The 247,864-nt window shown below is 36.3% G+C and overlaps 5 protein-coding genes and 4 non-coding genes across 11 annotated transcripts; 3 read left to right on the forward strand and 6 right to left on the reverse strand.

Moving 5' to 3' along the window:
• Positions 1-1,717: 1,717 nt before the first annotated feature.
• RSG7 (Regulator of G-protein signaling 7) lies at positions 1,718-38,888 on the forward strand. Its single transcript, XM_089642146.1, has 13 exons — positions 1,718-2,752; positions 8,393-8,479; positions 10,419-10,638; positions 11,973-12,115; positions 13,700-13,780; positions 14,184-14,273; positions 17,400-17,500; positions 19,550-19,654; positions 21,139-21,252; positions 25,560-25,685; positions 26,609-26,798; positions 28,028-28,120; positions 35,240-38,888. Exons 1-13 carry the CDS (start codon positions 2,627-2,629, stop codon positions 35,303-35,305), a joined length of 1,542 nt encoding a protein of 513 aa, XP_089498272.1. The 5' UTR covers positions 1,718-2,626; the 3' UTR covers positions 35,306-38,888.
• A 46,434-nt stretch (positions 38,889-85,322) lies between these two features.
• Positions 85,323-190,210, reverse strand: BNIP3 (BCL2 interacting protein 3). 3 transcript variants are annotated; one of them, XR_016303540.1, is made up of 7 exons: positions 189,941-190,210; positions 166,742-166,889; positions 165,314-165,401; positions 163,902-163,969; positions 162,228-162,377; positions 156,973-161,749; positions 85,323-85,466 (listed from the first exon to the last, which is right to left on the reverse strand). XR_016303540.1 is itself a non-coding variant. In XM_089641659.1 (6 exons), exons 1-6 carry the CDS (start codon positions 189,975-189,977, stop codon positions 161,698-161,700), a joined length of 528 nt encoding a protein of 175 aa, XP_089497785.1. In that variant the 5' UTR covers positions 189,978-190,210; the 3' UTR covers positions 156,212-161,697. The 3 variants fall into 3 exon arrangements, 2 of the variants coding, with proteins under 2 accessions (XP_089497785.1, XP_089497784.1); XM_089641659.1 differs by lacking the exon at positions 85,323-85,466 and having other exon boundaries at positions 156,212-161,749; positions 166,742-166,874; XM_089641658.1 differs by lacking the exon at positions 85,323-85,466 and having other exon boundaries at positions 156,212-161,749.
• LOC149416417 (uncharacterized) lies at positions 89,941-106,154 on the forward strand. Its single transcript, XM_089641998.1, has 5 exons — positions 89,941-90,076; positions 99,677-100,840; positions 101,864-101,982; positions 102,949-103,149; positions 104,248-106,154. The coding sequence occupies exons 2-5, from the start codon at positions 99,705-99,707 to the stop codon at positions 106,026-106,028; spliced, it is 3,237 nt and encodes a 1,078-aa protein (XP_089498124.1). The 5' UTR covers positions 89,941-90,076; positions 99,677-99,704; the 3' UTR covers positions 106,029-106,154.
• On the reverse strand, positions 140,612-144,748 carry LOC149416418 (uncharacterized). Its single transcript, XM_089642147.1, has 4 exons — positions 144,393-144,748; positions 143,837-143,971; positions 143,015-143,411; positions 140,612-142,119 (listed from the first exon to the last, which is right to left on the reverse strand). Exons 1-4 carry the CDS (start codon positions 144,495-144,497, stop codon positions 140,972-140,974), a joined length of 1,785 nt encoding a protein of 594 aa, XP_089498273.1. The 5' UTR covers positions 144,498-144,748; the 3' UTR covers positions 140,612-140,971.
• Positions 190,211-192,873: 2,663 nt separating the features above from the next.
• Positions 192,874-209,255, forward strand: LOC149416419 (uncharacterized). The gene is made up of 9 exons (XM_089642148.1): positions 192,874-193,161; positions 195,869-196,003; positions 196,671-197,112; positions 198,298-198,485; positions 199,070-199,272; positions 203,249-203,362; positions 203,943-204,146; positions 205,711-205,927; positions 207,521-209,255. Exons 1-9 carry the CDS (start codon positions 193,009-193,011, stop codon positions 208,400-208,402), a joined length of 2,538 nt encoding a protein of 845 aa, XP_089498274.1. The 5' UTR covers positions 192,874-193,008; the 3' UTR covers positions 208,403-209,255.
• Positions 209,256-216,507: 7,252 nt separating this feature from the next.
• LOC149416420 (5S ribosomal RNA) lies at positions 216,508-216,626 on the reverse strand. The gene has a single exon (XR_016303724.1). It is a non-coding gene; the product is annotated as a 5S ribosomal RNA (ribosomal RNA).
• A 582-nt stretch (positions 216,627-217,208) lies between these two features.
• On the reverse strand, positions 217,209-217,327 carry LOC149416421 (5S ribosomal RNA). Its single transcript, XR_016303725.1, has one exon. It is a non-coding gene; the product is annotated as a 5S ribosomal RNA (ribosomal RNA).
• A 323-nt stretch (positions 217,328-217,650) lies between these two features.
• Positions 217,651-217,769, reverse strand: LOC149416422 (5S ribosomal RNA). The gene has a single exon (XR_016303726.1). It is a non-coding gene; the product is annotated as a 5S ribosomal RNA (ribosomal RNA).
• Positions 217,770-218,092: 323 nt separating this feature from the next.
• LOC149416423 (5S ribosomal RNA) lies at positions 218,093-218,211 on the reverse strand. Its single transcript, XR_016303728.1, has one exon. It is a non-coding gene; the product is annotated as a 5S ribosomal RNA (ribosomal RNA).
• Between the last annotated feature and the right edge of the window lie 29,653 nt (positions 218,212-247,864).

Raw genomic sequence — 247,864 nt, forward strand, 5'->3', positions numbered from 1 at the left:
GTGGTAAAAACGAAGTATTTTATTAATTTCAATTAAAATGGTGCCACAAAATAAGTTTGCTGTGTTAGAAGAAGTAAAATAAAATAAAATTACTGACGCCCTCCGTGGTCGAGTGGTAAGGATCTCGACTAGCAATCAAAAGGTTGCGGGTTCAAATCCCTGCGTGCGCAAGTAAATTTTATTTAACGAATTTGTTGCCGCATGTTCTAGAGCAGGGGTGCTCAAACTTGAACTGCTGGCGATCTACCTCAATATTATTAGATTCCGATCGATCGACTCTGAGAGACTGCAAGTATGTGTGATGCAGGATTGTCGTCTACGTAGGTAGGGTGTATCGTGGCGCAGGTATAAGTGTATATATATAGGGACGTTGCACAAATGCATGGCCACGAATCCACATAGAATTTGGAGGAACGACAGAAATTAGTTCGCAATATGCATTTTTTTTAGTCAAGATAGGTGGAGGTCCGCACTAAAAAGTCAATAAAAAAACTTATATTTATTAAAAATTGCAAGTTTATTGGTTCTTACAAAAAACAAATGAGTTCTAGTTTCTAAACTTACCTAAATAATGACTTTGGATGTTGAAGCTTGGCACTGCATGTCCTCAGCATACTTTTCATACGATGGTACGTAATTACCGAGTGCTAATCGCAAGCACGATGACATATGTTCGTCAGTTAGTCGATTGCGATATTTTGACATAGTTATCTTCATTTCAGAAAATGCAGACTCGCACAAGTAAGTTGACCCAAAAATTGCCGTCAACTGAAGGGCGATTTGCCTTAGATTCGGATATTTATCTTCAGATATAAAATACCAAAATTTTGTGTCAGATGCTGTGGCTATGAGATGTATATCTGATATTATCTGCAATGTTCCAGAACGTTCAGTAACTCAGTCCGCTACAAGCTACAAATAAATAATAAAAAAGGAGGCATGAAAAATGGGAAATTTTTCTCGAGATCGACTCAAAAAGCACTCGCGATCGACCATTTGAGCACCCCTGTTCTAGAGTGTAAGAATCTCCCAGTATAGACCTAAAATGCTTAAAATGGCCTTAGCCGCGTTTTGTGACCAGATCTGAATAGCCAGGTATCACCTCACCTTCCTCGTTCCCATTACCTTCAGCAACCTCTCATCATACCACAATTGGGATGCCATATTCTCACTGGCTCCATACGGTTTGTAGCAGTTAGACTCTTGTACAGTGTTCACATAAAAAAAATCTTACTACCCAACCTTCATCTACCTTATCTCCTTTTCCTTTAAAGAGACAAAAATTCCCGACTTACAAAAAAAAACATGACAATATTAATTTTAAATCATACTATTGCCATCTTTTTTGCTTGTGAATTGAAACCATAGCTTTGTACCGCTTGGCAACTAATAAGTCTTCATTTTATTTATTAATAATAAATAATTTTTTATTTACAGATTTCGGCCAAAAGGAGCGAGCAATATAAATTAATAAAAACAAATAAATACATAATAATGAATCTAACAAACGATAGAACGCATTTTTTTAAGTTTAAAAAAGATTTGAAATCAAATTGATTTCGCAATATATTTATACTAATATAATATAAAAAAATCCTAACATTGTTTAGTTAATCATATTTTAAACTAAAGATATTTTAAGCAAATATCAAATGAAATATATTTATTTGTAACTTGTTAATTTACAAACCATCAAAATGACTTAATATACCTTAAATCTCAGTATAATAAGTCTAGTTGAAACAATTTTAATAATAGCATAAAGGATATTACAAAAAATTCCACCTGTAATAAACCCATCATAAAGTGAATAAAAATTGTCATTAGTGTCATGAAACAATCATAAATAGTTTTAATTATATTAAGTAGTGTCATGAACTCATCATAAAGTGAATAAAAATGGTCATTATTGTCATGAAACTATCACAAATAGTTTAAATTAGATTCAGTAGTGTCATGAACTCATCATAAAGTGAATAAAAATGGTCATTATTGTCATGAAACTATCACAAATAGTTTAAATTAGATTCAATATTGTCATGAACTCATCATAAAGTGAATAAAAATGGTCATTATTGTCATGAAACTATCACAAATAGTTTAAATTAGATTCAGTAGTGTCATGAACTCATCATAAAGTGAATAAAAATGGTCATTATTGTCATGAAACTATCACAAATAGTTTAAATTAGATTCAATATTGTCATGAACTCATCATAAAGTGAATAAAAATGGTCATTATTGTCATGAAACTATCATAAATAGTTTAAATTACATTCAGTAGTGTCATGAAATCATCATAAAGTGAATAAAAATTGTCATTAGTGTCATACAAAGTGACTCTAAATCATCAAAGGTATAAAATAACTTATACTCAAAGATAAGTGATAAAAACCACTATTAAATATCTAAAAGTCATCATAAAACTTCTTAAACTCACTCACAAGTGTCAAAAACATAATAAAAAATCATCTTAACTCAGTTATAAGTGACATAAACCAATTTAAGTGACAATTGTAAATCTTTTATTGCATTAAGATGATCTGCATTCCATCTCGTTGGACCTGAGCGTGCTGCAGATCCTGTCGGATTTGGTGTTGTAGACTTCCGGCAGCATTGTGCCAAGATGGTGACGATGGGAGAGAAGGCGGGAGGAGACGTGGCACGGCCGCGACCAGTCACCACAACCCAAGCTCCTCAGGTGCAAATTCCGCAAGCGGAAGAAGCGCCTAATTATCTGGTATATAAAAAGGTAAACGAAAATGTTTTCATGAATTTATTAGTTCCATGCTTCCACTACTCTATATTAGTAGAATGGATGACATGTTGTGGAAGTTAGTTCCATGCTTCCACTACTCTATGTTAGCAGAATGGATGACATGCTGTGGGAGTTAGTTCCATGCTTCCACTACTCTATGTTAGCAGAATGGATGACATGCTGTGCTAGTTAGTTCCATGCTTCCACTACTCTATGTTAGCAGAATGGATGACATGCTGTGGGAGTTAGTTCCATGCTTCCACTACTCTATGTTAGCAGAATGGATGACATGTTGTGGAAGTTAGTTCCATGCTTCCACTACTCTATGTTAGCAGAATGGATGACATGTTGTGGAAGTTAGTTCCATGCTTCCACTACTCTATATTAGTAGAATGGATGACATGTTGTGGAAGTTAGTTCCATGCTTCCACTACTCTATGTTAGTAGAATGGATGACGTGTTGTGGAAGTTAGTTCCATGCTTCCACTACTCTATATTAGTAGAATGGATGACATGTTGTGGAAGTTAGTTCCATGCTTCCACTACTCTATGTTAGCAGAATGGATGACATGTTGTGGAAGTTAGTTCCATGCTTCCACTACTCTATATTAGTAGAATGGATGACGTGTTGTGGAAGTTAGTTCCATGCTTCCACTACTCTATGTTAGTAGAATGGATGACATGTTGTGGAAGTTAGTTCCATGCTTCCACTACTCTATATTAGTAGAATGGATGACATGTTGTGGAAGTTAGTTCCATGCTTCCACTACTCTATGTTAGTAGAATGGATGACATGTTGTGGAAGTTAGTTCCATGCTTCCACTACTCTATGTTAGCAGAATGGATGACATGTTGTGGAAGTTAGTTCCATGCTTCCACTACTCTATGTTAGCAGAATGGATGACATGTTGTGGAAGTTAGTTCCATGCTTCCACTACTCTATGTTAGCAGAATGGATGACATGTTGTGGAAGTTAGTTCCATGCTTCCACTACTCCATATGTATTAGTAGAATGGATGACATGTTGTGGAAGTTAGTTCCATGCTTCCACTACTCTATGTTAGTAGAATGGATGACATGTTGTGGAAGTTAGTTCCATGCTTCCACTACTCTATGTTAGCAGAATGGATGACATGTTGTGGAAGTTAGTTCCATGCTTCCACTACTCTATGTTAGCAGAATGGATGACATGTTGTGGAAGTTAGTTCCATGCTTCCACTACTCTATGTTAGCAGAATGGATGACATGTTGTGGAAGTTAGTTCCATGCTTCCACTACTCTATGTTAGCAGAATGGATGACATGTTGTGGAAGTTTGTTCCATGCTTCCACTACTCTATGTTAGCAGAATGGATGACATGTTGTGGAAGTTAGTTCCATGCTTCCACTACTCTATATTAGTAGAATGGATGACATGTTGTGGAAGATAGTTCCATGCTTCCAATGCTCTATCTGCAAATCACCCCTTCTCTCCTCTCTTTTAGCCGGCAATTAACTAACTGTTAACCGAAGAATTTAGTTTTACTTGTGCGTATATGCAGCGAGTAATTATACCGGTAGGATTACGGGTTATTTCGTCATGCCCATAGAGTAAGTAATAGACAAAGCTGCTCGTAAGGGCGAGAACAAGAAGAATCTGACACTGATAGCACCATTTAATGCACGAAAATAAAATCTGCTTACAATTTTTTTAGTTCTTTTTGCAAATTGCTGGCTGCACATTTACAACTGCAACCACAGGGTTTTCCAATAAGAGGTGTTATTTTGAATAGCCCGCTATTTCGATAGATGTTACTTTTGAAGCTGTCATTTTTTGACATTTGACAAGTAGAAACTACGCCATTAATAAAAATGGAACGATACACGCTTCAACAACGCATTGAAATTATTAAAATTCACTTGAGTGAATCAAATGCAAATCATCTTGAGTGATGAGGCCCATTTCCACCTCGGTGGCTTCGTCAACAAGCAAAATTGTCGCATCTGGGGCTCGGGACAAAACCCAAGAGTTATTGTTGAAAAGCCTCTTTATCCTCAACGTGTGACTGTTTGGTGTGGTTTATGGTCCGGCGGAGTCATTGGACATTACTTTTTTGAAAATGAGGCTGGAGCCACAGTTACGGTGAATGGATTGCGCTATCGAGAGATGATGGCCGGAATTGGATGGTATTGATCTGGACAGCGTTTACTTTCAACAAGACGGCGCTACGTGCCACACAAGCAACGAAACCATTGATATTTTACGATTGAATATCAAAATAACACCTCTTATTGGAAAACCCTGTATATATATATCCCAAATCGGGTAAACAAAAGTATATTTAGTCTTGTTTCCAAAATTTAATATCTTACACTATGAGACACTTTTATAAATGTGTTATAATTTACCCACCGTACTCAATTTTCGCTTCGCTACGCTAGGCGATTAAATAAACATTCAGTTCCTGCTTAGAAAAGTTCCGCAATGGACTGCCCTGCAAACCTTTAGCGAACTTTTAATGTGTGCTCTTTGGCGTTTAACGTGCGACTGATGTCGTAGATTATTCTAAGCATTCTCAAACTTTCCTGGTGCCAAAAACATGGTCACATGGTTTGTTTCTAGCTAGTCGAAATGATATCTGAATTTCATATTACGAGAAAAAACATTGTAACACAGTAAACATTGCTATGACGAAATATGCTATCACGCCCGTCCATAGTACATACATTGCAGTGATGACATATGTCATATCTCCCAGAATTGAATACAGTACATGGTGATAATCTGGCTTGTAAATAGCACAGACCATCAGGGAATATTTTAAATCCCTATGAAAAAATGGATTGATTATTGAATTCACTCTGCAGGAGAAGCAACACTTATAAACCAGCCACCAAAATACATACAAACAGAAAGACTCACCAGAAAATAGCACTCGCAATTGAGTTCCACTCCTTGATCTTCAAATTCGGCAGCAGACGGCAGATCAGCACAATAATATATTTGCATTCGCACTATGAGATTATTGTAATCGACCAGCTAGGTCTTTTACACAGACTGTAAAATAGGGGGCCGGTCAGTCCGTAGTTAGCCGCTAGGTCCGGGTAGAAATCTGCTTTACCCTTGCTCGGGTCGGTAAAGGAATCTACTTTTATCCTTGCTCCGGTCGGTACAGGAATCTGCTTTTATCCTTGCTCCGGTCGGTACAGGAATCTTCTTTATCCTTGCTCAGTTCGGGGCCGGAATCTGCTTTATCCTCGGTGCGGGAGGAGGCAGGCAGGGGCAGAAATCCTGGGGGGAGCCAAGTCAAAGAAGTATCCAAGTTCAGATCCAGAGAGAAGTGGTCGGGAAGAGCAGAGTAGAGTAGCTGGTGGCGGTCCAAGGCAGAGAGAGAGAGCTGAAGGCTGGCGCGCCGTATTTATTGTGCAATCCCCCTCTCCCGACTTTGGGGAGGGCGGGGTCGACGCGCTGCCTTCATTCGCGGGTTGTTGATGATCCGCGGGCTGTGACGTCCGCTAATATTTAATTATCGGAGGTCACAACCTTTGGAACTACTCTACTCTTTATGCTCTTTTAATCGATCCTAACCACTCCTCCCTAGCATTTTTATTTATTAATCAGTTGTACATAATTCATTTAGTGTGGGGGTCCCCGGCCCAACATATTCAGGGGAAATCGTAATTAATTTTCTTATATTTAATTTTACACAAATTCTTATTATCTAGTTATGCTAAGGAGAGTCCGGCCGTTTTATCAATGTATTTTATTTCGTAATATCTACGGCCGAACTCTCTCAAACTTAGTCTAAATATTTCAATACATAGTCAATTCAAACTATTTCCCCGTACAGCGTTGCTTACGGGCGCGTTGATTGGTCCCGGGCGGTCGCCTGGGCCGGCCGGGCGCTGGCGGCGAGGGGAAGCGATGCGGGGGCGAGCGGGACTCGAGGTATCGAAGCCCCACGTAAGTTCTAAAACCAAGCTCCCGCTCGGTGCTTCGACCATTATGAAATAGCGGCCGCCGCGAGCGGTACACACCGTCCGGTACAATTATAATATGTCAACCAGCTCTCAAGAAAGTAGAATTTTTAATAATGATGAATCAGCACATTGTAATAATACGCACTGCCACAGTATTGTGACAAAAAAATATTTTAATCATTTTTGTCTTAAATGGACCTCTTTTGACAAATGATACAATCCGGATGAATCCGACTGATCAATGCAAAAGGTGACTGGAATCCGTCATCACTCACCTGCAGAGCAAAATCTATCCAAAACTGACCAGAGATGTCTCTTTCGTCCATTATTTTTAATTTATATTTTAAAAATTAATTCACACTAATTTTAAATCAACTGCTTCTCCAGTACATGAAGAAGTAAGTACCTTTATTGAAAATGAAATAATTATAATGGCAGCAGTATTGGGTGATTACCCAGTCTGCAATAGAAAAATGACATAATGGTACATGGTAATACAGCAAAAAAATAAAAAGAAAAATCTTTTTGACTAACGTTAAATCTTGCCCCTATGCGAAAAAATAATGTTAACGAAATAAATAATGTTATCGTAATCTTCAAATAATTCTACAAGATCATTCTCTCACACAAAACGACGCTAACCACTGTCGACAAACGTGCTCATTTCTGAAAACAGCTGATAAAATTACATATCTAGGAATAATCATTGATAAAAACCTAAAATGGAAAGATCACATCTGCAATACAATAAAGAAAATTGAGAAATTAATTTATACATTCTTACGAATCAGAAATTTCTTATCAATGAAAAATCTATACTCCATATATTATGCATTAGTACAGTCTGTTCTACAATATGCCATTATCAGTTGGGGAGCAGCTTACAAAACTAGCCTGATAAAAATAATACTAAAAAAACCCCACTGATATTTGAAGAATTCAAAGTTCTTACATTTAAACACTTTTACAGGGTTTTCCAATAAGAGGTGTTATTTTGATATTCAATCGTAAAAGATCAATGGTTTCGTTGCTTGTGTGGCACGTAGCGCCGTCTTGTTGAAAGCAAACGTTGTCCAGATCAATACCATCCAATTCGGGCCATAAAAAATCATTAATCATCTCTCGATAGCGTAATCCATTCACCGTAACTGTTGCTCCAGCCTCATTTTCGAAAAAGTAAGGTCCAGTGACTCCGCCGGACCATAAACCACACCAAACAGTCACACGTTGAAGATAGAGAGGCTTTTCAACAATAACTCTTGGGTTTTCCGAGCCCCAGAAGAGACAATTTTGCTTGTTGACGAAGCCACCGAGGTGGAAATGGGTCTCATCACTCAAGATGATTTGCATTGGATTCACTCAAGTGAATTTTAATAATTTCAATGCGTTGTTGAAGCGTGTATCGTTCCATTTTTATTAATGGCGTAGTTTCTACTTGTCAAATGTCAAAAAATGACAGCTTCAAAAGTAACATTTACCGAAATAGCGGGCTATTCAAAATAACACCTCTTATTGGAAAACCCTATATGTAACGATGCACAAATAAATTCAATGCTAAGCTTATTGGAGTCAAGTCTCACCGCATTACCTATAACAAGTTAACTTTTTTTTTCTAGTGTAAGTCTAAACGTATTTTGCATTCAAGTTATTAATTCAGCACTTAATTCTATTTCAGATGGAGGCGCTGGTAGAGAAAATGCAAGATGAGGTGTCTGGCGTTCCCGTCAGAACTGTGAAAAGCTTCATGTCGAAGATACCCTCCGTAAGTTCCGCTGGTGTCAATTATGTACATATATTTCTTCCTCTAAGTAGTCCTGGCTCCATCGTGATCAACCCCATCATTTGTTCGATTAGCTGTCAGCTCAATCAGCACCCGTAATGAAAAGCGTGACAAGCGACCATAGATATATAAACTTTGTAGACCGGATATCTCGAAGCTCGTTCTCCCAACAGACAAATAGAGATGGTATATTATTACACATAAATCTGAATTCATGCCTGGAACCGCAGTGACAGTTCATTTCTGATTAACTGTGTCTATTTCTGTGTAGTAAGAACGAGATTCAGGACGCCCAGTCTACACAATTTAGACATCTATGGTCTACGTCAGAGGTTCCCAAACTTTTTCGCCCAACTTGCCAAATATATTTTTTTCCGTAGACCCCCTGCCTGCCGAATATTGAATTTTCCTAAAACTATTAACGTCCCATGTGATATTCATTTATTTTTTAGTAAAAAGATTCCCTTCCCTTGCCTGTCCAACAACTGGGTGGCGGTATAGTTTGGTGTGTATCCCGACTACGCACCGGTGCCGAAGGGATCAATGACGCTAGTTCCTCAGAGCATCTTCCATTGTAATACCGATAGAACAAGGACAGCATACCTACCTGACGCCTGTGCTCTAAAGATTGCAGTCCGTTTGTTAAGATTGGGGAATCTATCAAACGGACCGCCCGTTTCTGCACAGAGTCAAGGGTTGTTTTCAGGTATTTAGGGGCTCCGGACCAGAGATGGCTGCCAAATTCGACAGTAGGGCGCACTTGCGATTTGTACAGGGTCAGCAGTTGTGTACTATTAAAGTATCTGCGGGCCCTGTACAGTACGCCCAGCTTCTGAGAGGCCAACTTTACTCTGGCTTCGACGGAGCCCCCGTACCTGAGCTGGTCACTAATAGTTACACCAAGCATATCAATGGAAGGCCTGTTCGGAAGATAATAGTTCCTCTCTCTTTACATTGTGCAGACAGGGGCACCCTTGTGAGGTATTACACCAAATGAAAATGAAGCAGAATAAGCAACGGGAATTTCTTTCTGCAGCTGGCCCTACAGAACTGCCCCTTAAGTTCTTTGTCAGTGCTTATTCCGGTCAGTTCTTCTTGTCACATGATATCCGATTCTTCAACGTTGCATTTCCATAGTCAAAATGTCCTCAAACTTAGTTTTGAAGTCTGTGTGAAGTGCATTTAAATGTTGAACGTCATTATTACCCTGGACGTTTTTCAAAAACAAGTTGGGGAACTAGGAAAATTTGCTGCTTCCAATGTGCAATGTTTTGCTTGAATATATTGATTCTGAAGAGAAAAGGAACGTAGACTCTATTTATATACCTCAATTAACAACTTATAAAAATACAAATATCAAATAAGTAATTTCTCAGTCTATTATATTTATGTTAGGTCTATTGTGTCATTTACGGAACTCCTAAATGTTGACTTGAAGTAAATGGGGGTCCGTTCGTATGTACCCCCATTTGAATCTCGTGGACCCCCAAATTTTTTTCTCGCTGACATAGACCCCCAGCATGCCGATATCGACCCCTGGCGGTCCATATAGACCACTTTGGGAACCTCTGGTCTACGTCAACATGGCAGCATAGCTATCTGATATTTTAATATGATTTTTTATTGTAAACCAACTTCCTATGTGTAGAAATCTTTTACTCTGTTGATGTCGCCTTTTATATCAGCAATTCTGATGCATAGAGAAATTAAAACACCCAAATTCCATTGCCCTCTGTTCTTAGATATTTGCCACCGATGGTCATCACATCAGCATATTGAGGCATCTTGCTTCTGGAACTCGGAGAAGTCTCATCATAATTGTTGCAATACTGCGCATGTACAATCGTGTACAAATCTTCTTCATCTTCTGTAATAGATGTCGGTAAGAGATTGTAATAAGTGTTTATTGTGATGTGTTCAGGTGTTCACGGGATCGGATCTGGTAGCGTGGCTGGCGCGTTCCCTACCTCTGGAAGAAGGCGCGGAGGCATTGCACCTGGCGCACCTGCTGGCGGCGCATGGTTACCTGTTCCCGGTGGACGATCACTGCCTGACGGTGCGCTCTGACGGAACGCACTACCGCTTCCAGACGCCCTACTTCTGGCCCAGTAACCACTGGGAGCCCGAGAACACTGATTATGGTGAGTTGGAATAGGATTCCATAACGCTTGATACCCCTACAGTTTATTCCCCGGACAGTAGATCCCCCGACAGTAGATCCCTCGACAGTTGATGCCCTGGATAGTTGATCATTCTGCCAGTTGATCCCCCTAAGGATTTTTTCTGTTGTACTACCTCCCTGGTAACGTATGTCGAGAGGATATACGGCCATATTAACAAAAGTTAAAATACTTATATTTATGCCGTGTCTCTGAAGGAATATGCAGAGAGGGTATACCCCAGAATAACAAAAGACGACATACTTATATGTGCAGTCCTCTCTGCGTACGTTACTAGGGTTAAAGCACAACAGAAAGAATACTTTGGGGATTAATTGTCCTTGGTATCAAAACAGTCGGGGGACCAAGGTTCGAGTCACAGTTTAACAGATATTTCTGCTGGTGGCGCACAACTACCTTTTCTTTTTTTTTCATGACATAATTTCTGTGTTATTTTACCTGTATTATGTCTGTAAAAGCCCTACGGGCGTTCAATAAATTAATACATTTTTGGGGATGCTGTGTGGATGGTATTTTTAGTAAAGGAATAAGAAAGGTATAAAGGGGTGGGTAGGAGGGTCATTGAGTCCAGAATCCATTTTTCCCCCTGCAGTGCAAGGATGTTCCGAGAGAGTCCTGTTGGAGAGGTCAAAAGGTCTCCCTCAACCAACCTGTTCGCTGTGGACGGCCACCGCCTGACTGAAATGTTGTCCCTGTTCTACCAGTATTTCAATGGAAGATGCTCCGAGGAACTAACATCACAGTCGGGAAATACGCCAAACACTTGGCAAACGTCTGCCACATGAGAATGTTTTTATTATTACTTATAAATTTATGCAGCATAAATTGATTTTAAAACGCTTTAAACTGAGTGTGGCATTTGCTATTCCCAATATTGATGTTACATTATATTTGTAACATCAATATTGGTAATAGCTAATCCCACACTTAATTGAATTCATCAATATTGGGAATGGCTAATCCCACACTTAATTGAATTGATCAATATTGGGAATGGATAATCCCACACTTAATTGAATTCATCAATATTCGGAATAGCTAATCCCACACTTAATTGAATTCATCAATATTGGGAATGCCTAATCCCACACTTAATTGAATTCATCAATATTGGGAATGCCTAATCCCACACTTAATTGAATTCATCAATATTGGGAATAGCTAACCCCACACTTAATTGAATTCATCAATATTGGGAATGCCTAATCCCACACTTAATTGAATTCATCAATATTGGGAATGGCTAATCCCACACTTAATTGATGTTACATTATAATTGGTTGTTCCATTTGCAGCCGTGTATCTGTGCAAGCGTACCATGCAGAATAAGACGCGCTTGGAACTGGCGGACTACGAAGCGGAGAGTTTGGCGCGGCTGCAGAAGATGTTCTCGCGCAAGTGGGAGTTCATCTTCATGCAAGCGGAGGCGCAGAGCAAGGTTTGTCGCACATATTTTTAACCATTCTCTGTATCTCTTATTAGCGCAAAAGTCATTAGAAAGTGCACCTTTTTTTATCAATTCTATTAACAGTGACAAAAAGAACAGCGACTATATTGAAGAAAAGTTTAAAAAAGAACAAACGAACAACATACTTAACTTATCCAACCTAATCTAATCTACTCTACTCTAAACTTAGCGCGCTCAAATCCTGGCGTAGAATACAGTACATTTGTGGCACATTTCACAGTGATATTCAAATATAAATGTAAACATTAAAGTTCACGACAGAAATTGTCTACTTAAAATCACACCCTGTAACTCAAATTGTAGTAAAGAACAAATAAAATATCTGGGAATAATTATCGACAATAAAATCAAATGGAAAAATCAAATAAACTCCACAGTAAACAGAATGAGGAAACTAATATATATATATTCTTCAGACTTAGAAATATTATTTCATTAAAAATATAAAAAGAAATTTACTTTGCACTTGCGCACTCTGTACTACAATGTGGATTCATAGCTTTGGGGGGTGCATATAAATCATCCCTTCTCCCACTCGAACAATTAAAAAAATTCTTATAAAGTTTATCCTAAAAAAACCGTATTACTACCCAACAATAAATGTATTCCGAGAATTCGCTGTTCCCCCACTTGACAAAATTGCACTAATTCAGCTACACAAAGATATCTTTAATGAAAATAATACCCCACTGCTAAATATTAGCATAAGGAATACTTCTGTTGGTGGACTAACTGTATGCGAATCAATTACCCGCTGATATGCGAACAGAAAAAAAATAGGACAAATATAAAAAAAAAATTAAATCCTTTTTTTGTAGTACCACCATAAAATTTTAACTTCCTCTTAGATATATTCTATTCCCAATGTTTTATGTACATCCCATATACATTTCTTGTTTTAATTACGAGTACCTTTATAATCTTAAAGTAGTTTTTAAAGTTATTAATAAGTTCTCCTCTCCTAACGACAAGCGTCAGCTTTTGTAGGAGAGTCTATAAAATATGCTTTAATATGTTATATTTTGTAAAAAAAAATCTGTCAGATAATATATATGTATATTTAGAGATATTCCCGTTGAAATTAACTTTCAAATATATTGGCTATTTTTGTACCTATCCAAAATTAAATACTTTTTTTTAAAGAATTTGTTAGATTATTACAGATACTGTCAGTATCGCCCTGATCAATGACCACCATTCAGAATCTAAACATTGTTTGAAATGTCTTTAGCCAGTGTGTTTTGTGAATAGCCAGGTACTTCTCACCTTCCTCTATCCCATCTCCTTCCCCTCATCACCACCTACAGCAGCTTTACAATATGCCCCGATTGGAGATGTCATTGGCTCCAGATGGTTGGGAGCAGTTGGTACTCTTGTGCGGTACCTACTGAAAGAAGAAGTGGAAGTACCTGGCTGTTCAGATATGGTCACTAAACATGGCTAGCAACGTTTCGATTCTAAATGGTAGTCTTCCACTAGGGCGATACTGATAGTATCTACCACTCAACGTTGAACTTTTTTTTTTGTTAATCTTTTCTTCTTTTTCTTTTTTAGGTTGACAAAAAGCGCGACAAGCTTGAGAGGAAGGTACTGGACAGCCAGGAGCGCGCCTTCTGGGACGTGCACCGCCCCATGGTGAGTCTCTTCTACCGGAATTCCAATATACACTGCCCATATTTGACGACCAATCATACTTAGGACGGGTTGTTTCATTAAAATTCAAATGTAACATTGTCATCAAATGACAATTCAGCGCCATCTTCCTTTTTTGACAGGTCTCCGTTGAAAGCCGATTCTAGGTCAGTTTCAGCTTTTGAACGAATTGTAATCAGTAGAAGAGGACAACTATCTTGTTGTTAAGCTTATCAGCTTATTACAATTTGTTAAAAATCTGAAATCCGTTTAACGGGGACCTTTCAAATGTCAAAAATACAAAATGGCCGTTTGATGACTTCTGCAAAATAACTGGTCCTCACTCTTTAATTATTTTTTTGTTTGTGAAAATTGCTACAAGTTAATGTGTTTGTTGCTGTTTTAGCCAGGATGTGTCAATACTACAGAAGTTGACATTAAAAAGGCGTGCCGTTGCGGAGCGAAAGTTGTTTCTGCCCCAGCTAAATCAACATCCGTAAGTTATTTCTTTTTTTTATTTTCACATTAATTCCACTCGTTGGGGAAGCTGTGTTGAGAGTCTTTTTGAGAATAGGAAGGAGCGAACGTGGGTCTTAAAGAGACCCGTGCTGTAGTAGGAGAGAAGAAACACAGAAGCCGTAAATGAACTCAAGAACAAGTCGTAGAAACTATCCAATCTCATGTGAAAATTGTTATCAACTGTATTAACGAATTTTGGGCGTGTTTTGCCCGGTGCCGAAGGAATCAATGACGCTAATTTATCAGAGCATCTTCCATTGAAATACCTGTAGAACAAAGACAGCATTCCCACCTGGCGCCTGTTAAGATAGAGGAATCTATCAAACGAGCAGCCCGTTCTTGCACAGAGTCCAGCATTTTTTGGTGTGTTAAATTAGAGGTGGCTGCTAAATTCAATAGCTCTTCTATATTTTTGATTTCTATAGCTCAACTATTTTACTATTTACATAGTTTTTTTTTTAATAAAATTTATCAATTCTGTTGATACTGACATCTATTGGATTTTAGTCAAAACTTTATCAAATTAATATTATTTTTATTTTGTGATTATAAATTCTTTGTGCTGCCATCTTTTGAATTATTCTGCAAACATTATTAATTTGTAAGCAAATAATAATACATACATAAATTCCTGTAATATTCAAAAATCTTTTAGTGAAAAATTAAGAAAATACACAGATTTAGGAAATGAGATTAAAATAATTTGGCATTCTCAGACTGTAAAAATATTACCATTTGTTATTTCGGCTACTGGAATTATACCTAGCTCTCTCATTCAAAATTTAGGCGTATTAGATCTGTGAGAGAATTTATACATAAAAATGCAAAAATCAGTCATTTTAAATACATGTAGGATTACGAATGATTTTTTAAATATTTATACTGAGGGATCAGTAGGATTTATAGGCCCTGTTAGAAGTTTTACCGAGCCGAACCCTCTGATATGAAAATATCTGGAGTCGGTGAATTATTTTCCCATTTGATCTCTGGTGAGTTGACGTGTTGTTCTTGTGTTGTTTTATATTTATTATGCTTATATAATGCACTTGCATAATGTTGATTGACTAGATGATCATTTGTGGAAAAGTGTGTGGAAGGGTTTAGTTTTTCCTGTGGGGAAGATTTAACCCGGACATAAAATCGGAAGAATATTGTAATGTAATGGATAATTTTTTTGCTGGTTTTGATACTTCCCCGAAAAGTGTTTAGTGATATTAAAAGTAAAAATGTATATACAGTATGCTCTCAGTAATCCGTCACTCAATTGTCTGTCAACTACTACTATTATAGTTGGCCATTAGTTTTACTCGTTGAATGCACAAAATCAAGCTATTTGTGGTTATCGTGGTGTACAAATAAAAGATCTTCCCAACTCAGGTACAGCGTTTATTGATAAATTAAAAGTGATTTTACAGTCGCGATATTAAACGTTTATTATTCACAATACTATGGAATGCTCGCGAAACTGGGTCAAGGTTTCCGTAGTACGGTTGTAGTAGGTAGTGCCGGCGGTAACAGAGACTGAATACTAATAATGCTGCTCGCTGCGTCGGGCTTATTTATATTGTTCGGCCGGTGGCAACAGTAGGTAGATGAATGGCAACTAAATCGAAGCCACTCGCTCGGTCTGGGCCTTTCGCGAAGTTTCGGCGGCGCGGCAATTGTGCATAGGCGGTAGACTCGAACCTTCTGGCGAGTTGTCGTAATATGCCAGACCGACTGCGCGATAGTATTGTCGCCGATAGACAAGTAGGTGCTTGTAGCAAGTAGGTTGCTTTGTTTTGTTTACGATCCCGGCTGCAAGTACGTAGCTCGTGAGTAGGTCGAGCGGTTTATTATTAATTAGTTAATCTGGATTCTTCTCGACGCCACATATTTAATTGTTTGTTATTGGTATGTCAAATTCAGTAGTTCTAGACTAGAGGGCGCAGCCAAGTACACTCGTTCTACTTGTTCTCTTGCTGCTTCTCACGCGCAGTCACTATACCTCCATGTCTATTTTGTCAGTTTATTCTGGCAACTGCTGCACATATTTCACATATATATCTTTTAACCAGTTCAAGTACCTAAAATTACAATCTTTTTAATGCCAAATAAAGTGGATGTTATGTAGTTTTTTAACAGTAACATTGTGGTATAAAGTAGTGAATGGTGGAACAAGTCGGAGACGCCCGAGAAAGTCGCTAGTCTCTTTATATTCAAGGTTTTTACTATGTATTCATTTCCCGTTTTAAAATTGCCAGTGCAATTCCACAACTTATATGTACTGGTAACTGGATAAACAAGAATAGTAACAATACAGAACATGATCAATTGATAGGTTAGGTTAGGTTAAGTTATTTTTTTAAATCATTTTATCTAATAGAACAAGTCTCAAACGAAATTTTTTTGTTTTACAAGCAATAATTATTCGCCTGAAACATTCATCCATATTGAAAAATCTCCTGATAAAAGATGCATGACGCTTAAACATTAGTTTACCAAAAAAAAAAAAAATAATTAATATTTGACAAGTTCAAGTATTTCACCTTAAAATGTAGACAATTTGTCTCGACGCCATCTAGTGAGAGAGTTAGCACTTACAATGCCTTTCTCATATAAAATAAAGTTGGTTGTTTTCAGGTGAAAAAATGTAACAAGCAGTAATTTTTGAATGAAACACTAGTATATATTGAATAATTTCGCGGGTAAGAGATAAGCCACCATAGCTCAGTGGTTAGAGCTGTCGACCGGAAATCGAAGGGATACGGGTTCGAGTCTCGTTGGCGTCATGTATCTTTTATCAGGAGATTTTTCAATGTGGATGAGTGTTTCAGGCGAATAATTATTGCTTGTAAAATAATTGTTACCCTTTGTGCTATGCATAAAAAATCTTGTCTTAAAAACATTAGTTTACAAAAAAAAAAATAATAATTGAAATTTTTTTGTTTCACATTTTCATTTGTTGTTTTGTTGTTAATATTATTTTCATTGAATAAATATTACAATTTTTTTTTGTTTTACTCAATAAGTTATTTCACTGTAAAAATATTAAATTAATTTTCCGTCACTTTTCTTCACAGTGATTTTTTAAAGTTACAAGTTTTTACCTTTGAACCCGCAGGTGGCCATGCCGATAGTGACGGTAACAGCTCCAGCACAAGGTGACGAGGCCAGCAACGCTGTTCCCGCACCCGGAACGGCCCAGCCGTTAACGGATTCCAGGTAAACTATCCCATATTATGTAACACTGAACACAAAACCGGTAGAAATTCGTTTGTATGTTCGAAGTTAGCTTAATTTTGGCTTACTTTTCTTGTACAAATGAGATCCCTGAGATGTATGTGTGGTAAAACAATGTAAAGATTGCAAGGCTGATGTAAGCGTAATGAGTAAGATCAAGAAAGGGACGCTTAAATGGTTTGGGCATGTAGAGCGAATGAGCGAAGAAAGGAGTGTATGGAGAATGTACGATGCAAATGTGAATGGTAGCAGAAGTCGGGGACGCCCGAGGAAGACATGGCACGACCAAGTGAATCAGATACTTGAGTCGGGCCATGTCAAGAGTCAGAATAATAGAAGACGATGTATGAATGTGAATGAGGCAAGGAGTGTGTGGTGTGACCGAGTCGTTTGGCGGTCCGTTCTCTCTGCCTACCCCTGTGGAGAAATGATGATTAGTTAGTTATTTTTAAAAGGCTGCCATGTTAGTCTGTGAGAAATAGTTAGGATATAGGCGAATTCTCCAATTAATGTTTTTTACTGTCATGTTTATTACTGTATCTGTGTTTACTCCAGTAAAAAAGAAAAAAATAAAATAAAAGAATCAAAAAAATACGCTATTTTTAAACGTAATACAGTTTTTGAAAGTGGACGAAAAACTCTTTCAGATTTTAAAACACTTCAGGCCGGTAACTTTTTTGAACAAACAAACATTTAAATTTTTATTTTTATAGATTTTCTTCTATTTCTAATAGGAAAACGTGATATAAAGCTGTAAAAATTCGTATAATTTTGAAAAAAATTGAAGTGCTATTTCGAGAAAAAAAATTGCTACATAGCATAAAATTTCATTAAAGATTTCGGTGTATGTTTATTGTTTTTTTTGCAATCATTATTATTTTTTTTAGTTTAGATTGGTTTGTCATTATTTAGTACTTTCATCACTTGTGTACAGATTTCAATGTTTTCTGTGTATTTCAAAAGCGCTATTATACAGCTTATTTTTTAATTTTCCGTAAAAACAAATGCTGTTTTAGAAAGTAGATAAAATAATCTTTCTGGTATGCGCATTTAAAATAAACATTACTATTTATAAATAATAAAATTTTAATATCAAACGTGAAAAATGTTGTCAAATTTTTACTTAAAAATTGAGAGAACTCGATATTTCGAAAACACGTTCGATTTGTTTGGAGAATTTGTAAGAAAACTGTACCTTCACTTTTATCTCGTTCATATAATAAAAAAATACTTTTTAAAGTTTAACCGATTGTTGCAAAATATGAATTATTCATTTTGGCTATTTTTAGGAATTTATTAATGGATTCCAGTATAAATATTTGAGGCAAAAAGAATTATTTGTTCTCTTTATAACGTCAAAAAAATTACGTATTTTCACATGATAGAAAAAAATGCTTTTATAATATGGACTGGAGAGGTAAAAGTTGGGATGTTACTAATTGCAGTGTTATGTCTGTCATTCTGTATATTTATTATTTATTTATTTTTCATGTTCTCCATAAAACGTTTATACACCAATATATCATGGAGAAGATTACAAATTAAAAAGTTTACAGAGGCAGTTTTACTATTTTGTGACATGTGTTAAAAGATAGTTACTGAATTGTCTGTAGGTGACATTGAAAATGTCGATGGCTAATGCAGAATCGTTAAGCAGTTGAGTCGCTCTGTTTATTGGCGCGTTCTGATAGGCAGAAGTCCTCGCTTTCGGAGCATATAAGAGTGCGTGGGATCTCCCTCGAGTATAATTGTTAGTTAACCTCTTTCAACATAGGCGGATTGTGTATTGTACCAGAGATCAACTTAAAAAAGTGTTTGCTTAAAAATATTTTTCTGCAGGCTTCTAATGTATTGAAATCGAGCATTCCTGTTAAGAACAAGGATGGATACAGGAATGGATAGTATGTATATTCCCTCATATACAGGTAACGCATAAACCTTTTTTGTACTTTTTCTATTTCTAAGATATGGTTTTGTTCAGAAGGGGCCCAAATAATAATGTATTTATGTTGGTGTGTGTTCTGATTCCAGGGTGGCCACAACAGATTCCAGACTGGAGGCTGCACGTCGCCAGGTTTCCCTGCTGAAGCAGCGAATGGAACGAAGGAATATCAAGGTGTCGAAGGTGGCGGAAGCGTGAGTTCAATCAGTACTAATTTTTTATTGCTGAGCATATTGCTAACCCTGTAAAAATGTCAAGTTCGCCCAACGATTGATTTTGAGGGCCATCTTTGTGCTTGAACCCCAACAAACTTGATAAAACCTAATTGATTCTGTGCTGTTCCTTTGCCCGTGATTGACAATTCATTGTTAACAGTTCGATTGCTGCCATCTCTAATGTAGGCATGCTGAGTGTGTTCTACAGTTATTTTAATGGAACCTGCTCTACGGAGCTAGCAGAATTGATCACCGGTGCACGTGCATGAGAATGATGCTTCTTGAGAATGGGTCGTTTCTTTGACTCATTTTTGTGTAAGCCTCTTCAAGACCCGCATTAATAAATTCCTTCCTACAGCCCCTGCCTTAACCCTCGCAACGCTGCCCAACCGAATGGGGACATAGTTCCCTTGTCTTTACACTGTACAGACAGTGGCGCTATTTTGAGGTGTCGCATTAAAAAGTCCTATTCAGTTCTATGTTTCAAGCTGGAACCAATCATACACATTCAACCATTGAAATCGGTCGGGCGGTTTTGGAGATTAGCCTATACGAACACAGTGACACGTGATTTTTATGTATTAAGATATTTTTCAAAGATCGAATTATAAACCAATATGGAAATCAAAAAATGAATCACTGTTTAGAATTTAAATAAAATTTTCACTTTTAATTTTATTGTATGTAGAAGTATATTTAAAGCGTACATTTTGGCATTATTTCTGCATAAATAATACATTGTCAAATTTGAAAATAATTTTTTATGAACTTGAAATTTGGCGGAGGTAAATAGAATCATGTAAAAAGGTCGTCTCAACATGTCCTAAAAACAATTTCTAAATGGCCTTGAACAGCCCTATTACGCTTGTTAGCTGTTTACATTTTTATTATGATTCATTTTTGGGTTATTATGCCGTGTCGCGTTTCCTCCTTCTTTAGCCATCCTTTCGAAAATGATCAGGGCAGATGACACTGTAATGTAATGTAATGTGGTGCTGCCAAGGTCTGGTATCTGTGAGAGGATATTGTGTCAGCGCTTTGTTAGCAGCAGACACATACCTGGACGGATGATGAACCTCGTGCTGGCACTGTTGGTGGACGCGGTGGACTCTTTCTCTGCAGCAGCTGGCCCAGTTTCTTCACCACCTAGGATTCTTGCTGCAGAGTCTCCATCTTCTATCTTCGTGTCACCTGTTCCTGTACTTCATTTTACTTAACTTAACTTTATTTTGTAATATTTATATTTTTTGTAATACCTGCATCAACAACTGTAAAGCGCCCCTGAGGTGATATCTCACAAAACGGCGCTATACAAATTGTCCAATAAATAAATAATGTTGTGTGAAATGTTGGCTAAAAGAGAAATTGCCTAGAATCAATTTTAAATTTGAATATAAAAATTTTTCGTGTATCTTTTGACAGAATTTTTTGATTATAACATTGTTGCGTGCGTTGATTTGCAGTTGCATCAACTACTACGAGCAGTACGTAGAATACGACGCATTCCTGACTCCGCCGGAATGGCCAAATCCTTGGCTGGCCGATACAACAGAATTGTGGGAGCAAGACAAGCAAAGGTGAGAAGGCGTTATTATACCTCTAGCTATCGCTTAAACGTAACTTGTACTTACGATAAATTATCTTAAAGAAATTACGTTTTAATGTAGTTGTGCACAACATTAAAGTAAATTAAATAAGAGTTTGAAACGCACGTCCGCAGTATATGACAATGATCTTTTACGTTTTTTGTTTTGTTTCATTCTACATCGATAACAACATAAAGAATTATTCAAAACCTTTTCCGAACTGTCAAATTGAAAAACAACCGTTGTTCCACACACGACAAGCGTGTAAAATGAAAAACCGACACATGTTTATGTCACCATCTCTTTAAAACATATAATATTCATCATGCTGTCTCCCTCGACGAAAAATATAGTGCCATCTCGTTTATTCTATGGCGCGCATAGGGACAGAAGATGCCAAAGTGGACATTCTTTAAATTGACCCAGCGAATCGTATGTACTTGTAATTGAAAGCTTCTATTAGAGACAACAGATGTCACTGCTCGTCACTCCCCGCCGCCGCAGCTCGCAGCTCTGCTGTTTCGTGGTACATTTTTTTAAATTTATTAACAGTACATAATTTACAGAGATGAAACAATATACAGGAATAAGATACTTCATTTTGTGTACCTATGATATGTTTCCTTGAAATGTCTGCTAAGTGGTATGTTTATTCCTTAATTACCAGGTGACTTGTGTAGTTTATAGGTGTGTGTGTGACGTGTGTAATGTGTGTGTGAGTGTTTGTGTGTGTGTGTGTGTCTGTATGTATGCGCATTGAATTATTTAAATTATTGACATGATGCCACGTTTGAATTTGGGCAGTGAATCCGAAAAAATGTCAATGTTAGAATTAATACAAATATTATTTAGAGTATGAAGAACTCGGTTAATTGTCGAATTAGATGCTGCATTTGTTTTATAATTTAGCGTGTGGAATAGCACTGTATGTCGTGTACGTCTCAAAGGTATATTAAAGTTAATAAGGGACAAAAGTTCAGAACAGTCAATCTCATTGTTTAAAATTCTGTGTATAAATATTGAGTCAGCTACTGCTCGTCTTCGCTGCAAAGTTTCAAATGTACACTCAAAATTATTGTTGAATCTGTGGGTAATATATTTTATAAATTTGTTTTGGATTCATTCTATACTATATATGTAAAGTTTATATTGCGGATTCCAAATAGGCGATGCATATTCCAGTGTACTTCTGACTAATGCGAAATACAGTGGTGCCTCACACAACGAACGCCTCGCACAGCGAATGCTGCACACAACGAACTTCCTTTTCGTTCATTTCACGATTCATACAACGAACTTCGCTTCACACAACGAAGTCGCCCGATCTTCTACGATCACTGCCGATTAATTGCATCCGCGCAGGCAGTCGTTAGACTCGTTAGTCACTGCGTAGTACGCTTAACTTACGCACGTATCGCAGCAATCGTTCTTCATTACGAATTAAATCGCACACGTATCACGGCAGTCGTCCTTTTAAGATAAACTCAACATTTTTTTTATATGATGGGTTCTAAAAAAAGCAGGAAGGTGATTTCTCTTGAAATGAAACAGGAAATAATTAGAAGGAGTGAATGTGGGGTAAAACAGTGTGACCTCGTCAAAGAGTTTGGCCTCAACAAGACCACCATTTTCACCATTTTGACAAACAAGGATGCAATAAAATCAGCCAAAGTAGCCAAAGGAGTATCAAAACTATTTAATGAAAAACATAGATCTTCAATCCACGAGGAAATGGAGAGGCTATTAGCGATTTGGATTAACAACAGGACAATGCTCAAAGGGAAGCGTCATCTGATAACGAGGAGCAACAATCAAACAATCAACCAATTCCAACTGCTGACATCAAGAACATCCTGGTCAAATGGAAAGCAGTTCAGGAGTTTACCAATGCCCACTATCCGGATTCCGCTGAAGCAAACAGGATCAACGACCTGTACTCCGATACTCTTGTCCGTTATTTCCGGCAGATGTTGAAGAAAAGAGAGAAACAAACGACTTTGGACAGGTTTTTCACTGCACCATCGGCGGAAAATGGATGAAGATGTGCAAGATTCGATTATTTCTTAAAATTAAAAAATGTGTGTTTTTTTCATTATGTTTTTAGATGTATCTAAATAAAAATAATAACAAAAAATGTATCTTTTTTTTATGTCATCTTACCATATTTTATGCTACAGAACGAATTATTTTTTTTAACATGTATTGTTATGGGAAAACGCGTTTCACATAACGAACTTTTCGCATAACGAACTTGCTCCTGGAACGAATTAAGTTCGTTGTGTGAGGCACCACTGTATAACATTACAATTGTACGCGGATTACTGAATATTTTACTTACACGTAGCACGAAACCAAGCATTTTATATGACCTTTAAAATAAATTAAGAATAAGACCAGTTGTTTTGATGCACATAATTTATTATTATTGTTGTCTTATAATTTTTGGGAGTCAAACACCAATTGTCCTAAGGGATGAACCGCCCCCCTGGTGTCAAAGCTTAAGTAGGTTAGTTTGGCCACCAGCCAATGTGGATTGTGGCGCAACGAATAACGCGTCTGACTACGGATCAAAAGATTCCAGGTTCGAATCCTGGCAAGATCGAAATTATTTTTTTTTTAAATCTTCAATTTGTAATTATTCTTTTAAAATAGTTTTTGTTTCTTTATATATATTTTTTTTAAAGGGCGAAGACGGTTTACACGTAGTTCCCGTGAGCACTTAGACCATAGGCCCATTATGCTATCTCCCATTTTACCTCATTCCTTTAACAACAATCCAGTCCCTTCAATAAAGTTCACCAGGGTTGTCATTGGATATGTGGCTATGTCTTCTGGTTCTACTGTATGTCTCCCCAGGTATCTGAGCCTTGTTCCCACCAGGGCAGGACATTGGCACCATAGGTTAATTGGAGTCTCTTCATCCTCTTCACATTTCCTGCATCTATTGGTGTTTTCTACTCCCAATATCTGCATGTGTAAGCTTTCTTTTCGGGATCACATAACTGCAATCGTTAATGAATCCCTCAAACTACTTGGTTTCATCACTAGAATCACTTCGGACTTCAAAAACGTAAATACCCTTAGAACTCTTTACTGCTCCTTGGTTCGCCCCCATCTTGAATATGCTTGTGTTATCTGGTCTCCTTTTTATGCTGTCCACATTCGACGCATTGAATCTGTTCAACATCGGTTCTTAAGAGGGATTGCTAGGAGGCTAGGATTAGAAAAAGGCAAATACTCATATGATGAAATTGAACTAACTCTAAACCTCTCTCCTTTGGAAGTCCATCGGGAAAGAAATGACCTCATTTGCTTCTTCAAAATTATAAATGGTATTATTGATTCACCTACTCTACTGCAACTCATTCCCTTCAATATCCCCTGCTCAACTGCTCTTCCTCAACCATCATTCGACAAATTATGGATATTATTCACTATTGTCCAGAATGTGTAGACTGGTCAACTCAAGTTAAAACCTTAACTTTTTTGGGATAAGTCTGAATGATTTTTGCCAGTCGCTAAACAAGTGACGGAATATTATAAGTGTCCTGTGATCCTGACCCACGGCGTAGTCTTGACTTGATTCGACTTGTCACTTTATTTTCTTATATTATATCTGCCTTATGTCTTTGCTTCCATGTACCTTTGTCTACTCCTGTATTTTTCATTTGACTGTATTTGTGTTATTATTTTGTAATTTGGACAATGTCCGTTAATAAATAAATAAATGTGTCTCCTGAGATGGCAGTGTCCCGTTAGTAGTCCTACCAGTTCCCTCAGTGAGTTTCTGTCCATATGGAGTAGTTTCTTGGTTCGTCTAGGGTCTGGTCCTTTTATGAGTACTTTGGATTGTCTCATTCCAGGTGCCCTCTCCCATTCTTTGCAGTGCTGGGATTTGACCCACCTATCAATATGTAATTACTCCTACGGCCGACTCGGATCCTACAAGTGGTGCTTTCGCCCCTTTCCTTGTTAGTTCGTCAGCCCGCTCGTTGCCCTCAATACCTTTATGTCCTGATTTTTTAATATACCATGTAATTTATTTTTACTTCACTTCCTTTTTGAGTACCGTCTGGAGCCAGTGAGACTATGGCATCCCCAATCAGGGTATTTTGTGAGGCTGAAGGTAGTGGAGATGGGGAAGAAGAAGGTGGGGGTGTACCTGGCTATTCAGATCTGATCTAAAGCCATTTCATGCAACTGTTCTCTATCCTTTCTGCTTTTGATCACTTTTCTCTTTTGTCGAGGAACCGTAATTTATTATATAAAGCCTGCTGATGTAGCGTGTGTGTTTTCAGCAAGGAGGTTCCGTTGCGGCGCGTGCGGCGCTGGGCCTTCGGACTCCGGGAGCTGCTGCAGGATCCGGCTGGTCGGGAACACTTCACACGTTTCCTGGACAAGGAGTTCTCCGGGGAAAACCTCAAGTGAGAAACCTCATTTTACATGCATTTTTATACGGCAACTGTTTAAAAATTTGTGAAATTTTACCCATTCTCTCCGAGCTGCCACAATTTTTGGCGGCTGTCTAAGAACGCCATAATTTAAGCCTGTAAGTATGAAAATTTATTTTGGGAGGCGGGTATGGGAACGCAATATAATATTATATTATCAATTGATGTCGCTATTCCAAATTCCTGTAATATTCAATCTGTTAATGAAAAAATACACAGATTTAGGAAATGAGATAAAAAGAATTTGGCATTCTCAGACTATAAAAATATTACCATTTGTTATTTCGGCTACTAGCATTATACCTAGCTCTCTCATTCAAAATTTAGGCGTATTAGATCTGTCGAAAAATTTATATATAAAGATGCAAAAGTCGGTCATTTTGAATACATGTAGGATAACGAAAGATTTTTTAAATATTTATGTTGAGGGATCAGTAGGATTTATAGGCCCTGTTAGAAGTTCTACCGAGCCGAACCCTCTGATATGAAAATATCTGGAGTCAGTGAATTATTTTCCCATTTGATCTCTGGTGAGTTGACGTGTTGTTCTTGTATTGTTTTGTATTTATTTTGCTTATATAATGCACTTGCATAATGTTGATTGACTAGATGATCATTTGTGGAAAAGTGTGTGGAAGGGTTTAGTTTTTCCTATGGGGAAGATTTAACCCGGACATAAATTGGAAGTTAAAATATTATATTATCAATTGAGGTTATGTTTTACGTCTGAATCTGACATGTTGACAGTGACAGGAAAAAATGTAATTCAATTGTTTAATTTTAGTGTTTTTGTGTGCTAGTTCTGGGAGGCGGTCCAGCAGGTGAAGGCTGATCACATTGGAATGGTGTAATAATAGTCGAGAGACTAATCAACAATGTGTCATGTTTGTGTGCAGGTTCTGGGAGGCAGTTCAGGAGTTGAAGGCATTGCCACAGAGGCAGATTCGCCTGCGTGCGCAGGACATCTGGAAGGAGTACCTGGCCCCCGAGGCACCGTGTCCCATCAACGTGGACTCGGCGAGCCGTGGGGCGTGCCACGCTAATGTCACGGCTGGCGCAGACCGGTGGAGCTTCGATCATGCGCAGGTATGTGTCTGTTTACGTCTGCGTAGTCATGGTTATTTGCTGATTGATTCCAGGCCAAATACAGTATTTTGTTTATTGATTCCACGCCTAATATAATTGACTCTAAGTACGGGTTATTTCTGAGAATTTGAACAATTTATCAAATTTCAACGTTCATTTCTGGGTACTGTGAAAGTATTTTTCAAGTTCTGTTATTATTTCAGTTCTGTCATGCTACTAACCTACGATGATATAATAACAGAACTTGAATAAGACTTTCACAGTACCCAGAAATGAACGTTGAAATTTGATGAATTGTTCAAATTCTCCGAAACAACCCGTCCTTAGTATTTTATAGCTGTTATCTCTTGATTGATTCTATATCTTATACAGTTATTTGCTGATTGATTCCAGACCAAATACAGTATGATTTTTTTGATCAATTCCAGTCCAAACACAGTATTTAGTTGATTGTTTCCAAGCCTATTTTAGTAATCTGTTGTTTGATTCCAAGCTCATTATATGTATTCCAGGCCTTATACATTTATTTGCTTATTTAACTGTTAGGCCTCACACAGTTATTTGCTTGAAAGATTCCAAACGTAATACATACAGTTATTTGCTGATTGATTCCAGGCCTTATTCAGTTATTTGTCAATTGATAGCCTGACAAAGTTATCTGTTGTTTGATTCCAAGCCTAATACATTTCTTTGTTGATGTATTCCAGGCCTTATACATTTATTTTCTTAGTCAACTCTTAGGCCTTACACAGTTATTTGTTTGAAAGATTCCAAACATAATACATACAGTTATTTGCTGATTGATTCCAGGCCTTATTCAGTTATTTGTCAATTGTTTCCAAGCCTATTTTAGTAATCTGTTGTTTGATTCCAAGCCTAATATATGCATTTGCTGATGTATTCCAGGCCTTATTTATTTGCTTAGTTAACTGTTAGGCCTTACACAGTCAATTGTTTGAAAGGTTCAAACGTAATACATACAGTTATTCGTCGATTGATGGCCTGAAAAAGTTATCTGTTGTTTGATTCCAAGCCTAATATATTTATTTGCTGATGTATTCCGAGTCTTACACATTAATTTGCTTAGTTAACTGTTAGGCCTCACACAGTTATCTGTTTTAAAGATTCCAAACATAATACATACAGTTATTTGCTGATTGATTCCAAGCCTAATACATTTATTTGCTGATTAATTCCATACCTAATACAGTTATTTGTTGATCCAACAGGCGCACGTATACCACCTCATGAAGTCGGACAGTTATTCTCGCTATCTGCGTTCCGAAATGTACAAGGACTTTTTGAACGGATCCAAGAAAAAGGTAACCTTTAAATTAACCATGTTCAAATTTTCGTAATATTACAGTACATTAATTAATACACTGAAGAGAAAAACTGATAAAAGTGTGACCTACACACTGGAGCGATTGTTCTCATATTTATTTATTCATTTACTAACGGACGTTCTCTAATTTCAACACATATTACACAAAGTTAATACAAGGAGAAATAATTTATAAAATTACTGCTATAACAGAAATAGGGAACAGAAACAATAAAGATAATGTCAAGTCAAGACAAGAACAAGGTTTTGATGGAGTTCATGACTTTTGCCACATCAATATAAAATATTACTTGCGTAATGATGGACAAAAATCATTAAGGCGTACACTTGTAACATTTACACTCATCCAACAAAATGATGTCAATTTAGCAGTTATTTGCAGGAGTATACATATATACATGGTTTTCCAATAAGAGGTGTTATTTTGATATTCAATCGTAAAAGATCGATGGTTTCGTTGCTTGTGTGGCACATAGCGTCGTCTTGTTGAAAGTAAACGTTGTCCAGATCAATGCCATCCAATTCCGGCCATAAAAAATCATTAATCATCTCTCGATAGCGATCCATTCACCGTAACTGTTGCTCCAGCCTCATTTTCGAAAAAGTAAGGTCCAATGACTCCGCCGGACCATAAACCGTACCAAACAGTCACACGTTGAGGATAGAGAGGCTTTTCAACAATAACTCTTGGGTTTTCCGAGCCCCAGATGCGACAATTTTGCTTGTTGACGAAGCCATCGAGGTGGAAATGGGCCTCATCACTCGAGATGATTTGCATTTGATTCGCTCAAGTGAATTTTAATAATTTCAATGCATTGTTGAAGCGTGTATCGTTCCATTTTTATTAATGGCGTAGTTTCTACTTGTCAAATGTCAAAAAACGACAGCTTCAAAAGTAACATCTACCGAAATAGCGGGCTATTCAAAATAATACCTCTTATTGGAAAACCCTGTGCATACATGCATTTTAGAAACTAATAAATAATACACTACAAAACCCAAGACTCTATAATTACAGGAATGAATAAATTTCAGGGCGTGTACAAGGTTCCTTTAGAATCGCTTGTAAGTTGGTCTTAATTGCAAAGCATTTATATCGTACATGTGACATTATAAAACTAGATTTAAAATGGCGGGCGCCATGTTAGTCAAATGATTGACACCACAAATTATAATATTGGAGTTTTACCTACCATTAACCACTCAGAACATTAGAACGTCAAAAGACGTAAATATGTTAATAGCGGTCAAGACATTAGAACGTCTTTTCACGTAAACGCGCGAGATTTTACAAAAATTGATTTATTTCCATCACTAGTATACGGATTCCCATGATTTAAAAAACAGAGTATCGATAATGAATAACGCTACGCGTCTGTATTCAAGAATATCTATGGAACGTAGAGGTGCATTATCTAAGCCGATTGAAACTGTCATCTTGTTCGTTCATAATTTATTGCGTTTCTAAATAATTTATTAAAAATATTTTAGTTTGGACGGTTAATATTTTGAGGTGACTAATAGTTTTTAATTATATTTCTTCAATATATAAAGTGTTATTTCTTTATGCTACTCAGAAAAAAGTACATTTTTCAAGGCTTTGAAATAATATAATAACATAAATAAATATAACAACACAATGCGATAGTGGATTTCATAATCTTTTCAAAACATTTTTTAGAATGAGGCTACGTTTCCCAAAACGTGAGTTATGAAGCATTTAGCAAAACTCGTAAATAACACAAAAATTATCACGTTTTGACAGTTCTCAAAGGAACACATGATAAATAAAAGTCTTTGTCTGAGAGGTTAAAACTCTTGTTATGTAGTGCCGTTGCTTATCCAGAATATTCCTTGGTGAGAGAGATCGCATCTCTGTTTCTACCGGATTTCGACTTCTCTTCTCCTATTCCTGTTTGGACCAATCATTCGCCTGGGGGCAAACCCCAAGGTTCTCCTGGAATCAGAAGAAGAAGCGATCGGTATGAGGGCAGACTTCCAGCCAACGCTTCTACATGGAGATACCACCAGACGAAAACAGACAATTCTCATCAAGGAACATTCTAGATAAGCAACGGCACTACATAATATTAGAGTTTTACCTACCATTAAAACTCTTATTATGTTGTCTTCCTTATCCAGAATATTCCTCATCCCCTGTCTGGTGAGACTACAATTGAATATCGTCGCTTTAGCGCGTGTTTACACGCCGAGCTGTCGGCGGCAGTAGTTGATTTCACGGACGGACGAATTGCGCGAAATTCGAACACGCAATAGGAGAAGAGAAGCTGAAATCAGGTAGAAACAGAGATGTTATCTCTCTCACCAAGGAATAATCTGGATAAGGAATGGCACTACATAATAAGACTAGTATTACGATAACCAGTACATATCATGTAAGTTGGTTAACTCTTACCGTGTCGTCCAAAGATTCACCCATCAGTCGTGGCAAATAGACCGCTTCCGCTGAGCACTCGATTCACCTGTTGTCGGCCGATAACGTTGTAGCGTTACGTTCCAAACGAACGCCTACACACTCAGGCACGTCGTTTCAACTCAACTTCTGTGTTACCAGTTACTAATCGAGTCAACATTCGATTACTGGGGTTGCAAGTATAAGGGGGTATTTCACTATCTCTGATTATGTTCTGACTAAGCACTAATCGGCGGATTAGTCATTTTTTCGTTTTCACTATATCTGAATAACGCTAACGCTCGGGTTAAAGTTCGATTTGACTAATCAGTGCTCGAACCTCACGTTAGGCGCTATTCCTCGAATCAAAGATGGCGTCAAAACATTCCGAGTTTGACAGCGGAGAAGTGAGTCGAATTTTGTTGCGAATTATTATGGATACCGAGGTTTTTGATTTACAGAAGCAGGTGAAAGGGCGGCGATGCGAAGGCCGCGAGTTTTAAGAGCTCGAATGAATTTGAATGCTTGTACGATCCATCCTGAATTATTTGATTGTGTTCAAAATAAGAAACAATGTATTAATTCGACACGAATCTATCTAAAATGACCTGATAATCAACATAACATAACCAAAAAAATGCACACTTTGCGGTGTGCGGACTGTGGCGGGAAACTGGATGACGACGTTGACCACAGATCAATTGGCGTTGACGCTAGCATTCCATAGACATTGCGGCAAAACATGACAGCCGTGGCAGTAGATGGAGTAACTGCAAACATTTTGCGATGTTGCCAGAGTATTTCGAGTGTTATCTATCCGGAAGCTCGGCAACAATGGTGAAACGGTCGCCGTTGAATAACGAAGTTATTCTGATCTTTAAAGCCAGCCAACGGCTAGCTAGTCAGATATTTAGCCCGACATAGTGAAATACCCCCTAACTGTTACAGTCTTGCCATTCTGGTCATTGGTGAACGGTATCTATAATTTTTGGAGTGTTGATTGAAGAAAAGCAAATCATTAATTAATTAAGGCGATGCACTACGTCATGTAATATTTTAAATTGAGCCGCTATCAATAACAACCCTTGGCGATAAGATTTAAATTCCCGCTTAACACCATCCGCCCGTTTTGATTTATGCAAGAAAAAAACATGGCCAAAAAGTGCCTTTTATTTTATTTTGCGGATGTTCACGCATAAATATTTAATTTTTTTTCGATCATTTTACAAATAACTTAATTTGCCACATTATACATTAAAATCATAACCGAAAATGGGTTCGTAAGTAGGAGATTTTGGACTTTAAAGCAGTTTTCATAGGCCTTATACATTATTTTTTTCTGGGCTTATAAAAAAGACTTATCTAAAAAATACTCGATTATTTCAAAGGCCAAGATGTATTCTACTCGCAGTATTTAATTAAAGCATCTGAAACATTTCTAGGCGACCAAATTTTCAAACCAAAAACACATGATTTTGCATTACTACGTATGGCATCGCCTTAACATCATTCCTCAAAATATTAATAACGAAACGTATAAAACTGCTTACTGCGGTTTGAAGCCAATAAATCCACGTAGATTTCATCATTTATCCCATATTTTTAGTTTCTATAAATTTGGCACGTTATGGGCAAGCGTTAGCACAAAATATTTTTGTTTTTTTTTTTCAAAAATTAGCTCGAAGCGCCATTTTACTTAAGACCTTTCAACTCCAGACAGGTTTTAAGCTTACTTAACGCCCCTATCAGTTTAACTCTTCAGTGACATATACCAGTTAGTAGCCAAGTGGACAAATGCAACAGGTTCCCACTGCTCTTAAATATGTACATAATAATAATTCCATTTGTTCGTTGTGTTCTGCTTATCTCTGGTTCAATGAACTCTGAAATTTGCTTTGAATTTAAGTGTCATTTTCAAAAGAGAACTGATTGCGTGAAGAATTCAGACAAGCGATAAAGTACCTACCTACGATATAATGTTTTATTTGTCATTTTAAAAATTGGAACTGATTTGTCAAGAATTCAATTTTGAACAGTTAATATGTATCATTGAAGAAGTTGATAATACTGACAAATCTAAACGAAAAATGAAACAGAACAAGACAAAGGAAATATCTTTTTTTATTTTCTGTGTCTCTATCTTTATCTTCTTCTTCAATGATATATCACATTGATGGGTATAACTTTAAAAAATTAAAGAAAATTTTTCTCCACTTATTGTCAGGTTATTCATAGCCAGGGAATGTTTGACATTATTTAAAAATATTGTATCATAAAACGCTAAATATATAACAGTATTGACTAACTAAAAACACATTCCTTGCTTCATTTACATTCATACATTGTGTCATAAATATTCTTCTGTTGTTATTCTGACTCTTAAGTATCAGTTTTTTTGCTGTTTGTTTTTGGGGTGTTATGCCGTGTTGCATTCCTTCATTAGCCTACGTTTCGGACAACGTTGGCTAAAGAAAGAGCGCAACATGGCATAACACCCCAAAAACAAATAACGAAAATACTTTTGGGCGTGAAAATCTTAAATCATATCTTAACCTCTCAGACAAAGACTTCTATTTACTATGCGTTCCTTTGAGAACTGTCAAAACGTGATAATTTTTGTGTTATTTACGAGTTATGCTAAAAGCTTCATAACTCACGTTTTGGGAAACGTAGCCTCATTCTAAAAAATGTTTTGGAAAGATTATGAAATCCACTATCGCATTGTGTTGTTATACGTAAATATTTGCGTTTCTAAATATACATTTTATGAAAACGTCAAAAATATGTAAAAATCGCTTAACATTATTTCAAAGCCTTGAAAAATGTACTTTTTTCTGAGTATCATAAAGAAATAACACTTTATATATTGAAGAAATATAATTAAAAACTATTAGTCACCTCAAAATATTAACCGTCCAAACTAAAATATTTTTAATAAATTATTTAGAAACGCAATAAATTATGAACGAACAAGATGACAGATTCAATCGGCTTAGATAATGCACCTCTACGTTCCATAGATATTCTCGAATACAGACGCGTAGCGTTATTCATTATCGATACTCTGTTTTTTAAATCATGGGAATCCGTATACTAGTGATGGAAATAAATCAATTTTTGTAAAATCTCGCGCGTTTACGTGAAAAGACGTTCTATTGTCTTGACCGCTATTAACATATTTACGTCTTTTGACGTTCTAATGTTCTGAGTGGTTAAGTATCTGGTTTACTTGATCGTGCCATGTTTTCCCCGGGCCGTCTTCTTCTATCATTCATGTTCACTTCATATATTATTCTACTTACACTCATTCGCTCTACATGCCCAAAACTTCTAAGCGTCCCTCTCTTGATCTTACGCATTACGCTTACTACGTCATCAGCTTGAGTGGTTACAATCCTTGGCTGTAGGTGTTGTAGATACTTTTAGTATCGCCCTGGTGAAAAATATTTAATAACGAAACGTTGCTTACGTAGACGTTCAAACTGATAGAGCAGCCAATCGAGGAAAGGGAACAAACCGAGTTGTGGGAGTTGGGAGGTGACGTTTCCGTCTCCCTTTCTGTGATTTGTCAATAAATGAATCTGACAGTATGCAGGCATCATCAAGCATTGTAATACTAATCATTTTTACAATGGCGCTCAATTATTTTATAAATTTAAAACTAAATATCCCTGTCGAAGACTTAAAATACAATTTCTTATTAAATACTCTAAAAATACATACATTAGAAGATGGACGTAAAATAAACGATTTAACGTTCTTATTCAAAATACTTAAGTCTAAATTCGACTGTTGTGAACTCCTGCAACTTATAAACATACACACACCCACAGTAACAACACGACAAAATACAATATTCTACAGCAGCACACATAAGCGTAACTACATTGCCCACTCTCCGATACAACGACTTCACACCATGGGAAATCATTACTTGGGTGATGTTGACATATTCAATACCAACCTTTTGTGGATCATTTAAAACATTTATTTCAACAATACTCCTAAACACATCATGTAAACCTACAAATAGCTGTCATTTTCTGTTTTTGTTTCTTGTGTTTGTATGACTTGTTGCATAGCTTTTATCAAATGTTATTTTATTCTTATTTTTTATGTTTCAAAGTATCTGTCAAACTAAAATTATACTACCAACCATGTAAAAGCCCTCTGGGTGTTAAATAAATAAATAAATAAATTGCTGGCTGCGTAAAAAACTATAAATCACAACTCGGGTAAACAAAAGTTGAATATTTTATTTACAAGTCAAGGTTCAGTAAAAAATGAACATTCAGATCATGCGCAGAAAAGTCTTGCTACAAACCGTTGGCAAACGTTTAGCAATCGTTACTTTTGTGCGCAAAATCTGGTACATCCTGGTGCCAATGATATGGTCAAGTGTTTTGCCTCAGGCAAAATGATACCCACATGATTTCATATTTGAGCAGGTCTATGAATTTGGATGTCTAATGACTTTAGCCATGTTTGGTGGCCAGATTCAGGTGCTTTCCTCTTCCCAATCTCCTTCTCCGATGCCTTCAGTCTCACAACACACCCCAATAATTGAGGATGCATTAGTCTCACCGTCTCCAGATGGTTGAAAGCTGTTGGGGAAGTAAAAATAATGTTTTTGCACAAACTCAGTGATCTCACATTTAATGAATGTTTTTTTTTTTTTTTCAGACCTCCGTTAAAGGAATTCGGTCCATAGTTTCTTTTTCTGCCAGAAAAGAGACATCTGCTAACTAGAAACGGAACTAAAATTCACGTTACTTCGGCGATATATAATATAAATTAACTCGCTAATTCCAAATTCATATTCAAACCATCGTCATCATCATCAGCAACAATTAAGGTCCGGTTGTTTCGCAGAAATTCAAATGTAACACTGTCAACAAATGGCAATTCAACGCCATTTTGTTTTTAAAAGGTCCCTGTTAACCCCCATTCGGCGTATTCTGTCCGTAGATCGAAATATTTCCGCTTTGCAATAGAATCCACATAAATGGAATATTTATGAATGTATCCAAAAACTAAAAACAGTTTTTGAAAGGCGATAAAATAACCTTTCTAATTATATTGTTAGAAATAAACATATATTTTTTTAAATATTAAAATTTTGATTGCTAACATAAAAAAGTTTTTAAAAATGGAGAATCTTACATTTTATCGTCTAACTAAATAATTGAACTAAAATTACTAATAATGAAAAATTGGTTTCATTGAGGTGTAAATTTTAATTCTTTTGTTGTTAACTTTTAGATTTGAATATAAAGCGTCATGTTTTCTCTTTATAACATTGTTTAGATCACATTTCTAACCGTGAGACCATATGAGCTATTCCCAAGTGCGAACAAATTAGCCTCACGGGTTAAACGCCAATTCTACGTGCGTTTCGGATTTCTATTGTATTGTAATAAACTTACAATATTAATAACATGATAGTTGTCCTCTTCTACTGATCACAATTTGTTCAAAAGCTAAAACGGGCCTAGAATTGGCATTTAACGGGAACATTTCAACAGTAAAAAAAAAACAAAATGTTGCAGAGTGACAATTTGATGACTTTGTCGCACGTGAATTTCTGCAAAACAACTGGCCCTTAGAACTGTACGACGGAAATAATACAATGTTAATTAAAATAATTTTTTTTTTTTTGATCTCAAAATGTGGCTTGGTCGCTTAAATTCCGAACACATTTTATGTCGGCATATAGCGGCCATTTTGTTTTTTTATGACATTCAAAACCATTTTCGGCCCGTCAGGATTTGATCAAATTTAAAATGTTTGATTAGCCGTCGAGCGTAATGTTCATTACGATTTGACCAAAGGCTGACGGGCCGAGAATCGGCGTTTAACGGGCAGATCGGTAGATGATTTCAGTTTCGGCCTGGTGTTTAATAGACCACCGTTCAGAATTGAAAAGTTTGACGACCAGATCTGAATAGCCAGGCACTTCCTGACCCTCCTCTTCCCATCCCCTTCCCTTCCCACTACCTTTGGCTTCTTCAAAGTCTGTTTCGCTTCTTTAAAAAATACTGTTTTTTGAAAGAAAATTTTTCAAGTACGAAATTATCAAGAATTTTGGAGCATCACGAGCTATGGAGCTCTGGTACGGTTGTGCAGCGCTGGCGTAAACTGTGCACCTCAGTTTAGAGAGATTTGATTTTATTTTTAATTTGGTGATAATTTTAAACCAAAGATGTTTTAATGTTAAGTTTAGCAAATTACATGATAAAAAATATGTTTATTTATTTTAAGTTTTTAATGTGTGTACAGTCAAATCATTTTAAAGAGGGCACATTTGAATGTATCTTGTTTGGGACGCCCGCCCACAGTCCCCTCTTACCCCGCAGTAGCCCTGTGATGCAGTACACAACAGCACAAGCAAAAAAAACTCTTTAAAATGATTCTACTGTAAATTATGTACAATCTGTTTGGGGCCTAGGAGTCAAAAGGTATTTATGCAAATTGGTGACAGCAGTTTTTCTTTCATATAGTTTTATATCATAACTAAATAGCAAAGTGAAAATATTCTTTTAAAACTTTCAAGTACAGTCAGTTATCTCTCAATGGTCCGCACAAGGGAACTGAATTTTTAATTTATTTTTTGTCTTTGAACTAAATGTGTATAGGAAGAATTAGAAATTTAAAATGTGTATAGAAGTGATAACAACAGAAAGAAACGGAGAGGAGTATTTTTAATGTTTATAGAAAGAAGTACAACATGTGTGACCATGTTTAAAATGTGTTTAGAAACAGTAACTGTTACAACATGTATCAGCATAAAATAAAAGGACAGTTAAAATATCTTCAGAAAGAGTGTAATGAACATGTATGATAATTTATCTAACGTGCTTAGAAAAAATAACTTTTACAACATGTATAAACATCTAATAGGGGAATACATGTATAGACATCTAATCTCAAACATCTCCCCTGATGATGGACATTAATGCTGTCCAAAATGTTGGCTAAACAAGGAGGTAGTGCAATGTGGCGTAATATCCCAAAAATAAATTACTATAATGCTTTGGCCAAATCACATCCATCTAATAGGGCAATTAAAATGTCTTTGGAAAGAGTGCAACATGTATGATTATTTATTTAAAAATATGTTTAGTAACAATAACTTTTACAACATGTAGCGACATCTAAAAAGGGTATTTAAATAATGTCTTTGGAAAGAGTGCAACATGTGTGATAATTTATTTAAAACGTATTTAGAAACAATAACTGTTACAACATCTGATAGGGCAATTAAAATGTCTTCGGAAAGAGTGCAATATGTATGATCATTTATTTAAAATGTGTTTAGAAACAACTGTTACAACATGTATCAAGATCTAAAAGGGCAATTAAAATGTCTTTGGAAAGGGTTAAACATGTATGAACATTTATTTAAAATGTGTTTAGAAACAATAACTTTTACAACATGTATCCACATCTACCAGGAGAATTTAAATACATAATGTACTCGGAAAGAGTGCAACATTTATGATCATTTATTTAAAATGTGTTTAGAAACAACTGTTACAACATTTATCAACATCTAATAAGGGAATTAAAATATCTTTGAAAAGCGTGCAGTATGATCATATATTTAAAATACTGAAGCAATGACTGTTGCAACATGTAGTAAGAACATTTAATAGCAACATGTAAATTAAATGTCTTCGGAAAGAAATGTAATATGTATTTCAATTGTGTTTTTAAACAATAATCATTTATCAACATTTTCAGCATCTTAAAGGGAAATATTTGAAAGAAGTGCAATACGTAAAGGAATGTTTAAAATGTGTATAGAAATAATAACTATTGCAACATCTATATTAAGTAAAAAAACACAAAAGAGATATTAAAATTTGTATAGAAAGAAATACAACATTGAAAGGGTAATTTTTAAATTGTGAATAGCAAAGATTGCAACATTATAAATATGTTGACGTTTTGATGAAAAGGTTTTCTTTAGTTTAACTGCGTTTGCACATTGATTGGGATGTTGAAGACAAAGTTATGTGTATAATAAAGATTACAACATGGTTGGTTCTTTTTAGGTTAAAAGTCATCATTACACAAAATAAATCATTGAAGTGTTGAAAAAATGTAACTTGATTTAGTAATGTTGAAGATTGGAGCCATTAAAAGTATATCAAACAGAAATTTGTTTTTATTTAAAAATAATATATTATGCTGCACAAAAGTTTCGTTGCTCGCAGCCAATGGAACTTCGGCATCCCCATTCCGGTAACATCTAGAGATTGAAAGTGATTAAAGTGACCAGCTACTGCAGATAGTACACAACTGCTGAACCTGTATATATCTCAATACTGTTGAATTTGGCAGCCACCTCTGGTCTGGAGTCCCAAAATACTTGAAAACACCCTTGACTCTGCAGAAACGGGTGATCTGTTTGATATTTTCTCCTATCATAACAGACGGATTGCAATCTTTAGAGCATGGGTCTGCTATCCTCGTTTTACCAGTATTTCAATGTATGATGCTCCGAGGAACTAACGTCGTTGATTCCTTTGGTACCGGTGCATAGTTGGGAAAAACCCTTGACTCTGTGCAGAAACGGGCGGTCCGTTAGATAGATTCCCCAATCTTAACAAACGGACTGCAATCTTTAGAGCACAGGCGTCAGGTAGGTATGCTGTCCTTGTTCTATCGGTATTACAATGGAAGATGCTCTGAGGAACTAGCGTCATTGATCCCTTCGGCACCGGTGCGTAGTCGGGATACACGCCAAACGCGCGCCCAACATTTGTACACGGTTGACATTTGTCACATGAGAACGGGTCGCTTCTACGATTCGTTCTTAAGTTCAACAGCTCGGCTGTGGAACGAACTGCCGGCCTCTGTGTTTCCTCCCTCCTACAACATAGGACTCTTCAAGACCCATGTTCACTCCTTCCTCTCCACAAAAAGACCCTCCACACAGCATCCCCGAAGATGACATAGGCCCTGAGAGAAATTATTTTCTTCAGGGCCTCCTGTGTGGAGTTAATATAAAAAAAAAAAATAATAAAAACACGCCAAATGCGCACCCTACTTCTTGGATTCAAAACCTCGGCTGTGGAACAATTTGTCGGCCTCTGTGTTTCTTCCCTCCTACAATGTGGGTCACTAAACTTCAAGACCGATTGTCAATGCTTTCTCTCCTCAAAAAGATACTTTATATGCAGCATCACCAAAGACGAGCTGTGGGGAGTTTAAAAAAGTATCACCCTTCTGAAAAACCTCAATTGCCTTCGAAAAGGCAATAGCTTTGCTCAGTGACAGATCTGAATAGCCAGATACTTCTCCACCTTCCTCTTCCCCATCTCCTTCCCCTCTCCACTCTCTTTGGCCTTACAACAACCCCTATTGAGGATGCCACGGGACTGTAACTGGCTACGAACATTCGGCACAAAAATGTGATTTGAAAGAAAATAGTTAGGTTAGATTCCTGGCTATTTTGATTTGATCACTAAACACGACTGAAGCCATTTCTAGAAAAGTTTTGATTCGAATAATGGTCATTCAAAAGGGCGATACTTATTATGGTGTCCGGGACAAAATTTCGAAATATCGATCAACAAAAAATGAAAAATCGATTATGATATAATTAACATCACTAGTACCGAAAGAAATCCATAAATTGGTCAACTTAATTCCTTGTCTACAGAAGTTATGACAATTTACTCTATGCTAAATTACGAAGGTACTATTTTGGCCGAACTCTGAAAATAAAATAAAGTTATTTAAACATGTTCATAAATATTTTTAAAAAAATGTTAGGTTAGGTGAGTATAGGTTAGGTTGGGATCGGTTAATTTAGGTTAGGTTAGGTTGGGTTAGGTTATTGCACTGTCTAGCAACACCGAACAGGCTGTTCGGAACCGCTCGGGAAGGCCGAGCGCTTCCGATCCAGTCGCGTAAACTACGGGCGCTGCGCGGAGCCGCGCGAGACGGAAAATTACCCCGCTAGCGAGCACATGTTACCAAACTAAGATTGTACAGCTCGGTTGTAATAGCATTTATCGTAATAAATCTGAAAACGCACCATCATAGTTTCAATCACCTAACGAGCCTTGAGCTTCAGCAAAAGTGTAGTTAACACAAAACACTACAGTTAGTATATGTTAGGTTAGGTTAGGTTATTAGGGAAATTAGACCCTCAATCTGAATTCAGTGATTTTGCATTTCACAGTAAATTTTGGCTATGGCTAGCCAATGGGTAGTTACGCACCTAAAGACGAATGGAAATTAGACGCTTTGTCTTAATATATTTTATTGTAATAAATTGATCTAATGAAAAAAAAGTGTTTTGCTGCCATCAATCGGGGTGTTCTAGTACCACGATACTAGAAACACGGAGGTTTCTTCAAGCGATGCTAAATTATCATTTTGACACCACTCGATAATAATGGAATTTATTCCAGAATGTATGCAGGGGTAGTGCAATGCAATACATTCCATATTTGGAAAATATACATAATCAGCTTAAGAAAAAAATAATAATACATGCGTGATTCCGACAGGCACAAAAAGCAGAATTTAAGAGAAAAAAGATAAAATATAAACACAAAAACGAATTTAAGTAGCCGTTTATGGAGGATATTTCGACATCTCCCGTCTCCTGTCGAGCCATCAGAGGACTCCATCCAGGCAACCATGGCGGTGATGATTTTGTTACTTGATTGGCGTAGTCTGCGCCATAAAGTTCCCATGTGATGGCGGAGAAGCGCTCTGAAAGAGTGTACTCGTCCCTCCAGGAACATTTCCGTGGCGCTGCAGTAACTCGGTAGGCGGAATAATTGGCGATAAGCATCATTGTAAACGACTTTTACAACAAGAAAAAAAAACTTTTCACAACAAACCAAAATTTTGAAACGGTACCAAGATTCACATACCTGGGCTCCCTGATAACAAACAATAACAACACTACAGAGGAGATCCAGAAGCGCATCGTGAATGCAAACCGCTGCTATTTCCGCCTACAAAAACATATAAAATCCAGACTGCTTTCCAGAACCACCAAGGTATTAGTGTACAAAACACTAATTAGACCAGTGCTAACGTACGCAGCCAAGACGCGGGTTCTAACTAAGAAGAATGAGCGAGCACTGAACGTTTTTGAAAGGAAAATTTTGAGGCGCATCTTCGGACCGGTTCTAGAAAATGGATTTTGGCGCAGACGTTATAACAATGAGCTCTATACTCTGTTTAAGGAGCTAAACGTCACAAAGTTCATAAAACTGGGAAGACTTCGGTGGCTAGGTCATGTGGAGAGAATGAGCGAGCATCAAGAACCAAAGTCCCTGCTGAGCTCAAGACCGATAGGGCCCGCCCACAGTCCCCTCTTACCCCGCAGTAGCCCTGTGATGCAGTACACAACAGCACAAGCAAAAAAAACTCTTTAAAATGATTCTACTATAAATTATGTACAATCTGTTTGGGGCCTAGGAGTCAAAAGGTATTTATGCAAATTGGTGACAGCAGTTTTTCTTTCAAATAGTTTTATATCATAACTAAATAGCAAAGTGAAAATATTCTTTTAAAACTTTCAAGTACAATCAGTTATCTCTCAATGGTCCGCACAAGGGAACTGAATTTTTAATTTATTTTTTGTCTTTGAACTAAATGTGTATAGGAAGAATTAGAAATTTAAAATGTGTATAGAAGTGATAACAACAGAAAGAAACGGAGAGGATTATTTTTAATGTTTATAGAAAGAAGTATAACATGTATGACCATGTTTAAAATGTGTTTAGAAACAGTAACTGTTACAACATGTATCAGCATAAAATAAAAGGACAATTAAAATATCTTCAGAAAGAGTGTAATGGACATGTATGATAATTTATTTAATGTGCTTAGAAAAAATAACTTTTACAACATGTATAAACATCTAATAGGGGAATACATGTATAGACATCTAATCTCAAACATCTCCCCTGATGATGGACATTAATGCTGTCCGAAATGTTGGCTAAACAAGGAGGTAGTGCAATGTGGCATAATATCCCAAAAATAAATTACTATAATGCTTTGGCCAAATCATATCCATCTAATAGGGCAATTAAAATGTCTTCGGAAAGAGTGCGACATGTATGATCATTTATTTAAAAATATGTTTAGTAACAATAACTGTTACAACATGTATCGACATCTAAAAAGGGTATTTAAATAATGTCTTCAGAAAGAGTGCAACATGTGTGATAATTTATTTAAAACTTATTTAGAAACAATAACTGTTACAACATCTGATAAGGCAATTAAAATGTCTTCAGAAAGAGTGCAACATGTATGATCATTTATTTAAAATGTGTTTAGAAACAACTGTTACAACATGTATCAAGATCTAAAAGGGGAATTAAAATGTCTTCAGAAAGAGTTAAACATTTATTTAAAATGTGTTTAGAAACAATAACTTTTACAACATGTATCCACATCTACCAGGAGAATTTAAATACATAATGTTCTCACAAAGAGTGCAACATGTTTTATCATTTATTTAAAATGAGTTTAGAAACAACTTTTACAACATTTATCAGCATCTAATAAGGGAATTAAAATATCTTTGAAAAGCGTGCAGTATGATCATATATTTAAAATACTGAAGCAATGACTGTTGCAACATGTAGTAAGAACATTTAATTGCAACATGTAAATTAAATGTCTTCGGAAAGAAATGTAATATGTATTTCAATTGTGTTTTTAAACAATAATCATTTATCAACATTTTCTGTATCTTAAACGGAAATATTTGAAAGAAATGCAATACGTAAAGGAATGTTTAAAATGTGTATAGAAAAAATAACTATTGCAACATCTATATTAAGTAAAAAAAAAACACGACAGAGAAATTAAAATTTGTATAGAAAGAAATACAACATTGAAAGGGTAATTTTTAAATTGTGAATAGCAAAGATTGCAACATTATAAATATGTTGACGTTTTAATGAAAAGTTTTTTTTTAGTTTAACTGCGTTTGCACATTGATTGGGATGTTGAAGACAAAGTTATGTGTATAGTAAAGATTACAACACGGTTGGTTCTTTTTAGGTTAAAAGTCATCATTACACAAAATAAATCATTGAAGTGTTGAAAAAATGTAACTTGATTTAGTAATGTTGAAGATTGGAGCCATTAAAAGTATATCAAACAGAAATTTGTTTTTATTTAAAAATAATATATTATGCTGCACAAAAGTTTCGTTGCTCGCAGCCAATGGAACTTCGGCATCCCCATTCCGGTAACATCTAGAGATTGAAAGTGATTAAAGTGACCAGCTACTGCAGATAGTACACAACTGCTGAACCTGTATATATCTCAATACTGTTGAATTTGGCAGCCACCTCTGGTCTGGAGTCCCAAAATACTTGAAAACACCCTTGACTCTGCAGAAACGGGTGATCTGTTTGATATTTTCTCCTATCATAACAGACGGATTGCAATCTTTAGAGCATGGGTCTGCTATCCTCGTTTTACCAGTATTTCAATGTATGATGCTCCGAGGAACTAACGTCGTTGATTCCTTTGGTACCGGTGCATAGTTGGGAAAAACCCTTGACTCTGTGCAAAAACGGGCGGTCCGTTAGATAGATTCCCCAATCTTAACAAACGGACTGCAATCTTTAGAGCACAGGCGTCAGGTAGGTATGCTGTCCTTGTTCTATCGGTATTACAATGGAAGATGCTCTGAGGAACTAGCGTCATTGATCCCTTCGGCACCGGTGCGTAGTCGGGATACACGCCAAACGCGCGCCTAACATTTGTACACGGTTGACATTTGTCACATGAGAACGGGTCGCTTCTACGATTCGTTCTTAAGTTCAACAGCTCGGCTGTGGAACGAACTGCCGGCCTCTGTGTTTCCTCCCTCCTACAACTTGCTACTCTTCAAGACCCATGTTCACTCCTTCCTCTCCACAAAAAGACCCTCCACACAGCATCCCCAAAGATGACATAGGCCCTGAGGGAAATTATTTTCTTCAGGGCTTCCTGTGTGGAGTTAATATAAAAAAATAAATAAAAATAAACGCCAAATGCGCACCCAACTTCTTGAATTTAACACCTCGGCTGTGGAACAATTTGTCTGCCTCTGTGTTTCTTCCCTCTTAAGACGTGGGTCACTAAACTTCAAGACCGATTATCAATGCTTTCTCTCCTCAAAAAGATACTTCATATGCAGCATCACCAAAGACGAGCTGTGGTGAGTTTAAAAAAGTATCACCCTTTTGAAAAACCTCAATTGCCTTCGAAAAGGCAATAGCTGTGTTCAGTGACAGATCTGAATAGCCAGATACTTCCCAACCTTCTTCTTCCCCATCTCCTTCCCCTCTCCACTCTCTTTGGCCTTACAACAACCCCTATTGAGGATGCCACGGGACTGTAACTGGCTACGAACATTCGGCACAAAAATGTGATTTGAAAGAAAATAGTTAGGTTAGATTCCTGGCTATTTTGATTTGATCACTAAACACGACTGAAGCCATTTCTAGAAAAGTTTTGATTCGAATAGTGGTCATTCAAAAGGGCGATACTTATTTTAGTATCCAGGACAAAATTTCGAAATATCGATCAACAAAAATGAAAAATCGATTATGATATAATTAACATCACTAGTACCGAAAGAAATCCATAAATTGGTCAACTTAATTCCTTGTCTACAGAAGTTATGACAATTTACTCTTTGCTAAATTACGTGGGTACTATTTTGGCCGAACTCTGAAAATAAAAAATACAGTGTGTGGCAAGCCTACGCACGACGGAAGTGAAACTTTTAGTATTCTTCTCTCTCTCTTTTCATTTCATATTATTATTATTCAAAATGCTGTACATTATAGTTTTAAAAAGCATACATTTATTTATAGGCGTGTTGTTAACAAATGAACGTTTAACTAGATTCCTAATATTGACATATCTATAAGTAGCATGTGATAAAAAAAATTAAAAGTTATAAAAATATGGGATTCGAACCCGGGTCCTGCATAACGAGTGTTGAACGCTCTGCCTCTAGACCGCGAGGAGAGGTATCTCGCGCGACGAGAACCGCGTATACAAAGTGTACTCCTCAATTGACTTGGAAAATTTTCGTTTTCAAACACGGCAAATGAATAATATCACATAACGTCTCGTTAACGCTTTATATAGGGTCGAATCGAAGATATATCGGCAGTGTGAAGTCATATCTGTCGTTTTTCAAAATATTTCCGTATATTTGTCCGTTTTGGAAAAGATCTATCGTGTTTTAACAGTCTCATACCCGTATGGAGTCTGAATTTGAAAAACATTTCTAAATTTTGAAAAACTCACTTACGGCTGTGTTTTTTACTAAAAAAACTTGTCACGCACGTCTACGAGGGTAATTAGTCGCGTTATCGGCCTTGATTAGTAATTTTAATGATTCAAAATAAAAATAATTAATCAAAATACCGAGCGACTCTACCGGCTCGATTTGTAAGCTATATTTCGACCAAAATATCATGTAGTCAAAATATCTAAAAGTCGCAGCACAAGAGCATTTTATCACTTTTCCTCGTATTAAAAAAATCACAAAAAGAAGAAAAAAAAATAGTTAAAGCGGGGATCGAACCTCGGTTCTTCACGACGAGAGTCGGGCGCTCTGTCTCTAGACCGCGAAGCTGAGTTTGGAGAGTGACCTAAACTAGGTATATAATATTAGCTAGGCTCCTATAGCGAAATGATCACGGTTTTTCGTGACGGTCATGAGTCGGTTTTACTCCGGTCCTCGAAAATGCATAACGCGCGTAAAGAAGTTTCACTTCAATAAAGTTATTTAAACATGTTTTATAAATAAATAAATATTTTTAAACAAAGGTTAGGTTAGGTGAAGTGAGGTTAAGTTAGGTTAGGTTAGGTTAAATCAGGTTAGGAGAGGTTAGGTTAAGTTATTAGTTAAATTAGACCCTTAATCTGAATTCAGTGATTTTGCAGATAACAGTAAATTTTGGCTATGGCTAGCCAATGGGTAGCTACGCACCTAAAGACGAACGGAAATTAGATGCTTTGTCTTAATGTATTTTATTGTAATAAATTGATCTAATGAAAAAAGAAAGTGTTTTGCTGCCATCAATCGGGGTGTTCTAGTACCACGATAATAGAAACACGGAGGTTTCTTCAAGGGATGCTAATTTATCATTTTGACACCACTCGATAATAATGGAATTTATTCCAGAATGTATGCAGGGGTAGTGCAATGCAATACATTCCATATTTGGAAAATATACATAATCAGCTTAAGAAAAAAATAATAATACATGCGTGATTCCGACAGGCACAAAAAAGCAGAATTTAAGAGAAAAAAGATAAAATATAAACACAAAAACGAATTTAAGTAGCCGTTTATGGAGGATATTTCGACATCTCCCGTCTCCTGTCGAGCCATCAGAGGACTCCATCCAGGCAACCATGGCGGTGATGATTTTGTTACTTGATTGGCGTAGTCTGCGCCATAAAGTTCCCATGTGATGGCGGAGAAGCGCTCTGAAAGAGTGTACTCGTCCCTCCAGGAACATTTCCGTGGCGCTGCAGTAACTCGGTAGGCGGAATAATTGGCGATAAGCATCATTGTAAACGACTTTTACAACAAGAAAAAAAAACTTTTCACAACAAACCAAAATTTTGAAACGGTACCAAGATTCACATACCTGGGCTCCCTGATAACAAACAATAACAACACTACAGAGGAGATCCAGAAGCGCATCGTGAATGCAAACCGCTGCTATTTCCGCCTACAAAAACAAATAAAATCCAGATTGCTTTCCAGAACCACCAAGGTATTAGTGTACAAAACACTAATTAGACCAGTGCTAACGTACGCAGCCAAGACGCGGGTTCTAACTAAGAAGAATGAGCGAGCACTGAACGTTTTTGAAAGGAAAATTTTGAGGCGCATCTCCGGACCGGTTCTAGAAAATGGATTTTGGCGCAGACGTTATAACAATGAGCTCTATACTCTGTTTAAGGAGCTAAACGTCACAAAGTTCATAAAACTGGGAAGACTTCGGTGGCTAGGTCATGTGGAGAGAATGAGCGAGCATCAAGAACCAAAGTCCCTGCTGAGCTCAAGACCGATAGGGAGAAGGAGCCTGGGAAGGCCAAGGTTAAGATGGAGCGACAATGTCCTCAAAGATTTGTCTGCCTTGGAGCTTCGAAACTGGAGAGAGCTGGCGCGGGACCGAGATGAGTGGAGGAAGACTCTTGAGGAGGCCAAGACCCACCAGGGGTTGTAGAGCCAAAAGTGATGATGATGTAAGCGACTTTTAGCTTACGCCATTGGGATGCAGTGTAATCAACCCACAGTTCTGACGTGTACAGCGAAGTGCAAAATGCGTTGAAAAGTATCTTTTTCACGTTTGTACTGCAAAGGTGAAAACGCCTTGACAGCATACCTGCTCTAACGGATATCGGATTCTTTGCCTTTCCATATCCTCGATGTCTTTCAGGTCGTCTGTGATAATATGTCACAGGTATTTGACGCTACGACTAACATCCATTTTCCTCCCATCTAGCTATACTGAAGGTGTTAGCATGTCTTCGTTTTTGCATTTGAAAACCATAACTATCGACTTGGACGTATTACATACAAGGTTATAATTTTATGCAAAATCTTCACATATTTGGAGTAGTTTCATCAGTGCGCCAAGTGACGGTGCTAGAAGAACCATATCATCTGCGTAATTAATATTGTTCACACATACTCCTTGAACATGGCAACCTATCTTACTGTTATTAAGTCTTTGAATCAGTTCATCAGTGTATATATATATTGAAGAGTGCTGGAGACATGCTTCCTCCTTGCCTTACACCACTTTTCAAATAAAATGGGTTGGAGAACTCGCCAGACCATTTCACCACATTTTCTTGCTGCGTGTGCCAAATTGAAAGAATCCCTATTATATCTTCCGAAACTGCTCTTTTCCTGAGTTTTTCCCAGAGTTTATTGTGACAAACGAAAGACGATGTTTCACCGGTGTACCGCTACATGGATATTGGCACGTCAAGTTTTTCGCCCTACAGGTTCTGCAAGTTGTCAGTCACTCCTGGACGCACGGACTCCCAGATTCCTACCCACCCCTCATACTTTCACCTTCGTAGAACTTCACCTCTTTCCTTTCATGAAAAAGACCCTCCACCCTACACAGCATCCCCGCAGACGACAGGCCCTGAAGGAAATTATTTTCTTCAATTCGTGCAAAAATGTAATAAATGTAAAAAAATTGGTTCGAATTTTTTTATGTATTTTTAACAATATTTGTTTTCAAAATTTTATGTATTTACATGTAAGTCTGATTGATAATTAGTTTGATTGTAATAAATGTCTAAAATTTACATATTTATTTGATACAAACACATACATAAATAAAACTCAGTATGACTTTAATTTATAATATTTAACATTAAAATTTTATTTCATACTTAACTCGCAACTTTCTCAACCTAAGCCAGCTCAAAACAATCTACTATGCACTTTGTCAATCTTTAATAGAATATGGTATCATAGCATGGGGAGGAGCAAACGCTGCCGCCATTGATCCAATATCTAAAGCTCAGAAACTTATAATAAAGATTATCCTCAAACTACCAATCACAAGCAGCTCGGATGAAATCTTTAGGAAAATCTGTGTTATGGACATTAGGCAACTTTATGCCAAAAACATACTAACATACCTCTTCAAACACAAAACTACTTTTGACAATATCCAAACTGCTCGTGATACTAGAACCAAAGGACATAATCTCTTACAAATCCCTTTCGCTAAAACAACTTTTGGCCAGAGAAATTTTAGATATTTTGCAACAAGGCTATATAATGCTCTCCCACTAGCCATTAAATTGAACGAATTTTTTTCGAAATATAAAACAGACATCAAGTCTTGGATCATCAGCCAAGACAGATCCAAGATCAAAATTTTTATAAAAATACCCTCATAAGTATGTACTAGATGCTGATTAACCAATTTATCATTTATTATTATTATTTATTATTTTTTATCATTTTCACATTGTCATAATGTTATGAAATATTATATGTATCAAATAATATGTAAACATTAATTTATGTATTCAATACGTCTGTCTCGACACAGGTTTATCCTAGTTAGACAGACATCGAAAAAAAACCTGTAAAAAAACTTTATATTGATAATAAAAAATAAATAAAAAAAACTCTAAATAGTATAAAAGAGTCAATATACGCGTCTGTCTATTTATGCGCATAGGTCTTCTAAACTACTCGACAGATTTTAAAAGAGTTTTCACTATCATTTAGAGAATTTCTTCCGGGAGGTTCAAATATATATTTAATACAAGCATAATATTATATTTATAAAAAGTAGATGTTTTGCAATCAAGTCGTAATTTATTAATTTATTTATTGGACAATTTGTATAGCGCCGCTTTTGTGAGATATCACCTCAGGGGCGCTTTACAGTTGATGCAGGTATTACAAAAATATAAATATTACAAAAATAAACTGAATTTAAGTTAAGTAAAATGAAGTACAGAAACAGGTGACACAAAGATAGAAAATGGAGACTCTGCAGCAAGAATCCTAGGTGGTGAAGAAACTGGTCCAGCTGCTGCAGCGAAAGAGTCTACCGCGTCCAACAACAGTGCCAGCACGAGGTTCATCATCCGTCCAGGTATGTGTCTGCTGCTAATAAAGCGCTGACACAATATCCTCTCACAGATACCAGACCTTGGCAGCACCGCTGTGACGTTCGACGAAGATAGAAGATGGAGACTCTGCAGCAAGAATCCTAGGTGGTGAAGAAACTGGACCAGCTGCTGCAGCGAGAGAGTTCACCGCATCCACCAACAGTGCTAGCACGAGGTTCGTCATCCGTCCAGGTGTGTGTCTGCTGCTAATAAAGCGCTGACACCTTAGATAGACAAGAGACCCTGGCAGCACTGCTGTGACGTTCGGCGAGTCCATCATTCATCTCCATGTGATCCTGTTCCCGGTGATTGTTGAAGTGGTGCATTCTGCCCGCAATAAAAAGCGACGGGATAATAAATTACCCTGGGCTTCAAAACACTTGCCTTCAGAGTTTCCGAGAATTCCTTTGAAAACATCAGGGGTGCATTTACCGATCGACGTTCGTTTCGAATATCGAATATTTTTGAGCAAAATTTCCGAATTTTCACTTTTAAAACACTGCACTCAAATCACATATAAAAAAGTTCTAATAACTGGTTGCTAAGTTTATTTTTATTAAAGTTAAAATGTTATTTGATTTAAAAATAAGGGAAAGGATAATTTAAGGGATTTTGCCTCATTTCCCTTGACAATACAAAAAAAAACACAAATCGGTTGGAGGACGCGTTGGGACGCGTCCTGCTGCCACGAAGGGCGCTATACTAAATGCCTCTAATCTCCGTATACATTTTGTGATTTATTACCTTTACCTCACTGTGCTAAAAAAATCCACGCGTTCCGGTGCTGTGTAGTCAATACACATCTCAAAATAAGCGATTTCATATGGGAAAAATATGAATATTCATAACTAATCGCTTATGTTTATTATATTTTATATCAAAAGTGATAATAATTGTAATTTAATTGCTGAAAACATGAAAAAACCATCGGCAAATGCTAAAAAAACGTGCGAGGGATCCACATCTAACGATGGTCCGCGACCGACTGGATGGCGGCTGGTGGCTGGCACACACACAGCTATACGGTCGTAGGTATCGATGGTCTAAATCAAAATACAACTGCGGACGTGTGGATTTCTCATGTTCCCGCATGGCGAACTAAAGCGGGACAGCAATAGCGTGTCATTTCCTCGCCTCACCATAGATAAGGAAAGGTTAAGTACATAAATTGTCAATTTTCTATGTTAAATCCTGATGGGGAGTTAATGAAAAATAAATAAATATAAGAAATTTTTTTATTGAAAATTATTTTTTCTATGGATTTCATAGATGAATGTGATCTCTTGATGAGGCACACTTTTACGCATACTGGAATAAAGGCTTTCTCTTGTTCGTTATGCAGATATTCTAGCTCACGCCAGTGTTGCCAACGAAGGTGATTTATCGCCATTTAGGCTACCCAGAACGAGAATCGGTGACGTAAAAATTTAAAAGGCGACTGGTCGCCGATTAGGCTACCTCAAATTTTGGAAAAATGTGAGGAATTTTTCGAAATGGAATTCCGTAGCTACCTCCCCCCCATGGATTTCAAATGGGAATCATACAATGTTTTTTGTTGTGCGGAATTTTTTTTTCAGCGAAGTTCTGTAACAACCCCCCCCCCCATGGATTTCAAATATTTTGTGGGGAGTACTTATTTTGAAACTGGGGAATTATGTTTTACAGAAATTCTCTAACAACCCCCCCCATGGATTTCGAATAATAAAAGGGGGAATCAAGCTCACGTAGAATATTTGTGGGGAATATGTGGGCAGAATTACTGCAAACTGAACTTCGGCTACATTAGGCTAATAAATGTTTGAAAAACGGTGACATTAGGCCAAGATCCGTTGGCAACACTGGCTCACGCAACCCCAGCTTGCATAGGCACATGATCGTACACTCGGAGAGAAAGATAAAATTTTCGACGACCGCGAGCGGTAGAAAAAAACAATGTAAAACTAAAACGTGATGTGTTTTTCTTATTAAAGTGTAAGCCAAAAAATTATAATATTGCTATGCATATAATCAAAGATACAAATCAAATTGATGATTTGTGTAGAAAATGTTTGACTTTTCCGGAAACTATAGAACATATTATATCGGGATGTTCTATATTAGCACCGTCCGAGTATACATTTAGGCACAATCAAGTTTTAAAAATAATTCACCAAAATTTGGTAATTAAACATAACTTGATTGACTGCCGTAATGTAGTACCATATTATGAATACGAACCAAATTCATTTTTAGAAAACGAATTTTATAAAATATATTATGATAAAACTATACTAACAGACCGAGCGATTAGTCATAATAGACCCGATATAGTTTTACATGACAAAATTAAAAAAATAACTTATATCATTGATGTCGCTATTCCAAATTCCTGTAATATTCAAAAATCTGTTAGTGAAAAAATAAGAAAATACACAGATTTAGGAAATGAAATAAAAAGAATTTGGCATTCTCAGACTATAAAAATATTACCATTTGTTATTTCGGCTACTGGCATTATACCTAGCTCTCTAATTAAAAATTTAGGCGTATTAGATCTATCAAAAAAATTATATATAAAGATGCAAAAGTCGGTCATTTTGAATACATGTAGGATAACAAAAGATTTTTTAAATATTTATGTTGAGGGATCAGTAGGATTTATAGGCCCTGTTAGAAGTTCTACCGAGCCGAACCCTCTGATATGAAAATATCTGGAGACGGTGAATTATTTTCCCATTTGATCTCTGGTGATTTGACATGTTGTTCTTGTATTGTTTTGTATTTATTTTGCTTATATAATGCACTTACATAATGTTGATTGACTAGATGATCATTTGTGGAAAAGTGAGTGGAAGGGTTAAGTTTTTCCTTTGGGGAAGATTTAACCCGGACAACTAAATCGGAAGTTTATTTATTGGACAATTTTTATAGCGCCGCTTTTGTGAGATATCACCTCAGGGGAGCTTTACAGTTGATGCAGGTTTTACAAAAAATATAAATATTACAAAAATAAAGTGATGTTAAGTTAAGTAAAACGAAGTATAGGAACAGGTGACACAAAGATAGAAGATGGAGACTCTGCAGCAAGAATCCTAGGTGGTGAGGAAACTGGTCCAGCTGCTGGAGCGAAAGACAGTCCACCGCGTCCACCAACAGTGTCATCCGTCCAGGTATGTGTCTGCTGCTAAAAAAGCGCTGACACAATATCCTCTCACCGATACCAGACCTTGGCAACACCGCTGTGACGTTCGACGAAGATAGAAGATGAAGACACTGCAGCAAGAATCCTAGGTGGTGAAGAAACTGGACCAGCTGCTGCAGCGAGAGAGTCCACCGCATCCACCAACAGTGCCAGCACGAGGTTCATCATCAGTCCAGGTATGTGTCTGCTGCTAACAAAGCGCTGACACAATATCCTCTCACAGATACCAGATCTTGGCAGCACCACATTACAGCATTACAGTGTCATCTGCCCTGATCATGTTCGAAAAGATGGCTAAAGAAGGATGCAATAAAAAGCAACGGTCGGGATAATAAATTACCCTGGGCTTAGCAAAACACTTGCTTTCAGAGTTTCCGAGAATTCCGTTGAAAACATCTGGGGTGCATTTACCGATCGACGTTCGTTTCGAATATCGAATATTTTTGAGCAAAATTACCGAATATTCACTTTTAAAATACTGCACTCAAATCACATATTATAAAGTTCTAATAACTGGTTGATAAGTTTATTTTTATTAAAGTTAAAATGTTGTTTGATTGATATTAAAAGTAAGAGAAAGGATGATTTAAGGGATTTTGCCTCATTTCCCTTGAAAATGCTAAAAAAAACACAAAGCGGTTGGAGGACGCGTTAGGACGCGTCCTTTTCTCAGTCTTCCTTATAAAGGAGAGTACGCAAGTTTCACATAAAAATAAATGTGATTACGTACAATACGTAAAAAAATAACGTCACCCTTCTTTCAATTGATGTTTCTTTTACAAGATTCTAATTCTAAACCCAGTGGCGTAGCTAGGTAACCAAGGGCCCTGGGGCAAATTAAAAAATGGGGTCCCACTGCTATGTAAACTGATTAGGTTTTATCAAATAAAAATATGAAATATACAAAAATTTTAAAAATGCTAAGCTACTTAAGCACTTTTCTGTGCACTGCAGACTGCAGGGCAGGTAATAAAAATATTAAACAGTAACAACATAAATTACAATTAATACTTGGTGTAGGTTTGGCTAATAAAACGAAATAGAGAAGATTCAAGGGTTTATTATATAAAGGTCGGGCCTACCAACTGACTAAATAACTATTATATTTACAATTTTTTCCTAGCTTTAGTTTTCGCAAAAGTATCAATGACTTCGTTTAAATCCAGGCTTGATGCGGTTTTGTTTTCAATTGCTATTAGCGATAAATGTCGGAGTCGAGTTTGGCCCATCTTATTTCTTAAATAATTTATTATTATTTTTAATTTGCTAAATGACTTTTCAGCTGCTGCAGAAGTGACAGGAATTGTAAAGAATAATAACATTCCATATTTTCTCATTATTTCCTTACATAATTATTGAACAGTCCATGCTTGAGTTAGTTGAGGTAAAACTAGATGGTAAATATTAATAAATTGAAGTGGAAAACTAGGGCCTATTATATCTGAATATTTTCTTTGGAATTAGTCACACTTTTGTAATAAAGTTGCTTCATCAACATGTAATAAAAATGTTGGTGTTAGAAAATCGAAAATACGACAGACTGCACTCATACCAATAAAACGTGTATCTAATTGAGATATTACTGTGTCTAGTACATTATTGAAAATCTCAATTTTAAATATTTTTTCTCGGTTTGGAAATCGGTGATCAGCAGCTAATCCATCAAAATGTTTTTTAACTTTTCTTTGCCTTTTTTCTTGAAAATTGGTATCAATACGATATTTTCTTGCAGTTTCACTGGCTTTGCACTTGAATAATTCGTAATCATTTCTATAAATTTGCAACTTTGCTTTGGTCTCTGCTAAAACTTTACTCGCCTCGCCCAAATTGATGCCGCATTTTTGTAAAGTTTTGGATGCATAATTGATGTCGTTCAATACACTGTGCATGAATTCGCAAAGCAAGACGAACTCGAAATTTAGCATTTTTGTTTTAATAATATGTGCTTCACTACGCTCATCTTTATTAGGACTCTTTAGAACTATTTCTGATAATGCTTTGAAGATATCAAAATAACGAAGTTTTATTGCAGATATCGTATTAACACTACTGGACCATCTAGTCGGATTTAGTTTTTTTAGAGTGGTGTCCGATTCGCCAGTGAATTTTGACAGTAGATTCCAACGTTTGATGCTGTTTCCGAAAAAGTTAAACAAATCTGCAACGTTGCGAAAAAAATCTGTATTTCCACACAACTGCTAACGGCATCATTTATCACCAATAAATTCCCTAGGCATAACTTTTGAATTTCTCTCAACTGAGTTGTCATGATTAAAGTGGGGTTGCAAGATGCAACCTGTCATATTTATTTTGTAAAATGGGAGAAATTTCCAAAAGTCCAGTTCGATCGAGATTTCTGGTAAGGATTCGAGGGCCCCCTGAGCTTGAGGGCCCCGGGGCACTGCCCCGCTTAGCCCCTAGGTAGCTACGCCGCTGTCTAAACCTCGGAAGCCTAGAAATTTATATTTGTCCGTCGACTGTCAAAATTAAAAAGCTCTCAACTCCTGATATACTCAAAAGGTCGGATTCAAAATTAAACATCCAAATAAATGGAATGTTTCCGAATACTGAAAACTGTTTTTGAAAGATGATTAATTTACAGTGGACTACTGAGGTATGTTATTATAGCCTTCTTGTAACTACATCCTGTGCATTTGAACCTGTTGGGGAAGGAATCAAGAATCAAGGTACATTTTATATATGTCCTTATGTCGATTTATAAAAGCGAAAATCTATCAAAGGTGTCAAAAATGACTTAAAATATTATATTCTTAACTATGTGACGTGTGCCCGGCGTTGCTGCTGGTTATCCTCAGGAGATAGACATATACCACCGTAGACTTTTCTGTAGGCCTTTTTAAGATGTACAATTTCATAGTAAATTATTTTGATGTATCTCATAAGGTTTAGCCAGCGTTAGCAATATAATCACCCAAAAATATTTATTTTACGACTTGATTACAAAATATCGACTTTTCTCTACTTTCTATAAATACAGGGTTTTCCAATAAGAGGTGTTATTTTGGTATTCAATCGTAAAAGATCAATGGTTTCGTTGCTTGTGTGGCACGTAGCGCCGTCTTGTTGAAGGTAAGCGTTGTCCAGATCAATACCTACCAATTCTGGCCATAAAAAAATCATTAATCATCTCTCGATAGCGCTATCCATTCACCGTAACTGTTGTTCCAGTCTCATTTTCGAATAAGTAAGGTCCAATGACTCCGCCGGACCATAAACCGCACCAAACAGTCACACGTTGAGGATAGAGAGGCTTTTCAACAATAACTCTTGGGTTTTCCGAGCCCCAGATGCGACAATTTTGCTTGTGCAAATGGGCCTCATCACTCAAGTTGATTTGCATTTGATTCACTCAAGTGAATTTTAATAATTTCAATGCGTTGTTGAAGCGTGTATCATTCCATTTTTATTAATGGCGTAGTTTCTACTTGTCAAATGTCAAAAAGTGACAGCTTTAAAAGTAACATCTACCGAAATAGCGGGCTGTTCAGAATAACACCTCTTATTGGAAAACCCTGTATAACATGCCATTATTATACATATAAACGTTCCGGAAAAAATCTCTAAATGATAGTGAAAACCCTATCTAAATCCGTAGGGCAGATTAGAAGAACTAGGCGCACAACAGACAGACGTGGATAGCGACTTGATTTTATACTAGTTAGAGAAGTTTTAGTACCTTTGCATCCAGCATCAATTATGATGTCTGTTTGAGTAATGATTTTGGTGATTGGTTTTGCGTTTACATTTCTCCTACAGTTAGTTTATTTTATTAAAATTTTAGTATTGTCAAATTTTGCCACGATCGCTGTTCGAATTATCTTGCACATCGTAATCTCTGGCGGATGCGCTTATCTACTGTTAAAACTGATAATAATGCAGTCGGGTACCCTTTCCATATCAACTCTAAGAGATAAAGAAAATGAGTATATTTCTTTCTAAGGAAATTTTATCTTCAGACCTCAGTTGACAGTCTTTACGTCTATCCAGTTTTGATATTCGTAGGAATTATTTCTAAATCAATAATTTTTTGGTGTTTTTAAGAAGTGGTGAGTCCTAGAGCGGCAGAGATCTTTGGCTCCGGGGAGGAACAATAATATTATGTTATCAATCCACAACGGCTCCGAATTCATATCTGTGATTTCTTTTCTAACAATCCGGAGTGCTTTTAACCTCTCCCTTATTATGCTAAAAAAATCCACGCGTTCCGGTGCTGTGTAGCAATACATATATCAAAATAAGCGATTTAATATCGAAAAAATATGAATATTCATAGCTAATCGCATAGATTTATTATATTTTACATCAAAAGTGATAATAATTGTAATTTAATTGCTGAAAACATGAAAAAACCATCAGGTGCTAAAAAAACGTGCGAGAAGTCCACATCTAACGACGGTCCGCGACCGACTGATTGGCGGCTGGCGGATTTATAGAGTTATTTAAGTTATTAGAAGCAATGTGTAATAAATATAAACCACCGCTAAGGTGAGGTTAAATATGTGTAATTGAATGACCTTACTTGAATTTTGGTAAGTGTATTCTATGTTTTTTTATGACCCTGTAGATTACCCATCAAATTCACCTGAGAAATTTATTTTTTATTTATTTGTATACTATTTTTTGATCATTCTTATTTTTTTAACATTTTTGTCAATTATTTATTGTTTATTTTATTTAAAAAAAATATATTAATATTAATTTTTGTACATATATTTAATTTTATTTTGTGTAATATACATTTTATTTCCATCAAGTATAACGACGGCCTATTTTATCTCGACCTTTTGGCATTCCATCTGTCAGTAAATTTGTTTGTTACGTTCCGGTTCCGGTTCAAGATGGTGGCATTGTTGGATACTGTATTTTTATCCTGCCAGAATTAGAACGAGCATTTGTTTTTTCTCATTAATTTATCTTTACATCTCTAAATAGTATAAAATAAAGTCACTACCCGCACCTGTCTGTTTGTGCGCTTAGTTCTTCTAAACTACGCAACGGATTTAGATAGGATTTTCACCATCATTTAGATTTTTGTTTCCGGAACGTTTACATATATAATACATGCATATTATATTTATAAAAAGTAGAGTAAAACGATGTTTTGTAATCAAGTTGTAAAATTAAAAAATTCGGGCGCTTACATTGCTAACGCTGGCTAAACCTTATGAGATACATCAAAATAATGTACTACGGAATTGTATATATTAAAAAGGTCTAGAAAAAAGTCTGTCACGGTATATGTCTATCTCCTAAGGTTAACCCCCAGCGACACTGGATATACCTCAACAATTAATAATAAATCCCTTCCTACAGGTCGTCCTTCCCGTCTCACAACGCTGTCCAGCCGGGTGGCGAGATAGTTACTTTGTTTTTAAACTGTTTACACGGTGTTTTTACTACACAGTGTCCTGAAACTCGTAGGGAAATTTTTAATAATTACAAAACATTGATTTTACCAGGGTTTAAATAATGATAAAAAAAAAGTAGTCACGCTGTGCTGACACGAGGCGGATTTTCAGCAAGTTCTACCATTTTTTAAAATTTAAATTTAATAAACATAACGCACTTATTTTGTTGTTAAATTAAATTAAATTAATTTTATTATTATCATTTCGGTACATATTGTAGATATATCAAATTCAACGCAATTGGGCGAGTCTATTTTAATGATTTTTTTAATAGTTAATAAGTTATTCTGTTTGGTAAATTTTGTACCTCAAATTCAAATAAAACAATTAGACGAGTCCTTTTCTAATAGTCTTAGTCAGTGACAATGGAACCATAGTGAAAAATTTTTACACAATTTAAACTCTCTTAAAGCACTTAGGTGAGATGCCGTGAGAACTCTGAGATGCCGGGGCGTTTGTCTATAAAAAAGTAATGAAATTTATAAAATTAATTAACATGACCTTACATTAACACAACCATACTGTAACTTTTAAATTCAACCAAATGAAAATAAATAAAAACAAATAAAAGACAATTTATTTATGTTTATGATTCAGCAGGACTAGGAGTGTAGTCCAATCCCAGTCATGCATATTAAGACTAAGAGGGTATTGCAATCCCAGTCTGCCATATTAGGACTAGGAGGGTAGTGGGTAGTGCAATCCCAGTCAGCAATATAAAGACTAGGAAGGTATTGCAATCCCAGTCTGCCATATTAGGACTAGGAGGGTAGTGCAATCCCAGTCAGCAATATTAAGACTAGGAAGGTATTGCAATCCCAGTCTGCCATATTAGGACTAGGAGGGTAGTGCAATCCCAGTCTGCCATATTAGAACTATGAGGGTAGTGCAATCCCAGTCTGCCATTTTAGGACTAGGAGGGTAGTGCAACCCCAGTCAACCATATTAGCACAAGGAGGGTAGTGCGATCCCAGTCTGCCATATTAGGACTAGGAGGGTAGTGCAATCCCAGTCAGCCATATTAAGACTAGGAGGGTATTTCAATCCCAGTCTGCCATATTAGGACTAGGAGGGTAGCGCAATCCAAGTCAACCATATTAAGACTAGGAGGGTATTGCAATCCCAGTCTGCCATATTAGGACTAGGAGGGTAGTGGGTAGTGCAATCCCAGTCAGCAATATAAAGACTAGGAAGGTATTGCAATCCCAGTCTGCCATATTAGGACTAGGAGGGTAGTGCAATCCCAGTCTGCCATATTAGAACTATGAGGGTAGTGCAATCCCAGTCTGCCATTTTAGGACTAGGAGGGTAGTGCAACCCCAGTCAACCATATTAGCACAAGGAGGGTAGTGCGATCCCAGTCTGCCATATTAGGACTAGGAGGGTAGTGCAATCCCAGTCAGCCATATTAAGACTAGGAGGGTATTTCAATCCCAGTCTGCCATATTAGGACTAGGAGGGTAGCGCAATCCAAGTCAACCATATTAAGACTAGGAGGGTATTGCAATCCCAGTCTGCCATATTAGGACAAGGAGTGTAGTGCAATACCAGTCTGCCATATTGGGATTCGGAGGGTAGTGCAATCCCAGTCAGCCATATTAGCACAAGGAGGGTATTTCAATCACAGTCTGCCTTATTATGACTTGGAGGGTAGTGCAAACCCAGTCTGCCATATTGGGACTATGAGGGTAGTGCAATCCCCGTCTGCCATATTAGAACAAGGAGAGTAGTGCAATCCCAGTCTGCCATATTAGGACTAGGAGGGTATTGCAATCCCAGTCTGCCATATTAGGACTATGAGGGTAGTGCAATCCCAGTCAGCCATATTAAGACTAGGAGGGTATTGCAATCCCAGTCTGCCATATTAAGACTAGGAGGGTATTGCAATCCCAGTCAGCCATATTAGGACCAAGAGTCTTAGATATTCGCAAGTTATGTACTATAATAAACAAAAAAACTTACCAACCGTCACATAGAGCGCACGCAAAAATATTGCTCCACAAAAATTATCCGAATTTTAGCGTATAATTCAAAAAAAGCAAACAAGATATCAGTAAACGTTAACATGAAGATAAATTACAGTTAAATTCTACGGACTGTGAACTCTGAGTGATTTCATTAAGTGATTTCAAGTGATTCCAAGTGAACAATCTCTACAAAGTGACAGTGACTATTGTCGAAAAAATCCATCAGCTTATTTCATAAAATTTCTCTACCAAGAAATTTCATATTGCACCTATTTCACGATACGTCATAAGCGGCCAATAGTGCAGTGGCGTGAACAGTCACGAAAGCGGCAGTCTAGACAGGGGAGATATCTGAACCAAGTGAGTTCGAATCCTACTGTTTCAAAAAGTTTTTTTTTTCTGTTACTTTAATAATAAATTAGCTAAATAACCTAAACTACTTTAAAATAGATTACAGTGACTACTTAAATAATTGGAACTGAAGGCAATAGAACTAAATTTAACTTAATTAAAGTGACATCTATCGACCAAATCATAAGCACAAATTTAAAAATGTCGAAATCACGTAAAAACACCAGTGCATCTCCTACTCCTCATTCAGCCGAATTACTCGAAGACCTAACACATCGACTAATGTCGCACATAGACACAAAAATAGATGAACTAAAAAACGAACTTTTCAAAAAAATGAACCTTGAAGCAGCAGAAAGACAAAAAACCATAGACTTTCTTTGTAATAAATATGATGAATTAATAGAAAAAATAAACCAATCCTTTCTCTCGGAAAAAACAATGATGACAGATATCGAAACATTAAAAAAAACATTAAACGAAAAATGTATTCTACTAAAGAATCTGGAAATACGGGCTGCCGAAAGCGACCATAGAATGCTGGCAGACTCGTTAGAAATATCCGGAGTACCTCTTAAAGTGGATGAATCTATATTGGAAATAGTAAGGTCAATAGCCGAAACAGCGGACATTCAGATCCTTCCGGAAGACATTCTACAGGCCGTCAGACTACATCCAACTACTGCCAAGGCTCAGCCAGGGGGACCGTCTGCAGCATCAACGTCAACAAAACAAAGGGACCATCCGAAAATCAAAATTAGATTCAATAATCCTAAATTACGTGAGCTTTTGCTCTCTAAGAAAAGAGAAGTCAAATACAAAACATCCCCAGGGCTAAACTCAAAAATCTACATCAGTGAAATCCTGTCACCATATGTAAAGGAACTACTATGGAAAACAAAACAACAAGCCATCACAAAGGGATATGCATTTGTATGGACCAAAGATGGAAAGGTTATGGCGCGGAAAGCCGAGAAAGATAAAATAATTTATATTAAACACTCCGATGATATAATAAAGATGATCTGAATTTACTATCCCAAAATCGTACACATCCATCCGATAATTTTAATCTTACCATGGCTAAACAATTAAAAATATTACACCAAAACATACGCAGTATCTCAAAAAATTTTGACAATTTCAGTGTCGTACTTCAACAATTGGAGACAGAATTTGACGTGATAATTCTCACAGAATGTTGGCTAGATAAAATCTTCACACCAATACAATTACCTAATTATACGGTCACTCACTCCAAAAATATTAAAAATCAAAATGACGGTATTGTAATTTACTGCAAAAAACATCTACATTCAACTTTAACGGAGGTAGATATCACAGACGCAAACGGCTTTGAAATAATCATAAATAATGACATATGTATTTTAGCTATGTATCGATCACCTTCTATAAAAAACATATTTCCCTTTCTGAGGTCCCTAGACAGTCAACTTATCAAAATGAAAAAACAAAAAAATATCTGCTTAATAGGAGATATGAATATAAACATTTTAGAAAATAAAAAACATCCACAAAGTGACGATTACTTAAACCTTTTGTTATTCCATGGACTCTTTAGCACCATAAATGAACCCACAAGAGTCAACTTTAAACAAAATAACCTATTACCCACGCAAACTTGTATTGACCACATTATGTTAAAAACAAAAAGATCATACAAATCCACAATCCATCACTCGACAATTACAGACCACTATACACTTATCCTGGAAATAAACACTACAAACAATTCACAAGAAATACACTCCAAAACCACAAAAACCCACAATACAACTGATATTTTAAAACTAAATGACATACTACTTAATAAAAAATGGGAAGAACTCGTAGAAAATAATAAAATTAATGAAGCATGGTCACTTTTTATAGAATGTATTCAAGACGAATTTAAAAAAAATACCATCACGTCCGAAAAAAGTTCTCCAACTAAACATAAACTTCTAAAACCGTGGATATCAAAAGGACTCATAACAAGTTTCAGTAAAAGAGACAAACTCCACAAACAATGCAAATCTAACCCATATGACATCTATCTCATTAATTTCTATAAACGATATCGAAACTTATGCACACGACTTGCACGTATATCGAAAGAAATATATTATAAAAATAAATTAGATAAATGCAACAAGGACCCCAAAAAAATTTGGCAAATCCTAAAAGAAATATCCCACACATCTTCAAAGAAAAGCGATTCCATAACAGAGATTAAAATAGATAACGAGATTATTAAGACATCAGAACAACCACTAAAAATATGTAATTTTGTGAATAACTATTTCGCTAACGTCGGCAAGGTATTAGCAAACAGAATCACTACAAATGACGATATCCCAGAATTCTCAAACCACTATACACACACTAATGTTTCTTCCTTTAAAATTCCATACATTACCCAAATACAAACACTAAAACTTATAAACGAACTAAAAAACACAAACTCTCAGGGTAGCGACAAAATATCACCGATGACACTAAAAATAATAAAGTCAGCACTTCTTATCCCACTTACTATACTTATTAATCGGTCCATTAAAGAAGGAGTGTTCCCAACTATTTTGAAAACGGGCAAAGTAATTCCAATCCACAAAAAAGGAAACAAGGAAGAAATTAATAATTACAGACCAATTACAATTCTAAACACGCTCTCAAAAATTCTCGAGAAACATATCAAAAACCACCTTTTAATTTTTCTTAACAAAAACAATATACTATCACCAAATCAATTTGGATTCAGGAAAAATATGAGTACCTCACATGCCATAGCCTCAGTAACAGACTTCCTCAAAACAAATATAGATCAGGGTAAAAAATGCCTTGGAATATTCCTAGACCTGGCAAAAGCGTTTGACACAATTCACCACCAAAACCTGTTCAATAAACTTAAATATTTCGGAATCACGGGAACAGAACTCAAATTAATTGAAAGCTACATGGAAAATCGCACCCAATATACCTCAATAGAAAACACATGTAGTGACAAGGAACAAGTATCCTACGGAGTACCACAAGGCAGCGTACTTGGCCCAATCCTATTTCTTATTTATATTAACGATCTTTGTCACCTCGAAATAGACGGGGAAATTATAAGATTTGCTGATGACACTGTGTTACTTTTTAAGGCCACTGACTGGAACACACTAATCACAAAAGCTGAAGTTGGCTTAAATATTACAAAAAAATGGCTTGACTCTAACTTATTAACTTTAAATATAGATAAGACTAAATTCATAACCTTTAGCATAAACTCGAGAGGCCAACCCGCCAAAAACATCTACCTTAAAATACATTCCTGTCACTCAGCGAGCACCCCATGCAATTGTCCTCCAATCACACAAACCGAAAATATCAAGTATCTTGGTATATACTTCGACCGATATTTAAAATGGGACAGACATATTGAATCGGTTAAAGGAAAGATAAACAAGTTGATTTACTTTTTCAAAAACGTGAGAAATATACTGAACATATTTGATATTAAGAATATATACCTTGCAATAACACAATCTATAATGGAATACGGCATTATTGCCTGGGGCTATGCCAGTAAAAAATACATAGATACACTATTTAAAGCTCAGAAAACCTTAATAAAAGTAATACTAAGGACGGGTTGTTTCGGAGAATCTGAACAATTCATCAAATTTCAACGTTCATTTTCAAGTTCTGTGAAAGATTTTTTCAAGTTCTGTTTTTATTTCAGTTTTGTTAAGCAACTAGCCTACAATGATATAAAAACAGAACTTGAATAAGTCTTTCACAGAACCCGAAAATGAACGTTGAAATTTGATGAATTGTTCAAATTCTCCGAAACAACCCGTCCTTAAAGTACCAATACTAACACCCACTTCAACCATATTTAAACAATTCCCAGTGTTGAAGATTCAAAAACTATATTTAAAACAAATACTTACTTTCCTTTACAAGAACCTAAACACATTTAAAACTTCACAAACTTCTCGCAATACCAGAACAAGACATGCACACCAACTACTGATACCAAAAACCAACACATCCTTTGGACAAAAACACTACAGATTCCAGGCTATAAAACTATTCAATTCACTTCCAACACAATATAAAACATCTAATCTTACAGAATACAAAAAACACATATGGAACTGGCTACAATCCTGTTAATATTTAATTTTTAATATTTCACTTTTTTGGAATAACTATGGAAAAACTACTGTTATAACTATGGAAAAATCGATTTTATATTTTAATTTTTAATGTTTCTCTGTGTAACCAACTCCACTGTATTGTTTTAGAATTATATAACTTTACAATTGAAAAAGTCCTCCACAACACAGGTGAACTCCTAGCGTGGAGGACAATATACTATACCATTGTTTAACAAATATATTAAAGAATAAATAAAAAAAAAATAAAAAAAATAAAAAAAAATAACCTTCAGGTGTTTCACACACCACTCTCACAACATCACAAATGTAAACAAAGTTCTTTGTGTTTTAAAATAAAATAAAAACAGCATTGTGTTCCGTTTTGAGATAGCCATGCGTCTACCATGTACACTGAGTTTATATAATGTACCTCGAGCACAGTATTAAAACAATAATATTTCATAAACCGCTTTGTTTCAGGAACAGTAACCATGGAAATCGACCAAAGTTTGGTATTGAATTCTGAGCAGTTAAAAAAACTGGTAGATACGCTCCTCGAATGCTCAAAGGAGCGTCCAAAGGACGTGCTGGACGCGTCTCCGCATCCAGCAAATAAAACCTTGGCCAAGTTTGCGAATCTGGTGTACACCGTTAAAACTGGTTAGTTGCTGAATCAAATGGAATTTACATTTTATATCATTGCAGAAGGAAATAATACTAATAAATCTCTATTATTTGTTACACTACACATGAACATACTTATTTTCTATCGTACTGAAAAATAATCACAATCAGATGAAATTATCGATGGGATTGAGTTGCGCATGTATCTACAGGGTTTTCCAATAAGAGGTGTTATTTTGAATAGCCCGCTATTTCGGTAGATGTTACTTTTGAAGCTGTCATTTTTTGACATTTGACAAGTAGAAACTACGCCATTAATAAAAATGGAACGATACATGCTTCAACAACGCATTAAAATTATAAAAATTCACTTGAGTGAATCAAATGCAAATCGTCTTGAGTGAAGAGGCCCATTTCCACCTGGGTGGCTTCGTCAACAAGCAAAATTATCGCATCTGGGGCTCGGAAAACCCAAAAGTTATTGTTGAAAAGCCTCTTTATCCTCAACGTGTGACTGTTTAGTGCGGCTTATCGTCCGGCGGAGTCATTGGACCTTACTTTTTCGAAAATGAGGCTTGAGCAACAGTTACGGTGAATGTATTGCGCTATCGAGAGATGATTAATGTTTTTTTATGGCTGGAATTTGATGGTATTGATCTGAACAGCGTTTATTTTTCAACGAGACGGCGCTACGTGCCACACAAGCAACGAAACCATTGATCTTTTACGATTGAATATCAAAATAACATCTCTTATTGGAAAACCCTGTATGTATGTCAAATGCATAAAATGTCCGACTACAGATAAAAGTTTTTCATAATCAGACTTAGACGCTGACCTTCCTTTTGTTTTGAAGGTCAAGTGTGTACATTTTCATCAACCTCGGAATTAAACTGTAGATTTTTATGCAAATCAAATCCACGCTTCCGCCCTCGGGCCGCCCGCCCGCCCGTCCGTGACAATCAACTTTGTATAATATACTTGAATTACCCCACCTTTTAGATTTAAGATTTTGAACAAACAATTTCCATTTCCATTTTTACCCATCAATACAAAAAATATGACGTATAATAAATAGGTCCCAATGGTCAAGTTGGTTAAAACTCCTGTCCCGGTAAGACAAAAGACCATGGGTTAGATTTCTAGTTGTGACCGTTATCTTCTTATTTAAATATGTCCTTTAACTCTTAAACCCTACCACCCTGGGAATGTAATTATTCCTACCACGGGGTACTGAAGTACCCCGCGCAAAAAACATTAATAAAATAAAAGTGTTTGATATATTTTTAAATATTATTTTTAGTATGGCAAAGTAATAAGAAAAGACAATAAAATTTATTTATAAAAACTAATTGACATGTTTGTCGCTACATGAAGGACAGATTTTGTATTGATGGTCAGAACAAATATGGCGGCGACAAGTGTTACAGACAGATCGAGATTTTCTGTCCTTTGTGCGCGGACAAAAGCAGCAGCGACCAGGTTTGGAATTATCAAGGACCGGTCTATGATCTTCACTATGAATATTCAAGACTGCACATATAGTTTCTCTGATATCCCGGGGTAAACTTAGCCATTGTAATTTTGCTCTCATATGAGGCTTTATGAGTGCCATTGACAAACTCTTAAGAAATTCACGCCGTTTGGTTATTTTCTCTTTATCAATGTTTGTTGACAGCTTGAATAAGACCCAAGAGTTGACACCAACGGCATTTAGCAACCCGTAGAAGAGACACATGGGCCACCTTTTGGTCTTTCTGGACGTCGAGTACTTCTTACAAAGTTGGTCGAACACATCCACCCCGCATTTGGTTTTATTATAGAAATTATTATTTCTGGAAGGTACACTTCATTATCCTTGTTAGGACTGTCATTCACGGTGGACAGCATGATAACAACTTTATTCTTAGCTGACTTCAGAGGACAACACAATAAAAGTGTGTGAGGTCCGTCGTAGGCAAACATTGATGTGCATCTCTCTCGATTTTTAGTGTCCAAGAAAACAAGAGGAATTTCTCGTTTATTCTTCTTTACAGTTCCAACTAATGTTATCCCTTTTTCCAGTTACTTCTTGGCTGTGGGTATAGACCTGAACCGTCTGGGATGCCATATCTGAAAACAATACAGACATCTCATTTCACTGCATACACTGTCATTACATTCATAACACATTATTAGTCCATGAATGTCTCGTTATTGGGCTCAGGCCCTCCCTATATACACTGTACTCTAACCATTATCACAAAGTAAAGTAAATCATAAAAAAAATGTGTAAACTTACCAGACAGATGTCGAAAAACAACTTCAGTAATTCAAGTAAGACTGTAAGGAAGAACTAACACTATTCCTACCACGGGGTACTGGGGTACCCCGGAACACCTGTGGACGGGACTGCACTTGCCGGACGGTCACGGCTTACTGACGTACTTATGCGCCAATTATCGAGAGTAGATTAGCTAGAGCGATTTTTGCAACGGTGCAATATTGTTAAAATTGTTGATATTTTAAACACCCGGGGGGTACTCCAGTACCCCAGGTAGGGTTTAAGAGTTAATAAACAGGTCCCAATGGTCAAGTTGGTTAAGACTCCTGTCCCGGTAAGAAAAGACCATGGGTTAGATTTCTAGTTGTGACCGTTATTTTAATATTTAAATATGGACTTTAATAAATGGTAGTTGGAGATTTTCAAATATTGTCAGGTTTTTTTTATTTTTTTTATTAACTCCACACAGGAGGCCCTGAAGAAAATAATTTCCCTCAGGGCCTATGTCATCTTTGGGGATGCTGTGTGGAGGGTCTTTTTGTGGAGAGGAAGGAGTGAACATGGGTCTTGAAGAGTCCCATGTTGTAGGAGGGAGGAAACACAGAGGCTGGCAGTTCGTTCACAGCCGACCTGTTGAACTTAAGAACGAATCGTAGAAGCGACCCGTTCTCAAGTGACAAATGTCAACCGTGCAAATGTTGGGCGCGCGTTTGGCGTGTATCCCGACTATGCACCGGTGACGAAGGGATCAATGACGCTAGTTCCTCAGAGCATCTTCCATTGTAATACCGATAGAACAAGGACAGCATACCTACCTGACGCCTGTGCTCTAAAGATTGCAGTCCGCTTGTTAAGATTGGGGAATCTATCAAACGGACCGCCCGTTTCTGCACAGAGTCAAGGGTTTTTTTCAGGTATTTAGGGGCTCCGGACCAGAGATGGCTGCCAAATTCGACAGTAGGGCGCACTTGCTATTTGTACAGGGTCAGCAGTTGTGTACTATTAAAGTATCTGCGGGCCTTGTACAGTACGCCCAGCTTCTGAGAGGCCAACTTTACTCTGGCTTCGATGGAGCCCCCATACCTGAGCTGGTCACTTATAGTTACACCAAGCATATCAATGGAAGGCCTGTTCGGAAGATTGCTTCCATTGAAGGAGACTAGATTGTCATTTGGATCCCTTTTAGACGTAATCAGACAGGATTGGGTCTTTGAAACATTAAATTCGACGTAGTTATTCGTAACCCGGGAATGTTTGTCTTTCTTTTTAAAAATTAAAAAAAAATCGGTGCCAATGGTCAAGTTTTCTTTATTTTCTTTATTTTCCTTTGTCTTGTTCTGTTTCACGTTATGTTTAGATTTATTAGTATTATATTCTTCTTCAATGATATTACATATTTATTTATATAGCAGATTGTAAGTTACCAGTTGGATAACCCTGATATATTAATGTTGATTTGTTTTCATATTCCTACCATTGTAACAAGGTTCCCTGACATGTATTATTGTAACAATCATACTACGGTATCAGGCTACATTTCTGTAAATAATCTAGTTACCAGTGGTATGTATAAATATATTACATACATAACTAGTATGCTATGTTAGCTTATATTTTTACTATGCCTCTATTGAAATATATATATCTGTACTGTTAATGAGATCAATGTCCAACATTTTTTTGTGTTTTTTGTTAACTTATATATCCTTATAATTTTTCCTCTTTCCATATTGTATTATGACTGTCAATATATTTCATTTATGTAAATGACACGCCTGCTGTTAAATCTAAATAAATAAATAATAATTTATAATTGTCCAATTAAAGTAATGCAATGTTATTATTTGGATGAATTTCTGAAAATCATCTCAAAAACCTTTTATCTTTTCAAAATGACTTTTATTAGTTCCCCTCTCTCCATCTTAAAAATGGATTGCAATCTTTACAGCACAAACGTCACAAGGAAATGCTTCCCTTGTTTCACCGGTATATAATGGGAGATGTTCCGAAGAACTAGTTTTATTGGTCTCTCGGCACCGGTGTATAGGTAGTCGGATAATGGATTTGTCATATGAGAACTGGTTGTTTTGAGTTCAACAACTCGGTTGTGGAACGATTTGTTGCCCTCTGTGTTTCCTCTCAACATGGGACTCTTCAAAATCCATTTGTTCACTCCTTCTTTTCCTAAAAAACCCATACACCGCATCCTCAAAGGTGACATGGGCCCTTATTCTTCTTCTTCTTCATGTGCCGTATCAGGTCCCCCCGACGTTGGCGATCACTCTAGAGAATGTCTCTTTGTCTTGCGCTGCCCGGAATAGCTCCTCCACACTTCTAATGCCGGTCCACTCTCGTATATTTCGCAGCCAAGACATTTGTCTCCTACCAGGCCCTCTGCGACCCTCTATCTTGCCTTTCAATATTAACTGGAGCAAGTGATACTTCTCCCCTCGAAGTACATGACCCAGATATGAAATTTTCCTGATTTTTATTAATCTAAGCAGTTCTCTCTCTGCTCTAGCCCGCCTGAGAATTTCTGTGTTGGTGATCATGTCGGTCTATGGGACTTATTACTATTCTTAAATATTACTTTGTGGATTAATATTTAGAAAAAAGGGCGCTGTTCAAATAAGTGTTTTTTTCTAAGGTTCTATCCTGGAGGATGAGTGGATACTGCTGACTACAGCCACCAATACGGCAAAGCTTAATGGTTACTTCGGGGCTGCTTTCGCACACACTGGTTCACAGCAAGTAGTGGTGGCCCATCGCGGAACCGACCCCAAAAGCTCTGGAGCATTGTTTACAGACTTTGCAGGAATCTTTGGCAAACACTTCACATCCTGCATGAATTCCGCCATAACGTTCGTGGATCAAATACGTAAAGCAATTAATTTAGCCAACAAAAAACATGGGCATTACACGCTCGCAATCACAGGTCACTCTCTGGGTGCCTGGCTCGCCCAAATTACAACCTTTTCTGTAGAGTATTTATCCATCAGCGACAAACACTTGCAAAATAACTCCGATGGTGAAATACACGCGAAGACCGTTGGTTTTGATAGTCCCGGTGCCCGGGACATGTTGGATAAAGTATTGAAAGATCGCGATATGAATGTGTTCTTAGATAGACTGGACATAATTCTTTATCTGTCGGCGCCAAACTACATAAACACGTGCGGTTCGCATCTTGGAAGGATTTATAAAATTTTCATTGACATAACCAAGACCAATTATTTCAATTATAACTTTGTGACTCATGCAATGAGTAATTTTGTCAATGCCTTCAATGATAAAAATAGTAAAATCAGCGAAGTGTTGGATTGGCCTAAAAACGTAGAAGAATATAAAGAAGTTTTCCAGGAACATGCAGTTGAAGACGAGTTCGTTATGAAAAAACTCCGTCGGCTTAATGTAGTTGATCAAAATTCACTATTTTTAAAAAGTTCTTTTAGAGTTTTTTCTAAAGACGAATTACAAATGCTTTACAAGTTGCATGAACTACAGAAAGTAAAAATAAAGATTCTAATTGAATTCGTCGAAAAGGAACTAAAAGTGGATAGTACAACGAATCTTTTCCCCAAGTTCGATTTGGATCAATGTAACAGAACTATAACATGTGAGTCCGAAAATTCTTTGGCGGTACTCTGCAACCGCTTAAAGCAGTTGATGCGATGGATGAAGCCAGAGTTCACAAAGGCGGTGGACAAAGAAATCAAAGTCTTCCCTCTCGCTGCTGACTTGATGTACTACGCGGTGGGACAGAGCTACCTCGACTTGTTGCCCAAGTGTTGTCTGGACTTTAAGGATCCTGTGGATTTCCGAGGTTTTTTGAATTCCAATACCGATAGAGTTCTCTGCATAATCACACACAGTGGAGATGGTGCATTCCAGATGACCAGACTTCGGAACATCCTCGATCAGATCCAAAGAAATGTCAACTCTTCTGAAGGAATCATCGAGTATTGTAGTGAAAGTAATTACTCGTTTATGGGATGGCCCCAGATGCATAAGCTTTATCCAATTTACGGTTGGCCCATTGGAAAAGGATACATGTTGGTAGTAGACAATACTTCTTCCTCCATTACTTTTGAGGACCGCACAACATTGATTAATCATGTACGTGATAAACAGATGAAACTTATTTTATTTACGTCACAAAAAGTAGACACACCCAACTCATTTGAATTAATTAAAACCATACCTGCCGTTAATCTAACGGATCTTACGCTTGACTCGCAGAAAAAAATATTTCAAAGAGATAACGTTATATTTTTTGGGGGAAAGGGTTTTAGCTTCCGACAGTTCTTGGGGGACGATTGTTCTATCGACGATATCAATCAGATCCTAAGTTTAGAACATTTAAATAATTTGGTTACTAACGAAAACTATATGCTCAATTTAAAGGACACGCGTCCTGCTCTCAGTGATTTACAGCCTCCATTCTTTAAATTAAATGTTGACATTAGTAAGGATTTGATCCTGCGTTCTGTTGAGTCTTCAAATCCTAACATCCTGGTGGTGATAAGTGGGTTGAGCCGTGAGGACCTGGAGACTGGGTCCGACTGGAAGCCCCTCAAGAGGAAGGAGATTATCCTCGCCGAGGGAGATGCAGATATTTTCTTCAAGAATACGTGCAAAATTAACCAAAATAATACTATTTATCTAATTGAAGTGTCCGGGGAAAAAATCTCCTGCAAACAAATATTTGAAAAAGACTTTAATTTGCGAAGGACGTTTCTCCACCGAGTACACATTGATGTGCAAAATTTCGCGAAAATTAAAAATGACCTATTTGTTCTATGTAGTAAACCAGGTGAAACTTTACTTGATAATTGGAGCGAACGGAATACGTTCGCTGAAAACATACAGATTGCCACCACAGAAGAAGCAGAAATGGAGATAATTCGGAAAAATTCATCCAAAAATATTCATTTCTGGAAGAGCCAGGAAAACGATAAACTTGTTTTTGAGTGGCGATATTCTCATGGATCTGTAGAAAGCCTGCGTAATTGTGTGACCATGAGCTCCTGTGACGAACTAACCCTGAGCAAAACTGAACGCAACTTTGTGCTCATAACGGATGAGCCCGGGATGGGGAAAACAACTTCCCTGGTGTATTTGTCAAGCCTCATTAAATCAGCATGGGTCATATATATCGAAATGAAAAACTTTCAAGTCCATCTAGATAGATTACCAGATAGGTTCACAGATGAAAACGTGGCACATTTTATATTGAGTGAGTGTAGTACTAATGCCGATGGCAATTTTTCTCACGGGATGTTAGTGTATTTATTACAAAGTGAGACGCGTTCTAAACGGGTTGTTTTGATGTTTAACGGCTTTGATGAATTAAATGATGATAAAGAGAGTGCTAAAGAAAAGGTTGTCAGGCTTCTAATTTTCTTGAAAAATAAAACGTCAGTACATATATTCTTAACAGTACGCAAATATTTGAAAGAGTCGTTAGAAAAAAAATTAAATATATTCTCTACGTGTTTTGATGAGCTCAAAAGCGAACAACAAGTGGATTTTTTGGTGAAGATTTGGCAATCCTGTTTGTCTGTGGAGCTGGGGAGATTCACAAAAGAATGGAAGAAGCGACTCAGAGTGTATTCCGAAGAGTTACTCCAACAGGCAAAGCAAGTATTGAGGTCAGACATAGACTGCTTCATCGGAGTACCCCTGCACATAAGGATGCTAGCCGAAGTGTACATGCCGCGAATTAATCCGACGGCCCGGGATATACTTTTACATGAAAAATTCGACATTATCAGTGCTCCGAATCTGTATAAAAAGTTTATTAAACTAAAAAATGATATTTATAAAAATGAAAAAACATCAATAGGAATTCATGACGACAGATATCTAGAAAATGAAATTTTTGATGATATTGCCGAAAAACACGGCAATCTCGGTTTTCAAATATTATTTTCAAATTTTGAAAATGAAAAACTTTTCAAAATTTCGGAAAAGTCACTAAATGAAATTAACAGATATGGTTTGGTACAGTCCAGGGAAAACGGCAAATTTGAATTTGTCCATCGAACGTACGCAGAATATTTCTGTGCATGGATGGTCGTTCATTGGGCCAATCAAAAAGAAAATTATATAAAAGACAGCACGTTCAAGAATCAACTAATTAAAGACGTACTTCTGCCTAAAATACTGTTGCAACCAGACAGCAAGGTTATCAGAATGTTTCTCAATTTTGAATTAGGAGAAATTGAGATGTCAAAAGAGACACTTAAATTAAACGCTGCACATATTAGTAAACTGTGGATTGAATCAAATGCCATATTTAGAAATGAAGAACACCAAACTGCTTTGCATATTGCCCTTCAAGAAAGGAACGAGCACATCGCCACTTTGCTGCTCAGTGGTTTGGGTATGGCTAGTACGCAGGAAGCCTTCGTTTCGTACATTACACAATATGATGTTAACAATACAACAGCACTGCATATATTGGATCAACCGACTTTCCGTGGTAACACTGAAGATGATTCATTATGTAACAGACTAACGGAAAATATTTTGAATTGTATCGCAACATGTGAAAAAAAGGAAAAGATTTTATTCGCATTTTTGTTTAATCAAAATGTTTCTAAATCTTGTGTTGATCTTTTAAATCATTTACTTGGTGACAACTCAGAAGTTTTAAATACAGTAGTTAACAGAGTAGGAGAAGTTCAAACGCAAATTATTCCTTTCATAGAGGCTTTACGTGAAAATAATAATCGAGTGACAGAAATTTTATCTAAATTAAATAACATCGAACAATACTGTTTAGTGTCGATGAAACATAAAGATCTCAAAATGATGACTGCCCTTCACCTCGCGGCGCTAGATGGCCACCTCCCTGTCCTTGAACTAATCAAGGAGAAAACATCTGTTCTCTTTACAGCATTGCTGGGACAGTTTGATTTATATAAGAAGACTCCATTACATACAGCTGCTGAGAGCACTCGCTTGAATGTTGTCAAGTTCTTAGTGGAGCACGGCGCAGACATTAATACACGCTGTAAACTAGGAAAGACTGCTCTGATGTATGTGGCTTGTCGACTGGACTGCCCACTCACTACAGACGGTGGCCTGATCTGTCAACACAAATTGGTTGTTGAATATCTCATTGAAATTGGGACTAAGATCAACTCTAAAGGTAATGATGGCAGGACAGCCCTACATATAGCAGTAACTAACAACAATTTATCGGCAGTGAAATATCTAATTGAAAAAGGTGCTGAGGTCACCTCTAAAGATAACGACAATATAACTGCACTTCATTTGGCGGCATTTTACAATAATTTATCGGTAGTGAAATATCTCTCTGAACATGGCGCTGAGATTGACTCTATAAGTAAAAATGGCAGGACAGCTCTACATAATGCGGCTGCAGGTAGGGACAATTTATCGGTAGTGGAATATCTAATTAATAAATTTGCTAATATCACATTTAAAGATAATGACGATATGACTGCACTTCATATAGCGGCAAGTAAAAACAATTTATTGGTAATGAGACCTCTCATTGAACGTGACGCCGAGATCAACTCTATAGGTAATAACGGTAGGTCAACGCTACATTATGCAGCGGGAGGGCCGAAAGGTGATGAAAATTTATTGGCAGTGAAATATCTAATTGAAAAAGGTGCTGAAATCAACTCTAAGGATAAAGACGGCATGACTGCACTACATATAGCGGTAAGTAACGATAATTTATCGATTGTTAAATGTCTCATTGAAAGTGGCGCTCAGATCAACTCTTTAGATAATAACGGTAGGACAACGCTACATTATACAGCGGGAGGGCCAAAAAGTAAAGACAATTTATCGGCAGTGAAATTTCTAATTGAAAAAGGTGCTGAAATCAACTCTAAGGATAAAGACGGCATGACTGCACTACATATAGCGGTAAGTAACGATAATTTATCGATCGTTAAAAATCTCATTGAACGTGACGCTCAGATCAACTCTGTAGATAATGATGGGAGGACTGCATTGCATATAGCAGCAAGTGACGGCAGCTTAGCAATAATTAAATATCTTAAAAACCAAGGCGCTGAGATTAACTCTGTGCGTAAAGACGGCAGGGCAGCGTTACATATAGCGGTAAGTAAAACAAAATTTTCGCTAGTGAAATATCTCATTGAAAATGGGGCTGATATCAATTCTACAGATAGTGACAACCGGACTGCACTTCAAATAGCAGTGAGTAACAACAATTTATCGATTGTGAAATTTCTCGTTGAAAATGGCGCTGATATCAACTCTAGAGATAATGACAACCGGACTGCACTTGATATAGCGGTAAGTAACAAAAATGTATGGATCGAAAAATATCTTAATGAAAAACATGCAGCTCCGTAGATAGCGATGGCAGGATGCAGGATGGCAGGATGCAGCTGTATTGCATATGGCAAAGAGTGACGGCAGTTTTTAAATAGTTACATATACAGCGGGGAGTAACCACAATTTACGGATAGTGAAATCTCTCATTGAAAGTGGTGCTTTGGTCAATTCATAAGATAATTTTGACACTTTATTAACTACTCAGGTCTCTGGAATATTGCTTAACCCTCGATCACTCGCGCGCTTTTTAGCCTCGTGAGCACTCGCGGGGTGTTGTGGCCACCCCACATACTCAAAGTACATTTTTATACATATAGTATCAGTTATAACCAATTATACCAGCATTTTATTATTTAGTGTTGTATGACGTATGTAAATAAAAAACGTAAATTTTATGTATCAACTTTATTACTGTTCTACAAAACAATGTAATCATCAGCCTTTTTGGTCATAATATTGAGATCTTTCCTCAAAGAATAAAAAAAAACATCTTCTTATTTTTAACATTAACTTTCTCATTGAAAATCATAAATACGGGGTGTATCGGCACGTACCCGACAAACTTTAACGAGCTATTCCTCAGCATATTTGGAGTAAAAAATCTTATGTGCACTTTGCTGTCCGGTAACGTTTTTTTTTAATAAAAAAATATTATTCATATTTTCACCACATGTCACCACTGTTTTAACCTTTGTCAAAGTTTGAAAACCCATCTGGCAATATTTTATTTTAATTCCGTTGAATAATGCACGTGTGTACCTATATTGGCGCACTTTTACAACCACAACGAAATGGCACGGCACCATTCGTCTCATTTTTAACTATTATTATTTAGTGTGTGCGAAAGAGCGAAGACGCTTTTTGACATACTTGCTTATAACAGCTGTTGAACACGAAAAGCAATGCCAATGACAGTGATGTAGTGTGGAAATTTTTATTTTTTTTGTTTTTAATTGAAAAAAAATGCTACCGGACAGCAAAGTGCCCATAACATTTTTCACTCCAAATGTGCTAAGGAATAGCTGGTTAAAGTTTGTCGGGTTAGTGCCGATACACCCTGTATAAGGGTTAATTAACCAAATCAAATAAAATTTTCTTATTTATCGTAACAAACCTAATAAAGTAACCTCCGCAAAAGTATAACACGAGAACTCGCGGGGTGTCGTGACCACCCCACGCAAAGTTTGACACGTCCTCAAGTTGCGAGTGGTCGCTCCACACTGCCCCTCCCTCCCCGTGTCGACGGGTTTAAAGGTCACTTGAAGGTACTGAGACGCGCGGACTCGTAACTAAACAAATTATTCATTTTTACGTTAATAAATGCGTGGGGTGCTGACAGCACCCCTAGAAAATTATATTAAATTAATCAATTATCTTTTGATTTTTTTAAATCATTTTTAAACACAAAATTGAGCCACCCAATTACGACAACACTTTTGCCACAAAATTAACGATCTTCGCTTGTTTCGCGTACGTCTTTAGAAGCTTGTACAGCAAGTTTACATCAAGTTGGGTTGTTAATTTCATATCTATATTTTAAGACGCGATGTTTTTCAGGCATGCTATTGGCCAATAAATTAAAAATATTACACCATAGGATTTGAGCGATAATTGTGTGCTATGTTTTATGTTGTAGGGATTTTGAATTTATATTTATGCTTTCATCAGAATTGAATTTTATAGTCATCAGAATTACATAGGGAGTTACTCTTGAGTGGTGATATTTTTGGACTGGAATTAAATATAAAAGGGTCAATCTGTTGTCATTATTTATCGATGTTGCAAATTATTCAAGTTGTAATCTCGCCGAATAATAATTAATAACTTAATAATTTAACCAAACTCATTAAATATTCTGTTGTCTATATATACATTCCTAACATCTGTACTTAATCGAAAAAGTCATTAGAACTAGTTAAACACATAAGTGAAATGTTAATAATGATTGTGTTTTACATTACTAAATTATGGACGCCTAGTTTATCTACAATTTTTTTTGTAAAGTTTAAACAAAACTCATGGATTATTCTACTGTTTTCTAAATACCTTCACGTCTATATCTTTATATCCCAGATTGCATTATTTTATTTTTGCCCTATACGAAAGTAAATTTTGTAAACTCTTTTCTTTTTCATCGCACCTATTCTTATTTCATAACTATTGCATTATTAAACAACTTATTATTAATAATATACAAATAACCTTTTTATTCAAATATGATTTAAGATTTTCACGGCCTAAAGTATTTTTGTTATTTGTTTTTGGGGTGTTATGCCGTGTTGCGCTAACTCCTTCTTTAGCCAACGTTTCGGACAACGTTACAGTTACGTTATGTTATTGCATTTTTTAACAACTTAATATTAATAAAATACAAATAACCTTTTTATTACTAAATACCATTGCATTTTTAAACAACTTAATATTAATAAAATACACATAATCTTTTTTTACATAATAACATTGCGTTTTTAAATTAGTATTTAGATATTTGCTGATTGTCAAAATAGGAATTATCATTAAAATACTTCAGTTCCTGGGTAAGAAAGTTCAATACCCCGGTCAAAAATTTTTTAAAGAGTCGAAAACATTTGAAAATTTATGTATTAAAGCTAAAAAAAACCTAGTTTTTTACGGGCTGATTTTTCTGTTTAAAATGATGCCGTTTTCTCAACACAATGAGTATTATTGGAGCACGTATTTTTTCTATTTAAAATGATCCCATTTGTAATCATACTTTATATTATTTAAGCTTGTATTTTCTTATATTTGAAATGATTCCATTTGTAATCATACTTTATATTATTTAAGCATGTATTTTCTTATATTTGAAATGATTCCATTTGTAATCATACTTTATATTATTTAAGAATTTGTTTTTCTATTTAAAATGACAATACTTTATATGATTTGAGCATGATTTTTTCTATTTAAAATGATCCCATTTGTTTTCATACTTTATATTATTAGAGCATGATTTTTTTTTATTTAAAATGATTCCATTTGTAATCATACTTTATATTATTGGAGCATGTATTTTCTTCTGTTTAAAATGATTCAGTTTTGTAATAATACTTTATATTATTTGAGCATGAATTTTTCAATTTAAAATGATTCCATTTGTATTCATACTTTATATTATCGGAGCATGTATTTCTTCTATTTAAAATGATCCCATTTGTAATCATAATTTATATTATTGGAGCATGTATTTTCTTATTTTTGAAATGATTCCATTTCTAACCATACTTTAAATTATTTAAGAATGTATTTTTCTATTTAAAATGATTCCATTTTTAACCATACTTTATATTATTTGATCATGATTTTTTTTTATTTAAAATGATTCCATTTGTAATCATACTTTATATTATTTAAGAAAATGTTTTTCTATTTAAAATGATTCCATTTGTAATCATACTTTATATGATTAGAGCGTGTATTTTTTTTTGTTTAAAATGATTCCGTTTTGTAATAATACTTTATATGATTTGAGCATGAATTTTTCTATTTAAAATGATTCCATTTGTAATCCTTCTTTATATTGTTGGAGCATGTATTTTTTCCATCAAGTTCGTATATTATTGTTATTATGGTAGTATTATTTCCTTTTCTGTATAATTTAATTATACTTCTCTAGTTTAATGAAGTATACCAATGATTATTACATACTTTTATATAGTTTATGTAATATCTGTATGAAATTTTATATTAGAAATATTTATTTTTTAAAAACCAATTTCAATACTTTTGAATTTATATTTGAAATATTAATATTAATTAATTTTGAATTCGTCATTCAAATGTATCTATTTAATTTAATTTTTGCATGGAAGACAGTATGTTTACATGGATGTAACAACTGTCAATTAATAAATGTGTAACATTTTTTTAAAAGGTGACAGATTGTATAAGGTGGGTAAGTGTTAATTGATCTTAAATAATTAAATATTTTCCATTGAGAAATTTGTAGTTAAAGTGAAGGGATTGTCTTTTATAACAGGAGGAAGTGAAGAGACAACCGGGGCTAGTCCATTCTGTATATAGTCATAGTCATTCTGTTTAGAATGTTTTCTTCTTGTCTCTGATTTCATTATATTTGTGTTTATGAATGAGACAAATACCTTAAATGGTACAGCTCTAGAATGGATATATATGATTCAAGAATTTAGTTAATTTGAAAAATTACCTACCAAATCGGTAATTATTGAAAATATCTAATTTTTCTGTTATTGTTAAATCTTGTGTTTTTATATTATATTTTTCATAATTTTTTTACAATATTTTACTATTTCTCACTAACATGACTTTATATAATTGAGCTAGAGTTCACTCACCAAACACAAGAGCCGCGTCTTTTTATGGTGAGGAAAGGTTAATTTTATTTTCCTTTATAAAACTGTATAATATGTCAAAATTGTATATCTATTGTAAAAAATACAAATATTAAATAATAATTATTAAAAACTACTTTATTGTTTACTTCTCTGAGGTAACTTATTACTCGTACTTCTATTTTTTAGAGGATAAAGAGAGAGAGAGAAAGATTTTTATTTGTTTTGCTTCCTGCTTTTTGGGTGTTAGAAAATTCTAATAAACATTTATTCATCCATGGAATATAGTTGTATCTCCCTCTATCCTCAAAAAGAACACATTTACTAAAGTAATAATGAATTGTATTGATAGACTAAATAATGTGAATGTTTTTTTAATAAATTGTATTTTCAATAAAAAGATTGCCTTATTGCTATTTGCTACCTCCACTGCCTCCAGTCCTGGTCAGGGATTTTTTTTTTCTTATTATTTCTGGCTTTCACCCTTCAAGGGTGTTCTTGGCCATCATTTAAAATTATTGAGAAATGAAAGGTGAATTTAAATATTAATTTTATTTAAATTGGCAAATTTCAAAATTATAATGAAAATTGGAGTCGAGTTCAGACTTAGAAGAGATGAGATGTTGAATGGAGGGGAGGCAATTTTAGATAAGGCTTGATAGAAGAGAGGATATTTGTTTAGAGAGGGACAACCAAAAAATATGTGATCTAAAGTTCCCACTTCTAGACCACAGAATGTACAATCTGAGGAGTCAACAACGTGAATTTTAAAAAGATGGGAAGGAACGGAACAATGTCCGATCCTCATTCGAATGAGTGAAGAAATTTCTTTTTTGGAAAAATGAAGGAATTGCTGAAACCACGGTTTTGATGGAATAGTCCTTTGTATTGAGGCATAGCAGGCTCCTTTGGATTGACTAGCAATGTGCCAATAATCCGACCAAACATTGCGGGATCTATCTTTGATGATGGAAAAAATGTCAGATAGGGGAATGTGGTTTACGAGGGTAACAACAGGATTGGACGCTCCTTGTTTTGCCAAGGCATCCGCAATATCATTACCCATGATACCAACATGTCCAGGAATCCAAATCAGAGTTACAGTTTTACCAGAGCTTTGAATGGAGGCTATCATCTCTCGAATAAGGCATACAAAGTGATCATCAGGATGAAGAAGAGGACTGGATTTAAGTTTTTGGAGGGAACTGAGAGAGTCAGAGAGAACGAGGGAATGTTCAAAATTATTTTTGATTATATATTTGAGAGATTCTATTATTGCAATGCACTCGGCTGAAAATATTGAAAATTGATTTGAAATTGAATGAAATATTCTGTCATTAGAATTATTGTGGTAAACGTTAATACCTATACCACAGTTAGGAGAGTCGGGAGATTTGGATCCATCAGTAAATACAAGAGAAAAGTTGGGCCATTTAGATGAAATAATGTCATTGAACATATTATTGACAGTTCGGGCCGGGAGATTGGAATGACTTTTAAAGATTCCGATCCCTTCTATTATTGTTGGGGATAGGGTGAGGTGACTATATTTTAATTTGTATAGGGGAAGTAGATCATTTTGGATAATGTGAAGCTCTGAGAGAGACTTAAAATTTTTACAGATGTCAGGAAGAGGTTTAGTTGAAGCTCTGATTGTAGATGAATGGGTTGAGTCAATGAACAACGAGACGCTGGGGATAACCTGATGACATTTAGAATTTAAACATTGAAGAACAAATTTGTCAGCAAATAGTTGACGCCTTAAATAAAAAGGAGGATCAGAACATTCTACTTGAAGGGAATTGATGGGTGACGATTGCATCGCTCCAGTTATAATTCGCAAAGATTTAGATTGAATTTTGTCTAATTTATCAAGTACATTTTTTGAGGCAGTACTAAAAAGTGGGCAGGCATAGTCAAGATGGCTTCGAATAAGTGCGTTGTAAAGCAACTTCATGCAAGTCGGGTGAGCACCCCACCAAACGCCAGATAATGATCTGATGATATTGGTCAGGTATTTTATATCCCATTTTTGCTCCAAGATCGTTGTTGGAGCTACCTCAACAATACTACCAACTTGATTTGATAAACTCCGTGGCAGAGCCGTTAGCTCCTTGGCCCAGGACAAGAAATCACGGGTACGAATCCCAATTGAAATGAAATTATACCTAGTGCATTTACACCACGTTCCAACGTGCCAGATACTCACAGTATCGCCCTAGTGAGACAACACTTGGAGTAGAAATGGTTTTCGCTTTGTTAAGTGACTAGATCTGAATAAGCAGGTACTTTCTAAGCTTCCCTTTGCCTATCTTCTTCCACTTCCACTTCATCCAACCCCACAACATTACACAATAATTAAAGGATGCAATAACATGCTGGTTCTGGAAAGACGGAACACTAGTACGGTAAAAAACATTAAAAAAAAAACCTGAGATATCTTGGTGAGTAGGACGCTCGGCTAGCATTCGGACGGATCAAATTTGATTCTAACAGAGGGCAGCAATCTAAAATTATAGGTTTAGCGAATTGTGCGACCATGTGTTTATATTGTGTATCACAAGTATGTAAATATATGTGCATATTGTGTGTTGTATTGTAACAATCAGAAATGATAATGCTAATAAGCCACGTTTGGGCCGGCATTGTCACAGCTATAATGGAACCAACATCGGGTTTCCTACGATTGTAAAATAAAAGAGAAAAGAATTTCAATATTACATTTATTCCAACATCGTAAAGAGCAAGAGATCTCTACTTAACAACAAAATTAGTTTACATCTCAGGGGTGAGCGTCAAAACGAAGTACTGAGCGCACGGGTGGAATTAAAATTGATAGCAAAAGATTGAGTGTGACATTGTGTGTTACCATAAAATATCTAACCTGTTAACGAGTGAAGGGGCGCCAAACAACACTTAAAGCGTTGTTAAATTTAGAAGCGGTGCAAAATGACCAGTGAATAAATTTTACCAGCTGATTGCGTCATCGCTTGCCCGGAAGTCTGTCAACTGGAGCGCTCGCTCGTGTCTTCCCTCAAGTCGCGTCGTTCCCAGCTGGCTGCCCGATTGGTACTAACCGCCGCCGCTCTCGAAATTCTGTCTGGAACTCTCTTCTAGAAGGGGCCATAGAGCATACGTCACATAGATAACTGAGAGGTCTTGTCAGTTGTTTGAAAATTAGTGGCAGGGCAAAATTGAACAGCTACAATATTTAAGTATGTAAATGAGTAAATTGTGCATTGTATGTAAGTATGTATATGTGTATTTTGTGATTTATAAGTAAGTATTTTTATGTATATATTATTTAAAACAAGTAGGTATGTTTATTTGTATTTTGTGATTTATTAGTAAGTATGTATGTATATGTTATTACAAGTAAGTATGTATGTGTTTCTATTGTACAGTTAGCATGTATTTGTATATGTGTATTTTAAGTAACTATGTTTATTTTTAGTAATATGTGTGTATATTGTGTTTTTGTATGTGTTTTGTTGACTTAATTTTGCATTTCGACATTCTGTAAATTTGTTTGTTACGTTCCGGTTCCGGTTAAAGATGGTGACCGTTTTAACCTGTCGTGCGCCGCAGTAGCCGATAGGCAGGACTATGTTATATTTCTCTGCATATAAGTAGCCATTCAGGGGAAATACTTATGGTGGTTTGTATTCCTATCAATTTGATAAAATATAAGTCGGAGGAAGCACGGCGAAAATTGAGCGTAAGCACATGACGTGTTCAATAAAAAATACAGAGTGTCCGGTGGTAAAGTGTACTAACTGGGGGTGATTCTACATGATTTTAAAAGTAGAAAAGAAAAATTAACTTTTTTCGAAATTTCAACGTTTTAAGGTGGTTTTTAAATTATATACCCATCAAAATCCATAGCGTAATTTAGAAGAACTAAGCGCTAGAACATACAGACGCGGATAGCTACCTTATTTTATACTATTTAGAGAAAATATTTCTCCTTACTATAAATTAAACCCAGTTTACTAGAAGTCACAACCTAATAACTGCATTACTTCCATATTCACAATCCCGGGCACCGACGGGTACTTGTAAGCTGGAAATCAATAAATAACCACAGGGTTTTCCAATAAGAGGTGTTATTTTGATATTCAATCGTAAAAGATCAATGGTTTCGTTGCTTGTGTAGCACGTAGCGCCGTCTTGTTGAAAGTAAACGTTGTCCAGATCAATACAATCCAGTTCCGGCCAGAAAAAATCATTAATCATCTCTCGATAGCGCAATCCATTCACCGTAACTGTTGCTCCAGCCTCATTTTCGAAAAAGTAAGGTCCAATGACTCCACCGGACCATAAACCGTACCAAACAGTCACGAGTTGAGGATAGAGAGGCTTTTCAACAATAACTTTTGGGTTTTCCGAGCCCCATATGCGACAATTTCGCTTGTTGATGAAGCCACCGAGGTGGAAATGGCCTCATCACTCAAGTGAATTTTAATAATTTCAATGCATTGTTGAAGCGTGTATCGTTCCATTTTTATTATTGACGTAGTTTCTACTTGTCAAATGTCAAAAATGACAGCTTCAAAAGTAACATCTACCGAAATAGCGGGCTATTCAAAATAACACCTATTATTGGAAAATCCTGTATATAAACAGTTTTGGACCAAATGTATTTTCATATTCTAATCCCAGTGGGTGCGCCTATCTTCATACTATTGTACATACATACTTAACAGTAATAATATTACCAGGAACAGATAACTCGGCCCACCCTTGTAGAGTGACCACACAAATAACTTGGATTGGAAGACATCAAAGATTCTAATTTCTTTGGAAGACATTGTCTCCTTGCCCAAATAATTAGTTTTGGCCAATAATTAAGTGGGGCCATTTCATTGATGGATTTAAATACCATCCAGCAGAATTTGTACTGGATTATTTCAGAGCACTTGAGCCAGTGAAGGTTACGAAGCTGTTCTGAAACTTGCAAAGATTTATACTTTGTAACGGGATAATTAACCCTAGATAACTAAACTGTTTTCATTGATTCATTGTAACTACACTTCGTCAAGTGGACTACGCAATAAAACACTAGAAATAAATCAAAAATATTTAATTAAGATAGGAACTTGTTACATGGCACAAAAGTAAGGTTTATAATGAACAAATTAATTACAAATTAATATTAAAATATCAGTCTACACAGTGACCACACATGTCAATATTATGTGGACCACAAATAGCCCCTCTACATCTGGTGCAACGGTGTTTGGTCACCCTCCGGGCCTTGGATGGACACAGGTAGCAAATTTTAGGCACGTCTGACGTAGATGGAACCCGAGCTTCTATTGTAGAATATTCGCCAACATTAACAATAAATATAAGAATATATGAATGTACGTACCTTAAAAATAGGAATTGTTTTTATAACTACAGTTTCGTCCAGCGGACGACGAGATGGTCATAGGGCACGTCCTAGTATGCGTGTGGCCGCAATCGCGTCACGTGCTGCACTGTTTACTCAAATTAGGGAGGTAATGAAAGAGTCAAGGTCGGGGAAAGGGGAGAAGTCGGTGATTTAAAATTTCGCCGAGTAGCGCGTCGTCGCCTCGACGAGCGATTAGTTATCTAGGGTTAAGCATCCCGTTATTTGACAAGATGAATATCAGTTTTCTGGAGACAAGGCTTGTGTTCTGACGTTCTAGGGAAGGAACTTTGCAGAGTGGCGTTCAGCATCGGCGCGTGAGATTTTACCAACATGAATTCAAACTGTTAGTTTCCTATTTCATTTGAAATTGGTTTACTTCTATTGTAATTATAAATTCGTTTCATCTTCATTATGAAACTGGCGCCCTAAGCAATTATATTACCATGATCTGCATTCTTTCAATTTTAGTATTCAGTATTTCTACCTTTCATAATAATAATTATTATTATAATAATTGGATGACTTGTATAGCGCCCTTTTTGTGCAAAATCACCTCAAGGGCCGTGTACAAATTTATAATACATTTCTACAGTGATCTATGTTATTACTAACTATATATGGAGATAATATACAGTACAATACTTACCTGGTAGGTCACTTGAGATTTAGATACAGGATTGAGGACATAATTGGAAAATTGAATATAACTGGACAGCTTAAAAAGGTAAGTTTTTAGTTTAGACCTGAATTCTGTTGGAATTATTATGGATCTTAGTTCCGGAGGGAGTTTATTCCAAGCCTTCGGCCCAGATACTCCGAAAGCGCGATCACCAAACATAGTATTTGGCTTGCGCTTAGGTTCCATCAGTCTGCCTACAGCTGATGATGTTGCTGATCTAAGAGTTGACTGCCTCAGACCAGTGTTTTCCGGGACGCATAGTTCAGAGATGTAGGGCGGGGCTATTTCATTGATGGGTGTTCGGGCATATATACCGATATATTTTCAACTATTATGTCCTGTCACCAGGAGACGAAAGGTTCGTCAGTACGTGGCCAGTACAATTTCTACACCGCCGCTGTAAGGTTGCATTTAAAGTGTTAAGTGCATTATCGCCTTGAGTTTCTTTATGTGCTGGCCAAGAGGAACATTGGAGACACCATAACCAAGGTAGGACTTTTATTATTCTGGTGGTGTCCCCTTAAAGATCCCGTTTCGCTATACAATATTCAAGGAAGAAATTTGCGGTCGGATTTTGTTTTTTATTGTACGTAACCTGTATTCAATTGAATTTTTTACCTGTATTTATGTAATTTGTAGATTTTTATCTGTAATTTAACTGAGTTTTTGTAACTGGATAGTTCTCACGTAAGTGGGAACATCTGGAGGAGGCCCTCCACTTCCCCGCTCTGTTTTAGGTACTGATGGTACCCCTTCAGAGCTCTCGCAAGGATGCAATTTTTTTGATATAACGAGTCTACATTTAAAATTTCAAAACAAGACCTCCAAATGTCCATGCATACAATGTTATTCGCAGTATGCAAGTGCTGCGTATTAGTAACTTGTTAGTAAGATCTATTCTATTTTGTTAGTTTAAACAAATCGTATGTACAAAGTATCAACAAATCACAAGGAAAAATAATAATTCACAGCCACCTGCAAAATTAAAAGGAAAGAAAAAATGGTAAAATGTGCGCCTCTTTGTGTGGTGGGGGGGTGTCGTCACCCGCTCACAGGCAGACCTAGGGAAAGAAAGCAGGGCTTTGGATAGGTTTCACGGGGACCAGGTTCCACGCCCCTAAGCCAAGAAACCGGTTGTGCCTCGACGAAATGTGTGAGTTGGGGTTAGGAACATTCCGAAGACCATGAGGAGAAAGCGTCGGAGTACCTGGAAGCAGGGCGGAAGGTCATCAATCGACGTTCAGCCCATCCTCAAGCCAGTTCCTGACCCCAGGGGAGGAGCAGCGGGAAGACGACGACACTAGTCCCTCATCGTGATTTGGTCATCCAAGATGTGTATACACGGACGAGGTCTTATGCCACCCCAGAGTTGGGGTAAACAAGGACAAAACAAATAACAATGTATATAAAACATGTTAAGCAACGTTTTAGGCTGAAAATATTTCCATTTTCACAAAGATCAATATGATATCTGTGCGAACTATTGATACGATACCATTGGGAAAAAAGTTTACGACCAACATTCACGTGCAAAAACCAAACCAAAATTTAAAGAAAAATGCAAAAGAATCTGAAAGCCAATATATCACTTATTTTTAAATAATTAATCATCAAACATAAATTAAAAATCTTTGAGACCGGGAAGGAATTCCGGGAAAGAATCCTGTTATCGTCAATATTCTTCATAAATTAGATCTTTGTCCCTCTCCTTGTCTGAATCCAAATTCAGGCATTGGCAATAAATAGAACTTGTGATAAACAAAGATCATCACCCTTTTTGTACTGGACGGGAGTACGCACAAGACTGTAGATTTGGGCGCCGGTTCCAAACCGTGTCTTCAACCGATGAGAATGCTCCTTTACAAATTTATGTCAATCTGCCTCCCGCACCCGGTGCTCGGTGATTGTTGGGCACTGGGTGTGCTGTCGTCTCTGCTCACTTCTGGCGTTGGCGGTTTTCCTGAGCAGGGCCGGCTGGTCTTGATGAGGTAACACCAGAAGGTTTGGAGCAGAAGACTAGGCGAGGTGAGGCAGTTGGTTGGCAGGAGTCACTTGTTGATAATAAAACGCTTGTTTTGGTGGTAAAGATGAACTGATTTATTATTTTTTGTGTCGCTGCTAATAATTCCTGGTTGGGATTTATAAAAATGTTGGCATTCTCGTCGTATAAATTTAAAGGTATAATGTTTCTATCTGCCTTGCCAATTATTTTGTGCATTTCTGAGCTATGAGCAAAAGTTCTTAGCATTTCTACCTGATTATGTTTCAAAGAAGTTATTTTGACCATACCTCTACCTCCTAAATTTCTAGGTAAATTAATTCGTTCTATAGCTGAATTTGGATGGTGGCAATTAAACTTTGTTAGCGTAGTTCTAATTAATCATTCTTAGTTATCTAAATCTATATTGGACTATTTAATTATGCCAAATGAGTACGTTAATAGAGGTATTGCCCAAGTATTTATTGATTTTACTAAATTTTTAGCAGATAGATGGCATTTTAAAATTATCCTGATCCTAGTTTGAAATTTAATCCTTATATCATTTTTAATACTAGTATGATCTAATCTATTTGATTGTGGGTATCCTAAATACTTATAAACCTCATCCCTTTTCATACTAGTAATTTGGAAATTTCTAAATATACTCTCGTCCCCATCTAGAAGTTTGCCTTTTTCTATTATGGATCGTTCTACATTTATCTAAACCAAAAGTCATTTTGATAGAGGATTCAATGCTAAGCAAAACCAAAGATGACTCAATGAGTCTCCTTGAAAAATCCCTCTTTTAATTGAAATGCCCGGTATTACTATTTTCTTACCTTTAAAATTGATAAGTAAATTGGTATTCCAAAGGGATATAATATTTTCCAAAAATATTATGTCCTTTTGGAATACTTTAATTGAAAATCTTTATTATTAGTTTTGCGTCATAACATTCCTATCTCGATTCACAATTCCTCCGGGGATTTACAGTCTAATTTCAGTCTCTCCACAACCACAGACCGAGTGCCATTCTATTGTATCTTGCTTGAAGTGATCCTTTATGGTATTTAATTAGATTAATTGTTTTAAAACAGTTCCCGTACAGAGTACCAAGAAAGAAGAGTGCCTTCAATAGCCATCAAGCAGTGAGTTACGTCTTTGATTTACTGATATTATTCATAACTAGATACTGTTGTCGTGTCACTTCTCTGTAACGGGCGGCTCCTTCTCCGGGGCGTGGTCATTGATGCACGAGGTTGTTATTAAACTTAAGCCCTAGAACACTAACCTACTGCTGCTTTCAGACCTGATCTATTCTATTAGAACCTAAATTTGAAGTCACGAACCTAGAAAGCCTTGGAAAGTGCATTGGTACGATTTAGCAATAAGGCAAAACATCAATATTTTGATTAATATTTATAACGAATTGGTGTACATTATAAATACCAAAAAATATGCTTTAGATAAATTGAATGTTTTCCAATCGCTTCGCTTGAGTAGAATACAAATACAAAATTAAATTACTCAATAAAAAATATAAATGCAAACTACTAAAAAATTTTTTTTTTTCATTACAAATGTATGAAAGCATAAAGAAACAACTTTTAAAAAATACAGTATTATAGCTAAGATTATCTGTTACAGTTTCACTTGATTAACTTTTTTGCTTTCTTATAAAATTATTTACAAAATAAATAAAAACAAGTTTTTTTGCTTGAAATCGAACGTTTCTAGACTCCGTTTGTCAAGCGATTTTAATGCCTATCACCTACGATATAAGAGGTATACCAAGAATATACACATTTTTGGCTTGTAGCTTCTTCTTAAGGCAACACTCTAATGTCGGGGGTTTGCACGAGGCTCACATTTTAATTAATTCCGACAAATTCGTAACGATAATATACATATATGTTTAGATGTTAGTTATTTATATTGAAAATTTAATAAAACAGTACCTACCTTACCAAAAAAATATTTTATCTATAACGGTATGAGAATATTAAAAAACGTTTTTTAACTATAAAATTAGCGATAAGTACAATATTTTATTTTTCTAAACGATGAATTAGTAACTTGCCGAGGGATTCCTTTAGAAACATCTAAGATTTTAGTAGTAACTTCATCAGAAATAATTCAAATAAATCCCACGGAAAAATCCATTTTCCAGGCCTGTTAGGGCAAATTTGACCGTAGCTCCGTCCAAGATTCCGACTTCATTTTTGAGTATTGTCTAGTGCTAACTACACTGAAGACTGCCTGGCAGCCATCTTGTATGACAAGCATTTATTTATTTATTTGATTTTTCACGCCCATCTGGGATATAACATATTGGATATAATGATATCCTCACTGGGATCTCCCGTGGTGAGGATTTCATTTCCATATGATTAAAATTTTGTAGTATGGATAATATAAAATAATTATAAATATATTACAAGGTGTTTTTGTTCAGTTCGTTGGTTTCGATTATAATGCTAGGATGATTTTTAGTGAAAAATAATGTGTTAGGACTGTTAGGATAATCAGCGCCTTGACGGAGCAAATTGCTCCAAATGCGTCTGAATAGAGACGCAATTGAAATTTGGTGTTTGAAAGAGAGAGTACGACAACGGTGTGCAATATAGTTGTTGCTGAGGAATACTTGGAGCAGGTGGATGAGTTTGTGTATTTAGGAAGTATGTTCTAGAGAGATGGGAAGGCTGACAGAGATATTGAAACAAGGGGAAATGCAGGTAACTCCATTCATGGAGGACTGAACGCAGTTGCTGTCAGCATTATATGCAGCAGTCCACAATGGAGTGCTGGTACCTACCCTGATGTATGGAATTAAGGCATGGAACTGGCAAAGAAAGGATGAAAGTAGATTGAATGCTGTTGAAATGAGATCCCTGAGGCGTATGTGTGGTAAAACCATTTTTGATCGTGTGAGGAATGTGCAAGGCTGGTGTAAGCGTAATGAGTAAGATTAAGAAAGGGACGCTTAGATGGTTTGGGCGTGTAGAGCGAATGAGCGAAGATAGGAGTGTAAGGAGGATATATGATGCAAATGCGAATGGTAGCAGAAATCGGGGACGCCCGAGGAAGACATGGCACGAACAAGTGAATCAGATACTCGAATCGGGCCATGTCAAGAGTCAGAATAATAGAAGTGTATGTATGAGACGATGTATGAATGTGAATGAGGCAAGGAGTGTGTGGTGTGACCGAGTTGTTTGGCGGTCCGTCCTCTCTGCCTACCCCTGCGGGGAAACGGCGTTATGGTTAGTTAGTTAGCATCTGAATAGGGTCAGCCCTGATCATTGAATCATAGATATCGTGTTTTATCGAACAATCATTTATTTTGTTCATATGAAACAGATATTTTGTAACATTATAATTTAAAATAAAAGAATAACTCAGTGTTCTCTTCTTCAGGGCATTATAGTAGAGTATTATAATGCCCTGAAGAAGCTACGGTTGTAACGAAATCCGGTTAGAATTAACTATAAACCATCAAAGTGTTGATTACAAAGTTATTGTTTTATTTTAAACAATAATTTATAATATTTTTAAATGCGTTCTCGATTTCACAGACATATAAAAACTTTTACGCACGTCATAACCGAAGCCACAAACCGACGGAAGTCGGTTTTTTTTATCAGTATTAGATATGGTTAGGGACTGAAATAGAGTGTCACTGCTAATTTTGCTTCAGATTGCATTAGAGCAGTGTTTCCCAAACTTTTTTTTCAGTGGCCCTGGTATTTTAATACTTAACCTATGCGACCCATAAATTAGAGGGGGTGACATAATCATTTGCTTCCTACCGCACCGCGCCGCTACAGGCCTTAAACCTACTCACTACACCTGGCGTTACACTAAAATTACGTTACGTTAAAGGAGAGGCTACGGATTATCGTGGACTCCGCGGGATATCATCCCTGGCCTGCGCTACTCACGCGCCTAGATCCTGCGACACCTTCGCCGGTCTGCGCCCCGGCCCCGCGACATCGTCGCCAGTCTATATCTCCCGCGCATCTGCCGATCACGTAGATTATACCTTCGGCTATCCTGTATCACACTGGATTACCTGGAAGACTCCACATCATCCCCAGTGCTGAACACATCCATCTGCCGTCATCGCAGCTTACACCTAATGTCATCTTCATCGGTCCAGAGTCATCTCACAAATGTACTGAACGTATGCCAATGTGGTGTAGAGGCTGGAGTATGAAGAAATCTTCTTACAGAAGCAACAAAACTACTTATCAACTCTTACGTAGTCTCACGTCTCGATTACTGCAACGGCATTTATGCTAGCCTTCCAAAATATCAAATTGACAAGCTTCAATCAGTGTTTAATGCAGCCGCGCGGCTCATAACCGGGGTTTTATAATATTCGCACATTTCAGAACACCTTCGTAACCTTCACTGACTCGAGTGCCCTGAAAGAATCCAGTACAAACTGTGCTGGATGGTGTTTAAATCTATCAATGAAATGGCCCCACCCTACATCTCTGAACTATGCGTCCCGGAAAACACTGGTCTGAGGAAGTCAACTCTTAGATCAGCAACATCATCAGCTGTAGGCAGACTGATGGAACCTAAGCGCAAGCCAAATACTAAGTTTGGTGATCGCGCTTTCGATGTATCTGGGCCGAAGGCTTGGAATAAACTCCCTCCGGAACTAAGATCCATAACAAGTCCAACAGAATTCAGGTCTAAACTAAAAACTTACCTTTTTAAACTGTCATACCCTTGAATTTAATTTACCATTCCTGAGAGAAAGTCCAGTTTTATCCAATTTTCTAATTTTGTCCTAAATCCTGTATCTAAATTTCGCTAATAAACAATTAGATAATTTTAATTAAGTGTTAATCTCAAGTGACCTACCAGGTAAGTATTATACTGTATATTATCTCCATAAATAGTTGGTAATAACATAGATCACTGTAGAAATGTATTATAAATTTGTACAGCGCCCTTGAGGTGATTTTGCACAAAAACGGCGCTATACAAGTCATCCAATTATTATTATCATTATTGTAATAAATAAAAGAACTAATGATCCAAACATAACCCTAATTAATAATCAAACAAAAATGATCAATTCTCCCCTGCTTAATATTTTCAAAAAACCCAAACAATATAATTCCTTAGCATAATCACCCATGTACCAACAATTAAGAAAACCCTAAGGTCATTAATTTTAACAGGTGTGCAAACACTGCTGGATTACCAAATATTTTGGTTATTCCAATTCTTAATGAATCATTTTTGACCATTATAGAAATTTAAATGGGTGGGGATAAATAAAATCATATAAATAAGTCGTCGCCGTGTGGACATATCCACAGTTTGATAATGGCCTCAAAAGCCGAAACAGCTGTCACATTAAAAACTGTAAAAATAACAGAAATACTTGCAGAACTTAATAATTATTATAACATTATTAAATTTGATTTATTTTAAATTTATTCAAAAAAAATATTATTGATTTCACTGTCTCTAAAAAATTTGATTGAGTAAGAATGGAAAGTCGTCAACTTAATATCTTAAGAGAATAACGTTCTTGATAGCTATGGAAAGAAATCATCTCAATCCAAAGTTAAGCCATTTGAATGTACGAGACCCGATATTTTTCTTTCGTGGCCCGGTGCCGGGTCACGATCCGTAGTTTGGGAATCACTGCATTAGAGATTTATTTATTTATTTGTAAGAAACAAACAGCTTTTACATAATATACAATGATAGATATAAATATACAAATTAACTGAAGTCAAGCCACAGAAGTTTCTTATGCTAAAGTTCATTGGAAATGAAGTTTTAATATCTTAAAATTAATTTGGTGTTAAAGGAAGGGGAGAGGAAGAGGAAAATATGAAGAGGATAGGAGATGCTCCCGATACATTCCATACTCTCATATTAATAATCGATCGTACGCATTACTTCATATCGATATTTTTTTAGGTTATTACCAAAAATGTCAATTCTGTAAAATTTAGTATTATATTGTGCACATATAGGTACGAGGAATTGGGGAATTTTTTCGAATGTTTGTTCTACAAGAGGGTAGATAAAATAAATCAGATTGTCGGGTTCATCTAGACGGAATATGAAGATTTATTAAATTGGTAAGTTCTGGTGAGTCCAGACCATTATTTAGGATTTTAAACAATAAGATTTGATAAAAAATTAGACGTCATGTTTGGAGGAAGTTAAAATTATGAAATTTAATGGATTTGGTATAATTTGAGAAGTGTAAGCTTAGTTTATAATTTATGTGTTTAATTTTATTTTAATTCTTTCTATTCTTTCCATATGGGCATGGTATAAAGGAGTCCAGATCGGTGTACAGTGTTACAAGTGCGGGCAATTGAATATATGAGGTGTAAAGGGAATATAGAGTGTTTATGTTGTGGAAGGGTTTTGCTATGCGATTTATAAGGCTGGCCGCATACATACGTTTTTCGTATTAGATTTCCGAATTCGTTTTCCGTATTCGGACATCCGAATGCACGGAATCAGTAGAAAATACATTAACTGCCGCACACGTTCGTTTTAGTTCCGAACGGAACAAATTCCTTACGCACGTTCCGAATGCGAGCCGGCGCGTATGGAGAAACCGAATGGAAAAAAACCTAATGACGTCATGTGGAACGCAGCTATTGCATACAGTTTGTTTGTGCCGACGCAAACGTACGGAAATTTCCGTTCGTAATTCAGTGTTGCCAACGGATCTTGACCTAATATCGCCGTTTCTCATACATAAGGTAGCGTAAAGTAGCCGAATTTGCTGTTAGGTGGGACATGTTTAAAATTGATGTTTTTACGTGAAAATAAAAATTTCGTGGGGGGGGGGGGGTGGCTAGAGAATTTCAAAAAAATATAATTTGTCCCCAGAAAATAAAAAATAAAAATTCATGGGGAGGGTGGCTAGAGAATTTCAAGAAAATATAAAATTTGTCCCCAGAAAAATAAATTTCGTGGGGGGGGGTGGCTAGAGAATTTCGGGACATGTTTAAAATTGATGTTTTTAAAGTAGCTTAATTGGCGACCAGTCGCCTTTTAGGTTTTTTCGGCGCCGATTCTCGCTCTGAGTAGCCTAAATGGCGATATATCGCCTTTGTTGGCAACACTGGTACTGACGTTTATACATTCCGAATGAAGAAAAACGAACGTTTGCGCTAGTCTCACGGAATTCCGAATACGGAAAACGAATTCGGAAATCGAATACGGAAAACGTATGTATGCGGCCAGCCTAAATCCCAGCATTTTATTGGCTTTGTTAATGATGTCACCACTGTGTTGGATAAAGTTTAATTTAACTTCCAGTGTTACCCCAAGGTCCCTGATATATTTTACTTCATTGATTTGTGTGCCGTTTAGTGTGTATACGAAGGAAATTTTATTCTTATTACGTGTAAATGTTAATTTATTGCATTTTGCGATGTTAATAACAAGTTTGTTTAATTCGCAATAGACAAAAAGACGATTGAGGTCCTCTTGAAGTTGATCAGATACAGAATTATCACCAGCTCAAATCAGTTTTAGTAAGTATTTCACCTTTCTCTTGATACTTTATCGTATAAATATAAATAGAAGTAAATAACCGCAATAGGTAGTCAACAAGGTTAACTTATCCGAGAATGAGGCGACTCCGGATATTGAGTGACATCATAACATTTTTTTAAAATTTTCTTAATTAACTAGTAAGGTTGAAAAATCTTAAAATATTTATTTAATAAATTCGAACATTAAGGTGTCTGTATTATTTTTATTTATATGTATAACTGTAGTAACTATAGTAGGAGTTACCATACTTGACGTAGACAGCTATGTTCAACCTTACTAAACTTTCACAGTTGACGGCAATTTAAATTTAAATTAACAAAATGTAAAAAACACTAAAAATAAAATAAAATAAATAAAAATAATAATTAAAAATAAATAAATAAAAATGATAACAACTAACAATTTGTAGGCTTTTAAGACAGTTAAAATACATTTAAATTAAAATAAAAACTATAGCAGACTTAAGATCATGCGACGACCAGTGTTTTTTGATGTAGTGTCCTCTGCGTGCAGTTCTATCTTTTATAAGCATAAACTTTTTAATATAAGTGTGTTTGTTGGAAGTGACTTGCCAGGTAAGTATGTTTTGGTATCATTTCTAAATAACAAATGTAGATCCTAGGAAATAAATTGTACAGCGCCCTTGAGGTGATTTTTCACAAAAACGGCGCTCTACAAATTATCCAATTATTATTATTATTATTATTATTCAGATGTCTTGACTTCTGACAAGTGGTATAACATATTTATACGTTTTTATTGATTAATTAAAATTAATATGTTATGGGGGTTGTTCAAAAAAATTTTAAAAAATATATTTAAATACACTCAATTTAATTTGATTACAATCTATAGGATACACTTGTCGGATCTTTCTCAGTTCAAACGTCATTAAGGCGATGCACTACGTCGTGTAATATTTTAAAATGACCCGCTATCAATAACACCCCTTAGACGTAGATGGCGATAAGGTTTAAATTCCCGCTTAACACCATCCGCCTGTTTTGATTTATGCAAGAAAAAAACATGACCAAAAAGTGCCTTTTATTTTATTTTGCTGATGTTCGGGCATAAACATTTAATTTTTTTCCGATCATTTTATAAATAACTAAATTTTCCACATTAAACAATAAAATCATAACCAAAAATAGGTTCGTAAATAGGAGATTTTGAACTTTAAAGCAGTTTTCATAGGCCTTATACATTATTTTTTTCTGGGCTTATAAAAAGACTTATATAAAAAAATACTCGATTATTTCAAAGGCCAAGATGTATTATACCTGCAGTATTTAATTAAAGCCTCTGAAACATTTCTAGGCGACCAAATTTCCAAATCAAAAACACATGATTTTGCATTACTACGTATGGCATCGCCTTAAAAGAAATTGTACGTGAATTTCGGGACTTGTGTATGGTTTTTCTTGGTGCATTTCATTTGTATCTACCTGAAAATAAATCTCACCGATCCCAACTAAATGATGTATATGTAAAAATGCTAATTGGGATGAATTTAAATCGTGTATTAATAATTTCACTTGTGATGTCACTGGTCGGAAACCTTCCTGTATTGACCAGTGGTGACTTACATCACAAATCTAGTGTCTACGACTAAGACCTTTAACTAACTTTCCTAATGACCAGTGGTGGCTCGTGACTTTTGGGTGTACTGGCGTGTTATTATTATCTCATTATTGATGTTGTTGAAGCTCAAAACAATTTTTTTTTTCTAAAATACGTTTTTTTTATGAAAATTTTCAGGAAATCCATGCACGGTCAAACTGAAATTTCCTGAAAAACTTCATACCTAAAATCGAATAATTTAAAAGAATAAAATGTCGTTTTCAGCCAACAAAGTCAATAATGCAATTTTTTGTAAAATTAACACTTTAGAACAACCAAAAAGTCACGAGCCGCCACTGTTGACCAAATGTGGGTAAATAGTAATAATTCAATTAAATTTAAGTCATCATATATAAAATCTGCATAACAGACCACTACAAGGGTCTAATATACAGGGTGTATCGGCAAGTACCCGACAAACTTTAACCAGCTATTCCTCAGCACATTTGGAGTAAAAAATGTTATGGGCGCTTTGCTGTCCGGTAACATTTTTTTTCCATTAAAAACAAAAAATAAATAAAAAATCCACACTCCGTCACTGTCATTTGCATTGTTTCTCGTGTTCAACAGCTGTTATTAGCAAGTGTGTCAAAAAGTGTCCTCGCTCTTTCGTACACACTAAATAATAATAGTTTAAAATGAGACGAATGGTGCCGTGCCATTTCGTTGTGATTGTAAAAGCGCTCCAACGTAGGTACGTACGTACATTATTCAACGAAACTCGAACAAAATATTGCCAGATGGGTTTTCAAATTTTGACAAAGGATAAAACATTGGTGACATGTGGTGAAAATATGAATAGTAATTTTTTTATTAAAAAAAAATGTTACCGGACAGCAAAGTGCCCATAACATTTTTTACTCCAAATGTGCTAAGGAATAGATGGTTAAAGCTTGTCGGGTACGTGCCAATACACCCTGTATTGTAATGCAATAACTCAAACTAACCAAATAAAAAATAGAGAAAAAAAAAACTAGTGTTAAATAATGAGCTTCTTAGAAAAAAATCTCTGTTGAACCCTCACCTTTTGATTTCCGGTCAGGTTCTCTGGACCACTGAGTTACGTCGGCTTATTTCCAACACACCAAATAATTCAATATGTACTAGTGCTTCAATCAACAATTACTGCTTATAATATTTTTTCACCTGTAAACAACCAACTTCTATTTTTGTAAGAATTTAGTTTCAATTCCCTTCGGCGGCATTTATTTTTACTCGGGAGATATTTTCAATTTGTTTAGATATTTCAGGAGACTAATTATTGCTTATAATAATTTGTTATCCTTTGTGCTATGCATAGAAAACCTTGTCTTATAAATATTGGTTTATATCATTATAAAAACTAATTGGGCTTGTGTATTACAGAGTTGTGATATTGTAGAAAGCACGAGAGAAGTATCCAATAGTAGACAGCAATAGAGACAGACAACACGTGGCATTGTATGACACCTTGCAATATTTTTATTCATAAGTTTGAACTACGTGGCTCCATTTCGAATCACGTGTAGCATCACATTGAACCATGTAGTACATTTGGTATCATAATACATTACGCTTTATTATTGTTTCAGATAAATCACACATCAAATCTCCACAGCCATGGAGGTTGACACAAGTTTACTTTTCAAGAGCTCGGATCTACAAAAAATAGTAGATTCCCTTCTGGAGTCATCGACGAAGCTTCCTCTGGACATCCTGCACACAGACCCTCACCCCACCGACCTCATTCTCGTGCTGTTGGCAGCGGAGGTTTATAAGGAGAAGAAATCCAAGGAGACTGACCAGGATTACGGGGAGTACCTGGATCTGCCCGAGGGCTGGCGACTCCTGGCGACTGGCTCCAACTCAGGCTGGACCAACGGGTACTTCGGTGCAGCCTTCGTGGACGTTAAGTCGCAGCAAGTTGTGCTGGCCCACCGGGGAACTATCCCAACTAACACGGGAGCGCTACTCACAGATGTTTTAGGAATCTGCGGAACCAAATACACGAGCTGCATGAACTCCGCAATTACTTTTGTGGATCAAATAAGGCAAGTTTTACATTTAGTTAATACTAAACACGGGAGAAGTTATAATCTTACAATAACGGGGCATTCGCTTGGAGGCTGGTTGGCGCAAGTAACGGCGTTCACGGCGAAGTGGTTGAATGTCTCGGACGGCGTACTAAAGAAAAATACCAGCAGAGGGTTGCACGCTAAGACCGTGGTATTTGACAGCCCAGGTGCAAAGGACATGTTGAACAAAATGTGGGACGATTATTACTATAGAAGTACTACCGATGTTTTGGACTGGTTGGACATTACAGTATATGTTTCAGTACCAAACCGTATCAACACTTGCGGCGCGCATCTCGGAAGGGTATATCGCGTGTTTATTGATGTATCTAGCTTTGGTTGGAAAGATATTAAAACCGGTTGGTATAATGTAAAAACGCACGAAATTTCTAATTTCACGAATGCTTTTAAACAAAAATCACCGAATATTAGCGAAGTATTAGACTGGGCGAGGGACAGGGTTGAATTTTCTCCCCTTTTTGGAAAACAAGCATTGAACTCCGTCAATAATTATCACACAGATTTTAAGGAGTTAATAGAAAAATTGAATAAAATAGCAAAACGGTACAAGGTGGTCCCTTCCACATCTCAATCAAAAGCTGAAATTTCAGCAGTAATTTATTTTAACGCTTTTTCTGAAGATGAATTTAAAATTCTAGACCAGTTAATGATTGTTCAAAAGCATCAAAGAAATTATGATGTTTTAACAAAATTAGTTTTGGTAAAAAAACTTATTTTGAAAAACGATAATTTGTTTCCCCATTTTGAAATCAATCATAAAAATAGAACAATTATCTGTGAGTCCAAACAATTGTCAGGAGAACTTATAAACCGACTGAAGCAGGTGATGCGGTGGCTGGGGCCAGAGTTCTCCAAGGCAGTGGAGGAACAGAGCAGATACGCTGACTTAATTTACCGCGATGAGGGACGAACCTATCTCAAGCATCTGCCAAATACTTCATTAAACTTCAAAGATTCAATAGGCCTTCAGGAATTCTTGCTTTCTCCCACAGATCGTGTTCTATGGATTAATTCTATAGACGGAGCATTTGAAATGACCCGTCTTCACAACGTATTTTTTCAAATCAAAGAAAATATTAACATTTTGTCCCCAAGTAATCAATACACCAATGAAAGTCATTACATTTTCTTAAATTGGCCGCGACTACAGAAACTTTACAAAAATTACAGCTCACCTATTGAACAAGATAACCTGATGATGATTGATGGAAGTTCATCCAGTATTACAAGTGCAGAAGTCCATAATTTATTTGAAAATTACGTGAATTGCTCTTCCCCCAACATGAAAAAACTTGTTTTTATTTCCTCAGAGTCAAGAGAAGATATATTTAAATCACTAGAAAACGTTATAAAAGTAAAAATCGATCAAGTAATTAATTTTATGGACTTATCCACCGAGTCCCAAAAAACTGTCCTACAAAGAAAATTAATATCAACCGGCAATACGGTGAAAAGTTTTCAAGATTTAATGGGCGAAAACTTTTCTATTTCGGAAATTAATCAATTCCTTTGTTCGGATTACTTTAAGAAAATCGTGACTAATAAGGATTATGTTATTATAATAAAAGACACGCGTCCAATGATAACTGATCTTCAAATGCCATTAATTAAAACAAACTTCATGACAAGCAAGGAATATGTCTTAAATTGCGTAGATTTACCTAATACCCTTGTGGTGATCAGCGGGTTGAACCGCGGGGATCTGGAGACTGGGGCTGGCTGGGAGCAGCTTAATGGGAAGATCATCCTCGTCGAGGGAGAAGTAGAATTGTTCTTTAAGGACATTTGCGATAAGAACCAACGTAAAACTATTTACCTTCTTGAGGTGTCCGGGGACGCCAGGACAGACGTCCTCTGTAAACAAATATTTAGTCGAGATTTATATGTACCCAGAAAGTTTATCCATCGAGTCAGTATTAACTTGCAAGAATTAATGGAAGCCATGCATGCTGATGACGTCTTTGTTATTTGTAGTGAGGAACATAAAGCGTCACTTTTGGAATTGATCGGGAATTGTGAGAAAAGAGAAGAATTTTCTAAAAATCTACACATTGCAGCTACCAAAGAAGAGGAAGCAGATGTTATTCATAAACATTTTAATAAAAATATTCATTTTGTAGAGATTCTGCAAAGCAATAAAAGCTTTAAATTAGAGTGGCGATTTTCCCATGGATCTTTAAAAAACCTGATCCTTTTTATGTCCACGGACTCATTCGAGCCAATGGACGAATTAACCTTGAGCCAAACTGAGCGCAACTTGGTAATCTTTATAGACGAGCCCGGGATGGGGAAAACAACGACTTTAGCAAGATTGTCAAGGCTCATTGAAACAGCGTGGGTCATATACATAGAGTTAAAACAATTCAAAACACATATAGATAGTTTATCGGATGATTTCACGCCTAAAAACGTGACAAATTTTCTATTAAGTGAGTGTTGCTCTATTGCTGACGACAGTCTGGCTCATGGGTTGTTAGAGTATTTACTACAGAGTAAGAAGTGTTCCAAGAGGGTCGTTTTAATGTTTGACGGTTTTGATGAGATAGACGATTACAATAAAAATAAAGATAGTTCTAAAAATAAACTTATGAAGCTTTTTGCTTTTTTGCAAAGTAAACCAACGATTCAAGTATTTCTGACGGCTCGAAAATATTTGAAAGAATCATTGGAAACAAATTTAAGTCAATCCTCTACATCATTTTTACCGATCAACTCACAAGCGCAACAACATTTTTTATTTATATTTTGGAGGTCCTTTCTTCCCCTAGAGCTAGGAATTAACTGGAAGCAAGAGGAAAAGCGAATCAAGGAATATGCGGGAGAGGTGCTCCGGCAAGCGAAGCAAGTGCTGGGGCCAGACATCCACTGTTTCATGGGGATACCCATGCAACTAAGGATGCTGGCCGAAGTATTGAGGCCACAAAGTGATCTTTTGCACCAGTCTCCGGAAATTTTACTCAAGCACATCAGTATAGTCAGTGGACCGAATCTGTATCAGAGGTTTATAAGTCATAAATATGACATTTATTTACAAGATAAAACTATCAAAAGCAAAGCGTTGGATGAAGATGAAATATTGGAATACGTAACAACAATAACAAAAGAACACGGCGAACTGGCTTTCAGAATATTCTTCTCAGATTTTTATGATAAAAACTTTCTATCCATTACGGACCAGAGGCTAGTAAAATTGAATAGGCTTGGATTAGTACATTCAAAAGGAAATAGAGAATTCCAATTTGTGCACAGAACATACGCCGAGTATTTCTGTGCACACATAGTAGCCCTCTGGATAAATCAACTAGAACGTTCTCAACAAGACAGCACTTTCAAGTATCAACTAATTGAAGACATACTTCTGCCTGAAATACTGCTGCATCCTGACAGTAAAGTTATCAGGATGTTTCTCAATGTTGAATTAGGAGAAATGGATATGTTAGACACAACACTTCAATTAAGCGCTGAACATATTAGTCGACTGTGGTACAAAACAAATGCCATATTTAGGAATGAAGATCAACAGACTGCTCTGCACATTGCGGTGAAAGAAAGGAACGAGAACATCATCACACTTCTGCTCAGTGGATTGAATATAGAAAGTACCCAGGAAGCCTTCGTCTCATACATTACTCAATATGACAATAATAATAACACAGCACTGCACATATTGGATCAGCCGACTATTCATTGTAAAACTGAAGATAACTTATTATGCGAGAGAATAATTGGAATTTTTTTTAAATATGCTGAAACCTGTTGCCATAAAATCAAAGAAAACTTCTTATTCGCTTGTCTATTTAATCGAGATATTTCCGAATCGTATGTTTCAAAATATTTGCTGAAATCTGGGAATATAAGTGGTGACACCTCAAAAATAGTAAAAAACATTCTAAGCAGAGTAAAAAAAGTTAAATTAGAAAATATTTCGTTTAGTGAGGGTTTAGTTAGAAATAACGTTAAACTTGCAAAAAAAATATTATCTGAAAGATTATATAACAATATCGAGCGTTACTGCTTTTTACTGATTGAGCCAAAAACATTCGTGTCTTACCTTCACTTCGCTGCAGAACATGGCCGTCTCGGAATTGTTAAACTACTCACGGAGCAAACCTCTGATCTGTTTACTGTTATGATGACACGGCGCGACGGTAATAAGAAGACTCCTTTACTTATAGTTGCTGGGGGCGGTCACCTAGATATTGTGAAGCTCTTAGTGGAGCACGGCGCAGACATTAATACAAGCTGTAAACTAGGCAAGACTGCTCTGATGTATGCGACTTTCCATCAACAAGCAGCGATTGTAAAATATCTCATTAAAAGTGGTGCTGAGATCAACTATTCAGATAATTACGGCAGGACTGCACTTTATATAGCGGCAAGTAAAAACAATTTAACGGCAGTGAGATATCTCATTGAAGGTGGCGCAGAGAAGAACTTTCAAGATAACGACGGATGGTCTGCATTACATACAGCGGTAGGAAACAACAATTTTTTGATAGTAAAATATCTAATTAAAAATGGTGTTAACATCAACTTAAAAGATAATAATGGTACGACTGCCCTACATAATGCGACAGGTAAAAGTAATTTGACGTTAGTAAAATATCTCACTGAAAACGGTGCTGAAACTAACTCTGTAGATAACAGAGGCATGACTCCATTACTTGAAGCGGCAGGTAACACAGACGTCTCAATAGTAAAATATCTGATTAAAAGTGGTGCTGAGGTGAACTCTACAAATAATAACGGTGAGACTGCATTACATATTGCGGCAGGTAACAACAATTTAACTATAGTCAAATATCTTATCAAAATTGGTGCTGAGATTAACTCTAAAGATAATGAGGGCAGGACTGCATTGAATAATGCTCAGAGAAGCAAAAATTTTCCAATAGTTTCATGTCTTTCTAAAAGTGGTGCAAAAATCGTAGTGGTGCATCACTATACAGCAAATTTACCTGAACTCATCAAAAGTGGAACTGAGATGAACTCTGAAGATAATGACGGTAGTTCTACACCACATATGACCAGAGGTAAGGATAGTAATTTAATGACAGTAAATAATCTATTTGAAAGTGGTTCTGACATCAACTCTTTAAATAAAGATCGTGGGATTGAACTTCATGTAGCGGTAAGTAAAAATAATTTATCGTTAGTGAAATATATCATTGAAAGCGGTGCTGACATCAACTCTATTGATAATAATGACCACATGACTGCACTGCACGTAGCGGTAAGTAATGACAATTTATCAATGGTCAAATATCTCATTGAAAGTGGAGCTGAGATCGGCTCTAAAAATATTGACGGCTGGACTGCAATGCATTTAGCGGCAGATAAAGACAGTTTATCGGTAGTTAAATATCTCATTGAAAGTGGTGATGACGTTGATTCTAAAATTGACAACGGCATGACTGCACTGCATATAGCGGCAAGTACAAACAGTTTATTGGTAGTGAAATATCTCATTGAAAATGGTGGTGATGTTAACTCTACAATTAATGACGGCATGACTGCACTGCATATAGCGGCTGGTGGTGGCCATCTCCCAGTAGTAGAGTACCTCATGCAGCAGGGGGCGGACCCTGACAGGGTAGACGAGAGGGGATGGACCGCACTATGTGAAGCATCGTTTTGGGATAAGTGGGATGTGGTACAACTCCTACTGGAGAGGGGAGCTGATGTTAACACGAATGGTAGTAGACCTTTTACATGGGCTATATGGCGAGGGGAGTGGTCTATAGTGAAGACATTTGTAGATAAAGGAGCATTGGCTTATGAATTTCAAATTGAGCGTAATTTATCAGAGTTTAAAAGGAAATTCCCAAATTATCAATTTAAAAAATAAAATCATCTGTATATTCTGGTGCGTGTCGCCATTATTATAGATAATGGGGTTGAAAGCAGTGGCGGTTCTTCCCTTAGGTCAATTGGTGTTTAGTTGTGATTAGGGCTTTTAATCTCAGTTTTTTAAATCCCGGGACTCCGTGGCCAGTTCCGAGAATTTAAATGTTTATTTTTTTTAAATATGCCAGCTTGTTGATTTAGCAACCGTTTTTAACAACTTTTCCTTTTGACTTGTTTTGCATAATTTGGCAAACTCTCCCGTCGACTCGTGTAAAAATCTCCCAAACTTGTGTTTTCGCAATTATGATTACACTTTCGCTGTTTTATTGGAATTTCTCATTTTGATATTTAGAAGGTTTTGTGGATTCCTTGGCAAAACAAGGATCGTCTAACCCTATTGCTACACTCTTAAACCACAACCCCCTGTCAGACTATATTATTTCCATCCTCCAAAACCGTTTTTGAGATTGTTGGCACATTGCTAGTTGCTAGTCAACCCAAAGGAGCCTTCTTTGCCTCAATGTAAAGAACTATCCCATCAAAACCGTGGTTTCAACAATTTACCACTTATTCAAATGAGAATAGGACGTCTTTCAGTTTGTGTTCACCTTTTTAAAATGACTCCAGATTGTATATTGTGTGATATAGAAGTGGAAATTTTAGATCACATATTTTTGCCGTCCCTCTCTAGTAAAAAATATCCTCTCTTCTATCGAGCCTTATTTAAAATGCCACCCTCCGTTCAATGTCTTGTATTTTTCTAAATCGGGACTGGATTCCAATCTTCCATATTATAATTGCAAAAATTTCCAATTTTCCTCTCTTCATAATTGGAAAAGAAGGCCTAAAACACCTTTGAAGGGTGAAAGATGGAAACGTAAAAAAAACACCTGGATTACAGTGTCTAGAGAAGTCCGGGATTCCCTAGACCATTATTTTAAGTGATTGAAATTGCAATATCTCCGATAACATAAAATTATTCAACGTCATGATAATGTCCAACCTGTCTGAACATTCGAATGGTGCCCACAAAATAATTTAATTAAGTTCATCATAATATTTATGCAAAATACATAATTAGATATTATTCTGTTGTATTATATAATATATTGCTAACATTTGTACTTAACCGAAATAATGTAGTTAGAACTTTTTAAACACATAAGTGGAGTATATAAAATTATTTGGTATTATATTATTAGATTATGTATGTGTAGTTTATCTAGAAATTTTTTGTAAAGATAAAACAAATTGGATTATTCTACCCTTTCGTAAATTCCTTAAAGTTTATTTTACTTGTATCTGTGGGCATCTTCTGTAGATATCTGTCCTAAATTTACTTCTTTCTTAAATTGTTTTTGCTATTAATATCACTGTTAGATTTGTTTGCTAGTAGTGAAAAATATCTTTGTAGAAATAATTAAGTAAAACTTTGTAAATTATTTTTGTTCCTATATAATTATTTTTATTAGTCATGTTTTAAACCATTTTATAACTGCTTTATTTAACAACTTGATGTCAATATTGTAAATAAATAAAATAGTTTTAGAAATAACATTCCGATTTGTATTTTTATTAGTAGGTATGTAGATTTATGCTAAATATCAAAATGGGAGGTGTCATGAAAATAAAGCTAAAGAGATTTTTTTTAAATATTACTGTTAAAATACAAAATTAATTATTTGCTTTGTCATATTTTAAACAAACACAAATAATCAATTTAATAAAGTGTTGGATATCATTGCTTAATGCTAATTAATTGTATTAAAGTGGGTGGCGCAAGTCATTTCCTATTGGAAGATGCCTCCATGTTTGCAAATGGCGTTTTATGTCATAACAACTTCCGAAGTTGCCCAAAGTGCCCATAACATTTTTTACTCCAAATGTGCTAAGGAATAGCTGGTTAAAGTTTGTCGGGTACGTGCCGATACACCCTGTATACGCATTTCTCTGAAATCTGATGACATTATAGCTAATAATAAATGAAATAAATCCCATTTTTACTCCGTTGGGATTTGATTGAATTGGTAGCGTGGTTGACTCCAGATTCTGGGTAAAAAGGTTCAACTGCATTTGAAAAAAAAAATATATATTTACAAAATTTAAAAAAAAACATATTTTTTTAGAGGTTCTGTTAAAATTAAGTTTAGTAAAAAATAACCCGTTTCGTAATTATACTTTGTATTATTTGAGCATGTATTTTTCTCATCGAGTTCTTGTATTATATGTAGAGATGTGCCGATTATGACTTTCGCCGACTAGCCGACTAGCCGATTAGTCGGTTGTAATAAGACCGACTAGTCGGCTAACCCGATTACGGTTTCGGGGATAGTTCTAGGTACCCTGAAATGTCGCGCATCGCCAAAGTGTACCTCTGCTGTCCCGCAAGTTCTGTTTACAGTGAGAAGCTGTTCTCAGAGGCCGGAAACATATATGAAACAAAAAGAAATCGATTGCTACCAGAAAGGGCAGAAGCTTTAGTCGTCTTACATCATAATTTATCCTTAATTAAAAAATATAAGTAAGTTATAAAAAATATAAGGAGATTATGATATTTTTGGTTGTCACAATTGTGACTTTGATTTGATTAGATTATGTAGGTATGGTTATAAGTAATATGTTTTTTTCATTTTTTTTTGTTTTTATCAAACAGTTCATGTTTAGAATTTTTGGAATATTTTTTTTTTTTTTTTTTTTATTGAAAATTTTTTTGATACATATATTTACAGGTATTTACAGGTATATACATACATAATAACAAAAAATAAAAGAGAGTAGCAAAAAAATCCCACAAAGGCGAGGCCTGTGCGTGGGCATTATTATTTGTATGTGGATATTTAAAACAGTGGTTTAGATAAAAATAAAATATTGTACATGGTGATTGATTTTACCGTAATTTCAGTTACTTTTACTAAAATTCCAAAAATATTTAAGTGCTCAATGAATATTAATTGGTACAACAGGTATTAATTGATACAACAAACACATAGCAGACTTTATTATATATCTACTCTTAAAGCTAATTAGTTGTAAGTATAATTAATGGCTTTGTTAATAACTTATAAGAAAAAAATATCTATTTTGGCTGTTTTGAGCCAAGTTTTGATATATTTTTTATATGAATGAAGATTTTGACGAGTGGTCTCTTTAAGGGTTGAACATACTGAATTATAGATTTTTGGAGCAATAAAACTAATGTGTCTCTGGGCCTGTCTAGTTTTACAGTGGGGTACAACATACTCACAGGCGCCACATCTTCGACTGGAACGATTAGAATTTTTAATAAAATTGTTTGGGTGCTTGTAGATAAATTTAAGACATTGAAAACTATAGGTTTGTCTAAGGTCCAAAATATCGGTTTCCCTAAACAATTGTTTGGAGGGATAAGATTTACTTTTCTGGTACATAATCTTAATTATTGATTTTTGGGCAATTTCTAATGGTTTGAGATGATTATTGTAACTTCCTCCCCAACCAATTATTCCATAGGAAATAGATGAATGAACTAGTGCATCATAAACTAATTTTATGGTTTTTATATTAACTATATTACACATTCTTTTAAAAATATAATTTAAATATCTCAGTTTGTTAACAGTTTTTTCTATATGGCTGGTCCATTTTAGTTGAGAATCTATGGTTACACCTAAGTAGTTAATATTTTTTCCTGATTTCATCTCTTTACAGTTTGAGCATGCGGTAGGGTTACAATTAGCACCACTATTCGTATTTAGGTGTGAGATGGTACAATATATTATTGTCCAAAAATAAAATTAGTGTAACCGAAACTGTGAATTATGAACAATTCAAAAAGTTAATTAAGTCCCTAAAATTGGATAATGATATATTGTACCCCTAATTTTCTTACACTTACTCAATCTGTAAAAAATATATATTAATTTGATTGTCTTTAAAAAAAACTACTTTTCTAAATTTTTCTTGATATATTGTACCCTTAATTTCCTCACGCTTACTTAATCTGTAAAAAGATGAATTATTTTAATTATCTTTAAAAAAACAATTTTCTAATTTGTGTACCTATGTTAATATTATGTTTGTATTTATTTCAAAAGTTTTTGATTATTGTTTAAAAAATCATTAGAACTAAATGTAAAGACTCCTCCCATAAACACGAGCTCCTGGAGCTCAACTTATGGAGAAATAGAATAATAATGAACAAATTATTTATAAGTCTGCATATTGTTATCATTTATAATGTTAAATAATAAATAAAAAAAAAATAAAAAAAAAAAAAAAAAATTTACATTATGAAATCTTAAATAAAGATTAGTTTTGGGAGCTGACTTCAGTGTGTTATAGAAAGGAATACAGAGAGTTTTTTCATAATTTAAAGTAAGAAGGTTTCTATCTAGCCACTCTTTGACAATAGTAATACATTTGTTAGCCTTATTAGTTGTGTCTTCCCATGTATTTCCTTGGACTGTTATTGCAGTATCGTCAGCAAATGAGAAAATATTACCAGGTATAACAATGTTACATAAATCATTTATATAGATTAAAAAGAGTAGCGGCCCTAATACAGTCCCTTGTGGAACACCGTGTTTTACTGTATCAAAATTGCTCAAACACATTCCAATTTTTGTACATTGTTGTCGATTCGAAATGTAATTTTGTAAAAGCATGAGACATTTATTTTTAATTCCAATGTTGGATATTTTATTTAAGAGAGTACTATGGTTGACTGTGTCAAAGGCTTTCTTCAAATCTAAAAAAATTGTTAGGGTTTTAATATTTGAGTCTAGGTTAGAATAAATTCTATTGGTTAAATTAAATATAGCATCGTCAGTTCCGAGTTTGGTTCTAAAGCCATATTGGTTAGCTGATAGGAGTGCATGAGATTCCAGAAAATCGATGATTCGTTTTTTTATACATTTTTCTAATATCTTGGACAATTGAGAAGTTAAGGTGATTGGTCTGTAGTTGTCTGTTTTACATCGAGGTCCTGATTTGTGTATTGGAATGATATTCGCAAGTTTAAATAAATCCGGGAAAATACTCTTACTGATACATGCGTTAAATATATGATGTAGTGGTTTGATTATATGTTGTTTTATGGATTTAATTGTAGCATTACTTAAGTTATCAGGACCATTTGCAGACCTAACGTTTATGTTATCAATATGGTTTGAGATTTCAACTTCTGTAATTTCCATGAATTCAGATAGTTCAGAGGTAGAATTTTTAGTCTCTAAATAGTCTGAGAATACATTCTGAGAGTGTAAGCTAAGAGAAGGGTTATTGTCTATTAGGGTAGATGCAATGTTTGTGAAAAAGTGATTGAAATTGTTTGCAATATCTTCAGCATTCTCTAAGATTATATTATGTTCGGTTACAATTTTTTGGGGAATTTTGTGATCCTTTTGTTTCCTGTTTGAGATCTCATTTATGATGTTCCATGTTTTTCGTGAGTCGTTTTGTGCTTTTTGGAGTTGTTCAGAATAGTACTGTTGTTTGCATTTTTTTATAAGAGTATTAAGGTAATTTCTATATATAATATAATGGTTCCTTTTGCTGTAATTTTGTGTTTCATTGTTGGTTATGCAATGGTTTTCGTAAGTTTTGTAAGATTTGAACAGTTTATTTCTATGATGTATTGATATTATTAGACCACGTGTGATCCATGGTTTTATGTGTCTATGTTTACTTTTAGGTGGTTTTCTTTGTTCATAACATTTTTCAATGTGGTTTTGAATAATTTCATAAAAGTTATTTAGAGACATATTAGGGTCGTTATTAGAAAGCACCGAATCCCATGTTTCGGTTGTTAGTGATATGTCTAGTGATAGGTAATTAATTTTTGTTTTTATTTCCTGCTGGTTATTGGGATCGATGTTTCTGGGAGAATTTATAACGCAATGACCGAAGAAGGTGGGATAGTGGTCTGTAATGTCAATTTTTAAGGTAGCAGATCTATTTGGGTATTTTTTTTTTGCTTTCAGAAATATGTGATCAAGACATGAATCATTAGGATGATTGGGCCTAGTAGTACTGTTCAGGTAAGATAGGTAACCTTTGGTGTATAGTAAGTTTAAGTATTCGTTTGCAGATGGATTTAGTATTGCGTTTTGTATATTTATATTAATGTCTCCCATTAAAAATGAAAAATCAAATTGATTTGAGCTATGTTCGTCAATAAAAGTTTTAATTTCGTGTATGAACAAATTTGTGGATAATGAGGGAGAGCGGTATGCTGACAAAATAGAATACTTTTTTCCTTGAGAGGTAAAGGTTGCATGGACAGCATTTGAATATTTGAAATTTGGGCTGACAATGTTAATATTAGATATAGAGTGTACATTATAAAATATGGTAATGCCATCATGAGAGGTGTGTCTAGCTGGAATTGAAAAAGAAATATAGTTTGGTAGGTTGAAAGGGATACATTCGCGCATTTGCGTTTCGGTAAGAGATATAAAATCAATTTGGAAAGATAACGAGTTTAAAAGGATACAGAACTCATCAAAATGTTTCCTAATACTTCTGATGTTCATATTTAGTACATTGAAAGATGTGTCTTCGAAGATTGAGTTTAGGTCTTGATAATTTTCGCATTCATGGTTTTCCGGGATGCTATATACTTCTAAGGAGGCCATTTTTATTGAGTCCGGGAGGTATCCAAAGAAGTTGTAGAAGTGAGGCACGGTTACTGGAGTGGAATGTCGCTCGCATCTTTGACATATATTATTGGTGAATCCTTATTTTTACGGAGAAGGACGTTCCCGTTTTTCGTCCACGCATATTGGTATGCCATTGATTTTGTTGCTCTCGCTAGCCAGAGTAATTGCTTGTTTTGTGGCGTCAGCTTTTCATTTATGTAGATAGGGTTTATCGAGGTGGAGTGATTTATATCTTTGGCGGAGAAATATCCCGCTTTCTTTTTTTGAGAAAGGATCCTGTCTTTCAATTCTTTTGTAGCCATCTTTATTGTTATACATTTCTTTAGTGAGTTGGTGTAAATGTTTATTATGGAAATATTATTTAGTAAATCTTCACACCCTATTTTTTTAAAGACGCATTCTATAGGTATTTTAGGATTTTCTTCTTTTTTAGTTTCGATTCCGTTGATTTCGAGCGATGTTTCAAGGCAATTTTGTAGAGATTGATTTACAACAGATTTTAAATTTTTGTTTTCTTTTTCCACTTCCTTAATTTTTTTGTGGAGTTTATTTCTCTCTACTTCATAGTCATCAATTTTTAGTGAAAGAAAGTCAATGGTCTTGGTGAGTTCGCACAGCTGGTTCTTGAGGTTTTTTACATCTTTTAATTCAGCAGAGAATTTTTTTTCTATAATTTCCGACATATCTTTTTTTAAGCTATCGATGTTTTTTTGGTTTTCAATGTTTTGATATGCTATTTGAGACATTATGTCTTTTTTCATTACGTCCATTTTTTTTTCTAGGAACTGTATAATTTTATCTTCGCTATCCAGAATGGTTGTCTTGCCTCTGGTGCTGCTCATTGTGGATTTTTAAAAATAAGTTTATTGTTTAATTAGATGCTCTATTTTTTTTTTTTTAATAGGGTTTCAAAAATATTACACGTTACAATGCAGATTAAAATTAAATTTAAAAGAACAAAAAATGCGGTTGAAAAAAAAAAAAGCAGCAAAGTTTTTTTTTTTTTTTTGGAAACTGTGGGGTTTGAACTGACTTCCCGTATTCCACTAAGAGTATTGGCGAAACGTTTATACCACCAGGCTACTGACCGCCTGTGACGTATCGATAAATAATTAAAATATTAATTGTGAGGGCACAGGTCCGTTTGTATTTGTTGTAATAAAAGGTTTTGATTGAGTTTGCAAGCCGGTCACTGTCACTTCAAATTGTCACTTTAATCACTTAAAATTGTAATGACTAGGCCGTTTAGACTAAACTAAATTGGATGAATCACTTCACTGGTTTTACAGGTAAACACCAACCGTCGGTTGTTTGATTTTGGTGAGATTTTATCTATGAATTTGAGCGATTTTTGTGGAGCGATTATTTGACGTGCGCACTGTTTTAAATGTTGATGATTTGACTTTTGATATATACATATATTACTGTGCATCTTGTACATACAATCTTGCTTTAATACATATAACTGAGTTTGTTAATTTAAAAAATCTACTTTTTATTTTAATAATAAGAAATACTTATAAATGTTCATTGAAGATACGAAGATATTATGTTGTTTTTAATGTTAATTAGGATAGGTAGGGGCAACTGCTGTACCTGTGGACAAAATCCCAATTTTTCAATAAAACAATAATTTTAATTTTTTGGGTATAACATTTTAATTAGATTATTTTTTTATTTGGAAAATAAATAGTTAAGGCACAATAATTACTATTAATAATGAATTTTAACCACTTCAGTGTTGAGTTATTAACATTTATAAAAAAACGGCATATTTGTCCATAGGTACAACTACCCAATGTACCTATGGACACACATCATTGTACCTGTGGACGCGTTTGTACTTGTGGACAGTAATAATATAAACAAACAAAAAATAAAGAAATATAAGAATGAAACCGTCTTAACTTAACAAGTAATAATAATAACATTTTAATGGTGTGCATTCCGTTAAATAGTATTATTTATTAGCATCACATGCAGCTCTGTATAACTCTTCCGAATCAATACTATACTGATCTCCATCAGTGTCTTCAGATAGTATATAGCAACTCAGGCATATGAAAGAATTCTCGTCATCTGAATCTGAATAATTCTTCAAAATTTTAAAGTTAATTTTCAAGTTCTGTGAAAGATATTTTTAAGTTCTGTTTTTATTTCAGTTCTGTCAAGCAACTAGCCTATAATGATATAATAACAGAATTTGAATAGGACTTATAATAGGACTTATATATCACAGAACCCGTAAATGAACGTTGAAATTTGATGAATTGTTCAAATTCTCCGAAACAACCCGTCCTTAGAGTGATAATAACCTTGGCATAAGTTACGGTTCCATGATAACTCAACACAGTGATTATTCAACACACATTTAAAAAGCGATATAAAGTCATTAAAAACGATGAAAAAAAACTTTTTTTTAACCTAACCTAACCTACTTAACCCAGTTAAAAAAGTTTTTGTTTTATCACTTTCCATGACTTTCTATAACTTTTTAAAAATGTGATAAATTCAAATCATTTTGATGATTTATCCGGTCACCACGCACTATATATGCACTGGGAATAGAAACAAAATAAATTCTTAAACTTTAAAAGATATATTGATTGTACCTGTGGACAGTCCATAGGTACAATCATCGTGTTGTCCACAAGTACAATTTTGACATTATAACCTAAAATTGTTATAATGGCTAAGATAATCTACTAAGAAGGTTTAAATATCGTCAATGGGTGTATGATATGTTATTTCTCAAGTAAAACTAAATACATATCGAAATTTGTGATTCGGGTATTAGGAAAAACCGTTTCAATATGGTAATAAACTAACTTTTTACTAAAAAAAAATTGTAGTTTGCTGCGCTTTCCAAGTTGGGACAGAAGAGAAATGGCCGTTAGTCAGTGTTGCCATATAACAAAATTACTACATGTTAATATTTTTTTTGTAATTTTAGGTTGTACAGTTTGTGAAATATGCATAGTGTCCATAGGTACAACCGTCCATAGGCACAGCAGTTGCCCCTACTAATTTTGTTCAATAAATGTCATAATTATGTTTTCTTTACAAACAAGTAATTTTAAAAACTGATTACCAAAGGAAAGATTGCTTTACATTTTTTAATGTATAAGACTGACTATAAAAAATAAAAAAAATATAATCAAGGATTTTATTTCATGTAGTTCCCCGCATTCATATTATTGAGAAATACATACAACGTAAGAAGCCGGATAGTCGGCGCTCTTTGCCGATTAGTCGCCGACTAATCGACGACTACAATAGTGGCCGGATAGTCGGCTTTACCGACTAGTCGGAACATCTCTAATTATATGTTTTATAATCTTTTCTGTGTAATTTAATTATTCTTCTTCAGTTTCATAAAATATACCAATAAATATTACCAATTTATTCATGTTTTAGTGTAACATATGTGTAAAATGTCATATTAGAATATTTAAATTTCACTTTTGTAAATGATTGCTAAAAAGGGTACTTCTTACAAGAAAATTCATATACAACCATCTCTAACTAATTGCAATTAATTTATGTAGGTACTTTGTTTAAATCATCAAAACAAACAAATAATGTAACGAGAGATTAACTACAGATTAGGTTTTTTTTAAATCCCAATTTAAATAATTGGGAATTTATATTTGAATATTTATAATTTACAATATTCAATGTACTTAAAATAGACAAAATGTATAAAAAATATTTAATACTTCAATTTTGTAAAGAAAAACAGAAAAATAACTTATATTATATCAGCAAAATATCAGAATAACATTAAATTAACAAAATTAAATTCCAAAACCTATTTTTCTTATGTATTTTTCGTTATTTTTTTACAATATTATTTCAATTCTCACTTACATGACTTTATATAATAGAGCTAGAATTCCCTCACTAAACACAAGAGCCGCGTCTCTTTATGGTGAGGAAAGGTTATTTTTATTTTCCTTTATAAAACTATATAACATGTCAAAATTGTATATCTATTGTAAAAAATACAAATTAAATTATAATTATAAAAATGTACTTTATTATTTACTTCTCTGTTGTCACTTATTACTTCTATTGTTTATGGGTAAGAGAGAGAGAGAGAGATATATATATTTGTTTTGCTTCTTGCTTTTTTGGTGTCGGGAAATTCGAATAAACATTTAACAATGGAATATAATTGTATCTAACTCTATCCTCAATAAAAACACATTGACTAAAGGTATATAATGTATTGATACTAAATAATGAGAATGTTTTTTTAATAAATTGTATTTTCAATAAAAAGATTGCCTTTTTGCTAATTCCTCCCTCCACTGCCTCCAGTCCTGGTCAAAATATATTTTTTTTTGTATTCTCATTTGTATAACGATATATACAACATTGTATTATTGTTTTTATATTATCTTATTTATGTTACCACCATAATACGGGCATTTACCTAGTTCGGGGTATGAATACAAAAATAAATAAAATAACCTTGGTAGGTATATGAAATTATCTATTAACCAAATTATTTACAAACTTTTTTGCATAAACGACATCGCTAGGCTGAGTTTGTTCCAAGGCGAAAAAATAAACGAAATGAGAAAAAAAATGTAGAAAAAATAAAATAAAATAATAATTAAGTACAGGATTTTTCAATAAGAGGTGTTATTTTGATATTCAATCGTAAAAGATCAATGGTTTCGTTGCTTGTGTGGTACGTAGCGCCGTCTTGTTAAAAGTAAACGTTGTCAAGATCAATACCATCTAATTTCGGCCATAAAAAAATCATTGATCATCTCTCGATAGCGCAATCCATTCACCGTAACTGTTGCTCCAGCCTTATTTTCGAAAAATTAAGGTCCAATGACTCCGCCGGACCATAAACCGCACCTTTAGTTTTCCGAGCCCCAGATGCGACAATTTTGCTTGTTGACGAAGCCACCGAGGTGGAAATGGGCCTCATCACTCAAGATGATTTGCATTTCATTCACTCAAGTGAATTTTAATAATTTCAATGTGTTGTCGAAGCGTGTATCGTTCCATTTTTATTAATGGCGTAGTTTCTACTTGTCAAATGTCAAAAAATGACAGCTTTAAAAGTAACATCTATATATAAAACCCTGTATTTATATTCTGTATATGATTTGTGGACTAGTAACTTTCATTTCGACTTTCTACAAATTAAAAATTAATTTTCTGAACAGACGTATGAATCCATCCTTCCTGTTGGAGATATCAAAGGGTCCCCCCCTACTGCTCTCTCCTGATACTGCCGGCCACGCAGTTGGTGGGCAGAGGCCCTGGACAAACCTCTCCCCATGAATCCCCTTGTGTGCCGATGAATTCACCGTGGATTCGCTGGTAGTTCACCGCACTTGCTCGGTTCATTGTATTTTGTAACGTAATGACATTATTCGTCTGGCAATGAAATAAAGTAACTTAAGTTAATTGTATACTCGTATTTCGTCGAGTTAAAAGCGGGTAAAAAAATAAAAATAATAAATCGAATAATAAAATGTTTCGACACAAAATACAAAATACAGCACCGGTTGAAAAAAGCGTTGGATTTATAACACTGTGACTCATCACTGTTGACGTCACAGGTCACGTGCATAGATTTGATGAAAATTATTTAAGATTTAACAGTGAAAAATGTACAGGAATTTACGTTAGAAGGTCATTCAAAACCAATAACCAACAAAATTCGATAAAAAATAGACTTCAGTTCCTCATTATCACAGAAAAACGTGCACACTATATTGTTGATGCTGGAGTTTTTATTGAAGCAATCAGAAAGACGGAAGTTACAACAAACTGGCGCATCCGGTAGGAAAAGCCCAAAAGTTTTTGTTAGGTAAATAATAATACTATGCATGATATGTGTTAGTTTTTTATTTAACCAAATACAAATTAATGACATGAAATTTGCTTGTGCACGCCGGGACTTGAACCCGCGACCTCTGTATTCAGAGCCAAAGATCGTAAATCGTAACCACTCAACAACTGAGGCCAACAGTCTGTATAAATAAGGTCTAGTTTCCACTATTTAGGAAGACTTGCCAACTTCTTTCTTTCCTTCGAAAGATTTGCCTTTGAACGTATATTTTAGGGATGTGATGTGTTGTATCAAATACTCTTTATATTAATAATACCTCCAAATTCTGACATTTCCTATACATTCTGATCGGCATTTTGTATCTGACGAGAATTTCAAAAGTATAATTAACTGGTTATTAGTATCTAAATAACTGGTTATAAAACGGTTATTTTGGTTCTTACGCCATACAGTAACTTCGCGCATTGCCTTGGTGACTGTCCGCTACAATTGCTATTGGCTATTTGTCTGGTAATAAGTTATCATTGGTAAGCAGTTATTGCAGCTTATGGTTTTATCAGCGGGGTTGGGCATCAGGTAGCGGGTATCGGATTAGTTTTGGTCCCACAAAAGGGGATAATGATATGAGAACTAAGTTTGTGTATCTAGTTTCGCCTCACTATTTTTTTAAACATTTGTGAATATCGTATACGTACGAAATAAATATGATCAAAAATAATAATGGCCCCAAATGAGATCCTTGAGGCACGCCGGATTACACGCAAAGAAGGCTGGCATCTATGGGGATATTGGGAGGATTTTTTTAAGGAATGGAAGGTTAGGAAGATCTTAGAAAGAAAATGGTAAGAGGGGTGGGTGGGAATCTGTGAGTCAGTGTGTACAGGAGTGACGGACAAGGCGATGGGTTGGGATTGTCCTGCTAGAGAATTAAAAAGGTCTTCCTCAATCAGTCTCTCCAAATTCAGCCCGCCACACAGTAGATGGGCAGTCGCATCCTCCGCCAAGACTTAGACAATCCTGACCTCATGAGCCCGGGCAACCCTACTAAATCACCAAACGCAGCAGAGGTGTTGGTTATCCAATAAATGGATTCTACCAGTCTCCCAAAGTGTTTTTTATTGTTATTACTTCCGTAAACTGCACACGCAGAACCTACTAAGTGCGGCATTTTTATATATTTTTTAACAATATTGATCAAAATACAAAATTGAAAGTGCAAAATACCGCCACCAAGTAATGAATAAATTCAATTTGCCGCCAACAAAAGGAATGTCAACGTAAATACACTATACTACTCTAGAGTCTCGAGCGACCAGAGTTCTTTATACTATCAATATTTGAATGGTTTTGGATGCATTATTAATATTCTAGGGTATTTGGTATGACAGACCAACTAAGATGGTTTTGAAGATATAGCACATCTACCCTAAGGCCAGACAATGGTCTCTATCCAGGGTATGAAGAATGCCACTCTTGTAGCCCGCAGGTATTGGTTAATGGCTTTATGATGTACGGAGTGGATAGCCACAAGCAGTTGAGTGCAAGCAACCTGACCCCCGTTAGGCATCTGCAGAGGGGATCCCAAACTACCCTGCAAATGGAAAACACTGAATTTATTTATTAATTAATTTACGGAAATATGTCCATTAAAACCATAATATTGACACGAATAAGAAAACATAGATGAGAGTGAATGGAGAGTACATGAATGTGAAGGGCAAAGACAATGTATAATAGAAAATGTACATATAGAAAATAACTACACGTCAGAGCATCAATAACGATTAAGTTGTGAAAAATTACAAATTACGTATCGCTTTTTGAAAGTCATTTAGACTTACACCAAAAAATTCAATGCTCTGACTTGAGTTTACAAGTCTCGACATTCTGGACAAAGAAGAATGGTACCCATAGTTAGTTGAGTGGTGATTGAGGAACAACAATTCATTATTTCGTAGTCTACGGGATGGGGTGTTGAATTGAATGAGTTGTAGCAGTTCAGGTGAGTCGGTTATACCTACTGTTGATTATTTTAAATATGCAAATTAGATCGGAGTCTTTTCTACGTTTTTCTAAAGAAGTTAGGTTTAAGGTTTGTTCAATTTCCTCATATGAGTAATCGCCTCTTTCGAGTCCTAACCTCCAAGCAATTCGCCGTAGGAAGCGATGTTGGACAGATTCGATGTGACTAATGTGGACAGCATAGAAAGGAGACCAAATGACACTGGCATATTCAAGGTGAGGGCGAACCAACGAACAATAAAGAGTTTTAAGTGTTCTTATATGTTAAAAGTCTGAGGTAATTCTATGAATGAACCCGAGTAGTTTATTTACGGTGTTATTTATATGATCTCGAAAAGAGAGTTTGCAATCAAGAGTGACCCCTTGATGGATGTGACAGTTGATAGACAAGCACCATTTAGTTTATACTCAAACTGAATAGGTTTATTGGCTCTGTAAAAGGACAAAACTTTGCATTTATCAACATTAAGTTCCAAGCAGTTTAGTTTGCACCAATCATTAAATTAATCAATATCAAGTTGAAATAATAAACAGTCAAGAAAGGATTTAATTATCTTAAGAATCTTATTATCATCAGCAAAAAGCCAGAAGCGTGTGTGCGAAAAAACTTTAGTTAAGTCGTTAATAAAAAGGTTAAAAAGAAGCGGTGCCAAATGGGCTCCTTGGGGAACATCTGACGTTACATCAATGTTAAAGGTTTCAAAGTTATTTATTTTAACTCTTTGTTTTCTATCACTCAAGTAAGATTGAAAAAATGATAACAAAGGGTTTCTAATACCTATAGTATAAAGTTTGGCCATGAGGATTGAGTGATTTACTTTGTCAAAGGCTTTAGAGAAGTCGGTGTAAAGGACATCAGCCTGAGTTGTCTTCTAAAGCTTTAACAATGATGTTTGTAAAAGACAGTAAATTAGTTGTTGTAGATTTCACCGATCTAAATCCATGCTGTTCCTCAATCCATTTTTGAAAATAGGAGTGATTTTCTTTGTAATTATTGACTCAAATATTTTCGGAATATTATTTGATATTGGTCTGAAAATCAATGAACGCCTCAGTCTAATTAATATGGTGTCATATAAAGCATTGTCTTCTTTAATGCCGTAGCTAGAAATATGACAACAAAATGAAGTACCAGTAAAGCTTATAATACATTTTTTTCATAAAAAATGTTTTTTTTTTCATTATTAGTAATTTTAGGTCAGTGCATAGACCAAAAATGGAAAGCAAGACATTTAAAAAAAAAGTTTGATTTTATAATTTTAATATTTAAAAATGTCAAATGTCATAAATCTCAGACTTGTGATGTCCCGAAAGAAACCATTTATCTGTTCTGAATGCAATTACTAATTGTTCCAAATTGACCCTGGTAATAAATTACATCTTTGCGATTCTTTCAAGGATAAAGAAACCATCCTGTCACTTCAAATGCAATCAACAATCTTCTCAAAATTGATTTTGACAGCATCGCCATTAAAAATATTATGTACTAAATACACAATTTGGCTGTCCTGAAACGGGAATCCTTCCCAGTTGGACAGACTAAGGTTCATTTTATTTTTTATTGTTTGTAATTTATATATTTATAAAATAAATAAATAAAATATGTTTAATTCTAATTATAAAATTTTACGTGTTTTTAACCACCTTTCGAAAACAGTTTTTACTTTTCTGATTCGTTTAGAAATGTCAAATCTGGATTTCGTTGAGAAGTGGAAATAAAGCAAAAAAAAAATTAGGAAATATAGCAATCAATATGCCAGATTACGCTTAATTCTATAAATTAATTATGTAAATATATCAATAGTACCCCCAAATCATGTACCCAATTGGTTCGTGAGTGTGTTTGATAGTTAGTTGTGTATGCATTCCAGAATAATGTAAGTTTGCAGGATTGTAGGACTTTTCTGCACAGGATCTGGATGTTTGTTTTAATTGAGGTGGGTAAATTATAACAAATTTTTAAAAATGTCCAACTAAATTATTTAACAAAATATTGAATTCCGGAAACAATCCCGATCTTTTGAATACACGATTTGGGATTTGCAGTTAAGTTTTTTACGCAGTCAGCAATTTGCACACAATTGTTAAAAAGACCGAAATTGCCTGTTTACTGTTAGATTTATTATCGATTGGCTTGGATTCCCAGAATTTGAAACCGTGACCTGTTAAATAAGTTATGCTTTTTAAGTTTAAAAGTTGTGTACTAGCTGGTGGTGTGGGGTATATTTTGTATGGCTCTTACACTGTTCGCGGACGATTGCACCACTCCGGTGATCTTCAATAGACAGCAGAGCATAAAGTGGAATTTAATTCACCTATTTGGTGGTACCCTTTGTATATAATTCACTTTTACGATATAAACGAATTCAGAACAAATTTCTTAGGTACATACGGGACGAGAAATTCTAAGCAAATTAGATTGCCAACAAGAAAAAAAACAAGCACCCAAAAATCTCTGATGTACCAGGCCGTTCAACTATATAACAAAATCCTGAAGGAAATTGCTGTGATAGAAAATATTAATAAGTTCAAAAAGGAATTAAGAAAATATGTCTATCTCAATTATTAATGTTTCTTTTTTTGTGACTTTATTGAAATATTTAAAGAAAGATTATGTTTGCCAAACAATGTACATGTTTATATGTTTATAAAACTATTAGCACACACGAAGATGTGAGCTAACTTAAGATTAATAAATAAATAAATAAATATATTTTAAGCTCGAACTTTCGATTGAAAAAATTAATTATGTCAGTTTGATGAATCAATTGCATCTAATAACGCTGTCTCACAGAATAATTATGCAAGCCATGGTTATATTACGCCGGTCATAAAACAACTAAATTGACAGCCCTACCATCGTCGCCACAATTAACTTCTATGCACTGACTAGGAACACAAGACGTTGCGTGATTTGCCTCCAACTCGAAGGAAAGGCTACCTAGATTTCCAATCAATGTTTGCTTCAATATTACTTCTTCTGCCATTAAGCCGGGAATACACATGCCTGTAGCTGGTACACTTGCATGCCAGCTCCTTGCACATGCCAGCTACTATCATGTGTATACGCTAACTTGCATGCCTGTACCTGCCTTGCCAGTAGATTGCACAACATTTGATTTACTGGCATGCAAGTTGAGGGAGGGGACGAGGGGGGCTATGAAACCGGCATGTGTGAACGTCGTGACAAGTACGGGCATGCCAGTAGCTGACCTGTTGTTCGCCGCGGCCTTTTCTCTCATTAAATTAGCCACACATTGTACTGCCAATTGCAATACGATGATATTTAATTCACTTCGAATGTTTTCCATTGCCAAAAAGCTTGAGACTACTCAGTCTCAGAGTGATTTGAGACACGTACTGTCTAGTGACTGGCATGTGTATACGTCTTGCAAATACAGCCATGCAAGGACGCAACTGGCATGCAAGTTTAACTTGCATGTGTATTCTCATTGCGCCAGTAGCTTGCACATGCCAGTAGCTTGCATGCAAGCTACTGGTCCATTTTACAGGCATGTGTATCGCCGCCTTTATTGTAGTGAGATTTTGCTGGTTATTTAGTGATGGAGGACTTAGCTGACAGGGGGTTGACCAACTAACCGCATGCGTGGACTAACCTTGAGTGAATCAGAGTTGTTTCGTTGAACGAACAGCTGTGAATCGTTCCTGATTCCTTCTGGGAAAGCACTTTTATAGACGTTATCACACTCTGCATGCGACAGGACCTTTACGTTTACCTGAAAAATTGAATTTGTAATATTTTATTTAGGACATGACACCTAGTTATATCCATTAAGGACACGACGCTCGTTATAATTTACGTGTTCGTCGATGGCGTTAATTAATCTATTTTACTAAAATACGCCATTGCAAGGTATTGCTATGCAATGTAGCGCTGCTACGAGAATATTCTGGAACGATCGCCAATGCAAAACGCATTGTAGCGGGAACTCTCTAGATGCGATGCGAGCATTCGGCGTTCCTACCTACAGGTCTGAAATGTTCTCGATGCACCCGGGCAGCTATATAATGAGATGCGGCGAGATGTACTTAGTCAGTCATTAATTAGCAGTTTTACGAGTGACCAACATGCAAGCGCTGCTACTGCTTGCTGTATACTATATGCTTGCGTCGCGCCCCGCTGTTGCTTCACCGCACCTCTACAGGACCTACTCACCTGCACCCGGCTCTGCACGGACTACAAATCATTATGGACTCCACGGGATCACATCAGCGCCCTGGCCCCGGCTATCATTCCTGGCCAGCGCTCCTCACGCGCCTAGACCCTGCGACAACTTCGCCGGTCTGCATCTCCTGTACATCTGCCGACCTGGTCCATCGCACCTTCGGCTACCTTGTTCACGCTGAAGTACCTGGAAGACTCCACATCTTCACCAGTGCTGAACACATCCACGAGTCCGGTCTCCACCAACGCGGTGTCGACTCACTGACCACCGCATCAACCGCGCCATCGCCCTCATCGCTGCCTACACCTGGTGTCATCGTCATCGGTCCATAGTCATCTCCCAACTGCGCAACTGTCTGACTCAAAATAAATGGTGTGACACAACACAACTGCATCCTTCATTGTCTCACTACTAGATCCCCAAAGCAATATCAAGACAAATTATTTAAGTATTTACATAAAACCAAATTCTTTTAAGAAAGGCATTCAAATACAATATTGGATTGAATCATCCACACGTTGCGTTAACCTTGAGGTAAAACATACTCCAATGGACTCCCAATGAACAAAAAACATTTTATATAAATAAAATATATTATATATATGTGAGCGTTTTTTTAAATTTTATTTATAACCGACGTATATTACTAACCTTTTGATAAAAGAGTTCATCTTTGAACAGATAGGTGAGGTTGTCTACAGGTAAAGGACTTCTAGACATGATTCAGTATGAACATAAAGACACACGGGGAATATCTTCTTGGAGAAAATTACCCTGAAATTGAAATTAAATTGAAGATTTCATACCTTGTTTCAGGTAGATTTTTTTGTTTTTCATTTTATTAAGTATGAGATTGTCACGTAACGAATCGGACACGTTCAAAACTCCCGCGAATTCAAATTAGTCAGCGGTGAGTTGTTACCATTGTCGCTGTGCGCGCGCGCCTGCCTTGTGCACGGCCAAGTTGGTAAAACTGCTCTACGCTCGACACGCCGGCCATTCAAATCACCAACGGCCGCCCACACTCACAATCTAGCCTTGGCCCTGTCAACATGTCTGTTTTGCTATCAACCAGGACGCCATGATTGCGCGCCTAAATTAACGGCCGCTTTGTACAAGTATTTTCGAAGCCTGTACCTAATTGCTGTGCCTACTCACCATGGAGAAATGTACGCGTAATAGCGCGTACAGTACGGAAGATAACCCTCCTTTTGTGGTTCAACATGTACGCGAAACCCACTACAAATTCATGTAAGCGGATTAACTATCTTTACCTTTTATGTGCCTTTTGTGACTTGAATTATGCCTACACACACGCTTGCCAGCCAGAACCTAAATTATCAAGAGAGATTGTTCCTAACGAAACGCTAGGAATATTTAGGATGTAAATGACCCATCTCATTTGTGTATCTGTTTGTAATTGTGCTTTGTGAATATACTATCATACCCCCATTAATGCGTTTCCTTTGACGAATTCGAAGTGGTTTGTTTGGCAATCAGTTCCCCGTGTAAAAGCCGTAGCTGACCTGACGCCTGATGATCATGACCTCAACCTCTACCACCTGAGCTAACGCCGATATGTACTAAGGCACCCTTTTTGCAATGGACCTCTCACAGGGAAATTGCGCCCTTTACAAGATATATACATTTAGCAAATGTTTCGACTGTGCAACTGAAAGGATGGTAAAATTTAGATAAATTAGCATACATATTTTGTACAACTATAGATTGATTGCTAATCTGCCAAAGCAGTTTATCAGAAAAAAAGAATAAAAAGATTTTTAAATCGATTAAAACATAAAGTTGGTTGATGTTTGTTTACCATGCTTAATAAAATATTAATAGTAGCATAATATAATAAAAATTTAGGCATATTAGATCTATCAAAAAATGTATACCTATATAGAGATGGAAAAGTCGGTCATTTTGAATACATGTAGGATTACGAAAGATTTTTTAAATATTTATGTTGAGGGATCAGTAGGATTTATAGGTTCAATTAGAAGTTCTACTGAGCCGAAAAGTCGGTGAATTTTTTTTCCCATTTGATCTCTGGTGAGTTGACGTGTTGTTGTTCTTGTATTGTTTTGTATTTATTTTACTTATATAATGCACTTGCATAGTGTTGATTGACTAGCTGATCATTTGTTGAAAAGTGAGTGGAAGGGTTTTGAGCAGCGTCCTCGTGTGGAGTCCAGAAGCCTCCAGTCAGTTTGTAATGCTGATCGGCTTTTGTAGGCTTCTTTCGTATCACGACAAGGATTGGCTTGCCGTTGAGATAGATGGAGGTTCGCTTCTCATTAAAAACACTTGTGTTTTTGTTGATATGTTTAATATGTAACACAGAAGAGGGTAGACATTAAACCGAGAGAGAGAAGCGAGAGTTGGGTGATACGGGTAATGTAAAATTGAATGCTAATCAGAATAAAACAAAAGATCTCGATCACAACAAACTATATAAAACAAAACACCAATGTTTGACGTGAATACAGACACAAGATATTATAGATGCGAAATTAATGACAATATTACACTATGACGTGCCATAGACAAAAAGATTTAATATAAAAGGTGGCACAGACAGAAAAAGATAATGTAAAAGGCTCTACACATCGAGATTATAAAATGAAAAAGTGAAAGAGTTTAGGCTTGAATAAAGTTAAATAAAAAAGGACAGTCACAAGATACGACACGCAACATACTCCCGGCTTTGACAAACTAAGTTTGTTAACAAAATCATGATGAAGTCGATGAAAGTAAAGTTCACTGGGTTTCACTATGGAGAATGTCACTGGAGAGTCATTGCATAAATTTCACTGGAGAAAGTTGTAGGAAAGTCACTAAGGTGACAGAGATGATGATGATGATGCTGATGACGATGATGATGTTGTCTGGTCAACGGGTAGTAGACAGAGCCGGTTGACAGCCCTTGTTACTGTCGATTTAGAGGTAGCGACAGTAGCTGCTCGTGTGATGCCATCAGTGCCAGGGTGTAGTGTCAGAATGCGACCAAGAGCCCACTTGGTAGGAGGTAAGTTATCCTCAAAGAGCAGTACCAAGGAGCCTGGTTGCAGCACGTCTGGGGTTTTGGTCCTCCATTTAGCTCGTTCCTGCAAGAGAGTGAGATACTCCTTAGACCACCTTTGCCAAAAATGTTGAACGAGCTGAGTGGTTCGTTCAAATCTGGAGAGCCTTCCAGAATTCGTAGCGGTCAGGTCCAGTTGAGGTGCAGCAACCAAAGATTCGCCAATAAGGAAGTGACCCGGGGTGAGAGGAGTGAGGTCAGATGGATCGGTGGAAAGGGGGGTGAGCGGACGAGAATTGAGGCATGCCTCGACCTGCGTTAAGACAGTATACAGCTCCTCAAAAGTCAATGACAAGTTACGGAGAACTCTAGTCAAATGATGCTTGGCTGACTTCACTGCGCTTTCCCATAATCCGCCAAAATGAGGAGATCTAGCTGGAATAAAGTGCCATTGAATAGAATGAGAACCGAAAAAATCCGAAAATTCATTCTGAGTCGAAGAGTTCTGCAAAAAAGAGGTTAAGGACTTGAGATCATTTGAAGCTCCTGCAAAATTCCCAGCATTGTCTGAGTAGATATGAGCACATTTTCCACGTCGTGCGATAAAGCGATTGAAACATTTGAGGAAACCCGTAGTAGATAAATCAGTAGCAAGCTCAAGATGAACTGCCTTGGTAGAAAAGCACACAAAGATACACAAATAAACCTTGAGAGTTGTTTTACTACGAATATTTCCAGATTTAATGTAATAAGGTCCTGCGTAATCAACACCACACGTAAGAAACGGGCGTGTTGGTTGCAGTCTAGACTGCGGTTGGTTCCCCATTAATGGTTGAATTGTTGTAGGTTTTGACCTGAAACAAACTATACATTTACGAAGAACACTGCGTATGGTGCGTCTTCCACAGAGTGGCCAAAATTGTAAACGAATGGATGCGAGTAACGCTTGCGGTCCAGCATGTAATAATTGACGATGGAAATGATTTATGATTAGGTTAGTAAACTGGTGATTGGAAGGTAAAACTACAGGATGTTTTTGATTATAGGTGAGGTTTGCATTTGATAGACGTCCGCCAACGCGCAGTACGTTCTCCGAGTCTAAAAATGGGTTCAATGAGAGAAGTTTACTATTTGACAAAAGACATTTTGATTTTGACTGTAATGCCTTTATATCTGATGCAAAGCATTGCCTTTGAACTATTTTAACAAGCGTTGTCATTGCAGTAGTTAGTTCAAATACAGTTAGTGTGGTTGTTTGAGATTCAAACTTGCGGAGAGCATTAGTTTTGAAACGAATACAATAAGCTACTACTCTTTGCAATTTATGTAAAGTAGAATAACGATCAAAGATGTCAGTGTTATGTATTTGTGTTATGAATGCTTGAGTAGTGGTTTTCTGTTCCGGAAGTTCTGGTGAATCTGGGATGACGGTAGTTGGCCAATGTGTTTCATTTTGAGATAGCCATAGAGGACCATTCCACCAGAGGTTGCAAGATGCAAGATCCATTGGAGAAACGCCTCTAGATATGAGATCAGCAGGGTTTAGTTTGGTTGAAACATGTCTCCATTGTCCATGAGAGGTTGTGTCTTGAATCTCCGATACACGATTGGCGACAAAGGTTTTCCATCGTGCAGGCGATGCGGCGATCCACGCGAGAGTTATCGTAGAATCGCACCAGTAAGAGCTGGATCCTTGAAATGTTAATGAGTCTGTTACCTTCTTCATGAGTTGAGATAGTAAAAGAGCTCCTGATAGTTCTAATCTAGGTAAGGAGATTTTTTTCAGAGGCGCCACTCTTGAGCGAGCGCATAGCAATCTGCAGATCCAGATGCCGTTTTCGAATGTCCGTATGTAAATACATGCTCCATATGCGCGTTCTGATGAATCGCAGAATCCGTGTAATTCAGAATATTCCTTAATTGTAGGTACATGTCTAGGTATAGATATTAGATTAATATCTTTCAACTGATGTTGAAAGTTGAGCCATGAAGTTTGAATATGACTTGGAACGTCTGAATCCCAGTCAATTTTTAATTGCCATAAATCCTGGATGAATAATTTTGCAGTGATATTTATTGGAGCAATTAGACCGAGAGGGTCGAATAGTTTCGAGATTTGTGACAAAAGATTTCTTTTAGTTATAGATGAATTTACAGATGACGTAGCAGGTTGATATCTAAGTGTATCCAGAGTAGAATTCCAACTCAGACCGAGTGTTTTGGAGGTTTCAGATTTTCCCAGTAATGTCGAATCGACAGACTGATTGAGGGATTTTTCGTCTGCGATGAGATTGTCGTCATTGGATTTCCATTTTCGTAGATTCATACAGGCAGAACTTAATATAGAATTTATACTATACTTGAGTTTTAGCGTTGTCTCAAAATCATTACTTCCTGTAAGGAGATCGTCGACGTAAAAGTCATGTAGGATGCGCTGACTTGCGTCTGGCGACGATTCTTGTGAATCCAGTGCTAGTTGCCGTAGACATCTTGTCGCTAAATATGGAGCAGATGCCGTACCGTACGTAACTGTGTTGAGTCTGAAATGAGACAATTTGTTTGAAGATGGGTTTGACCAAACAATTCTTTGTAAATCACGATGTTTGGGAGTTATTAAGATCTGACGGTACATTTTTTTCTATGTCCGCAGATATTACATATCTGTAAGTTCTGAAACGTAGGATTATTGAAAGGAGATCATCTTGAACGGTCGGTCCAACCATGAGGATGTCATTTAGAGAGAGCCCTGAGGAGGTTTTCGCAGATCCATCAAACACGACCCTCAGTTTGGTGGTTTCGCTGGATTCACGTAGAATAGAATGGTGAGGTAAGTAGAAATGATGGTTAGAGGATGAAGTGTTGTCCTTAATAGATATTTCAGACATATGGTTTAGGTGAATATATTCATTCATGAATTCAGAGTATTGCAATTGTAGTGGAGGTGAGAGTTTCCGTTCAACGGAGAGCCATCGTTTTGTAGCTGTGTTTAGCGAAGAACCCAAGTCTTGTGGGTTTCCCTTGAGCGGAAGCTCCACGATGAATCTACCATCTTCATTTCTGTAATGTGTGTCAATGAAGTGTGATTCGACAGCCTTTTCTTCCAAGGACTGAGGTGGATGAGAAAGGTTTTCTTCCATATGCCAGAATTTAGTCATGAGATCATGAAGGGCATTGTTGTCTTTAATGGAAAATAAAGAAATACCTTTGTCAGCTGGTGTGTCGGTGTGTGTAATTACCCAGCCGAAAGCGGTTTGTTGAAGTTGCATTCCTGAGATGTTTGTTCGCCTTTGTTCTAGGCAACTCCAGAACATGTCGCAGCCAAGAAGGATGTCGATTGATGCAGGTTCATGATAGGTTGGGTCTGCTAGCTTCATGTGAGATGGGAGCGTAGCTGTTGCGTTGCTGGTGATTTTGTGCACTGGAATGTTTGGAGTAATTTCATTTAAACAGATGCAAGATAATTGTTTTACAAAACGCTTTTTATATTGTGAAGCAATGGTTATATTAGTTTTGAAATTACTGTTGAATGATGCGCCGGTTATTCCAGTAATTGGGCTATCTGACTTTATTAGCTGAACACCTAGATGCGTAGCTAATTTTGTGGTAATGAAGTTGCTTTGACTGCCAGAATCGAGTAAAGCTCTGGCCTGGATGAAATGTCCTTGCGCATTCTTCACATTGAGAATAACAGCAGATAGTAAGGCATGAGATTCGTTCGCCATGGATGTAGCGGAGATGATTGGACCTTGTTCAGATTCAGTTTGAACTTCTTTGTGAAACAGAGTGTGATGTTTTTTGTTACATGTTTTGCAACGGAATTTGCTTTGACATTGTTCATAAGAATGACCCTTTCCTAGACAGTTGTAACATAATTTAAAAGTCTTAGATGCATTTATTCTGTCTTGAAGAGTCATTTTCTGAAGTTTAGGGCATTGATAGATAGAATGATTTTCAGAACAGACATTGCAACAATAATTTGGAGATGTTACAAAAGTGAAATTTGGTTTTTTGCTATTAATGTTATCAGATTTATGAGCTGTTGCAGATGACTTTGGAATAGATTGAAGCATAATAGATTTATCGGTTAAAAACTTTATGAATGTTTCCATAGAATGAACGTAAGTATTTGGTTCAGGAATGGGAATTCGTTCCCACTCGCGAGATGTTATTGGATCAAGTTTTTTTGATAAATGATGAATTAGTAAGGCATCCCAATGTTCTGTAGGTAGGTTTAAATTTTTCAAAGCCCGTAAATTAATTAAAATTTGATCTAAAAAGGCTTGAATTTCTTTGGAAGATTCAAATTTAATGTTTGCAATATTGTATATAGCTTGGATGTGGTTTTGAATTATTAAGCGTTTATTTGCGTATCGATCTGTTAATAAATTCCATGCAATTTGATAATTATTTGATGAGATTTCCAGAGATGTTAATAATTTGGAAGCGTTTCCGGTTAAGCACGATTTAAGATAGTGAAATTTCTGAATTGCAGATAATTCCTGATTTGTTTCAATTAATGATTGAAAAGATTCTTCGAAACAAGTCCACTCAGAGAATGTTCCGGAGAAAGTAGGTAGTCTCAAAATTGGTAATTGAATTTTGGAATTTATATTTGATTGTGATTGATGTGAATTAAGTTTTGAATCGCTCGTCAGACGCGATTTTGCTTCGGAGATGGCCTTGAAATACATTGTTTCAAAGCGATCGGTGTCATCATCCGAATCTAAATTCAAACTTTCATCACACATACTGATTTTAAGTTGAATTTCCATGAATAGGTCATGCAAAGGTTCGATTTTTGCCAATCGGACTTGGATGATTGACGGATCCGTTCGGTCTTCATCTAACAATGACTGAAACTTCGTTATCAGCCCTTTGATCTGACCTCTTCTGGCTATGAAAGCCTTCAGGTTGTCCGCCATTGTCAGATGACTAGAGATCCGTGCCTGTTATGATTGAGAAACAGCAAAAGTATTAACACAGTACGGAGGGAAAGTTGAAAGGATTGACTTAATTTGGTGCTTGCTGTGATGATTGCTGATTTCTCCTGTGGTGGCTTGGGTGATGATTGCTGGTGCAATCCGGCTCGAAGGACCATGAGCAGCGTCCTCGTGTGGAGTCCAGAAGCCTCCAGTCAGTTTGTAAGGCTGATCGGCTTTTGTAGGCTTCTTTCGTATCACGACAAGGATTGGCTTGCCGTTGAGATAGATGGAGGTTCGCTTCTCATTAAAAACACTTGTGTTTTTGTTGATATGTTTAATATGTAACACAGAAGAGGGTAGACATTAAACCGAGAGAGAGAAGCGAGAGTTGGGTGATACGGGTAATGTAAAATTGAATGCTAATCAGAATAAAACAAAAGATCTCGATCACAACAAACTATATAAAACAAAACACCAATGTTTGACGTGAATACAGACACAAGATATTATAGATGCGAAATTAATGACAATATTACACTATGACGTGCCATAGACAAAAAGATTTAATATAAAAGGTGGCACAGACAGAAAAAGATAATGTAAAAGGCTCTACACATCGAGATTATAAAATGAAAAAGTGAAAGAGTTTAGGCTTGAATAAAGTTAAATAAAAAAGGACAATCACAAGATACGACACGCAACAGGTTTAGTTTTTCCTATGGGTAAGATTTAACCCGGACAACAAAATCGGAAGCATAAAAAATAAAATTAACTGGTTATATACATGCTCGCATTCTGTGGAACAAAAGAACAAAAGAGAAGAAAATTAGTCCCATATTTTGTGAAAAAAAATTGACATCAAAATATCTAAAATGAACAAAATTAGTCAGAAATACATATTTTGAAAAAATATGATGTATTGCTTTTGTTGTTGTTTTTGTTGAAACAACGACGACAACAACAACAACTACAACGACACTAACAACAACGACTATGACACCAACAACAACGACAGCAACAACAACTTTGGCGTTTGAGTTTTCGGTTTTGTCATTTTCATTATTGTTGTTGTCATCGTCGTTGTTATCGTCGGTGTTGTCGTCGTTGTTTTTTTCGTTGCGCTGTCTTTGTTGTTTTCGTTGTTGCCTTCGTTGTTGGTGGTGGTCTTGGCATTATCTTGCACTCTGGAACGTGCCGCAATTTTACGAAATATTATTTTTTTATAAATAAATTGTGAAATAACCCAAATTCATCTTACTTGTGCACTCCGAGATTTGAACCCGCCGCCTTCGGATTTATGAGACCCTTACGCCTCCACAACGTAGGCCGTCAAATACAGATGGTTCTTGAAATTATCGCAGCTTTGACAATTTATTTTTAAATAAATAATAAATAAATCATTGTTTATTCCAGAATGTGGGGAGGTTAGTGCAATCCCACACAATCCATAAAATATAACTACAATGTTATATACAGAGATACAATTAAGTACAAATAATTTAAAATGTAAGTTTGATAGAGCAAATAAAATATAAGAAAAAGTAAAAGGAACTATATAGAATGGAGAGTGTTAACATAAAACATTTAAATATCTTGTAAGCTTATCATCGGAGCGATAATTATGGGGGCCAATATTTTTCTCCAATGTTTTTCGATGCTCGATCCTGAGGTCTGGCGGGATTCGATGATGAGGATGTTTCTGGAGTTATTGATCCCTCCCCTCGTTCCGGCTACCCTGGATCTCATTAGGGCAGCAAAGCCGGGAACTCTTCCCTCCGTGAACATCGAGGAGGCACTGCAGTGCCTTGGAAGTCCGTTTTTAACGCACGTTTAATTATTAATCATCGTAATTCAAAAACGTCAATAATAACGCACGCAATAATCAACACGACTGCCTCCTCTGAACCCGTATTGCGGACTGGAGACGTGGCCATGTGTAGTGGGCCCATTATATTGATAATGTTGGTTGGTATTTTTCCTACGATCTTCTTACAAAAATCCAAAAAAATACTTACACTCGGTCCAGTTGGGCCAGTCCCACGTCGTTGTAGACCTCGGAAATGACATAGTCAGGATGTATCTTTATGGAGACTATGTTATAGATATTCTCCGTGTCCTCATGAACACTATCATCAAACCCGCCCAGTCTCACGCGCTTCGCTCCACTGCAAAATAAAATTATGTAGGTAATTACAACAACAACTTCAACTTTATGCAGAAACCATCATTTACTATCCAACCAAAGAAATAACAGGAAACTGAACATGCATCCTACATTTAATTTTGACCAGCTGTGCTCCGCCACGTGCAGATACCTATTACCTGTCACAGGTTTCATCTATATAATATAGGTATATAAAAACACACGCGTATTTGAATGCGTTGTGTCAAAATTTCAAAGCAATCCGTGAAGAACTTTCGGAGATTTAAGATTTTGAACAAACGAACATTTATATTATTTTATATGGAAGTCACCTGTGACAGGTAAACACATGCTTTTTTTAGAACAGCGCCATATGTTGGACGCAAAAACAATACGTACTATTGTTTCTCTATCTAAACAGACAGACTGAGCCATAGCAAAGCGTGGCGGGGTACAACTAGTAATTAGTAAAAATCAAATAATTTAGACAGTTATAATTAATATTGTTGGTCCGGTTGTGTATAAAATGTGTTTTATTAAGGTATATTTGTTTTATTTAAGATTTAATTAATTGTTTTAGTGTAAATTTTTTTAAAGCTTTTATTGCCTTGTATTTGTAGTGCCTTTGTCCAAAGCTTGTATTTATCAACGGAGTTTTTATGTTTTGTATGCACGCTCGTCTAATGGGTCTATTAAGGCGATGCACTACGTCGTTTAATATTTTGAATCGAGCCGCTATCAATAACACTCCTTACGTAGATGGCGATAAGGTTTTAATTCCCGCTTAATACCATCCAGCTGTTTTGATTTAGGCAAGAAAAAAATATTACCAAAAAGTGCCTTTCGTTTTATTTTGTTGATGTTGATGTCCTTTAATTTGGCAGTTCTGTGATTTTAATTTCTTCATATGTGACAATCTAATTCTATTTACATTTCTGGTTTCGTAATTATGAACATCTCTATTCATCCTTAAAATATTTTGGCATTTGGTTATTCATGACTTTATGCACAAAAATTAACACATAAAATAACAGTCTCTTTTTTATTGGAATCCAATTTAGCTGCTCTCTCATTTGATTAATGCTTGCGTATTTGCCTTTTCCCAGTAGGTATATACATCTCATAGCTCTATTCTGTATAACATATAGTTTGTTGAAATTTCTTTCATTGGCCAAATATAACATAGTAGAGTAATAATCTAAATGTGGAGCAAGTATAGTTTTATAAATGAGCTCTGTAGTGTTTCCATTTAGTTTATTTCTTAATCTTGTAAGAAAATTGACTTTTTTGATACCTTCTTTAGCACATATTCAAAATTTGCTGTGAAAGTGAGTTTTGAATAGAGTATTACACCCAGGTACTTAATTTCATTTAGATTTTCAATTTTTTTAACTATTAATTTTCTGTTTTAACTCTGTGTTATGCTTTTTGTTGCCTATTTCCATATATTTTGTTTTGTTTAATTTCAGCCATTTCGCTATATTTTGTAGGTAAGATTCATTTTATTTGTTGATTGCATCGATGTACTCTTCACATGAAATGTAAATGTAGGAGTTAATTAATTTAAAATCTTTCACCGTTCTTAAAATAAACCCGAAGCATTTCATGGCCTTGTTAGTTATTTCATTTATATGAGGAATAAAAGATAATGTACTGTCAAAAATAATACCAAGGTCCATTTTAAGGAAAATGTTGTTAATGCCATATTGATGCAATATGGGATTTTTGATTCGGGCAAAAGTTTTTTTTTCGATGTTAAGAAACAGTTTATACCACTATTTTACCCTCATAAGATTTAATTGTAATACTAGAATAGTAATAGTTTTGTAAATTTTAAGATCGTATGCAAAGAAGAGTATCATAACTCCATCAAAAACGGTAGTTATGTCGTTGATAAACGAGGAAAACAATAATGGACCTAAATGTGACCCCTGTGGAACACCGGTGAAAATTTCAAATTGGTGTGAATAGTGTGAGTTGAGTTTGACTGATATTTTTCTTTGGTGAAGATAACTCTCAAACGATTTCAAAATATTCTTCGTTATTCCAAGAATTCTTAGTTTATGTATAAGAATTTTATCCAAGGCTTTACTAAAGTCAGTATATTTGAAGACGCTTGTACATATTGTTATTAAAAAGATATTCCTGATATGTCAATAAGTTTGAAAGAGTAGATATTTTAACCATGAAACCATGTTGACGATGTGAAATCACTTAGCTAAATAGCTCGGTCAAGAGTGTTGAGAGAAGGACAGATTCAAATAATTTAGGGATGTATACATATAGGTCTATAGTTAGAAATAACTGATTTGTTACCTTTTTAAATATTGGAGACAGAAAACTTGTTTTCCATTGTTTCGGAAAGGTAGCAGTTTTTAAGTTTTTTGTTAAAAAGTTTTGTAAGAGGAGAAGTTAAGACTGATAAACATTTAGATAAGAATATTAAAGAAATGTTATCGGGGCCTGCCGATTTGTTAAGATCAAAGTATTTTAATTTAATCCTAATATCACTTTCTTCAAATATACATAGATTAAACTCGATCTTATTGTCATTTATAGCTGTCATAGTGTCATTAATCAACTCTCCATTGTTCGACAGTTCGATAGTAATACCTAGAAAAGATAAAAAAATTCTAATTTACTTTTTATATTCTCAAATCAATCTAGAAATAACAAAATATTCTAGGGAAATTTCTGGAAACTTTGAAATTCTCCAGAACTTATTTTTATACAAATTTATTTTGAAATATAGGCAAATTTTGATCTAAAAAAATGAACAACCGATTGTGAATAAGGTTATTCTGGGCGAGCCGATTTTTTTATCGTAGAAATACACGTGCTAGACATGAAAATAATTCTTTCTCAACGACCTTAAGCAATTTCAGCATTAAAATTGATTTTTCGATATCAAAACCATTTTTTATTGTTCTTTAATGTTTCTTCCCGTTAAACCACAATTAAGAAGTTTATCAACAGTATGTTTGTTCAGGATCTCAACTTCACTCTCCTGACAGAGCAATCCGGCGTGGTACCACCAGATTCCAAAGGGAAGTGTGACTGGAGTAACTCTTCAATAATAACTCCAGCTCTTGAATATTGGTCTTTATTTAAACAATAAAAAAGACCCGTAGGGCAGCTCATGTACGGTGAGCCCAATATTGCTATCTCTCTCCGCGGTTTTATAAACCACATGTAAGTGAAAACCTGGCAGCTCTGCCGTTTTGCCAAAAACGACCCGCCCAAGACGGATGGTAACAAGAGAAGAAGGATTAAAAATCCGTGGCAATACGAAATTGCCCCGGCAATCGCTAACACAAAATAAATGTTGCCACACCCATTAGGGTGACAAGCACCAATATTAAGATTTCAGTACCTGAAATCTTAACAATGTTCATGTTCAATTACAATGTAAATATGTATACATAATATTTTTGCTAATTATAAATATACATAATTATAAATATAAATTACAATATTGCTACTTATTAGATATTCATTTTTTCATTTCATTCTGAACATAGGTTCACTCAATTCTGAACATAGGAATATTATCTTTTAGAGTGCCGAGGATATGTTTTTTAGATAATATTGGTTTTATAAAATCGTAAATAGTTGCAATCAGGACATGTGAATGGTTTCTATCCTGAATGCTTAAGAATACAATATTTTTAAGAAAATTCTTAAGAATATATCCGGCCTCCTATTTCCCTTTCAGTAGCTGGTGGGTCGCAAAGGATAGTATTAAAATACACGGAAAATAAGCTTTGGGAAACACAGATCTAGAGAAAGTGAAACAGGTAGTTTTTGTTATTCAGTTGCTGGCAATACTGCATTCACGCGTATTTTTTTCTTTTATGTTATAAAAACTCATGGCTCTGTTTGGCCATTTTATTAATGTATATTTCTGCGAAACACCACAAACTTAATAATGCTGACTCAATCGGGTGAAAACCTTTCTCATGTTCAGAATGAAACAATGTGTCCGGAAATACATAGATTAACATCATAACTCACTAAAACCATTCGAATGCTATGAATGTACCTACTTTTCGAGTGATGTTGGGTCTACTTACCGCTTGGCAGTTTATCTGCAGGGATAGGCAGAGAAGATAAACCGTCACATACGCTTTGCAGTTTATAAAATAAAGTTAAAAAGCTTCTAAAGCAGTGTTCCGCAAACTTTGTGTGTTCGAGGTACACCTATCAAATCAAGAAATTTTAGAGGTACACCAAAGAAAAAAGCAATGTCTATTTAATATTTATTTATTACTAAAATCAATAAACCTAATATGAAAATATGTTTAGTGAAAAAAGTGAGCCTGTTTAACTGAGCATAGGCGATTGAAATTTGGAGCAATCGTTGATAAGGCTGCTCTCATCTCTTCATTGATCATCCTCAGGTGTTCTCTTTATTTTATTTAATAGTAGTGAGAGTTGAAAATTCGCTTAATTAGGTTGTGGAAAATGGTAATATATTTTTAACAGCACGCTTGAAAGCAGAGGATACTCATTTTTTATATGCAGCCAAAAATGTTGTAGCTCTATTTGGGAAAATTTTAGTTTTAATGTCCGATCAGTTTTTAACTCTATGAATTCTTCCTGCTTGTTTATCTGTAAGTGTCCAAGGGAAATATTATCCGAGAGTGGATTTCGTACCCAGTCCATAAGTTGTAGGTCACACTTAGGAAAATAACAGTTCATTTTTTCTGCTAATAGCTCCAAGTGTTTTACTATCAAAGCCTTTGTTTCTGAATCGGCAGCCATGACATTTGGAAACAATTCATTACTACCATTGACAGCGTGGCTGATCCATAATACCAACTTAGCGCGAAAGCTTTCAATTTTATCCGAAGACGTTTAAATACAAGAATTCCTGCCTTACATTTTTCTGTTGAGCTCATTTAAATGAGCGAATATGTCCGCCAGATATGAAAGTTTTACTACTCATTCTTCTTTTCTAAACACAGAAGCAAAATCTCAACCCTGGGCCTCTAAAAACGTTTGGAACTCATTTTCTAGCTCGTAAATCCGAAATATCACTTTTCCACGAGAAAGCCATCATAATTCTATATGAAACAGAAGTGACTGATATTATCTCTCATCTGCTCCCATTTGCTTTCTTGTTATCTTCACAATATCTTGATTTTTTCCGCGGCACACCAACTGATGACTACGGTACACCAGTGTGCCGCGGCACACGCTTTGCGGAACACTGTTCTAAAGGTACTAGCAGCGGTAACAAGGCTTGCAGTTTAAGGCCTCACTTCTGCCAGCATTACCATAGGCAAGTTGGTCCTGCAGACCAGGAGATGAAACGTGTCGGTGATGGAAACAACCATCGGGTACATGAAATGAATATTCTCTCTAATAGTCAAAACCATGAAGCACCGTCTTCAACCTCTTGAAGAAAAAGTTAGTAGGATAGAGCCACGGGTGTTAGCCATACTCTATTTTTTTCTGAACTCACTCCAGCGCGATGAAATAGGATTCCAATCATTCATATCTCTAGAAACCCATCGCATGTTCTAAATGCAACCAATTTTTTTTGTTTAACAAGCTGATTCACCCAACGTTGCCCGGGCATTATTCTGCTTTAAGAGTTGTGAAATGGGGATGGGGTGGTTTTATCTCATGTAGACAGTGACCTGTCTCTTTTTTTGAAGGTCGTGTGTAAAAGAAAATCATCAATCTTCGAATGAAACAGATAAGAGTAAGATTACTGCAACTCTCAAAAAGACCATCCATACAACAGCATCCCCAAAAGTGACAATATTTTTTAAAAAATAATAGTGCAAGTAAATAATGGGAGTTAATATTAAAAATATATTATGTTAGGAAGCGTTTTAGTAAAAACTTTTTATTATTAGAAGACAATATACACATTTGCGGCTGCGTTGTTCAATTCTTAAATAAATAAAAAAACAATATTTAATCTTTTTTACTCGCCAGAAAATTATAAAACATGATTATGGGGTGGATTAATTACAATGAGAAAAAGAGTACAAGTTTCAATACATTTTTCTAAAAAAGAAAAATATTTGTTATTAATATTTTAAAAACTTCTACTACTGATTTATAACGGAAAATGTTGCTTGTGCAAAGATAGGGAGTTTAGCTAGCAGAGGAATTGAACCCACCACGCCTGGGTGAGAAAAATTTGTCCACTTAGCCACTAGCAAGTGATTTTCAGGAAACAGCCGCGGTAGCATCGTGTTCCCGGCACTTGGCGGCATTGGAGAGCTTCTCAGCAATGTGCTTCCTCTTGTGTTTCCGCAGTCCGCCGGGCTGCTTGAAGAGGGCGCCGCACTCGCTGCAGGAATAGCGCTGCTCCCCGGTGTGTACGAGCTTGTGTCTGCGCAGGCCACACGTCTCTATGAAAGACTTACCGCATACATCACACGAGAATGGTTTCTCTCCCGTGTGGATGCGGATGTGTTTCTTGAGGTAACCGGCTTCCGTGTAGGTGTTCCCACAGAAGCTACACCTGTAGGGCCGCTCTCCTGTATGCACGCGCTTGTGACAGTTAAAGTTCCCCGCCTGCCGGAACGACCGACCGCACACTTCGCACGTGTAAGGCCTCACCCCCGAGTGCGTTGTGCGGTGGTTGTTAAGCTGTCCGACAAGTTTGAAGGCTTTCCCACATTCCTCGCATGAGAATGGCCGCTCATCCTTGTGACTAAGCTTGTGATAGTTGAGTTTCGAGAGCTGCGCAAACGACATGCCGCACTCATCACATGTAAATGTTATCTCATCCATGTGGATCATCTCGTGCCTTTTCAGATACGTCTTGTCCACAAAGGACTTTCCGCAAGTTTTGCAGACGTGCGGACGGTCACCGGTGTGCATTTTGCGATGTTTTTGAAGGTTTTTCTCGAAAAGAAAAGAGGAGTTACATAGGTCACAGGGGAACGGCCTCTCATGTAGATGGGTCTTTAGATGTCCCTTCAAGATGTGAGCCTTTTTGAAAGTCTTGCCGCATTCCTCGCATGAGAATGGGCGCTCTCCGGAGTGGTCAAGCATGTGTTCTTTGAGTTTGCTGGGAGAGGCAAATGTTCTGTCGCACACGGAGCAAGCGTTGGTTCTTTTTCCGGCCAGCACGACGCAGCTGTGGGTCTTCAACAGGCACGATCGTTTGAAGAGTTTTCCGCACTTTGGACAAACATAACTGGATTCTTTTTTCTTCTTAACCAAAGGGGATTTGGGATTCTTGATTTCTTCGGATGAAGGAGTATCGTATCTCTTCTTTATGTACACCATTGGCAAGGTACGTTTCCTCTTGATGGTAGACTGTTTTTTTACCAGCCGGGCCAGTTGGCAAAGCGTTACATTCTCAGCTGCAACAAATATAAAGGATATATAATGAGAAATCAAGTAGATGCTTCACAGACGTTTTTACAAGCTAAATAATATGTTTCAACTTTGTTCGTATTACGATATATAGAGTTGAAAATATTACCATCATTGAGACGTCCAGTTACATTTATCAGAGATTCTACCGATGCAGCCGATGCATTTCGCAGACATTGAAATTGTTGTAAATGTCAGCAAAAGTTTAATATACAAACTGAACATTTTTAGACACAATTTGTCGTTCTTCAACTTAAATAATAGAACATGTACATGCTTTCAAAGAAAGGACAAACATTGATAATATTTAAATTCCTCCTAATACCTTCTTGCGATGAAGGGGAATTGACACAACTAACAGAGGATTCAACATTGTCACATGAAAACGGCTCGTTTTTGCGACTCGTTCTTGAGTTCAACAACTCGACAGTGGAATGATGGTCGATTGTCGACCTCCGAATGTCCTTCCTTCTACAACACGGGTCTCTTAAAAACGTATGTACACTATTTTCCTCAAAAAGACAACAACCCTAAATATGACATACCAGACCGAAGAGGAAATTATTTTTTCAAGACCTTTATGGCTTTAATGTATTGATGTGGGAAAACAAGCAGTGAGATTGACTCTGGCAGTACACAGTGAGTCAAATAGGTGACAAAGTATAAATAGTAATAAGGTAGATCGATCTCTCTTGCATTCCAACTTTTAGCTAGTTTAAGACATATCCGTAATGGTTGTCATCAGCCTGATATTCAGTTGACGTTAAATTAAACTGTACCACAAAACAAAAGTTACTTAACATTGGCGCAGCCGGTAGGACGTAAAAAAACAAACGAACTATTGTTTTTGTAAAAAAAATAACATTATAAAATTGTGTTTACCTGCAGAATCATCATCCGATAGCTCAATTTTAATATCACTCAGATAATCCAAATTTTCATCGCCAAGCAAAAAATCTTCCAATTTATCTTCAGCCTCGCCACTTTCAGTCTTGATGCAATCCCCTACAGATCCAGGGGAATCGTCCAAACCATCAATTATTTCATCTTGAAAACTGCAAGTCCCTTTTTCTTGGAGATTGGCTGTCTTCTTCAATACGATAGTCATGTCTTCTCCGATGTTCCTGGGTGGATGCCCCATGTATGCAATTGCGCAAACCGCTGCAGTGCTTGGTCCTTCAATGGCGGAAGTAAGGACATCAACGCATAAGGTATTGGATAGCGACGGTTCCTGAGTTGTCCGCTGCACTTTTCGTCGGGCCTTTGTGAAGGCATCTGTCTGTTAATAATGATAACAATAAATAAACAATTTATAATATATTCCAGAAGGAGTGATATAATCTTCAATCTTCAATTATTCAATATTATGTAAGTACAATAATTTCTGAACAAACGTGAAAAACTTTCATTAGGGCCATTGTGCTTTTTTATCCCTTTTTATGCTTAATAACACCTTAAATAATTATTTGAAAATTTATGGTGAATAATTTTTTTTACTCACTAATTTGGATATTTTTTCAATTATTTCTAGGCATCAAAGGGCTATTTTTTATTTGCAATGAAAAAATCTACAAGACAAACAATTGTTAATTTTTTAATGTTGATTTGCAGTGTAACATGCATAAATGTAAAGATAACATAAAACTTTTCATGGCTGCTGGATTTAAAGTTATACCACTATTAATTGGACTAACGTCTTCTTACCTCCACAACATGGTCAGAATTGCACTCGGCTAGCATCCCGGCCGACTGCAAGCAGAGTTCTTTAAACTGGAATATGTCCCTTAGCGACAGCGCACAACTGGGACAGACTTGTCTCTCGAACCCAAAACGCTCCATCTGGAAGCAAAGGTTTAGTTTGAGGTTTTTACACAGAAATTCAAAATGTTACACTATCATCGAGTTGCCAATCAGCGCCATTTTGTTTTTGGTTTTGGCATTTTAAAGGTTCTCGTTAAGGCCCCGTACTAAGCGTTCAAAGATGGTTTGAAAGGGAGACACGTAAATATGAATGTTAGACGGAGCGCGCTAATATTAAAAAACGATAATAATCAAGCGAAAATTGTGAAAATATTTAATAAAACGCGACTCGTTTGAAATAGAGCAAAAAATGCTCGACAGAAAAACAATCATTGTCCTCAGTTCTTATCTACTAATAAATGTCAAACTGTACCATCTTATTTTCTATTAGAAAGTTACCTACTGACTATAAAACAATCAATTTAAGCAATGTTTCTTTTAAATACTTCAAAAATTTTACCTTTTCTCTGGTTAACATGTCCAAAATGTCTTCCATGTCCTTATTTAACGTTGTCAGAACATGTTCAGTTGTCAGACAACAACTGCAAGTGTTTATTGCTGCCATTTCACAAATAAAACTTCACAAATGTTAGATATAAAAGTTTTTGTCATCTAAACGTCAGTTTGACAGGTAGCTTAAATTTCAAAAACAGCATGTTTTCACAACCTAAAGGTTTCAATTTTAAAATTCGTGAGTCAGCAGACTAAGTATTATACGAAATCTAAGTGAAAAGTTAGCAAAATGTTCGGGTTTGTGGACATTCTTACAGATTTATATCGCGTCAAGAGATCGGTATTATTGCACAATGCGACATTTACGTCATCGGCCATAGAAAAAAATACTGAACAGAAAAACGAGAACCTAGAAATCAAGCGTGTTTGTTTATTGAGGTGCAAGTAGAGATGGATAATCGAAACATTTTTTTAGTTTAATATTTCGAATTTAACTAACTAACCATCATGCAGTTTTGCAGGGTTAGGCAGAGAGGACGCAACGTCAAACAAATCGGTCTTGGCACACACGCTTTGCCTCATTTACATTCATACATCGTCTCATACATAGTCTTCTATTTTTCTTACTCTTGACATGGCCCAACTCAACTATCTGATTCACTTGATCATGTAATATCTTCCTCGGACGTCCCCGACTTCTGCTACCATTCACATTTGTGTAATATATTTTCCTTACACTCCTTTCTTTGCTCATTCACTATACATGCCCAAACCATCTAAGCGTCCCTTTCTTAATCTTACTCATTACGCTTACATCAGCATTGCAATCTTTGCTGATTTCCACATTTCTCACAAGATCATATATGTTTTTCTATACCTACGCTTCAGGAATCTCATTTCTGCAGCATTCAGTCTATTTGTATAAAAAAGTATGTCTGTGGCAGTCGGCGTTCGTTTGATTTGTATACAAATCTACAGTTTTATTCCGAGATTGATCAAATTATTCACACTTGACCTTTAAAACAAGAGCAAGGTCACTGTATAGGTCTAATTTTTAAAAAAATGTGCAAACGCCTGGGACTTCAGCTAGTGGTACAATGGCGTCCGCAGTAATTGGGGTGTGTTACTAGGGTGAAGGTACTGGGTAGGGGGAGGAGATGTGGGAGAGGAAGGTGGAGAAGTAAAAATAAATCAAGACACAAATTTTTGGAGTGATGCATTTTTTATTATAATTGGTGAAAGATCTTGTATGCCAAAATGAATTAATGACTGTTACCGTGGGATTATGTGGCAAAAAATAAAAGTAAGGATGGGTTTAATCTAGAAATAAAAAATATTTAAGAATAATAAAAATGTATTACCGCAAAAAATACGTAATAAAAAATAAATTAATTAGCATCCTACTATATAATCTATCTGGAAAAGGGCTTGCATAGGTAAAATGGAGGTGTGATACCAGTTCGTTCTTGATGCGAAGTAGTAGATTCCGGTTCTTCACAGCAACTCCCAGTTTATGATTTATCCAAAAATAGTCTTGTAGTCCAATGCAAAACAGCCTCACGCTGCTGGTGTCCAAAAGGGTACCTCTTAACCAATCAGGATCGGCAGATGCCATCCGATTCCATCAATCCAATGGTCAATGCTCCATATGCAAAGCTGATGCTCAGTCAGGAGTGGCGAATGTGTTCGTCGAACCTCAGCCAAGAGGAATGCCCGCTGCTCTGGTCTGGTGATCAAAGAATGGCGACTGCTTCCAAAGCTCACAGATCCTTGCTCCCTCAGGTTTGGCAACTCTCCAAGTCAGAATTCCAGGGCTGTCAATTTGACCAATAGCAAAATGACAATGTGTAGGTACTTAAAGGTCCCACACACCAAGACCATAAATGTGATGTAAGTAAAGTGATGCACACACCTTGTTACAAATCTTATATGTAACATGACTTTTGTTAATACCTGGCTGCCTTTTTGCTTTGATGGCAGTGATTCTTCAAATGGCATCATCCTTCGTTGAATTAGGTTAGGTTAGGAACAGTAGTCGCCTGCAGATGAAATGGGCTGATGATCCGAAGAAGACTGAAGTCAAGTGTCTATTTAAAATAACATACTTTATAGCAGAAGTATATAATCAGACAGTGTAATGATCAGAGATGTGCAAAATGGGTACCCAAAACCTTTTGAAATGCAAAATGGAAATGGGTCAAAACTTTTCCATTTGAAAATGCAAAATGCAAAATGGTTTTTAGAAAAGCATTTCAAATGCAAAATGCAAAATACCCATTTTCAAAAAGCATTTAAAATGCAAAATGGTTTCTGTAGTGTTTGGTGTTTGCGCTCGGGTAGCTTCGGGTTCTACCGAAGATAACCGAACGCTACTACAGGCCTTGTATGACATCGTCGGCTGGCGCGAAGTCATTCTCTCGCTAGACGGCCTTTAGGCTACTTGTTACTTGTATTGTCAGTATATTATATTACGATTAAAACAACCTCCGTATATCAGAATCCACGACTTTTAATAGAGATATTACCAGATCCCTATCCTCGATAGAATACTGGAGATTAAGGGCCCAGTATTCTATAATCTGTAAACATCAATACGTTACAGTGGCGCAGCTTAAAAAGGAGTATACGGAAACAGTTTTTCGGATTGCCGGCAAGTCAATCTATTTCACACCAGTGACTTGCAGAAAAATCTCCGGGATTTTATTGTCAAGGTGACAATAAATGGAGATAAAATGGGCATAATAAGGACAATTGGAAGTAAATAATTTCGTAGTTCTGGGTAACAAAGACCAGACGAAGAATCCAGCGAAGAATCAATAATTTCGTGGTTCTGGGTAACAAAGACCAGACGAAGAATCCATCGAAGAATAAATAACCACGTGGTCCTGGGTAACAAAGACCAGATCGGTGGCCCTGGGTAACAAAGACCAGACAAGTTTCACAGAAGAAGAAGATTTGGAATTCCGGGAAGCGGCTGGGCGCTGGACTGCATCGGCGCCGGTTCCTGGAGTCAGGTTGTCTTGTTTCTTGTTTGTTTTCTAGAAGGTGTTATTGTTGCCGGGTGGGTTTTTTTTTTTTTTGGTTGTTGTCGTTGCAATCATGGAATCGGGTGGAATTTCCAGGTTCTCCCACGTTAATGGAGATTGGAGTCTATTCCGCTTGAGGTTAGAACAGTTCCTTCTAATTCGTGATGACATTAAAACGACTAAATTAGATGCTTCACAGAAACGCGCTTATTTGCTGAATCTTCTGGAAGCGGAGACATTAACTCTTTTGATCAACTTATGTTTCCCTGCTAAAGTTACAGACGTGGCATTCGATCAGTTAATAGAATTAATTGAGAAACATTGTTCCAGACCGCGATCGGTATTCAAGGAACGAGAAAAATTTTATCAAGCCAAGCAATCGCATGGGGAATCGGTTAGAGATTTCGCGGTCCGTCTAAGGGGTTTATCTTCTTTTTGCGAATTTGGAACGCGCTTGCCAGAAAGCTTAGCGGATGCCTTTGCAATCGGTATTTTACCAGGCCGGGCTAAGGAGAAAATTTTTCTAGAGGGAACTAAATTAACATTTAACGAGATGGAAGAGTTAGCAATAACGGTTTCAGCGTTAGACAATCTGGTTCCGGAAATTAAATCTGAATTTTCCGCAGAGAATTCGGATGTGAACGCCATTTCGAATCGTTCAAATTCGCCCGGGAGACATTCGTCGCGTTTGGGAGAAACTCAAGGTTTTTCAAGGTTATCTCGTTCAAAGAGCCCCGAACCGAGGAATAAAAAATGTACGATTTGCGGTGAATATCATGTAGAAAAATATTGTAAATTCAAGAACGCAAAATGTTTTAATTGTCACAAGGTAGGGCATTTGAAGAAATTTTGTAGGAATAACAAGGTTAATCCAATTTTTGAACAATCCCAGAATAATAGTATTTCATACATTAATCCGTTTAGGGCTAATGTGGTAATTAACGAAGTGAAATGTGCTGCTATGATTGATTCAGGGGCAAGCATGTCGGTCATGCCGGATTTTATTTTCAATCGTTATTTTAGAAATGTAACATTGTCACCAGATAAGCGTACTTTATCAGGATACGATGGCAAACCACTTAATATTGTAGGTAGTGCCTGTTTTACCGTAGAATACAATAATCTTAAAAATAATTTATTATTTACTGTTGTGGTTAATGGCACGGAATTGATAGTGGGTAGGGATTTTATGGAGATTTTTAATCTGAAGATAGTTCCTGTGATGAATAATTCGGTTTCATCAATCAAGGACAAAATCTGTTTTATTGAAAATTGTGAGCATGTAAATTTTCAAGCAGTTGTGGTAGCCACCGCAGAGGACAGCGAATTACAGCTGGTATTTAGGTATTTGCGGCAGGGCTGGCCCAAACGAGTAAATCGTGACAGCAGTATATGGAAATATTGGCTAAAAAGGAACGAACTTTCTATCGTAGGAGATTGTTTGTTTTGGCAACACAGAATAGTTATACCTTTTTCTCTCCAAAAGCAAGTGTTAGATTCATTACACAGGTCACATTTTGGTATTGTTAAAATGAAGGGAATAGCTAGAGCATATTTTTGGTGGACAGCTCTGAACAAAGACTTGGAGGAAGTCGTTCAATCATGTTCAGATTGTGCGTTGTCAAAACAGTCAGCACCAAAAAGTCAATTGGCGGTTTGGCCAAATCCAGGTAAAGCTTGGAGTAGGGTACACGTAGATTTCTGTGGGCCTTTAGCGGGGAAGATGTTCCTCGTGGTGTGTGACTCATTCTCGAAATGGTTGGACTGTATTGAAGTACAGAAGGCAGATTCAACTCATACGATTTTGGAATTGAGGAAAATTTTTTCAAATTTTGGCAACCCTGAGTTTATTGTGTCTGACAATGGCTCAGTTTTTACAAGTGAGGAATTTAGAGGCTTCTTAAAGGAGAACAATATTAAACTTATGACTTCTCCTGTGAAACACCCCCAGTCAAACGGATTGGCGGAAAACGCTGTTAAAACTTCGAAAACGTTCCTCAAGAAACTGTTAGTAAACGGTAAATTCCCACTAAATTTTAATGTCAAGTTATTAAATTTTTTAATGGACTATAGAAATTCTTGGCATTGCTCGACAGGTATTGAACCAGCGGTACTGTTATTAGGAAGGAGGCTGCGTTCTACTTTCGACAATTTAATTCCAGTGAAAAATGGTGATGAGTTTTCGGAAAAAGTCAAGCAAGCAAACGTTAACATTTCTAAAGCTCAATCTGATCAGGTTAAGTTTTACAAAGGGGTTAAAACCAGGGTTTTTAAAGTTGGACAAAAGTGTTTAACAAAAGATTATCGTCAGGATAATAAAGTAGTTTGGGCTAAGGGAGTAGTCTCTAGGAAGCTAGGTAAAAAAGTTTATAAACACAGATGTGACATGGAAGAGACATGTCGATCAAATGAGGGAAATGTCAGTGAGCTGGAAGGAAGATGGCAATAGTGCACAGCATCCCGCGTCTGAAATTTCGAGGAATGAGCCTCATGAGTTAGAGACTTCAACCTTATTGCGTGGATTCACTGGTTTTCCTCCTGATTTCAGGTTGGCGGCAGAGGAGGTGGTGTCGGAGCAGACACAGGCCCGGCAACAGAGACCATGGTCGGGGAGATTGCGGCCAAGACGCGAGACACCCACATCTTCCAGAGGAAACGGGGCAACTTGACCCAGGCACCGCGGTTATTAGTCTTAGGATTATTTGTTAGCAAATGTAATAACTTCAATTGATGATTTAATCGTGTTTGGTGCTTAATATTTTAAATTTCTAAGTTGTCTATCTTTAAGAATCATTGTTAAAACCAAATGTAATATAAAATGAATATCTATGTTGTGATTTATATATATGTGAAATATTTATGTTGGTTTGTAAGTAGCTTCAGAATTGAAGGAGGGAAGGTGTAGTGTTTGGTGTTTGCGCTCGGGTAGCTTCGGGTTCTACCGAAGATAACCGAACGCTACTACAGGCCTTGTATGACATCGTCGGCTGGCGCGAAGTCATTCTCTCGCTAGACGGCCTTTAGGCTACTTGTTACTTGTATTGTCAGTATATTATATTACGATTAAAACAACCTCCGTATATCAGAATCTACGACTTTTAATAGAGATATTACCAGATCCCTATCCTCGATAGAATACTGGAGATTAAGGGCCCAGTATTCTATAATCTGTAAACATCAATACGTTACAGTTTCTCAGGTCAAACAAATAAAATAAGTATAGAATTTTGTCATTTAATAATGGACATCAATGTAGAACAAACATATTACATGATGGTAAATCCAAAAACACTATGACTACAGATTATGAAACCACAAAAAATTTGCGCGGGACTAATGTTGCCAACGTAAAAACTGCTATCTAACATTTAATATTACAGCGTCATGGCCCCATGTTCAGTATTTGAATCAGTATTTTTTGTAATGGTATCACTCAATTGCCAGGGCTCCTACCAGGGAGCAACTTGACAAATGTAAATTATCTCTCATGGCGAGGTTGAGGACCAACTGATATTTGGGGCTTATGAAAAAAAAATGAGTGGAGATAGTAGGAAGAATGTTGCAAAAAAGCATTTAAAATGGAAAATGCATTGAGAAAAGCATTTAAAATGCAAAATGCAAAATGGTTTTTAGAAAAGCATAAAAAAGAATTTCCATTTGAAATGGATTTATTTGAAATAAAGCACATCTCTGGTAATGATGTCCAAAACGTTGGCTAGAGAAACATGGCATAATGTGGCATAAAGGCATAAACATGGCATAAAGGAAGTGAAACATGGCATAATACCCAAAAAATAATAGACAGTTAAATATTTTTTTATTTCAAACGTCACCTTCTCAATGACAATTCTTTTCTAAGATATATACCATATATACCATTATATACCATAATATTGATTATTCCGATTTGACAACTCGTAGGGGGATCCAATCTCATGCGCAGGATAAAAAGACAGTGACCAACACTGCCATAATCTTGAAACAGAACATACAGACAGATAAAATGCAAAACGGTCCAGTTAAAACAAGACTTTGCTAGGCTCAGTAAATTAGCAGCCGCAAGGCTTGATGTTTTAAAGCGACCTCAGTAATGCCAAATATATCCATATCTGAATTGATTCTGTTCAACAGCAAGATAGCTTTCACCATCTGCATGACCATTGCCAATTACTTAGTCCTGCAGGTCGGGAGGTATAAGAGTCTATGCTGTGGGTGACGGACATAAACATCAGGAACATAGAACTTAATGCTTTCCATGATAGCCGACTTTTCAAGCCATCCACGAATCAGTCTGAAGAAATGTGTACATCAGTTCAGACCCGTTGATGGTCCATTCCTAGCATGCCCAAGAGAAAGTCAGTAGGGTTGAGTCACAGGTAGTAGCCATACTTCCTCAGGTAGAGAAATCTCTTTGGGCTCAATTCTCCAATAGTGATAAAGAGTTAACTCATTAACTAACTAACCATCACGACGTTTCCTCGCAGGGGTAGGCAGAGAGGACGAACCGCAAAACAACGCGGTATTTGCACACTTCTTGCCTCATTCACATTCATACATCGTCTCATACATACTCTTCTATTATTCTGACTCTTGACATGGCCCGACTCGAGTATCTGATTCACTTGACCGTGCCATGTCTTCCTCAGGCGTCCCCGACTTCTCCTACCATTCACATTTGCGTCATATAACCTCCTTACACTCATATCTTCGCTCATTCGCTATACATGCCCAAACCATCTAATCGTCCCTTTCTTAATCTTCAACAGCATTCAATCTACTTTCATCCTTTCTCTGCCAGTTCCATACCTCACTTCCATACATCAGGATAGGTATCAGCACTCCATTGTGGACTGCTAACTTTGCATCTTTGGACATTTTTTTGTAAGCGCCATTAGTGGAGTTACCTAAGAGTTATTCGTTATTAATAAAAAATTACAATTAACACATTTCAGCCGGGTATTTTTTGCGCTGGCGCTACGTTGCCTCCGGACGAAAATAAAGGTCCCGCGCGAATTTGTTTTAAATCGCTATATCTTTGAAAATAGTTCAAATATTTTAATAAAAATTTCTACGTAGTAAGTCAGCGTACCCAAGCTATAAAAGTACTAAACGAAAATCAAATATTATTTGAAATTCAACTCAATTAACCTTGTAAAATGTTTATTACAGTCCACCTATCGGTATTTGCCCATACCTGCTTTCTTTAAATACGCCCGACATCTTTTGCTCGCTTGCACATAGGAGTTGAGTGGGACGGAACAAAGAAAGAGTTTCAAATCGGGTTTCACGGTCATAAAAGCCCTCGTTCCAGGAATTGAGTTATTACAATAACAAATAATATATGTACTCTCCTTGTTGAAATACTGATGTAAACGAAAGGCACGAAGATAAATATAAAAACAAAGACTTGCATTATGAATCGATAATTATGTACATATAGTTGGGACCTTTACAAAGAGATTGGTATATACATAATATTCAGATGGAGGAAGGAACAGGGGCCGGGGTCTGTCTACAGGGATCTAAGAGGGAACTCAGTATACCTCTAGGAATGCACTGCACTGTGTTTCAAGCTGAGATGAAAGCCATCTTAGCCTGCGCACAGGAGAATATGAGTATCGGGTACAGAAATAAGAACATAAACATATGTTCGGATAGCCAGGCGGCCTTAATGGCACTGGAAAGTAACCGATGCGACTCCAGACTGGTGATGGAATGCAGGACTATCCTAATAGAACTGGCGACCATCAATAAAGTAACCCTGCTCTGGGTACCAGGACATAAAGGTATTGAGGGCAACGAGCGGGCTGACGAACTAGCAAGGAAAGGGGCGAAAGCACCACTTGCGGGATCCGAGCCGGCCGTAGGAGTAGCAGCTTGCCACACAAAACTACATATCAAGAGGTGGGTCAAATCCCAACACTGGAAGGAATGGAAGAAGGCACCCGGAATGAGGCAATCTAAAGTACTCATAAACGGACCGGACCCTAACCGAACCAGGCAACTACTCGATATGGACAGAAACTCACTGAGGGAACTGGTAGGACTATTAACGGGACACTGCCATCTCAGGAGACACATGCAACTGTTGGGAGTGGAAAACACCAACATCTGTAGGAAATGTGAAGAGGAGGAAGAGACTCCAATTCACCTATGGTGCCAATGTCCCGCTCTGCTGGGAATAAGGCTCAGATACCTGGGAAGACACAGTGTGGAACCAGAAGACATCGCCACATATCCAATGACAGCCCTGGTGAACTTCATAAAAGGGACCGGGTTACTGGCAAGGGAATGAGGTAAAATGGGAGATAGTACAATGGGTCTATGGCCTAAGTGCTTGCGGGGAACGTAAGTAAACCGCCTCCGACTATAAAAAATAAAATAAAATAATAATAATAATATTCAGATAAAAACATTGAACAATTCCATCTCGTCTGCCATTCAAATGAGGCTGGCGCAAAAGGTAGAACTATCCTTCCCGCCCTTAAGCATCAATTGACCTAACCGGTAGAACTACCTTTACCGGCCGTATTTTAAAAAGAACTTTGTCGAAATTTATGCGTATTCTTGAATGTCGAACGATTGATCAGTGATTGTGTTGACCAGTGGCAGTTCTTCCCTTAGGTCAATTGGCATTTGACCCCCCAAATTTATAAGACAACAATAATAATAAATTATGTGCATCAAAAAACTGGTCTCTCGAAAGAATCGAGCGTCTGGCGGAACAATCTTGTTGGTCTTAACACCTGCTTCAGATTGCTTTACATTATGTATTGCAGCCAACATCGCCGGCAAATCAGCCATTATTTTATAACGTCTTTGTAAAGAGATACAATGCTTGTCCTTCGAAGAACGCACGAAAATCATTTTAGGTTAGAATACAAGGGACTAGAACTGACAGCCGTCGAAGACAAGTTGGTGTCGAGCGGAATGACTTTTGAAGTTTGGCATTTAAGTATGTTCCTTCGACAAGGCTTGAGAAAGCAGCCTGCATTGGTTCCAAATTACTTACCCACTCGCAAATCTACTCCTTACTAACGAATTGAATAAATTGAGATGAAGCATGAAAGTGAATGAAGCGAGGAGTTTGCCGAGACAGAGTTGTGTGGCGGTCAATTCTCTCTGCCTACCCCTGCGGTAACAGCATAATAGTTAGTTAGTTAGTCACTCTGACTGCGGACAGCCGAGACTAAAGAATCCACATAAAATCTATATAAATAAAAATGGAAATGTTCGTTTGTTAATTCACCGAAAGTTCTTCAACGATTGCTTTGAAATTTTGACACAACTTTGAATTTGAATACGTGTGTATTTTTTATATACCTGTAGCGATCGTAGATTCACTTAAATTGTCTCGCTAAAAGTAAACAAACGAGCTACCGACGTCTGGAACTACCTATGACAATACGTTGCGAATTGGTCTAGCACATAACGCGAACTCACTAGAAGGTTCTAGCCTGTTGCCTAGACATAATTTCAGCGCCAACGAAAGTTCCAGTAGCACCCAGACTGAGCGAGTTGTCTCCATTTTACCTGCGATCTCGCTTACCTACTGATGCCATCGGCCGGTCTATATAAATAGGCCCGACGCAGCGAGCAGTCAGTCAGTCATCAGTCACCCAACAATTAACAGGGCTCAACGAGTGACAACCCGCGCGTAGGACAATATTCCCGGCTCAGCACGGTCCAACCACCGACTCCATCGGAATATCATCATATCACTTTGGCTCCGGCCATCGTTCCTGGCCAGCGCTACATCGGATCACAGTGCCCTGGTTCCAGCATACCTAACCAGCGCTACATCCGCGTATCTAGACCACGCGGCATCCTCGCCGGTCTATGCACCTCCCGTACAACCGCCTACAAGGTCCACCGCACCTTCGGCTTTCCTGTCAGCACTGGAGTACCCCGAAGACAGTTCCTGACCGTCAACGAGTCCGGTCACCAGCAGCGGCTTCGACTCACTGACCCGCTCTTGATCAGCACATCACCGCCTGCATCTGGAGTGTTCAACATCAGTCCTAAGTCATCTCACATACGGCAACCTGACTCAATAAAACACTGTTACCTTCACCGCCATCTTTCATTCCGTGCCTCCTCACAAGATCCCCAAATACCTATATTACACAGGGTGTATCGGCACGTACCCGACAAACTTTAACCAGCTATTCCTTAGCACATTTGGAGTATAAAATGTTATAAGCACTTTGCTGTCCGGTAACATTTTTTTAATAAAAAATTTATTATTCATATTTTCACCACATGTCACCAATGTTTTATCCTTTGTCAAAGTTTGAAAACCCATCTGGATATATTTTGTTCGAGTTTCGTTGAATAATGTACGTACGTACCTACGTTGGCGCGCTTTTACAATCACAATGAAATGGCACGGCACCATTCGTCTCATTTTTAACTATTATTATTTAGTTTGTACGAAAGAGCGAGGACACTTTTTGACACACTTGCTAATAACAGCTGTTGAACACGAGAAACAATGCAAATGACAGTGACGGAGTGTGGATTTTTTATTTATTTTTTGTTTTTAATGGAAAAAAAATGTTACCGGACAGCAAAGTGCCCATAACATTTTTTACTCCAAATGTGCTGAGGAATAGCTGGTTAAAGTTTGTCGGGTACTTGCCGATACACCCTGTATAGATATCACCTGTGACAAGTAAAAACATCCTTATTTTGAAAAAACATTGCCATCTGTTGAGGTGAAGGTAAAACACAATATTGTTTCTCTATCTGCACAAATGGACTGAGCCACTGCGAAGCGTGGCGGGGTACAGCTAGTAAATAATAAAAACAGATAAAATTGTTTTTATTTATTTATTAAACTTATGACAGAATATTTTAGCTACATTCCAATATTGTATGTTATAATGAAAGTGAGATATGCTACTTACCGTTTATAAAAATATTAAAATACAAAATTACACGACCCGTCTTCTCATCTTCATAACAAATTACCAAAAAAATGCAAACATTACAACAGCTTTACATTACGAGAGATATATACAGGGTTTTCCAATAAGAGGTGTTATTTTGATATTCAATTGTAAAAGATCAATGGTTTCGTTGCTTGTGTGGCACATAGCGCCGTCTTGTTGAAAGTAAACGTTGTCCAGATCAATACCATCCAATTCCGGCCATAAAAAATCATTAATCATCTCTCGATAGCGCAATCCATTCACCGTAACTGTTGCTCCAGCCTCATTGTAGAAAAAGAAAGGTCCAATGACTCCGCCGGACTATAAACCGCACCAAACAGTCACACGTTGAGGATAGGAGAGGTTTTTCAACAATAATTCTTGGGTTTTCAGAGCCTCAGATGCGACAATTTTGCTTGTTGACGAAGCCACCGAGGTGGAAATGGGCCTCATCACTCAAGATGATTTGCATTTGATTCACTCAAGTGAATTTTAATAATTTCAATACGTTGTTGAAGCGCGTATCGTTACATTTTTATTAATGGCGTAGTTTCTACTTGTCAAATGTCAAAAAATTACAGCTTCAAATCTAACATCTGCCGAAATAGCGGGCTATTCAAAATAACACCTCTTATTGGAAATCCCTTACATTAATATAAGATTTAATATACCATAATTCTCGTGGTTCAAATTCAAACCAATATTTCGAACAAGAGTCACATCTGGTGAACAATTTATACACTAAATGATATATTCACCATAGATACATAGAATAAAATAAGTTTTTGTATATATATAATTTTATAATCTTCGTACAAATAATTAATTAACAGTAGAGAAAGACTTTTTATAACCCGTCAAGCTAATTTGTTCAGTTCTCGAAACAAACAAGTCGAAGAAGGAGGTAGAGCAACTCGGCATAATACCCCAAAAATAAATAAACTATAATCTGAAATCATATCTGACGAATCAATTTGTTGGCATTTGGAAAGACCTCATATTACTGGATCATAGAAATCATTGCGTTTCCCTTACCGTTGTGGTGAAAAATATGATCTAAATCACAGAGGTTCCCAAAGTGGTCTATATGGACCCCCAGGGGTCGATATCAGCATGCTGGGGGTCTATGTCAGCGAGAAAAAAATTTGGGGGTCCACGAGATTCAAATGGGGGTACATACGAACGGATCCCCATTTACCTCAAGTCAACATTTTGGAGTTCCGTAAATGACACAAAGTTGTTAATTGAGATAGTCTACGTTCCTTTTCTCGTCAGAATTAATATATTCCAAGCAAAACATTGCACATTGGAAGCCGCGAATTTTCCTAGTTCCCCAACATGTTTTTGAAACACGTCTAGGATAATAATGACGTTCAACATTTAAATGCACTTCACACAGACTTCAAACCTAAGTTTGAGGACATTTTGACTATGGAAATGCAACGTTGAAGAATCGGATATCATGTGACAAGAACTGACCGGAATAAGCACTGACAAAGAACTTAAGGGGCAGTTCTGTAGAGCCAGCTGCAGAAAGAAATTCCCGTTGCTTATCCTGCTTCATTTTCATTTGGTGTAATACCTCACAAGGGCGCCCCTGTCTGCACAATGTAAAGACAGAGGAACTATACCGCCACCCCGTTGTTGGACAGGCAAGGGAAAGGAATCTTTTTACTAAAAAAATAAATGATTATCACAAGGGACGTTAATAGTTTTAGGAAATTTCAATATTCGGCAAGTGGTCTACGGGGCAAAAAAGTTTGGGAACCTCTGGGTTTGATGGAAAAAAAACGTAAGGTGAGTAATTTTTAAAACTTTTTTTATTTTTGCATTAAAAATTTAATAATAAAATTTGAAAGCGTATTTTGTCACCTTTCAGAAAACAGTTTTTAGTCTTCGAATACGTTCGGAAATAATCCATTAATTTGGATTTTATCTTATGGACTTTTAGAAACTATAACGAAAAATCAAAAATTGGAGTGATTTTGGACCAATGTTTATACATAACATACTTTTACATGCACGTATAAATGTGTACTAAATTTGTCACGGTTTGCTTGTTCCATAAATGGTACATAATATGTATTTATGTATGAAAGCTGTTACCTACTGCAGCGAGTCAATGTTGCCTGAGATTTTTTTTATATAAAACTACCGCACAAGAGTGCCAACTGCTCCCAACCGTCAACCCAATTGGGATATGTTGTGATGTTGAAGGTAGTGCGAAGCGAAAGGAGATGGGAAGAGTAAGGTGGCGAATTGTATCTGGCTAATCACATCTAGTCATCAAACATGGAAAAAAAACCATTTTGAAGCAACGATTCAAAAAATAATTTCTCGCAGGACCTACGTAATATTTTGAGGATGCTGTGTAGAGAGGCTTTTTGAGGAAACGAAGGAGTAAATCTAGGTCTTGAAGAGACTCGTGTTGTGGGAGGGAGGAAGCACAGAAGACGGCCAGACTGCACAGACGAGATAACGCATCTCAATAACGACTCGTAAAAATGGCGGTCTGTAACGAGGGCGATACCAATGAAGATATAAACCGATAAGCTTGGTATGGACGCACGAAATAACAGTATTCTCCTTACTTGACGAGAGATTGGTCGAACGATTTCAAGTATCGAAAAAAATTTCTTAAGCAGGTAATCAATTTCAATCGGTGTATATCATACGATCATACGAGACTTATCTGCACAGGATCTGGTTGCTCGTTCTTAAACCAATCGCCTGACGTAGCGACGCTAAAATTGTGTGAGGTGGGTAAATTTTAACACCGATCTCACTAAATAGCTTAACAAAAATATAACATTTTTGAAACAAGCCAAAATTTTCGTTCACCCGATTTAGGAAGTTCTAGAATTCTTAAGCATATTGTATAAATGGAATATTACGATGCGAGTTGCCTGTATACTGACGATTCATTTATTGACAAATCGCCGAAAGTGTAACGGCACGAAATATTATGCAACTTTTTGACAGTAGACAAATGTGATTAAAATTGAATATAGCATTTATTTAAAATGAAAATATCATCACGCACGCACCGATTGATAAAAACGTGTTGTAGTTTTATTCATATGCTTAAAATAAGCTCAATTTGACCTTACTTCTGCCGAAATTCTTTAAACAGTGGAGATTAAAAACTTTCGAATAGTCAAAAAAAAAAATAACAACATTAAATATTTTCCTTTAACTTTTATAATTTACAAAGAATACATATTTTATATTTATCTTTTTTTAAAACTTTTATTTTTGAAATTATAAAATGTTTGCAAAATAGAAATAAGTTTTATTTTTTTTTTATTAAAAATTAAAACTATTTCCATATTTATTTTTAATAAAAAATAAAATTAATTCATTTGCTTAACTTAAACTAGAAAAAAAAATAAAAATAATTGGAACCATAAATTTTGAAATAAAGCTGACAAAACAAAAATTCTAGATAAACGAAAAATTCAAAAGTACAACCAATATGTATTATTTCCACTTTTTTCCATTGTCGAAGATACTCTCAGTAACGCCCTGGTGAGAGATGAATAAAAATTGAAGCCGATATGACTTAAAAAAATTTAAGCGACAAGATCTGAATAGTCTGGTTATTAAAAAATGTATTTTTTTGTACATTTTAATTTGCGTTTCATTCTCAACTTGACATATTTTATCTATCTAATCAGATCTGGTCACCAAACACAGCTATAGCCATTTCAAGCAATGTTTCAAACATTCCTAATGGCGGTCCTTCACTAGGGCGATACTAAAAGCATCTAGAACACTGAAAAGTGGCAGTTTTATCAATTTACTGTAACAACAAGATAATACGACGAATAATTTATATAGTATTATTATCTTGATGACTGTACAGTTTAGATAGTTGTAAACAGAAGTGGCGCCATCTGTTATTTTCAAAAAGAACCATTGAACTTTTCAGACCGCGGAAGCGAGATTTTATCTGTTAGTATGTAATTATTTTGATAAACAATAGAAAAACATAATATATATTGCTAATTACTACCCATAGTACAACGTGACTGATTTTTAAATTCATATGTAGAAAACATATTATGTATTATCTTAAATAAAAAGCAAAAAATTCTTACATAATCATAGATCTTTTTTTCATCAGGTTTTCAAAAGTGAGATTCCGCTGTAAAAAGTTAATTCTCAACCATTTTCCAAAATTTCTTCACTAAAAAGTTGATCAACTTAAAAGTCAATCAATTTACCTTAAAACTGATCAATCTAAATTATTTACAGTTTAACAAAAACATGTGGAAAGAAAATTCGAATTGAAAATTATCATTACTACGGCAACACCAAGTTAGTATGCGACACCGTTTTCGAAACACTGAAATTAGTTAGTAGAAGAGCGGTCCGAAGCAATAGATTCAATAAGTCCTCCATCATTGCACAAGCTGCATGCAATCACTGTAACGATGATAGAGGGAGTAATTTAAATATTGTTATGATATTCGTAACAGGGAAAAATTGTTTGATCACCGCTATTAACCACAAGCTAATTTAAAAAAAAAAAACACCTCGAGTGACAGACGTTTTGGGACATTATGTATTATTCGGGTAGCTATCGCTCAAGGGCATTAACGTTGCTACCCAAATTTGGGTAGCTATCGCTCAAGGGCACAAACATTGCTACCCAATTTTGGGTAGCTATCGCTCAAGAGTATTAACGTTGCTACCCAAATTTGGGTAGCTATCGCTTAAGGGCATAAACATTGCTACCCAAATTTGGGTAGCTATCGCTCAAGGGCATAAACATTGCTACCCAAATTTGGGTAGCTATCGCTCAAGGGCATAAACATTGCTACCCAAATTTGGGTCTTTTTCAACATGCACAATTAAAAAAAAACACTTTTCCAAGCATTAATCTTGCTTGCAAATCATTGATAAAATAATAATTTTGATATTTCAATTACATTTGAATGTTACGATAGAATCAGACTTAGTTCCTTTCGGTTCTATGCCATGTAGCGCGCGCTCTGTCTCAATTACACTGCATATCGCCATCCATTTTGGATGTCATACAGACGGTGAAAGACAGTAGTTCTGCATATGAAATTTAAGAGAAGAATCTTCAGACGTCAAATTACAAACACAATGTGCAGAATCATCTCCTTAAATGTGAAAATTTACATAATTAATACAGCAGTTTCAATTTATTTTTCTAAATGTTTTTGTCAGACTGCAGCATTTCTTGATTTCAATTAGTTTTCAAAAATCTCATTAAAAAAAAAAAAAAAAATGTAGATATTAACTACGTTTAAAGTAATATAATGAACATATTTTAGGGTTTAGCGGCGGGGATTGAACCCAAGGTATATCAGACACAGCCGCATCACTGCAGGGACACTTTGGAGAGGATATTGGACCGCCGAGTGAGCCAAACTCTGAAAACAAAAATAATACAATATTTAACAATTAAAACATTACTAATTAACAAAACCGTTAAACAGTGTTTTAGTTACACATACAATAATGACTATACAAGCTCAGATTCAATTTGATACTAAAAAATGTCTTTAACTGTGCTCCGAAAGAACTGGCAACATTGCATTTCAACAGACTGACACCTGAAATTCCCGTCTTGAAAAGTGCGGTTGATTCGGACATATCATTTTTCAATTGACTGTTAACGTGTGAATTTAATAAGAATTCTATGAAAGATGTCTTATGCTCCTACAAATAATCCAGAATGTAATTTTTTTGGTTATTCTCTGGGAATTATTATTATTATATTACATTAACGATATCAAAAGTGAAGTAACAAATTTCTTGCAGAATCCCTAAATAAAAGGAATGTGTTTTCCACAATTTTTCAACGTTTGGTAGATGTGGATACAGGTTACGTTAAGTTAGGTTAGGTACCCGATGCCAGCCCCCAGCAGCAGAGAGAGCAGGTTGCTGAGCAGCAGCGAGGCCAGCAGGTCTGCGGAGAAGAGGGGTTTGCCCCCGAGGCGAGCGCGGCGCAGGGACAGCGGTGCGCGGCGTCCGGCCGGGTGGCGGAAGCGCCAATCCCTGCAACAAACAAACAAACAAACAATACATAAAGGTAATTAAATGAGCATGACTTTACGACAACGCTTCGAAGTCAAGAAGACCGTATTGTCGGGCAATACAGCCCAATATATTGCCTATTATTGTCGACGTATTGCCCGAGAGATTGCTAGCTATAGATATTACGGTTTAGAATATAGTTTACAGTAACGCATTTCGATTTAAAATCACGGAGGTTCTTTCGGAGGTAAGGAAGGAGTGACCATGTTGTAGGAGAGAGGAAACACGAGAGGCACACAGCCCAGCCATTGAACTGGATAAAACGGAACAGCGACCAAGAAAAACTTTTTTTTTAACAGTATCTCTATATACGGATGCTGTATGGAGGGTTTTTTAAGAAAAGGAAGTTCTGGATATGATGAGAAGTGGGTAGGAATGTAAGCCAGTGTGTCCAGAAGTAACGGATGTATGAACCATCCCTCCTTTTGCGATGCAAGGCGATGCGTCGCGAGAAGTGAAAGGGTCTTCCTCAACCAGTCTCTCCGGCTATGCAGACGCCGCGAAGATCTGCACAAACCTCACTCCATGAACTTGGGCACCCCTGCTAAGTGACCAAACGTAGCTTACCACTTGGGGTGACATATGGCAGAAGTGTCGGCAAACCAACAAATGGTTCCCGGGGCGGCGTTACCCATTAATCACTCAGAACATTAGAACGTCAAAAGACGTAAATATGATAATAGCGGTCAAGACATTAGAACGTCTTTTCACGTAAACGCGCGAGATTTTACAAAAATTGATTTATTTCCATCACTAGTATACGGATTGCCATGATTTAAAAAACAGAGTATCGATAATGAATAACGCTACGCGTCTGTATTCAAGATTATCTATGGAACGTAGAGGTGCATTATCTAAGCCGATTGAAACTGTCAAGATGTTCGTTAATAATTTATTGCGTTTCTAAATAATTTATTAAAAATATTTTAGTTTGGACAGTTAATATTTTGAGGTGACTAATAGTTTTTAAATATATTTCTTCAATATATAAAGTGTTATTCCTTTATGCTATCAGAAAAAAGTACATTTTTCAAGGCTTTGAAATAATGGTAAGCGATTTTTACATATTTTTGACGTTTTCATAAAATGTATATTTAGAAACGCAAATATTTACGTATAACAACACAAAACGATAGTGGATTTCATAATCTTTCCAAAACATTTTTTAGAATGAGGCTACGTTTCCCAAAACGTGAGTTATGAAGATTTTAGTAAAACTCGTAAATAACACAAAAATTATCACGTTCTGACAGTTCTCAAAGGGACACATAGTAAATAAAATTCTATGTCTGAGAGGTTAAACATGATAAAATGAACAAGAATATGTAAGGTTTTGGGGTTTTTTTTTCTTCAGCGTTCTATTTTATCACGGAACCGGGCTGACGAATACAAGATTGGGTGTTTTGTTAGGAAGATTGCATCCGTCGAAGGAATCTGAGCTGATGAAAGAAGAAAGGGAGGCGAAGAGGAAGGTGCGGTACTTACTTGGGAGGCATCTGATCGGGCCGACTACTCCATTGCCAGACCCATTCGGCGCTGCTCAATTCTCCTTCCTGAAACACATTATATACGTCTTTAGTTCATGCTTTTGGGAACAACTAAATGATCAACAAGTAAGAAACGGAATCATAACAGAAAATTCAAAACCGAGCTGTTTAGTAAAATAAATAAAAGTTTAATAACAAAAGGATATATAACCCTTGACCTTTGACCGCCCGTTTCTGCACAGAGTCAAGGGTTTGTTTCAGGTATTTAGGGGCTCCGGACCAGAGATGGCTGCCAAATTCGACAGTAGGGCGCACTTGCGATTTGTACAGGGTCAGCAGTTGTGTACTATTAAAGTATCTGCGGGCCCTGTACAGTACGCCCAGCTTCTGAGAGGCCAACTTTACTCTGGCTTCGATGGAGCCCCCGTACCTGAGCTGGTCACTTATAGTTACACCAAGCTTATCAATGGAAGGCCTGTTCGGAAGATTGCTTCCGTTGAAGGAGACTAGATTATCATTTGGATCCCTTTTAGACGTAATCAGACAGGATTGGGTCTTTGAAACATTAAATTCAACGACATTTCTACGAAATTCTACCAGTATTTCAATGGAAAAGCTTCATTGTCGTCTTCGACACCGGTGCATAGTCAAGAACCAGGACAAATGCACTCCAACATTTGTACCGTGTTGACTTTTCGTGGCCCTACTGCTTATTTGTCCAAACGACCAATTAGCAAAATTTACGGTAGTGGAGATTTCCTTTCATTATTCCAATGCAACATCATAATAGTTGTTTAAGATGAAGCTATTTTCGTAAACGTTATTACATTAGCTTAAGTCATTGTTAGTAAAGTGACTAATTATCATTTTTGGTACTTTATTTTTAGTTTTAAAATGAAGATTGAACAATTTTCTAATTTTTCGCATGCACGATTAACCACTTAATGCTAGGGTTTTTTTTATAAAAAGTGTTAAATAAAATGATGCATTCATACATACACGAAAATGTGAAAATAATAAAATTACATCGCTAACTTTTGACGAGCCTTAGTCGAAACTGGCGAGCGTCACTCGAACTAGCAGAAATTGTAACGCATTTACCGTGCGAGCGTGACCCGTTCAAAGGCATTAAGCTGTTAAGCATTAGGGTGACGATTTGTCACATGAGAACAATTCAACAGCTCGGCTGTGGATCGATTTGCCGACCTCTGCGTTTCTTCCCTCCTACAATACATGTTCACCCCTTCCTCTCCACAAAAAGGTCCTGATGGAAATAATTTTCCTATAATATTTAATTTATTTGGATGTTATTGCGAAGCGGAAATATTCCGATCTTTCGAGAGAATATTTGCCCAGATAATAACACTTATATGCAGTGCTTATATGTTAAAAATAAAATAAAATGATTACCCGACTGGGGCAATAGTTGAAGTCAACTCCTCTTAGTTCATCTTCAGTGCTGGGTTCCGTGTTGGGGCTGTTGGGGGGGCTCTTGGGGCTGCAAACAAACAGTTTTATAAGTGTTGGCGTTCGTTAACGAGATAAGTTTCGGTGTGGCTATAGAGTTCAACGGCAGATATATTTGTCATAACTTAAAATCTGGGTATCATTTCGACGAGCCGGAGGCAGGCCACGTGACCATACTTTTGGCACCGGGAGTTCGAGAATACTTTTAATCAACTACGACCAAAGCCGAAGAGCGCACATTGAAAGTAAGGCAACGGTTTGCAACACAGTTCATTGTGGTACTTTTTTGCGCAGGATTTGAATGTTCAATTATAACCGACTAGCGTAGCGAAGTGTCTAACTAAATATTCAATTTTGTATACCCGATTTGGTATGTAGTTCTGTTATTTACGCGGCCAGCGCTTTATGCGCCATTGTAAAAAGGACTAATTAATGATATTACAATGCCAGTAGCCTGTGTGTCAATTATTGACAAATCGTAGAAAGGTCACACCGCCTCCCCGCGTTGCGCACTTGGTTTCTTCCTCTTTCCCTATATATTTGGATGTGTGTGCGCGAGCAGTACTTCTTTGTCCTTCGATGGTATATTTTAATGGGACATTAAGGGCATAGTTTGCTGAAGACATGGTTATCATTGAGGATGGTGATTGTAAGGGAATATGGAGATTGGATTTCAAGAGGTGTAGGAGTAGGTTAGGCAAGGTTAGGTGAGGTTAGGATAAATTAGATTGGGTAAGACGAGGTTAGGTTAGCCATTCGAGGGATTTTTGGCACATTAAGGCAAATTTGCAAAAACTTTTCGAGTGATCGCTTGTCGTAATGTGCCAAAATTATACAACCTAAAAATATTGGGCAGACGGCGAAATGTAGGTGGATTCATTGGCTTTAAACCGCAGTAAGCAGTTCTTAAGTTTTTATTTAAATATTTTGAGGAATCACATTAATTAAATAATATGGTAAATGTACAAATATACAGTTAGTTAGTTAGTTAGGAGCCAGTTAGACTATGGTAACCCCGATTGAGGCATGTTGTGAGGTTGAAGCTTGCCAAGGGGAAAGAGATGGGGAATAGGAAGGTGAGGAAGTAACGGGCTATTCAGATCTGGTCACAAAACACGGCTAAAGCCATTTCAAGCAACTTTTCAATTCTGAATGGTGGTCTTACACCAGGGCGATACTGAAAAAATGAGAAATAACACAAAACAATCAAATAATTTACTTGAGCACGCCGGGATTTGAGCCCATGAACTCTGGATTGCTAGTCGAGAGGCCGTCGGGTTGGGTTAGGTGAGGTTGGGTGGGGTTAGGTGAGATTATGCTAGGCCAGGCAATGTTTTGTTTTGTCACAGAACCGGTCCAGATCACACTCACCTGGCGCGTCCTGAGGAGTGCCTCGAGGATCCGGAGCGGCTCTCCCGCTGTGCCTCCCTCAGCAGGCGCAGGTACTCCTCCCCAGCAAAGGACAGTGGGGTGATACTCCGTGTGCCCAGCTCCACCCAAGACTCTGGAACAAGACCCACTGTTTACAATTAGGATGCTTCCACGCAGGCTGTGACCAAAAGCGTATGATCAATGAGAATACTGCGCTCGCCCGATACGCTCCCCCATAACGGCTCTCGCTCCCAACATAAGCGAATGAATGATCATACGACGCTTATTCTCCTAAATAAACTCGACCAATTTGGATTTTCAGCAAAACAATACGTAACTTATGGTATTTTCCACTCTTCCACCTTCATCACTAACTCTGGAGTTCCACAGGGGTCGAATCTTGGACCCTTACTTTTCTCGCTATTTATTAACAACATTTACCATTGCATAAAATTTTCTAAGTTTCTCTTATTCGCGGATGACACTATGAAACTATTCCTTTTAATAAAATCTTTGTAAAATTGCTTGCAGCTACAAAGTGATATAAATTCTATCGTTGAATGGAGTCATACCAATAAATTAGGATTTAATATTAAGAAATGCTCCATTATATGCTACACCAAGGCAAACAAAACGATTAAACGATAACTACAAAATGTCTTATTCATCTCTTCAGCACATTGTTATTTCGAGAGATTTGGGAATCGCATTTGACACGCACCTAACATTTCACGTCCACCTAGAAACAATATGCAACAAAGCTTTAAGAATGCTAGGATTTGTGCTAAGCAACTCCAGACATTTTTGCACCTCGGCCACGATTCGTGTGCTATACTATAGTTTAGTACGTAGAATTTTGGAAAGTGGTTCTGTAATATGGGGACCAATGGATTCAACTTACTCTCAAATGACAGAGAAAGTACAAAAGAAGTTTCTGAGACATTTATATCTTAGAGACTTCGGATATTATCCCTGGTTATATCCATCAGCCTTTTTGTCCCCCATTCTGGGTATTAATAGCCTCACTGATAGAAGGAAAACTTCTTTGCTGACAACAGCGTATAAACTTCTAAACGTTAACATCTGTATTCCCGATATAATAGAAAAATTTGAGTTTTATGTCCCCGACAATTACACAAGAGCGCGCAGGCACAGAACCTTTGTCGTTCCAAAATGCAGAACTAACTTACCATTAGTAATGCCGCTCGGAAAAATGATTCTGTTACTAATTTACCTGTCCCCTGATATAGATATTTTCCCATTAAATATTCAACAGTTCAAAACCGCGATTATTACTTAATAAAATAAAATATATATTTATTATTGGTTATGTATAACTGTAAATGTGCATTTAACCACTCAGAACATTAGAACGTCAAAAGACGTAAATATGATAATAGCGGTCAAGACATTAGAACGTCTTTTCACGTAAACGCGCGAGATTTTACAAAAATCGATTTATTTCCATCACTAGTATACGGATTGCCATGATTTAAAAAACAGAGTATCGATAATGAATAACGCTACGCGTCTGTATTCAAGAATATCTATGGAATGTAGAGGTGCATTATCTAAGTCGATTGGATCTGTCATCTTGTTCGTTCATAATTTATTGCGTTTCTAAATAATTTATTAAAAATATTTTAGTTTGGACGGTTAATATTTTGAGGTGACTAATAGTTTTTAATTATATTTCTTCAATATATAAAGTGTTATTTCTTTATGATACTCAGAAAAAAGTACATTTTTCACAGCTTTGAAATAATGGTCAGCGATTTTTACATATTTTTGATGTTTTCAGAAAATGTATATTTAGAAACGCAAATATTTACGTATAACAAAACAATACGATAGTGAATTTCATAATCTTTCCAAAACATTTTTTAGAATGAGGCTACGTTTCCCAAAACGTGAGTTATGAAGCTTTTAACAAAACTCGTGAATAACACAAAAATTGTCACGTTTTGACAGTTCGCAAAGGAACACAAAGTAAATAATAGTCTTTGTCCGAGAGGTTAAAATAAAATAAATAATAAGATGATGATAAGATCCTAGTTAGTAAGTAAATTTAGGTACATATGTTCAAGTCCAGATGTCGGACTGTCAGACGCTGTTCACGTCTCTGAGTATGTAATAACAATTAATACTTGGATAATTTTAATGGCGCTAATTTTCTAAAATATCTCCTGATAAAAAGATTAACTGTTCAATTGAGCCGTGGAACGGCTTACCGAGAGTCGTACGTATACAAATCATCAAAAAGAGCTAGCTCAACTGCGCGGCTCGTTCATGAACGACTCATCGCTACTACAGTAGGTATAGGTATACTCATAAGTATTTAAGGGCCGTCTGTTTCAACAGAATGCTAAATCGTGAGCTAAGTTAAAAAATTAACTGTCAGTTAAAGTAACAAGGATGTTAAATCGGACCGCGCGCTGTTTCAAGTGCCTTTATGCAAAAGTAACAGTTACTAGTGTGGCCAGTCTAAAAAGCAGAATATTCCTCGAAATTACGTGGAAAAACGCACGGCATTATTTTTTGGTACGGCCACACCGAAGATTAAATATGATCTCTGGTTAAGTGAATGTCAAAATACACAAGTTTGTTGTGCATCATTATAACCTCTTCTGACTTCTTGTTTGTTATTGTGTTCGAATTTTTTATTTCAGAATTTAATTTTTACTTACATGATGAAGATCGATTTATAGTTTTAGGAATAATTTCTTGAGAGTATTGGAGGGGCTAGTTTCCTTTGATTAATAATTCCAACCAAACTTTGTAAAAAAAGTTATATATTTATTACATAGTTTCTTTTCAATTATAATATGTATATTGAAACATTATATACAGGGTTTAATATAATAATAAGTTTTATACCAAAGTTTATGAAAAAAGACATACTTTTATTACATTGTTTTGTTCCTAGAAAAATATTTCTGTGGGTATTTAAAAATAAATGACGACCTGTTATAATATATACGATATTACACGGAAAAAATATAATTTACTTTCCAATAGTCGTAATATCTCCCTCAATTTGATCCGTCACAAATTTTGCAAGCTCTTTCGACATGCGATACCGTGCCAAAAATTCAGAATCATCCCAAATGACCATATTATTAACACGGGGTCGAAATGTTTTTGGCTTTTGCTGTAAAACATATTGCATGACGAATTCATCTTCACTACTGTCATCTTCGATAATATTAATCATGATTAATAATCGTTTCGTAACAACACTCAACAGAAGAACCTTACGTATAGAACTGTCAAATATATCAAAATGGCGGAGTAACTCGAGAATCGCGAATAACTCGCGAGTAACTCTCGGATTTCGGGAAGTTAAAACAAAAGTTAAAAGTGACGTAAAACCAGGAGTTAAATTGATTGAAAAACGCATTTTGGTGAAATTTAACTTTAGCATTTACTTTTACTATAGCTAGTGTTGAAACAGACGGCCCTAAGCTAACTATTAAAATGACTGCCTCAACACAGGCTAGCCTTACTAGCCTAGTGAGGCAGATTATAAGAATCCTCAACTTTATCTAATTGTTATGTGTTCTATCTATTTACATGTTTATAGTTGCTAAGTTATTAAATAAAGATATTATTATATGGTTACTTAATGGTCCGTAGCTGCGTAGCTAGTGACAAGTATATCGTAATTTAAAATTTAAATTACATTACATTGACCAATTTGCATTGGAACACTATTTTGTCATGTATTGTACAGGACGAGTTGTCGGGAAATTGAAGACGAGGATGTTGTGGCCACGACCGTCTTCGTTTTCTATTTATCTTCGTGCCTTTCGTTTACATCGGTATTGCAACAAAAGGATAGTGTATTATTTGTTATTGTAATAATTCAATTCCTGGAATGAGGGCTTTTATGACCGTGAAACCCGATTTGAAGCTTTTTCTCTGTTCCGCCCCACTCAACTCCTATGTGCAAGCGAGTGAGAGATGTCGGGCGTTTTTAAAGAAAGCAGGTATGGGCAAATGCCGATAGGTGGAGCGTAATAAACATAATACAAGGTTAATTGAGTTGCATTTCAAATATTATTCGATTTTCGTAGAAATTTTTATTAAAATATTTTCAAAGATATAGCGGTTTAAAACAAGTTAAAGAAATTCGCGTGGGACAACGTAGCGCTAGCACAAAAAATACAAATAAAAAAGCACAGAAATGTGTTAATTAAGAAATAGGAAAAAAATCCGCAGTTACATTGTGACATATGATAAACAAGTGGTTGCAAGAAAAGATCTTCTTCAATGGCGCTACAGCCCATTTCGAGCCTTGGCCTCCTTTAACATGAGCCTCCACCGCCCTCTGTCCTCGGCCGTCGTCTTCCAATCTGCAACATGGAGTAGTCCTCTGGCATCTTTCCTGACATCGTCCTCCCATCTCAGCCTAGGTCTGCCCGCCTTTCGTTTGCCTCCCGGGTGTCCTGTTAGAACCTTCTTTGGTACACGTGTGCTTGGCATTCGGTGCACATGTCCGGCCCATCTTACTCTTTGGAGCCGTAAATGAGTAGAGAGTCTGGGAGCTTGGTAGATGTCATATAGCTCCTTATTGTGGCGGATTCTCCATGCCTCTCCCTCTCGCACCGCTCCTAAGATTCTTCCAAGTACCTTTCTTTCGAAGGTGTCCAGCCGTTCCGCAGACTTTGCTGTCAGTGTTCCCGCCTCACATCCATAGGCCAAGACCGTTCTAATAATTGTTTTATACAGGGTTATTTTGGTTTTCCTATGAACGCGTCGGGATTTGAACACTGGCAGCAACGCGAAGTAAGTGTTGTTAGCGGCTGTGATGCGCTTTCTTACTTCTACTGGGTCTTCGTTGTCCTGCGTTATGATGGAGCCCAGGTAGGCAAACTCTTCGACCACTTCAAAGTTATAGGAGTTTTTAAAATTCACTTTATCTTTTATTCTGCGGTGTGGGGTTCTGGTTTGCATCATGATTTTAGTTTTGTTCTCATTGATTTGCAAGCCCACCTCTCTTGCTGCAGTCTCCAAAGGGTCAAACATTTGCTACAAAAGCAATCAAATAGTTGGATATGCAGACGACCTTAACATTGTCGGAAGATCCTTACAGGCAAGAAAAGATAGCTTCCTCAAAATCTTTGGGTAGACAGTTAGAAGTATTTCAGGAAAGTGGTCATAGATCAAGGCAGAATAAAGTGCAAGATCCGCTGAAGTCTCGCAGTCCAGATGAACTCCAGCTAGCAGCGTGAATGAGTTTTCGAAGCGCACGAAAAGGTGATGCTGCACAAGTAGTTCAACAAATAGCATTGTCGCCTCGTCGAGCGTCAACAATAGGTAAAGCTGAATACGTGAAGACGTACAGGAATTGAGGCATAAAGGCACGGTACTACCGAGAACACCATAACCCAAAAGTTTCCAGAAAAATCACCAATCAAGATATTTGAGTGTTGACCTTTAGTACTTACAGATGACCTTGTTCTTAGACTTAATATAATTTAAAAGAATATTGAGAGAATACTGAGATATTGAAAGAAGAGTAAATGCAGGTAACTCCATTAATGGAGGACTGAACGCAGTTGGCGCTAACAAAAAATTGTCCAAAGAAGCGAAGTTAGCAGTCCACAATGGAGTGCTGGTACCTACCCTGATGTATGGAAGTGAGACATGGAACTGGCAAAGAAAGGATGAAAGTAGATTAAATGCTGTTGAAATGAGATCCCTGAGGCGTATGTGTGGTAAAACCATGTATGATCGTCTGAGGAATATGGAGATCCGCAAAGAGTGCAAGGCTGATGTAAGCGTAATGAGTAAGATCAAGAAAGGGACGCTTAGATGGTTTGGGCGTGTAGAGCGAATGAGCGAAGAAAGGAGTGTAAGGAGAATATACGATGCAAATGTGAATGGTAGCAGAAGTCGGGGACGCCCGAGGAAGACATGGCACGACCAAGTGAATCAGATACTTGAGTCGGGCCATGTCAAGAGTCAGAATAATAGAAGAGTATGAATGAATGTGAATGAGGCAAGGAGTGTGTGCCAAGACTGAATTGTTTGACGGTCCGTCCTCTCTGCCTATCCCTGCGGGGAAGCGGCATGATGGTTAGTTAGTTAGTTTCTATTAAAATGTGGATTTACCTAATTATTGCCCATATTTTGTTTATTTTCATAGACGCGAATTATAATATGCAAATTTAAAATGAATAATTTTAACTTCAAAAAAGTTATTGTTAAAAAACAAAAAATTTGCATTATTATTTAATCAACAAACGGGTTTTTTCTTCATTCCGTCCACTGTGCGGCGTGTGTCACTTTAATTAGACAACGAGCACGGTGAGAGAAAAAAAATCCATTGCAACCAGTTTTGAAGGTGAGGTATATCAAATGACGTATCAGTTTATCCCAACATATTAAATTACATAAATATTATGAAAAATACATACAGAATGAAGGACAGTGTCTGACAGTGGTGGCAGAATAATTTATTTTTTAGTATTCGCAGCAACTTTTAAATACATAAACGCTGCCCGAATTTACTGGAAACATAAGTGTTTTTTTATTTAATAACGGGTCATTATTTGTCAATGACACCAATATGCCGCTACTAGCCAGTCGAAGTCATTACCGTTTGTTGTGTTCGCACAAACAGGACTCCAACTCGTCTTGGAAGGAGTTTAATAATAAATGGTTCATTAGATTAATCAGGGATTTATTAATACTCCACGTATTATAATGGTGACTGGATAGTCGACTTAACTAGAAGCTTGCTAATTGGAATCTGAAACAGTAAGGGCCCGTTCCCACTTCCGTTTTCAAATCGGAGGCGGGTCCCGTTTTAAAAACGGATGCCCTAGTGGCTGTAGTGGATGTATGGAGCTGTTCACACTTGTCCGACACGATTTGAAAACGGATCCGACATTTTTTGTCGGATGGCTCGCCTACGCAGTGCGTCCGTTTTCAAATCGTGTCGGAACACGCTCGCTCATAGTGTTGTATGGAGCTGTTCACACTTGTCGTCCAGTCGTTCCGGCAGAGTCCCCGCCAAACCCCGACCCCTCCCCGCCCGCTCCCTGTCGCAAGGAAGCAGGCACGCTGCGTGCTTGTATTTGGTTATTTTGTTAAGTAAATAAATCAAAACTACAATAATGGATAAGGAAATAAATCCCGAAAATTTAATACCACTGGTCGAAGAAAGAGTATGGTAATATTTTATCTTTAACTAAATAAAAACAAAACACTTGATGTACACAACTTTTGTACATCAAAATTTTTATTTTTATTTTTTTAAGTTTACTTTTTTTAAATTTAAAAGCTTTAATGAGATGCACGGAAGAGCGTATTAGTTTAATAAACACATAATAAAACATATTTGAGTTGTTATTGTTTTCTTACTTTAAAATATCGATAGCCTTTCTTCAGGACAAATGCACTTTCTCAATTTTGTATTTTGATATGTTAAGCTCTCTGAAACTCATTCCAGTAGATGGTTAAAGGAAGTGATAGACATTCTCTTAAGCCATTAAGCGCCCTTGAGGTGATTTTTCATGGTGAAAACGGCGCTATATAAATAATCCAATCATTATTATTCTAAAATAATTAAAGAACTTTAGTTCATCACTTCTCAACTCACCAATTAACACTTGGAAAATTCCTACAGAAAATCATTCGGCTATGATTGGGTGTACCCAAAATTTTCTTTTCACTTTTTTCCTTCTTTTTAATAAGTACCACATGACAACAAGAGCTTCATCGTCGTCCATTGCGCACCATTACTAAAGAATGAGCAAATAACATGGTTTGGTTGAATCGACAATTATTTTTTTTCGTAGAGTATGGTCCGTTTTTAAAACGGAAGTGTGAACAGTGCCACTGGCCATCCGTTTTTAAAACGGGACCCGCCTCCGATTTGAAAACGGAAGTGGGAACGGGCCCTAAGTTTCTCAGAGAGCCTTACCACTGGCCCTGGCGACTACTGGCCACTGGCTCCATCTTGCCGACTTCCCCGCAAGCTCTATGCACTGCCATCTGTGCGTGCATCTACAAAGCTTCCTAACACCGTTATAATATGATAGTTTCGTCGTCATGCTTTAGATCAACGCTAGGAACAGTCAACAGCTACAACAATTATGAGTGAGGTTAAGAAAGATAGTTTTGATTTTTCGAAGCGAACGGACTGTGCGCTACAAGATGTTTGCAACGTGAATACACAACATCAGTATCGAATAATAATAATATTTGGATGATTTGCATACCGCCGTTTTTGTGCAAAATCACCTCAAGGGCGCTGTACAAATTTATGATACATTTCTACAATTATCTATGTTATTACTAACTATATATGGAGATAATATACAGTACAATACTTACTCGGTAGGTCAATTGAGATTAACACTTAATTGTGTATTAGCGAAATTTAGATACAGGATTTAGGACATAATTGGATATAACTGGACTTTCTCTCAGGAATGGTACATTTAATTTAAGGGTTTGACAGCTTAAAAATGTAAGTTTTTAGTTTAGACCTGAATTCTGTTGGACTTGTTATGGATCTTAGTTCCGGGAGGAGTTTATTCCAAGTCTTCGGCCCAGATACTCCGAAAGCGCGATCACCGAACTTAATTTGGCTTGCGCTTAGGTTCCATCAGTCTGCCTACAGCTGATGATGTTGCTGATCTAATAGTTGACTGCCTCAGACCAGTGTTTTCCGGGACGCATAGTTCAGAGATGTAGGGTGGGGCCATTTCATTGATGGATTTAAACACCATCCAGCACAATTTGTACTGGATTCTTTCAGGGCAGTGAAGGTTACGAAGGTGTTCTGAAATGTGTGAATATTTAGAAACCCGGTTATGAGCCGTGCTGCTGCATTAAACACCCGCTCACAGGCTGCAAAAGCCTCCCAAAGAGGGAAAAAAACGAGTAACGCTTCAGACAAGGGACAATCTTCTTCCCCGTATGCTTCATCCCGAAGTACTCCTGATGTGACACCCGTTGCGTCTACCTCCACAGCGTCTACCTCCACGCCATCTGATAGTGATGCGCTGCCACCGGCCGGCGGAACTGATGTGGATGCACCGCCCCCGCCCGATGGAGCTAAAGCAGATGCACCGCCCTTAAGTCAAACTCCAGGAAGTCAACCTTGGACTTTGATTAATCGTAATCGTAAACGGCGTCCCATCACCGTACGAGGTAGTCAAAAGGACCAGGAGGAAGTGAAATACTTCCATCTTTACCCCTTGCATCCAGACACTACAGTAGATGACTTAACATCGCACCTCAAAACAATAAGTAAATCTGTCAGTATCTCCTCATTCAAGATAACAAAAATCAAAACGAGGGGAGAATATGCATCATTTAAAATCGGTGTACCCGGGTCAGCGGTGGCAGAATTACTGCAGTCTAAGCATTGGCCTAAGCATTCGTTTTTAAAAGAATGGGTCAATAAGGTAATTACACCACGGCTACCAAATATTAAACATAGTTGACAGTACAATAGTTTTCATTTCTTTTACCAAAACGTGAGGGGACTAAAAACTAAATGTTCTCTATTTTATTCTAACGTTTTGGTAAACAATTACGATGTAATAGGGCTCACTGAGACTTGGCTGAACTCCAGTGTGTGCAACCAGGAGTTATTCGATGACAGTTTTCAAGTGTACAGAAAGGACAGAGATAGTGGTAGTGGCCACAGACAAGGCGGAGGCTGCCTTTTGGCTGTCAAAACTAAGTTTAAGGCCGAACACATGCCTGATCTGGAAGCTGACATCGAAGACTTGTGGATAAAAATTACAATCGATTTGTCTGTTACTTTTATATGTGTAATATATTTTCCACCGGTATCAACTCTGGAAACATATCAACTATTCTTCGATAAGTTTCACGAAAACGTGGATCTTCTCGGAAGAAGGAATATTATTGTTTTGGGAGATTTCAACATCCATTCAGCGCGTAGCGGCAAGGATGTTGAAAATGACCTCAATTTTTTATGCGAAGTGTTTGGGCTCACCCAGAATAATGGTATTCCCAATTCTGAGTTGAGGATGTTAGATCTAGTTTTGTGTAACATTGAATTAAATGTCATACATAGCGATTCTCCCCTCGTATATGAGGACAAATATCACCCCGCATTAGAGTTCCGGTATTCTTGTAAAAAGCCTCCGAAGACTACCAAATTACCTAAAACTACAGACGGCACTTTGCGGGGATGGATTTTTGGTAGGGGTGATTTTGTCAAACTTTATCAGATGATGAGCCAATTGGATTGGCATGAACTTTCTAAATTCGATACCGTTAATGAGGCGCTACACCATTTTTATTCATGTATTTATAATGTATTTGACGCTTGCTTCCCTAGGAAACCTCCCAACAGAGGTGGACGTAGATATCCGAAGTGGTTCACTAGAGATACCATCAGGAGCATTGAGATAAAACATGCTCACCACAAAAAATGGAAAGCTACTGGTGACCAAAATGAGTATGAAATGTTCAGTAACCTCAGAGCAGTTGTTAGAAGAAATGTTCATATAGCATTCCGAACGTATGTCGACTCAATAGAGAGTGATATCAAGCATGATCCCAAGGCATTTTGGGACTACGTAAAATCACTGCGCAAAGATGGTGGTATAACAGACATCATGATGCATGGTGATCGGGAAGTTAGAGGAGCGGATGTAGCCAATGCATTTGCAACTCATTTCCAATCAGTGTACAGTAACGAGCCTCCATTACTAAATCCCATTTCTGCTTCCAAGATGAATGTGAAGGGAGCCCAAAACATTGATATAAGTCATATAGACGAATCAGATGTTAAATCTTCAATTAATAACATGAAGCATACACATTCACTTGGGCCAGACTTTCTTCCAGTATTTTTTTTAAAAGGATGTGTTGAATTTTTAAAAATGCCACTAAGTTTTATATTCAACCTATCTTTAGATACTGGTGTATTTCCTGATTCCTGGAAAGTCTCAAAAATTTGTCCCATTTTCAAAAGTGGATCAAAGACATCTGTCGAAAATTTCAGGCCAGTGGCAATACTTTCCGCCCCGGCTAAGTTATTCGAATCGATAATTCATAAACATGTGCTGTTTCAAGTAGAGCCTTTCTTAATATCGGAACAGCATGGGTTTAGAAAAGGTCGATCAACAGATACTAACCTACTGGTACTCACAGATTATGTTTCCAAATCTTTAGATAAGGGCTACCAAGTAGATTGCTCATATAATGATTTCTCGAAGGCATTTGATACCGTAAACCATGACATATTATTGAATAAATTGTCAACTATAGGTTTTTCTTTACGGTTTCTCATATTCTTTGCAAGCTATTTTACTGGAAGAAAGCAATTTGTATCTCATGGAATATTCATGTCAAAATTATTCCTTGTACTCTCAGGCGTTCCACAGGGCTCTAATTTAGGACCGCTCCTCTTTCTAATTTTTATTAACGATATTACAGAAAATATTCTGCATTCCAGGTCACTTCTTTTTGCTGATGACCTAAAACTATTCTTGGAAATTAAAACTTTAGAAGACTGCATTCGACTCCAATCGGACATTAATAGAATTGTTGACTGGAGTAAACGGAATCGGATCGAATTCAATGTTTCTAAATGTTTCATTCTTTCTTTCACAAGGGCACGTCATACTTGGTTTTACCGGTATACCATGAATGCCCGAAGTTTAAAACGTGTCTCCACTATGAAAGATCTTGGCATCATGTTTGATAGTAGGCTGACATTTCATACTCATATCGAAATGACGTGTAGTGCTTCACTGAAAATGCTGGGCTTCGTCCTACGCACTGCGATGAATTTTAGAGACACCCGGGTTCTCCAAGTGCTATACATTGCGTTGGTTAGGAGTAGGCTTGAGAGTGGGTCGGTGGTTTGGAGCCCACATCAGGTGAAGTATTCCCTTATGTTGGAGAGAGTGCAGAAGAAATTTCTGATATTCCTCTACCTGAGGGAGTATGGCTACTACCCGTGGCTCTATCCTACTGACTTTCTCTTGGGCATGCTCGGTATGAACCATCTACGGGTCAGAAGAGATGTGCATATTGTATCACACTTCTTCAAACTGATTCGTGGATGGTTAGTAAATCCAACTATCATGGAGAGTATTAGTCTCTATGTTCCTGATGGTTATCTCCGTCACCGACAGCATAGACTGTTTTATCTCCCGGCCTGCAGGACCAACTTGCCAATGGTCATGCCGGTGGGGAGAGCAGTCGTGCTGTTGAACAGAATTAATTCGGATATCGACATATTTAGCATCAGTGAAGCTGCCTTTAAAAGGCAAGCTCTATTGATGCTGGTATAGTTTATACACCGTTTACTTATTATGTAATACCATTTTACAAATGTACTTAAAAACGAAATAAAATGTAATTTTGTAATGTTTTTAAAGGAATAAACTAATTGAATTGAATTGAATTGAACACTGATTGAAGTTTGTCAATTTGATATTTTGGAAGGCTGACATAAATGCCGTTGCAGTAATCGAGACGTGAGACTATGTAAGAGTTGATAAGTTTTGTTGCTTCTGTAGGAAGATTTCTTCGGACAGACTTGAGTTTTCTTAGGTGAAAAAAACCGGTGCTTACAGTCCTATTTATTTGACTTTTAAACGAAAAGTCTGAATTTGAATTGACACCGAGAAGTTTGACTATTGTTTTTGGGATGATTTCGCTGCCAGAAATAGGTGAATCGTTTATGAAAATACTTGCATATACCTGTGGAAATTGAGCTTAACCGATTCCTTACTTTATAATCTATTAGATTAGGTTAGTATGGGCACACACAGAGGGATAGTGAACATGTTCGCACAGTTAAGCAAAAACACGCAGTTTTCTTGTTGTTTGTATTTAGCGCTTATACAGGGTTTTCCAATAAGAGGTGTTATTTTGATATTCAATAGTAAAAGATCAATGGTTTCGTTGCTTGTGTGGCACGTAGTGCCGTCTTGTTGAAAGTAAACGTTGTCCAGATCAATACCATCCAATTCCAGCCATAAAAAATCATTAATCATCTCTCGATAGCGCAATCCATTCACCGTAACTGTTGCTCTAGCCTCATTTTCGAAAAAGTAAGGTCCAATGACTCCGCCGGACCATAAACCGCACCAAACAGTCACACGTTGAAGATAGAGAGGCTTTTCAACAATAACTCTTGGGTTTTCCGAGCCCCAAATGCGACAATTTTGCTTGTTGACGAAGCCACCGAGGTGGAAATGGGCCTCATCACTCAAGATGATTTGCATTTGATTCACCCAAGTGAATTTTAATAATTTCAATGCTTTGTTGAAGCGTGTATCGTTCCATTTTTATTAATGGCGTAGTTTCTACTTGTCAAATGTCAAAAAATGACAGCTTCAAAAGTAACATTTACCGAAATAGCGGGCTATTCAAAATAACACCTCTTATTGGAAAACCCTGTATTATAATAGTCAAACGGCTTTCGTGATCAAAGTTAAGGCTCAAATTAAAGGCGGTATCAGACGAATCACTCGGGTGAATGTTCGCTGAAGAAAAAACACATTATTTTTGGTTTCATTCCGCGCTCACTCGGCACATAATGATATAGAAATGAACATTCATCCATCCTTTCCAACGCTGAATGAAGTTGTGCGCCTTAGAATTCGTTTGATTGGTGATCATTTGATGGAAGAATTTGACTAAAAAGAAACAAAAAAAACTTGTACAGTGGTGGGTGCAACCATGGATTTTAAGGAGAACTGTGTCGGCATCATCAAATACATTGTCGAGAGAATTAGAGGAAGAAGATAAATATGACTTTACATACATACTTTCTTCAGGGGTACCCCAGGGATCCGTTTTGGGTCCACTTCTCTTCATCCTTTTTACAAATGATGTCGCCAAAATAATCGAGTCATTCGGTCTCTTGTCTCACTACTACGCTGACGATCAGCAAGTTTATTTTTACTGCGCTCCAAACGAGATCAATATCTTCAAGATCCGTATAACTGAATATCTAGAAGTAATAACTCGTTGGATGTCTTCATACAAGCTGAAGCTCAATCCATCTAAGACTGAGTTTCTCTGGGCAGCCACAAACAAACGTCAACATTTCATAGACTATTCACCTATTTATATTCCCGGCAGCGATATCATCCCAAAAGCAACAGGCAGTCAACTCTTAGATCAGCAACATCATCAGCTGTAGGCAGACTGATGGAACCTAAGCGCAAGCCAAATACTAAGTTTGGTGATCGCGCTTTCGGAGTATCTGGGCCGAAGGCTTGGAATAAACTAGGAACTAAGATCCATAACAAGTCCAACAGAATTCTGGTCTAAACTAAAAACTTACCTTTTTAAGCTGTCATACCCTTAAATTAAATATACCATTCCTGAGAGAAAGTCCATAATCCAATTACGTTCTAAATCCTGAATCTAAATTTCGCTAATAAACAATTAGTTAATTTTAATTAAGTGTTAATCTCAAGTGACCTACCAGGTAAGTATTGTACTGTATATTATCTCCATATATAGTTAGTGATAACATAGATCATTGTAGAAATGTATTATATACTTGTACAGAGCCCTTGAGGTGATTTTGCACAAAAACGGCGCTATAAAAATCATCAAAATATTATTATTATTATGAAGAACTACTATCACTTGTTGCTTTGTCAATAAAGAATGAAGATACTTTGATGACAGAGAATACACATGCACGAATAAGACTGCAAATTGCATTGAGAGAAATGAACGAGCGTTCATTCCGTGTTTAGACGTTTCATTTTTCTTTCATTTCGAGCACGAACGAAAGATGCCGAATGCCAAAATCCAACATCGACGGATCGTTTCACTAATGAATTCATTAGATTATTTGTTTAGACGTTTCACTTCGAGTGAAAGAGGCAAGACGGAAATGAACAAAAAGTGAACCGTCTGAATCCCGCTTAAGGCTCTCGACTACGAATCCGGAAATTGCGGGTTCGTATCACGGTGTGTGCAATTAAATTTAATTTCAATTATTTTTTTTTTTTTCACAATTGTTATTTGTAATTCATTTAAAGTAACATTATAGTATATTTGCAACATGTTCCAGAGTGGAAGATACTTGCAGTATCACCCTAGTAAAACACCACCATTGAATATTGAAACATTGTTTGAAATGGCTTTAGCTGTGTTTGTTGACCAGATCTGAATAGCCAGGTACTTCCCCATCTCCTGCCCCTCCCCACTAACATGTCTCAGATATTTGACGCTACGACTAACATCCACTTTCCTTCCGTCTAGCCATTTGTATATGTCCCCAATCTTTTAGAACGTTACTACGCAGCATTAATGTATGAGCACACATGTTTAAACAAGAATAATTTATCCATATATCTAAATATAGAACCACTAATGCATTTATTCAGTCCAAAACATATTTAAAAATAAACTGCTTCTAAATAATAATTACAATAATATTTGGATAATTTGTATAGCGACGTTTTTGTGCAAATTCACCTCAAGGGCGCTGCACAAATAAATATACATTTCCACAATACTTATTTTCCAAAACTTATAGAGCACGGCTGATTACGGAAGCCATTGAAATTCATAAAAATCCCGTAAACATTAATAGAGACGATGGAGCTAAGCTTAATAGTTCTTGGTATCCGGTAATTGACGGTTACACCAGAACTAAACGAAGAAAACCACTTTAAATATAAAATGATACGTTAATGTTAGCTCAGAGGGTTGGAGCTGGCAACACGGTATCACAACCTCATACATAAGCTCACATTTTAACACAACCTCAAATAACACATCTGCCCTGATGATGGACACTGCAATGCTGTCCGAAACGTTGGCTAAAGAAGGAGTTAGCGCAACACGGCATAACACCCCAAAAACAAATAACAAAAATTTCCACAATGATCTATGTTAGCTATAGACTAGTCAAACTATCATCAAATTATGTCTAATAGATTGCATCCACCAGTTCGTCGATCACCAATACAAAGCTATATAATATGTACAATGCATTTGATTAATGAACGTGATGTACATATGTTATTATTATTATTTATTCACATTTTATACAGGCAGATAATATACAGTACCATCCTTACCTGGTAGGTCACTTGAGATTATCACGGTTTATTGTTCTAAATCTAGATACGGTTCGAATGCACAGGGCATAATTAGACTTTACGGTATTTATTTCAATAATATGTATTTATGTTATTTAATGAGCGTGTTTAGAAAAGGAAAAGCAAACTTTATGATGGACGGTACTACAGTACAAGGTTTTGATCAGAATTCATCTTCCTAAATATGATCCATCCCTCGTTATAAGACAGATTTATAATAATATAAATCCAATAAGAAAAGTGTGACAAGGATGTATTATATGCAATACAAGAATGCTACAATCAGCCAGATATATTTAATTTAAGGGTGTGAGAGCTTAACGAGGTAAGTTTTTAGTTTAGACCTGAATTCTGTTGGAGTTGTTACGCATTTTATTTCCGAGGGGAGTTTATTCCAAGCCTTCGGCCCAGATGCTCCGAAAGCGCGATCACCAAACATAATATTTGGCTTGCACTTAGGTTCCATCAGTCTGCCTACAGCTGCTGATGTTGCTGATCTAAGAGTTGACTGCCTCAGACCAGTGTTTTGCGGGACGCATTGTTCAGAGATGTAGGGTGGGGCCATTTCATTGATGGACTTAAACACCATCCAGCACAATTTGTACTGGATTCTATCAGGGCACTTGAGCCAGTGAAGGTTACGAAGGTGTTCTGAAATGTGCAAATATTTAGAGACCCCGGTTATGAGCCGTGCTGCTGCATTAAACACTGATTGAAGTTTGTCAATTTGATATTTTGGAAGGCTGGCATAAATGCCGTTGCAGTAATCGAGACGTGAGACTACGTAAGAGTTGATAAGTAGTTTTGTTGCTTCTGTAGGAAGGTTTCTTCGGAAAGACTTGAGTTGTCGTAGGTGAAAAAAACTGGTGCTTACAGTCCTATTTATTTGACTTTTAAACGAAAAGTCTGAATCTAAATTGACACCGAGAAGTTTGACTGTTGTTTTTGGGATGATATCGCTTCCGGAAATAGTAATAGGTGAATAGTCTATGAAATGTTGACATTTGTTTGTGGCCGCCCAGAGAAACTTAAGCTTAGATGAATTCAGCTTCAGCTTGTTTGAAGACATCCAACGAGTTATTGCTTCTAGACATTCAATTATACAGATCTTGAGACTATTGATTTCGTCTGGAGCGCAGTAAAGATAAATTTACCGATCGTCAGCGTAGCAGTGAGACAAGAGACTCGATTATTTTGGTGACATCATTTGAAAAAAGGATGAAGAGAAGTGGACCCAAAGAGGATCCCTAGGGTACCCCTGAAGAAAGTGTTGCAAAGTTAAACAGTTTATTTCCAACCCTCACGGCTTGTAAGCGATTGGATAAATAGGATACCAGCCAATTTTTGATGTCGGAATCAAAACCAAATGTTTCCTCTAATCTCCTAATGAGGAATTCATGATCAATCGTGTCAAACGCTGCACTCATGTCTAGGAGTAAGATAAGTGATAACTTACCTGACTCTACGGCAAGAGTTATGTCTGATAGCACACGAAGTAGTCCGGTTTCAGTTGAGTGGAACTTTCTGTACGCAGATTGACGTTTTGCGAATAATTTATTCGAATTCAAGTGACTGTTATTTGTGCAGCAACAATTTTCTCCAGAATCTTTGAAATGAAAGGTAGGTTTGAAACGGGTCGATAATTACCTAAGTTATCGGCGTCTAGTTGTGAATTTTTCAGTATTGGTGTAACTACAGCTGACTTGAGTGGTTCAGGACAGTCACCCGTGCTAAGTGATTTATTAAAAACGTGAACTAGGAATGGAGCTAAAAAAATAGAACATTGTTTTAATAATATCATGTCAGTATAGGATCAAGACTGCACTGCTTATTAGGCGAGCTTGAAATTATTTTTTTTACTTCATCCAGCGTTGTGAGTTTGAAGGAAGACAAAATTCCCTTAAAATTAACAGTGAACATTGGCGGAAGGGCATGAGATGTTTTTGAGAAGGTGTCCGGGGTAATATATATCTTCGTTGGAACAGGGACTTCGGAAATTACTGTCTTTATTGAGTTTCAGAGATGTCGCGAGTTGGTTCGCTCAGAGTCAATCTTTTCTTTCCAATACTGTGATCTCTTGAAATTTATTTTACTTGTATCCTGTTTTTGAGCAAGGATCCACTTGTCTCTTGAAGTTACAGAAGAGATTTTTCTATGGGACCTCTCTAATTTCCGCGTAGTGTATTATTTATATGACTCCACAAGTTCTGTTAGCGTCTTTGTTCCCCAAACATTGGATGAACATAATAGAGAGGTTTGTAACTCTTCCAGAAAATCACTAAAACTAAATTTACACCATTCCCTCGATACAATTGTTCTATATGGTACTTTAGGCGGGTTAAAATCAATATCAGTGCAAACAAGCCGATGGTCTGACAGTCCTCTAACCTGAATATCTGCGAAGAGCGGTGAACCACTGTTCTTCGAAATTAGTACATCTAACGTACCATCAGCATCATGAGTCGGGACGTCGACCGATTGATGGCATCCAAAGCTGGCTAATAGATCCAAGTATTTAACAGTGTTTGGTGATGTCACACGCTCGAGACGAATATTAATGTCGCTTGTAATAATGAGTGTGTCGGAGAGTTCAACTGAAAGTTTAAAAAAATGCGAAAACTCATTGTAAAATTCGACAGAAATTGGTTTCTGAAGAAACCCTGCATCCAATATACTCAAATGTTATTATCGCGACACCCCCGTGATTTACGCAATGTTGTTTGATGGTTCTCCGCACTAGGTCGGACTTCTTCGAGCGCCACATACCCTAAAGCAGAGGTTCCCAAACTTTTTTGCCCCGTAGACCACTTGCCAAAAAAAAAATTTCCGTAGACCCCCTGCCTGCCGAATATTGAATTTTCCTAAAACTATTAACGTCCCATGTGATAATCATTTATTTTTTTAGTAAAAATATTCCCTTCCCTTGCCTGTCCAACAACCGGGTGGCGGTATAGTTCCTCTGTCTTTACATTGTGCAGTCAGGGGCACCCTTGTGAGGTATTACACCAAATGAAAATGGAGCAGGATAAGCAACGGGAATTTCTTTCTGTAGCTGGCCCTACAAAACTGCCCATTAAATTCTTTGTCAGTGCTTATTCCGGCCAGTTCTTCTTGTCACATGATATCCGATTCTTCAACGTTGCATTTCCACAGTCAAAATGTCCTCAAACTTAGTTTTGAAGTCTGTGTGAAGTGCATTTAAATGTTGAACGTCATTATGATGTATACTGTACATTGATTTGTAACTTTTTTTAAAGGTTATAGAATTAAAAGAAAAATACAAAAAGAAAATAAAAGTACAGTTAGTAGAGGTTCCTCAAATACTGCCTCACTAGGCTAGCCTGTGTTGAGGCAGAATTATTCAAGTTACTTCCTAATAACTTTGAATATACTCGTATTAACATGTATTTGCTCAATAATGTGGTTATTTCAAAAACTGCGAATTTGGGTGAATGCACTGGTAAAGGCTCTATTCTTGTTTTTGATCCAAGTTTTTACATTATCTTTGAATTTTTTTGTGAATCACATTCTTTTATATTGTCTGGAAGAATGTTGTAGAGTCTTGTCGCAAAGTATTTAAAGTTTCGTTGACCAAAAGTAGTTTGCGTTATCGGTATTTGTAGTAAGTTTTTGTTGTTGCTTCGAGTACATCGTGTATTTGAACTTCTTTCGTAGTAATTATGTATATTTGTGTATAGTTGAGTTAGGATAGTTTTTGCATACAGCTGCCGAACATCAAACACATTCATAATATTGAAGATTAGGTTAGAGTCTGTAAGCAGATTTAATTTTCGACGACTGAATGGTGGTATTACAATGCCAGTTGCCTGTATACTGTAAGATTAATTTATTGACAAATCAACGAAAGCGGGACAGTCAAGACGCGTACTCGTCTATTAATTTCAATGTCTATGGTATTGGCACTTCATTGTAGACTGCTATCCAAGCATCTGGAACTAATGACACTACTACAGTAAAGGAGTCATCGCCAATAATTTGGGTATATTGTGAGGCTGAAGGGATTTGGGAGGAGGAAGAGGAAGGTGGGAGAGTACCTGGCTATTCAAATCTGGTCACCAAACACGGCTAAAGCCATTTCAAGCAACGTTTCAATTCTGAATTCTGCCACAAGTATACTATATTTACAGAGATTTATTTATTTTTATTTTATTTATTTATTTAACGCCCAGAGGGCTTTTACATGGTTGGTAGTATAATTTTAATTTGACTGATACTTTGAAACATAAAAAATAAGAATAAAATTACATTTGATAAAAGCTATGCAACAAGTCATACAAACACAAGAAACAAAAACAGAAAATTACAGCTATTTGTAGGTTTACATGATGTGTTTAGGAGTATTGTTGAAATAAATGTTTTAAATGATCCACAAAAGGTTGGTATTGAATATGTCAACATCACCCAAGTAATGATTTCCCATGGTGTGAAGTCGTTGTATCGGAGAGTGGGCAATGTAGTTACGCTTATGTGTGCTGCTGTAGAATATTGTATTTTGTCGTGTTGTTACTGTGGGTGTATGTATGTTTATAAGTTGCAGGAGTTCACAACAGTCGAATTTAGAGTAAGTATTTTGAATAAGAACGTTAAATCGTTTATTTTACGTCTATCTTCTAATGTATGTATTTTTAGAGTATTAAGAAATTGTATTTTCAGTCTTCGACAGGGATATTTAATTAAGATATTGGATTATTTGTACAGCACTGTTTTCTCAAAGGCGCTTAACAACTAAATTTATGTATTTAATCTATTCGTACCACTTTAATTCATTTCGAACTGTAATAAAAGTGTTAGAGAATAATATTATATTCGCATCATCTGTGTTAGTGAATAATATATAAATAAATTAACATAATATTTGTGTTGTAGTCCTTGAATAAACAAAATAAAGTAACCTTGCTTGAAAATGGCTGAAGAAAAATAATAATAATACAAAGTGCATCATCCTTTTGTCCGCCAACAAAGGAATATAAAAGAAAACAATGAAATTGAAAAGCTTCCAGCCCTTTTTGCATACGTGACTACAATCAGCTGTGAAGTCTGGAAACCAAACACTGAAAAAATAGTGTTGCACACATAAAAAAAAATCCCTCGACATCAAAAATTTCCCCGAAAATTCCCTGAATTCAGAATTTAAATCGATTTATACAGATTTGAAAGAAAATTAGGTAAATATACAGAAAATAGACAAGCTTGCACATTTTATTTTAAAAACACTTTGTATCAGTTAGATAATAATGAGAACTAAGCATTTCAAGTTTACAAAAATGTAAATAATGCATATTGAATGAAAAAAATACACTTTGTAAAACACCACTTTTATTGTACACAATAAAAGTGGTGTTTTACAAAGTGTATTTTTTTTATTTAATATATAATGTCACATCACTAAGTGTTTGCTTCCTTCGATAAAAGTAAATAATACATTTTGGTAGCCATTTCGTTAAAAAAATATTTATTACATAATTAATTAGTGTGATTATACTAATAATTTCTCAAATTTTTCATCTTCTTATAATTCTCTAACTTCTCCATCCTCTTCTTGCAACGCAAACTAGCTATACATCATTTTTATTTTTTATATTATAGTAATGTATAGATTCTATGTCCGCAAACTGTAAAATTCACCCGCCATAACACAGGGTCATCCCTAGCATGGAGGGGGAAATATCACAAAAACCACATGTACTCTCTAAATCATGTATCAATAAAATAAATAAATATTAATTTGACATATTTTCTTCACGCCATGTTTTGATAATAATATTTTTTATTAAACCCAAACAAAGAACGTATTTTAGAATAGTAGTTTGATATTTTGGGTTAAATAAGAGAAGCAATAACATTAAAAAAAATTACATCAATAACAATGGTAACAAAGTGAACAATAAATTTTAATTTTAGCGAAATAACGATTAAAATGCACAGTTTTCAGTTTTGGACTCCTAGGCCCTATACAGATCATATAAAATTATTTTAATGCGGCACGTGAAAGACAACCATTCAAAACTGAAACGTTGCTTGAAATGGCTTTAGCCATGTTTGGTGGCAAGTTCTGAAGACCTTCCAAGAATCTTCTTATCTTCATAAATTACTTCAACCTTCCAACATATTGCGGACAGACAATATTTATTTATTTATCTATGTATTCACAAAAAAAAATGTCGAGTGTAGTCAAAATTATACAAATTAATGAGACTTCTTATCATTTTTACTAATGTATCTTATTTTATTATATGCTTTTGTTGTAACATTTAATATTTTTTTCTTTTTTCGTTGTATTATATTTCCTTTATTGTTTTAATTTTGTAGAATCTATAATAACTGTGATACTCTACTATTAAACTTTGTAGTGTGTAAAAGCCCATTAGGGCGTGTAATAATAATAAATAAATAAATAAAAAAGTAAGAATTGAAGCGTGTGCCAAGATATAGTTGCGTGGTGGTCTATCCTTTAAGTTAGATCGTTTTTTAATCCATATATATAAATATATTATAAAAAATCCCTAAACTTGCATATTTTTCCCATAAATAGGGAAATTTCCCAGACCACCAAAACAAGGGAAATCAAAATGGTCGTCATCGAATAACAACAACACAAAAAGAAATGCATAAATAACACATTTTATTGTCAATAAACACTGTAATTTCACATAAATTTCAAAGTCCTACACATGATTATGCGTATCAACTTTTATAGCGACATTTACCTGAGAATTTAAATCAAAACAACAAACAATAATTGATAAACAATGAATAATTAGTGCTCATTTAGGCTCCTTGGAATTACAAAAAAATTGCTGATATACGAAAAAGAGCTCTGAAGTTAAGTGTTAATGAACTCTTCGGAGTTCACATTTGCTTGACTTCGCTGTATCATATGGAACCTTTTGTACTAAGGGGTCGTCATAAATACATGGCGGTGCGACAAAACAAATACAAGTCAAATGTCTGCCTTTTTTCATGCTAATCGTTTTGATTTACAGTAATACTATCATTATAAATGAATCACCATTTCATAAACTGCTGGCGACAATTTTGTGACGTTGATAAAGAACATGTTATTCGACAAAAATAATAATAGTGGATTACTCACCGCCCAAATCTTCCATGTTGGTTAGTTTATTCGCCATTTTAACGTTTAAAACTGCACTGGCACAACACTAGCGATGAATCGTCTGTTTTGTCGTGAACTTTATTAACAGAAACAATGGCGAACTAACAAAGAACGAGCGTATAATAAGGATTAACAATAAAAATGCAGAGATTTCCGCGGCGGCCGTCTTCAGACAGACGCCTTTGTTTTGAGTTTCGTATTTTGACAGGGCAAGGCTACCAAACTACCAATGTAATGTAGGTCTTGGTAGGTACTATAGCAAAACAAGAATAATAATATTATGGATTATAGAATAGATAACAACGCTGAAACTATCGACAATTCCGATACATTAAAATGCCAACTGTTTTGTAACGCAGAATAAGAGTACAAAACTAGAACTAAGAAATGGTACACATAAAAATATTTTTCTCTCAAAAACTATGCGTTAGTGATAATTCAATCCGCTTGGAGCGCTGCTAATTTATAAGGGGTGTAGTTTCATGTCACGTGACCATTTTGCGCCAATCCGGTGCATTTGCGTTTCATATCAACGTCATTGAACTTGTTTACTTACTTCAAAACTGCCAACTTTTTAACATAACCATCTATTGGCAAAAATTTGAACTATTATAATATTAGGCATAAAAATCGTATATTTTCCTACTTTATTTTGTACTATTAAATGGCACCGCTAGGTTCACCTGCTTAAAAATGCTTCCTATTTTGACGTGTAGTTTGGCATTGTCATGTTGTGTCGATAATTCGATCCCTCAGAACAACAAAGTTTTAACCGACAATACAATATCAAGTCAAAATAAACTTTAACACACCAATTATAAAGCCCATAATAGCGTAACATTTTTGCATCAGATGAAACTTTGCAATCTGGGGCGTCGAAATGCAAGTCACGTGATCTGTCTCGGCCAATGGCGTGCATTTGCGTTTCGGTTTGTTTGTAAACGAAAGCAATCGTAAACATGTGCGTTCTATTTTAAAACGAGCGACTAGATATAACGTTTGGTTATTGATACGAGTGCTAATATAGGTGTTAACGCCTTTAGAATAAAGCTTAGAATAGCTTGAATATTATCGTAAAGTATTAGTTTATTGCCTTTCTTGACGACGTGACTGTTATCAGGCAATAAATTACAATACTTGCCGTATAAAATTACAAAATATAGTATATCAAATACCAAATCATATCTTCCAAGATTACCTTCTCGAGTTCCACAGCTAGCCTAAATAAATGAATAGGTAATTTCTACCTGTATGTTATTTCACATATTTTTTAAAGTCAAATAATATTGCTGTATATTTACAATGAGTTACATAGTAGTAGACACTATCAGTATAGCTCTGGTAAAAGCCATCCTTCAGAATCTTAATGGTGCTTGAAATGGCTTTAGCCGTGTTTGGTGACCAAATCTGAATAGTCTACTTCCCAACCTTTATCTCCCCGTCTCCTATCTCTTCGACATAAACCATTCAGTGGATATTAATGATCCCACCGACATCAATCTGTCTCAAACCTTATTTTGAGAATAGAATTTTATTAAATGGACCGCAAATTTCTGCAGTCATATGATTTTTTAGGTATCTTGGTGATTCAGACCAGAGGTGGCTACTAAATTCAGTGGGTGCAAAGTTTTTGGTTATAATTTAGTGTCGGAAGGGCCTATCGACCACCAAAAATTTGTACATTTTCACAATTTTCGGCATATGTGCGTATTTTGATGTCATTGCCAGTAAGATTCTATTTTTGACATGGCAGCACTGACTTCGTCATACAGACAACAAACTAGAGATGGTTCGATGGTTGATACGTGAAGCTTGTTGTCACTGCGGTTTCAGTTACTGGAGAATGATTTGGAACCCGTTCCTAAATAAAACATTTTTTGGCAATTTTTTAATAATATTTTGTAATTTTAATCCAAAAATAACAGGTTCTTCAGAGAAATAGTAAAAATTATCGACGGTTCCAGCAAATATCCTTTAATATAATATAACGGAGACCGGGTATCTCATCCAAATGACAGTTCAACACACCTACAAAAAGTAATATAAAGTCATGAAAAGTGAAGTTAAAAAAGATATGAAGTCATTTAAAGTGATGAAACAAAAATTAGGTTACATAGGTAAGTATGACTTCATATCTTTTTTTGAAGGTGTGTTTAATGTCATTTAGATAAAATATCAAAGAACCTCCAACTTCTGACTGATTTCCTATAAATCATAGATTCTGAAGACGAAGTAAGTTGTGCGCCTTGGTTTCTTTTCATACATTTTAATGGATTTTATGTGAAATATATATTTGATTTTACGTTAGTAAATTATAGAAATCGAAAAAAGGTAACCTACCTAAAACTTTACTGGTGTTTTTGCTAATATCTAAACAATATTAACTCTGTCTTTGATGGTTTAAAAGGTAATTCGATTATTATCATTTATTCTATTTAGGTATCTTTTAATGAGGACTTTTAAATATATTAATGTATAATTGTAATTAATTAATTATTTATTAGTAAATCAATTCAATTCCCACAGTTATAATTAACTTGTCAACGTTTTTTGGCATCCTGAATATGGGTTTTTTGTAATTATTACGTCCTTAAACTGCACACACAGAACATACTTTTTGGGACATTTACACAATAATATTGATTAAAATATTAAATTATGAAGCGCCAAACACTGCCAGCAAGTACTAAATAAAATCGATTTGCCGCCATTGAAAGGAACGTCAACGTCAATATACTCTACTAGCGCATGTTGTTGATATTTTCAATATTTTGCCTGTGAGTACATATTATTATTAATATTATAGGGTATTTGGTTCCAGTGACAGCAAAGGAACCGGTTCCAAGTTCCAAGGAACCGGGACAGGAATATGGGCCATCTCCACACATACGCATACATCAACATACATGTCACAAAATAATCTGATTTGATTTGTTTATTTTTGTTTTCTTTTTTATTATGCTCTTTTATAAACAAATAACTGCAAACTATTCGCTTGAATGAAATCCAGTTGATTTTTTAAATAAATGTATTTAAAATAAGCAGACATGAAGAGGAAAAAAGCGAAAACGAGCCAAGTTAGCACTCAAGTTGTTGATGTCGAGATTGCTGTGTGTCGATGCTGTCTTAACTCCGATAAGGAAGTGTTGGAATTGGGAAACGATTACCACGAATTGTTAGAGCTCCTTGTAGGATATAAGGTAATAAATCATGTTGTTTTTTAATTGATTTTAGTAGTTTTAGGTTAGGTTAGGTTAAGACGTACTTAACATTACAAAAAACGAAAATAGAGCTCTGTTAGCCTAGTCTAAATGTATTTGGTATTGTATACTTACTCTGCTTGCTTCTCAATACGCACAAATTATTGAAATAACATTTCATTTTAACTTAATTACTTCAAACGAACAACTACAGGATTTTCCAATAAGAGGTGTTATTTTGAATAGCCCGCTATTTCGGTAGATGTTACTTTTGAAGCTGTCATTTTTTGACATTTGACAAGTAGAAACTACGCCATTAATAAAAATGGAACGATACACGCTTCAACAACGCATTGAAATTATTAAAATTCACTTGAGTGAATGAAATGCAAATCATCTTGAGTGATGAGGCCCATTTCCACCTCGGTGGCTTCGTCAACAAGCAAAATTGTCGCATCTGGGGCTCGGAAAACCCAAGAGTTATTGTTGAAAAGCTTCTCTATCCTCAACGTGTGACTGTTTGGTGCGGTTTATGGTCCGGCGGAGTCACTGGACCTTACTTTTTCGAAAAGGAGGCTGGAGCAACAGTTACGGTGAATGGATTGCGCTATCGAGAGATGATTAATGATTTTTTATGGCCGGAATTGGATGGTATTGATCTGGACAACGTTTACTTTCAACAAGACTGCGCTACGTGCCACACAAGCAACGAAACCATTGATCTTTTACGATTGAATATCAAAATAACACCTCTTATTGCAAAACCCTGTATTTGCGTCAGGGAAATGGAAAAACATGCACAAAATAGGGCATTACATTCTTAGTTTGGGTTTTTTGATAATGTATACATTTTTCTTAACCTACAAACCACCTATTAACCTTCCGGCAAATGTCACATCTTCGGCCCTATGCAGGCGCAATTGGAGTAGTCCACTCCCTGCGCCGACTTGCCAAGGCGCCAAGGCTATGATAATACCTAACCCAGCGCCCTTGAGGCGTTCACAAGCGCCAAGCGCCGTTTGGCTCTGGGCTGGCCCTGGTTTGGACGTATTTAGCAGTAAGCAGAGTAAGGAAACATTACTGTTGTATATCTCATCACTTACTCTATAATTTAGTATTCCGTAATCAATCTGCATTTAAAAAAATCCTGTTAATGTATTTTTTAGGTCATTTCTCTCCCCGATAAATATACAGAAAATAGGGAACCACCGTTTATCAGTTAGATAATAATGAGAAGTATTTCAGTTTCTGGAAAAGGAAAATAACGCATTTGATTAGCTATTTCGATTTGACATCTTTTCTTCACATCATGTTTTGACATAATAATATATTTTTGGGGATCTGGTAAGAAGACAATGAAAGATAATAGTTGTGTAAAGAGACCCGTTCGGTCGATTTACACTTAAGGCCGGGATGGGCAGTTCTACCTTTTGCGCCGGCCTCATTCTTCTAACGTCTCGCAACTAACCCGATCTTACTACAGACACACCTATCAGCGAGAGCTGCACAACACTACAGTACTAAATCGAAAGTACGGCAATTAGCGTATCTTAAATCTTTGGGGTGTGGTAAGGAGACAAATGAAAGATGAGTGTGTGGCATCCAAGCGGCCGCTTTATTGAGCTAGTCGTATTACACAGTCCAAATAAAGTAGCCAGAGTAGTCAGTTGTTGCTGACGATGTAGTCATGGTAGTTTATTTGCATCATGCACCGCGTCGGTAGAGATTGGACTTGCAGGTGGTGTTCATCACTGGTGAAGACCATGGGTCTTCCTGATGATGATGGGTCTTGTGATGGTTGGCTGATGATTATGAGCTCGAACTGCAGGCGAAGCCGGATACGCTTATAGTTATCTGCGGACTATAATAGTTTTACTCGTAGGTTCCAATGTGATGCACGTTGCACTGTCACGTCTGTAGTCACGTCTGATGAGCATGGACCCTTGTCAATCACCAGGGCTATGATGGGGCAGGCAAGAAGGCATAATGTGTAAAAGCATTGAAGAACCTTGATCATGTTGTCACGTCTGAAGGTGTTTTGAGAGTCCGCCAGCGGTGAGCAGATTGCGCCGGGTAGAGATTCGTGGGATGGAGTGCGCGAGGCCATCCTCAATTAATCAGCATCCATTGAACGTTTAACGGAACAATGATGATTCATCTTTGTGTCACCTCGACAGCATGCTTGGTAATCCAGTGTAGTCTCCAAGGAATTACGCTTCACAAATAAAACCATTTTTTAATCCAAATAACTGATTGTATATTTTAATCTCTTTGAACAATACCACTCGAACAAAGAACCGGCTGATCTCGCGCAGGAGTCAAAACGTCTGTTTTATGTTTGGTTAATTTACACGGAAAGTCTCCGAAGGATCGGTTCATGGTATTCGCGTGCTCTTTTCCATTTTTGTACAGTATTAATTTGTCCCGCAAAACGCAACGCACAACGCGGAATCGTCCTCTCCCGTATTGTCAACGATCCTCCTACCCGCGTTATTTTTGCCCCCCTGTCCAACCGATCGCAGGGCAGCCACCCGAAAAAACTCTCAACCAAACAATAATCGGGCACTACCCTGGCAATCCAAACTTGCACAATTCTTTGACGTTACAGCACGTTGCATTGTTGTTCTAGAACCTTCGAGGAAGTATCAGGTATTATAGTAGCTTCTGTAATGTCACTGGCTTAGTATTAAAGTTTGTTGTTTTGCAGATGGAAAGATCAGAGTTCTGGCTGTGCCTACTTTGCCGTCACTCCATGAAAAAGTTTTCCAGTTTCCGACTCCTTTGCTGCAGAGCCCACACAATCCTGGAGGACTATCGCACCAAGCACTCCGGCAGGAGAAAGGTAAGTGCGCCACATTGTTGAATTTGGCAGCCACCTCTATAGTTTAGAGCCCCTAAATACCTGAAAAAAACCCACGACTCTGCAGACAGATTTAGTTATTTTGCTATGCTATATCCCAACTGGAGACAGTGACACTATGGCATCTCCAATTGGGGTACATTGTGAGTTGAGCTAGTGGGGAGGAAAAGGAGATGGGGATGAGGAAGGTGGGTATTCAGATCTGGTCACCGAATATGACGTTTATTGTTTCGAATTTTTGTTCTACTGGTATTTCGATGGAAGATGCTCTGAGGAACTAGCATCGTTGATCCATACGGATCGCTGCGCAGCAACGGAAACGCGCCAACATTTTTGTGCATGGTTGACATTATTTGTCTCATGAGAATGGGTCGTTTCTAAGACTTGTTATTGTGTTCGGCTCGGCTGTGGAAATATTTATCGGCCTCTGTGTTTCCTCCCTCCTACAATGTTCACTCCTTTTTTTCATACGCTGATATGGCTAATGTATCTACATTTATTATTATTGTTGTCTTATACTTTTGAGGAGTCAAACACCAATCAAAATCTCTTGCGTAGTTTAGAAGAACCAAGCGCACACACAGACAGACGCGGAAAGCGATATTGTTTTATACTATTTAGAGATTAATGTTAATTTATTTGTGTACAGGTGGATGCGCAGCATTTCAAAAAGAACGGAGACCAAAATCTAATTCAAGAACCGTCTTTTTCCAACACTCTTTGTCTGGATATTACCGCGTTATCGTCAGATATCCTCGAGTCCAGTCCAATCTCCGTTATATCCTTTGCAAAGGATGGAAAACCACAGAAAAACTACACAGAGAACATGGAGACATCTGTTGATGAAAAAGTGAAGGTAGAAACCATAGAAAATGCCATGGAAATTAATGCAGATTTGCTCTTCCAAAGCGTGCAACCTGTTGATACGTTTTTTAATGAAAATTCAAACGATTTCGACAGCTTTAACGTTAAGGAAGAATTGTTTTATACTGGCGATGACTTTGTGGAAGATGTTTGTATCATAAAGGAGAAGAAACGAAAAGTGAAAAAGGATAGAAGTAAAAAGGAAGAAAGAAGAAAAACAAAAAGGGGTGAGTTTTTAATGTAAATAAAGTGATTGTAATGAAGAAGTGAGGTTAACAGGCCACAATGCTGATACCAACCCTGATATTAAGGAATGGAATTGGCAGAGGAAGAATGAAAGTAGACTGAATGCTGTACAAATGAGATCTTTGAGGCGTATGTGTGTTAAAATTCATGTATGATTGTGTGAGAAATGTGGAGATCCACAAAGAATGCAAGGCTGATGTAAGCGTAATGAGTAGGATTAAGAAAGGGACGCTCAGATGGTTTGGGCATATAGAGCGAATAAGCGAAGAAAGTAGTGTAAGGAGAATATACAGGGTGTATCGGCAAGTACCCGACAAACTTTAACCAGCTATTCCTCAGCACATTTGGTGTTAAAAATGTTATGGGCGCTTTGCTAACCTAACCTAACCTAACCTATTTTTTTTCCATTAAAAACAAAAAATAAATAAAAAATCTACACTCCGTCACTGTCATTTGCATTGTTTCTCGTGTTCAACAGCTGTTATTAGCAAGTGTGTCAAAAAGTGTCCTCGCTCTTTCGTACACACTAAATAATAATAGTTAAAAATGAGACGAATGGTGCCGTGCCATTTCGTTGTGATTGTAAAAGCGCGCCAACGTAGGTACGTACGTACATTATTCAACGAAACTCGAACAAAATATTGCCAGATGAGTTTTCAAACTTTGACAAAGAATAAAACATTGGTGACATGTGGTGAAAATATGAATAGTAAATTTTTTATTAAAAAAAAATGTTACCGGACAGCAAAGTGCCCATAACATTTTTTACTCCAAATGTGCTAAGGAATAGCTGGTTAAAGTTTGTCGGGTACGTGCCGATACACCCTGTATAACGCAAATGTGAAAGGTAGCAGAAGTCGGGGACGCCCGAGAAAGACATGGCACAATCAAGTGAATCAGATACTTGAGTCGGGCCATGTCAAGAGTCAGAATAATAGAAGAGTATGTATGAGAAGATGTATGAATGTGAATGAGGCAAGGAGAGTGTGCCAAGACCGAGTTGTTTGGCGGTCCGTCCTCTCTGCCTACCCCTGCGGTAAACGGCGTGATGGTTAGTTTGTTAGTTAGTTTGAAAAATCCGGATTGACCGGACTAGTGTGTGATGTCAGCGCAGTTCAGTGGTTTAAACCAACTTTGTGCGTATTATATGTTTTTATTTGTGACAGCCTCGGTGACATCGGGCGAGATGGACCGCTACCTGGAGGTGGTGCTTACACACGAGGAGCAGCTGCAGGAGAGGCGGGATCGTGCGTGCGAGGTGAGCTACACGAGCAGTGCGCACCGCTGCCACCTCTGCGTGCTGCCCTTCAAGCATCAGCATACCCTCGACACGCACATGCGGAAACACTGCAAGGTGAGCCACCGTGCATAAAACGTCACTATCGTCAAAAATTTGTTTTCTGATTCAAAAATACTAATTTCGGATTTGTTTTGAATTTAAGTCTCATTTTCAAAATTGGAACTGATTTGTCGAGCCGAACCCTCTGATATGAAAATATTTGGAGTCGGTGAATTATTTTCCCATTTGATCTCTGGTGAGTTGACGTGTTGTTCTTGTATTGTTTTGTATTTATTATGCTTATATAATGCACTTGCATAATCTGGATTGACTAGATGATCAATTGTGGAAAAGTGTGTGGAAGGGTTTAGTTTTTCCTGTGGGGAAGATTTAACCCGGACATAAAGTCGGAAAATATAATGAAAATGTATCAAAATATTGTTTACTTTTATGACATTTTCCTGCTAAATAAGTGTTATTTTCAATAGAAATAAGTCACATAGACTTTACTTTAAATAAATACAGTACCACGACTTTTGAAAATCGGAATTACAATTTTTGAAATGGAGTTTTGCGACGCACTTTTATATAAATAATATATTTCACAGTGAATTTCTTAACACCCCAGACGTTGATATCTCATTGTTTGCTTGTTGCAGTCGCGGGGGCCATACGAGTGCCCGCTGTGCCATCAGCGTTTCCCGCGCGCGCGTACGCTGGCCTCGCACCGCCGTGTGCACGCCGCGCGCCTGCTGTGCCATGCGTGCGGGGCGCGTGTGCGTGATCGGGCACGCTTGCGCGAGCATCTGGACTGGCACCGTGGCGCAACATACGCGTGCGGTGCGTGCGGCCGTGTTTTCAGGTGAGATCATCGTGTTTAAAGTACTTACGGGGATCATTATCTCAACATATTCGATTGTATCTTAAAATCGTCAAACTAATTACATACATAAGATTAAAATACACATTAATGTTCCCCTACCACATTATTAAAACTAAATGAACACGCAAAAATGAGATTCGAGACCTTAGCGTGTGGTTACGCCAATACGCATTATGCATTAATTTACACACATCTCATGCACCCATATGTACATACAAGCGACCACTGTACTGAGATAATATTGTTGTCCCTTGTCCTACCTTCATTCTATTCACGCACCTTTTCGTTGCACATTGCAATCAGTCTATTACAATAACCCGCACCGCATAGCTCACTATAAAACGCATCTGCGCAAGATCTTAACTCGCCCGTCTTGTGCAAAACCGCTTTGTGTTCAGTGCCATTGCTGTGAGGAGAATAGACAGGAAGAAAACGAGTGCCCCTTTTCCTAATGGTGAGTTCTTCCTTATCCATACAACATATTATTGTCTTATGTGCAGTGGTAATTACACTAACATTCAAGGTCCTTCGACAAACAGTTTTTTTACATTCCTTAAAAAACATACCATTTACACACCAGCGTGATTTTCAAAGCAAATCTCTCTTTTTAATTCCATAGATCAGACTTTGTCTCCGACTCCAACTAAATGTTTGGATACTGTGATGTTTGGTAATAAGTTGGGTTTCAAGCGATAGATGGCACTAGTCATAAAGCTTACTCCAGAGTCCGACAGATGTCGCTAGAGTGTAGCAATTGTCTGTGGGATATTATTGACAGACAACAAGCTTCTAGATACAGAGAATTACGAACCCTCGGGTAATGAACAATGTAGCTAAATCCAGACTTATTTATTGTAACGTAAATAAACGCAATTATAGTAAAGAACCTTTTACTTTTTCAAAGAGTACCCAACACAGGAATCTGCAAGTAAGCAGAGATATAACAGATACCAATGGAATCACAAAACAGAACGTAATATGAAGCATTTAATCGCAGTATCCTACAATATTGCTCCTCTTCCGAACAAAACTATATCCTAAAAATAGAAAAAGTATCCATTCTTGTTCTCAATAGTAATGCTTGATTTAAACACTTTCTAAAACAGAACAGTGAGGTCAGGTTAGGTTGATTAGTTTGTTCTTTTTCTTCACTTTTTTCAATGTCTCGTGGAGAAGCAGTCGATTTAAAATTAGTGTGAATTAATTTTTAAAATATAAATTAAAAATAATGGATGAAAGAGACATTTCTGGTCAGTTTTGGATAGATTTTGCTCTGCAGGTGAGTGATGACGAATTCCAGTCACCTTTGCATTGATCAGTTGGATTCATCCGGATTGTATCATTTGTCAAAAGAGGAGAGAAGACAGTATCATTCCTGAAAAAACCGAATAAAAGACCAAACAGGATCAAAAATTGGATAACTACTGATATTTTAGAGAAAATTAAAAAAAGAGATTTGCTATTTCGAAGGTGGAAGAATTCACCAACCAATAAAAATTACGAAAATGAATACAAGGCCTTTCGAAATAATGTTAACAAACTAATTACTAAACAAAAATCATATTTTTTTAAAGATAAATTTAAAACATGTTTCAATAATACTAAAAAAACGTGGGATGAGATAAATAAAATTTTAGGAAGAAAAACTAAAAGCAATTGTGATGAAGTCATCTCGCGATATGTGATAAAAGATCAGACAGTGGAAAGTGTAACTAACCAATATGTGAATTATTTTTCAGATACTATATGTCATATGTTGCACAAGTGTGATTTTAAAGCATCTAATATTGATACAGTAGAATTACCTCACAGTATGTACCTACCTAAAGCAACTATCACGGAGATAACAAATATTGTTAAAAAAATTAAAAACTCAAAATCTGCTGCAATGGATAGTATAAGAATGCACGACATAAAAAAACATATAAATATTTTAGCCCCAATTATTACGCACTTAGTAAATAGACTTATTACTCAAGCAGAAATACCTGATGATCTAAAGTGTGCTATAATTAGACCTATTTACAAAGGTGGAGTACACTCAGAGATAGGAAACTATCGACCTATCAGTATCTTGCCTGCACTTGAAAAAATCTTTGAAAAATATATTTCTTTAAAATTAAACAAATACTTACAGAAATTTTCCATTATAGACAAAAATCAATATGGCTTTCAAAAGAAAAAGAGTACTGAAATATTATTACAGGATTTCTCGAATTATGTAACTAATGAATTAAATAAAAAAATGCATGTTTTAGTATTATTTATCGATAATTCCAAGGCGTTTGACACAATTAATCCGCAAAAATTATTAAATATTCTAGAAGCAATAGGAATCAGAGGAAATCTACTAAATTTATTTAAAAATTATCTATCTAATAGACATATCTGTGTAAAAATATTTGAAAAACTGAGTGGGAAAAAAAAAATGTACGCCGGTGTCCCGCAGGGGTCAATTTTGGGACCCACCCTCTATATAATATTTGTATCAATAATGAGTAAACTATTCTCACATGTTAAACACTTTGTATATGCTGACGACACGGCACTGGTCATATCGGATGAACAATTATATACTGCGATTAAATATATGCAAGAAGACTTTATATCTCTGATTAAATGGTGTCATGACGTAGGATTAATTATAAATACAAAAAAAACTAAACTCATGCACATAAGATCTCCACATGCAAAAGTTTCCATCATGCCTGAAATAATTTCTCATAACTTTACCTGCATCCATCAAAATATTGTGCAGCCCTGCTCATGCGAAACGATTGAGCTAGTAAACGAATATGTTTATTTGGGCGTGACTGTTGATTGCTACTTTAAATGGGACATACAAATACACAAAATTTGTAAACGGCTGCGGGCGATAGTGGGTAGAATATACAAATTGAAGTGTTTCGTTCCTGTGAATACCTTAAGAATTATTTACATGTCACTCGCGGAATCAACTTTAAGATATGGAATAACCACTTGGGGACATTCTTGCAAAACAAATTTAAATTACGCACAATCAATACAAAATTCTATCGTTAAATTACTAGTTAAAAAAAATATTTTTTCGCAAAGACGAAACATTTCACTTTTGTATCAAAATTTAACAGTTTTGCCGGTGCAGGCCTTATTGTGGTATAAAATATTAATTCAGCACATATCTGACTCTGAGTATAAGAGGAAAGTTGAACATGGGCACAATACTAGGTTCACAAAGAATGAAGGCATGCTTGTACCTAAACATAATAATAAATACGGACAGCGAACCCTTGAGTATAATGTGCCTAAAATATATAATATGCTACCTGGTAATATTAAGAAATGCGAATTTCCAAATAGAGTCAGATATTTGCTGAAAACGTGGCTACTAGGTAGAAATAATTTGTATTAGGCGATTTAATGTGTAAGTTTATTGTTATTGTATAAATTAAGGTCTAAGTTGTAATCTGTAAAAAGTTGTAATAAAAATCCTGTTTGACAAACTACTTAACTGTAGTTTAACGGGATATATATGAAATAAATAAAAAAAAAAAAAAAAAAAGGTCTATTTAAGACAAAAATGATTAAAATATATTTTTTTAACAATAATGTGGCAGTACGTGTGGAATTGCAAATGTGCTAATTCATCATTATTAATAATTCTACTCTCTTGAGAGCTGGTTGACATATTATAATCTCATAGTGCGAATTCAAATATATTATTGTGCTGATTGAAGATCAAGGAGAAAAACTCATTGCGAGTGGTATTCTCTGGTGAGTCTTTCTGTTTATATGTATTTTGGTGGCTGGTTTATAAGTGTTGCTTCTCATGCAGAGTGAATTCAATAATCAATCCATTTTTCCACAGGGAATTAAAATATTCCCTGATGGTCTGTGCTATTTACAAGCCAGATTATCACCATCTCGTGTAACTAATTGTTTATAATGACTAACGTATTATGTATTTTGGTTGCAGTCGCCGAACCACTCTGCAGAACCACCTGCGGCTGAAGCACGGCCAGGGAAGGTACGAGTGCGACACGTGCGGTAAGGTGTTCGCCGCCAAGGAGCGCCTCAAGGTCCACCAGCTGTGAGTAGTTTTCTTTTGTATGCCGTGCAGGAGTTGGACTGGTAGTGGACTTGTAACTGGATGCTGTCACATCAGAAGACTCATGCTGCTGGTGGGAGTGTAAAACACTAATAGCTGCAGGAATCGTGAAGAGGATGAAGAGATTCCAATCCACCTGTGGTGCCAATGTCCCGTCCTGGTGGGAACTAGGCTAAGCTACCTGGCAAGTGGAAGACACACTGCGAGGTGAAACATCACAAGAATCCCAACTGCTCCCACCCGTGTGGAGCCAATGAGACTATCGAATCCCCAATCCCCAAGGTAGTGGAGAGGGGAAGGAGATGGGGAAGTATCTGGCTATTCAGATCTCGTCACCAAACACGGCCAAAGCCATTTCAAGCAACGTTCCCAACGCTCTAACACAGACCGACCAAAAACTATAATATTCGGTCTACGCGTATTGAGCACTGATTATCGCTAGTGGAACATGTTTTGACGAGATATTAGTATATCTCTAATTGTGCAGCTCTATGGTCATATCATATTTCCTATAAAATGACGTTTCAAAGACAGTTACTACTAAATTCTCTCTCTCTCTCAGCCGCCACCAGCCGACGCGGCAGTACGAGTGCCCAACCTGCCCCAAGGCGTTCTACACGGCGGCCAGCCTCTCGCTGCACCGCGCCACGCACCTGCCCTCGGAGGAGCACTACTGCGTAGAGTGTGACCGCCACTACAAGTCGGCCAACATCCTGAAGATGCATCTGGAGAGGTCTTCGAAACATCGGGACCCGACTGCCCTCAAGTAATATATAATATTATTATTTAATAAGCAAGCTCTATATTAGTAGAATGGATGACATGTTGTGGAAGTTAGTTCCATGCTTCCACTGCTCTATATTAGTAGAATGGATGACATGTTGTGGAAATTAGTTACTACTCTATATTAGTAGAATGGGTGACATGTTGTGGAAGTTTGCTTCCACTACTCTATATTAGTAGAATGGATGACATGTTGTGGAAGTTAGTTCCATGCTTCCACTACTCTATATTAGTAGAATGGATGACATGTTGTGGAAGTTAGTTCCATGCTTCCACTGCTCTATATTAGTAGAATGGATGACATGTTGTGGAAATTAGTTACTACTCTATATTAGTAGAATGGGTGACATGTTGTGGAAGTTTGCTTCCACTACTCTATATTAGTAGAATGGATGACATGTTGTGGAAGTTAGTTCCATGCTTCCACTACTCTATATTAGTAGAATGGATGACATGTTGTGGAAGTTTGTTCCATGCTTCCACTGCTCTATATTAGTAGAATGGATGACATGTTGTGGAAATTAGTTACTACTCTATATTAGTAGAATGGGTGACATGTTGTGGAAGTTTGCTTCCACTACTCTATATTAGTAGAATGGATGACATGTTGTGGAAGTTAGTTCCATGCTTCCACTACTCTATATTAGTAGAATGGATGACATGTTGTGGAAGTTTGTTCCATGCTTCCACTGCTCTATATTAGTAGAATGGATGACATGTTGTGGAAATTAGTTACTACTCTATATTAGTAGAATGGGTGACATGTTGTGGAAGTTTGCTTCCACTACTCTATATTAGTAGAATGGATGACATGTTGTGGAAGTTAGTTCCATGCTTCCACTACTCTATATTAGTAGAATGGATAAAATGTTGTGGAAGTTAGTTCCATGCTTCCACTGCTCTATATTAGTAGAATGGATGACATGTTGTGGAAATTAGTTACTACTCTATATTAGTAGAATGGGTGACATGTTGTGGAAGTTTGCTTCCACTACTCTATATTAGTAGAATGGATGACATGTTGTGGAAGTTAGTTCCATGCTTCCACTACTCTATATTAGTAGAATGGATGACATGTTGTGGAAGTTTGTTCCATGCTTCCACTACTCTATATTAGTAGAATGGATGACATGTTGTGGAAGTTAGTTCCATGCTTCCACTACTCTATATTAGTAGAATGGATGACATGTTGTGGAAGTTAGTTCCATGCTTCCTCTACTCTATATTAGTAGAATGGATGACATCTTGTGGAAGTTTGTTCCATGCTTCCATTACTCTGTTTGCAATCGATGCAACTGATTTTGGACCCGGGTCTACGCTGGTCTACAATTTAAAAATACATTCAACAGCTGTTACTAACCCCAGTGTGCAATTTTTTTCAAATTTTACCTAAAAAATGCCTAAAAACTTTGGTCTCAATTTACTCGAAAACAAAAGCTCGTATAAAAAATCAATATATCATAAAATCGACTCCAAATGTGATGTAGTTCCCCACTTGTACTACAATTTTCGGGACACGTGTATAGCAACTCGATGTTAATTTCCAGACACGCGTGCTCGCGCTGCCCCCGTCGCTACACCACAGCGGGGTTACTGGCCGCGCACGTGTCGGCGCTGCACGAGCGCGTTGCGCTGCTCGAATGCGAGGCGTGCGGCGCCAGATACGCCACTCGCCACGGACTCAACTTCCACAGGCGGCGCGCGCACCAGGGCTTCCGGCTCGCCAAAAAGCACCAGTGCCGGACGTGCGATAAGGCTTTCACGGTAAAATATTTAAAAAAAAATATTGTATTTTTTCACACTCCACGCTAAAGATGTACATGTTATTCCTGAAGAAGCATTAATTTCTTTATTGCCTTTAATATTTTGTTTTTAAATTGCCGAATATTTATATATATATATATTATAGATGTCACCTGTACACAGGTTAAAACATGCTTTTTGTGAAAAACATCACCATCTGTTGGATGTAAAAGCAACACGCGCTATCGTTTCTCTATCTGCACAGATAGAGTGTGCCACAGGAACGCGTGGCGGGGTTCAGCTAGTATTCAATAAATCCGCGAACCCCGCTGGTGCCAAAATATGTTGTCACGTGGTTGCCTCCACGCCTTCGAAATGGTACGTAAATTTGGCTTCAGGACAGTTCTGTTTATTCTGAAATCAGTTCAACGTTCGCCTAACTTGACATATTTTATTCTATTTATTTATTTTCAAACATTACCGGGTTACAAATAACCGGACAATATTTGAAAATCTCCTACTACCACCACAGTAGGTGGAAAATGTTGCTTGTGTTGCGATGGAGGACATAGCCAGCCCAGACAGGAGAATTGAAAAACTTGGAACTTGCGAGATGGCAGTCAATTTACTAATGTTGATAATATTCAATAAATGCGCGAATCGCGCTTGGCCAAAATAGAATGTCACATGGTTGCCTCTTGGGCTTGATTCTCCATGAGCGATCAAAAGTTATTCGTTATGCGACATCTACGAAAGAAAAATACCCATCGTCTCAACGAAATTTGTCGAATGTTTCATTTAAATGTGTTCTTGAACGTCGAAAGGTTGAAGAGATGATTATACTGGCGGCCCTATGAATATTGTCTATGTTTCTGATATTTTTGATGTTTTGTATTGTGATATTGGTGATAGTTTGAAATGTCAAAAACATAACCTCATTTCAACGGAGACACAATTACTACCAGCCGATTTGACTGCTAAGCCTAAAATTCCTGACAAAGTCTTCGTCTTTCAAATTAGCGAAAGAATCGAGCCTCTGGCGGAACATTCTTGTTGATCTCATATGGAGCGACTTCAGATTGCTCTACATTATGTATTGCAGCCAACATCGCCGGTAAATCAGCCATTATATGGCACCTCAAAACAACTTTAGAAAATTATACGTTGCTTGTCCTTCGAAGAGTGCGCGGGATACAAGCTTAGGTTAGGATACAATATACTAGATTTTGACAGCCGTCGAAAAGAAGTCAGCGTCGACTGGTTCTACCCACTCATTGGTTCGTGTGGAATAACTTTTGACGTCCTAGTATGTACCTTCGACGAGACTCAAGAATAAGAACGTCGACCAATGTACCTATGCAACGGTGATTGCGAGCAGCTTTGCTTGGAGAATCGAGTCCCAGGCCTTCGAAATAGTACGCAAATTTGGCTTTAGGACAGGTCTAGTTAATCTATGCCAGTAACGATGAGTTTCTCCAGGTTTGAGTTCTCCCTTTGCAAGAGACAGTTCTTCCGGAATTGATAGATTAGTGCGCCTGGTGGTCCGTGGAATCCTAATTCAATTTTTCCAGGTTTATAATGTGTTCGTAATGTATTTTTCTTGTTTTTTTTCAGTCGAAAGCTCTGCTTGTCAATCACACAAGGACGCACACGGGTGAACGACCTTTTGAATGCTCTTCCTGCCAGAGAAAATTCACCCAGAAATCCGCAATGCAAACTCACATCAAACTGGTTCATCTCAAGCTCAAGAGAAATGTCAAATCCAGGAAAAAGACAACCACAGAAAACGACATGAATTTTGACGCACAATCGACAAATCCAAAAATAAATTATATACAAGCTGCGGAAATAACAAATGCAAAGACAAATTATTCAGAATTACCAAATGTAAAGACAAATTATTTAGAATTGGCGAATGCAAAAATTAGTTTTGCAAATTCAAAAATACACTACGCGGAATCGGCAAGTTCGAAAATTAATTTCTTAGAAGACGTGGAGGCGGCGAAAGAAAAGAACAATTACTTACAAAGTGAGGAATTGGCAATAAATGCAAAGATAAATTTTATTGAAGATGGAACGGCAAATGCAAAGATAAATTATATCGAAGATCGGGAATCGACCGATGCAAAGATGAATTATATAAAAGATGGTGCAGCAAATGCAAAGATAAATTTTATGCAAGATCGGGAGTCGACCAATGCAAAGATGAATTATATAAAAGATGGTGCAGCAAATGCAAAGATAAATTTTATTCAAGATCGGGAGTCGACAAATGCAAAGATAAATTATATTGAAGACGAGACTGCAAATGCAAAGATGCGTGCTTCGGTAGATGCAGAATTTGAGCAAACTGATGTTCCAAAGTTAAATTTAATTGGCAATTGGACGAATGGGGAACAACGGACGGTTGAAAAAATTGAAAAGTGCACAAATGTAAATGATAATACTGTAATTAAAGATGGTAGAAGTTTGAATGAAAGTTTTTACATGCGATAATATTGCGCATGAGTCCCAACTTCTCCCAACCGTCGGGAGCCAGTAAGACTATGGCATCCCCAATTGAGGTACGCTGTGAGGTTGGGGATGGAGTAGAGAAAGGTGGGGAACTACCTGGCTAATCAGATCTGGTTGCCAAACACAACATAAACCATTCCAAGCAACGTTTCTATTCTGAATGGCGATCTTTTGCCAGGGTGATACCACAAATGTGCTATTTATATATATATTTTATTTTTAAGGCGATGCACTACGTCATGTAATATTTTAATTTGAGCCGCTATCAATAACAACCCTTACATAGATGGCGATAAGGTTTAAATTCCCGCTTAACACCATCCGCCTGTTTTGATTTATGCAAGAAAAAAACATGGCCAAAAAGTGCCTTTTATTTTATTTTGTGGATGTTCAGGCATAAATATTTCATTTTTTTTCGATCATTTTATAAATAACTTAATTTTCCACATTATACAATAAAATCATAACCGAAAATGGGTTCGTAAGTAGAAGATTTTGAACTTTAAAGTAGTTTTCATAGGCCTTATACATTATTTTTTTCTGGGCTTATAAAAAGACTTGTCTAAAAAATACTCGATTATTTCAAAGGCCAAGATGTATTCTACTCGCAGTATTTAATTAAAGCATCTGAAACATTTCTAGGCGACCAAATTTTCAAACCAAAAACACATGATTTTGCATTACTACGTATGGCATCGCCTTAAATTTATTACGGCACGCCGGGATTATAGGATCGTATTCAGGAGGCCGTTATAATTTTAAATAACTTATTATTATTGTTTAAGTAATCAAAAGCAGTGTGCAAATTCAGCCGAATTGGTTTTATTAAAATAAATAAAAAAATACGAAAAATTCTTACCTTTTTTTGTGTTGACTTATTTGTATGTTACCAACTGTCCGAAACCGGTGGAACTATAATAAGGTAATGTTGGTATTATTATTTTTTTTTCATGTGACATTTTAATAATAAAATATTTTCATCTCAGAGACAGCAGGTTCAAATCGCGTTGTGGACAAATCATTTTAAATTTAGTTTATTTGGGTACTGTCACCCCGGAAGCCACTCCTTGAAAGGTTTGTCTAGGTCTTGGTGACGAAAGCGTCAGTCCACCAGCCTTGTGGTGTGCCAGATCGGGAGAGGCTGGTTGAGGGAGACCATTTGACTTCTCCAGCCGGACTCTCGACCAGAGATGTGCAAAATGGGTACACAAAACCATTTGAAATGCAAAATGGAAATGGGTCAAAACTTTTCCATTTGAAAATGCAAAATGCAAAATGGTTTTTAGAAAAGCATTTCAAATGCAAAATGCAAAATACCTATTTTCAAAATGCATTGAAAATGCAAAATGGTTTCTCAGGTCAAACAATTAAAATAATTATTGAATTTTTAAAGAATTTTGTCATTTAATAATGGACATCAATGTAGAACAAACATATTACATGATGGTAAATCCAAAAACACCACGACTACAGATTATGAAACCACAAAAAAATTGCGCGGGACAAATGTTGCCAACGTAAAAACAGAAAGTTCTATCTAACATTTAATATTACAGCGTCATGGCCCCATGTTCAGTATTTGAATCAGTATTTTTTGTAATGGTATCACTCAATTGCCAGGGCTCCTACCAGGGAGCAACTTGACAAATGGAAATTATCTCTCATAGCGAGGTTGAGGACCGACTGATATTTGGGGCTTATGAAAAAAAGATTAGTGGAGAAAGTAGGAAGAATGTTGCAAAAAAGCATTTAAAATGGAAAATGCATTGAAAAAAGCATTTAAAATGCAAAATGCAAAATGGTTTTTAGAAAAGCATTTAAAATGCAAAATGGAAAATACCCATTTTGCATTTTGCATTTCCATTTGAAATGGATTTATTTGAAATAAAGCACATCTCTGCTCTCGACCTCACACCGCAGTGGGAGGGATGGATTAATACGGCCGTTCTAGAACTTTCTCTTCTTTCTTAAATGCAATTCTTTCATCACATCAGAGTGGCGATAATTAAGAAATATATTAATAATTATTAACTAGTACTACCCAAAAGAGTAATTTTAATTCTTTAACTAATGAACTAACTAAACTAACTAACCATTTCGCAGGGGTAGGCAGAGAGGAAGGACCGCCAAACAACTCTGTCATACCACACACTTCTTGCATCATTCATATTTATACATCGTCTTCTATTATTCTGACTCTTGACATGTCCCGACTCGAGTATCTGATTCACTTGATCGTGCCATGTCTTCTTCGGGCGTCCCCGACTTCTGCTACCATTCGCATTTGCATCATATATCCTCCTTACACTCCTATCTTCGCTCATTCGCTCTACACGCCCAAACCATCTAAGCGTCCCTTTCTTAATCTTACTCATTACGCTTAAATCAGCCTTGCACTCTTTGCGGATCTCCACATTCCTCACACGATCATACATGGTTTTACCACACATACGCCTCAGGGATCTCATTTCAACAGCATTCAATCTACTTTCATCCTTTCTTTGCCAGTTCCATGCCTCACTTCCATACATCAGGGTAGGTACCAGCACTCCATTGCGGACTGCTAACTTCGCTTCTTTGGACAATTTTTTGTTAGCGCCAACTGCGTTCAGTCCTCCATTAACGGAGTTACCTGCATTTACCCTTCTTGCATATAAAAACGTCAAAATAGACACGACGATTTCACTCTTGAAAAAATAATGTTTACTGAACTGTTAAAACGGTACCATCTTAAAACAGAAACGAAACGTACAAACAAATTTTCAGACAGACTAAATGCAAAAACACTAGTGTTACATCGAAATAATAATGAAAATATCAGCCAAGACTCTCAGCTGGGGTATGTTTTTGGTGCTGAAGAATAGGGAGTAGGGGAAAGTGAGGAATACCTACCTGATTATTCAGATCTAGTCATTAAAAGTAATTAATTAGTAGATTTTTTTTTTCATTCCAATTCATTTAAATTATAATTTAAAAATAACATGCGCACGCCAGGATTTGAACCTGCGACATTCGGATATCAGGATCAAAAACATATCCACCAAGCAACTACAAATGAAACATTTGGGCAAAAAAGCTTCCTATACTATGGTACAAAATCCCACTCGCATTCAAATTCACAACAATGTTATAACATTTATGTCTTCATGTTCAAAAGTTGGATAAAAAATTCGGTGGTCTACACCGCACCACATTCACACATCGCCTACTCTTTAAGGCCCCATGTGGGCACAGCGGCTATGGGAGCACCTTAACCTATTGATGGCGGACCAGGTGTTGCGAGGCAATGAGAATCCAGGCTGTCTCTCGGTGGGGTCCTGTATGAGGTGGGCATTTTCCACGTTGGCCGTTTGCCACTCAAGTTTTTTTATTTATTTGTTTATTTTATTTATTATTTCAGTGATAACACTATTTAATGTATTTTTAATTACTTTATATTATCCATACTACTAAATTTTAATAATATGTAAAAGAAATCCCCAGCACGGGAAATCCCATAGAGTGTTTGTTTCCAAAAAGAAAGATAATAAAACACTTATTATTATCATTTAAAAATTTTCACTTTATATTGCATTCAAAAACACAACAATTTTGTTTTGTGTAATAACACTGATAACTGATATCAGTTGTGTGATACCCGATGACACTGATAACCAACGAATGTATTTTCTTTATGTTATTTATTATTTTAATATGAGATCTTACTTTAGGTACAATAATTTTTTGATGACGGACATGAAGTGAGAGATGGGACGAAGAAGATAATTAAGGAAAATTTAAATTCCTTTTTTTATATGAATACCGAGTCACAAGAGTCGCAGGGCCGGACTTAAGCCAAACGTCGCATGGAGCGAGTAAAATTTGCGTCCTCCATGTCAAAACCAGTGGACACACTTCCCGACATCAAGTTGTGGCTCACGCGTTAAAACGTAGGGCGTAGTAGACTGACTGAGTACCTTCCCGCTGTCGCTAATCTAAGGTACCAATATGATTCAAGCTGCACCTCAGAACGTTCCCGAACATTCTAGTTGATATGGCTATAAACATTGCCACCCGTAACGCTGAGCAACGTCCAAAATTTCCAGTATGTTCTATGACGGCCTAGGTATCTTAGCGCTTGGCACTGCGTACTAAGTAGTACTACTTGACACCGTCCGACTCGAGTAGTGGCGTACCACTACAGATGTACAGTATAAAAGTTAGTTTTTTACAAGTTAGCTCAATATCAAACAAAAAAACATTGAGCGAGACAGTAAATACGTTGACATGTTCAATTAAATTCGTAAAACCACCGAGCATGATTGTGCGTGGGTACATAGCTTTTGATTTCTTGTATTGAGCTGCTCGAGCGTGTGAAAAACTAAAAATACAAAACAAATAGTGACTTTTCTGACTTAGGCATGTCAGTCAAAGATTTAATACTTCTGAAAAATATTGTATAAATATTATATACTATAACGAACCATCTAATTTACGAGCACATATTTATCAGTTTTTCTATCTTGAATATTTTATATTTATAGAAAGTAGAGAAAAGTCGAACTGCATTGTCAAAAATGTCAGCTAATATTATATATTATTAATTTAATTTCCTGATTGTTACAACTGACTATATATTCTAGAACAGAGGCTCCCAAAGTGGTCTATATGGACCCCCGGGGGTCGATATCGGCTTGCTGGGGGTCTACAACAACGAGAAAAAAATTTGGGGGTCCACGAGATTGAAATGGGGGTACATACGAGCGGACCCCATTTACTTCAAGTCAACATTTAGGAGTTCCGTAAATGACACAATAGACCTAACACAAATATAATAGACTGAGAAATTACTTATTTGATATTTGTATTTTCATATTTCGTAAAGTTGTTAATTGAGGTATATAAATAGAGTCTACGTTCCTTTTCTCGTCAGAATTAATATATTCAAGCAAAACATTGCACATCGGAAAAACGTCCAGGGTAATAATGACGTTCAACATTTAAATGCACTTCACACAGACTTCAAAACTAAGTTTGAGGACATTTAGACTATGGAAATGCAACGTTGAAGAATCGGATATCATACGATAAAAATAACTGACCGGAATAAGCACTGACAAAGAACTTAAGGGGCAGTTCTGTAGGGCCAGCTACAGAAAGAAATTCCCGTTGCTTATCCTGCTTCATTTTCATTTGGTGTAATACCTCACAAGGGTGCCCCTGTCTGCACAATGTAAAGACAGCGGAACTATACCGCCACTCGGTTGTTGGACAAGCAAGGGAAGGGAATCTTTTTACGAAAAAAAGAAATGATTATCACATGCGACGTTAATAGTTTTAGGAGAATTCAATATTCGGCAGGCAGGGGGTCTACGGAAAAAAATTTTTTGGCAAGTGGTCTACGGGGTAAAAAAGTTTGGGGACCTCTGATCTAGAATAATATGTTTCGCAAGTACCGATAACGCGATAATAACACTAATCCTTATCTGTAAGGAGATAGAGAAAATAAATATTAGAAATTTATAACCTTCGTAGCCAATTTCATATTCAGATCGTCTCAAGTCTTTGACAGCCTTCTCACAGTTTTCCTTCGCCCAACCTTATCTCTTGCATCTCGCCATCAATCTGTAAACAAAGTGTTTAGAATTAAAATAATTGTTTAATTTGGACCTCCGTGGCAGTGTTGTGGCTAGGTTTCGCATCCCGTCGAGGACTGATAATATTATTTCAACAATCAAAAACACATCCGTACTAGTATCTGTGATTTTCCTAGGCAACAAGTTATTTGTATCCCTAATGATTTTCTATACAAAATGGGTTTTTACATATTAAGAGATTTCAATACAAATCTTCCATAGAAGTGTTAACTTGTGTTTGGAACAGTGGCCATTAATATCTGTGATATCCTTCGATCAGTAATACATCAATTTTAAAGATACATTTATGATTTTGATGGCAGACATTTCAGTTATGGTTTAGTGAACTTGTGTGATGACTTGAGGTGAGTTTAGTATTTATTTATTTATTAATTTCCCTCCCGACTACCGACCAAATTCTCGTCAAATGTTTACATAAATACATACTTAAGCCCACGCATATATCCAATTTCTACCGATTTATAACAAGTTTCTCGTTAACTCTCTAAGTTTTTAAGTTCCAAAAAAAATATATGTTGTTTTTTAAGATAATATACATTTTTTATGCCTAAACGTTAATTATGCGAAATTCCCTCGATAGAAAAAAATCGCAAAGTGTTGTGTTCGCACCAACAGGTCTCCAACTCGTCTTGGAAGGAGTTTAATAATAATTGGTTCTTTTAGATTAATCGGGGATTTATTAATACTCCACGTATTATAATGGTGACTCGATAGTCGACCTAACTAGAAGCTTGCTAATTGGAATCTGGGCCAGTGCGATTGTCTGAGAGCCTTCCCACTGGCCCTGGCGACTACTGGCCACTGGCTCCATCTTGCGGACTTCCACGCAAGCTCTATGCACTGTCATCTGTGCGTGCATACACAAAGCTTCCTAACACAAAGTAAGCTCCAAAAATTATTAAAAACACATTTTTTTCTGTTATTTAATATGTTATAGGAATGAAAAAAATCACAGTGTATCATTAAATGCAACTAAAGCATTTGTCGAGAGATTTTCGCTCTATTTCAAACGAGTTGTGTTTTATTAAATATACTCACCATTTTTGCTTAAGGCGAAGCTTAATGCCAAATCACTATTTTGATTAATCTTTATAACAAATTGGTGTACATTATGAATACCAAAAAATTTGCTATAGATAAATTGAAAGTTTTCCTATCGCTTCGCTTGAGTAGAATACAAATAAAAAAATAAATTACTCATTAAAAAATATAAATCAAAATACTGAAATTTTTTTTTTTTCAATAGAAATGTATGAACGCGTAAAGGAAACAACTTAAAAAACATACAGTATTAAAGCTAAGATTATCTGTGACAGTTTCAATTGATTAACTTTTTTGCTTTCTTATAAAATTATTTAAAAAATAATTTAACCAGTTTTGTGCTTGAAATCGAACGTTTCTAGACTTCGTTTGTCAAGCGATTTGAATGCCTATTACCTACAATATAAGGTATACCAAGAATATACACATTTTTGGATTTTAGCTTCCTCTTATTTATTATATTTTTTTAATATTAACGCGCTTCTAACATTCGTATTACAAATCTCCCTTTCAAACCTTCTTTGAACTTTAACTACTACTTGGCTTAAACTGCCATATGCACAGATTACGGAAATTACACTTCTTTTCAACTAGATTACTATAATAATGAACTATTTACATCGGGAGAGATGGTATTTTAATTTTGCTAATCATGCATCCTATTGGTTAGTTAGTGTTTGTGATAGTTGGTTGTGTATGTATTGCAGAAGAATGTTACATTTTGTCTTGTGTTTCTAGTTGGTAAAAGTCTTACTATTTAGAATTAGTAATGTTTATTTTAAAAGAATACACCGGAAAGATAATTTTTATGTAGTTTCTAAAACAGTATTTGTTTTTACGGAAAATGAAAAAATAATATTTATATAGCGCATTTCAAATACACAGAAAACAATTGCAAACTGTACAATGTTGAAAGTACTGAAGGGTTTAAAATTTATAAATGATTTATGATTGAATTAGTTTAAAACAGTCCGTATTCTAATCATTGTATGTTATTTTTTATTTTTGAAGTGAAACTTCTTTACCCGCGTCATGCAATTTCGAGTACCGGAGTAAAACCAACTCATGACCGAAACGAAAATGCGGGACCGATTAAAGTTCATTTGATCTAGTCAAAGTTTTGAAGTAAAATATAAATGCTTCTTAGCTCATCTCGACAACTGGCGTTGGTGGTGTAATGGTCAGCGTAGTTGCTTTCCAAGCAGTTGATCCGAGTTCGATTCTCGGCCATCGCACATAATTTTTTTGTTTTTAACGCCTTTTTTTTTTTCAATGGTTGACCATAATATCAATCCACTAAGTAATATTTTAGGCCTGTAGCATACTTGAAAAGTTAAAGAATGATATAAAATTTTTTATGATGTTAACGATAAAAAAATAAAAAAAAACATAAAATTACCATAAAAAATGGGCCAACGGCACGCGGTGTTCCCAAGCGGTCACCCATCCAAGTACTGACCGCGCCCAATGTTGCTTAACTTCGGTGATCGGACGAGAACCGGTGTGTTCAACATGGTATGGTCGTTGGCAAACGCTAAACAATATTAATTTCTATTCTACCTGCCAATAAATATATGAAAATTAGTATAAAAAAGCCCTAATAATACTGAAAACATTAGCAAGGTGTGTGCGACGTTGATAAAAATAATCATTACATACGCGCTTGAAAAAGATCGTAATTACATCCATAACTTTGCAGGAATTTTTTGAAGTGAAACTTCTTTACCCGCGTCATGCAATTTCGAGTACCGGAGTAAAACCAACTCATGACCGAAACGAAAATGCGGGACCGATTAAAGTTCATTTGATCTAGTCAAAGTTTTGAAGTAAAATATAAATGCTTCTTAGCTCATCTCGACAACTGGCGTTGGTGGTGTAATGGTCAGCGTAGTTGCTTTCCAAGCAGTTGATCCGAGTTCGATTCTCGGCCATCGCACATAATTTTTTTGTTTTTAACGCCTTTTTTTTTTTCAATGGTTGACCATAATATCAATCCACTAAGTAATATTTTAGGCCTGTAGCATACTTGAAAAGTTAAAGAATGATATAAAATTTTTTATGATGTTAACGATAAAAAAATAAAAAAAAACATAAAATTACCATAAAAAATGGGCCAACGGCACGCGGTGTTCCCAAGCGGTCACCCATCCAAGTACTGACCGCGCCCAATGTTGCTTAACTTCGGTGATCGGACGAGAACCGGTGTGTTCAACATGGTATGGTCGTTGGCAAACGCTAAACAATATTAATTTCTATTCTACCTGCCAATAAATATATGAAAATTAGTATAAAAAAGCCCTAATAATACTGAAAACATTAGCAAGGTGTGTGCGACGTTGATAAAAATAATCATTACATACGCGCTTGAAAAAGATCGTAATTACATCCATAACTTTGCAGGAATTTTTTTTTTCAATGGTTGACCATAATATCAATCCACTAAGTAATATTTTAGGCCTGTAGCATACTTGAAAAGTTAAAGAATTTTATGATATTATTAATGATAGTAACGATAAAAAAATAAAAAAAAACATGAAATTACCATAAAAAATGGGCCAACGGCACGCGGTGTTCCCAAGCGGTCACCCATCCAAGTACTGACCGCGCCCAATGTTGCTTAACTTCGGTGATCGGACGAGAACCGGTGTGTTCAACATGGTATGGTCGTTGGCAAACGCTAAACAATATTAATTTCTACTCTACCTGCCAATAAATATATGAAAATTAGTATAAAAAAGCCCTAATAATACTGAAAACATTAGCAAGGTGTGTGCGACGTTGATAAAAATAATCATTACATACGCGCTTGAAAAAGATCGTAATTACATCCATAACTTTGCAGGAATTTTTTTTTTCAATGGTTGACCATAATATCAATCCACTAAGTAATATTTTAGGCCTGTAGCATACTTGAAAAGTTAAAGAATTTTATGATATTATTAATGATAGTAACGATAAAAAAATAAAAAAAAACATGAAATTACCATAAAAAATGGGCCAACGGCACGCGGTGTTCCCAAGCGGTCACCCATCCAAGTACTGACCGCGCCCAATGTTGCTTAACTTCGGTGATCGGACGAGAACCGGTGTGTTCAACATGGTATGGTCGTTGGCAAACGCTAAACAATATTAATTTCTACTCTACCTGCCAATAAATATATGAAAATTAGTATAAAAAAGCCCTAATAATAAGAGAGAAGAATACTAGAAGTTTCACTTCTGTCTTGCGTAGGCTTGACACACCCACTTTTTTTTTATCGAGCGGAGACGGTTTACATATAGTTCCCGTGATCAATTAGGCCATAGGCCCATTGTGCCATCTCCCACTTAACCTCATTCCTTTAACAACAACCCAGTCCCTTTAATAAAGTTCACCAGGGTTGTCATTGGGTATGTGACTATGTCTTCTGGTTCTGCAATGTGTCTTTCCAGGTCTCATCTCTCCTCTCCACTTCCTTTTGGTTCCCTGAAGGCCCCACAAGGGAAGAGTTCATGGAGGTAACCTCAGTTCTCCTCTCCACTTCTCTTTGGTTCCCTGAAGGCCCCAAAAGGGAAGAGAGCCTATCTCGCCACTTCCCTTTGGTTTCCTGAAGGCCCCACAAGGGAAGAGTTCATGGAGGTGGCCTCAGTTCTCCTCTCCACTTCTCCTTGGTTCACTGAAGGCCCCAAAAGGGAAGAGGGTCTCATCTTTCCTCTCCATTCCTCCTTGGTTCTCTGAAGGCCCCACGAGGGAAGAGGGAGTTTTCTAAGGGTCCAATTTTCGTCTCACGAGTATCTAAGGAAATAGAAGGTCTACTCCAGCAAAACCCCGAGTGCTGGGGTAAGGTCTAAATACTCCGAGACGTGACCCTGTTTCTCGGAGGCACCGTTCGTGACACGTCATTCAGCCTGAGCACGGTAGCTCACACCTTAGCTTGGGATGGCTATTATTATTATTATGTGCAGAGCAGGCAGCATTCTGCTGATGCGCTCATATCTGATTTTACAACAAGTTTGGCAGTAATTGAGTTGTTTTAAGTTTGAACTAAGTCCTTTCTTCTCTCCAAATGTGAATCCAATAGAGCTTTGAATTGATTTATATTTGTTGCATCGATGACATATTGTGGGAGTTTGTTCCAAGCATCCACTACTCTATCTGCAAGGAAGTGTTTTCTAGGATTAGATGCAAAAGGCGTTTTGGTAATTTTTTTTGAGTGTCCACGGATATTTATATTTTTATTAGTAGTGAAGATTTCTTGGATGCCAGGGCAACTGTAATATCCAGATAAAATTTTTAAAGTCTCGATCAAGTCACCCCTTTCTCTTATTTCTTGTAAGGTTGGTAATCTTAGTTCCTTGAGTCTATCTTCGTATCGTAGATCTTTCAGAGCTCTTGGTATTTTGTCTCTGTACTCTCTCTAACAGATTTATATCCTTTGCGAAGTAAGGACTCCATATTTGGAAAGCATATTCCAGGAGAGGTCGCACATATGTTTTATATATTTTTAACATCATGTCCGGTGTTAGGTCAAGGGAGGTTTTCCTGATTAGATATGTTAGTGAATTTGCTCTTTTCACAATTCCAGCGATGTGTGGTTCCCATTTCAAGTCCTGTGATATGGTAACTCCTAAGTCTTGTTGTAATATCACTGCTTTTAGAGGTGTTCCATTAAGTTTGTAGGCAAGCGTAGGGTTAGTTTTTCCAACATGTAGGACAGTGCATTTTTCGACATTGAGTTTTAGAAGCCAATCATTTGTCCATAAACATTTGTCCATATTGCAGGTCGTGTTTCCACTCCCTGAGCGATGGGTTCGCCACACTCCCTACGCTTATTGTACGTTAGAAATATTTTGTTAGATAATTTAATAATTTTTGATATTAGAAATATTTTGTCAGGGTCATTGGAAACATGTTTTGTTGTAACAAAAGATAATTTTTTTACAATAACATCTATGGCGGATTAGGTGCATTCGTTATCTCGGTAAAAATGTGTACCTATCTATTTAAGGGGGTCAACAAAGCGATATCTTTACAATATAGGATCAATAGATAACTACCGATAAATTTTTACACGGTCGGTCGCGCTGTTCAGACCGACTTTTAAATTTTTTTATTTTATAGATTCTTATTTACCATGAAGTGGTGAATCATTTAAATTTACTGAATTTAAAGTTAATGTTGTTTGTACAAACAGAACGGTGTCATATGCGTCTTACAATTTTTACCTCATATGGGTGTTTAAAATGTTACCTGGCTATTATAGACTTGAGGCCTCGTGTTTTCTCGGTAGGGAAAAAATTGTTTTATAAAAAACCCTACTAAAATTGCATGTTTTTGCATCATCATGTGTATACATACATGCCTGTTTGTGTTATGTTGGGAGTAGGAAGGAGTTATGACTTATTCTTAGGAATTCCTCCGCATTCGCCTGTTGTATTAAAGTAAACCATAGAAAACGTTAATCAGGAGGAAGCGGCTGTTTGTCAACATGAAACAGAGAAAGCCTTCAGTAACATCAGTATATGATGTCCTGCATTATGAGGTGTTTGTGTGTATATTACTGTTTTATGTTGATATATACCTATAGGAGAATAAAGAATAAACTTACTTACATATATATTATGAAAATAGATAGATATATATGTATTTATGTTTTTTTTTAAAATTAGTATTTATTAAATAATGAATCAATTTACAGGATAATGGTATTATTAGCAGTCCACAATGGAGTGCTGGTACCTACCCTGATGTATGGCAGTGAGGCATAGAACTGGCAAAGAAAGGATGAAAGTAGATTGAATGCTGTTGAAATGAGATCCCTGAGGCGTATGTGTGGTAAAACCATGTATGATCGTGTGAGGAATGTGGAGATCCGCAAAGAGTGCAAGGCTGATGTAAGCGTAATTTTGTTTGGGCATGTAGAGCGAATGAGCGAAGAAAGGAGTGTAAGGAGAATATAAGATGCAAATGTGAATGGTAGCAGAAGTCGGGGGCGCCCGAGGAAGACATTGCACAACCAAGTGAATCAGATACTTGAGTCGGGCCATGTCAAGAATCAGAATAATAGAAGAGTATGTATGAGACGATGAATAAATGTGAATGAGGCAGAGAGTGTGTGCCAAGACCGAGTTGTTCGGTGGTCTGTCCTTTCTGCCTACCCCTGCGGAGAAACGGCGTGATGGTTAGTTAGTTAGTACATTGAACTTTTCTTTAATTGCTTTTAGTAAGTGTTTATCGTTTTCTATTGCTCTGATATTTTCAGGTAGGCTGTTGAAGTATTTTTCCCTAGATATATGTAATGATGTTGAGCAAAAGTGGTGTTACATTTTTGTGTTGGAAATATATGTTTTTGACGAGAACGACTTTCAGTTAAAAAGCTGTGATTTTGTTTTTCTTTTATTATCTGATATATTATGTTTTTTTTTGACAAGATCATTAAATTTTAATACTTTAAATTCTTCAAAAATTGATCTCTTGGTTTTTTCAATATTATTTTTATAATTAGACGTTGTACAATTTCAACAGGGAGTAGATTTGTATATACATTATATAATGCGATGGAAGTTGGGAGATTAGGAAATATCTACTGTTCGTTGCTTATGCGTCCACGTCTAAATCTGGTATGTGCCAGATATGATCATGATCAGATATGTTCGTTGCTTATGCGTCCACGTCTAAATCTGGTATGTGCCAGATATGATCATGATCAGATATGTTCGTTGCTTATGCGTCCACGTCTAAATCTGGTATGTGCCAGATATGATCATGATCAGATATGTTCGTTGCTTATGCGTCCACGTCTAAATCTGGTATGTGCCAGATATGATCATGATCAGATATGTTCGTTGCTTATGCGTCCACGTCTAAATCTGGTATGTGCCAGATATGATCATGATCAGATATGTTCGTTGCTTATGCGTCCACGTCTAAATCTGGTATGTGCCAGATATGATCATGATCAGATATGTTCGTTGCTTATGCGTCCACGTCTAAATCTGGTATGTGCCAGATATGATCATGATCAGATATGTTCGTTGCTTATGCGTCCACGTCTAAATCTGGTATGTGCCAGATATGATCATGATCAGATATGTTCGTTGCTTATGCGTCCACGTCTAAATCTGGTATGTGCCAGATATGATCATGATCAGATATGTTCGTTGCTTATGCGTCCACGTCTAAATCTGGTATGTGCCAGATATGATCATGATCAGATATATTCGTTGCTTATGCGTCCACGTCTAAATCTGGTATGTGCCAGATAGTCCATCAGGATGTGTTGAGGTAGTCTGTGTATATACTCGTATATCAGACCAACGTTTTATAACGCAATAAATCAGAACCCGATGTACGCTGGGAACACTGGCGCATCTCTCCATGAATTGTCATTCCTAAAAGTCAGGCGGCTAAGTAAAAGTTAAAAATAATAAGAAATTAACAATGTCAGATTGGAATATTAAACTGGAATATTGAAACTTTGCAGCTAAGACGAGCAGTAGCTGATCTGTCCCTTATTAACTTTAACATACCTTTGAGACGTACACGACATACAGTGCTATTCCACACGCTAAATTATAAAACAAATACAGCATCTAATTCGCCAATCAACCGAGCTCTTCATTGACATTTTTTCGGATTCACTGCCCAAATTCAAACGTTGCATCAAGTCTCAAATTATATTCTCAAAATTTCCCAAATTCAAACGTCTCCATCTTACAAAATTCACATTAACAACATTGAGCGAATACAAAAAAAATTTCTACGTTTTATAAATTTTAAATTAAATATCCCTGTCGAAGACTTAAGATACAATTTCTTATTAAATACTCTAAAAATACATACATTAAACGATTTAACGTTCTTATTCAAAATACTTAACTCTAAATTCGACTGTTTTGAACTCCTGCAACTTATAAACATACACACACCCACAGTAACAACACGACAAAATACAATATTCTACAGCAGCACACATAAGCGTAACTACATTGCCCACTCTCCGATACAACAACTTCACACCATGAGAAATCATTACTTGGGTGATGTTGATATATTCAATACCAACTTGGCAAGTTTTGTGAATCATTTAAAACATTTATTTCAACAATACTCCTAAACACATCATGTAAACCTACAAATAGCTGTAATTTTCTGTTTTTGTTTCTTGTGTTTGTATGACTTGTTGCATAGCTTTTATCAAATGTAATTTTATTCTTATTTTTTATGTTTCAAAGTATCTGTCAAACTAAAATTATACTACCAACCATGTAAAAGCTCTCTGGGCGTTAAATAAATAAATAAATGTCAATAATTTAAACTATTCAATGCGCATACATACAAACACACACACACACACACCCTCTCACATGCATTACACACGTCACACACATACATTACACACGTCACACATACACCTATAAACTACACAAGTCACCTGGTAATTAAGGAATAAACATACCACTTAGTAGACATTACAAGGAAACATATCATAGGTACCCAACATGAAGTATCTTAATCCTGTATATTGTTTCATCTCTGTAAATCATGTACTGTTTGTTTCTATAATATAAAATAAAATAAAAATAGCACTCATAACTAACAACTTTTGTTTCTCCAGGCTGAAATGGAATCAATTGATTTCTATGAGCTTAGTTAGTTTACCTCCAATCATGTGAAACAAAAAAAATATATAACTCTAATTCTGTTAAATTTTTTTTATAATAAATGTGACAAGTTTAATGCCAAATACAAACGTAACGCGTCGTCTCGGTCAACGTCGTACTTTTATTTTTACTCGGGAGATATTTTCAATTTGCATGGATATTTCAGGCGAGTAATTAATGCCTAAAATAGTTTGTTATCCTTTGTGCTATGTCTAAAAACCTTGTATTAGAAAATAAGAATTATAACTAATTTTCCACTGACAGTTTACATGTAGTTCCCGTGAGCACTTAGGCCATAGGCCCGTTGTGCTTTCTCCCATATTACCTCAATCCTTTAACAACAACCCGGTCCCTTTAATAAAGTTCACCAGGGTTGTCATTGGGTATGTGGCTATGTCTTCTGGTTCTACTGTATGTCTCCCCAGGTATCTGAGTCTAGTTCCCACCAGGGCAGGACATTGGCACCATAGGTGAATTGGAGTCTCTTCATCCTCTTCACATTTCCTGCATCTATTGGTGTTTTCCACTCCCAATATCTGCATGTGTCTCCTGAGATGGCAATGTCCCGTTAGTAGTCCTACCAGTTCCCTCAGTGAGTTTCTGTCCATATTGAGTAGTTTCTTGGTTCGTCTAGGATCTGGTCCTTTTATGAGTACTTTGGATTGTCTCATTCCAGGAGCCCTCTCCCATTCTTTGCAGTGCTGGGATTTTCAATATGTAGTTTTGTGTGGTAAGCTGCTACTCCTACGGCCGGCTCGGATCCTACAAGTGGTGCTTTCGCCCCTTTCCTTGCTAGTTCGTCAGCCCGCTCGTTGCCCTCAATACCTTTATGTTCTGGTACCTAGATTAGGGTTATTTTATTGATAAGAACAGTCCTGCATTCCATCACCAGTCTGGACTCGCATCGGTTACTTCCCAGTGCCATTAGGGCTGCCTGGCTATCAGAACATATGCTTATGTTTTTATTCCTGTACACAATACGTATGTGGCGACAAGAGAACATCCAGAATGTCTCATTAATAATAGACAGCTCGACCTACTTAGGTAGCTACTTGTGAGTTACTGCTTACAGCTAAATTGTAAACAAAGCAACCTACCTGCTACAAGCATCTACCTGCTTACCCGCAACAATACGATCGAAAATCGGTCTGGCACATTACGACAACTCGCCAGAAGGTTCGAGCCTATCGCCTATGCGTTAACGCAGAGCGACCGAAAGTTCCCGAAAGACCCAGACTGGGCGAGTGGCTCCGATTTAGTTACAATTCCACCTACCTACTGTCGCCGCCGGCTGTACAGTATAAATAAGCCCGACGCAGCGAGCAGCCAGTATTCAGTCTCTGTCACCGCCGGCCACGTTCAATCGCAAATTTGACCCAGTTTCGCCCGCATTCCATAGTATTGTAAAAATAGTAAACGCGTAAATATTGCGACTGTAAAATCGATTTTTGATTTATCAATAAACGTTGTATCAGAGTTGAAGAGATTTTCATTTGTACACCAAGATTACCACACGTATATTCTTCTGTGCGCAGGCCAAGATGGCTTCCATCTCAGCTTGAATCACAGTACAGTGTGTTCCTAGAGGTATACTGCGTTCCCTCTTGAATCCATGCAGACAGACTCCGTCCCCTGTTCCAATATTAAGACAAATTATTTGTTTGCAGCCGTACATACGCAATATAATAATAGTTTTGTTCATATAAAAAAAAAATACTTTTAAGAAAGGCAAACAAATACAACATTGGATTAAGGCCCCGTAGTAAGCGTTCAAAGATGGTTTGAAAGGGAGATATGTTAATACGAATGTTAGAGGGAGCGCGCTAATATTAAAAACCGATAATTAAGCGAAAATGGGGCTCGTTTGCAATAGAGCAAAAATCTCTTGAAACATGCTTTAGTTGCATTTAAAGATACACTGTGAATTTTTTCATGCCTATAACATATTAAACAACAGAACAAAGCGTATTTTTAATGATTTTCGGAGCTTACTTTGCGATTTTTTTCTATTGAAGTAATTTCATATAATTAAAGTTTCTGCATAACAAATGTATAGATATTATCTTCAAAAATTACATATATTTTTTTTGAAACTTAAAAACTTAAAGCGTTAAAGAGAAACTTGTTATAAATCGGTAGAAAATGGTATGCGGGGACTTCATAAATCATCGATACAATATTGTATTTGTATGCCTTTCTTGAAAAAATAAAGTTTTTATGCTGACAAAATCATTTATTTATATTCATATTGCGTATGTACGGACGCAAACAAATAATTTTTCTTAAGACGATGGCATACGTAGTAATGCAAAATCATGTGTTTTTGGTTTGAAAATTTGGTCGCCTAGAAATGTTTCAGATGCTTTAAATAAATACTGCGTGTAAAATACATCTTGGCCTTTGAAATAATCGAGTATTTTTTTGATAAGTCTTTTTATAAGCCCAGAAAAAAATATTGTACAAGGCCTATGAAAACTGCTTTAAAGTTCAAAATCTCCTACTTACAAACCTATTTTCGGTCATGATTTTATTGTATAATGTGGCAAATTAAATTATTTATAAAATTTAAATATTTATGCCTGAACATCCACAAAATAAAATAAAAGGCACTATATTATATAGATGTCACATGTGACAGATAAAACATGCATTAACATATATAAAGGGTGTATCGGCACGTACCCGACAAACTTTAACCAGCTATTCCTTAGCACATTTGGAGTAAAAAATGTTATGGCCACTTTGCTGTCCGGTAACATTTTTTTTATAAAAAAAATGATACCATTTTGTACGAATACCATTTTATATGAATAACATTTTTTTTATAAAAAAATGTTATTCATATTTGTCACCACTGTTAAATCCTTTGTCAAAGTTTGAAAACCCATCTGGCAATATTTTGTTCGAGATTCGTTGAATAATGTAGTACGTACCTACATTGGTGCGCTTTTACAATCACAACGAAATGACATGGCATCATTCGTCTCATTTTTAACTATTATTATTTAGTGTATATGAAAGAGCGAGAACGCTTTTTGACACAATAATAAACAGCTGTTGAACACGAGAAACAATGCCAATGACAGTGACGGAGTGTGGATTTTTGTTGTTGTTTTTTTGTTTGTTTTTAATTGAAAAAAAAAATGTTACCGGACATCAAAGTGGCAATAACATTTTTTACTCCAAATGTGCTAAGGAATAGCTGGTTAAAGTTTTTCGGTACGTGCCGATACATCCTGTATATATATTTAAAATTTAAATATAAAATAAAATTATTAGAAAAATACACTCGATTGAATATTATGCAAATAATCCAAAATATGTTATATACGTACATTCTCTTTTATAAATCTCTAAATACTATGAAATAAAGTCGCTATTCGTGTCTGTCTGTTTATGCGCTTAGTTCTTCTAAACTAATTTTCATAATCATTCAGAGAATTTTTTTCCGGGAGGTTTATAAATATAAAACATATATGTAATACTTACAGAAAGTAGAGAAAAGTTGATATTTTATAATCAAATCGTAAAAAAAATATTTTCGGACGCTTACATTGCTAACACTGCCTAAACCTTATGAGATACATCAAAATAATGTACTACGGAATTGTATGTTTGTCTGTTAAACTACGCAAACAATTTTGATAGGGTTTTCACTATCATTTAGAGAATTTCTTCCCGAAGGTTTATATGTTTTGTGATTAATTATATTTTTTTTATTTACACTTGCCTATTGGACTACCCCATTGGACTACTCCTGTATAATTCCTATGATTCCTAGAGAAAACCTAAAATACGATAACGTACTTTGTTCATTAAATTCAATAAAATTATCTGATCGCAGAATTATTTCCGATTCAACCTGTTTGTATAAAATCATTAATTCAATGTTTGATACCCCTGATTTATTATATGTAATCTCTTTTCATACTCCAAGCAGGTCAGTTACAAGACAGTACCTACCATATTATTGTAGCAATTCTATATCAACGTCCCGATATTACACTCCTATGCGACAGATTCAACAGCTAGGAAACAAATACTACGATGTTGTTGATATATTTTAGTACATAAATTTCAGTATATAAGCATACCCTATTGAAGTTTTTTTCATCAAGTAGTGGAATATTTTAATAAAGGTATTCAATTTGATTTTACTAACACATAATAATTTTGTCAACTGAAACAGAAAAAATATTTTGGATTTTTTATGTTTTGTGCCTGCATGCTGTGTAGATCAAGTTCAGTGATATTTTGACTTTATATTTATTTTTCTGCAATTGTTTTATAGTCGTTTCCTGCACTATTTTCGTGTACAATTTCGTAAATATTTTTTATATATATGTATGTAAAAGCCTTAATAGGCGTGAAATAAATAAATATGTTGATATGTATTTATTTGGTACAATTGTTTCAGTTTCCAACCATGGATGTCGACCATGGATTACTGTTGGAGCATTCGGAGGCACAATTGATTGACACCCTTCTGGAATCCTCAGCAGAGCATCCCTTGGACATCCTGGATACAGACCCTCACCCCAGCGACCTCCTCCTGGCGCTGTTTTCAGCCACTGTGTACGCTGTAAAAAAGCCAGGAGAAACCGACGCAGCTTATGGAGAGAGGTTGGATCTTCCCGAGGGCTGGCGTCTCCTGCTGACTGGGTACAACCCGGACCTGACCAACGGGTACTTCGGTGCTACATTTATTAACACAAAGTTGCAGCAGGTGGTGGTTGCCCACCGTGGGACCATTGCAACCAAGGTAGAACCGCTGAATACAGATATTGCTGGAATAGTCATTAATAAATTTACTAGTTGTATGAACTCCGCAATCACTTTCGTGGACTATGTTAGGCAAGTCATAGATGTCGTTAACTCTGAACCTTACGAAAGGTGTTATAACCTTGTCATAACGGGCCACTCCCTCGGGGGATGGCTTTCACAGGTGACAGCTTTCACGGCGAAGTGGTTAACGACATCTAACGGGGCTTTCAAGAATAACGGCATCTTGGGAATCCACGCTAAAACTGTGGCTTTTGACAGCCCCGGGGCAAAGAAAATTTTGGATAAAATGCGGATTGATTATTACACCAACTATGGGACTAATGTTTTGGACAATTTAGACATTACGGTGTACGTTTCCGTACCAAACAGTATTAACCCATACGGTTTACATATCGGGACAGTCTATCGTGTATTAATCGATTTTTCTAAATACGACTTGAAAGACGTGAAAACTAGCTCGTATACTGAGACAACTCACGCAATCAGTAACTTCGTTGAAGCTTTTAAACAAAGTTCACCAAATATAAGCGAAGTACTAGACTGGGCTAAAGACTTCAAAGAATATTGTTCCCTTTTTGAAGATGAAACGTTGAACGCGGCGAATAATTACCACGTAGATTTTGAAAAAATTAATACAGAATTTTTAGATGAAATCATAAAACATTATCATGTGCTAGCCCCATCGAATTCAATTTCGAAGCGTTTAACCGTCTTCTCTGAAGTTGAATTACAGGTTCTTTATCAATTGATATTTTTTCAAAAGCATCAAACAGATCTTAAGGTTTTAAATACATTTATAGAATCGAAAAACCTTGTTTGAAATAACGATAAAATATTTCCAGATTTTGAAATCAATCATACTAACCGAACCGTAAAGTGTCGGTCTAAGCCATTGTTAGAGGAACTTACAAGGCGTCTAAAGCAGATGATGCGGTGGCTAGGTTCAGAGTTCATACAAGTAGTGGAAGATCAGATTTGGTCGCTTCCTCGAGCTGTTGACTCGTTTTACCGCGCTGAGGGAGAGAGCTATCTCGAATTACTACCAAGGTCTACTTTGGATTTCAAGGATTCCTTAGGTCTCTGCGACTTCTTGCTTTCCGAAACCAAAGAAATCCTCTTTATAGTTACTCTAAACGGTGAGTTCGAGATGTCTCGCCTTCAGAATGTATTTTACCAGATTAAAGATAGCGTTGACGCGTCTCATCCACTTAATAAATACACAAACGAATTTCATTTCACTTTCTTAGACTGGCCACGCCTAAATGCGCTTTTTAAAATTTACGGTTCACCCAATGATCAAAATAATCTGATGATTGTTGATGGGAGTTCAACCACAATTATAAGTTCAGAAGTCTGCAATTTTTTTAAATATTACGTGCAATGCTCTCGACCCAGTTTGAAAAAACTTGTTTTCATCTCCTCACAGCTAAGAGACGACATATTTAACTCATTGGAAAACATACAAGAAGTTAGAGTCAATCAAAAAATTAATCTCATGGACTTATCCACCGAGTCGCAAAAAACTGTACTTCAAAGAAAATTATTATTAATAGGGGGTAAGGTGAACAGCTTTCAAGATTTTTTGGTAGAAAACTGTTCGATTCAGGAAATCAATCAATTCTTTTGTTCGGATTATTTAAAGAAAATCGCCACTAATAAAGATTATGTTATTATTATAAAAGATACTCGCCCAATGATTTCTGATCTTCAAATGCCATTAATTGAAACAAATTTCGTAACAAGCATGGAATATGTTTTGAATTGTATAGCTTTACCTAACTCCCTTGTTGTGATCAGCGGGTTGAACCGCGAGGATCTGGAGACTGGGGCCGGCTGGGAGCGGCTTAAGGGGAAGATCATCCTTGCCGAGGGAGATACAGAACTGTTCTTTAAAGATACCTGCGACAAGAACCAAGACAAAACTATTTACCTGCTTGAAGTGTCCGGGGACGCCCGCGCAGATATCCACTGCAAAAACATATTCAATCAAGACTTTTATGTAGCTAGGAAGTTTATCCATCGAACCAGCATCAACTTACAAAAATTTACGGAAGCTATGCATGCTGATGATATCTTTGTTATTTGTAATGAGGAACATAAGGCGTTACTTTTGGGATTGATCGAGAATTGTGAGAAAAGAGAAGATTTTTCTAAAAACATACTAATCGCGGCTACAAAAGAAAGGGAAGCAGATGTTATTCAGAAATATTTAAGTAAAAATATTCATTTTGTTAAGATTGAGCAAAGTGGACAAAACACTAAATTAGAGTGGCGATTTTCCCACAGATCTGTGAAAAATCTACTCCCCTGTATGTCAATGGAATCGTTTGAGCCAGTAGATGAACTGACCTTGAGCCGAACAGAGCGCAATTTGATAATCTTAATAGACGAACCCGGGATGGGGAAAACAACGTCTCTTGGAAGTTTGTCAAGACGCACTGAAATATCCTGGGTCGTTCACATTGAGTTGAAACAATTCAAAGAGCAGATAGCAAGGTTACCAGATCAGTTTACTCCTCAAAACGTGGCAATTTTTTTATTGGGTGGGTGCTGCTCTAGTGTTGACGACAGTTTGGCTTGCGGGATGTTAGAGTATTTTCTAAGAAGTAAGTCATGTTCCAAGCGGGTCGTTTTAATGTTTGACGGTTTCGATGAGATAGATGATTATATTAAAAATAAAGATAGTTCCAAAGATAAACTTGTTAAGCTTTTTAATTTTTTGCGAAGTAAACCGACGATTCAAGTATTTTTGACGGCTCGAAAATATTTGAAAGAATCATTGGAAATAAATTTAAGCCAATTCTCTACATCATTCGTAACGATTAACACACAAGCGCAACAAGATTTTTTATTCATGTTTTGGCGATCTTTTCTTCCTCTCGAGTTGGGAAATATTCGAGAGGAAGAGGAGATACGACTCCAGAAATATGCAGGAGAGGTGCTCCGACAAGCGAAGCAAGTGCTGAGGCCAGACATCGACTGTTTCATGGGGATGCCCCTGCAACTGAGGATGCTGGCTGAAGTATTCAGGCCACAAAGTGGTCTGTTGATCCAGTCGACAGAAGCCTTATTTAAAGATATCAAAATAGTCAGTGCTCCAAATCTGTATAAAATGTATATTAGTCTGAAATATGAAATTTATTTACAACATAAAACTTTAATAGGACAGACGTTGGATGATGATGACATTAAAGACAAATACATTGATCCATTAACCAAATCACATGGTGAACTTGGTTTCATAACGTTCTTTCCAGATTTTTTAAATACAAATCTGAAGTACTTTAAAGAAATTTCTCAAAATAAGTTAGTTAAATTGAACAGACTCGGTTTGATTCAGTCAAAGTGTAACGGAGAATTTAATTTCATTCATAGAACTTATGCCGAGTATTGCTGCGCGCATATAGTCGTCTGTTGGATAAATGGAGAATATTTTCAACAAGACAGCACTTTTTTGTACCGTCTGATCAAAGACATACTTCTTCCTAAAATACTGCTGCATCGTGACAGTAAAGTTATCAGATTGTTTTTGAATGTTGAATTAGAAGAAATGAAAATGTCAGATACAACACTTAAATTAAACGCTGATCATTTTAGTCGACTGTGGCTTGAAGAAAATGCCATATTTAGGAATGAAGAGCACCAAACTGCTCTGCATATTGCAATCCAAGAAAAGAACGAACACATCGTCACATTTCTGCTCAGTGTATTGCATATTAATAGTTCCCATGAAGTCTTCGTCTCTTTCGTAACTCAATATGACATTAACAACGATACAGCACTGCATATAATGGATCGGCCAACTTTCCACGATAAAACTGAAGATGACTTGTTCCGTAACAAAATAATGGACATATTTTGTAGTTACCTTGGCAAATGTTCCCGTAAAAGTAAGACAAATGTCTTATTTGCATGTTTATTTAACAGAGTCATTTCTGAATCTTATGTTTCCAATTATTTAATGAAATCTGGTAATATTATTGGTGACACCTCGACAGTTTTAGACTATGTTTCAATCAGAATTAAAAATGTTATGTTGGAAGTTAGGCAGGTTAATGGTGCTTTACTTTTAAATAATGTTAAACTTGTAAATGATTTATTATTTCGACGGTTAAAAGATGATACAGAACGTTACTGCATATTATTGTTGGAATGTGAAGATCACAAAAATGCATATCATCTCGCCGTACAACGTGGCCATATCGGTGTCGTTAAATTACTGGCCAAACGACTTTCTAATCACTTCAATATAATAATGACACGGCGCGATCACGATAACAAGACTACTTTACACTCTTCTGCTGAGGGCGGTCATCTGGATATTATCAAGCTCTTAGTGGAAAACGGTACAGACATTAATACACGCTGTAAACTAGGCAAGACTGCTCTGATGTATGCGGCTTTCTGTCAACACACAATGATTGTTAAATATCTCATTGAAAGTGGTGCTGAGATCAACTCTGTAGATAATTACGGTAGGACTGCACTTTATATAGCGGCTGGTAAAGACAATTTAACGGCAGTGAGATATCTCATTGAAGGTGGCGCAGAGAAGAACTCTCTAGATAACGATGGATGGTCTGCATTACATATAGCGGCAGGTAATGATAAATTATCTATGGTACAATATCTTATTGAAACAGGGTCTGATGTCAACTCCAAAGATAATGAGGGCAGAACTGCATTACATCTAGCGGTGGGTAACAACAATTTATCTATAGTAAATCATCTCATTGAAAGTGGCGCTGAGATCAACTATGAGGATAATGAAGGTAGAACTGCACTTAGTATAGCCAGAGGAAATAACAATTTACCGATAGTAAATAAAATCATTAAAAGTGGGGCTGAGATCAACTCTGAGGATAATGCCAATAGGACGGCATTTAATACAGCCAGAGGTAATGACAATTTATCGAACATAAATAATATCATTGAATGTGGTGCTGAGATCAACTCTGATGATAATGACGGTACAACTGCACTTCATACAGTTAGAGGCAATGACAATTTATCAATAGTAAATACTATCACTGAAAGTGGTGCTGCGATCAACTCTGTAAATTATAACCAAATGAATGAATTACATAATCTTAGCGAAAGTGACGCTGACATCAACTCTGACGATAATGACGGTAGGATTGAACATCAGATAGTCAGACGTAACGACACTAATTTATCGGCTAATCTAATTCAAAGTGGTGCTGAGATCAATTCTGTAAATGATAATCGTCGGAATGAACTACATACAGCAGCAAGTGAGAACGATTTATCGACAGTGAAATGTCTAATTGAAAGTGGTACTGAGATAAACTGTAAAGATAATGATGGTTTTACTGCATTACATATAGCGGCTTCTAAAGACTGTTTATCTTTACTAAAATATCTTAAGGAAAGTGGTGGAGAGATCCACTTAAGTGATAATCACGGCAGAACTGCACTCCATATAGCGGTAATAAACCACAATCTATCGATAGTAGAATATCTCATTGAAAGTGGTGCTGAGATCAATTGTAAAGATAATACAGGCTGGAGTGCACTATCTTTAGCGGCAAGTATAGAACATTTATTAATATTCAAATGCCTATGTAAAAACTATACTGATATCAAATATCCAGAGATTACTGAACTACTTCATATTGCGGCAAGTTACAATATTTTATCCATTTTGAAATATCTCATTAAAAGAGGTGTTGAGATCACCTCTAGAGATAATGCTGGCAGTACTGCATTACATATATCGGCGGGTAATGACCATTTATTGATTGTAAAATATCTAATTGAATTTGATTCTGCAATCATCTCTATAAAAAATAATGACGGCCAGACTGCACTTCATATAGCAGCTGGTAAAGCTAGTTTGTCGGTGGTGAAATATCTAATTAAAAGTGGCGCTGAGATCAACTCTGAAGATAATGCAGGAAAGACTGCGCTACACATAGCAATAGCTTATAACAACAAATTGTCAATAGTAAAATATATCATTAAAAAAGGTGGTAAGATTGCTTCTTATATTACTAAAGAAGGTGTGACAGCACTATATATAGCGGCAAGTACAGACAATTTATCGGTATTAAAATATCTCTTTGAAAGCGATGCTGATATCAAATCAAAAGAAATTTCCGTACTTCTACATATAGCGGTAAGTAACAACAATTTATCAATAGTAGAATATCTTATTGAAAGTGAAGCTGAGATCAACTCTGTAAGTGATTATGGCAGGATTGCACCTTATATTTCATTACCCAAAAATCGTGCTGAAATTATCTGTGAAGATCAAAATGATGGCAGGACTGCGATACATATAGCGGCAGGTAATAACAATGTATTGATCCTAAAATATCTATTTCAAAATCGTGCCGAAATCAATTGTAAAGATAATGACGGCGCGACTGCACTTCATATAGCGGTAAGTGAAAACAATTTATCGACAGTAAAATGTCTCATTGAAAGTGGTGCTTTGATCAACTTAAAAGATAATGACGGAAGGACCGCGCTATATATAGCGGCAGGTAAAGGCCATCTAGCAATTGTAGAATACCTCCTGCAGAAGGGTGCAAACCCTGATAATGTTGACAATGAAGGAGATACCGCATTGACCAGGGCATCATCCAAAGAGAAGTGGGATGTGGTGCAGGTTCTGTTGGAGGCGAGTGCTGATGTAAACGCGGATGACGGCTCAGCTTTTAGCTTTTCTATTGTGCGGGGAAAATGGTCTGTAGTGAAGGCTTTTGTAGATAAAGGAGCATCCGTTTGTCAAACTGATATTCACGACGCGTATCATTTATCAAAGTTTAAAGAAAAATTCCCAAATTACGAATTTAAAAAATAAAGTATTTCGTTTTAGGAAGTTGATTCGTTCTCGAATTGAAAAAGTGTATATTTTTTAAAATAATCTACATTACGTACTAGATAATTATAAAATACCCAGCAATGCTTAGCTACTGCTAATATCTTACTCGGGCATCTCCGACTTTTTCCACCATTCACACTTCTTGCCGCATTTAAATTCAAACATAGTCTCATACATTTATATATTTATTTGTATATTTATTTAACGCCCAGAGGGCTTTTACATGGTTGGTAGTATGATTTTAATTTGACAAATACTTTGAAACATAAAAAATAAGAATAAAATTACATTTGATAAAAGCTATGCAACAAGTCATACAAACACAAGAAACAAAAACAGAAAATTACAGCTATTTGTAGGTTTACATGATGTGTTTAGGAGTATTGTTGAAATAAATGTTTTAAATGATCCACAAAACTTGCCAAGTTGGTATTGAATATGTCAACATCACCCAAGTAATGATTTCCCATGGTGTGAAGTCGTTGTATCGGAGAGTGGACAATGTAGTTACGCTTATGTGTGCTGCTGTAGAATATTGTATTTTGTTGTGTTGTTACTGTGGGTACATGCATACTCTTCTATTGTTCTGACTCTTGACGTGGCCCGACTAGAGTATCTGATTCACTTGATCGTGTCGTCCTCAGGCGTCCCCGACTTCTGCTACCATTCGCATCTGCGTAATTTGTATTTCCTTTATAGGGTAAATTATAGGTAGTTTAGATCTCTCGAAAATAATGACAACATTACTTTTACCCACATTCTTGTGAGGCTGTCTCGCGCGGCAAATAATTCATTCTGTCTCCAGTGGTCTAGCCGACGCCAGCCCTAAAATCTCCTCTAGCGTACGCGATCTGTTTTTGTTCATAAAATTATTGTAACGTGAGTATTGTTAAAATAAAAACTAAATTGGAAATATCCGAATTCTCATTATTGCACACCGAGAGTTTTTTGTTTGTTTGTTTTGTTTTTGAATCTTTATTTAGATGTACGCAAATTTTTTCATACATCTAGTAGGAATAAATAAAAAATACAAAAAAATAACAATTACATTTTAAGAGACAAAGATAAATACACAAAATTATATACAAACAAAACTCATTTATCTACAGATCCACACACTCTTTTAACTTAAATTATTACCATATTGACATATTTAACTCGACTTTACGCGACATAAAACAAAAACTCAATAATCAACAAAACTCAAACTAGAAGTTCAATTCCTATATATTCCCGTCCTTTGCCTCTTAATTCTTATCCTATATTTCCCCCTCCTCCCCGCCACCCTCCTTTATTTTAATATTTTTAATATTTTCTAACTAAACAAGAAATTAATTTAAGAGAACATCTCTATGCCATTGTACACGTACACCATTGTAACACCATTAACTATTCATCAGTGGAAAGTTCATAATTGGCATAATTAATAATATTATTATTGTATCATTATATAATTAAAGATTTGCTGTCAACTTTTCCAAATAAATAAATAAATAAATAAATATTATATAAGATATCTAGGTGACTAAAATAATATTGGTGAGTATGTTCAACAATCAAAAATTATTTTTTACATATAAAGCACATGTCCTACGAAAAGTGCTAAGGCTTGGAGCTTCCTTTATGACATTTGGTAGGTTATTATAAAGTTTTTGTCCTTTATAAAACGCGCTGTTTTGTGTTCATGAAAGTTTAGTTTTGGGAAGCCTAAAATCTCTGCGTCTTCTCGTAGGATAATTGTGAACATTTTCATGGTACATAATATTTCTTTGCAGATAATTTGGGAGCATATTATTTTTAAGCTTATACATCATTGTTAACGTATTATATATTATGTGTTGTTTGGTTGTCATCATATTTAAATTTTGTAACATAATTTTAACTCTAGTAAAAATGTTGCATTTTAAAATCATCCTCATCCCCCTATTTTGTATAACCTGGAGTTTATTATTTTGGGCTTCGTTACATAAGAATAAAACACTAGAACAATAATTTAAATGCGGAGTAACAATAGAATTGTAAACAAGGCGTGTTGTCTTTAGATCCAAGTTATTTCTGATCCTTTTTAGGAATCCAACTTTTTTAGCAATTTTCTTTGTTATATATTCTAAATGTTCATCAAATTTTAATTTTTCATCTAATATTACACCCAGATATTTAATACTACTCACCCTTTCTATGTTTACGTTATCAATGTTTAGTATTGCCTGATCGTTTCCCCCTACACTATCCACAATTAAAAACTTTGTTTTCATAACATTCCATTTTAGTTTGTTTTGGTTTAACCAAAGTGTTACACAATTTAAGTCAATTTGTATTTTTTCAATGGCGTCCTGTAAAATGAGAGTAATCACGCAACCTTGGATTCTGCGGATTGGAGAGCCACAGAATCATTCAGCCAACAACCCATTTAAATCGGCGATAATCACAATCCTCCTAACCTTTAATATATATAAACTTTGACACCTCAGAACATGCTAAGGCGATGTTAGAACCTTATCTAAAACGATCTACTGTCAGGGTTCAATGCTAACTCAACACAGTGACTATTCAACACACCTTTAAAAAGTTATATAAAGTCATTAAAAATGATTTATTTTTAACCTAACCTAACCTAACCTACTTAACCCAGTTAATAAAGTTTTTTTCATCACTCTCCATGACTTTATATAAATTTTTAAAGATGTGATGAAATATCATTTTGATGATTTATCCGGTCACCAGAGTCAGGTTCAAAGTGATGTTACAAATAATTTAGCATAATATTTGCGTAAAATATGTTATAACTCGATCGTTTTTTTATAAAAGTTTTGAGCGTTCGCTTGCCATAATGTGCCAAATTTACAGAAGATAAAAATAAGCGATTAACGGTGATTTCTATGTGCATTCATTGGCTTTAAGGCGAAGCTTAATGCCAAATCACTATTTTGATTAATCTTTATAACAAATTGGTGTACATTATGAATACAAAAAAATATGCTTTAGATATATTGAAGGTTTTCTTATCGCTTCGCTTGAGTAGAATACAAATAAAAAATAAATTACTCATTAAAAAATATACATGCAAACTACTAAAAATGTATTTTTTCAATAGAAATGTATGAACGCGTAAAGGAAACAACTTTTTAAAAATTCTGTATTATAGCTAAGATTTTCTGTGACAGTTTCACTCGATTAACTTTTTTTGCTTTCTTATAAAATTATTTACAAACTAATAAATAAAAAAATAAATGTTTCCATATTAATATTTTGAGGAATTGTATTACATTTAGATATTCTGTATTATATTTATAACTCTTTGCTTACAAATATAACTAACAAACGCATAATTTTATTCAAGTGAATTAGTATTTACATATATATTTGGTCTAAATTCTTAAATTATTATTTCTAGTGAATCTATTAATATTTTTGTAAAGTGTGCAAAATACAGTTATTTGATTACTGTAGATCACAATTCTACTAGTATGAATGAAGGCAATCAATGTATGAATGAAGGATTAATAACTAAACACTTAAACAAATATGGCAAAACGACACTACAAAGTAATTTAAAATCATGTTTTTTTGGTTTGATAAATTAATGGCTTTACTTAAATACTGCAACTAGAAAACAGCTTGGCCTTTGAAATAATGAAGTTTTTTTTTTGATAAGTCTTTTTATAAGCCCAGAAAAAAATAAAGTTTCAGGTCTATAAAAACTGCTTTAAAGTTCAATATCTTCTACTTACGAACAAATTTTTTCAATGGTTTTATTGTATAATGTAGCAAATTAATTTTTTTATAAAATGATAGTAAAACATTTAAATATTTATGCCTGAAGTCCGCAAAATAAAAAATAAACACACTTTTTGGCGATGTTTTTTAGGGGCCCGATTTAAAATGTTACACGACGTAGTGCATCGCCTTATATGTCAACTCAGAAATTTAAAAATGGAAAATAGTTTGTATCTCTAATATTAATCAACCTTAAATTTAAATAAATGAAAATTTAAATGTTCGTTTGTTCAAAATCTTGAATCTCCTAAAGTTCTTGACCGATTGCTTTGAAATTTTGACAAAACGTTGCATTTGAATACGCGTGTGTTTGTATATACCTATATTATATAGATGTCACCTGTGACAGGCAAAATTAATTTTTTTGAAGTCGCTCCATCTCTTGGACTTAAAAGCAACACGTGATATTGTTTCTTTATCTACACATACAGACTGTGCCTCAGCAATGCGTGGCGGGGTACAGCATGTTTATTAATATATTCGTTATTTAATACTTATTTTTTCTAATTATTTTTTTAATTAACTAGACAGTAAGCCATTGAAATAATTATCTAAAATAACTAGATATAACATAACGCTTAAAATAATTTTTGTGTTTTTATTATTATAAGCATGTATAATTTTTAATTTTCATAAATTAAGTCGTATATTACTTGCTATAATACGGTTAAAGCTCTGAGAAAAATGAAGTCGTATATTACTTGCAATAATACGGTTAAAGCTCGGAGAAAAATGAAGTCGTATATTACTTGCAATAATACGGTTAAAGCTCGGAGAAAAATGAAGTCGTATATTACTTGCAATAATACGGTTAAAGCTCGGAGAAAAATGAAGTCGTATATTACTTGCAATAATACGGTTAAAGCTCGGAGAAAAATGAAGTCGTATATTACTTGCAAAAATACGGTTAAAGATCGGAGAAAAATGAAGTCGTATATTACTTGCAATAATACGGTTAAAGCTCGGAGAAAAATGAAGTCGTATATTACTTGCTATAATATGGTTAAAGCTCGGAGAAAAATGAAGTCGTATATTACTTGCAAAAATACGGTTAAAGCTCGGAGAAAAATGTAGTCGTATATTACTTGCAATAATACGGTTAAAGCTCGGAGAAAAATGAAGTCGTATATTACTTGCAATAATACGGTAAAAGCTCGGAGAAAAATGAGTGTATCTAATTTATTAAAAATCTCTTCAAATTATTAGTAATCCGGTTAAAAACTTGATGTCAGGCCGTTTCCTGATAAACTTTTAGTAAATTTCTAATATATCGGAACACGTGTTCATGCACCTGCATATGCAATGTAGTAGCGTTAATAATCTAGTTTGGAGATATGTCTTATATGTAGTATTGTTCTAGTTTTTATATTATTTAATGTTATTGTTACATATTGTTAATATTTGGTTTATTAGTTTAACGTTATTTCACGCTTTTCAAACTTGCGTATAATTTTCGATAGCGTACAAAAAAATGTAACAATTTTTTTTAATAATAAATGTAAGAAAAAATTGTACTAATAAAATGATCCAAAAATGTAACATAATTTTAAATAAAAAATCTATCTAAAATTGTAACAATGAAATGTAACAACAAAATTTAACAACTAATGTAACATTTTTTTTCAATAACAAAAGTGTAATAAAAAATGTAACAAAAAAATGTGTAAAAAATGTTACAAAAAATGTAATAAAAAATGTAACAAAAAAAATGTAACAAAAAAATGTAATACAATTTTAACTAAAAAAATTAACTACAAATTTTAACAATAAAATTAACAAAAAAATGTAACAAAAAAAGTAATAAAACGTTTATAAAATGCCTCAGTACAGGTTAGTCCTAGTTAGGTAAATTAAATTATGTAGCGAATTATCGCAGATAAATAGATTGTTTTAAGCTGTTGACAATATTTCAATAAACGCCGATTTATCGGCTCTGAAACTGAATTAATAGTATTTCTAACTGTATATAATATATATTTATAGTTTCTATATTGTGTTATATGGTAAGAACTAAATTATTTGTAACGTTGCACAACGGAAATCACGCTGGAAAGTATCGCACTGGAAAATAAGCACAAAAGGAATTAGGTAAGGGCTTATCTACATTTTTAATTTGGGAGGCAGGTGTAGAACCATTTATTGTATAACATTTGCCATAGGTCACCCCAAGTGGTTCATCGGGTGAGCTGTGTGCAGTACGCGCCAGCCCACAGCAGCGAGGCGTGCCAGATCGGGAGAGGCTGGTTTGGTGGCTCCAATGGACCTTATGGATCCCTAGATTAGTACCCACCTCTCATACCCTTTTCCTTACCAGAACCTCCTCTCCTTCCTTTCCTTAAAAGACCTTCCACACAGAATCCTCAAAGATAATAAAAAGGCTTTTCCTCAGAACCTCCAGTGTGAAGTTATTGTAAAAAAATAAAATTAAAAGGCAATTCTTCAAATTTCTAAGTTATTTTTCAAGTTCTGTGAAAGTCCTTTTCAAGTTCTGTTATTATTTCACGTCTGTCTGGTAACTGGCCTATATTGATATAATAACAGAACTTGAATGGGACATTCGCAGAACTCGCAAATGAACGATGAAATATGATGAATTGTTCAAATTGTATGAAAAAACCCACCATTTTCTCAGGACGAAGAATTTGGCATTCTCAGACTATAAAAATATTACCATTTGTAATTTGGCTACTCTCTCATTCAAAATTTAGGCGTATTAGATCAAAAAATTTATATATAAAAATTCAAAAATCAGCCATTTTAAATACATGTAGGATTACGAAAGATTTTTTAAATATTTATATTGAGGGATCAGTAGGATTTATAGGCCCTGTTAGGAGTTCTACCGAGCCGAACCCTCTGATATGAAAATATCTGGAGTCGGTGAATTATTTTCCCATTTGATCTCTGGTAAGTTGACGTGTTGTTCTTATTAATAATAATTGGATGACTTGTATAACGCCGTTTTTGTGCAAAATCACCTCAAGGGCACCGTACAAATTTATAATACATTTCTACAGTGATCTATGTTATTACTAACTATATATGGAGATAATATACAATACCATACTTACCTGGTAGGTCACTTGAGATTAACACTTAATTAACATTAACTAGGTAATTGTTTATTGGCGAAATTTAGATACAGGATTTAGGACATAATTGGAAAATTGGATATGACTGGACTTTCTCTCAGGAATGGTATATTTTATTTAAGGATATGACAGTTTAAAAAGGTAAGTTTTTAGTTTACACCTGAATTCTGTTGGACTTGTTATGGATCTTAGTTCCGGAGGGAGTTTATTCCAAGCCTTCGGCCCAGATACTCCGAAAGCTCGATCATCAAACTTAGTATTAGGCTTGCGCTTAGGTTCTATCAGTCTGTCTACAGCGATTGTTTTGTATTTATTATGCTTATATAATGGACTTGCATAATGTGGATTGACTAGATTTGCCGAAAAGTGTGTGGAAAGGTTTAGTTTTTTTTTCTGTGGGGAAGATTTAACCCGGAAAATTAATAAAAAAAAAATATTTTACTTGCACTTGTACGAGTATTCAAATAATTACACCAACATCACTGTACTGGCGTAGAGCCGTGAAAAAACACGGGAGATTGCTTTGTAAGGTTCTCGACTAGCAATCCGAAGGTCACTGGTTCAAATCTCGACTTGCGCAAGAAAATTTTATTTGATTCATTTGTTTTTTTCACAATTTAATCATTTATAATAATATCAGGAATATTTGCAGCATGTTAGAGAGAGAGATACTTATTTTAAAGGCGGGTATGGGTACCGCCGCCCTGGGAACCATTTATTGGATAACCAACACCTTTGCCATTGGCCACGACCGGTGACTAATGCGGTGTTCATGCGGTGAGGTTTGTTCAGGCCATGGTGGTTATCTCGGAACATCGCCTTGCACCGCAGTGGGAGGGATGTATTCATACGTCCGTCACTCCTGGACACACTGACCTACAGATTACTCCTACTTCCTCTCCTCTTCCTACAAATACCCTCCACACAGCATCCTCAAAGATGATACAGTCCCATTGGGGAATGATTTTCCTCGGGGCCTTCTGTGTGGAGATGATGTAAAAAAACACACTCTCAGAATCGATCTTCTTAAGGACGTAGGCCAGTAGCCGTCAGTAGACGTCAGTAGACGCCAGTAGACGTCAGTAGAGGTAAGTAGACGTCAGTAGACGTCAGTAGAGGCAAGTAGACGTCAGTAGAGGCAAGTAGACGTCAGACGTCAGTAGAGGCAAGTAGACGTCAGTAGACGTCAGTAGAGGCAAGTTGACGCCAGTAGACGTCAGTAGAGGCAAGTAGACGTCAGTAGAGGCAAGTTGACGCCAGTAGACGTCAGTAGAGGCAAGTAGACGTCAGTAGAGGCAAGTAGACGCCAGTAGACGTCAGGCCTTACTACCTTAACGCTACTCTAATTTGTAGGATTCGACAAAGTGTTGGTATAGATTATGCTTAATTCTATAAATGGAGTCAATAAATAAATCAATAGCACCCCCATACTTGTTGCCCAGATCATACATCCTATTGGTCAGTGAGTGTGTGTGATAGTTGTTCGTGTATGTATTGCAGAAGAATGTTATATTTTGTCTTGTATTCCTAGTCGGCACATGGAGTTTAATAGTGGCAAGGATGGCAGGACTATCAATTAAGTTGTTAATGACTCTGTGTAACACAGTATTATAAGTCATCCAATTATTCGATTTACCCATTATAAAAATAGATTGTCTAAAAATATGGGGATGTTTTATCAAACGAAATCTCATATTATTTTGCCTAAAACATTTAATATTCCACGACTTTGGAACTGGAATCATTTACTGTGGTACATCCTAAAAGCAGGGCTGGACTTCCGCTAGAGGCCCAAAAGGTCCGGTTCTAGGACAATAACGTCGGGGGGCTTTTTAAAATTATATTTTTCATCGCATTTCCAAGGGTCCTCAAGCCGATTTCCAAAATGGCACATATTGAAGACAACAGAACTTGAAAATAAATATTATAAAAAACTTTCCAGGACAACCATTAAGGTTTAGTTATGGTAAGCTACGTTGATGACTTAGCAGGGGTGCCAGGTTATGGGTTGAGGTTTATCAACTGCATGGCAGGCTGGATCAGGGGATACTGGTTAAAGGAGACTTTCTCCAGCAGGATTTTCTCGGAACAAAGTCTTACAACGCAGTGGAAGGGATGGATACATCGGTCACTCCTAGACTGACTTACCCTAGAGACTTTTTCCTAGAACTTCTCATCCTTCCTTTCCTAAAAAGACCCTCCAGACAGCATTCCCTTTCTGGAGCTAATCCAATAAAGTAAATGACGTAACTTAACCGAACCCAACCTAACCTAACAATTGATTGATTTATTGACCAACAACAGGATTGGACCTAAGTGTGACCCCTGGGGAACACCACTCGTAGCAGTGAATTTGTATGAAAATGTACCATCAATTTTAACAGCCAGTAATCTGTTGGTCAAGTAACTATTAAACCATTTATATAGTGAACCACCTTTACCGAATTTATTGCGTTGATTCAGCAATAACTCATGATTGACTATATAATGCTGTTGTCTAGGGAAACCACAGTCATATTTACAGTACTGACGTATTTTGGGATTGATGTAATTATATTATTAGTCATATACGTAACTGCCTCGTAGACTTTAGTCTGCCTTCAATATGATAAGGTGTCCCGCCCACAAGCATAGGTGGGGCCTTAAAGAGTCGGCGATGTGTGAATGCAGCGCGATGCAGACCACCGAATATGTGGTCAAAGAATGCCCACTGTATTCATTCCCCGGCGGGATTGATGAAGTCCACAGGGTGACGCCGAGGCCCACTAACTAAATGTTTTCTTTTGTCCCCCACCCCATACGATTGAAGAAGAAAAAGTCATATACAGGGTGTAACAGCACGCATCCAAATATTTTAAACAACGATTCCCAAACAATTATTCTGAATAAAAAACGTAGATGTCATTTTGCATTTCAGTTTAGTTTTCAATAATGAATAAATGCAAAACTTGGAAGTGGAAATTAAGCCGCTTCCCGACATCCGATCGAGCTGAAATTCAGCAAATAGACTTGTTGTCGATGACACTTCATTTTATCAACTGCTTTTGGTGGCAATCAGGTACACAAACGCGGACATATACACATTTCTATGAAATTGAGTGATATTACATCCACTCAATTTGTACTATACGCAATAAATGTATGTCCAACCCGATTGGCATTTGGTAGATTTTGCAACTTCACGCATTTTTTAAAGTTTTGAATTCTTTTTAAAAGAGACATATATTATATATTTAATAAAACTTTGTTTTAACGGATCACGTTATACGCGATCTGTCTCATCTATTACCGTGTTGGTGGAACGAGATAGAGTGCATACCACATAAACCCTGACTTTTCTACCACTCACTACCGTATTGTTACTATTAAAAAACTACATCATATCACATTCCTAATACACTCAGTTTCTCATTCCAGGGCAGAGATAATGTGTTAAGTCTTTATCGGGTATCCCCGACACCTTCTGCCTTTCAAAAAACTTAAACTCAATTCTCTAAAAACTTCTGGCACTAATGAGAATAAATTTTGAAAATTTAAGAGAAATCGGTCCATTACTTTTGAGTCTATAGGAAACAAAGTGTGATGTACGGTAATAAGTTGAGTATTTAAGCGATAGATGGCGCTAGTCATAAAGCTTACTCCAGAGTCCGTCAGATGGCGCTAGAGTGTAACAGATGCTTGTGAGGTTATAGTGACAGGGAACAAGCTTCTCGAAACAGAGAATTACCAACCCTCGTGTAATGAACAGTGTAGCTAAATCCATACATATTTATTGTAACGTAAATAAAAACAATTATTAGTAGAACCTTTTACTTTTTAACAAAGAGTTCCCAACCCTTAAATCTGCTAGGTAAAACAAACAAACAAACACACTAATATTAATTTTTATATATAAATATATTCTCTTCAATTCATTTTGACTTTCCGAAGTAGTTCCTTAAGAAGAGATAATGATTCTATTGTGAATATCATTTTGTAAACAGTTTTTGGTGATGAAGTCATAATTCCAAGAATATAAAACTTGCTTTTATCATAGCAAGGCCAATCCGTTAGTGAATGATCACAATTAATAAAAAACTTCTATCTATACCGGTTTTTTGACCAGAGCCCAACTATTGCTTCTATAAAATAATGTGAATTAATGAATACAAATCTTGGAAGTGGAAATTAATCAACTTCCCGACATCCGATCGAGCGTTAACTCTTCAGATAGACTCGTTGTCAGGGGTAGTGCAATGCAATATTTTATAAATAAAATAATAATACAAAAATTAAGGATAAAATCATCTTATAAATTGATATAATCTTTAAGGTTATTATTATTATGCAAATTTCGACTACCATAATTGCCGTGTATGTGCCTAGTGTGACATCTAGTCGAAAAGCATGTAAAAAAAACCGGTCAAAAAGATAAATGAATAAAGAAAAATAAATAGCTAAAATAATTAAATTTGGTGCAGTTTTTATTTTTATTTTTTAAACGTAACTGCCGAAAAACAATATTTTGTATTTAGTTTTATTTAGTGACTAGCTGTACCCCACCACACGTTGCTTTGGCTCAGCATATATTTGCAGAGAGAGAAAGATAGCGCGTGTTGCTTTTAAGTCCAACAAATTTCAAAAAAGTTTTTACCTGTCACAGGTGACATCTATATGATATAGATTTATGAAACACACGCGTATTCGAATGCAACGTTGTTTCAAAATTTCAAAGCAATCCGTGAAGAACTTTCAGAGATTTAAGATAATTATTAACATTAAGGCGAAGCTTAGTGCTAAATCACTATTTTGATTAATCTTTATAACGAATTGGTGAACATTATGAATACAAAAAAATACGCTTTAGATAAATTGAAGGTTTTACTATCGTTTCGCTTCAGTAGAATACAAATAATAAAATAAATTACTCAATAAAAATATAAATGAATACTACAAAAAAAAATATTTTTTCAATAGAAATGTATGAACGCGTAAAGGATACAACTTAAAAAATACAGTATTATAGCTAACATTATTTGTGACAGTTTCATTTGATTAACTTTTTTGCTTTCTTATAAAAAAAAACAGTTTTCTGCTTGAAATCGAACGTTTCTAGACTACGTTTGTCAAGCGATTTTAATGCCTATTACCTACAATATAAGGTGTGCTAAGAATATATACATATTTGGCTTGTAGCTTCCTCTTAACATTTTTATATAGATAGATAAATTAAAGACTGATTGACTGACTTAATCCAGTGACTCGGCGTTATTATTCTCCCCACAAGTAATCTAGGAAATGAGGAGTTATGGTAGTTTTTTTTTATTTGGTACAATATTTTTAACATTTCAAAGTTTTTCAGTAATGTTTGCCTCACTGGGTGGCTTGCCCGTGCTGAGGCCTTCATTTTATAATATGAAACTATAATCTACATAATACATTTAAAGAGAAAATAATACATTTAAAATATAATCTTGTGTGTTTGTGAGTGATGTGTGTTTATATTGGTTTTGTGTGTTACGTGTAGGTTTTATTTTTATTTTATGCTTTGACATTTTGGTTCTTTAATCCATTTTGTAATTTTGTGGGTGAATTTATTTTTATTTTCTTCAATTTTAATTTCAAGTTTTACACTGTTGAC

The sequence above is a fragment of the Hesperophylax consimilis genome, chromosome 17, assembly GCF_061612785.1.
Source record: "Hesperophylax consimilis isolate HC1 chromosome 17, BYU_Hcon_1.0, whole genome shotgun sequence".
Classification (NCBI taxonomy): Eukaryota; Metazoa; Arthropoda; class Insecta; order Trichoptera; family Limnephilidae; genus Hesperophylax; species Hesperophylax consimilis.

Coding starts and splice junctions, on each gene's coding strand:
- LOC149416419 (XM_089642148.1), top strand. CDS start 193,009: ATGAAGAGGAAAAAAGCGAAAACGAGCCAAGTTAGCACTCAAGTTGTT. Junction 193,162..195,868: donor AGCTCCTTGTAGGATATAAG/GTAATAAATCAT, acceptor GTTGTTTTGCAG/ATGGAAAGATCAGAGTTCTG. Junction 197,113..198,297: donor AAGAAGAAAAACAAAAAGGG/GTGAGTTTTTAA, acceptor TATTTGTGACAG/CCTCGGTGACATCGGGCGAG.
- RSG7 (XM_089642146.1), top strand. CDS start 2,627: ATGGTGACGATGGGAGAGAAGGCGGGAGGAGACGTGGCACGGCCGCGA. Junction 21,253..25,559: donor TGGGAGCAAGACAAGCAAAG/GTGAGAAGGCGT, acceptor GTGTGTTTTCAG/CAAGGAGGTTCCGTTGCGGC. Junction 26,799..28,027: donor GGAGCTTCGATCATGCGCAG/GTATGTGTCTGT, acceptor TTGATCCAACAG/GCGCACGTATACCACCTCAT.
- LOC149416418 (XM_089642147.1), bottom strand. CDS start 144,497: ATGGCAGCAATAAACACTTGCAGTTGTTGTCTGACAACTGAACATGTT. Junction 143,972..144,392: donor ACATGTTAACCAGAGAAAAG/GTAAAATTTTTG, acceptor CTTTGCTTCCAG/ATGGAGCGTTTTGGGTTCGA. Junction 142,120..143,014: donor ATCGGATGATGATTCTGCAG/GTAAACACAATT, acceptor TATTTGTTGCAG/CTGAGAATGTAACGCTTTGC.
- LOC149416417 (XM_089641998.1), top strand. CDS start 99,705: ATGGAGGTTGACACAAGTTTACTTTTCAAGAGCTCGGATCTACAAAAA. Junction 101,983..102,948: donor CATTTGCGATAAGAACCAAC/GTAAAACTATTT, acceptor TTCTTCCCCTAG/AGCTAGGAATTAACTGGAAG. Junction 103,150..104,247: donor AATTTTACTCAAGCACATCA/GTATAGTCAGTG, acceptor ACTTCGCTGCAG/AACATGGCCGTCTCGGAATT.
- BNIP3 (XM_089641658.1), bottom strand. CDS start 189,977: ATGGCGAATAAACTAACCAACATGGAAGATTTGGGCG. Junction 165,402..166,741: donor CACTCCTCAGGACGCGCCAG/GTGAGTGTGATC, acceptor GTTTGTTTGCAG/CCCCAAGAGCCCCCCCAACA. Junction 163,970..165,313: donor TCAACTATTGCCCCAGTCGG/GTAATCATTTTA, acceptor AATGTGTTTCAG/GAAGGAGAATTGAGCAGCGC.